General features: G+C 34.3%; 1 protein-coding gene and 1 non-coding gene across 6 annotated transcripts; both read right to left on the reverse strand.

Annotated features, from left to right (window-relative positions):
• Positions 1–54,107: 54,107 nt before the first annotated feature.
• On the reverse strand, positions 54,108–217,796 carry EPHA7 (EPH receptor A7). 5 transcript variants are annotated; one of them, XM_037520121.2, is made up of 17 exons: positions 217,463–217,795; positions 213,084–213,148; positions 208,766–209,435; positions 157,774–157,929; positions 156,588–156,923; positions 86,786–86,910; positions 83,800–83,968; positions 77,242–77,350; positions 76,550–76,605; positions 72,135–72,248; positions 71,109–71,294; positions 70,446–70,507; positions 68,019–68,228; positions 67,260–67,409; positions 60,886–61,079; positions 59,760–59,915; positions 54,108–57,673 (listed from the first exon to the last, which is right to left on the reverse strand). In XM_037520121.2, the coding sequence occupies exons 1-17, from the start codon at positions 217,557–217,559 to the stop codon at positions 57,559–57,561; spliced, it is 2,970 nt and encodes a 989-aa protein (XP_037376018.1). In that variant the 5' UTR covers positions 217,560–217,795; the 3' UTR covers positions 54,108–57,558. The 5 variants fall into 5 exon arrangements, with proteins under 5 accessions (XP_037376018.1, XP_037376015.1, XP_037376016.1 ...); XM_037520118.2 differs by having other exon boundaries at positions 83,785–83,968; XM_037520119.2 differs by having other exon boundaries at positions 72,135–72,260; positions 217,463–217,794.
• Positions 217,797–248,653: 30,857 nt separating this feature from the next.
• Positions 248,654–248,760, reverse strand: LOC119253681 (U6 spliceosomal RNA). Its single transcript, XR_005127194.1, has one exon. It is a non-coding gene; the product is annotated as a U6 spliceosomal RNA (small nuclear RNA).
• Between the last annotated feature and the right edge of the window lie 39,598 nt (positions 248,761–288,358).

A 288,358-nucleotide genomic window follows, 5' to 3' on the forward strand; every position in this document is an offset into this window, starting at 1 on the left:
ATAAAAAGGGTGGGTCTTGAAAACCATAAGCAGCCAAAAATCAAAAAGTCACACTCGGTTACAGATACTTATCTTATGGTCCTCTTCTCCCCTTCGTCATTATCTATGAAACAATAATTAGGAATTCCTTTTTAGAGAGGAAAAGGGATTTTCCTCAAATGGAAAAAATAATTGATATCCCCATTATTTTACATACCTCTTTTTTGGGCAAGGAACAAAAAACATAGGCACTCATTTCATATTTCTCTTAATACTGATTTTAGACTCCCGTCAGACTTCACTGCAGAACAAATGCTAATATGTGGATCATCAGACAGATAGCAAACAGATGAATAAACAAATGAGTGGGTGAGTATGCTGTCCAGTGGGCCCATGCAGCCTCAATGTATAATTTCTTTCATTCTAAAAATTTTGTTCGGCAGAAGCTAAAACGGACCTTCCTTTTTCATGACGTTCTTTCATTTGAAATCTGTTTAGATTTCTTCCATATTGACAGTTAGCCAAAATCTCTTTCCAACTTAAAACCAAAGTAACACAGCATATTAAGGGCACTGTTGTTTCTTTCTCCTGTCTGTAGGTTTATTGGGTTACATTCCAGTCGGTACTTGCAGGCGCACAGCTACAATGCAGCACAGCAGGAACCATGTACTTGCTGCCTGAATTCTCACAGAGGCAAGGAGAGACAGCTCTGTTTTGCACATTCCTCTCCATTTGCTTTAAAGATCAAAAGGAAGCATGCAGCAACATCATACATTAATGGCACAAAGATGAGTAATTATGAGCTTGTGGCTTTCTATTGCCTTTGAGACCAGACACCTACGATTTTGAATGTTTAAAATATCAGTGACTCGGTCAGCTCTCCTTCACTCAGTTCAGAAGGGGCTGAATACTCATTATAATATCCCATCACTTCCAAAACTGACTAGCCATGCTGTGCAAAGATTTTACTATATGCTTTTTTCCCAGCTATCATACAGCCTTGTCAGTGCAATTTTTACACATTTTCATTTCTCTCTTACCTCAAAAAAAGTCATATTTTCAGTCCATTGCCACAAGCTTTTAGAATACAAAAGCATGCAGAACAAGCTCATTTGACTCCCTATGCTCAGGCAGGTCTTCACTGTCAATGCCCCCTTCCTCCTGACAATATTCTCCCTAGGTTACCTCAGAAACAGATCTAAACACCTGCCTACCAGTCTTGACTAACGTCCAGGCCACTACAGAGTTATTTATATGTCCCGACAGAGCCTCCCCTTTCATTCAGGATGAGCAAGCATATGTTTATTTCCCTAGCTGATCTGTATATAATGACTCAAATCAGTTATCAATATTCCATATTTAGCTTGCAATAGCATGTGAGACAAACTTTCTTTATGTTATAGTGAATTATGGGGCTTGACCATTAGCCTGGAGATTTGCCCCCAACAATGACAGGAATAGACAAAACTTCGATGTCTGAGAGAAAACAGTTTAAAAGTCTGGAAGATACTCTAAACCCTGTGACCTCTCCTTTCCTTTCACATCACTTATAACAAGAAAGACAATTTGATTTAGGAGAAAAGGCTTAGAAGTGGGAACTGAGAAAAGAAAATCCGGTTCCATATTGGCCTCTAATTGATTACTTGTGTGAGTATGTTTAAGTTACCTACAGACTCTGGGCCTCGATTTCTTTAATGATATAATGAGGATATCAGATTTCCTTTTTTTTTAATTGAAGTAACATTGCATGAGAACATTATATAAGTTTCAGGTGTGTTTCACTGAAAATCAACATGTGTATATACTACATTAAGTTCACTGCAATTCTAGAGGATATCAAATTTTCAAAGTCCCTTTCAGAGCCAACCTTCAAGGAAGGTGGTTGATCTTCCTATCCCGATTTCTTCCAGGTTGCCTTGCCTTTTTAAAAATTTATTTATTTATTTATTTATTTATTTATTTTGTCCTTCCCTCCATTCAAGGTTGCTCTTTCTCTTGACACCTCCTGCAAATAAATTTAGGAAAGATTGGAAAAAGGGAACCAGTATCTCCAGAGAAACTGTACTGTTTCCATACCAATGTACCTAACATGAACGTGAGATAAAAGAAATGTCTTTGCCTTTGAGATTTCCCTGTTGAAAATAGAAGAAAAAATAAACACAAGTACTTTCACCTTTGCTCTAGAGTATTCTAATATTTTTCACAGATTTAGAGAGGCTGGCAGGATTTATAAAAGGTTTGGACTTCTTTCCTCTGAAAAAAATCTAATAAAATCCTAAAGCCAATATTTTTTTCTCAGCAAGCTTTCATAAAACAGAGTCAACACCTCACATGAATACACGTGCATAAACCAGGGAACAAACTGCAAGTTTACATAGATATCTAGTGATTTCCATGTTTTCCTTAGTTGTTTGCTTAACTCAAAACACAACATGTGGTCATTTGGTTTTGTTTGAATTTATGATTATTGCAACTCTATACAACTAGGTACAGATACTCCTGACAAAAAATTCACACACTATGGCCAATGCCAACATTTTTGCTTCCATTTCTTTTGGACTAAATATACTTTTAAAGGTGTCTACTCTAATAATCACAGATTTTTGCATAAAATAAAACAGATCTGTTTTGAATAGCCAAAAATATCTGCAGAGAAATACTAAAGAAATATCCATAATACTTTGTCTCAGGTTATTTGTGCTGGTTGGTTTAAATTGTGCAGGCTATGAAGGGAGTTATGTATCCTAAGCAACTCTACAGATGCCTTCGCAATGGCCTGATTGTGTAGCTGCTTGGCCTTTTCAGAAAAATCAAAGTTCATGCTTTCTATTGCCATCCCTGTTAGATCCTCTTACAAACATGCATAATTCTTGAGCCCAAATTCTCAGTATTTTGTGGACATCTTTGAACAAAACTGTACACTGATATTCAGCTTTGAAATCTCCATCTCAATCCACCCCTAAACACATATTGATAACTTATGTTCATGAGCCAAGGATTATTCTCAGCCCTGTGAAGAAATGAGAAGAAGAAGATGCAATTCTACTCCCAAGGAGTTCAGATCAAAATTCATAAAAATGGAACAACTAAGAACTGGTGCAAAATGATTTATAGCTAAATATTAAGTCATGTCATTCAGACAATTAATATTCTAAATGTTTGGATAAGTTAGACATCAAATGACAAGGCACTGGTGGTTATTTCACTGATTCTAAGGGGCCCAAACTTCATGTAGAGAAAAATTGCAATGTAAGTACTTGTGTGCATTATTGAATGGTAAATACCCAACTGATTGGTTCATTTAGGTCGTATAAAACAGACTGTTCAAATCTTGCGATATCTTTTACAAACCAATCTATCCTTTCTTTTTCTCTCTTCCTCTTTCTTCCCCATTTTTTCTTTCTTTCTCTTTTATGCTGTTGGCTGACACAAGATTTGCCTAGGGACAATTCAGTGACCTTTTTTAGATTGAGTGGTAAGGATAGCACATTCTTACCGAAAAATAATTTTAAGACCTTAAAGGCTTAACTCTTCTCATATTAAGGTCAGAATTTTTCTTTCATTTACTTAAGTCTTTACTAACACAGAGAGGATAAGTTTTGTAATAAAATCATTTTTGAGGCATCACCATTGTGAGGGTTCACATGTGAATGCTAACCAAGCTAAGTGATTTGAAAATCTGGGTGTCAGGGAAAAGGAAGGCAAAGGAAATGTTATCAGAGAGGAAAAAAATGATTTAGATAAGAAGAAACGAGTGCCTTAAAAGGACAACTCCTTCAGTAGCAGGGTAGAAAGTTTATGCCAAAAGAGGATTGATCGCTCTTAAAGAAAAGAGAGGAGACACAGAAGAAAAGAGGAAATACAGAGCAGAGGTGGTATAGGAAAGCTAGTTCTTACAGCAGAAAAATAATAATAATAAGCAGTCTCCACAGTCATACAAAAGGGAACTCTCAAGCTCTTTGATATTTAGCTTATTTTATCATATTTGTTCTCCATTCTGGTAAAAAAAAAATATCCATTTCTACCAACAAGAAGGCAAATTATTTTTTGTTTGTTTTGTATTTTATTGTGTTTTATTTTACTTTTTATTCAATCAAGGAAATTTTATGCACCAGGATTTGGGACACATGAGCTTACTCAGTTTGTTCTGTAATGTTAGAGAACAATTGAATAGATTGAGATGAATACTCTGTGTCTCCTTAATGCTACTTATTTTCAAATATTTGTGCATCAAAGTCAGAAAAGGCAGCAGATAAAGTTACTTCTAAAATCAAAATAATCTCAGCTCCCCTTTTACAAAATTTACTTGTGCCAAAAACTGAGAAGTGATTTTGTTTTTCTCTGTGAAAAGTTTATTCCAGGTATAGAGAAACAATTTGCCAGCTCTGCTTAATTATTGTGTTTTCAATGAGAGTGATGAGTTACATTACCACAGCCTTGGATATCAGTATAACAAATGTACAAATTCACTGTAGTGACCATCGGTACCCAAGGAATTTTAAATCTATATCCAAAAACATAGTTAGATGGGAAACATACAAACTCAAACAGCTATTTCAAAAAGAATGTGCCTATTAATAAGTATAGAACAAATTATGAAGTGTACTACTTGGCCAGGGACTTAATATTTATCTTTAAGGTATTTGCTATTTCAGCAATACAAAAATTTTGATCTCATCTAAAATTTGATTTTAAGTAGTTTCTGGAGTTGCAGAAACATGTCCTGTAGAAGAAGCAGTGTTCACATGAGGGAAAATGAACATTTCATTTTTTTCAACTTAAAATACAGACACCTACCTTTCTTTTCTATAGAAGAAACAAGGAGCCCTTTGAGAAGCCACCTACATAAGTGATACACATTAAAATATACCTGGAGGGAAAAAACAGAAGTGATAAAGTCAGATATTTTTCTTTTCCATCATTTCTGCCATCAGCAATAGCCTAGAGAGAAAGACTTTAACTAGGATTAAAAATATCAAATGTTCTATTAGGTGACATTAAGTGTAATGGAATCTCAAGGTTGAATTAATTTTGTAGCTTCCCTTATCACTCCGAAGATTACTATCTCAATAACTGGCATCAATAGTCAACAAAAGAAGACTTGAATAATTGGTGATCAATCATGACAACTGGGTGACCTCATCCTTCCCAAACCTTAAAACGTTAGAAATCGTGTTTAGAAAAGTAAATAGAAAAACATAGCAATAGCTAGATATGACTCTAATTCTTCTGTTTCAAAGTAAGTCTAACCTTGCATTTCAAATTTTCATTATACTATGCTAATAAGCACATGAGAATTTTATGGTCTTAGTAGTTACTCAATTAGGAATGTTTCATATCACTGAAAGTAATACATTTAACTACTAGTCAAACAACCTCATAAAATTCTCAGAGATAAGATTTCATAAAACTTGGACAGCAGTAAAGGATAAAAAAAATTTCATCTTAATGAAATTTCAAGACAGGCATCATATTTCTGTGTAAAATAGCTTCACAGAGAAGACACTTCACATGGAAGAATCTAAATGAGGATGAGTGCATCTTGGAGCAGAAGCCCACCATCGAGAGGGGTTTCAACAAATTCTCTTCTCAAGACCAGTCCTCTATGAAAATAAAAATATTTACACATCTATTTAGTCAGTGACAAACAGAGAGAGAACCATCTGGCCATTTGAATCAGTGTAAATTGCCCAACCACTCTTGTGAAAAGAGGAAGCTAGACAAATTTAATGCTTATTTTGTTTTGGAGCTAAACAATTGTCCTAAACTGTAATCATAAAATCCACATTTGCAGTATCAAATAAACAAAAGCAAATCAGTGAAGAAAACTTGTTTTTGTGTAGTAATTGGCAGGAGGATTAGCATTTCAGTGGATCCGATTTCCTAAACCTCTTCATCCCCGATAACGGCTTCAGCCAGTGAGGTGACACACCAAAAAGCATAAATTATCTAAAGCTGGAGATAAGCAGAGGCCATTTGGGGGTTCTGAGTGCAATATAAATAGATGCAAAACAGTAGGAGAACCAGCCCATCCAAAACCTCTGAAGGATTAGCTGTGTGAGCTCTGACTCCTTTGCTGTTGTTAGCTGTGATTTATCATCAGACAGTAAAGGAGACCCGGCCTTATCTGTGATAATTCAATGGCTTAATGGCAGTACCTTTATCTGGAGGTCATAATTAAGCTTGTTTGATCAGACTGAGAACAAGCACCTATGCTGTGCGTTAGCCCTAACTATTGCTTTTGGTGTCAGGGGTATAACATAATAAGAACATCATTGAAAATGGCATTAGTAATTTTGTTCAAGTGCTTTAAAAGATATGATTTATCTATAAAACAGAATCCCCAAACTAGGAGGAAGAAAACATGTTCCACATTTAGAAAGTTCTGTATAAATTAGAGTTTAAGAATACTAGGTAGTTTTGGTCTCAGGTACTTGAACTGAAAATCAATTTGAATATAAAACTGAAAATGAAGAAATACTGTAACATTACCTTCACCTAATAAAAGTAAAAGCCTGTTGAAAGGAAAATGAGCGTTTATTGTGTCCTACTATTGAAACATCTTAACAAACTCCAGAATCTTTCCTTCAAAAGTAATAAAAATTATAGATGTTAGTTCAAATAGGCATAATAAAATCTCATTAATCTAAAATAATTGGATGAAAGTATCATTTGATTTTGAGAAATATCTGAACTATTAAATATTTTATCTAAATTATATTTTATTATTCTAAAATACTTGGCATAATTTGAAATGTTATATATTTCTAAAAAGACATCATGTCATGTCTGGTTTTAATAAGATTCCTTGAATTTATCAGTTCCATTTCGGAGCAAATAATTTGTATATTGAAAAACACAGAAACAGTTTAGTATTTAACTTTGTAAAAGATAACACTTTGTTGTGATAACATGGTTATTTAGCATACAACGCTCCTTCCTTCACAAAGTGCTATGGGTAAATTTTATCTAGCTTAGGTATAACTGATTACCAATTCTGAATTAAGCCATTGTGAATCTATTATGTTTTTCATCATTTGCTTTTTTTTAATACTTCTTTTTTTTAAGCTGTAGGCACTTTATTTATTTATTTATTTATTTATTTATTTTTAGATTTATTTATTTATTTATACAAGCACTGGGTATAGTGAGAAGCACGGGAGGGTGAGAGAATTCACCAGAGCCAGAGCGGGGAGCAGAGCAGGCAGAAGGACCGAAGTACACTGCTGAGGGGAGCAGCGGGCGGCAGGAGAGGTCTGAGAGTCATGTGGGACTCTCCTCCTGTGGCCGGGGAGCAGCCGGGAATCAAACCTGCCCCGCAGAGGCTGCGGGCAGCTTTTGCAACCCAGCGCTCAACCGCTGCGCCACAGGTGAGGCCCTCATCAATTTGATTTTTTAAGTTTATGTCACCTCTGAGTATTTTATGAAAACTATATAAAGTATTTTCACATAAAACTCAATTAATTTGATGGATAACTGGCCCTATCTCTTTCTATATGCAACAGTTGATTTTTAAAGGTCTCTCCCATCTATATTTCACAAGTTACTCCAGACTAATACACCCATGGCAAAGTTAGATGTTTTGGGTTCAATTCACAGTTCTATCACATAGAATGTGACCTGGACAAATTATTTAATCTAAGTTTCATTTTCCTCCTCTGTAAAAGGAATATAATAGCAACACTGGATGGAGGGGTGGTGAGGCTCCAATGAGAATATTCATGGTAAGTATTGTGCATAATATCCGTTACACCATAACTCACAATTAGCGTTCACTCTGAGATCAGTCCTCCTGTTCTGCTTCCTGTTCTTCATTAGACTTATATTCAGCAATCTAATCTGACATTCCCTTTGAATATTTAAAATTATACAGCTCATCCTTTCTGATAGATCTCAACACAAGATTAAATCACAGGCATGAAAACCACTAAAATAAATGAAATTGTTGGGTCGGGAACCCAGCATTAGGAGTTTTTAAAGATGCCCTGGTGATCTAAAGTGCAGCAACGCTGGAAAATAGCGCCCTATTACCTTGCCACCACCCAAGACTCTAATTTTTGTTGCTCCAACAGGTGAAAATGGTATTCCACTGGCCTTTTAAAAATTATTGTTTCTAAATATTGGTGAGGTTTCACCAGTTTTATTTACTTATTGTCATTCTCATGTGACATCCTCTTCCAGTTGTTTCACCATATTTCGTTGGATTGTTTTTCTTTCATTTGTCTTTGAATTGTCACTTATCTTTAAATATTTATTTGAAAGGGTAATTTACTTAGTATTGCAAAATAAATGTAGGTTTTTCACTTGTGTTCTTGTCACTTGTTTTTAAAAACCTTTCCACTTGCAAAGAAAATTCACTTGATGTTAAATTGTTGAATTTATGAGCATAGTGTAATTCTCCATTTACTCACGTCTTCTATTGTGTATTTTAATGAATTTTGTTAGGCTATTTATCAGAGATTTCCTGCAAACTAAAAGCCTTTATCATAAATAAGTACTGAAATTATTCAAATGTCTTTTATATATAGATATGTAAAATGTGTGGTCTTTTCTATTAATGTGTTATAAAATATTGAGATACTTTGTTATTAACTACCTTTGTATTTCCAAGATAAAATCTACTAAATTATAATGCATTATTTTGTTAATATCCTGCTCTTTTTGATCAACTGTTAATTTAGATTTTTCACCAATATTCATTTAAAATTTGTCTATAATTTTGTTTTCTTACATAGTTTATTATCAAGGCTATACTTACAGAATTAGATAAGTTGAATACTTTACCCAAGTTAATATATGGATTTAATTTGCTGAAGCATGACATTTAGATAGTATGTATCTGTAAGTTTCTAGGCCTAATAGTAATGGAATGATGCCATTTTATAATATTTGAATTTCTTTGTTATCAATTTTTTAAAATTTGTTACTTCTTGCACCAATTTGGACATTGTATTTTTTCCCCAAATTTACCCATAACTTCAAATTTGTTGACGTGTAATTGTACATAATATTCTTTATTATCTTAAATATCTACTTTACCTAAGATTTTTCCTTATTTTTCCTCAATATTTAGTCTATTAAGTCTATTTTATCAGTTACTTCATATATTAGCTCTGCCTCATAGGACATTCCATGGAATGTTAAATGTCTTTTCATGGTATTAACATTTTTCTTTCCAGTCTATTGACCATCAAGAGACTGATGATTGTTGAATAGGGTCTAATATGCTGCTACAGTGGTATCCCAACCTGGCCTTTGACCAACACATGAATGGCACATTTAGGAGCATACCCATTTTCTAGGATCCTGGAATTCTTTATCTTTCACAACTAGTTCTCAGGAAACTTGCAGAAAGACTCATATCTGATTCTACAAATTCACTGGTGTATCATCAGGGACTTGACTTGCTATGCGTGATGTTCATCTGCCCTATTTGGCATGGTCTGGGTGCTGCTTATCTCACAACCTTAGCCTGGAACCACTGGAATGTGGACATGAGCTATTTCATCTCTCCTTTAATGACTCTAATGATTAGAAGTTGAGAGTTAGACTCCTTATATTCATATACAGAAGTTGAGTGTTAAGAGTCCTTAGGAAAAACAAAAATGGAGTGGGATTTTCCTAGACCCTAACAAAAATGTTGGAAATCAACCAATCAGCCAGAGCCAGATTCCTTGGTCATATATATATCTCCTCTTGACTAAAATTTCCAACCCTAGTAAGAATGTAGATACTTTGTTATTTTTTTTCTTTAATCAGATTACTGTTAGGTTTTTAGAACATTTTTCCTCAAAATTCTTTAGTTTTTATATATTTGATAATCTCTTAAATTGATAAATTATTCATCCACAATCACGAAATGATAATGTTTTATGAGTCTTAATTGAGACTATGCTGCTCCAGTCATATTTCAATAACTGGGAAACCTTTGTGTAATTGTCTTTGCTGCAACACCCCTACAATGCTTACTAATGTTCATCACCTCTTTTTTATGGCAGGAGTTTTAACTTGAGAATATAGTTTACATTTCCAAATTTTATATATAAATATTTTATTTAAATATATATTATACATTTATAAATGAACATGTAGTCCTTGACAGCATATTTTTGTTTAAGTCCAATTATCATCTCTGGACACTAACATAAAGTTATAATTTTCCTAAAGCTCATGGTTCAAAAATAACTGCAAACTTTCAGAATATCTATCTCTCCTTCTGTCTATCTATCTATCATATCTACATATATATGTATTTCCAAAAGATCACAAAGTCCATAATAGTATTGGCTTATCCGATTATTTAGCTCAGAAATAAGAGTATGTGTCCAGGAAATAAGGATTTTTAACAGTCCACAGAACGCCAGCAACATTATAACATTTCAATGTAGTTTTTAAAAGATTTATTTTATTCATGCATACAACAACTGGGGTACAGGCCAGATGTGTGGCAGGGTGAGAGGATTCACCAGAGACAGAACAGGCAGACTGACTTAAGAACACTGCTGAGGGGAGCAGCTGGTGAGACAGGAAAGTCTGCCATGCCATGTGGGTATCTCCCCAGCTGGCCTGTAGGGATTGAATCTGCGCTGCAGAGGTTACGTATTCACAACACTGCACTCAACTGCCTGCACCACCAGGGAGGCCACATTTCAATATTTTTGAAAGAGATTTTTTGTCTAAACCATAGACCTTTACCATTGCTTTAAATGCCACCCCTTTTCTCAGTATACTTCAGGAATAATGGAAAATTTAATGTTTCAGGAAAATTCTGACAAGTTCTATTTTCAGCCATATACTTACCATACTATATTGTCCAAGTATTTTAAGGCATTTTGTTCACTGCAATATTCATATATATACTCATTATAATTGCTATATTCCCAAAATCCATAATTAGTTCTGACAGTCTATAGTTATTTTTGCATCACAAGTCTTAGGGAAATTATAACAAGTGTCCAGGGATGATAATTGGACTTTAACAAAAATATGCTGTCAAGGACTACAAACTCCAAGCAGTGCTGACATGTAACAGGTAGACTCTCAGTCCATAGTCATAGGTGTGCACCACAATGTATATTCTGTGAGGCCAAGGATTTTTGCCTATTTCTCTTACTATTCTGTTTCTATTCCCTAGAACAGTGCTTAAAACAAAGGAGACACTCAAATATTTTTTTAAGTGGATAAAATATAACTTTACCTTCTTGAATTCCACCCAAATTTTGATGTCAAATAAGTCAGCCTAAAATTTAACTTCAGTAATATGTAGTAATGTCTGTCACTGAATTTGTGTCAAGGGATTCAAATCTAGCAGATTTAAGGAATATATACATACGTACACACACACACACACACACACACACATAGAGAGAGCATCAAGACATAGGATTTTTTGTCTTTTACTGAACTAATATAATAAACATTTTTTAGACACATGTTCATAATGGAGCTCAAGATAAATACTTGTCACATTCAAATCTAGGAAGTCTCTCTCTCTCCTTTACTTTTGGGTCCATGATAACAGCATTGCAAGCACATTAAGTACTTGGGTATTGTCTGTATTCCATGGAATGTTGAGAACGGAGAACTCTTGTTCCTGTCCCCAGTGACTGCGACAGAGTAGCCCTCTCCACATTACACAGTTACTGTAAAAAGAATATGTTTATCCCATAGATAGCAATATCATCTAAAAAATATTTATCTATTTCTTTATAATTGTCGGGACAAAGAAATCTATCTGGTAGTTAATTGTTTCTTGAAGTTGAAGGATACAGTTCTGTCCCGGTGAAAGTCAAAGAAGGTGATTTATGACAGCTCTTTTTCCTCCATGGCAAAATTTAGAAAGGAATAAGAACAAAGTGCTTTGACACCTCTGAGAGAATAAAACACCCACAATTTACAAAATAAGTGCTTCAAGTGACCTATGACTAAACTGACAGACTCTTTAAAAACAGATATAACTTTCCAAGATAGACAGAAAAGTTGTAACCTGATCACAGGGATACAAGTCTCTTTAGTAGGAGGGGATGGCATTTTTGACACCAGTAACATCAAAGGCATTACCCTAAGAAGAGACCAATTAGTTCTCTGAAATATATCTAAATTCAAGTGGAATGACTCATTGGCATCAGAACTTTTTTTTACTCCCTTCAGTCTCTGAAATGCTATGGATCAAAAAGGAAAGGATAAAAGTTAGAATAAGCAGTTGAGGTATTGCTGGGGACACTGAGTTTGAGCACATCCTCACCAAAGAGTACCTTGAAAAGAATGTTTAAAAAAATATATTGACGCTGATTTTTTAATGTGGGTAAGTGGGCAAATCCAGTCTGTGTATTTTGATCTGGCTATTAAATTAATGAATGAAGAACAATTTAAAGGGGAAGGAGAAAGAGGAGAGAAAGTGGAAGTGGGGATGAGTAGAGGGAAGAAATAAAGGAAGAGGAGCAGGCGTGAGGACACCTTGTTTGCAACAATGTTAGAATCTGTGTCCTTGTGAACATCAAATGGAGAAAATGGGCTCTTTTTCTGTTTCGAGGAGGGGGGGGGGTCACTCCAGACAAATTAATTAGATGACAATAGAAAAGAAAATTTACTTAATGAAGCTTCTTTTTAAGCTTCTGTTTTATGTGAAATGGTTACAAATAAGAAACTATGGTAATTATATTTGCTGTTATTGTTTAAGTAAGACTAATGGGAAAATGGCAAAATTGCTTCTTTATATAGGCAAGTTAGATTTTTAAGGAAAATTTAATCATGAAAATAGTATTTCATTATTCTCTTTAAATAAATCACAGTTCAGTTTTGAAAACTTAATTTTTCTCTTAGTTATCATTGTTCTAAGACCCAACTTAAAGAATTCTTCTCTTGATCAATAGTTGTCCAGGATATCACTTTTTAGTTTGAGTCCCAATAATTTAAATAAGTACCATTTTTTAATATTCACTGTTTTCATCCTTGAAATACACATGTATTTTGGTTTAAAAGAACTAACCAATATCAGGGTTGCAAAGCAAATCACCAATGCCCCACTTCTGTCCTAATTCCTTTTGTTCTCATCACAGGTAACCATTATCAAAAGATAAGGCACGAACTTCTAGTCCCTATTCATTTGCATTCACACATACCCCTTCTTTTTGCTTGTTACCTTATACACTGTATTGATCTAAGACTTTTTTCCTCAGTTTTCTTCAGATGTTTCCATGCAATATTTATATGCCACTTCCCTTTTTGATTATAATTGCATGTAATTGTATAGATTGCTATAGATGTGCATTGTATAGATGTGCTATAATTTACATAGCTACTCCCTTGATATCACAATTTTATTTTTTCCAATTTTATTTTATTTTTTAAAGATTTATTTATTTATACAAGCACTGGGCACAGTCAGAAGCACGAGAGTTTGAGAGAATTCACCAGAGCGGGGAACAGAACAGGCAGACCAACAAAATACACTGCTGAGGGGAGCAGCGGGCGAGACAGGAAAGTTCTGTCACATCATGTGGGACACTCGCTGGTGGCCGGGGATTGAACCAGCGCTGCAGAGGCTACGGGCAGCTTCTCAGCCCAGCACTCAACTGCTGTGCCACCAGGGGAGGCTCTATTTTTTCCAAATTTAAACAATGCTGCAAAATGCATCCTTGCACAGTTACCTTTATGGGAACATCATGTAGCTATTAACATTCATAACAAAAACAAACAATATAGATAATAGTAAGAACATGGTTAAGTATATTTTCCATTTTTACTTTATGAGAAAATGTAGATATTTAAAGAGTGAATTGTCTGGGTTTTTTTAAAGATTTATTTATTTATATAAAAACCAGGGTACAGGCCAGATGCGCAGGAGGGTGAGAGGATTCACCAGAGACAGAATGGGGAACAGAACAGGCAGACTGATGAAAGACACTGCTGAGGGGAGCAGCGGGCAGACAGGAGAGGTCTGCTTGCCATGTGGGACCCTCGCTGGCGGGCTGGGATCAAACCAGTGCTGCAGAGGCTGTGGACAGCTTCACAGCATGGAGCTCAAGCGCTTATGCCACCAGGGGAGGCCCAGTTATCTGTGCCTTAAGGTTAATTTATATCCAATATTTAAATGCAAATAACTCCATATGATGTGACATGTAGAGAGTAGTTCTAGATCATTTTTAAGCTAATAGAATATCAGATATTACCAAACTCTGAATATTATGAATATATTTTGCTTTAGTGAAATCCAAGCATATCTCCAGGAACAGGTTGTTTGAACCATGGAGTAAGAAACCAAAGTGATATTTATGAAGTTCCTAATATATGACAGACACCTGAATTCTTAATTGTCATAGAAACACAATAAGGTAGATATTTTATTTAAATATATATTGAGTTTATGTTTGAGAAATAAATATCCTTTTTTTAAGTGCCAACAATCCCCTAGGAAGGCATATTCACATTATCTGAAATTTTAAATCTCCTTCCATCTCATATCAAGCCACTAAATCTCTATTTTTAGGGAGTATTTCTTTATCTAGCCCATTCCATATCCTTTTTACCAATGCTCAAAGCAATATGGGAACACTGAAATGACTTGCTGAAGAGAAAGATGTATTTTGTACTTAGAATTCCTCTGATTTACCTGTCACATAAATCAATGACAAAGCAAAACAAGGCTTGTCTTATGACTTAGTATAAGTGGGCATACAGTAAAACCTTTTCCTAGTTTTAATGACTCCAATCTAGTCTCTAACTTTACTCATGGATGTCACTGGCATAGGGTTTCTGACTTCTGCTTCTGCTATTTCCTTTGAATATTAAAAAGGAATTTGGCATCTCCTCTCTGCCAGTTTCCCATTCTCTATGATACTTCAAAGAGTAAAGATAAGCTTTAGCAATCACAATTACAAATAAAAGCACCTTGAGGACAGGATCTTTATTCTTCTCCCTGCTGCTTAAACATACAATTAGAACCATGCAGGCACTTGGTAGGCACTCAATAATTATTTACCAAGTCAATGAATGGTTACACTAAACTGGGATTTAATTTGTTTCTGCCTAGACATGAATTTTAAATATTTAAGTGCTGTCTTACCATCATGCATAATATTTTCTCTTTCCTGTTACGAATTTAAATTCACTCAACACTGTCTGTTTTACTATTTCTAGTTTGAAGATTCTCTTCTGCAGAAAAAAAAACTTGACATAGATATTAAGATAAAATGAAATCATGTGAGAGAGCTTTGAGGTTGACAACCCTGTTTGCCTTCTCAGGTGCTCCTCTCAGGAAAGATTTCTCAACTCCATATCTGCATGTGACTGCTTATCCAAAGAAAGGCTTTTATCCCTGCTGAGCTCAGTGTCAGAGACCAGGTCAGGGCAATTTATTTCACAGATTGTCAGGAAAGTGCAAAGTTAAACTTCCCCTGCTGACTCTTGTCTTACCTTTAAACTAGAGGGCTGAGGTGACCATGAACACAGATGCACCTCTCCCAGGTGGTGCGCCAAGGGGAAGTATGTGCTGGTCCTTCAGGGACCCTGTCTCCCTGTCATGCCCCACAGAGATGCTTCCTGTCACTCCAGGTTGCCAGTCCCCTAAAAATGTCTTCAGAACCCCACAGAAAGATTGGAAGACTTCTAACCCAAAAGGCTTCAAAAATTTTTAAAACTAGGAAAAATGTTAACATTCAGGAAACTAGAATTAGATAAGTAAGTCTTTTTGTCTAATTATAAGAGTGATTAATGAAATCTGTTATTCTTCTAGGCTTAAAGTTTGTGATACATATAAAATAATAATTAGACTATATTTTAAACTTTCTCTCACAAACACATGATCATACAGAGAGAGAGAGATAGAGAGAGCGAGCGAGAGAGAGCATTTTATCAGGAGGTCTCCAGTTTTACCTCTTTTGAAAGCAGGCATTTTAAATCTATATCTATGAGGCAGGTAGAAGGGATTTTAAAAGAAGACTGGAAAGGCTATATTGATTTACATTAGAAAGCCAGATACATCAAACATTATAGGCGGAGAGAGAAGAAGCTCCTACTAAGGTAGCTCTCGGGGAAAGCTTCAGCACAGAATTTGTGCCCAGTGGCTAAGGTCTAGCTGAGCCATAAGAAGGAGGACTTCATGGTGATATTTTGTTATGAGTGGAATTCTTATCTGCTACCTTTCATCTCTTTATATGAAATGTTCAAAATTGTTGTAAACTCACTTTTAACATTGCATAATAATGAGGATTGTTTTTTTTTTTAATCTAAAACAGATAAAGGACACTGATTTTACTGGATAGAGGTGGGTGTCATATTCTAACATATTAAAGAAAATGCCAAGACTCCCCCTTCTAACCAAAATAGAAAAATAGAGAACAAATTTATGTTTCCACTGAGCAAACAAAAAAAAAAATGGAAAACATATTACACAATGGATTTCAGGACACTAGAAATCAGGTTATAAAGAACAGTGATTTCTGAAAGATGGGAAGCAGATGAGGTGAGCCCTACAATTGTTGCAACTTTTGCTTTGGAGAGTTTTCTAGGCTGTAGTTCAGGAAGGAAGACCCAAGCAGAGCTGGCAAACTCCTTAAATTGAAGAACCTTACTGAGTCTGGGGAGACAGAGATGATGGAGATTGAGGATAAGGGAGTGTTGCACAGCGAGTGAACTGAAAATCCAGGGGGTCTTTATTGATTATTTAACATAGTATTGATTAGCATACCTTAGGATGAAAACTACACAATACCAGAGAAATTAACACCATACAATTTTAGAGAACTATGTACTTGGTGCTGATCCTGATACAAACTGGGAATGGTGCCTGCCCTATCATTCAGACTGAAAATCTTCATAATTCATGGGGCATTGGGTACAGTGCTCCAGAATAAATTAAGGAAGACACAAACGAATAGAAAGATTGTCTTTGCTCATGACTTGCAAGAAGTAATATTGTCAAAATATGCATGCTACTCAGTGTGATCTACAAAACAACATGATTCCTATCAAACTTCCATAGACATTTTTCCTAGAAGGTGAAAAAAAAATACTAACATTTTTATGGAACTAAAAAAAAAAAAAAAACAAAAACAAATGACCAAAGAAATCTTGAGAAAGAAGAACAAAGTTGAAAATATCTTATTTCTTCCTTTCAAACAAAATTATAGTAATGAAAATAATATGGTCTTGGCATGAAAACAGACCTTAGATCAATAAAAATAATAGTGAGCTCAGATAAAAACCAGTCAACTAATCTTTTATAAGTCTACCAACAACTCACAGTGGGGAAAGAGCTGTCTCTTCTGTAGTATGGAAAAATGGATAACCACATGCAAAAAAAAAAAAAAATGAACTGGACCCTTCTTTCACAGTGCTCACAAAATTGACTGTAAATGGGTTAAAGATTTGAACAAAAAAAAAAAAAACTGAAATGTTAAGATTCCTAGAAGAAAAAATAGGGAAAATGCTCTGACATTAGTCTTGACAATTTTTTTATATGACATCTAAAAGACAGGCAACAAAAAGGAAAAAGCAAAAACTAGGAGTACAACAAACTGAAAAGCTTCTTCACAGTAAATTTAACAACCACCAAAATGAAAAGTCAATATGTGAAAGAGAAAATATTTGCAAAGAGAGAAAATATAGCTGATAAGTGATTAATATCAAATGTATGAGTCACATGATTCAATATCCCCCAAGCATCTAAAACAAACACCAACAAAAGAATGATTGAAAATGGGTGAGTGTCGGAATAGACATTTTTCCAAAGAAGAAATATAAATGGCCAAGGGTATATGAAAATATGTTCAGGATCACAACCACCAGGGAAATGCACGTCAAAATCAAATGAGTTACCACCTCATAAGTGTTAGAATGGCTATCATCAAGTATACAACAGATAATAAGTGCTGGCAAGGATATGGAGAAAAGGAAACCCATGTACACTATTGGTGGGAACGTAAGTTGTTATAGTGGAAACATTATGATGGAAACATAATGATGGAAACATTATGAGGGTTTCTCAAAAATTAAAATACCATATAATCCAGCAATCTACTTGTGCATAATATGCAAAGGAAATGAAAACAGTGTCTTTATGTTTATTGCAGCATTATTCACAACAACCAAGATATGAAAAAAAATAAGTTTTTTTGATATAGGAAAGGATAAAATAGGCACATGTATAAGATCTTTCTCTTTTTCTTTCTTTCACACACATACACACACACACTTCAGTCAGGAAAAGCCAGGGAATCTTATCATTGAAACAACACAAATGAACCTGGACACTATATCAAGTGAAATTAGTAAGACAAAGAAAGATAAATATTGCATGAGCTCACTTGTATGTGACATTTTTAAAGATTTATTTATTTATTTATACAAGCACTGGGTACAGTCAGAAGCATGGGAGGGTGAGAGAATTCACCAGAGCAGGGAGCAGAACAGGCAGAAGGACCAAAGCACACTACTGAGGGGAGCAGCGGGTGTGGCAGGAAAGGTCTGCGCGCCATGTGGGACCCTCGCCCAGCGGCCAGGGATTGAACCGGCGCTGCAGAGGCTACGGGCAGCTTCACAACCCAGCACTCAACCGCTGTGCCACCGGGGAGGCCCCCATATGTGACATTTTTTAAAAAAATGTTGAACTCAGAAATAAAATTACAATTACTAGAGGCTTGGGTTGGGTAGATAGAGAGTGATCAACGGGTTTAAGCCTCTGATGGTAAGATAAATACTCTCTGGGCATCTCATTTTATAATTCTAGTTAATACTGTGCTGTGCTCCTGAAATTTCTTAGAGAAGACCTTAAGTGATCTCATCACACACACACACACACACACACACACACACACACACACACATACATACATACACGGTAACTATGTCAGATAATGTATGTGCTGTTTAACTAGAGTTGATAATCTTTTCACCAAGCATATGCATGCTAAATATTCTCATTCTACAATTTAAATGCATACAATTTTATTTGCCAAGAATACTTCAATAAAGCAGAAAGAAAAAATATATACAGAAATAGTCACCATGTTTGGCATTTAATCAGGTACTACCTGGAATTTCAAAAAAGCAGGAAAAGAAGACACATAATGAAAAGGAAAATATTAATGAATCCAGAAATAAACAGATGTCAGGTAGATAAAACAGACAAGGACATTAAGACAGCTACTATAAATACAGTCTGCATGGTCAAAAATTTAAGAACAGTCTGGGATAATATGGAAATACTCACCAGACTTCTAAATGTGAAAACTATGTTTGGAATGAAAAATATATAGGATCAGATAAACAGTTGCTTAGACATCACAGAAGGAAGATTAGTAATCAGAACACATTCTAATAAAATCTATCCAAATTGAAATACAGAATTTTGTAAACAATGGAGCAGTGCCTCAGAATTCTGTGGGACAATATCAAGCAGCCTGTTGTAAGTACACTTGGAGAGTCTCAAAGAGGGGAGGATGGGGACAGTAAATTATTTGAAGAAATAATGACCAAAGTTTTGCTAAATTCAATAGAAACTTTTAACCCACAAATGAACTCAAGCACAAGGAAAATAGAGAAAATGACACCAAGTCAAACAAAATCAAATTGCCCAGAAGCTGTGATAAAGAGAAAATCTTAAAAGTAATCAGAGGAGGAAAAACACTTTATATACATAGTAACAAAAAATGAAGATAATTGAAACAATTCAAGTGAGAAGAAAATGAAGCAACATTTTTAAAATAATGAAAGAAAAAAATTGTCAACCCACAAGTCAATATTCAGAGAAAATAAACTTCAAAATGAAGGCAAAATACAGACATTTTCCATTATACAAAAAATGAAGGAATTCATCATCTTCTCACTAAGAAATGTTACAGGAAATTCTTCAGGCAGAAAAAAAAAATGACAATGATGGAAATGTGGTCCTATAAAAGTAATGAAGAGTATAATGGATATATAAAAAATAACTTATAGCTTTAAAAGATAATTAAACAAAACTTTACGTCATGTGGGAATAATTCATTTAAAATAAGTGTATGACAAAAAAATAGCATCAAAAAGAGGAAGGGAAAAATAAAGTTGACCAAACATAATTTTTCTTACACTATGCAAAGTAGAAATTGACAGACTGATTTCAAAATTCATATGGAAATGCAAAGGACCTTCAATGTCACATATTGAATACATCTCCATCAAACTTTCAATGATATTCTTCAAAGAAATAAAGCAAAAGGGGCCTCCCTGGTGGCCCAGGGGGTTAAGCACCGCACTATGACACAATCGCAGCCTCTGCAGCACGAGTTGAATCCCTGGCCAGCCAGGGAGCAACATGGTGAAGCAAACGTCTCCTGTCCCACCCGCTACTCCCCTCAGCAGTGTGTTTCAGTCAGTCTGCCTGTTCTGTTCCCCGCTCTGTCTCTGGTGAGTCCTCTCACCCCCCACATCTCTGGCCTGTACCCCAGCTCTTGTATGCATAAATATATCTTTAAAAACAAAAGCAAATGTTACTAAAATTTACATAAAAGTATGAAAGACCAAAAACAGCCAAAATAATCCTGACCAAAAAAGAGGAAGAATGGTTGTACTATACTCCAAGACTTCAAACTATACTACAAAATCATGGTACTGGAACAAAAACTAACATGTAGACCAAAGGAACAGAATCAAGTCCCAGAAATAAACCCCCAATCTATGGATAGTTAATCTATGACAAAGGAGCCAAGAGAATATGTTAGAGAAAGGAGATTCTCTTCCACAAAATGCACTGGGGAAACTGAATAGTCACATGTAAAATAATGAAACTAGATCACCATCTTACACTTTACACACACTCGCACAAATAACTCAAAATGGATTAAAGGCCCAGATGCAAGATCCAAAACCAAGCAAAATTAAAAGGAGAGTGAAAGGTATGAGAAGAGGAGCCGACGAAGATGGGAAAGAAACCTAGAAAAAGTACTCCTAACTCGGCAAGATAAATGGTATAATGTCTGACATTGTACTCTCCAAATCTCAGGTGCCCTCCACTCATGCTAGACATCAAACTATATGATCCCTTACTCCTATATTGGTAACAGGTCCTGCAAGCTCCTGAATCCTGTAGGAAGATTTACTCCTTAGAATTATAGTGGCCTGGACTTTACTGGACCAAGGTAAAATTAGGATTGCTTTTAAATGGTAATCACTGTGATTTGGCATTTTTACATATAAAATATTCATTGTTCTTTCTAATGTAGGTAATAGTAGAGAAGCAAATACATTCCATATACCTTACATATTTTGATTTTCTGTAGATAAAAACAAAGATAAAGTTTTCAGAAGAACCTGACCTGGAAAAACATTGTTTTATGGAGAAAAAGTCTATAAACTAAGGAAAACAGTATATACTTTTTAGACAAGGAAAGACATGAATAAATCTTGATGAAAGGACAAAAGACTAAAGCTTAAACAAATTCTCATTCCTGCTTTAGTTACTGTGAAATGTTATCAAAATATTATAGCTTAAACAGAGGGAAGTGTTAGCTTATTTGTGTCCACTTCAAGTAACATCCTCTTTAAACGCAAAATTGTGTTTTGTTTCTATGGCAAGTTTATATCATTGTTTAAAGAAATTATTCTTAAAATCACAAGTTGAGAAAAATTAAAAATCACGATGTGTAGTTACAATAATATATGTAGATATATGCGGGATAATGTGCATTTCACAGATTACTTGGCAATCTTAAGATTGTTAAAGTTTCCTCAGAAATAAATGCAGATGGCCAAATTTTATCAAACAACTTGTGAATTTCTCTTTTCACAGAAGTCTATAAATATTGTTTTACGTCTCACAATAACACTGTATATATTTAAGGTCAGCAATGATCTAAAGACATCTCATTTAGCCTGATAATTTTGTGCTTTGCTAATGTTTCATCACATTCAGGAGGAAATGCAGAACATCATATATATATGGTGCAGCAGGGTGCCTGCTTTTAACATTCATCTTTTATTCTGGTGAAAACAATATATATCTCTATATATACACACACAGATGTTGATTTATAATTACGTACACCTGAAACTTAAATAATTTTATAATGCAATGTTATTTCAACAGCAACAAAAAATCCTCAATATTAAAAAACAAACTACTAAGCATAATAAAGTGTCAGTTTGACATAGAAAGTTATTTTTTATCTTAATTGGGATTGATAAGATTGATTTTTCAGTGTAGCTTTGAGTGGGCTGACAGGAAGGAGTATATGACTACAATGGCTATAGACTGAAAGTTTTGAGTGGAAGAATGTCTTTTCTTTCATTTCCTCCCTCCTTCCCTCTCCTTTCCTTCCTACCTTCCTTCTATTTTTCACAAAACATCATTTATACCCTTTTTGACTTTTCTCCCTTCTCCCTTTGCTTTGTCCAGACAATAATCTTTGTCGATCTGACTTGCTTTAATACACACAATTCCCTTGAACTCTTTCCATTTTGCTGTAGAAGACAACATTGCATCTGTTCCTTATAACTGAATAGTATTCCATTGTATGGATATAATACTTCTTGATCCAGTCTTCTACCAGTGGGCACTTAGATTGTTTCATTTTCCTTGCTATAGCAAGTCATGCTGTAATAAACACTATAGAACATTTAATTTTTTGAGTTGCTGGTTTTGTATTCATTGGATAGATGTGAAAGCATGGGGTTTCTGAGTCACATAGTGTTTCCATTTTTAGCTTTTTAAATAACGTAAATCTAGATCAATTTCCAAAATGTCTGAACCCATTTCTATTCCAACCAACAGTGTAATAGTGTTCCTCTTTCTCCACGTCTTTTCCAGCATTTGTTGTTGAGTGGTGTTTCAATTCAGTAATCATCACTCTGCACCCTTACCCCTCTAATTGTCCAGTAGTGTACCCTCTGTCCTGCATGCCCATGCTGAGCACCCTCTTCTCTAGAGCAATGCCAGGGCTCCAAAGTCTCTGATGTGGGTATGTGGCCTTCAGTTAATAACAGCAGAGGTGCTCTGTACATTAGCTGACCCTTCCTCTAGAGGGTTATTGACCTGGATGCCACAGAAAGTGAAATTTATTTAGCTTTTCCTACATTTTTCTGTCACACCATTGCTCCTAATGTATGTGGTGGCCATCAGTTTATCTTTCAGAAATTGTTGATTTTCTTCTGTTGTAATCTCATTGTGAATATGTGGAAATGATAAGGCAGGCATGCCAAACTGTTGCCATCTTGCCCAACTTCCAAATCGTACTTTCAACAATGCTCATGACTCTCCCAATTCACATGCTATTCTGCAAGGACACCTTAGTTTTCTCTACCAAAAAAAAAAAAAAAAAGTCTTTTTCTCCACTTCACATAACATGGCAGACAGACCCTGTGACTTGTTTCACAAACGGAAATAATTGCTGAAATAATTCTATGCTGGGCCTCCCTGGTGGCACAAGGGGTTAAGACACAACCTATGAAGCTTTCTGCAGCCGCTGCAGCATGAGTTTGATCCCCAGCCAGGGAGCAACCCACATGGTGCAGCAGACCTCTCCTTTCTTGCCCTCTACTCCCCTCAGCAGTGTGCTTCAATCAATCTGCCTGTTCTGTTCCCACTCTGTCTCTGGTGAATCCTCTCACCCCCCACACCTCTGACCTGTACCCCAGTTCTTGTATGCATAAATAAATCTTTTTTTTAAAAAAAGAAAGAATTTTGTGCTAGTTCCAGGTAATTATCTTTATCTAACCTCGGAGTTTCTATTTTTTTCCCTTTTGGAATCCATATGCCATAAAATAGCAGGCACTACCTCAGAGAACTATGCTGTTCTCTGATCATATTTTGAGACCCTGAAGAATAAGAAACCATGCAGAGAGGAAGAGAATCTAAGGAACACTGAGATTCCAAACATGAGAAAGAAGAAGTGCATCTTCTAGCCCAGCTGCCCAAGATGATATCAAATGGGATCACAGACAAACCTCTCAACCAAGTTCTTCCCCAGTTGCTGACATACGAAGTGTGAGCAAAGGAAAATGTTTATTATAAGTCACTAAGCTTTTGAGTAGTGTTTTTCCCAGCAATAAATAACTGAAACAGAATTTTTATCTTGAAATGAGATCTTGCTGAAACAAAAACCTGAAATAAATGGCATTTACTTTGGGACTGGAAGACAGGCAGAAACTAAAAAGAGTTTTGAGAAGACAATTACTGAAGAATGAAGACATTGTTTGAGTGGGAGAAGCGAGGCTCTGTTATAGTATGCAGGGAAGCTTGACAATACTGTCACCTATGATAACTTGAAAACAGAATTTACCTACCTGGTGTGTTTATTTAGGAGATTTTTAGGCAAACTGATGAAAGTGACAACTATTTTTAGCAGTGTGATTAAAAAAGAGAGAGAAATGAATTTACAATGGAATTACAGAGAATCCATAGCAGTCTTTCCAGCCAGTGAAAATTTCTAAATAAAAAATGGCCTTGACTATAGATAAAACCAAGGGTACAATTCTAAGATACTTTGCTGAGAACCCAGAAAGATTTAAAGGTATGCTCAAAGACCCTTTAAAAAATAAACAATGAGCTTTTGAAGAATCTTGGGCATATGCTTTTTAGATATTAGGATAGACAGAAGGATTTTTATGGATCCTGAGGGTGTTGTCCCATAGCACCTTGATTCTCAAGGTAGAAGAACCTGTATCTAAGAGAGAGATGTATCTAGCTTTTATCTAATAAAGTGAACCCCAATGCGATTTATAAAAACTCATGAAGTTAGAAAGAGAAATTTACTTGCTAGCTTAAATCAAAAAAGACAAAGACAGTTCAAAATGAAAAGGACTCTGGACCCCCAATACTCTAGGACTGGAGTCAGCTGGGAGAACTTCACAACTGCAAACAGATGAACAAGCCAGACAGCAGAGCCTAGAGCCACAGAGAATCAAATCCAGTGAGGAGAATTAGGACTTGTTTCAAGGTAAAAGCAATATGTGCCTGGCTAGATTTCAAAATCCTTTACACCAGTGATTATACATACATTCCTTTTTCATACCCCCCTACTTTTTGCACTGGAGTATTTATTACATTTATCCTAGCCTTCCATCAACATAGTATGTTGCACTTGAGGGAGGCAGGTAACTTGTCTCCTTAGTTTACAATCCTGGATTGAAAGAAACTACACTTGAGAATTTTCTGTCACATCTTGGCCTGATTCAAATGATGACCTCCTGGACTTTGAGTTAGTGCCATATGGAATGAGAAGGTGCAGGTCTTGAGAAGGGGATGAGTGCATTTTGCATGTGGGAGAGTCGCTAATTGTAATGGTCAGATAGCCACTGGTAGATAGTCTCACAGCTCCTCATATCAGCAGGTGGAGTCTGATGTCCTCTTTGAACAGTCTAATGTCTTCTTTTTGTATTTGACAGACATGACTTTGTGGAATTTCTGAGTCTTCCTAGATCATAAAAATTCTTTCGATTCTACTTGAGCCTCTTGGAATCCTTGCCATTCAGGTAATTCTTCCTAAAACCCAGGAGTCATGCTGTGAAAACTCCAAAAGCTACATCCAAAGTCTACATTTCTTCATTACAGTCAACAAACCTGGAGGATCTCTCAAAACCGACACCCATTCCTGTCAGTCACTCATGTGAATGAGCCATTTTGGATATTCTGCCCTATTGAGACTTTAGACAACTCTAACTCCATCCACCATCTGCCTGCAACATGAGAGATTGCGAGTGAGAACTTCCCATTCTACCCTTGAACCATGAAAGATAAGGAAAAAATATTTTTTTTAGCTACTAAGGTTTGAGGCAGTTTGTTATACAACCATAGATAACCTATGCATATTTTTTTGTTTTGTTTTGTCAGAAGGAAGAGATTGTTACATCAGAGATGTGGCAATTGAAATCTGTCCATATCTCAAATTATAACACACCCAGGAGATCACCCTACATTCCTCCACTCCCTGTACTAAATATCATTGACTGAAGAGCCAGATCCTTTGCAATGTAGAAAATAACACCATTTCTAGTTGCAAAAAAATGAACATTGTAAAGTATTCAGTTGACTTGTGGTCTGGGTTGTGCAAATATTTGCATACGCAATATACTTATAAATCGTAATAATATATTTTAAGGTCACCTTTCTTGATTTTTTTAAAGTGAGATATGTATAGAAAACACATGGGGAAAATAATTTCCTTATAAGTTATTGGAAGGGCAAATATTTCAATGCATACATTTTAAAAGAAACACTTCCCATTATCTCTTTTTGAAATATGATATCTAAAAGGTTTTAGAAACAGTCCCACTGGATGTTTCCAACATGTGAAAACTCTCCCAAGATGATTGCAGTTCTTTAGCAGCAAAACTAAACCAGCCCGAGGTAATGCATTTATGTGTGGTCTTTGGGATTCCTAGCTATCCTCTTGCTCCTAAAACTCTTGCTAGTTTAGCAGTGCTAGCATCCACCTCACATCCCATTATCTTCCCCTGTGTTAGTCATTTCTGCCCAGCTACACTGCTCTTCCTACAGGCCACTGAGCAATGAGGAACCTGCTTCTTTGTATTCCTCCCCCAACCTTGCCCAGTGATATGCTCAGAATAGCACCTCAGAGGGCAGCTGAGAGAGAGCATATCTTCAAAGTGCAGAGAATGGAAAGCCACACCGCATTGCATTTCTACCTTGGGCAAAGTCTCTTTCGTTGTGTTGTACCTGTTAGTATCTCTTCCCAGGGAAGCATTTTGCATTAGCAAACACCACTACTTTCAAGGGAAATCCCCAGCATTCATGATAGAATTCCACCTAAAGAACTCAAATTAAGGTTAAGGGAAAGAGCAGTGACAGGAAAGTGGTTATTCGAAGGAAAGACAGGTTTCATCACGATGCTTTAAACTCACAATTTGTCATGAAAAGTCCAGAGAGACCCTGGAAAGTGAAGATCATGGAATCAGAGTTCAGATTGTTAAAAAAACAGACAGAAATGAGAGCTCCCAAAAGACAGGAAGTCAGAGATTCTTGGGGCAACCATTGTCAGAGGAGGCATAAATTGTGAGCGAGAACCAGTAACAGGTACACCAAGAAGAGGTAGTAAGGAAATAGCCAGATGACTGGTGAAGGCCAAGGCAGCAGTAAAGAACCACAGACAGATGTGCAGAAGTTTTTTGGCAGGTATAGAGGTAGTGCTAATGCCAACCAACTAGTCAACACAAAGGGAAAGTTTTTCCTTCAGTCCATCAATCCATAACAATAATTATTTATTGACTGTCTATGATACAGTCAATGTGAGAGTGCTGAGGCTGTAGACATATCTAGACAAACCAGTTATTCCTTTCACAGAACCTACTTTCTTGGACAGAGTACTGAGTTAAGTGCATCTCACCAGCAACCCACAGGTCACATCGTTCCTTCAGAATAGGCAAGAAAATTTTCTGGGGCGATGCTGTATTTCCCCTAATTCAGGGCATCATTCTACCAACGTTTTCCCTATCTAGAGATGAGCGCTCAGTAGATTTGCAAATGGATGGAACTGGAATCCTCACCCATCATGGCACGAGCTAATGGAATCAGTGTAAGCCAATCTAGGACACCCCCCCACCCCCCGAGCAGTCTCCCTCCACAGAGACTCACACATCTCACCACCTGGGTGGGAACTTCCACCACCCTGGGTTCTGCCATCAGTGAGGCAGGTATTGATGGCCACTCTTTATTGTATGTCAAAGCAAAACATTCACCAGAAATTTTTGAACATGAAACAGGAGCATGAACATGGCAATGCTGAGTAATTTTGATAAGAATAAAGAGAACAGAGCTTTTTGACCTCTGTGAAAGGTCAACTATGCCCCTACCTGATTCAGAGGCTCATTCGCTGAACCTGGTGCACTCCTTAAATCTCTTTTAAGCTCTCTACTCTGGTTTCAACCAACCCAGACACTACCATTGCTCTCGGCATGTTACCAGGCAGGCAGAAGCTGCTTCTAAATGATTCCCTTGTTTAAAAAAAAAAAAAAAACACGAAAGAAAAACCTATGAGCAACCAGCATTGACTGGCATTTCTCATAAGCTCAGCTTATAATGACAGCCCTGCCTCCTTCATGTGCATTGTTTGGTAGCTTCCTTTCATTGTTACCTGAATACTAATGAGAAACCTGTTCTCAGTATCACAGCAATAGAGGTTCTTGAAATATAAATAGGGCACAGAAAGAGTAGCTGCCCATAGCAAGCAAGATCTGAAGCAATGATGTAGAAAAAAAATTGCCAAAAAAAATAAATGCTTATACCTCATAAATGGATAAAAAACAGATACTCTGCTTTCTATTTTTTAGAACAATCTTTTAGTTGACTGTAAGTTTTCATTCCAAGAAACAGTCACTAGGATTTTGAAATTTAGAATCAGACCTTAATTTGAATTTTAGCTCTGCTGCATGTAGCTGTGATTTTGAGTGAGATACTTAATTCCTTTCTATGTCTCATCTAAAAAATGGAGGAAATAAACTAATAAATTGAGAGCAAAAAAGATAATAGATATGCAGTCTCTGACTTATAGTTTGTGCTGAAAACGGTAGGTTAGTTGCCATATCTCGAGCACTTGAGTTAGTGTTTCAGGGAACTATCAGAACTGCCTTGGTCCCCCGACACCAGTATTTGACAAGTGCAGTGAGAAAAGTCCTTCACAGGATTCTGTTTCCAAAAGACCTGCAGACTTGTCCATGCTTGGGGGCATCTCCTTATTACATGTTATGGACCCCTTTCACCAAATGGGCACCAGGGAGCTAAGGAAGCTCCAGTTCTATGTGAGGGCACCTTAATGAATAAGACTAAGATAAATAAATGAGGCTCTGCTAAAGTTCACGAAGACTTGAAGGGGCACCCTCACTCCGCAAGCATGGGGCTTTCCTGTGTGACAGAGATTCTATGAGAAATTGAGAAAAGAATAGCTCCATATGTGTTTAGCAGTTTGTCATGTTTGTAGTTTACTTGTGAACAATTGCCTGAATTTTTCAACTGAGCAAAATCAACACTCACAAAATAAAAGGCCTAAAAATATTACTGTAAAAAAAGTTTAACTATTGATAAAACTAATAATGCCAGCCCAAGAAAAGGTAAAAATGTGGGGGATGAGCCCACCAATGTGATTGCCCTGGAAGGCCACAAAATTTGACATTATGACTGTGGCCTTTACTGTGAGAGTGGCAAGCATGAGGTTGTAGGGGCAGGAAGACACTGAGCAGGATCGCTATAATCCAGGCAGATGGGTAAAGTAGAGTCCTGGAGACCTCAGTGGCTTTTCCAGGCTTATATTGAGCTTCTTACATGTAGTATATCAACCAGGTACCTGGCAGGCAGGAGGCCAGGGGGCCAAGAGGCTGGCAGTCCTCTCAGCCCCCGAAGAATCTTCTTCCTGGGCTCTCTGGCATTCTCTCATGATCTCTGCTTCTCTGCTTCTCCTTCGCTGCTTTGCTGGTTCTGCTCTCGTTCTTCTGCTCTCGTTTTTCCACTCATTCTGCTGGCATCTCCGTGACGCTGCCCTTATAAGTCCAGTCTCAGCCCAGGTGTGCCCACCTAAGCATGCCCACACCCTACTCCAGTTGTCTGCCATCAGGCATGCATGTAGGACCACAGGGATCCATTGTTAATGCTAATGATGGGAGGGTGGAAAAGCCTGATAATTTCCATATACCCTACAGGGGTGCACCTCTCTGACCTCTTTTAGAGGAAGAGTTTGCTATGGGGGGTCCATGCCCATTCTATTCATGCTGCATTGTCTGCTCTGTTAAACCCTGGCAGCCCCAGTACTGTCTGAGCATGGTGGGAGAAGAGGGCCTGGCCATTTCTGCCAAATATAGGACTTCTCCAAGGTTAATCTTTGCTTGGGAGTTCCCTGTTCAGAAGGGGAGTTATTTTCAGATCTGTAACCCAATCATAAACACTCACTGACTGTCCATCTTGTTCCCACCTTCATCCCCTCCTCTGCCTTCCTCTTCACAGGTGTTGACTCTTCCTTGCATTGAGGCTGAAGACTCCTTTCACTGTCTTCCTTCATTCATTTTTACCTTTCACAGTTGTTACCCATATGAAAATTCTTGACTCCTGACTCTACTTAGCATCTGCTTCCCAGAGAACCCAAATATTATATAGTCTCTGAAAAATGTGTAAAACTTGAGCTTGGGACCTGAATATTTGGCTTCTACAGAAACTGAATTAATATGGTACTAGCTCCCTTTTTTTTTGGCTTACTCATTTGCCTGATTTTTGTTTCTTTGTACCTTTAAAAATGAATATTCCACATATAATTTTCTGCATATTTCTCATGGCTTATCTGGGGTTTGTTTTTAATATCATTTTTCATGTTGAATCTTGGCACATTTTTTTATTAAAATATGTTTGTTCACTGTATTTTTACAGTTCTTCCCTATCTTAAATTCAATGAAAATTTCAAAAGATAAATATTTTAAAAATATTTAATCAAATATTAATTAAAATTTTACTCTGCATCAGGCATTGTTAAACTACTGAGGTATCTGCAATTAGTGAGACAGCCAAGATTTCCTATATGTATGGCATTTAGGTTTGCCCAAGGGAGGACTTGACAAGCAAACCAACTAATTGCCATGAGGAACACTGTTCAAACTTTCCCAAGGTTTCACCCCACTGTTGCCTTGCAGAAGCCTTCTGTGAATATTTCAACTCAAACATCTTCCCTTTATCTAGCTGAATGTTTCTTCCTTGTCCTTATTAAATTAAAACTCTATTTGCTTATTTCTTTATCTGTGTTCTCCACTAGAATATTAGCTTCCTGAAGCCAGGGTCTTTGTCCCAATCTCCAATTACTACAGCAGTGACTTAGTGACTTTAATATAGAGGGGGGCTTTCATCCAGGCACATTGAGGTAAGGCAATGACAATTTGAGTTCATCTGGCTCCCCTTAAAATTAAATAAGCAAGGAGATGATTGAAATTGCAAAATGATATTATTATTGATATGATAGCGTTGGTCATAAATGCATATTTCTCCTTGACAAATTAGACAATGTTAGCATGAAGCTATGGCAAAGAGGAAGAGGGAACATACATGTTTCATCTTCATGTAATTTTTAAAACTGTTGTAGGGGCAGGAATGGCCGCAGTGCAGGTTTGCTATGATCCAGCAGACCAGGTAAAGGAGGAGTCCTGGAGCCCTCAGTGGCTTTCACAAGCTTTTATTGTGATTTACCAGGTACACAGCAGGCAGGGGTGCTGGGGGGCCGGGAGACTGGCAGGCCTCCAGTCCCCAGCAATTCTTCACTCTTTCTGGGCTCTCTGGCATTCTCTCTGCTTCTCTGCTCTCTCTTGGCTTTCTCTGCCTCTGTTGGCGTCCCCGTGATGCCACCCTTAAAAGCCCAGTCTTAGCCCAGGTGAATCCCATCTACCTATGCCCACACCCTATTTCCAGGTGTCCGCCATCAGGCATGCATTCAGGACCGCAAGGATCCATCATCTATCCTGATGGTGGGAGGGCAGAAAAGCCTGATACTTTTTACCTTACCCTTCAACTGTCTACAGTTGTGCTAATATGTTATCTATTAAAAAAGATTTTTCTTCTCCCCCACACCCAAGTTCATATGCTGAATTCTAAAATCCCATTTCTCAAATTGACTGCATTTGGGAGATTTGCTCTTAAGGAGGCAATTAGGTTAAAATGAGGTCAATAATGTGGGTCCTAATCTAATATTATTAGTATCCTTTGGGCAAAAAGAGACAAAGTGGAGAATCACATGAAGACACAGGAAGATTACCCAGTCTATGGTATCTGCTATGGCAGCCCTAACATACAAATACAGAAGATTGTATGGATTTCTGTAAAATTCTGCATAAAATTGTCTTTACTCTTCCCATCGTATTTGGCGATTTCCTTCTTTATGTATAAGTAAATTTAAGTTATAGATATATAAAATATGATTTTTAAAAATTGATATTCTATATGAATGATACCTAATTTAAATTATTTATGCCTGTATCTAGAAATCCCAGCAATGAATAACAGTATCATATAGATTGAGATCACCCTATAAATAAATATATGTAATATTGTAAATATCTGTGTTCAAATTCTATGTAATAATTCTTGTTATTATTTACTAATCTAAGTGGAAAAAAATCAGTGCTCAAATAGAATAGTTAGGTAAAAATGTTCATTCCCAAATTGCAGGCTTTGTTTTGTGTATGTTCTTGAAATCAGTCTGCTTTTCCAGAAGTTGAAACCAAGGAGATTGCTAAGGACACACTGTTCAAAAGAGCTGGCCTTTTTGGTGTGTCTGGTGATACACTGTGTTAAGGATTAGGAATGCCTGTTATCAAAAATGCTCTACAATGGCTCAGCTTTAGCTCTGACCCAATATCAGGCATCTTGTAGATGCTGTTGAAACATTAGCATTGCCAAAAGAAACTGATACCCAGAATAAAAAAAAGGTTGGATTTTGTTCTACTTTCTGTGACAAACCAGTCACAAAATATGTAAAACAATACAGCTCCAGAACTGATGGATTCTAGCCAGGGTTTAATCAGGACTACACATACATATGGTTAGAAATGCTCCAACTAAATTATTTGCAAATTCCTCAGTAAAAAGCAATTTAATACAGACATTGAGATGAGCCAAGCTAGCACTAATACTAAAGGAAAATAAACCAGCTAAGGAATGTGCTTTTATACCCACCAATATCCTTAGGACTCAGGCCAAGATTTTGGCTTGCAGATTACAAGGTTATTTAATGGTGTGAATCAAAGAGTAGATTCTCATTCAAAAGGATAACATTATTAATAATTTTATTACATGCCATACATCTCAATCATCACAATGGACAAAAAGGCACAGATGTTTCATTAGATGTTAAGAAGGAATTTATTAAATTAATTGCCATGTTTTACATTTAGTAAAATGCCTACCAGCAAGTAAATCTTTCCAAAACATAAAGATATAAATTTCAAAGGAGAAGCTTAATGTCAATATGCATTATCTTCAATTTTTCTTCTCTCATTCTTCTTGGAACCTATAGCAGTAAATATTTCACCCCATCACTCCAAAAACACTGCTGTTAACAAGGTCACCCTTGGTCAACTCCCAGCCCTCATAAAATTTGACTCATCAGTGCCATTTAACAGAGTTGATTGCTTCTTACTTTTTGAAGTCCCTGTTTTCACTTTCTTATGACAACACTCTCTTTGGTTTTCTTCCCACCTCTTAGTTCTCCTTTGGTGTCTCCTCTTCCATTCTCTGGCCTCAGGAGTACCTAAGATTTTTTTTTGGCCCACTTCTCAAAGTGATGAAAATCTAATGGACACATATTTGGTCACATGAGTAAAACTGTCATTGTTCTTGTTTCCTTGATATTGGTACCACCATTGAGGTCAGAAATTTGTTAATTAAGGGCCACTTTAGGACCTATTTGTGCCTGCCTCTCAATCTCTGCCCCAGTGTTTGAAATTGTTGGCAATCACATAATTTTTTCTTTATTTTTCCATTATTTATTATGCCATTATTTATAACAAAAAATTCCACTAACTTGTCTAAAAGAAGTTTTATGACAAAGGCCACATGAGGAGCCAGCTGTATAAAACTGTAAGAATAAAGGTTCAAGTCTGTCCTCACCAATGAGAGTGGAGTAAAAAATGTCAAATCAAAAATATAAGGACAACACATAGATTGGTGGAGTAAACATGGATGTCTTATTCTGACTTTTTAGGAGCTTAGCACTCTCCACCACCCAGCCCTGCTGGTCAGGTCAGCCTAGAAAGCAAGATCAGATCTGTGAGAGTCTCATAGTGCCTCAGGAAATTAAGAGATAAAAAAAGACTCTCCCTGCTGAGAAGGTGTCTTAAATTATACCTGTTTCATCTCATGAAGAGGGGACAGAATCTAGATTCAGACAATGATAGTTTGTATGAATTGACTATAAAAGGGGAGAAAGGTGTAGAATTTTTATATTGACCTATGCATGTAGGAAAACTAATTTGGATCTGCTGTGAGAAAACTGAGCCCCATGGCTGTTGTGAGAGAATAACCCTCTCAGTATACACGTCTGCCCTTGGATTCCTCCTTTGACTCTCTGCTGACAATTATTTGCTAAATATTGCAATAAGAGCTGGGTGACAGGAGTGCATCTGAGATATCAGGCAACTATATAACCTTGTCCAAGCCTCATGACTGCTAAAGAGCTCTTGTTGAACTTGTCTCTTTGAAAGAAAAAAAAAAAAAAGCATTATAGAACTGATATGTATACCCAGAACTCATATCAAAGCTGACACATCAGATACACATTCAAACTACTATGCGGGGCTGTGATTCTGGCTGTTGGTATCATTGTGTTCACACTATTACCCAGAAAAACTGCACCTTGAGATTGTTGTGTTGATTCAGATTTGAATCTATTCACGTCTAGAGCATAGTGAGATACCAAAATAATTTCAAAATCCTTCCTCAATACAAGATACGATATCAAGCACATTTCTAAAACAAGATTGAAATAAAGCATACTTTAGTGACCTAGGAAGTTAATTTCTTTTTCACTAGCTAGAATTTGAGGACATTATTTAATTTTTCTGTCTTCGTAGTGTTATATGTTAATAATAAAGCAAAACACAATAGATTAGAGATAGTATATCATTTGCCTAAAAAATATTACAAAATACTGAAATCTATCTATGAGAATCCAGTATATGTTCGATCTATTATTATTGTAATAAAAATGTGAAAAGGTCAGTATTGTTGGAGGAAAAATTGGAGAAATAATTTGAAATCTTCACAAAAAAATCAGAATACCAGACATAATGTGGATCTTAGATGTCATCTAATTCAGTGGTTCTCAAAGTATGACCCTGGACCAGCAATATCAGCATCATTTGGGAAATTGTTAGATAAGAAAATTCCACCCCTAACCTCAAACCAAGAATCAGAAACTCCCAGTAGCGTTCAGTAGGCTGGTTCAAAAGTCCTCCTGGTAATAGAGCTGCCTGGTGGAGTTTGAAAGGGGCTGATTCAATTCAAGGTCTTCATTTGACAAATGAAGAAATAAAGGCCAGAGAAGTTACCTGACTCATTATTTGGCAAGGTGAAATTAGAAACCAAGTTTCTTTTGCTAATGCTATTTATTCCCTTCCTACTTAAGCATTTACTGAACTTCTAAACTTAAGTCATGAATTAAACAATACTTTTTTTTTAAAGTGTAGCAGTGAGAACTTAGAGGTAGTCTGCAGGTTGGAAACAGAATTGTAGATTTAAGTCATGTATTTCATTTTTAAAATATATTTTATATTTTTTACATTTTTCATTTTTGTACAATGTATACATTTTCATCTTGGTTATAGTCCCCACACAATTCCCACCCCTCTTGTTTTGATCCTACTCCCTTCTCTTCCCCTCTCACCCCATAGTGTGTCTCTGGTTTATAGTTGCTTGTTGATGTTGCTTTTAACTTTATTATAATTAGTCTTTTCCTTGGTCCCTTATCTAGGTTTTCTAAATTCCTGCTATGAGTGAGACCATCCGGTATTTTTCTTTTTCTTTCTCGCTTATTTCACTGAGCAAGGATCATGAATTTCTTGAGGATCACAGTCATGGATCATTATTAGGATATTAATAAAATTAATTGTAGGTATTTGTAGTTCATGACTATAAAGTTAATAGTTATTTCTCATCTGTAAGTTTGCAACTATTTTTCTTATAATTTATGCAGTTTTGCTCTTTTATTTTTCAGAACAATATAAAAAACCTAATGCCTCATAGCACTGAGTCTAAAGATTTTTAAAAAGTATACTAAACAGATTGTCATTTTTATTGATTATTCACTTTTCAAAATGATTTCAAATTATTTATTGAATTTTATTGTGGTTTCATTCAGTATTTTAAAGCCACACTTCTAATTTGGGAAGTTCAAGATAATGACATTCGAAAAAAATTCTAATAACAGGTTATTTAAAAAATAAATCCATCACTGAACAAATCTGAAATAAAAATCATTTTGGGGCCTCCCCTGGTGGCGCAGGCGGTTGAGCTCAGCCTTATGAAGCTGTCCGCAGCCTCTGCAGAGCCGGTTGGATCCCGGCTGGCCAGCGAGGGTCCCACATGGATGAGCAGACCTCTCCTGTCTCTCCCATGGCTCCTCTCAGCTGTGCATTTTGTCAGTCTGCCTGTTCTGTTCCCCTCTCTGTTTCTGGTGAATCCTCTCACCCTCCCGAGCCTCTGGCCTGTACCCCAGTTCTTGTATAAATAAATAAATAAATCTTCAAAAAAATCATTTTGAATAAGATAGTTTCTTAATTTAAATTTTATGTCAAACATTTAACAAAGAACATAAAATATACAGTCTCTCTCTATATATATACACACACACACACATATACCTGTATTTTTCAGCTGCTTAAGCAGGGGACCATTTAGAAACAGGAGGACAGGAAAAAGAGAAATATGTTATGTTTAGTTAATATGGTATGCACAGAACATTGTGTTTCAGAGTTAAATATGGCCATCAAGTCTCTATGACCTCGGATACTTTACTCAACCTCTCTAGAACTTGGTTTTCCGTTTGTGAACTGAGAATGATAATAGTATCTGTCTCATGGAATTATCATGGAAAATAAAGAGACCACATATTGAGTCTAGCTATTATACTCCCCTACAGATGGCTATGATGTAATAGCGAAAACCATAAATATCCATCGAATTTTAGCTCTGAGGTTTATGTTCTTTTTTCTCTCAAAGAAGATTACATAATCCTGTGTGTGTTCTTAACATGTATGAATGCATATGTGTGTATGTGTGTGTGCGTGTGTGGGTGGGTGGGTGTGTTTTCAGCAGCCGGGCTTTCTCAGCATCATTTCTGAATTGGGGACAGTTTTTATCCTTGTCCTTTTCCTTACCTTTATCAATGTTTCTGATATGGTTTTTCAATCTGTATCTTAAATGTAGCAATTCAATTTTAAATTATATTTTTACTTCTTACAATTTATAAACAATTAGCTTATTAGATACTTTCATAATGTATGCCAATTTTGGGCCTCCCCGGTGGCATAGTGGGTTGAGTGCAGTGTTGTGAAGCTGTCTGCAGTCTCTGCAGCACGGGTTTGATTCCCAGCCCACCAGGGAGATACCCACATGGCACAGCAGACCTCTCCTGTCTTGCCTGCTGTTTTACTCAGCAGTGTTTTCAGTCATCTGCGTGTTCTGCTCCCCACTCTGGTGAATTCTTTCAACCTCCCGCGCCTCTGACCTATACCCTGGTTCTTGTATAAATAAATAAATCTTTAAAAAAACTGTCAATTTCTGTCTGTAATTACGGAATGATGACATTTTACAAGAGGAAATATTGACTTTTAAGTATTACCTTAGCTCATCAGAACATATATATCACCTATGAATATAGCTACTAGAAAAAAACTTAACAGATGTTTTTGGTATCAAAAGTCCTTGAAAGGAAAACTGTCTTAAAAGGTTAAACTGCTTGAGTTCAACATACTAAAAAGACTGACCCCTAACATTTGTGTGATTGTTAGAGAATATGAAGGTAAAAGAAAGATGCAAGGTTTATATACAAAAATACTGATTTTTGTATTTTTCTTCTACTTAATTTATAAGATCATATTTTTAAGAAAAGAAAGCCTTAGTAATTTATATTGAGGTGCTGATAATTTTAATTCAAATATGGTTTTTAAGATTGAAAATATGTGTTTATTCTGAAAAAAAATTTGGATTTCTTTATTGTTAATTTATTTATATAAAAACAAAGACTAAATGTAAGTAAAATCAAGTATTTGATTAAAAATATGTAATCAGGGGCCTCCCTGGTGGCGCAAGCACTGTGAAGCTATCCACAGCTTCTGCAGCACGAGTTTGATCCCAGGCCAGCCAGGGAGCTACTCAAATGGTGCAGCAGACCTCTCCTGACTCACCCGCTGCTCCCCTCAGCAGTGTATTTCAGTAGATCTGCCTGTTCTGCTCCCCACTTGTATCTGGTGAATCCTCATTCCCCAGCACCTGTGGCCTGTACCCAGTTCTTGTATGCATAAATAAATAAATCTTTAAAAAAATAAAATAAAATAAAATAAAAATATACAATCATCTTTATAAACAATTAGCTTATTAAAATCGTTTTTCCAAATATCTGGATAACACATAACACTGACCAATAAACAATAAGGAAATTTTAAACTTTCTTCAGGATGTTTAGATGTTACACATATTACTTAGGTCTGGTGTTAACTACATTATTCTGAATTTGAATTCTGGAGATAATCTACTTGGCTCTCATAATTTATTCATTTTTAAAAAAGATTTACTTATGTATACAAGAGCTGGGGTACAGGCCAGAGGTGTGGGGGGTGAGTGGATTCACCAGAGACAGAGTAGGGAACAGAACAGGCAGATTGAAGTACACTGCTGAGGGTAGCAGCGGGAGAGTCAGGAGAAGTCTGCTGCACCATGTGGGTTGCTCCCTGGCAGGCTGGAGATTGAACTCATGCTTCAGTGGTTGGAGATAGCTTCATAGGTTGTGTCTTAATCCCTTGCACCACCAGGGAGGCCCTCATAATTTATTCTTGATGTAACTTGGGTAACTCATTGAAACTCTTTAATACTATTTCTACATATAGGAAATAGGAGTACCAAAAATCCTTACCTTATTGAATTTAGAAGATATAATAAAAATAACTTATGAACCAAGTTGGCATATTACTGGTATTGCTTTTATTATTAACAGAACAATAACAATTATAATTATGCTGATTGAATATTTAAACATATTTTGAAATGATTTTTCATTAACACTAGTTAAGGAAAGAAGGACAACAGATAAACTCTAGAGCTCCAGATATAGCCAATAAAATTAATTTGCATTATTGATTACATATATAGCCAATAAACTTACACAAAATATCAGTAATCACAAACCAACTTCAAAGTTATAAATTCTTTGGAAAAATATTTTGCTTTTTTTTTAGCCCATGTAAATGGTAAGTTGTTTCTAAACATATTTACCTTGCAATTGTTCAATTAAAAATAAATCAAACTTTATAGTATTTTCTGTATTTTGTCTTATAAATATGTAACAAGTAATATTATTTCATGTCTGAAAATTTCTATTTATTTGAAAGTTCCACTGAAGAGATGCAGCTGAAAGTAGTTTCCATGAGCAGGCAAAATCAAGATGGCTATTATAGTGTTAAATTGGTGCGCTCATACACTATCACTTGGAATTCTGAAATAATAACATGGGTGGGGGAGGAGTCATAGCCTTTGGTATTCTATACGGTATAGAGTGACCTACAGGGAAATATAGTGCTATTTTATGAATTTTACAAACCCAGAGGATGTATTCAAATTACCCAAAAACAATTTTATGGCAATGATAAACATACCTCTCTTGATCCAGAGGGATGATCTCAGCTTCCCATTTCTTGGTTAGGAGGATTAGCATAATTAAGATGAATATCCTTCCCGGTACATTTACCCATTGTAGACATGTCTAAAGCTTTATGAAAAATCATGACAAACAGGCGATTGTTTCATTTTTCCTTAGGTTATGAGGGGTGGGGGTGGAAAGGAGACTTGCAAGCAGTCATCATTTATAAAATTTCTTTCAAGTGAGGAAATAGCTGTAAGAGAGTTATTTAGGTCCGTCTTAAAGCCTGTAAAACCATTGTCCAAATCAGTGGTTTCTAAACTTTTTTGCATAATAAAATCACCTAGATTTTTAGAAAATAAAAGTCCCAACACTCTAGGTTACACTCTAGGTGAATTATATCAATATGTTATAGGTGGGAAGCAATACATCAGCATTTTCAGATACCCAGAGGACTCTTCTGTGTGTTCAAGTTTAGAAATCACTGGTTTAAGTAAGCTTGGAGACCTCAACCCTCGACTCAGCTCTTTTTTTCTTATATACAACTTCAATTTGCAAACTAAAATATTTTACACTCAAGCAAACTTTTATGCAATATCAGCAGGGATTGGTTAATTTCTATGAATTTGGTTTTTCTGTGAAGTAATATTCAAGTAAAGAGGGAAATTAAAAAAAATAGACTAGTATATGACAAGATTTCAAGCTTTTTGAACACGTTGATTGAAGTTTCTACAGAGTGTGCAGCACTAAGTTACGTGACTGTCAAGAGAATTAGAAAGACAATGTTCAGATAATGCCTGAAAAAAGCAGGCCTTACATTAATAGTTATATACAATATTTCACTTGTAAATTATTAAACAATGAACTCTATTTCTACTTATAAACAAGAAAGCTATTTTCCTGTTTAGATTTCTTTGATGTAATTTTTTTTATTTTAAATCTCAGGGTAGCTCAAGGCTTTTGAAGAACAATTCTCAATGTGATGGTGCTGTGAGAAAATGATAGGTATCAAAGATACTTTGAACAAAGGTCCTTCTACTTAATTCTAAAGAATGATAAGCAATTTGAAAATACTTCTTAATCATGCCCTGAAAATTTTGAGAGAAAAATAGAAATTGTGCTTATTTCAAGCTATTTTTAGGTTATCTAATACTATCTGACTTATTTACATATGTGATATTTTTTATTTAAGTTACAATACCAACTTTTCTTTCTTACTCATCTTTAAGATTTCTAGTGCAAATTAGCATGAATTTTACCTGAAACATAATTAAGATAATGAAGTTTTAAAAAAATAAATTATTTCAAGCTGACATCTATGTCTCACTTCCAAATGAAAGAAAAATATTAGAAAACCTTTAGCACTAAAATATTGATATATGAGTGGAATGTTTCCAAATAAGGAATAACTCACCATTGGAATTTACACTATAAAAGTCATGACAACACTTTGTTTCACATTCATTAGTAAAAGCAGAGAAGTGCCTTGAACTAACCAGTACTAGTAAAGATATTAGATCAGTAATCAAAGACTTCCCAACAAACAAAACTCCAGAATGGGATAGCTTTCTGGTAAATTCTACCAAATATGCAACATATTCATATTCTCCAAAGCAATTTACTGATTCACTGCAATCTTTATCAAATTCTAACAGCATTTTTCACAGCAGTAGAACAAATAATTCTAAAATTTGTAAGGAAACACAAAAGAAACTGAATGGCCAAAACAACCCTGAGATAGAATTGTCAAAATTTCTTATTTCAAACCATATTATAAAAATTCAGTAAATAATCAAAATAGCACGCTATTGGCATAAAAACAGACTAGCAGATCAATGAAACAAAAAAGAGGCCCAGAAAAAAAAAACATATTTATATGGTCTATTAATTTATGACAAATACAGAATACACAATGTATCCAGGACAGTTTCTTAAATAAAGGGTTGGAAAAACAGGACTACCATATGCAAAAGAATAAAACTGTACTAGTGTGTTATATATAAACAAAAATTAACTCAAAATCTGTTAAAGACTCCAATAAAAGTCCAAAACCATACAACTCCTAGACAAAAACATGGGTAGTAAATTCTTTGACATCAATCTTGGGAATGGTGTTCTGAATCTAACATCAAATACAGAGGCAACAGAAACAAAAATAAACCAGTAAGACTACCTCAAACTCAAGTTTCTGAACAGCAAAGGAAATCACCAACAAAATGAAAAGGCAACATACTAAATAGGAGAAAATATTTATAAACCATATATCTGATAAGTTAATATCCAACATATGTAAAAACCAAGCAAAATTAAATAATAAAAATACAAAATGTGCTAATTAAAATGGGCAAAGGATAGAAAAAATCATTTTTCCAAAGACATAAGGATAACAAACAGGTACAGGATAAGGAATTGAACATCACTAGTCATCAGGGAAATCAAATCAAAACCACAATGACATAGCACCTTACTCCTCTTAAAATAGCTATTATCAAATTAGATAAGACATAGCAGTGTTGGTGAGAATATGGAGAGAGGGAACCTTTAAGTATTGTTGGTGGGAATGTCAATTGGTGTAACTACAATGGCAAATAGAATGGGGCTTTCTCAGAATATTGAAAATAGAACTACCACATAGTCCCTAATTCACTTTTGGGTATTTATCTGAGGAGAATGAAAACCTAGTTTGCAAAGATACATGCACCTGTGTTTACATTGCAGAGTAATTGACAATAGCATGATATGGAAGCTCCATAAATGTCTATTAATGGATAAATGAAAAATTAAAAGGGTGTATATATATGCATATACACACATTTATATATATGTATATATATATATATAAATGTGGAATATTATTCAGCCATAAAAAAGAAGGAAAGGTTGCCATTTGTGACAATGTGATTGACCTCTATCATTATGATAGAAATGAATCAGACACAGAATGTCAAATATCATATGACCTCTCATATATATAATCTAAAACAAACACACAAAAATCCAAGCTTATAGTGATGGAGAATAAATTAGTGTTTGGGCCTCCCCAGTGGCGCAGCAGTTGAGCTCTAGGTTGCGAAGCTGCCCACAGCCTTTGCAGCACTGGTTTGATCCCCGTACACTAGGCAATGGTCCCACATGGCACGCAGACCTCTCCTGCCGCCCACTGCTCCCCTCAGCAGTGTACTTCGTCAGTCTGCCTGTTCTGCTCTCCACTCTGGCTCTGGTGAATTCTCTCACCCTCCCGCGCTTCTGACTGTACCCAGTGCTTGTATAAATAAATAAATAATTTTTTTTAAATAAATAAATTAGTGGTTGCCAGAGACAGTGGGTGAGAAGTGAGCAAAATGGGTGAAAAGGATAAAAATTATGTTTCCAGTCATAAAATAATATGTCATGGGGATGTAATATAAAGCATGGTGACTACAGTAAACAGTGTATTATATATTTAAAAGTTGCTAAGACAATAGATCTTAAAATGTCTTAACATAAGTAAACAATTGTCACTATGTGTGGTGACATAAAACTAGTCTCATTATTTTTGAGAAAGAAGAAATAAACTGGAGACATTATGCTCATTGATTTCCAACTATATTACAATGCTATAGCAATCAAAACATCATGGTATTGGTGTAAAAACAGACAAATATAACAATGGAACAAAATAAAATACCCAGAAATATACCTACACATATATGGTCAAACAATATTTATGACAATGTAACCAAGATATACAAAGGGGAATGCAAATATTGCAATATATAGAAATATTAAATCACGTGCTCTACAACTATACAGGTAATATAAATGTTTATGTTAATTATATTTCATATCAATAGAGACAAATTAAAAAAAAAAGCAAAGAAGTCCAACTGTTGGATGTTGAAAGACAACTTTTAGATTTTTCCAATATTTCAAATTTGGATTTTGCCCCACACATTAGCTTGGCTAAGATTGTAAATTCATTGACTATATGAGACTAGAAGTTTATGTGCTCCCATTTTAAAACATTCATAAAAGAATGGGATTTAGATACTTTTTAGACTTGCGTTTTATTGCTTAGCTGAAGCTCTTTGCATAGTTATTCAAATAGATTACCTTTTATATGCTGAACTGTGCATGAAGGCAAGATATTATTTTTCTGCTGGTGACACAATACAGAATGCATATCAAGATAAAGTAGAGGAAGATTGTGTTTTTCTATAATTTTCATGATTCTGCCTATAGCTATTTAGAAAATAGGAAAGAAATGCGTTTTGTAAACCTAAGCACTTTTAGGAAGGCAAAACTGTTGGTATACTTTCTTGAAAATTAACTTACAGTAGGTTGTAGTAGTGAAAGGAAAGGGCATTTGGGCAAAAGAAGAAACAAAGTTATAAAAATGGTAATTAGATATTTCTCTTTCTTTGGCTTATATTTCTTCACTATTAAATTACATCAAGTTTTGAGAGACAGTTAAACTGTTAACTGCACTACCTTTGTGTTATTGTGTTATGATTACATAGACCAAGCTATCAGATTACAAACACCTCATTTGGTGAGTTTATGTTTTGTGTGTCTGTGTGGATTGCATCCTATACTTCTGTTAGGTGTCTGTTTACTTGTGTTGTTAATTCTGAGTATTTAAAATCTTTTTATAACAAATTAAAATTTTCATTTCCTAGCTATATGTAGTGTCTGAATGTTGTTGATAGAGGCTGGATGCTTTCTTTTTGAGCGCTTCCAGAAAGACTTCTAATCATATTTTGAAAAGGAAATGTTAGTAAAAATAAGGGACATTGTCTGTGCCGCACCCTGGCCCCTTCTGATTGTGAAGGTAATTTGGTTGGGGACAGATTGAAAAAATTTGCACTTTCAGCTTCTCTGAGAAAAATGGGCTAGCCAAGTTTTTTCACATATGGTGCACTGTGGAGACTTGCTCACCACTACACCTCCTGCATTTCTATGCCTGGGGAACATGTCCTATTGAGACCTTGGTGTAGTCAAGTTGGGGGAAGCAAAAGTTGTACTATAATAATAGACAGTGTTCTTTGTTCTCTCTCTCGGTCTCGCTCTCTCTCCCCCAAAGCATGCTGGTGAAGGTTTAAAATGTTTGAAGAGTATCTTCAATCCCCACAATTAGTGAGTGGTCAAGTCTGCACTATCAACAAATTTTGTGTTCTTCCAATATCTGTGCAATTGTTACATCAATATCTGATTAGGAGGATATATTTTTTTAAAGATTTATTTAATTAATTTATTTATTTATGCATACAAGAGCTGGGGTGCAGGCCAGAGGTGTGGGAGGGTGGTGAAAGGATTCACCAGAGACAGCGTGGGGAGCAGAACAGGCAGATGTACTGAAATACACTGCTGAAGGGAGCAGTGGGTGAGACAGCAGAGGTCTGCTGCGCCATGTGGGTTAGCAACCTGGCCTGGGATTAAACTCATGTTGCAGAGGCTGCGGATATCTTCACAGTGCTGAGACTTAACCCTTTGTACCACCACAGAGGCCCTAGGAGGAAATTCACAGATAACATTGTTGCCCGAAGGCAGTGCCTAAGCTGGTTTTCTTCCATTCTTTCCTGACTCCCTGCTTTTCTATGGAAATCTGCATTTTATTATTAACTCCTTTTTAAAGGGTTGTCTAAAGCTACTTTCTGTGCTCTTTACATGTTTTCATCATTTACTTTTTCATCTCCTGCCATCATAGGACTCTCAGGTTGCTCTCAGTGAATATTTTGGAATGTTTAAAATGAGACACACCATCTTCTGTTGGGGTCCTGCCCTGTTAACTTACAACTTCTGAGGGGTCTTGAATCACAGAGCTTAGTGATTAAAATCAGAATGTCCAGGTACTCTTCTAAGATTTTTGCATATATTAATTTATTTAATTCTAACAGCAACCATATAAAACAGGTACTATTTATCATTACAATGAAGGAGAAAATGAGGTTAAATGTGGTTATGTATGTATCTAGCCCAGAATCACAGTATTAGTAATTGGTAGAACTGGGATTTGAAAGAAGAAACAAAGGAATTTCCTACCTCCTTGACACACAAACATTACTAACCTTTAACTTCAGCCACATTCAAGTATTTGTGGATGCTTATCTTGCTCAAACTTGTTAGAATTTGACTGAGAACAGAAAAGACTTATTTCTCATATTTTGGAATCCTGTGAAAGTAACAATTTCACACATGTACTTCTGAAATGAAAACAGGGACTAATCATCACCTTTTGCTATCATATTTTTAAATTAAAATTGAGAAAGATGCTGCAAACTTGATAACCAAATATGTCAATTTGGGGAACCAAATTGCAAAACCAAAATTGCAGGCTATTTAGCAAACAGCAAATTGCAAATGAAGACACAATATGCCATATATTATCAAAAATTATATGGATCCACACATGATAATAGTTATAATTTTATAGTCAAAGGTGGAAAAATTACCAAGTATGTCAAAGTTTATTTCAGAGTCTCTTTGAAATGTATTTTTTAGTGTCAATAGCATTTATGCATTAATTTATTCAGTCACAATAGTTTTAATGTATCACTATTTATACATATGCATACATATTTCCACCTGTCTGAAATGTATTAAAAGAAAAAGAATAGTAATGTAGTTTTTTTTTTAATTTTAAATGGAAGTGAACCATTTGAAAATCCAATGAAAAGAAAGCTCTCAAAAATGTCAGTCATCTTACCTGATTATCAAATCATATCAAACTTGGTGAGAATGGTCAGAAATGGCCTGCCTTCCTTGAGTCCGATGTGAATATTTACATCCAAATTATAAATCTTTAAAATTATCCAGAATGTAAAAGCAATATTAACCCAACCTAAGCCATGTTTCAACTGTAGATGTTTTGCTCTAGTCCTATGGCTGACATTTCAAGATGAGCAAATCGTGGATAATTATATTACCTAGAATTCTCTACACAGTGCTAAACCAACAAGCATAATTACACATGCGTACAAACAAGATTAAAACAGAGAAATCAAAATTTACTATACCCTGGAGCACTACCGAACAAGCAAACATCATTTATTCATGCAGAAGTTACAGTTGTTAAATTCAGGCAGCTTACACACCTCCCATAACCTAGGGGCCAACACACAGAATTCATGACGGCCCAGAAACTCCAGGTGGGCTGTAAGAGCAAATAAATGGTATGTAGTTAGGAGAGTAAGGGACATGATTTAGAGTTTATGGGATTAAGAGACCTTGCAGGTTACATGCTGCAAGATCGCAGGAAGCTTTAGAAGCTAAAAAGAAAAATCTTGAATTTGAGCCTGTGCTTGACTAGAAGCCACTGAAGAGAAAGCTAAGCAGGGAATTCTTGGGCAATGTAAAGTATTGGTCATGAAGCTTGAAAAGCTACCATGAATTTTAGAAATACCAAAACATATAGGATGAACACACGAAAATCATCAATAATTCATTAATAAAGAAGAAAATGTCAGTATCTTCTACACACACTTATTTGAATGCCTCACTACATAGAATATAGGGATAAAGCAATTGGCAAGAAGATAGCATCTTTAAATTCAATGCAAATCAATAAAATCATCATAAGATTGTTTTAAATTTGCTCTATACTATTTAAAGCTTATTATCTGTTCAATTTCATGTATTCTTTATGAAATTACTATAAGAAAGAAAAGCAAGGCAGAGATCCTCCATCTGACAGAGAAAACTGAGTTTCACAGAGTTAAATTGTTCAGCTAATGTCAAAGAATCAATACATGGTGGAGCCAGAAATAATTCTTTGAAACTGAGAGCTTCTAATACAGAGAACTTACAACTTTTCCTTTACCTGGGTTAGTTTTATCCTTTCATTGTGTGAAGATTCTTCTTTGATATTAAATTTATACAGATTTACACATGACAGTAGTTATAACTTGGTAGTCAAAATGAGGTACTACAAAGTGAAAGACTGTATTTCAGTTACACTTGAAATGCATTTATTTAATTATAATGCAGCCATATAGCTTCTCATGCTTTCAAAATTATTGATTATGTACTTACCATGTATAAGACACTATTTACCCAGCCTATATGTACTGCTGGGTGACTACATGGAGAGGAATATCCCTTGTAACAACTCTGGGGTCATTGCTGATACATAGAGAATTTTACACTAGCATAATGAACACTAGCTCTTCATTTGTAAAGAGCAAGGAAATAACAGATTTGATGAAATATTTTCTCATGGCATTTCCAAAAGAATAATATTAAATGAAAATATCTCCAGGCTTTATGAGTAACACATCTAATGTATGAAAGGAGTAGATTCAAAATATCTTTGACCCTCTTCCCCCAAATACTGTCCAGGCAAGTGGCAAAGCTTGCTGCTGCTTCAGGCACCAGAGAATAGAGGTAGAGTAAGAATTATAAAAGCACTTATTTAACCTCGTTAACTCAGCATACACACAAAAAGGAATAATATAGATGAGGGTATGCATTTTAAGAATATTAAAATCAAGAAAGCAGGTTAAATAGTGAGTGTGGCATTGCCTTCTGCCACAGGAGAGAAATAGCACAGGGCATGGAAGTACATAAAGTGGTTAGCTTAATATTTGGAAGAAGATGGAAAAAGAAATACATAGACATTATGGCAGTGACATAATTTAACAAATAAGAATGGTAGTTTGAATTAATGAAGTTATAGTTTCCTATCTTTCCCAATCAAAAATTTTGTGAAGTTAATTAAATAGAGATATAATCAAAAATTACAACGTGACTCTCAATTGCTAATGTTGATTGGATTATGTGTTCATACAACTGTGATATTGTAGTCTTGAAACTTCAGATGGGGTTATACATGTCTTTCAGGTCAGAAAAGATATTGACTATCTGAGGGATGGCACGGTACGTCATCTGGAAAACTTCTGTGACATTGAAAGCAGACACACTTCAGTAGGAGAATGATTAGAGGTGCAGTTCTGGGGAACAGTTTTCCTGTATTAGGTTAGAACCTGCGGCTATAGTACTAGAGTCCCAGGCTGAGGATCACATGACTTTCAATCAGTAGTATACACCTATTAGGAATCTGCAAGGTGCCCACTTTGACATAGAAATGTAAAATAGACAAAAATTCTACCTCCTATCTATAAGGTAACAGAGCCGATAAAGATACAATGTCATGTACAATATAATTGGATAATAGAAAATTAGTTTTTTAACTTCTTAACAATATGATAGAATAAAGTCAGAAATCTTTCCACTTCTACTCCAACAAATAGCAATGAAAGATAAAGTTCACAATCTGTATTTATATGAGAGAAAATGTAAATTAACATATAAATACACAGATAAATGTTTCTACTATGATTCAGAATGCAATATTTATGAACAAAATCATCTACTTTTTCTAGAAGTGTTTTCAACTCATTTGAAGGAGATGCATAGAAAGTGAAAGATGGCATTGTGATAATGATTATAAATTGAGGGGGATGGTGCGTTTTTCCTCAAATTTAACTTTTTCTCCAAAATCTCTTTTAAAGAGAACTACATAGCATTACCTTGAGGAATCAGAATAGAAGTCATGCTTAACTTTTATATCTGCATTGGGTTCAACAGACACTGAGAGGACTAAAATACATGCAGAAAACTCATAATATAAAAAAAAAAAAAACCCTCATAATATCAACAAAATGTGAAGGGATTTTGTATGCCAAAGAGATACAAGTGATTCAGTTCAGCAGGACAGGATAATGGTTGAAATCTTGCAAACAGAGGTCCGGTTGCTGATGCAGTGTTCACAAGTCAGAGCAATTCTGGGGTCAGTGAGTGGCCATTAAAGTCTTTTAAACTGCTGAAATATATGATCAGATATCAGTTGGAGAAATCACTCTGAAAAACATAATTAAAAAGGATTAGAGGGAGAGAAATATATTGGAGGATGTGACATTAGTCTAGGTGAGAGAAGATGAAAGGGTAATTTAGGGTAGTGGCTGTGAGAAAGGTGGTAGATTCCAATGATATCAAAGAGCTAAAATCAGGATATTGTGAACAAATTGTTTATAACCAGATGAGTGAAGTTTGATTCTCTGGGTACTGATTTGAAAGATATGACTAATGGTGATTACAAAAAAAAAATAAAGGATAAAGGATTTAAACAAAAATATCTAGTTTATATTCTGAAAATTCATATGTTAGTTCAGAATTTACAGTAGTGTGTTTATTATTGTTTGTTGAAAAGTTAGAAAAAATGTAGACAAAAATATCTCCCAAAGAAATGAGAGCTAACATAGATTGAGCACTTACTATTGTTATAATTAGCTTCCCAATATCAATTACCAAATCTCCAACTCTTTTTTTTTTTAAAGATTTATTTATGCATACAAGAACTTGGATATAAGTCAGAAGTGTGAGGGGTGAATGGATTTACCATAGAGAGTAGGGAGTAAAACAGGCAAATCTACTGTTGTGGGGAGCATTGGACAAGGCAGGAGAGGTCTGCTGTGCCATATGTGAGTTAGCACCCTAGCTGGGTATCGAACTGGTGCTATAGTGGCTGGTGATGGCTTGAGAGCCCTGTCTTTAACTACTGTGCCACCAGGGGGGCCCAAATCTACAACTATTGAAGTGGATATGATTTATGCTCATCTTACAGAGAAGATTGGAGAAAGGATACAGACAAGTGAAATCATTTTTTCCTGTGTTGGAAATATAGTAGTAAGAATTAGTTCCTTGTGATCTGACTTCCACTCCTCAACAATACCCACAGCACTAATATCTCTTCATGAAGTCTGTGGTGAGTAGACTTCCAGGTTGTCCCACAAAAATCTACTTTTTTGTATTTTTACTTCACTATAATTTCTGACAGTATCTTGAGTTTGAGAGTTGGAATGAGGGGATGTGTCATTACAGAAGAAGAAACATATTCGTTCCTATTTCTAGGCCTAATTTGAAAATATTTCACAATCACATCTTAGGTATTTCTACAGGTTACTGCTTCTTAAAAAATATGCTCACCATCTCTTGCCCTTACTTTCTTCTTTCCTCCCTTATCAAATAAGACATTGGTAAATAGCCTTCATTGTTTCCCTCATCAAGTATAATTTCTCCTACTTCATTTTGAGTTCTCTAATCTTGCTGTTGTTTGCAACCAGCTATACCTCCTTTTCAACATCTGGAGGAAGCAGCTATTTGGTGTATCCTGATTTTGTTTACTAATCAGCTCCTCCCGCCTTCCTTTCTCTCAGGTCCTCATCCCTGTGTTCCTTTGCTTAGTCCCTTGGCGCATCCCTGCTGCCCCAGCCTATCACAGAAGCATCCATCCATGCTCTGAAATTAGTTTTCTCCCTCAACACCCGTTTTACTACCAACTTCACTGCACCCCGCTCATCCGTCAGAGCACCTGATCCTCGCTACCTTTTAAGAAAAAAACAATTTGAATTAATTTGCACTTCAAGGATTCTAAAATATTTATAGAGTGTCTACTGAGTGCTAGAAACAGCTAAGTCCCAAAGGACGTAAAACAAAGATTTCCATTTGGCTTCTGCCCTCCAAGAGCACTTGATCTAGTGGGAGAGACATATACACAAATAATCTGACAGAACACAGTAGGATAATCACGGCACCAGTAGCCTATGCAAAGCACAGAATAAAGAATTCTGGTTCCTGGATGTTAGTGAAGATTTGGAGAAAATAACTTTTGTGTTGTGTTGGAAGAGAGGGATTTTCCCTATTTAGAAAAGGAAGAAGGAATGTGGTGGAGGGAAGCAAAGGTCTGGAAACATAGGTATATATTAGATTGCCCTGATTAAGAAATAAAGAACAATTAATTCAGACTTCAAGACCATCTTTGTTTCTTAACCTTTACTTTCACTGCAGAATTATCAGCTCATTAACACCTTCATTACCACTCTCATAACTCAGTTTCTGCTATCTAAATGTTCAGATTTCCTGTAATTCATCCCTGTCTTTTATCAACAATATTGCTTGTTCTTTTCAAAATCTGAAGGATAGTATTATTTGATGTTGGCCGGTTTTTTGGTAAGTGGGTCAGAAAACATTTGATTGTTCTTTGTTCTATTAGCTCCACACCAAACAGATTTTTGTTGTTGTTTTGTTTGTTTGTTTGTTTGTTTGTTTGTTTATGATGGATGGAGCCATAGAAACAGCAGTAGTAATCCATGCATTAACTCATGTCCATTTATTGGATAAAGCTAAGCAGCTGCATGTCACACCAGGTTCCTGAGCTTCTGTTGCCATTAGGTTCTAGTGTACATCCTTGAGGTTGGACATGCAACCGGTGAACGGCTCATGAATTATGACCACACATGTGCAGCAGATCTCCTGCCTGGTAGATCCCTGGAAAACGCTCTTGCTAATGTCAGAGCTCAAGAAAAATGTGGATGTCATTCTTCTGGGAAGAGTACATTTTAGCCTCATATTCAGTCTGATTTTCAATGTCAGCAGTGCTCATTCTCACAAATTGACGAAAGGATATCAGGTTAAAATTTTTCTCTTGTAATTTGTTATAGAGTCTATATCAACTGTGTGATAAATGTGTGAAAATTCATGTTACTTTTAAAAAACATTCTTAAGTGGTTTGCCTCATTTCTATGAATTGTGAAATATTTTTAAAATATGTGACTTGTACAAACACTACATTTGTATATGAAGTTTAAATTTCTCTATTTGTTTTTTACAATTTGTTGTCCAGCAGTCATTTACTTTGTTTTGTCTTGATTACATAATGGAATGGTGAGTCTTGAACAGTGTACATTTGTTCATTAATAAACTAGGATGAATATTACTTAAAACAAATGTGCCCATTTTTTCCTCTCTTAGATCTTAAGTTAGATGATTAACCACCCACTCAATGAAAATATATATCTTGCATTCTTTAGTCATATATGAAATCTACAAATATATTTAATGAAAGGTGATAGATTTCAAAAGGTAAACAAAAACTATCCTCAGCATTAGCAGCTTGGAATATTTGAAATCATGACTGCATACTGCAGGTTTACCTTATGGAGCTTTATTTGCTATTCATTGAGTTTAAGTAGACAACATTTCACTGTTACTGCCCCCAAATCATCAAATGCCTGTGATTAGGAATTCTTACTGCTGTCACATACCTAACGAAGGTTTAATGCTGCTACATACCAACAAAGCTCTAGACTAGAGCTCCTGATGGCTACTCACCAAACTTTGTGGAGTAGGTCCAATTAAATTAGATCAATTAATTACATTTATTTTAACCTCAAGGTCAATCAGAAGAGGTTTTTTTATTGTTTAATTATAAATTTAATTACATTCAATCACTGAACTTGAAAAAATACACCCTTACAGTACTTCACCCTAATGAGATTCACGGAAGCATTCCTTTTGAAATATTTTATTCTCCTGTCTATATTCTTCAAGCTCTACTAAGATGTACTCCACAGAACAGGAAGAGCAGCCTGGTAGGGGAAACTGAGGGAAAATGACACAGTCAGGACAATGCCCTTCTCTTTAGAATAGCTTGACAATTTGCTAGCCACCATGTCCTGTCTTTTATCATTTGCTAATCTTTTGCATTTAGGAATTCAATCATCTTTTTACTGTGTGTGTGTGTTCAAGCAACTTCCCTCAAAATTAATGTTGAGGTCTCTTTGCAGTTAACAATATAAAACAAAGGGTTTCAACAAAAAATTGTTAATGATCATCATGATTATTAAAATTATATTTTTTATTTGTTGATACAATAATAGCTGTATAATTTTGAAGGAAAAAGAATGTTGGCAGGATATTGTGTATTTTTTATTTATTTATTTTTGCATAGAAGAACTGGGGTGTTGGCCAGAGGTGGGGCGGCAGGGAAGTAAGCGGATTCACTAGAGCCAGAGTTAGGAGCAGAACAGGCAGATCTACTGAAATACACGCTAAGGGGAGCAGCTACAAAACAGGAGAGTTCTGCTGTGCCATGTGGATTAGCTCCCTGGCCAGGGATCGAACTCAGGCCAGGAGCAGAGGGCCTTAGCAGTGGTAGCACTGAGACTTAACTCCTATGCCACCAGGGAGGCCCAGGATAGTGTGTTCTTGTACCACTTACGAATCTAATACTTAAGCAATCATTTGGTTGTCCCTTGGTGTTTCAGGTTATATAATTATTACTGTTTGAACTTAACAAGAGTGTTTATTTCCTCTCATTCATATTTTGTGTATTTGACCACCATATTATTTGTAAATATGTATATCAGGGACAGTCAGTGATACCAATCCTTTAAGATAATCCTTCGATTTCCCATTAGCCATCTGTGTCTGAGCATCACATGTGATAACCAGTGATAGCACCCCCTTAAGTATCTACCTGCTCGCATTTGGGGAACTTTTGAACATTTGTTAAGAGTTTGTGGAACTTGAGATGGTGAGGCTGTAGAATAGGGAGGGCTTAGTTTTCTTCTTTTTAGATCCAGGTTGATGACTGAGTTGGTGTCAGTGGAAAACATTTAGACAGCCGGATGGATTCCTTTTTCCATTTGCCGTGGATGCTGTGTTTGCATCTTGCAGCATCTGAAATGCTCTCTTTTCCACATTGCTGCATTATATCATGTGATTAAAATATTTGTCAGGGCCTAATATCTAAATATTTCCTTTTCCATGCAAATATTTTCTTGTTAATATCATGTAGTTTTAGTTTTAAAAAGGAACCAAAGTGCTTGACAGTACGGCTCTCTGAAGACAAAATCATAGTTTGTCATTCTACAATAAATGGAGTGGAATTAAATAATCGTGCAAAACAATGAAGAGGGGACCCATTCCCTCAGTAATAGTAATTTTCTACATATTTTTATTGGTCTACTGAAGTACTTCAGTATTAACTTAAAACATCTCCCTTCATGAAATAGTGTAAGAAAATAAAGAATGAATAAGGGACATAAACAATCCGCCAATGATTGGAGACAGGATTTTCTTTTACATTGTCTAATAGACTCGTTTATTATTTTAAGCTGGTAAAAAGAGACTTATGATTCGTGTTGAAGAAAGAGTTATTTGTGCTTGATACATTGAAGACACTGTTCAAAAGCAGTTTGTCCTTATAAAAGGATGACCCCTGTAGTAATTCTTAGGCAAGGAGGGACAAATTCAACCAACAAAAAGCACATCTCGCCCCGAGTTCCCCATGATTTCTCCACATATAGCAAAAAAATACACATCAGTAATTTATTTGAACATGCACATCAGCGAGTAGCACAGTTCCAGGCTACTCAGGAAACAAAAGGGAGAATATCAGCATTACCTAAATAAAAAAGAGAGGTGAGTCACACCATTTTAATCATCTTAAAAACACAGATAAGAGGAGCAATTAAAATATAGTCCTAAATAGTACTAGCTAATGTAGATTACATAAGTATACAATATGATTTAACTAAGAGTGCTCTGACAAGCATAAACCACCAGTTCTAGTAAACAAGGCCCAGGTCAATTGCTGAGAAAATGTTAGATTCGGATGTAATAAAGTTACTTTTATTTCAGTACTGAATGCAAAACACAAGTCAAGTGTGAAGACAGCGTTCTAAAAAAGGTGGCTCTATTAAAGCAAGGAGGCCATTTTCTTTTGCATTTTATAATTTTTGAATTCTATTTTTGACGTTTGCTTGCTCTACCTTTCCTCCCCTGAGCACTAATTTATCAAAAAAAGATTTCAAGGTGCAAGTTGTACATTCTTATCATTATACCATGTCATCTCTTTCTGGAAGAGAGTATTACAATCAGCATTACAATGTTCATTCTTTTTTCTCTGAATATCTGTTCACATACATGTACTTCAAAACCATAATGTTAATCGGGAAAAGAAACCTACAAACGAGAGAGTGATGTAATCATACCCTTCTTATTGTGCTGTGTGTCTTTCCCATCCCTTCTCCCCTTTCCCTGTAAAGAGCTGTAAAAAATTTAAGGCAGATGAGGTATATTGCTGAAGAAAAAAGTTATTTTTGAAAAAAAAATCAAAAAAACTTTTATTCTGCCCTTCTACTCAAGAAAGACTACTCAACTATAAATCTAGTGCTAGAAAAAAGCAGGAAAGACACCGTTTGCATGTACCATACTATGTCTTCTATTTCTAGAATGGCTTTTTGTTAATTTAATTTTAATAGAAAAAATAAGCACCTTAAGCTATGAACAAGAAAAGAACTTCATTATTAGTGAGTCTAGAATCCAAACGGAATTAGGAACACTCACTCAAACTCTTTCACTCATTCGCACAAAGGCCAATGCTACTGATTAGAATTGTAAAGTGCTGTACTTAGTATAAACACTTGTATACACTGCAGACACTGAAAAATAACCCTCAAGCACATTGTGTTATAGTTCCAAAAATATATTTACAGTCTATTACAAAGATTACAAATGGAAGTGTCTAGGTGACTGTATTATGCTAATTAAAATTACTTTACAGATTATTTTTCCTTAGGGACAAAAAGCATTTTAGTGAAATTAAAATGATTTTTCTAGTCAATCAAAAAATAAATTAAAATATCAAGTAACACTGTACAGTGATTTAAAAGAAAAAAAAAAGGGTGGGGAGGGGTTTGGGAAGCAATCCATTTGAGTTTTCTATAGCCATCTTTGGTCCTAAATGTGGGAAAACACATTATGTAGCACTGAAAATACCTGTTCTTTTGTGATGCTCTGTAAGTAAAATAGAAAAATATAGTGCATTTTCAATGTATTCAGAGCTCACTACAGAGAAATGTGTGTACAAAACAAGACAGTATAAATAAAATTTACAAGTTTTACAAAGGAACATTTACAGATTTTGTTATTTGTTTGCTTGTTTGTGGATGCCCACATTATCAAACAAGACCAATTAGGACTGATCCCTGGGATCTTTCTCTATTAAAATCATTATAAACAGCCCAATTCTCTTTGGAAGTACAACAGTTCAATTCTGGGGTAGTTCATGATTTTCATAACTTTTGAAAGCATGACTCACAATATGTATACATTCCTGAAATATCTATAAAGACACATTTAATTATTGCTTATGAAATTCTAACACAGTAATCAAATAATATGATTTAATAAATAAAGCTTAAAAAAAAAAGCCAGTTCTTTCACCTCTTCTTTATATGGCAGAAAGAGTTTTTCATTTAACAAATTTCATACATCAGCATTCACATGGAAAAAAATTTTTTTTTAAATTTCAATGGTGATATTCTGTGCAGCAAATTTGTTTTTGAAAGGTGAAAATTGTGAACTGCCCCTTTTATCATGCTTCAGAGTTCTAATATAAAACTTAATTCTTTCCTTTTGTGTTTGGACTGCATTAAACATAATAGGATATAAAATATGTCAACTATTTCCCCTAAATTTCCTAATGTCACGATATTGAAAAAATCTTGATGTGCTCAGATTAAATTTTAGATAACACTGGATAGTTTTTGCTTTCAGAGACTTCTGAAGTGCCTCATTTTTTTTATAGCATATACCTACAATTTGCGTTTTTTTTTTTTTATTAAATTCTGTCTAGTAAAATCACTCTATAAACAATCTGTTAAAAGTGCCTTATAGTATTTATGGATCATTATTGCTTTTTTTTTCATTGAAAAGATAGTGTGTTGTCTGATCTTTACAAAAAAATTTCTTTTTAAAAAATATCAGAGCTCTTGGCAACTTGCATTTTCTTGACTACCTGCCAATTAGCAAACAATATCAAAACAGCACTGATTAAACAAAATAAAATGGCACAAAAAGGATACCAATGATCTGACAGAGAAATATCTTCAATCATGCTATGTTTCTTTTTTAATTTGATATTCTTTCAAAGGTACCCAGTGTAGTAATGTGTCATAGATTAACACTAAAAAGTTCCAAAGCTATAAACAACTTTCTAAAACAAAGTCCTTATGAAGAATAAACACAAATGATTTTAAAAAGGAATAGTCTGAAATCACATATTTAAGGAAAATATTTCATTGATTTTAACAATAAGATCATGATTTTATTTGACAAATATATTCTTTCTTAAATTCTTTATGTACATTTTAAAAAGTCTATAAGATAAAAAGGAGGTTAGAGAGCTCAAGGTGTTTGGATGTTTTTCAGGTAGTACTTTGTTTATTGTCACTGCTGTTTTCCTAGCCACCAGTGGTGGATCCTAAATTCCCTTTTTATATATTCTGGTGGCACTTAGGAGTTCAAGTCTATAGGTGCTTCTTAAATCTTCTCTTCACTGTAGGAAGGACCCAGGACATCAACTGTCTTCTAGCAGCATTCTATGCATATACTGAAGGCCAGTACTGTTCTCTTGCAGTCCATAATATCCCTCATAAGGGAGAAATGCTTATCACACTTGGATGCCAGTTCCATGCAAATGTAGCATTTGTGCTCTCATAGTCTGAATGCTGCTCATGATTTTCTTTTGGTGGCCAACTAGTGTGATACCTAAACTCATCACATCCCTGAAAAAGACAAATGCAGGTTTTATTAGTTATCCTACAGAGAATTTATTGATACAACATTGTCATCAACTCTTTAATTAAATAATCCACTTAATTTAGGAAATTAAGATATAATCTTAGTGTTCTTGAGTATTATGATCATATTTCTGTAGTGGGTCACACTGAAAACCTGCACCAACATTCTTCGTGAAAAAACAAACTATCTAGGTACCCAAAGTGCCATGATAAATTCTTTTTCAACTGATTTGAAATTTTATATGATATGACCCAAATCTTAAAGTTATTATTAACTTAAGGTAATGTTAGGATATTTTATTCGAAGTGTGTTCTTGACCTAAGCAAGGTTTAAAATTATTATTAAAATAAAATAGGAAACATTTGCTGGGCTCCAATTGATCAAGAATCATCAATGATCATACAATATTTTATATTTAGTTTAATTATCACATGGCAATCCTAGCTGTGTTAATGGTCATGTACTTACTTCAGCTAAGTTCCATAATTTGACTATATTTTAGAAAAAATATTTCTTAAGGTGTGTAATACTTTCTGTTTAATAGCATGCATGTGATATAAGCTCTTCATGTGTGTGTGTTATATCACCTTTTCTAGTAGCCAAAAGATTGAGCTCAGGTATTTGAAAGCAAGTGAAATAGAGCATCAGTACAGTATTTCCATATATCGGTATAGTATTTCATAGAATTGGTCTAATACATGACTTTCAGGGGTATAGCTTGCTTTGGGGTACAGATGCAATTATGCCCATTCTACACATGTAGTGAGTAGGAGAAACCCAAACAAGCATAAATTCATGTACATTCCATTTCCTGATATGCCAAGAGTATCTGACTGCTGGCATCTTTTCATCTGAAAAATGTGAACCTTTGTCACAACAGTACCTAAAGAGGGCCCAACTAATAGAACTTTATTAACAGTTTCTCATTTTAAAAAACATTGACAGAGAAAAACTTCATTGCCCGAAAGAGTTATGGTATAGTCAAGAAACAGAGGTTCAGAGATATAAAATAGATTTCCTAAGACCACATAATCGCTGTTAGAGCCAGAAAGGAAAATTTAGTTCTTTTTACTTCGAGTTCCAAGAGCGTTCAAAAGTTGTTTTACCAAACCATTCTCCAGAATAAAAGAAAAAAGTAGTGAATCAATCCTACACCATCCAAAATACAAGCTAAACTCTGAGTTAATTGAATTAAGCTTGTTTTGGCCTCTTCAGAAAGTAATCATATTACACTTCATAATGCATTTGGTATTGGGTATGAAACTGAGATTTTTTAATGTAGGATAGAAATGTGATCAAATTAATCCTCCTTTGCAAAAGAGAAGGTGATCCGGGTGAATAGGAATCTAAGTAGTACAATTTTTAATGAAAGAGGAAAATTCACTTTAGTGTTCAGAACGTGGGTTATTGAGACAAATCTGCTGCCACTTCAGTAGCTGAGTCAGTTTAGAGAAATTGAAACTTTAGCTTATTGTATGTGATACTACTGACTTAATAAAATCATTGCCATAAGGGTTAACAAAGATGCTTTATGTTCAGGGGTCTATTTAGCATAAGCCTGGCATATAGTAGGCACTTTTTATTTTATTTTTTTTTTTTATTTTTTTTTTTTAAACATTTTTTTTTTATTTTTTTTATAGAGGCATGTTTATTTATTTATTTATTTATTTATTTGTTTGCTTGTTTATACATGCACTGGGTACAGTCAGAAGCGCAGGAGGGTGAGAGAATTCACCAGAGCCAGAGCGAGGAGCAGAGCAGGCAGAAGCGAAGTACACTGCTGAGGGGAGCAGCGGGCGGCAGGAGAGGTCTGCGCGCCATGTGGGACCCTCCTCTGGTGGCCGGGGAGCAGCCGGGGATTGAACCGGCGCTGCAGAGGCCGCGGGCAGCTTCGCAACCCAGCGCTCAACCGCTGCGCCACGGGGGAGGCCCTAGTAGGCACTTTTTAAAGAGATACTTTTCTCCCTGATTTTGTCTTTCACACAAATTTAATATATGCAAGTTACCTAACATATAAAGCCTGGATTGTACCTCAGAGATTTTTAAATATAATTTTAAGTTTAAGCTTACTCAATAGTCATCCTGGCCACTGATTCAAGAGAGTTGTAGCCGGCTGCTGTGAAGTTATCTTTATATCTTTCCATCTTAATAGCTTGTAGCCATTCTCCAACAGAACAAAAGGTAGTGAAGTCAGGAGTATTTTGATCCAAAAGAGGGCTTATTGGCCTAGACAAGAATGAAACAGAAAAGCAGTTTGAACTACCAAAGAAAGAAGGACTTGGTCCATACAAAAAAAAAAAAAAAAAGGTATAAATAATAAAATTATATATTTTAATTGATCTGTATAATAACAAATAAATATAATAAACATCTAATACATAAAGGTTGCTTGATAATTGACAAACTCCAAAATTTTGATTTTATTTAGATTTGACCATCAGATTGTGTTTTCCCTGTATTTTAAAGAGTACACCCAGCAGCATATATCTCTTTATTTGCTTCTCCAAAAGTAACTGGAAGTAAAGGAAGCACACTTGGCCGTGGACTAGCTTGATCAGAAAGGAGAGTGCTTTAGGGAAGGTGCTAATGGCACCTTTCTGCAAGTATTGAAAGTTGATGTCTCTCCACAAGGGCCTAACTGACAATCAGTTCAGACCAGAGCATTACATTTAGGCAGTGGCTGAAGCTGATAACAACTATAGCATTGCAATAAAATAATCCAAGTGCAAAAAAATTGGAGGCTTGGATTCTTTTCTATGGGTATACCTCAAATTGTGTGCTAAATCAATTCTGTATACTTTACGTTCACAGAATCATTTTACTAAGTTAAGTGAAAGCAAAGCCACAAAATAGATACTATGCGAAGAACTGGGGCACTAGTAACAAAAACAATAACATAATAATAATGGTTTGAAAATGTGAAATGACTGTCACCTAAACACAAATTCAATTATAAAGTTTTCTAAGAAAGACAGGCAGTGATGGGGGGAGAAGCACGCTAATGCATAGTAGGTCTCTTCAAATACTAATTTAGCTAGTGCAAATCATCTGAATAGAAAAAAAGACTTATAAGCAAAATATGGAATTATAATTTAACATAAATGGCAATTTACTCTTGAGGTGGGAATGAAGAGATTAGTGGTTCATATGAATATTTGACCTGCTCCCAGCTTCCATTCTCTTAGATATGTCTTACCTACTACAGGTTCCGAGGGGGGTTTTCAGACTATTTGGGTTACGAATCATTTTATCTAGAATTCCAACTATTTGTTCAAACTTTGGCCGTTCAGCACGCTCCTTCTGCCAACAATCCAGCATCAGCTGGTGAAGACCAGCTGGGCAGTCCATGGGTGCTGGTAAACGATAACCTTCTTCTATTGCTTTAATAACCTAGTGGCCAAAACAACATTTAAAATATTACTGACTGAGTTTCAATTATAGCAAAGTGAATTGCCCAGTAGGCAAAGTAATTTATTGAGATAATGTGAATCACACTGCTTTGCAAAAGACTTATTTTTTCCCAAACATCCATGTACAATAAGCATATGATAAAGGGGTGCATAAAAAGAAGGATATGATGACATTTCCTAGTTAGTTCTTCAATAGGGAGCAACAATGAAGTTCACCCAGGGTGCAAGAGATGGAAAAATTTAATGTCACCCCAGAGGTTCTCAAAAGGAAATACATTATGGAACTATTTTATTTATATATAATTTGTGTTTGTACATATTTGTCTATGAATTTAAAAATTCTCCAAGATGTAAAGAAACTCTGAATTACCCAGAAATGACTTTAAAAAGTTTCAATTTTTGTAGAGTTCAAATGACACTTTAAAACAAGATATCAAATATGTGGATGTACTATGGCATAAAATATTATTGGGCACAATGTTATTTTAAATAATATGAAGCTTACACACTGATGAGGTGTACAATGCTGAACGGTACAATGGTGTGCTCGAGTCAACTTATACTGATTCATGAAGGTGGTTCGATCACTTCCCAGCTATAAGTTCAGTGATCACATACTGACAGATTGAAAGGCACCAGGAAATGATGAAAGTTTATAAATGCTGGTTGTTAAACTCTATCAGTACATCAGTATCTACTTATATCTAAGGTAAGTCTAGGAAACTACATGAAACTTTGAATGTTTGTGAAAAATAGGCATCTATAAACATTTGTACATGACAAGCGGAAAGCATAAAAGTTACTGATTCAGAGTTGGATTATATGGAAAATAAAATTGGATTATGTTATAAATCTGAGCAGCACAAGGAAATTAAAAGAAGGCAACAAACAACACAAACAAGATCTTATGAAACATTAAGATATTATGCAAGGGGGAATTAACAAATCCTTTGTGACTAACACAATAGTAGTAGGAATATAAGAAAAAAATGACTGGAAAAAAAAAAGAGGTAACCTTGAGTTTTTGAAGAAAATAAGGCCAACTATAGGGAGATACAAAGCTGGCTTTAAAAAATGCTGATTAACAATATTTGCCGGGAAACAGGATGTTATGCCCATGCTCATAACATTAGGGCACTCCTTAGTACTGCCCACCAAAAATCTATTTCTGTCTTTGTAGCTTGTTTTCAGTTATTCTTGAAAGGAACAATACAGAGAGCGATCTCATCTTTCTTCTTTCTCTCTAAATAATCTTTTAGAATGCAAATTTAAATCTTAACATGAGCTTCTTGATAAACTCTTCGATAGTTCTCCAAGCCATCATGACACATTTAGGTTTCTTTAGCTTTGAATACAAGTTTTCCTTAAGTCTTTGTGCCAATGATCAAAGTATAGAACCATTAAATGACCTTTACAGGAATGACAGAGTTAATAAACCTCTGAGGTTCTATTATAAGAATTTGAAGATTCCTATTATTATAGCAGAGAAATTACATTTTATCTCAACATAAAATGCAACGTCTAGCTCTCACAAATATAGTGGTGTACACATTTTTAAAGGAGTAGCAGCAACTATAACATCTGAAATAAGGATTGGCGATGGACTTGAAAGCCTACAGTGCCCAGTAATAATTAATCCCCTACCTCCAGGGGCACTGTGAATACTAACTCTTCATTGCTCTCTAGCACAAGTTGGCATAATCCAAAGTATACCCTTTGAGGATAAAACAGGCTGATAGGGATGATTCAGGCACAATAGGAACATAAGGATTCTGCAGTTTTCATTTAGTTTGCTTCACTTTATTTCCATTTGGGAAAATAAAAGGTAATTTCAGCAAATACTTGCATACTTAGCAATAAAAAGGTACACAGGTGAGATGGCTGAACATACACTTCTTAAAGCATAATGTAATTATTCATGAAATTAATTAAAATATCTTTTCTTTGTGAAATTATCAAAAATCCCTTGGATTTGCCACTAAGTTCTAGCCTTGGTATTCCAATTAAAAACAAAAAGAAAAATATTCATAAGCAATTTTAATTGTAACTTGTTCCCAGAGGAATAGGAAGTGACCAGGGTAAACGGCATTTTTATGACTGCTGGGATATAACAGACATCACATCTTGGGTAGAAACTGTAAAGAAATACTTAGAAATAAAAGCACAAGTTGCTTGCTGAGAAGTGTTTCAATATTATTACAGAGCGATCATAGTAATTAAGGAAAAAGGAACACTGAATGACCCCATGATAATGGGCCTGTAATAATTCAAAATGAAATATAACATGAATGGCTTCTGTTCTCTGCTCCTATCCATTTTCATTTCATTGACCTCATAATATCATAACCCACATTTTATGCAATTAGATATTTTGGATTCCATTTCCCGGATTATGGCCAAGTTAAAAAACCTCACAACTTTGTTTCTATTTTAACATAAAAAAATACAAAGTCATAAATCAGGGGTGACTTTTAAAAGGAAAAATTGAAGGCTCACAATTTAACTGAGAATAAATTTACTTACAAGAAAATTACATTTTCAAAGATTCTAAGTGTCTTTTAATGGACCACTTTAAGGAATTATATTTATGCCTCATGTATTTATGGAAACTTAATCTTTTTTATCATCCTTATACCTACTAGTAGTATTAACAATTTACTGGCATAGCTTAAGGTAAGAAAAATTTTGTTGAGTATTATAAATTGAAAAAAAAATAATTTATATAATGAAATATTTTAAAATTTCATAATTTTAGAATAAACATTTTATTTTTACTAATTTAGACACAGATTCAAAGATAGCTAATGTGAATGCCAATTGTATTTTCAATTTATGTAATATCTATTATGTTTGACTGAATTTATATAGTTTTTCTGAAAGATCATTAATGGAAAGAGCTAAATATCTATAGACTTTTAAGAAAAATGAAAGTTGGAAATATATTTAGAAAATTCATGCTCAATTTTACTAGCAAATAAGAAGATCCTAACTAGTTATCTAGTCAGCTACCTGCTTCCAGGGTAATGAAAACTCAAGACAGTCACACACTAGACACATGAAGACATGAAGTCTCTTTGTTATCAGCGTCAGGTGATAACTTCTTTGGGTCACGTACATGCATACTACTTTTTTCTCAAATTGTTCTTGCTCACTGTCCTGTCTAAAGGTACAACTGAAGCCTGCTGGCAACTATCTCCCTCACTGACTTCACATGCCCTTTTCTATTTCTTCTGAGTGATCACAGATGAGCATTCAGCCTGGAACTTTGGGGACTAAGGACTTTGGGTGCTTGATGGTGGGTGTGGTATGGTGACACAGCTGTGGAGGTGCGAACCTACTCCCTAAATCATATACAGTACTGGAAAACAATGTTACTCTATTAAAAACAAAACAAAACAAAAAAAAAAAACGAACAAAAAAAACCACCATAACTACCAATTTACCTCTTGTTTTCATGGTGTTTTAAGAAAAGGACTTTTTATAAAATTCAAGGTATTTGACTTGTTTCCTAAAATCCTGAAAAATTCCCTGGCAACTAAATTTGAACAATATAAAGTGAATTGATTTACTTAATACAATAGAAAGACGAACTTAAAAAAAAAAATAAACTCTGAAGAACCAATGAAAGGAACCTTTTTAACAAAACCCACATATACATAGGATTTACATACGTGCTCATTAATAGCTCTCTTAAGTCTCTCCTTGAACTTCCACTAACCACAAGTTAAAATAAAGGAATTCTTTAACAGAATGGAATAATTTGAAATTATCCAGTATAAATATTTTACCATTTGCATATTGAAAATTAAAAAAACTTGCTCAATTAGTACTTTAACAATGTAAATATAAAATAATGAATATTACCCTTTAAGAAGAATAAAAATATCAACTTTACCATAAAAACTGAATGGAACTGTTTAGGTAATTTCGTATTATTATACAAACCTGTGTATAAATTTAATAATTACTTTAGATCATCAAATTTAAAAACATGTTCTACATTAGATTTAAAACTTCACTATAAATGTAATGTTTTCATTTGATATTTTAAAATTATTGACATACTAATTATGTATTTATGATGGGCAATTTTTAAGAAAAATAATGCAACAATGCTTAGGGAATTCTAAAATTAAAAATATTTATATTTTTTTCTTCTTAACCATTTATTGTTTTTAGAAGTTAAGTAAACTTTGAATTTAAGTCATTTTATATTCCTGTCATTCCCTTTATGTTTGAATCTAGTGCAGAAGGAAGGTGTCAAAAGAAATGAAACTCTACCAAGTGTCTAGGGAATGTAAATATTTCTCTTTCTCTGCCCCAAGGATTTGTTTGCCTATATTTTGACAGTACATGAAATCTTTGACACTGAGACCTGTCAAATATTAACAACTTTGGCTTTGCCAAATGGACTCATCATTTAGATTTTTATCTTTAAAAACCAAAACCAACAACAAAACAAAGTTTCATGTCATCACTCAATTGAAAATATCAAAAGATTTAACTGATTTCAGAAGTTTGTCTCTTTGGGCCATGAACATTTCAGTTAATGTTGAAATTCATAGGGAAATGTACTGAAAATAACCTTACCAACAGACAATCTGAATTTAGTTGTCTAGAACCAATTATTGACAAGTATTAAGAACCACAGGAACTTGATATGGAAAACTTTAAAATTAAAGCAAAGATACTGATTTAATAGAGATTTTCATGATCTCTTTTTGAAAAATAACCCCATTTTAGGTTTAGCTTCTATTTCTGTCCATGTTTATAATACCTCAAATATTGACTACTCCAAACCAATTTGTTAGCCACATCCTTCTGCTAAATAGCAATGCAGACTCCCTTGAGCACCACTTTTATTGTTTTACATCAAGAACTCACATTTGCATTATTCCCAAACTCCTTCAAAAAGTCTTTGATCTATTTGCTGCAATCTAGTCCTCATGTAAAATCATTATCAAGAGGGCCTCCCTGGTGGTGCAAGGGGATAAGTGTCAGCACCATGAAGCAATCCTCAACTACTTCAGCATGAGTTCAATCCTTGCCCTGGGATGTGACCCACATGGTACAGCAGACCTCTGCTGTCTCACCTGCTACACCCCTCAGCAGTGTATTTCAGCAGAGCCTGTTCTGCTCTCCAGTCTGTCTCTGGTGAATCCTCTCACCCCCCTGCACCTCTGGCCTATAACCCAGTTCTTGCATGCATAAATAAAAATAAGTATTTAAAAAAATAACATAAATTAAAATCATTATCAAGGTGTGCATCTCTGTTAGAGGAAAGTGAGTCTGGTTGGTCCCATATCACATCAAGATTTTGCTTTGAGATTTCTCAGTACCCTGTTTTGGAAAATTCCTCTCATCAGTTATGAATCAAGATCTTCTTCAGATTTCTAGTACAAATCCAGGGTACCTTCCTAGGTCTCACACCAGTCTACTATTATTGGAAATTCACTTACATTTTTAATTAACTCAAACTATATGAAACTTTTAGTGTTTGAATGTTTCTGATATGTCAGTTTCACAAACTTCAACCTAACAGAAGCAAACATTCATTTGCATTTATTCCACACCATTCTATAAATGGTCTCTTGGTGTGAGATGTGTACCCCCAAGAACTGTCACCAGTTTCTTTTCTCAAAGGACAATGGCATGTTTTATATCTTAGAATGTCCTCATGGCAACAGGTGCTTTTTTGATTTATAGGAATTCTCAATCACTTGTGATTACATTCTAAAATAGCAATATGAAACACCAATATTGAGCGTAAAATCCAGATGGTTGATGAAATTAAGTTTAATTAAACAAATTAGTAATAGATAATATTAAGCATTTTCTCAGAACATTAAAAGAAAAAGAAAGATAAGCTGCAAAAATAAAACACCACCTTCCTCTTCCTTTGGCAAATGATTATTTTACTCATGTGACTTTCAAGGGAGCTCTATAAGTGCAGCATTGGTAGGCTTACTAAGGAGGAAATATCTTCTGTAGGCTTCTATTAAATCCACTAATTTCTGTGATAATTTGTGGAAATTGTGAAAAACTAAGCAACCATGTTTTTATAATTCTATAAAGATTCTTCATAAGTCATTACCCATGTTCCACTAATAATGGATAATAATGCATTAAATCCTTCTTGTTTATACAGTGTAACACCTACATCTTGATTTGACATGTCCCAATAAGGTCTTTCTCCATAAGACATAACTTCCCACATGACTATCCCATAGCTCCACACATCACTGGCTGATGTGAATTTCCGGTACTGGATGGCTTCCGGTGCTGTCCACCTTACTGGAATTTTTCCGCCCTGTTATAAAAAAAAATTGACCTTTTAAACATGTATTATAACTTATAACTCATTTATATCAATGTCACAAAATGCCTGTTCTGCTCCCCACTCAGTCTCCGGTGAATCCTCTCATCCCCTGTATTTCTGGCCTGCACCCCAGGTCTTGTGCGCATGAATAAATAAGTCTTTAAAAAAACACAAAAAAACAAAAGTCTAGTCAACAGACACTGGCAAATCAAGCAAAGTAATTATTAAAATGGAATAAATATGGAATATATCAGTAAATCTTCAAATATTTTCCAATCTCACAAAAGCTATAAGAATTAGTATAGCTAATATTCTTTAAAAATCTTTATTTAAAACATGATTATATTTTTCTGCTATCATTATGAGTGTTATTAACTAGATATTGTTATATATGACTACATATTATTTACATGACTATGCCCATGTAAGATAAGCAAGTTAATCACTCTTATCATTACTTTTCCTTTTAGACTATATGCAGATCATAAAAACAATCAATTTGCTTCTTTCCTTCTATTTAGTTTTGCATTATTAAATCCTACTTTCCCAGCAGGAAAATCTCAGGACTATTAAAAGGTATAGCAACAGGCTTTTTCTTACGGTAGTTGTATAGACAGCTTCTGGATCGTCCTCTATAACCCGGGATAGGCCGAAATCTGACACTTTACAAACAAGATTGCTGTTGACAAGAATATTGCGAGCTGCAAGGTCCCTGTGAACATATCCCATATCAGCCAAATATCTCATTCCAGCAGCAATTCCTCTCAGCATTCCTACTAGCTGAATGACTGTAAATTGTCCATCGTGTTTCTGCAGGAAGACAAAAATAAAAGTTTCATTTTAAAAAATAAAAAATAAAAATAACTGTACTTTGAAAAGGGAAAGACCAGGAGGAAAATTATCTGCACACACGTTACTGCACATTGTATAACAGGAATAGATTCATTTTGGTAATTGGTATATTGTGACTTATAGAACACACACACACACACGCACACACTTGGTTATCCAGATGACCAAAGAATTTTTTCATAAATAGGTGGTTTTCATCCATGGCTCCTGGCACAAACATCCCCCTAAACCTTTCTATTTTTTTATGTGTAGTATTAAAGATGTCTCTTATTATGCTAGTGAAGGAAGTTTTTTAGGAAAACCTGAGGAAAAGGGGCTGGAGATTGAGTTCAAGTGCTAATTTCTAATGAGTTAGTCAACATAGAGATGTAATGGAAAACATTTTATAGGTTACATAAAAGCCAAAAAAGAGGGGCTTCCCAAAGCAACTGAAATGGTGAACACATGGAGATAAAGCCATGAATGGCATACTTAGAGAGGACATAGATACCTCGCCTTTCCTGTATCTTACACTGCCTCCTTCTAGCTATTGATTTGTATATTTTGTAATACACCAGTGACCTAGAGAGTAAATAAATGGGTTTACTAAATTCTGTGAAGCACTGTCCCATCAATTGAGTCTGTGGAGGGTGTGCTGCAAACATCTGATACGTAGTCAGTTGGTCAGAAGTGCAGATGGGTACCTGAAATCTGAGGAGGGAATTGTGGTGACCTCTGATCTACAGCCAGATGACCAGAAGCAGCAAGGCTTGTCAGAGGTGTGCGGCAGGCATTTGAAGTAGAGGGTGATCTTGGGAGGCTGAGCCCTTAACCTGTGAAATTTGATGCTTTTTCCAGGTAAATAGTGTCAGCATTGAGTTGAATTCTTGGACACGTGACTGGTGTTCAAGAATTGCTTTTTGGTGTGAGGGAGCCGCCACATAACCTTTGGAAATTGAGCTGCCAGGACACACCAAAAACACAGTAATAATTTAATTATTTATACTTGTAGTTAATAATAGGTTTAGATTATGCAAATCCAAAAGTTCATGTGAATTTTTAAGTCAAAAACTCCAAAATCATTATCCCTGATAGCTAACGTATTCCCTACATGTCAAAAAGTTACATGTTATCTAAAATATACAAAAGGATAGAGAGACATATATTAAGATTTCTGTCTCCAGAACGTAAAAAATTGAAGGGAGAAACGTTTTGAGTACAAATTATGTAGAACTAAAAAGCAGAAAATTATTACAGTGGCTATTTATGTTTTCATTTTATTCTTTCCCTTGGTTTGCTATTGGTAGGAATCTTAATGGCAACAAAGATCCTCTAAAATAAATATAACAGTCAATGATACTAAAACTCTGTTCATCTAAACAATTTTTACCTCACAGATTTCTCCAACTGAATACAAATATGGAGCCTTAACCAGATTGGTTAAGTTGTTGGACTTGCTAGGTGAAGTGCTTCATATTTATAGTTATCATATCATAAAAAAGCAGTGATACAATTTTCTCCAAATCCTCTGATTGCTCATAAGTCTGGACTGAATATATTATTCTGATCATGTATGATAACTTTGTATGGTCCCTTATTCTTTAGATTATTTTCTATTCATTATTTCAAAAATATGTTAAGGTGTTTATATGCTTAGGTGAAAAGCCTCTTAAAATAAAAATATGTATGCTTTATACATTTAGAATTTAGAATTTATAAAAGTAAACACATACTATTGATTTGAAAAATGTCAATTAATGCTACATTTTATGTTCTGTGTTCACATAATAACTTAATAGAAATAGTTCCACAGAGCAGAGTTGGAATTAACGTGACAACATTAAGTGGTGATCTCACACTTTAGCCTCCTTTGCATTTCCTCTGTATTTCATTTATAATTGCACTAGAACTGTCAAATGATACTCTATACCATGTATTCATATTAATGAACTTCAGATATTCTCCATACTTAATTTACTCAGAAAAACTATTTCTAAACTGAATAGTATCATTCAAATGCTGAAAGATTCTAGTTCCATCTAGAACTCTGATTTATTTTTGCTTTTGAAAGACAATTTTCTGAACTGTCAATGTTTATAATGTCTATATTTTACACTGAAAAAAATGTTCAGATATTTATATTGGTAGCATGCATAATATATTTAAAATGAATAGTACAATAATTTTATTACTTACCCTGAGAAATGCATCTAGAGCGCCATTTTCCATGAATTCTATTACAATCATGACTGGTTTTCCTAAAATTAAAAAAATATATATGTGTGTGTGTGTATATATATATATATATGTGAGAAAAGGTGTTGTTTCAGACACCATAAGCTAAACTTCAGAGATTCCTTTTCTCACCCTAGATAAAACACATGGTATTCTTTTGAAAGACAGAGTGAGAGACTTGAGAGGGTTTTTAATATTTCTGTTGCTGCTGCTATGCTCAAAGAGCCATCAAATATCTGTTTGGAATATGGACCTGATTCATAAAATTAAACAGTATCGATGTGTTCTTCTGAACCTGCTTTGCGAGCAAACGTGAGAAAACGATGCTTTATATAAAATGTAAGACTAGTGTTTCACTTATATAACTTTTGAAGCTAAATGAAAATACCTATCAGTCATTCTATGTATCAGTGAGATTTATTCTTTAACTTAATCCAGCATTCTCTATATTGAATTTTTTTCTGAAGTGGGGACATAAAAGAATTGTTTTTATTAGTTCTATTCAAATAAAAACATTTTATTTAGCATATACAAATGTTCATAACTTGAACTTACTATTATGTAAGAAACAATATAAACTTCTGACACTCCACTCGATAAATGAATGATATAATCAATATCTACCTCTTGTAACAACCCCTTCCAAATGGACAACATTTGGGTGGTCAAACTGTCCCATGATGCTTGCTTCACATAAAAAGTCTCTTCTTTGTTTTTCTGTATAACCAACTTTCAGCGTTTTTATGGCTACAGCAACATCTCTTTTCCCTGGAAGTTTCAAACGACCACTACAGACTTCTCCAAATTCTCCTGAAGTAACAGAACAGGCAGGTTTATTTTAATTTCAAAATATTTCTCCCTCAAAGAAAAATACATTAAATTCTTTAAAATGCATGTTTAAGCTTTCATAAACTATCTGTTACCCAAGCTATTATTTTAAATTGGATTAACAAAAACTTTCAGAAATAGCACTTAGATTTGAAATACACTGTATAGTATACTCTGCCTACTAAAATATAAGAGCATATTAGCAAATGCTATTGCTTTTACAGTTTGAGAAGTAAATATTTCTTAAAGAATTAAGTCTGAAATTCATATGCACTATGTCTGCTAGATTTAAGGGACTTGGATTCAAAATGTATAATTATTATGAAAATACATTATACACACAGCAAAAAACATTCCTTGTAAATAATTCACACACAATTAATTTTCTACATGAAATTAAATAACATAATGGCTACCTAATACCTACAAATACAAGAAAGTACAGTAAAGAGGAAAGCTTTGTAAGTAGATGGTAAATCAAGTAAGAGGAAAAATTTATTTCAACAAAATTCAGGAACATTCTAATGTTTTTAAATTCCAAGTCATTATTTGAACAACAGGCCAGAACTATTATGAGATAGCTTATAATAACAACATCTTAAAACGACAGAAGACAATAGATATACAGGTTCTCTGGCCATACTCTTTTTCACTTTTTTTCCTTAAGATTTCATAAACAAGTACAGCCTCATTGCTTCCAACAGTTCAGGTAAATGCAAAAGTTCTATACTTGAGGTATAATTATTTGCCTGTCATTATGATGTATGACTTTCGATCTTGGCTAAATGGAACAGCTGAACAAGGAAGCTACAACAGCCTTACCTGCACCAATCACACGCTCAATTTTAATACAGGAGGCATCTAGCTCCTTGGCGAATTGATGGACAGCTCTATTTGGGTCCTCATAGGTTTCAGGGTCAATGTAGGTTTTGGTGCCTGGAAATTTAACTGTAATGATGTAAGAAAGCATGACTGTGATGAAGCAAAGCACTTATTGTGCAGTCAGCCCAGGAATTTCATTATGCAGAGTGCTCCTTGGAACAGTGAACTTGCTTCCACATCACCTGATTCACAGCAGTTTTAACAGACTACTTCAGTCTGCGGGCGTATAGGTATTATCTGCAAGCTTCTATAGGTAACATAGGATCCAGCTCATAGGTTACTAACTGAATTGCTTTTCCAGTAAATCAACAAAAGACATCACCAAAATTCTCTGACATGACTCTTATCAGACTGGAGGTTTAATTAAATTCACTGCTATCATGGCATAGTTCACGCCATATTGAGGTTTGTAATGGACTTGGAAACACATTTGTAAATCTATCAGTCAGTCAATCAATCAAATTAATACACTGGGAAAAGAAGACATTTCATTTACAGGTAGCCTACTACACTGACAGCAATATTAAAAACATTTAGACATCTTACTTATTCTTTTGATTTATTTTTTTAAAGACCAACCACCGTTGACATATACATAAAATTAATACAAGATGTGAGGGACTGTTATCACAGAGTCAGAGAGGAATCTACTGAAGACACAGTTTCATCTTCACCTTGAAGGGCAATAGAGGCCAAGTATACAAAGTGCAGAGTAAAGTTAGAAAATTTACAATATTCCTGGGATCTGCTAACCATGTATGACAGCAATTTGAAAGAGGAATGGTTTATATGAACTTTCCATAATAAGGCTCTGGAAGGAGGTAGCCAATATTCCTCAGAAAAGGTAGTCAAAATTCAAACAACATAGAATTATCTTAAAAGTTAAAATCGTCTTAAAATGCACCCAGAAGCATGCAGGTAACAGATAATGCTATGTCAACTTTAAATCAAATTCAATTACAATAATGTATTCCAAATCTAATCATTTGGTTAAAGACAAAGATAAGCATATATTTGGTTATATTAATGCAATGAAAAGAATTACACTATATCCTCAAAAAAACTTTATTGTTTTTAACAAAGCCACCGAACAATCTTTTCATTAAATCTTACTATTCGGAAAACAGTATATTTCTTTATGTATTACACTGGAGCCTAACTGTGCTTATGTCATCACATTAAAGTTAAATTATATTTTAAAAATAAACACATAACAAACAAAAAGAAGCAGAATGTATAAAGGAAAATGGGATTTAAAAATCTTGATTTATTCTGCTGTAGTTGATTGTTTATCCAAAATTGATTGTCTTAAACAATTATTGTTGCAGTTTATAAAACTGACAGATGCTCATTTGTTACTAAAGCTGAACATGAAAAAAAACACAAGAAGAAAAGAGAGAGGGGATAGAAAGAGAAAAGAGAGAAGAAGGCGTACAGGGAAGAGGGGGAAGAGAAAAGAGAGAAGGGAAGAAAACAATAGGTTAACCTCCTAGATTGGCAGGCAGATGGAGAATGAGCCATCTTCCCCCTTTTGATTCTCTTTCTTTCTTTCTTTCCTTTTTTTTTTTCTTTTTTTGCTTTGTGATAAGGGAGCTAGATTGGAGGTAACCTTCTGCATCTCAAACGGTTCTCTGATGGTTCTTTATTCAAGCTGTCATAAAACATTTTGACAGGACAGAGCAATTTTGGCATAAAAAACATGAAATACTGCCCAGCTTGGATTGGAAGACATTGTTCAAAGAAATGGTAGGAGGAAACAAAATGTAAATTGGAATTGCTTCACTAAACTCCTCCATTGTGTTTATATCTTTAAATGTAGCACTTGGGGCCATGGAGAGTTGAGGGCACCTGATACAAATGACTGGACATTCTATTAAATTCAGTGCTCTAAAAGCTAGTTAAATGGTTGCTTTCATGTTTCTGTAAAAATTCAATCTGGTGTCTTAGCACCTAAGAAAATTGTCTGTATATAAAGGATAAAAGGACACAATTTGTAAATAGCTGGTGACCACAGTGATATACTTTATGTACTTTTTATACATTCATAAAATCAAATAACATGCCTGGTTCTCATCAAATAACAAGAAAAGGTATCCTTATAAAAATGGTGACTCAAAAATATCAAGGATTTACTAGATAGGATATGTTAAGTGTACTTCAGAGTTTCATTATTCATTAAAATTGGGGTTTCAAAACAAGGACAATATTGACATAATTTCTGAATATTCTGGTCTTCTGTTTACCTCAACAGTGTGAACTTTTCTGTTTTAATATCTCAGTTACATTTCTCATGAATGTTAAATATATTAAAATCACTATCAATAATTTGTACTAAAGAGGAAAATGTATGTAAACAAAGCTTATCTTGTCTATGTTAGCAAGAAAAACATGCAGCTCTACTTTTTTTATAATTATAAATTGGATGTCAGGTGTAAAAAAATCAAATGGCATCAACATATTAAAATTGATTGATGACAATTAAGCATAAGGCTATAGAATAAGTTTTAGATAAGCCATACTTCAATTCACCATCTACGTTTACCAACAAGCTAAAAGTAAACAAACTAAAACATATTTGATAACTTCGGTATGTCACAAATATTTTCAACAAAGGAAAGAAAAATGACATACCAATTAAGGTAATATTAACTGATTCTGCCAATAAACTATTCACATATGCATAGAATGAGGGATTCCAGGAACTATTATGTTATTTTTCTAAATACATTTTTAAAACTAGAACTAAAAATTTAAGGCATTCAAGTTTTGATCTGCTCCTTCCTGTCTGCGGAAGTGTAAAAATATTCTTTCACGTCATGGAAGAGAAAACAAGTAAACTCTACTTTTCTGTAACTCCTCTAGTTATAAACTGCTAAGGCACTCTCATCACTGAGGCTTGGCACAGGACAATCCCTGCTGGTTTAGCAAAAAGAGGCGACAACATAGGGAACATATTAGATAATCCCAGAGGAGAGGTGGCAGAATCACATGTATTCAGTCATAATCAGGGCTAGATTCAAGTTTCATGAGATGTGATCCTTAGACATAGGGGATAACCTTCCATGAACAAAAACTTTATCATTATACACACAAAATTTCTAGGGCTCTCTCTATGAAAGTGAGAATCCCTGAAGCTTATACTTTACTATAAAGTCACTTCTAGTCATATGCTTTAATTTATAGTATCCTATAGGTCCTTCCTTCTTTCAGTGGTTGCAGTTGTACAGAGTTTTATAATCAGTGTGAACATGTATCACAAAAGTCACTTCTCTTGAAAACTAAGGTCAAGGTAACTATTTGTTCAATAAATAAAAACACATTGAAAAAACTGAGGAATTAACACATGCACAATAATACTGTGCATGATTTGTGTCTTTAAACAACACATTTTCTTAATTATTGCTTATATATTTGTGACTTTGGGAAGTTTACATGACAATATCATCTTAGATACTGACATAAGAACTTGATAAAAACATAGTGAAAGTTATAAATCTAATGCCATTTATAGGAAATTTATATCCATTCATGAGAAATTATTTTAGCAGCATTTATAGCCACTATGAAAAATAAGCAAAATTGTTTTATAATATTTTCAAGAATGAAAAAGGAAATAATGGAATTGGGTAAGTGCATCACTAATTAATCAACTAAAATAATGTGTTAGGTTTTTACTTTGGTTGCATAAATTAGTAATATTTGCTCACATGGCTCTCATTTTTTCACGTGCCATCCACATTGCAATAAAAATAAAATTAATATAGATTGGCATATAATTTCTTTGGTTCCCTTAGCTATCTTATGAATGATTATTAAAATATATTTTTAAAAATCAGGTAACTCAAATTCATAGGAAAATATCAGAGGATTGAATTAAATTAATTAACTTAATCAAAAATAGACAATTTATAGCAGTTGAAGAAAAGAGGTTCCTTAGCTTAGTTTTTCATGTAGCATCCCTTATTTGGTGGATAAAAAGGGCCTATCCCTTTAACTTGAAATGAATTGCTTAGCTAAAGCATGGGTGCATGCAACATTTAATGGATATTATTAGAATGGCATAACACTTGGGCAAAGTTGGCAAAAGGAAAAATCGTGACAAAAAAGCAGCTGAATATCCTGCAGTTATATTAACGTTTCTTAAAAGAGATTACATTTCTAAGTATATTTTATTTTTAAAAATGCATATAACATGACTTTCATTCTAACTATCTTGTTTATGCTTTAAAGCACTGTTTTGAGCTTGCTATATAATTTCAAGCATGATATATTAGAAATTTGCTCATGCTAATACTAACAACCAAATTTCTGTATTAATTGGGGTATATAATAGTAAGGAAAAGCCAAACACTTACAATGAAAGTAAAGTTCTTCATCTCCTTCTTGATCAGCTTTGCTATAACCACAGTGCCTGGAAAAAAAAATTTGTGACACTATCAATCAATGATCTTACTTTACATGTTTAAAATTCTATACCAATAATTTATTTACTTGATAACATTATTTAGAATTATAAGCAAAATACAAAAACTTATTTTCCATTTTTATATATTCATTTGATAATAACATAGCAATTCACATAATTAAAAATCCACATACAAATAAAAAAATGCACAAAGTAGATAGAACATATTTTATGGATTTAGATTTATCAATGTTTGACTATTTGTTTATTTACTTTTCTGAAAACAAAAATAATAACAGCAACAACAAAACCAACAGATTTTAAATAGTTTTCATAGATCACTAACAAAAAGAATAAATCTTTCCCCAGGTATCTTCTATATTTGCTTAAATACTGAAAATAAGCAAAAAAATTCAACCAATGAAATTTACAATACTCATTCCTCAGAATCTAAAAATGATCAAGCTCATACTGTATTTTGACAGTGGAAGCATGACAATTGAGCTTTAATGTTGTGTATCTGACAGAGTATTTGTAGTTACTATGTAACATTCTAACAGATTAATAATAAACAATAAGCTAACATAATTTTAAATAATCATTATATTTTATGTTACAGATGAGATCAAAGTTGTGTTCTACCTTCTTCCAATGATGAAACCAAAAACCATGAACACCAAAATGATGGTTCCTGCCACTGCAACCACAGCGATTATAATAACAGGATTCTGTTCACTGGAGACAGCTGTAGCTGTGAAGAGAGGAAACAGGCTCAGAAATACTCAATAGTGTGCAAAAACTTGGGAGGTGAAACAAAATCTTATGAACAAGAGCTATCTATTTGATTTAATTTACTTATATTTTCAAATAAATGTGTTACATTGTAGCAATATAAATTTAAATAAATGTTTATTTTTTGCATTTTAAAGTAGCAGTGTGGACAGCACCTTCATCTATTTTATATTCCTCAGCTGTAAAACAAACAAAAAAAAAACCTATACAATATTTTATTGAATAGCTATCCCCTGCTTAGTTACTGAAAACTTAGTTATGAATCAGGAAATAAAAATCTTTGATCTAGAATGGTGATTGAAACCCTTTTTTTTTTCCTCAGCAAGGAATTTGATTCCAGTGTCTTTTTGGTGTGTAAAAACAAAAGGAAAATACATAGTGTATTTTTCAAAGCACCTTAAACACTTTATCTTTCATATAATTAATATTAAAAATTATCACGTAGTCATAATAAATTATCATGAATTTATAGTCCATCACAACTCAGGAAAAAGATGAACAGTCACTAGTATTCATTTTTTATAGTAAACACCTTGACAGTTTAAGATTTCAGGAGCTATCCTATATACGAAAGAGCAAACTTTATGCAAGCACTTTAAAAATATTTTAACATTATCAAATTATAGGTACTTTCTGCACAATATTAAGTGACTCTTCTATGCTCAATAAGCAAGCCAGCTAGACCTGTGTGAGAGTCTCTTTGGGAACAGTGTATGTTTACATGTCCTTTTAAAGAAGCTTCTGATTCCAATTCTTCATCAAGTCACACAGTCTTGTCACTTCCATTTTCCAAATTAGTGAAGCTTTACTTATACTTTAATTCACAATTGTCATATTTTCCCCAGAGTATTATGCTTTAATACCAGCATAGACTTCATAAAATAATCAAAGGAATATGAAACAGTGAAAATGTATATTCCAATAAATGATCCAGCTGCAAATATACAACATATAATGTCACTAATAGAGTTTGTTTATTTCTGAAACAAGCAACAAATGATTTTGGCAAGATGGAAAATATTGCTCCTTCTCAGTGGCAAGGGGCAAAGTCCCTAGAGTAGAAAATTATATGCAGGCAGAGTGAATCTTGCGGCAACAGGAAGTATAAAGTTCTTTTCTGACTGTTTTGTTCTCTAGTTTATCTATACTTCTACATTTTGATAACTCACTTCTTAATTTTGTAAACCCATGCTAACTATAGTTAGCTCTTATATTGAGAAACACTAAAAATAGCCCCAGTCTAACAGTTTCTTAACAGAGACATTACACAACTCCCTAATTCCACACCTGCTGATTTGTTCCCTGAGGTAGCTAAACAAGGGGGAAAAAAGAAGAAAAAGAAAGCAACTTTTGAGTTTTAATTTCTGTATAATAGCCTATTAACATTAAATAGAGAAAAAAAAAGATTTTTGCTTGTTTGTTTTTTTGTTTTGTTTTGCTTTTACCTTCCTCCATATAGATATATGGAGAGAGAGAGAGAAAGGAGAGAAGAAAAAGAATGCAGTAATCCTGTTCATGAGGAAGGAAAAAATACATGTGTAGAAATTATTTCCATTCAGTCAATGTTTCCCATGGGTCTAATTCTTTGCTTGTCTTAAACTCAGTTCTTCCCTTAGGTTCTGAAACAGAACTCCAGTGGGAAAACTAAACTCCAGTGAATGGTGAATTAGAATTTGTGAATATTTATTTATATAATTTTATAGTCAGGTTTACACTTTAATCTTTCCATAATCCACAAGCATGGTTAATATTTCCATCTACTTCATGCATAATGAATATTATAAGCTAATTTATAATTGCCATATCACCACATTACAGTTTAAAATTGTGAAAGAGTAAAGTTGATTTTGCAAAGAAGGGGATTTTAAGATGTCATGCGCAGTGGGCAACTTTGTGGCTGGCAAAAGAGAAAGAATATTTGATTGGTATCCAGTTGCTGTGTATGGGTGACACACCAGAGAGCAAGCAGATGCTGGTTTGTTGCTTCTTCCTCCTTTAAAATGATAACAGCTTTACTATTTTAACTCTGCTGTGGATTTTTTTTTGCATCAATTATTATCTTTGAGTTTTTTTGGCCCTCCCCTCTTTATTTTTTTTAAGATTTATTTATTTAGGCCTTCCCCTCTTGCACCTCATTTACCACCCCAAAAAACCAAACAAACAAATGAGAGAAAACAACTCATGGTTTCCAGGTGTCACAATCTCATTAGGATTTTCTATTTTGAATACCTTTTGTTGAGGAAAATGTGAAAGTATATTTAGATTTTATATGCTCTCTGAAATGTAATTTGTTAAGATTCTTAAATTGCGGCATATTATTTTGAATGAAATCTTCCAACTCATGAAAATATTTTTCAGCCTTCATTAGAAAGCTATATTCCCCGTTTACATTTGGTTACCTCATTTTGATGTTTGTTTCAGATTATAAAAGCTTATAGGGTGTTTTTGGGATAATTTGGCAAGTTATTTCCTCAAATCATATTCCACTGTATCAGTTAATATATAGCTTTAAATGTACATATTATGAATATCTATAACCAAGTCATTGGAGGATTTGATAATTTTTAACTAAGTTTATACTTTTCTTGTGAAAGTTACCGGTATTGCTTTAATAAGTAGTGAAATGAAATTTTATTTTTAGCCCCTGTGTCCAGTTTTGGATTTAGAACGTTGTTGGGATAAATGTGTGATATACATTTAAAAAGAAAAATCTATTTCACCTCTCTTTACAAATAGCACTCAAGTGACTTCTATTCAGTGTCATCTCCCCTCTGGCCCTGCTTCCTCTAATGTGTCGGCTACTCCCTGACAGTAGAAAAGGATTGACCTATGCACTCTATCAGTACCTGAATGCAGGGCCAGATTTGTGTATCAATCTCTTTTTTCAATAAATTTTAAACTGCGAGCATCAAGTATGTCATGTGTCTCCATGAATCCATGACTTGTAGGATAGAACCTTGTGCTAAATTTGAAGTTTTCCTTTCTTTTTTTTTTAGAGATTTATTTATTTATGCATACAAGAGCTGGGGTATAGGCCAGAGGTGTGTGTGTGTGTAGGGGCGGGGTGGGGGAGGATTCACCAGAGACAGAGCAGGGAACAGAACAGGCAGAAAGACTGACGCACACTGCTGAGGGGTGCAGCAGGAGAGTCAGGCGAGGTCTGCTGCACTATGTGGGCTGCTCCCTGGCCTGGGATCAAACTCGTGCTGCAGATGCTGCGGATAGCTTCACAGGCTGCATCTTAACCCCTTGTGGCACCAGGGAGGCCCTAAATTTGAAGTTTACAAAGGGTGATTTGGGAACTCCAGAGAGTCCTTCCAGAGGGGGATTTATATCTTAAAACTCTGTTCATGTAATATGTCATATAATGAAAAATATTATCATATGCTCACAAATGCACAGTTGAGTTTTCCATAAGTTACCTGATAAGTGATAACATCATCATTCTAAAAACTAATGAAATTTGTTTTGTATGTACTTGTTCTTTAGTCTATGGTAAAGGATTATATGTGCTTTGGAGATGGGCGTGGTGTGGTAACACATCTGAAGAGGTGTAACCAATTCCCCCAAATCATATGTCAGTACATTGTAAATCAGTATTACTGCAATAAAAAAAAGTGACAGAAAAAAAATAATCACTTAAGATAAAAATTTAGAAGAAAAAGTTTTATTAAAGAACCATTTTTCAGTTTTAATTTCAAATGTGGTAAATACTGACATATATTATTCAAATAAACAATATCCCCTTGGGAACTCTAAAGATGTTTTAAAAGTCTGTAAGGGTTCCTGAAACCAAAAACCTGAGAATATCTATGGTAATTAAGAAGTAAAAGCTGGGGCCTCCCTGCTGGTGCAAAGGGTTAAGACTCAGCACTACGAAGCTATTAGCATTCACTACAGGATCAGTTCGATCCCTGGCTGGGGAGGTGACCCACATGGCACAGTGGGCCGCTCTCCTCTGCAGTATCCACAGTGGATACTGCTCTCCTCTGCAGTATATTTCAGTCAGTCTGCTGTTCTGCTCTCCACTCTGTCTCTGATGAATCCTCTCCTCCCTCTCCCTTGCATCTTTGGCTTACACCCAAGCTTTGTATGTATAAAATAAATAAAATACATCTTTAAAAAAAAAATAAGAAGTCAAAGCTGACACTTGAGACTTTCCATGCGTTAGGCACTTTGTGTACATAAAGTTATTTAATCCTCAGAATACCTTGTGAGTTGGTATTGCTACCCTAACAAGTAAGGTACAGAGAAAGTAGCTCATCTGAAGTCTCACAACTGCACATGGTAGATCAGTGATGCGAACCCAAGAATATGTCTACTAACACTGCTGATACTGATAGTCTGTCCTATATTGATGACTGAGAGGTATTCCTTCCTTGTTTTTTTAGTCACTGCCATATATATTTATATATATGGCATATATATATATATATATATATATATATATATACACCCCTATAGTTGGTACTGGCAACACAATAGTAGGAAAAAGAGATACGGATCATTCTTTAGTCAACTTTATATTTAGATGGTAAAAATCAAAGTATTTCTAATGCAAAACAGATTTTTAGCATTCATGTCATGTGATGATTCAGGTCCCACTATTTCATCTTATCTCTTTGAGTCCTTGTTACTTTATTTTTTAATAATGAAAATAATATCAACAAACCTCAGTACTTAATAATTAGTTCAAAAGTCTCAATTTACAAAGTCAGAAAAATACACAAATTCAGTTTGAAATTTTTTTAAATTAGCAGTTTAAATGATAAAGGATGTCTTAGATAAATGTGAGATAACTAATTAATGATCTAATTTGTTTAAACCATTCATTAGAATACATAAAAATGTCATTTGAAGTATTATACTATATTAGAAATCAGAAATTAATATCATGAGACCAGTCTAAGTTGACTACTTCTAGAATACATCACCAATCAAACGTTTAAATGTTGAAATCTTAAAATGCTTTAATGTATTGGGGGTCATTGAACTTAAATATTCTCATTTTTAATCTTACATACTCAATTTAAAAGAGTTAATAAAGAATAAAGGCATTAACTTATCATGCCAAGTTATGTGACATTTTTTAAACATGCTTTTAATCTACAACTATACTTGAATTATGTTTCAAACTTATTTCAAAGTTTGTGGTTCTGATTGTCACTGCTTTACTTAAAAATGAAACAAAGAGATTTTGTAAGAGTATTATTATCAAACTTAACAAGCATTGGCTTATATAAGGAATATTTATCAATTTAACTACCTTTAATAACATCTACAAATATTTTTCTGATATCAAAATAATTTGATCAATGTTATTGAAATAATTAAAAGTTTTTTATTAAAAATTAAGGAAAGAAAATCATGTAACCTTTTAGTTCACTTTTATAAAAAAGTTTTCAGGAAACCTAGATTAGTCGGAAGAGGAGGTAACAAAAGAGCTGGTGTATTTTGTGCCTGCACTATCATACGAAGAAATAAAAAACTTCACAATACAGAGACATATCCTGAGACCTCGGCTTAGCTGAAGAGCACCCAGCAGTGGTACTCAAGCTGTTCTCAACTTGACTTATGACATTAAACTGGGACATGCATTCCAAGATCGATCTGCTTATTTGTGATATACTATATACACGTGTTCTTGTTAGCTTCCAAAGTTGCATTATAAAACATAAAATAATAAATGTGATTCAAGATATTGGTGACATTCCATTTTTTGTAACTGAAGTAACACTGGTTTACAACACTGCATATAATTGAGAGTGGTAGTGAATAAAGAATGATTAATTATTCTCAATATTTTACATATACTTTAAATATGTCCTTCATTATGGACTAAATATTTCAAAAAATGCAAAAGATTTTGAACATAAAAATAAATACAAATTCTATATTCTTTTACTTACTGCCAATTTGTGAAATCATTGCTAAAGAGCAAGTAGTTTAAATTTACAAATTTTCACATATCGTCTTTCTCTGGCCTACCATGGGGTACATCCTCTCTTTGCTGGTGGAGGGAATGGGTTGTGAGGCAGCAGTTTTCACTGACACAAATTGTATAAGATCATTTGGGGAGCTGAAGAGGGAGGAATCTACAAAAACAGCCTGTGCCAATACACAACTGAATGAGTGCTGTTTCTGTTTCTAATTTCATCTTCTTAAAATAAATGCAGTATGCATTAAAGAACTGAATTTAAATCACAAGTTTCTAACATTATAAAGTAAAGTAGCAAATTTCAAGTTATTGTTCTGAATAGACTTTACGAAGTACACATATATTTCAACTTTTATATATAAAAAACAATCTTTAACCAAATCATCACCCACAATACTGAAAAGAATATGTAACTGTTATGAAGAGTAAAAATCCAATCCAAAGGTGGTAATTACCTTCAAACATTTTACCTGTAGCTTCCTCTAGAGTAGCAACATCAAGCCTGGGACTGTAATTTCCATAACCTGCAGCAGTAAAAGCCCGAATCTGGAAAACATATACTGTTCCTGGCTTCAGATTATTAATGGAGGCTGATGTGGACTTGGTCTTTACTGTGGAGTAGGTCCGTTCCCTTTGATCCTAGAAACAATATATACAGGGAATATTTAATTGTGATTGCAACCAGACAATTTGACAGCCAATTCTTGCAATTTATTTCAATTTGCTGCATTGTTTTTATAAGAGCTACACTGTACCCTGTGGAATATTATAACATTGAGTTGTTTCAAGATAATATAAAATGTAAATGTGAACACACGCCTTTGTTCTATAAATTTCAAATAGAAATAATTTTGTTAAAACATTTATGATGTTTCCAGCTTTGATTTGTTGGAGAGTTCAGTGGCAAGAACTATTTAGCCATAAATGTAATCAGGTCCTTCTGAACAAAGCAAGGGTACACCTGTAAAATCTATGGCTTGGGAGGTCTTCATTTCATAATGTAATTCTCTTAATAAATGCCCTCAATGTTATTCAGCAAGTGAAAAATCATATACTACAAATGAGGTTATTAAATCAAGAAATTTAGGTAATAACACTACACAGTAAAATGAAAAGGCAACTGATTTTTTTAAAATGCATTCTCAGGTGAAAACCAGTTTTATAAAAAAATTAATGGAATATTTCAAATGGGAATTATCAGAATAAAAGTAAAGTATTATATAACTCATAGTTTAACATCTTAAAAACTTCACTTATCAAAAATGAGGATTCATCATTTTCCTCATTTTTGCCAATGTGAAAACTGAAGCTTGCAGTTTAAAAATAGATTTATCACACTATATATGAAAATTAATGAAATAGATATAAATTTTCAGAATTTAAAAACTTCATCAAAACAATATTCAAATGAATAAAATGTTAAAACTTAATTTAAATGCTTTAATGGACTATGAAAAATATTAAAAAGCCCACTCCTCAAACTGTATTATTTTAGTCAGTTTCTTATTTGTTCTATAACAAACACCTGTGTTTAGATAAAACTAATGAAATTTGAAAATGTCAGTCTGGTTGTTTGATTTGCTTTCAGACTGATATTTGCAAATGTATAAATAAATGTTAAATTAAACTGGATTTGGTAAAGCTGTTTTGTGATTGTCTTCATTATACTCATTTATTAAAATGATAGAATTATAAATATATATTTTCCCAAATAAATGAACTAGGCATAACTGATAACAGATGACATGAGATATACATATATATGTAATATGTAACTATGTATCACATTCTTACATATATTACAATATGACTCTATTGTTATCTTCTATTAATTGCCTAATTTGTAAGATCAGTACATAATTCTTTCTGTCACACTAAATAGAAAAGTAACTATTTGAACAAATAAAGTGTTTTTTAAAAACTAAAGATATTCAGATATATGTCACCAGATGTATGTCACCAAACCAACACAGCATCTATAGTTCTCTTCATCAGATTTTTAAAAAATATATTTTATTGACTTTCTTAAAACATTAAATTGCAGAAGAGGCTATAAGTATTATAGTTCATTAAAAAATAGACATAACAAAACAACATTTAAAATGAGGATTCTCTCAGAAACACATTTGATGGAACAAGTAATGTATCCCCTAGTACAAAATTGTTTCCCCTGGTACAAAATGTATTTATTTAAAATGTAAATTTAGTCATGGAAGTCATGAAATTCATACTGAAAATATTTTAAACTTAATCTGAACATTAAATCTAAATGTAATCTTTTTCTTTTCAAAGGGAAAAAAAAATCTATTGCCAATGCACAGCATGAATTTAATTTACCCAATCAAGTCAACTGATCCCCAAAGTTTTCCCAAAGCTTTAGGCTCCTATTTTGAAAAATGGCCTGAATGGTTAAAATGGTTATTACAACACAATTAACTCTATTAAGTCAATAATAGTAACACTTATTATTACAACTACTATTAGTAACATTAATGCTAATGGTTTCCATGTTTCAAACCTGGAAACAGTGTTTGCTGTGAGGAGGAACCTAGATAATAATTTGTGATCAGGGTCCAGTCTCCACTCCCCCCTTCCCCCCACCTTTCCTTGTTCTCTCTCTTGCTCTCTCTCTCTCTCTCTCTCTCTCTCTCTCTCTTCCTCCCTTTTCTCTAGATCGAACATACATTAACTAGGCATAACTGGTATTATATTATGCCTAGTTCCTATTATCATATTACATCTAAATACAATCAGGTATTTAGATAAACCACTGTTTACTGAAATGTAGTCACTATAAAATTTCAGGGTCAGCACTTGGTTTGAGCCACACTTTTACTCACAGAAGGGAGTGTAAAGAAATGGTAAACGTGACTAATCTAAAACACTCCTAATACATCTAAGAGGAAATTTTAAAGGTGTGTAATATCATCATCTGATTCTGAAGTTTGGGCAATACTACATATTTATTACAGAAATATTCTTATTTCTCCAAATCATTATATATTTGAGATCGCCATCATGCGCACGTAAACCATATAATTAAGATAAATCATTAAGAGCCCAAGAGACATCCTAAAGAAAACATTTTTAAAACATGTATAGGTCTATATGTGGTTTTTGTGGTGGTAAAACACCCTTCATCTAATTATTATGATATCGGTCCTTAGCCATACCATCCTAAATGTTCCCGATTTTACCTAATTATTATGACATTAAATATTGAATAAATATAGTGGAGTATTTTCATTTGTGTACCACAGAACCTCAATATACAGGAATCATAATTGTAATGAACTAGAGATTCAGGGAGAAGGTTATTAAAATGGCTAAAATTAACTCAGAATTCTGAAGTAGCTCCAAATAGAGGCATAATGACCAGCTTTAGTCTACAGTGCAGAAGGATAACACGAGACATACCGCACATGGTTGTACATTTCAGCTGTTCTTAGCACTTACTTTCTCGTAATACTTGATTTCATATTCGGTGATGACTCCATTGGGATGCTCTGGTTCCTGCCAGGAAAGCTCGACACTCCGCTGCAGAACTCTCTCCTTCATTACTCCGCTCACTTGCGAGGGAGCTGTTTGGACAAGATGTGTCAATAAACAATGAGAAAATTCACTGGATGCCTCAAATCAAATGTCACAACTGATCAGTCCCATGCTGTGCCAGTTTCATTAAGGTAAAAGAAAGCACCTTTTCATAGCTCACAATTCAGAAGCTAATGAATATTCAAACAGGACCTTATTACTGTTCATAAACCTTAATAGAAATTTAAATTAAAGTGCAAACAGCAGAAGATAGCATTGTTCAAGTTAGTGAAAAATGGAAATGATGGGGCTGAGAATGACAATTAAGCAAATGAATGCTAATTAAGGCTACAAAATATGATTTCAGATTAATCTCCAGTGATAAACTAAGTCTAAATATTTATTTCACATGCAACAGCAATAAACTTTTTGAAAGAAAAAAATACCACGCAAGGAATATTGATATGGCTATTTTATTTTATTTTTTTATATGGCTATTTTAATCATCAATTAAAGGGACCACTTTTAAATGTTTTTATGTTTCATGTGTTTGAATGTGTGTGTATGCAGTCCCAAAGAAACCTAAATAACCTTGGAAAAAACGTTTATATTATTTAGGCCAAAATGCAAGAAAATGCTAAAGCTGTTCTTAAATATGCGTAATTTATACCTATGTAACCTAGGCTTCAGCTTTGATAGAAGCAATTCAAACTACAATTTTGCTTTCTCTTTCTATATAGATAATCATATGCTCAGAGTTCTTTCATTCTAATTAGTGGCATATATTCTTTTTGGTAGCTAAGACGGTGGAATGTGGCAAACTAATTTGCTCTGTCTAATTTGCTCAGTGATGATTAACTAGTTGTCTTCTCTGTCTAAATGAGTAGCTGCACTGGCTTGGCTGAATTTCAGTGGGGTCATTATGTTTCATGTATCATGCTCTATCTCATTCTGTAAAATATTTTCAGGATGTTAATTTAATTTTCAAATGTCCAAAATTGTTAATAATCCTGCTGACAGAAAAGCAATTATATGAGGCCAAAGCTGTTTAAGCAAGCTTCTAATGTTTATCCCTTTGGCTTTATTTTGTTTCTTCTACTTCTTAATATTTTCTTGTATCAATGTCTAGAAAAAAACATTTTCACTTCTTTCTGGTTTGGGGATTTTGAAGGAAGGACATGGAAGATGCATGACTCCCATTTCCTCTCAGATTACTACAAAAGCATAACTAGGGCAGATTAAGTGGAACAACTTTTCCTTTAGGGGGATGCAGCTGAAGTACTCAACAGACTGTGTTTACAGACTAAATGCATTTCTGATATGTTTCCAATGAAGCAAATTTCTAATAAGAAATGTTATTTTTGCCATGACTTTTAAAACCCGAAAATATGCAGTGAAGAAGAACTTGTTTCTAAAGTGATTTGTCTCTCCACCCAGAACAGGCTTAGCAAATCTCAGTCAACTGTGCTATTCAAGAAGTTGCATCCTTAAGCCATAGATTCAGGAAACATAAACCCCAAATAACAGGCAGGTGAGAGTATATTTAGCAAACAATCTCTAAACGTGTAATTGACTTCAAATCATTCAGAAAAACCTAAACTAGTCAGTAAAAAATAGAATATAGCATAGATGAGAATAAAACAATAGTTGGATTACTCAATAAAACTGTGGGTCTCCCATCAGACTTTATGACATAAAGTGTGCATTTTGGATAGAGATTAGCTACAAGAAGGTGCAGGTCTCTAGGTATCTTTCAAATAACACACACAGCTTAATGCGATTTTCACTATTAGACAGACTATTAGACACTTGCTAAGCTTCTATTCCTAAACAGTAAGGTGAAGGAAACGAGATAATGAATTCTCTTAGATATAGAGGAGACTTGGGGCATAAATGAACCTCATTTAGTTTCTGATAGGCTGAAGCAAGACCTCACGATAAAATGATACTTTACTTATTCAAATTACATACTAAAATTATATTAATTAATTTATCCTGGAAAATAAGTTTTACCAATAAAAAGGTAATTATAGGCTTGGGGAAAAAATGATGCCTAAAAACACAGTCGAAAGGATATAATAAACAGTAAATTATTTCCCTTATTTTATGTAAGGAGTCAAATCTTAAATAACAATATTCCTGGTTTCCTCTATATTTCCTTTTTTTTTTAATCCCTTGCTGATACTGTATCAATTCACACACATAGGAGGGCCTGATACAGAGTATTGGCACATGGCTCTTGAGAACAAATAAACTACATGATAGGAAAAAAACGTTTATTGTATTTTGTCCTTCAGATACAATATTTGGTATAGAAAAACAGGTAATTTTTCCCTTGGGTTTAGCTATCATAGACATAAATGATATACAACCACAGAACATAGTTGATAAATGAAAGTATCTCTAAACCAGTCAGATTCTAACATGGTCATTATATTTAAAATTATACTAAAAAAGAAAAACTGAAGTGGCAGAAAACACTCTAATCTTACAACACAGTGATTTCTATGGTTAATACATAACAATTGATATATTTAATTACTCACATGTAACTATTTCACTAATGTGCTCACTTTCACATTGAAGCTCATTTTGAAAAGCATATGTATCCAACATACAAATTATAGATACACCTGAGAATCTATTATGTTCATAACACTTCAATTATAATTTTCACAATTATCAAAGTGAAATAACATACACTGTAATTTGAATTGATGTGAAGTTAATAAATAGCAACCAATAATAATAAATTCCCTGAATTGGAAAATATAGGAAAACAAAAAAGATGTATATAGGTGCTTTTTAACATGACTCTTTAACAAATGATTAAATACTGTAATTTTTCACTACATTTCTAGAAATAATCCAATAAAAAAGGTTATCTTAAGAAATAAAATAAACATTTTTGTCCTTAAACATCTTCAGTTCTTACAGGGAGCATATTGAGATCTGAACAAATTGCAGTTGAAAGATTTTAGGAAAATAAGAAAATGGTTTCTGTAGCACAAAGTGGTAAATCTCAACAGTATAAAAACAAAGTGATAGAGCTGATGCAACAGGAAAGGAAAAAACAAATGATAAGCTGAAAAATAAATCTGAGGGTTATAACTATTAGTATGAGACTTTGAATAAAAAAATACCATTAACAATGGGGGGTTTATGTACAACCTGAACCAATCAGCATTTTACAGATTTTGAGCTTCAAACACTCATGCATTATCTTTGATCTTAATCAATTTCTAATTAAAATCTAATTAGAAAAGATATTTAAATTATAAGGTGGAATATCTTCAGAAGAACTCCCTCTAAAACATTAAGCTTACCTATAAACATGGAAAAATTTCCTAGCACAAAGTGGAGCAAAAGATAGTTTTAAAATATAAAATAGTAGGCAAATGGCCTCCATAAATATCTGTTCTCTGATCCCTGGCACATGTGAATATATAATATTACATGGCAAAAGGAACACTGCAGATGTAATTCAGGTCATAAACCTTACAATATAGATATTATCCTTGGATTTTCCCCAGTGGATTCAATCTAAGAGCATCAGTCCTTAAAAGCAAAGAAATTTCCCCGGTCAGGGTCAGAGATTTGTTGCAGAAGGAAAATCCAAAAAAGATTGGAAGCATAAAAGGGAGATGAATTTGCCTCTGCTGGAGGGGCCTCCATGGGAAGCACTGGAAGACAGGAGGGCAGCCATGAGGCTCAAAGATAAACCCTGGTTGACAGACGCAGGAAAATAGGGACTTCAATTCTACCAATGCAAAAGTCCTGAAATCTGACAACATGAATGAGGTTGAAAGTGGATCTTTCCCCAGATACTAAAATAAGAGCCTGGCCCAAAAGAACCTGATTCCAGCTTGTGAGGCTAGCAGTGGTGTATCCAGCTGAGCCTCACCCACTGTGCCCAAACTTCTCTCCTATAGAAGTGTGTGACAATAGATGGGTGTTGTATTTATATTCCTTTTTTTAAAGATTGATTTATTTATGCATACAAGAACTTGGGTACAGGCCAGAGGTGCAGGGGGGTGAGAGGATTCACCAGAGTGGGAAACAGAACAGAAGGACGGACTGAAATACACTGCTGAGGAGAGCAGCGGGTGAGCCAGCAGAGGTCTGCCTCATCCGTTCCCTGGCTGGCCAGGGATCGAACTCATGCTGCAGAAGCTGTGGATTGCTTCATAGTGCTGTGTCTTAATCCCTTGCGCCACCAGGGAGGCCCTGTTTTTATATTATTATAATACTTTTATGATAGTAATACAAAACTAACATCTAGTACAGAAAAGATAGATTCATTGGAATTTTTATGAAGTCTATGAATAAAAGTTAGTGATAGGATTATTTAATAATGTATTATGTCAAACTTTATGTTGAAATAGCATGGAGTCAGGAATTTTGATCTTGATTAATACTCAAAACACAATGTCTTATAAGGAAGACATCTCCATTAGACATTTGGAAGAAATATTCTTTATGGTTGAATGTTGATAAAGCTCATGAATTTGATTTTGAATTTAAAAAGCAGTTGTATTAGTCATCATTTTTCCTATGCCTAAATGTTTTCACTGTAACAAAGACTGGTGAATGGAACATTACAATGATTTGAGAAGGGTCAACAAAAGATGAATGACCTTTTACCATGCATCTCAAGTTGTTAAATTTAATGACGTGTTAAATTTCCATTAGGTAAATTCCAAAAGAGAAAATTAAGAAATCTATAGAACATAGTCGAGAGTAAATGTGATAACAATAGAATAATGCTAACACTTTTATTGCTGTGCAGTACAGAATTCACTTTTAGCAATACTTTGAAATAACAAATGTGTGTATTATTAGAAGCTTAATACTTAATACTTTATGCAACTTTTCACTTTTTTACTCTTCCTCACAGGTGTTTCATTTCTGTGCTATAGGACAAACATATAAAAATACATATAAATTCACTTCAATAACAATACACTAGGCCATAAATATACTGATCCAGTGAAGTATCATAAAACATATCAATTCCACTTTGGGGGTATGTAGGCATATTTAAAAAATAACATGATTTCACTAAACTTCAATTTTTTAGCTGTGACCAAAAGGGCCATAATTATCTTAAGACCAATAAATATAAAATTTTACTTTAAAAATTTCAGAGACTAAGGGCAATTGAGCCCAGGACAATTATGAGTAATCTATTTATAACAGAGTTCCCTCAAATTATTTTTGGCTGGAAAGAAGCATAATTTGTGGCTAAAACAAATATAAAATCTCATTCTATAGTAAGTAGTTGAAAAACTAAATGGGAAAATACATTGATTTTTTTCAAAATTAAATTATTTTCATTGCTATTGTTTAATATATCAGTGAGGACAATGGTATTTTATTCCAAAAAGTAAAATACAAAATATAACAGGAATATAACAAGTAAGATATATCAGAGTACAGATTTTTTAATATATTTAAGAACATTTACTGAGACGATAACTCAATAAAATTTAAATAAAAGAAACAGCTCTGAAAGTTCTGTGAAAAAAATAAATATGAAGTTGAACTGACAAAGCAGGAAAAAGGAAGCATCCAGGATTGAGGTTGTGTCAAGTACATATGTGAATTAACTCACATTTTTGAGCAATAAAACATATTCAAGAACAGCAAATTTTACCACTCTGGTTTTGATAGAATGAAAAAAAAAGGCTTATTATTTAAAGAAATATATACAACATCATTGTGAAAATGATCTGACAATACATCTGCCTCAGAATAAAATTTTATTTTTTGTTATCACCAGATGATTAATTACCAAATGTTTGAAATTTTAATTAATTACTGAAAGAATTAACAATTCCTGGCAAAATCTCTAGGTGAAATGCTTCAAGGGCAAAGAGATGAGGTTTGTGGAGGATGTCCTTGTAGCCAAATGTTCATAAGCATATATTGGGATTCCTACTAATATTTGCTTAAGTAGTGACTGAAATGTTAACTGATGAGGGGTTAATTTGTAATTCCTGCTTTACTTTTATTTCCACAAAATTGCAAAGAAATTGTAACTCTTTATGCAAATAAAATGAAATGAAAAAGTCAAATTTGTAAGCCATAAGTATAAATTAGGCATTTTCTCAGAACTCACTATACTATTCATTCCAGTTCTATCTGTAAAGGAGTAAGTAAATGAGGACCTAATATGACAATGTAGAAAGCTTACAGAGCCATTGATCTTGAATTATGTATGTTCATTATCTTTTAAGTCAATTGTTGATACTACTTTTTACTAGTTCAGTTCTATTCAATAAATATTAGACGTTCACTATATGCAGGGTATTGTAATGTTTCTATAAATCCTTACAATTCACATACATACATTCATTCTTGTAAGTATATGCATCATCATTCTTCCCTACTGCTACCCTGTGAGGCAGGTGCTAGTTTTCCTTTATTTATTTATTTTTTGGGATGAAAAAAGCTGAAGGTTATAGAAATTAAATAGCATTTATATGTTACTCTAAATTACATAGTTTTAATTAGAAGAAAATATAAGGGGTGGATTTTGGATTTAACCCATGCTTTTAAGATCTAATTCCCATCTTTTTGCAACTACAGTTCAGTAAGTCTAGGCACTGGCACTAGGCATTTGTTGAGAACACATAATATACAATAATGATGGAAGGACACATAGGGATCTACTCGATGGGCAGTAGTACTAGAGCCTGCAGATCTAAAGGAGATCAAGGTTAGAAGAGCTTAAAAAGTGGCAAGCACAAAGTCAAAAGGTCTTACTTAAACAATATATAATAAAAACTGAGATTACCTTCTCAATGCAGTCCACACATCACAAAAATACCCTTCCTAAAACAACAACTCTTAGCATATTCCTTGGTTTTCTAGAATTATTCCAGGTATATCTTCTACATGAGTAGTATGGCCTATCAGGAAAGGAGGAAGCTGGGTCAGATGTACTCTAATAGCACAGTTCAAAAACTTGATGATTTTCTTTTGTACTGCCTTTTATAATTGTATTACTCAAAAGAGATCTGCATTGCGGCTATCAGCTGTGTTACATTATATTTATGTGTTATGATATATATTTGACCTGATTCCTATCAATGAAATTGCTCCTTTTCCTTATCTTTTTCTTAAAATTATGCTGTAATGAAATTGCTGGCAAACTGGTATTTAATAGGAACATTTTCAGGGGAATAAAATATTTCAGAGCAATGCAGTGCAAGAAGTAGATAGGGTGATACGGATTGAAGAAGCAAAATATGGCCACTGGTGAAGGACAGAATTGGACTTATAGTGGTGAACTTAATGTTGGTTGATTTTTGATAATGATGCCTAAAATTTATATGAAGTTATAATACAATATTACTTTAGTAAAAATAATGACAATAAATACATAGTCACTGTTTTATAAAAGGAAGTGAGTAAATAAGTTATAACTTGAACTATTTTAGACACTGACACTCTGAAGTGCAGACTGGCAACTTCAAGAGCAGTGGCAAGTTATTGGCCTATCAGGAAAGGAAGAAGCTGGGTCAAATGTACATCTACATCTGCAAGCATTTTGTAGTTGTTCCACTGACTTTTTTTTTTCTTATTTAAACTTTCTTGATGAAAGATGTACTTCTTTTTCTTTGCTGACTCTTTGATGATTTTCTTTCGGGTGCAAGCTGCTTATCTTGTCATGTAATGGCATTTTGAATAGCATTTCCTTTTAAAATTATCCTACTATTTGTCTGAAGTATTCTCTACTGGTACACTAGAATACCCAGAAGATAAAAATCACTGTAACAACATTTTTATTGATTTCTAATGAAAATTTCATTCATTTACAAATTCAAAATATAATTTTCCACAGCTGGTTATTCTATAAACAAACAACTGTATGGACTGGAAAATATGATGATGCCACAAGTTTCACTTTCCTGGAGGTTTTAATGTAGAATAGTTAGATTGTGGATGTGCACAATAATGTAAAATAAATATAGCATAGATGAGATATAAACTAAGTGTTAACAAATTCTTGGGATACAGTGAAGAGAAAAACACAGAAGTTTTTCCTTGTTCCAAAAAAAAAAAAATCATTTGCATCTCAAAGTTTCACTGGTATAACTGTATATATAAATTAATTATCAGGAATGGTGGCATCATGTCTATAAACTTCAGTGTTTATTGCAGCACTATTGCAATAGCCAAGTTATAGAAGCAACCTAATTGCCTAAGAATAAGTGAGTAGATTAAGCAGATGTGGTATATATACACAATGGAATACTACTCAGCTACAAAAAAGTTGAAACCTTGCCATTTGCAACAACATGAATAGAACTGGAAGGGATTATGCAAAGTGAAATAACACCAGAAGGAAAACACAATTATTGGATCATTTTGTTCATATGTGGAATATAGAGAAACAATACAAAATTCAGACACTGCCAAAAAAGAAACAAACCTGAGACATCTGACTCTAAAACTGAGGTCACCAGTATGGAAGAGGGAGAATAAGAGCGAAGGAAGGAGGGGACACAGAAAGGCCCAGAGGTATCTTGGTGTTGGATGTTGTGTGGTAACATACATTGGAAGAGTACAATCCGCCATTTCTGAATTATATGCCTTACCATAAACCGGTGTTATTTTAATAAAAATATTTAAAAAATGTAAAGAATGAAAAATGCAAAATAAAAAGGCTAAGCTAAATTAGACAGAAGGAGGAAGACAAATACCACTGTGGAATATAAAGAAACAAAAAGTTGGAGAATACCAATGCAAAAACAAATGAAATCTGACTTAAAACTGAGGTTCCAGAGGGGGAGGTGGAGCTTAGAAAAAAAAGGGGAAGAGTACACAATGGATTGTGGTAAAAGATTATGGGTGCCTTGTTGGTGGGTGTGGTGTGGTAACATATACCTTAAGAAGTACAGTGCTTTACTTCTGAATCATATACAGTGTTGTAAACCAATGTCACCTTAATTATATATAAATATATATAAAATTCAAAGCATCAAAAACAGAGATATGTTTATATCAATTAAATAATAACAAAGCCAGATTCAGGATTGGGCTCATCATTTTCTTTCTAGTGACTTCACCAATGTCACAACTCAATCATTTTCCCCCCAAATCCTATTTCCCTGTTTTGACAGTACTACACAATGCAACATTAATTAGTTGATAGTTCTTTATCTTCTTAACTATTCTAATGCTCCTTGAAGGTAGGAATTCACAGAAGTGAAGAGCCTAGTCCCACAAGCTAGTCTGCAGGTTTTTACTGCTTAGCTGAAAATTGTGTGACCATGAGCAAGACCTAAACTTCTCTGTGCATATAATCAGAGTGCATATTTCATAAGTAGAATTATTTTTTGTTTTTAATTCAATACATAAATACATTTAAATTATATAAAGCCATTTCTGGCACATGTTATGAACTGAAAATATATAATAAATATTATTATTCTATACTTATTTTGTCAGTTTTAGACTTACTGATGCCTGGAACCTATTCCAGTACAGTTTGAGATCGGATTCAGGCATCAGTGGTTTTGAAATGCTCCTCAGATGAAGCTGATGCACAGCTGAGTTTGAAAGCAATTCCTTTGAAGCTCTGGCAGGAACATAAACTGTCATTTGAGTTTGAATTCCAATGCCTGCATTAATAAATGGTGGCAAATGTAAGATTTTAAAGTATTGTATAACATCTTATTTTAATTTCTATAATTTAAAAATGACCAATTTTATATGTACCAGCTAGATAAAGACATTAATTATAAATTAATTAACTTAGAATATTATGTATGAAAGTGAAATATCTACCAAAATGGGAAGAATACCAACAATGAGCATTCTTTTCAAAATATAATTTATATTGAATTGGGAGAAAGATACAGATGAAGCGACTCTTTCATTTTTGGTGGAGAAGAAACTAATATTTGGAATGATTAAAAAAATATGTTATACATGATCTATCAGGCAATCTGGTTTCATCTCTAAACTATACCTAAGGATACCTTATTTAGAAAATCAACTTAATAACTATGGTCTTAATGCTAGACTATTTATAAAAATGATTTAATCTTAAACACTCATATACATACATACACACATACTCACACACAAAAGCCCTTACAAGTCACCAGAATAATAAAGTTGTGTACATTCTCTTTGATCTTCGAACTTGATTTATTATAGAGAATCATGTTGTATTTAATACATGAAAATATTGTAATGCCAGGTGAATATTTTTGAAATGTAAATTTAGTCCAAGTGCTTATATCATAGATAAGTGTATTTATAATTTTCATAACTACCTATTTAATAATTTACAACATGAATATTATTTCTATTAATTTATACTAAGCACAGGTTGTCTAAACTATTTTGAATCTGATAAACTTTATTTCCTTATATTCTGTAATCAATGTGATCCCTCATTTAGATAAATAAGCTTAATTTATATACTCTTGGATACATCATGAAAGCATCAAATATATTTCTTTTTTTTTTTTAATAGAGGCATGTTTTTCTTTATTTATTTGTTTGCTTGTTTGTTTGTTTTGTTTATACATGCGCTGGGTACAGTCAGAAGCGCGGGAGGGTGAGAGAATTCACCAGAGCCAGAGCGGGGAGCAGAGCAGGCAGAAGGACCGAAGTACACTGATGAGGGGAGCAGCGGGCTGCAGGAGAGGTCTGCGCGCCATGTGGGACCCTCCTCCGGTGGCCGGGGAGCAGCCGGGGATTGAACCGGCGCCGCAGAGGCCGCGGGCAGCTTCGCAACCCAGCGCTCTACTGCTGCGCCACCGGGGAGGCCCTCAAATATATTTCTTAACTTATGTAATAACATCCACTAATAATCAGATAAATTTACAAATATACTGATGCAGCTAAGTAAGCTCATTAGTTCTTCCTCCTTATTTGTTATGCAATGTTTGCAATGTTGTTCTGTGTATGTAATAACTTCGGAAAATCTACAGATTTGGTTTACTTTTCAGGATCAGTAAAGCATGATATAAACAACAAGTAGGCCATTTATTAAGAGGAACATTGGAATAGGAAAAATATTAAAGAAAGAGGAGACACGAGATTTGCCTTAAAAGCAAAATGTTAATCATATACATTAGAATAAATCACATTCTTCCATTAGAATAAAACTTGCATTACTAAAAGCCAATGGTGTACTTACTGTATGTAATTGTATAGACGTACTTCTGTGTGACTATAGTATATTCATAGCTCTTAAATCATTTCCCATTACACCGACATTTTTCATTTTTGTAAAATCAATATAATGTATTACAACAAAAAAGTTTAACATGAATTAAATAGAATAAAAACTGACTGTATGTATACAGTGATACAGTTTTATAAAACATTTGTTTCACATGTGTGACTATGCATGTTTATACAACAAAATAAAATTATACAATATACATCATTATATTAGATATATAATATATTGAATAATTTTGAAAGTCACTTCAATACAAAATATACATGGTATAGCCATAGCCATTTACAGAGTGATATGCATGTGCATAGAGTGATATAATGCAAAGTATAATACCACCAAAGTAAGTTTGATAGTTCCACATTACACCAGTTAGTTCTTTTACTCTATCCTAAAGAATTTGATGGTTGTTGAAACAAGTGACTGATTCCAATACATTTTGGCCACTATCAGTCTCATTCTTTTCCATTTTATGATTTTTTCCCCTCTATTTCTCCTCCTTGTGTCTACTACTTTGCTATAAATTATTTTTTACAATATTCTTTCTAGACCTAAAACTCATATGAATCCAAACCATATGGACCTAAAACTCATATGGATCCATCTGATGGTGGGAAAACCATGGTGACTACACCTGAGAGGAGAAATGCTATATTGTGGCAACAAAAACAAGGATGTAAAATAATGGTATGTCATTAATAAATATAAATAATAAAATAAAATACTATCTAATAACATTTTCTCATTTGTGGTTTTATATTTTAATTTTTAAGATTGATTTATTTATGCCTACAAGAACTGGGGTACAGGCCAGAGGCATGGGGGGTGAGAATATTCACCAAAGACAGAGCAGGGAACAAAACAGGTAGACTGATCAAAATACACTGCTGAGGGGAGCAGCAGGTGCGATAGGAGAGGTCTGCTGCTCCATGTGGGTAGTTCCCTGGCTAGGGATTGAACTCATGCTGCAGTGTCTGCAGATAGCTTCATAGTGCTGTGCTTAACCCCTTGTGCCATCAGGGAGGCCCTGTATTTTAATTTTAAACATTATTTTCTTCCAAAATGATCATTATGATTCTCTTCACAATTAGCATAATTTTTAATTTCCCATGCGATTGTAAGTTGCATTATTCAAGAATAAAGAAAAACAAGTAAAGAAGGAAGAACTGAGCAAGAGGAAAAGAGGAAAGAGAAACAAAAGGAAACCTAAAGTGACTCAAAACTTACTAACGTCACCTTATTTAAAAGTACAGTTTAAAATGTTATCATTTCCATTGCTCTAGGTACTATAAATATTTCAACTCCAATGTGCATAAACTTAAGAAAGTAATATTGCTTAAAAGTAAGTTCTCAATATCAGTCAAAATTTATTACTTTATTTCAAGATTAGATTGCCAGGTTAGTCCACTAACACATATTTGACCCAAAAGGTTTAAAAAGTTCTTATTTGCACAGAAAAAGAGCAGGAAACGATTGTTTTAATATTAGTAAACAGGCAAAACAGAAAAACTAATACAATGAATAAAATGCACTTGTTACTACTACTGATACAGCTACCAATATAGGAATCAAGATCTCTCTCCTACTGTTCCAAAATTCTAATGTCTCTTAGCCAGAGACAGAAACTGATTAACTTGTGGTTGCCTTCTACCACTCCCGTTCATTTGTCATTATATAGATTTTACTTTATTCCTTTTTTCCAATCACCAGAAAATAAGCACCCCAATAACTAACTAGAACACAAATACAAGAAAATGATGTTCCCAGTTTCACATTTTTATCAGCTAAGGCATGTTTCTCTGGTCATGGGATATATTTGGCTCATGACCCATTTATGTGAAGTTTCATCAGAATACACATTTGTCTACATATTGTCTACAACAGAAGTGAAGAGGAATTGCCACAGAGAAATTATGACCACCAAAGTATGAGATATTCATTACATGGTTATTTTCAGAAAAAGTCTGCCTACTTTTTACATGAGTGTGTTTGTTTCTCGTGCAAAAAAAAAACACAAAGAAACAAACAAACAAAAATACTCCATAGATAGGCAGTTCCTATATAGTTCAGTGGCTCAAGAAAGCAAATATGATTCTTGTGGCTTTCCCGTCAAGGTTGCAATATGCTATTGCTACTACAACTACAGTCATCACACACGTGACGTGTTTATGCAATGAAAAACAATATGAAATGCTCAGAAAAGGAGAGTCAACTTTTCTATCAGGTTCTAAGAATCTTGTTTATGTCTCATTCATCTCATTACTGAAACTGTAAACAGATTTAAAGAATTAAACTGTGCATACTGCTGCTTTACAAAAATGATAGTAAAAAAAGAAGAAAGGACTTAATATTAGGGAGGAAACTGACAGTATCTGCCACCCTCATTTTCCAACAGCAGTGGGGAGAAAGATCATTCACTTAACTTGATTCTCCTCAAACTCCTCAATTTCTCTTCCAAATACAGAACATAAAGGACCAAGGGGAGTGATTCAGATTCCCAAGTGAAAGCACCTGATCATGGATGAAAAATAAGGCTATGTAAACTAGGATTTGGAGAGATATTTAAGACACAACCTCATCTTTATCTGTCAAGTTTAAGAGTGAGATGAGAGAATTTTTTTTCCCCTTGTTTAACTACCTCTGGGAGTTATTTCAAGTAAGGTTTTTCCCTGTAAGACCAGAGAGTTGTAGAAAATTGATCAGGGCAATTGTCAAGTCTATAAAGGTCATACCAGGTGATTTAAACAAATTTTCAGTAAGAAAAACCATTTCCTAGAGGATAGCATGAATATGTTAACTACATAAATATAGAACTTTTTTAGAAGAACACCTTTCAATGACATTATTTCATTTTGCTATCTTATATGTGAGAAATTCCTATGTGAAAAGGGTCTCAAATTGATTGACAGTACTAGAAAGGAACACTCCACCGTGTGTGGTAGGCACTCAGTATATGCTAAAAAATGGATACTTTTTTATTACACTACAAATTACTCTTTTTCTCTTTTATATAATCAGTTCCTTTCTCTCCCTCAGTCTTCCTAACAGGTTTTACACATTTTTCCATTAAAATAAAATTATTTCTCAGGTCTGTATTCCTGTCTCTCTGCTGAAGAATCTCCTTCCCTTTACAGACAAATCTTCCAATAAAGTTGTTTAGATTTTTTTTTTCTTCATTTCTTCAACTCCCACTGATGCTCCACCCTTCTCCAATCTGGCTTCAGTTCATTGCATTTCCCCTAGTGACTTCTTGATAAGGAAACCCATACCTTCATCTCATCACACTGAAGTTGCTCAGTCATCACCTTGCGTTCTCAGTAGCATCAATATTGTTAATACCTCCGTTTATTTTTAGTGGATTCTACAACACTACTCTTATCATTTTTTCCTTGCTGGTTTGATTAACTGGTGATGCATATATAACTTTCTAAATTTGCTAAAAATTATTTAATATGCATGTGAAATGAGTAAATTTATGGTATGCTATTTAATCTAATGGAAGCTATTAAAGATTGGCTTTTAAAAAAATTGGCTTCTCATGATTTTTTAGAATGGGGACAGAATCCTTATGATTTACTGTCTGAGCTTCATCTATCTTTCTGGCTTCATCATGTATAAATCTCCCCTCATTCCACGCATCCTGTTCTCCATTTTGTTCCTCAGGTATGTGAGCAACTTTTCACGATGAGATGAAGCACTGTTCTGACTGTCTATCCTATAGTATTTCCCCAACTTCTCTGATTTGAAATAATCCAACTTATTATCCAACTTATTATCTGTTCTTCTGGAATTAAGAAATCTCCCATTAGAGAACTTTAGATCTGGAAATTGTCAAATGTTTGTATGATTATTTGACTAGTTAATTAAATTTTAATTGCGGTAATATAAGAATACCCCCACCAGGTATTGTCACCATAGTGCACCCACCACCAAGTTACCCATAGTCCACCAACACAGTCCATTTTGCCTGCTTCCCTCTCTGTTCTAACCCCTCTCCATCCTTCCTGGTTGCTTCACTTCTATGGTCAGCTTTCAAAGGTTAATTATTTTTTTAAGATTTATTTTATTTATTTACAAGAGCTGGGGTGTAGGCCAGAGGTACATGGGGTGAAAGGATTCACCAGAGACAGATTGGGAAGCATAACAGGCAGATTTACTGAAATACACTGCTAAGGGGAGGAACAGGCAAGATAGGAGAGGCCTGCTGCACCATGTGGGTTAGCTCCCTGGCCAGGGGACTGAACTCCTGCTGCAGTGGCTGCCAATAGCTTGACAGTGCTGAGATTTTAACCCCTGCACCATCAGGGAGGTACCCAAGGGTTAATTTTTAAGCTTGTCTTCACCTGACTCTTAGTTTATACCACATCCTCATATTCCACTCATTGGTCTTTGAGCAGTTGGATTGTTTCTATAACTGGCCTGTTGAAATCAGTGTTGCAATGAACATTGTATTGATTATGTCCCTTTGAATTAGTGCTTTTGCATTCTTCAGGTAGCTATCTAATGGTGGAACTCCTGGCTCATATGGTAGATTTAATTTTAATATTTCAGAAATTTCTATACTGTTTTCCATAGGGATTGAACCAGTTTACAGAAACCTTGAGTATTTTAATTTAGTTCCGCAGAGATGTACTATATTTAGGCATGTGTTGAGAAGCAGAGATGTGCTGTCTTATTCAATTATTACATCCTACATAATTTCTTTTTAGTGTATTAATAGAAACATGACTTGATAAACGAGCTACAAAATTTGAAATTCTCTATACAAATAAATTCTAATTTTCATTTGACATTTACTATAAAAACTATGAAATATTAAACTAGCTAGTAATTCAAAGTGAATTTTTTTTTTCATTTTAAGGAATTTTATTTGCTAATACACTGGCTTGTTATTTTAAATAATTTGAAAACATGATCTTAATTTTCAAAACATTTATTATCACCTCATTGAATACATTTTGATTATGTGCTGCTAAGTGCTATTAGTATCTCCCAATTCAGGTTTAGACTTTTGGTTAATTTAAAGCTGTGTGTCTTTGGACAAATTGCTTCATTTCATTGTGTCTCAGTTTTCTTGCCTCTCAAATGAAGTTAACAGTACTAAGTTTTAATGGGTTGCTGACAGCATTAAAGGAGAAAACTTAGGCGAGCAGAACTCTCCTGCCGCCCGCTGCCCCCCTCAGCAGTGTACTTCATCAATGTGCCTGCTCTGCTCTGCTCTCACTCTGCCTCTGGTGAATTCTCTCACCCTCCCACGCTTCTGACTATACCTAGTGCTTGTATAAATAAATAAAATCTTTTTTAAAAAATGAGAAAACTTAAGTAGAAGTTAACATACTAAGTATAAAATAAAAGGTAGTAAATGCAGTATTAGTACAACACAAAAGATCTGACATGGAGGCCTATTTCTTCTCCAGCATCATCTACCTTTTATATCCCATTCTCAAGTCCATACACCAGTTTTTCATAAATGTCTTCCAGTTTATTTAACATGGACGTTTCGCTCTTTTCCTAACTGTTCATGCTATTTCATGATTCCAGGGCTAGGGCTGCCTTTTTGTTCTGCATTAAAATCCTTCTATTTGCCAGCTGGCAAACTCCTGCTTACAACTTCAAGACAAATGAAAGCTTCAGCTCCCCTGTACTTGGTATATACTTCAACTAGGATAGTTTACCATTGAAATGCCTTCCTCCCTTACAGAATAAGATGTACATGTGATAGAGACTGTATTTTCTCATGGTTATATCTCCAGACACTGCAAAGTATCATACACAAGTAGGCATTTTACCTGTTTGTGGAACAAATGAAATGATTTTTTTGACATTTGGATAAGCAATGCATCTACTTAAATAAGCTTTAAAACAGGATACTATTGTATTCACCTTAATATTTTAAATGTCTTTTTCCAGATTGATGATACTCATTAGATGAACAACAGTAGACACATTCCTTATTGGAAAACTGCTGATTTAAGGAAAGTCAGGTAAAAATGCAACACTCTTATTGTACTTAAAGGTTTTTCTTTGTTCATCACATAAGTGACCAAATGACAAAGCTGACCCTGATAAAGGGTTACGGAGTACCACTGTATTACACTATAAATACCTATTACTTTAGATCAATATCCAAGAAATTCCCTGCGGTGTTTACAAGTGCAGCATACAAAAGTAGGCATAAATAAATCATCTACTTTACACTAACAATAACCTACAGAGAAGCAACTTAACATCCTCAGAGAAACTTTCATTTTTTAGTAAAAAAAAATAATGAAAGCATACAACTTCTATAAACAAAAGAAGGCAAACAAACACTGAACTACAAGTGATAGGAGAAGTAGCTAGTGGAGAGGTATTCAGGTTATATCCATGCCCCTGTCAACACTCCACCTCTAATCTTTTGCTCCATTTTAGAAGAGATTAAAATTCTTTGTATTTGAGCTGATATGTGGGAGCTAGAGAGTGAAGAAAATATTACCCTTTTAAGTTGGAATATATCTGCAAATCATAAAGGTGAAAGAAATAATTCTGGACCTTGGAAAATTCAAAAGAAATGATGACTTATTTTTCTTACCATTAGGATTAGTATATTTATAAAAATTTATAACATTATGTACACTTATATTAAACAGAAAATGTGTAGAAAAGATCATGCAAAGGCATATCTGATGCATGTAGAATGATTTTTGTTGTTCATAATTTAATTTACAAAATGTTCAATTACTTTTAAATATGCTTGAATTTGCTTTAATTTAAAACAATCAAACTTTAGGTGATAACTTTAGAATGACTTTTTAGAACCCTCAAGTATTTCAGTGTTAGAAAATTATCAACAAATTCTGAAAATATTCTTTTGTGTGTTTCACAATACAAGATGAGCTTCAGAAACTAATGTAAAATTAAATAAGCCACTTAGGAGAATTAGTTAGGAAGGTTTATTTGTCATGTGTGTTTATGGTTAGTGTTTGTTCCCAAGATCATCTTTATGAAATCCCTTGTTCCTTTCTTTGACATCTGAAAGAAAACATCGTCATTCTTATGTCTTTTTAAAACCAATCTGTCTACACTGGTATCAGACAACTTTGAACTGATGTTGAATTGTGTAACAAGTGACAATATCAACTCCCAAGACAGCCAAAATGCTTGCTTCATGAATGCATTTTGACAGGTCAGACACCAACCTGATACTTACAAATGTGCAGCAGCAATATGTGAGCATCACAAATAGTATTAGAAAAAGCTTTTACTTCTTTGGAACACGTATTTATAGTCTCTGGAAAAATGATATATATTAATTATCAGCCCTTTGTCTTATCTTCATTTTAATTCAGTGCAAGTGCAGAATTTTTCAATAGGAAAATGTTTGCCACCTGCTTGTGGATAAAAACTCTGGTCCATCGGTACTGCTGTTTGTAAATGACTCCCAAAGGCAACAAGACATCGTTTTCCTAGGTGGGCTACTCATTTACTTTCTGTTTTCTTTCTCCCACTATTCATCTATGGTGACAAGTGTCAATTATGGACAGAAGATTTATAGGACAGGAAAGATAAAGCCCAATTTACAAATCATTTCCCGTGCAAGCAGACAGGTGCAATGACAGAGCCAGCTTGCTGTAATTGAATTTCTTGCTGCTATCTACTCAGTCACAAGAAGATGTCAACCTCAAGGATGTTAGCTGTGGAAAAAGTCTTAATATACTATGATTTTGAATGTGAGGATGACAATGTGGCCAGGATTTTAACTCTGGACAAGTAGAATAGTAAATTTTTTTTCTGTAATAATGAAAATTTTCGTTACTACTGAAATGGGCAGTATCCTGATGGGACAATGTGTTTAATGTATTCATCAAATCCAGTGAAAATTGTGGTTAGGAAAATCCCATTCTGATGCATCAAAAACTTGATTTACATATAACTATGATAAACAAAAACTGAAGAATATCATGTGTTGGAGCAATGTACACTTTTTTGATGGGTAACTAGTTTGATTCACCAAACTAAGAATCAGTATTAAGCAGAATATTTCCCACCACATATGGGTTTTGAAAAATAAGATGATGTTGTTATAAGTTTGCAGTTAAATGTTCCTTTCAAAGAATATGTAAATATGACGTGTCATCACAGGAAACAATCTACTGTTATATTAATCGCATTTCACCATCTTTCAAAAACTTAAAATCTTTTAATCATATTTACATGCTTAGTTTAAATCTACATTTTTCAATGTAAATGTTAATAGGTAAAAATTCACATATGGCATTGTTAGAGGCCTACAGAAAGCAGAATACAATCAGTATCTTTGCTTTGTTTGCACATGTTTCATTGATTCATCTGAAGTATGTGACAGTTATATTTAAAATTAGATTGACCTGCTTTATAGTCACCTCAAAGTTTAAAATTTAAAAATTTTGAATAAATTCTCTCCTGAAAAAGATCTTCCAAATCCTACAAAGTATGACTGCTCTTTGAAGCTGGAAGAGAGAGGAGAAAGGGAGAAGGAGAGAGGAGATGGAGGAAAGGGGATAGAGAGAGAGAACTTTGGACAAAATTGGTTAAGAAAAGCTTTTTGTGAATTCAACATATTTGAAAAAAACAGAAAAATGCAATACCTATTTTTTATAATATATAAATAAATTTCCATTTTTATTTGTAATTAATTACATATATTGAAACAGTGAACCATTTTCCCCTCCCACTCTGCGAGGGGCTATATCATCACTTTTACAGTCATTTCTATCTATCTTTCCACTATGGACTGGGTTTTTCTGGAAGTTCCTCTTGTAATCAAAGGTCATAATTGTAGACTTTGATATTTTCTTCAAAACTGTGTGGCTATAATTTTCTTTTCATTATTGTTTTTACTTTATGGAATGTTCACTATATACAGCACAATAAATTGTGACACATCAGCACATATTTAATTACATTATCTCTGCCATATATCACATTTCCATTTCTGTTTGAGATATTTGTTCTATTTTACTAGGTTATATACCTATCTTTTTGCTGATAACCTATTTTATTAATTTCATAGCTTTGCAATACATCTCTACACCTTTTTCTTGAAAACTGTTTTCTCTATTTCTAGCCTTTTTCCTTTTTACATTCAATGCAGGAATTTGATCACTTCATTAAGTTCTATACAAACGCACACTATTGGAAATGTGGTCTTAACCAGACAGACTAAATAAATTCAGTTTATGATTCTTGATATAATTATGGTATAAAGACTTTCAAGCAATAAATACCCTACTTTTCCATACTTTGAGATCTTCATATTTCATTTGAAAATATTTTGCAGTTTTCTAATAAAATTTTGCATGACACACAGTCCTTTATAGACTTTGTCTATTTGTTTTTACAGCTGTCAACTGAATTTTTTAAATTATATTTTCTCATTGGCCACCATTCACTTTCCAACTAATGTGTGATGCACACGGAGGAAGATGTCCTGTATAATTACTTATATAATTCTGAAAACAGTGCTTAAGGACAGCATTTTCATTATTTTACAGGTAGTTTACAGGTAGAAAATGTGTTTAATTGAAGCAATTTTTCCAAAATATGAACTGACTACAATGTAGATTCTAGATGGACTAAGTCTAACTAATATTTCTTCCTGAAGAAAGTGAGGTTAATTACTTGCAGGTTGTTGCATATGGATATTAAGAAAAGTGTCTTTGTAAGCCAAAGCTGTCTTTGTTCAGTATGGCTATAAAGACTCCAAACCCCATTTTATAGGATTAAGTTTTAGTGCTGTCTGTACTCAAAAATCTGCTTTTCTTTGATGTGTAAATAATTGGTTTAAATCCACTATTCCAGAGGTGACTGCTATTCTCTACAGCTATTCTGAACCAAAGAAGAATTTTGAGAAATGGAAGGTTCTTTATAAGTGCAAGTTGCCACTGGTTATTAAAATAAAAGCTTTCTTATATACAACCTTGTCAGCAATAGCACTTAGTGACCTACAGGGCAGCTATTTACTAAAAACAGGAACTCAGTAATTGGGACCCCTATATACCGTATCTCCAAGTTTGTACCAAAACATACCACAAAAGCATGAGCTAAATGCTTTATAAGCCGCTAAAGTTTCTACTTCAGCATGTCCCTTCCAAAATCACCCTAGTTTGCCCTCACTTCCTTAATGCCATTTTATATGTAATTCTCCATTGATTAGAGTTAGAATTATCCCTAATTTGGGTGGGAACAAAATTATTCCTCAACTTAAATAAGCTTTAGCTTTAGATATGGGGTCATTTCAGAGACTCTCTTTCCGGGATATATTTGTTACACAGAGAAGGTGCTTCTATGACTTATGTCGCCTCTGTTTTTTAAACTACTGTGATATTTATATTGACCTCAACCTAATGTAATTCCAGATGGAAAAACATTCCAATTTACTAATATATCACAGGGTATGTTGTATAGGAATATAAATTAACATTTAGTCGGCATAGGTTTTTATTAAGGCTCCATGTTAGAGTCATCACACATCTCATCCACTACTGAAAATAAACCAGTGTGTTAATTATTACTGTAGTCTTTGTAGACATGTGTATTTTCAAGTCTAGAAAGGCAAGGAAGCTTGTCCATAAATATAAGCATAAGCTGGTTAAGCTGAATTTAAAGAAAGATATGAAGGTAACAATATCTAGCATATAACATGATACTATTCCCTGAGTTTCCTGGTTTAGATTACTGTCACCAGAGAATTTACTAGACTTGAATTCCAGTGACTGTATTTCTCGAATATAACTCAGGCTTAAATCTATCCCATCCTCAACTTCATCAGAATGTACAATATAGACATAAAATATAAGAATCAAAATGTTGCATGGTGAACTTAAATATAATTTCCATAGGACAGGGACTTTGTCTCATTTACTGCCACATATTCAACAAAGAAAATATTAGCAAGAACAGAGTCAACAAATGAAGTATCTTTTCCAATTCTTTATCTTGAATTTTATAACTAAGGACACTGACACTCCAAGAAAAGTAACTTGTCAAAGGTAAACAGGAACTTAGTAAGATAAATAATTATCCTCAGTTTTTCTTGTATTATGGCCAGAGGTTTACCAGTACTTTCAACTATTGCTGACTGAGAAGCCAGAAGACAAAGCTTTTCTGATCCAAGTATTAGAACTACAAAGAACAGAACAACAACAACAAAAAATCTCACCTATAGCTGTCTTTTTGTTACAGAGCTTAAAAAGTTTAATTACTGGACCCACAGTTTGAAGCACTTTTGAAAATTTCTTAGTTGAGTAAATTGACCAAGACAGAGTACCTAATCAATTATTCATCGTGTACTATTTTATGACCTTTAAAATATAGCACGTAGTTATAAATTTTATGAATTGAAAAGTTGGCTTAATGTAGATTTAGTCTTACAGCTCTGAAAGTCAACAGCTATTTTCTTTTCCTTGAGACTTAAAAATTCTTTAAGAATAATTGTCTAGAGAGAATGAAAATTGGGACATTTATTGTGGAAACCAGTATGAACCTATCTCATAAAATTAAAGGTAGAAATTTCATGTGATCTAGTCATCTCACTTCTGGGTATTTACCCAAAAAATTACAAAAACACTAAATCAAAGTGATAAATTGCACCCCACATTTATTGCAGCATGACTTTAATAGCCAAAAGCTAGGAAAAATGTAAGTATCCATGGGAGGAAAAATGAATAAAGATGAGATGACATATATACACAATGGAATACTATTCAGTTGTAAATAAGATGAAATTTTGTCATTTGCAAGAATAAGAATGAACATAGAGGGTATGATGCATAGTGAAATAAGCCAGACAACAAGAGAAACACCATATGCTTTCATGTATATCTGATATATAGAGAAAACAAACATATGGGTGAACTAAATAAAACAAAACTTAGACTACAGGACTAATTAGTGGTTACCAGAAGAAAACAGGGTAAGAGGGTGAGTAAATCTGGTAAAAGGAGATGCTTGGACTTTTTTTAAGAATTGGACTTTTAGTAGTGAACTTGATGTAGTTCATACACATAATAATTTTCAATGGTGCAAACCTGAAACATATATGACGTTATAATGCAAGGCTACTTTTAAAATTAAACTAAAACAAAAGAATAATAATCTGGGGATAAACTAATGACCAAACTTAAAGAAAATAATAATCCTTTACTTAGCTACAGAGATACATATGTAACTCAATTAAGAAGTAGAATATGTTCTCAGATGGAAGACTTGATGTTGGACAGATATCTATATTATTCCATAAATTCAATAAAATTAAAACTCCAAGATGACCTTTTAAAGGCTCAAATAGAGTGACTAGAATTTAGCTGGAAAAAATAAGTGTTTCAGAAACAATAAAATTAAGGAAGATAATTATATTTAGGTGACAAAAATTACAAAACATAAAATTTTAGTTCTATAATAAGTAAAACATTGTCATGTTAGCCAGCAAAATAACAATGAAGAGTGAAATAAGATTAAAAAGTTAAGAAAGAAGGTTTCTGTTCCTACATGGTGTTGTTACAAAATTTTAGCATTTTAAAATACTGTCAGGGGAAAAATTTTACAATGGAGAATATCAAAACAATTGTAAAAGTTTAGTGGGAATAGAGAGAAACACCTTTAAAATGTGTACAAATACATGCTTGATAATTAAAAACTCAATATGAAATCTAAGTCTCTTAAAAAAAGAACATAAGAATCAGTGTTTTTATTATTGTGAATAAAATTTTTTAAAACATGATGATATAGTTATAGTCACTAAGTTAAAGACATTCCAAAATTTAAACCTCTGTAAGCAGTGTAAAGATGGGAAGTTATTGATGCCTGCAAGTTTAGGTCTAGTGTACAGATCACCTCGAGTTAATAAAACTAACATACTTCTTTTTAAGAAACTGAATGAAAATAAATGGATATATGAACATATGGATAACATAGTAGATACCTGGTATTTTAAAATTAGATAAAATAGGCTTTTTCTGGGCATTTTTAATTTTGCAATTTTTATCAGTATATAGATGACTTAAGATTTTGTAAAAATTGGAGGTGAGGTAATTTTTTGAAGTATGAAAAGCAAGGTAAAGGATCATTTTTTAAGATTCTGTAAATGTCCACAAAAACTCCACTTATCTTCTATAAGTCACCTTTTTTTCATGAATTGTTCCTCCTGATTTTCTTTGATTGAATTGTCGAGTATTATCTGTGGGAACCTTTCCACTATTACCTAACTGCCACTTAATATGCTTCTCACATGCTGCAAGATATAAATGTCTGAGAAATGAATAGGAGAAAGATGATTTTGCATCTGTTGTTAAAGACAGCCTTCACTGCACTCAAAGGAAGAGAACATTGGAATACTTTCTGATAAAATCATGGGATAAACTAAAGGATTAATGAGCATTCTAGGATGGAGGTGTCCTTAGGCATATATCCTAAATTTTGGATACTTGCTCAAATTAGGTATTGTGAAAGATAATATAGGAGCACATGAGGTTTGTGATTTATTCCTGGTTCTAGATTGAGGACAGGGAAGCAGTTTCTGTTGTATTGCTTATTATTACAAGGTGAACTAATGAATCTGTATAGAAAAAAATTTCTGGAGCTGCCAATGCTTGCTTACTTTATTCTATCCTGTACCAGCTCCCCAAACGAAATAAGTATGTACTGAATGCCACTATATCAACTCCTTAATTCTATGTCCTCTAAAGAATATAAAATGATGGATTGTGCCTTACATGTTTGACTTAAAAGAGGAAATAAAGACGTTAAAATAGTAAGTAATAAGTGTGAAAAAACAAGGCATAGCCCTTAGAGAATTAAATGGATTTGGTGGAGATTCTTTAAAACCCTAAGTCAGATTATGTCATGCCTCTGCTGAAATTATCCAAGGTCTTTTACCTCAGTAAAAAAACTCAAGTCCTTAGGGAAGTTGTCTACTCTCTACCTTCATTTTTTAGCAAAACACACTAGGTAAGCTACTGCTTCGTGGTTTCATACATGGATTCCTTCTGTCTGGAGCAGTCTTCCATTAGACATACATATGATTAGCTCCCTCTCCTCTTCCATGCTATTCAAGTCACTTTCTTACTATTATTTGAAATTGTAGATCAGACCCTTACTCACACCACATTTCTGCTCCCTATTCTGGTTTATAACCTTCTAAAACACCACAGTTTATTTTATTGGTTATCTCTCCCTTCTCTCTAGCATTTATTTAAAATAAATTCTCAAGAGTCTTCCTGGTGGTGTAGGGGTTAAATCTCAGCACTACCACTCTATACCTGGCCAGGGAGCTACCCCAGCAGACCTCTCCTGTCTTGCTTTAGCTGTGTTTTTCGAAAATCCACCTGTTCTGCTCCCCACTCTGTCTCTGGTGAATCCTCTCACCCCCTGCACCTCTGGCCTACACTCCAGTTCTATGCAAAAAATAAATAATATTTAAAAAAAAGTTCTCAAAATTTATGCTTTATTTATATAAAAATATATTGTAGTTACAATGAAGACTGTGATTTTTGTATGATATTTTCATAATTATTTCTATAGCTCTACTATTACTTCCTAATATAAAATAAATACATGAATCAACAAACAACTAAAAGAGCTCAAGGACATATGAACAGGATATTACATGATGGGAGGAGGATCGGATTAAGCAGGGAAAATAGTATATGTACAAGGAGACGGTAGTGAAAAGAAAAAATTATGCAAACAAAATTTCAAGCAATATAATATGAGGTTGATGCAGTTCTGCTATATAGAAATTTAGTGGATTTTAACTCCCTAACAATCTCATGATACTCTGTGTTGGTTACAAATCACTTTTGTAAATAATCTTTCCTTCTGTGATTTCTCTAAAACAGCTAAAAGCCATATGGGCAGTTACAATGTAAAATGTTCACAAAAGAGAGAAATAATTCACTGGTAACTAAAAATAGCCTTAGATATAAACCATACATACAGTTAAGCAATTAATGACCAATAACTAGTAATTCTGAAAGTGGCTTTACTTCCAATTCCTCACAAATTTTAATGCTAATTTAGATTTATTAGACATATTTAGGTTACTATGAAAAATAACAGACTGCAAACTGCCAAACAAATGAAAACCAGAATCATTAATTTATTCTATTACATATGGGAAGAGATACTAGGAACTAAACACTTTTTTTTCCTGTAGTAAATACCTATTTTTGTAAGCTTACAGAAAATTAAAAACAAATTTTTGAACTCATGTATCCTAAACATTCACGCAGATGTAATGATATTTTATACTGTCACTGTTACTCTCTCATTAAAGATATTCATTAAATACCCAGACCTTTTTAAGATAAATCAATCTGGAATAAAGAAAACCACAATAAAATATCAGAATAAAGTCTATTTTGGTTAAAAATTTGGAAATATTTGTTAATATTTTACATTTAAAAAAGTTGTAAGTTCACAATTGACAAGAAAAAACAAAATGGAGTGATTTGACGCTGGGTGACTAAAACTTGAGTCAGGAGGCTACTGTAAACGGGGACACCCCAGCCAGGCCCCTGCAAGCTCACCTATGGCCAGGCAGCTCACCTCCTGGATGGTACTAAACAAAACTAGCACAACACACCACAGAGTGTTAATGTAGCCACCCCCCTATATGTGAGCATGAACAGGACTTACGGACTTCAAATCATAAAACCAAAAGAATTAAAAGAAACTAAGACTTAAAAGCTGGCTACTATTTCATGTAATCTATGTTACACTAAACTGAATATCATCTTTTTTTTTTATGTGAAACTAATTCCAGGGTTTAACAAAACTCAGTGCTAATAAGTTTCTTTTTCTTTCCCCAATGTCTAGGTTCAATTCTATCTGCAAATCAAATAATTTATTTATAAATAAATACATATAAATAATAGGAACGCTATAAATAATCTTTTCTAAAATATGAGACAATTAGCCTTCATTTTATTTCTATAAAACTAAGAAATGAACTAAATTCTATGACTTAGATTGAGAATGCTAGGTTTTGATTCATCAGGCGACAGAAATCAACTCCCTCTTGAAGGAGATTAATAATCTCCCAGTGTAAATAAACCAAAGACTGTAATTTAGCTATCTTAGTATAAATTCCTAATAATTTTAATAGAAAATATAGTGAATATTCAGAATTTTTTATTCTTTAGTTTAATCTTAATAAAATGCTACTGTTAAATAGAATACTACTGCTAAAGGAAGTATAATTATAAATACTTATTACATTTGAACACAGGATTTATAACTAAATGCTAAAAAATGAAATACAACTATAAATTATTAAACTCATCTTAACTGCATTTTTTTCACAAATAAAGATTATTATTACCGTATCAAGAAAATGTTAGGTTCTCTGTATTTTGTGTGTTAGAAAGCCTACCAGTGTGAAAATACGTGGCACTAAAAAAATGTAATTCATGATAACAAATGTAAAGACAAAATTCTAGCTGAGATGACAGTCAATGACAATACAAGAGAGATATATACACCTTTAAAAATCACCTATAAAGGTGTATAAGGTAATACACCTTTAAATCTATCAGCTAATGAACTGAGTTTTTCTGATTCTATTAATAGATTTTGTGTAACTTCTTTTTGCTATAATTTTCAGCTATCTCTGGGTTAAAATATTCCCATAATATCACAGCAATAGGTATTATGGAAAGAAGATTATTTAACCTCATTCTATTTTTCTTTCTTAAAACAAAGTTTCTTAGGAGCAGCCTCTTCAATAAAAGCTAAAAACTGATTTTTAAATTTTACACTGCAAAGTATATACTTTAGGAAACAACTTTATTTTTGCTCCCCTTAGGCTGATTAATACAAATTGAATTTTATGGCATTCAGCTCAAGTAATCAGCAGACAGTGAAAAAATAAGAACTATTATGTTAAAATATGTACATGCTTATGCTACATATTAATTTAGACCAAATAGATATGACTGTGTTTCTGATCCCCTGTGTGATCATGCTAGATTTACTAATAACAAAAGTATTTCTATGGTTATCTGAAAATAGTTAAAATAGTAAACAATTTCCATTTAGTTCTCAGGCACCGATATTTCTTTACACTGAATATGAATGTGCACATCTTTGTTCAGATGTCATCACTACTAGAATAAAGAGAGAAATTAGCCTGGATTCTCCCATTTGCAGTATTGTTGGTGAAGGGTGGGAGAGCAGAACAGCGTCAGACTAACAGTCCTGGAGTCAGAGAAACCTGACACTGAGCAAACAGAAAGCATATTCTTTGTATCTCATAAAATGCCGAATGTTTTTAATCTTTTAAGTTTTAATCACTATTGAGTGATTTGCTACATGATAACTCAGACTGACTCCGGGTCTAACCACCACCCTTCCCTTTTGCTCCTGACACTAGAACCTTTTCTCTGTGCCTCAGTGAGCAGAGAATACAGGCTCTTGAATACTTACTCTGTCTACCATGCAATAGATTCCAATACACAAAAGGAAAAATATTTTATTACTTTCACTGATATTACTAGTAGAATCAGCACACTATTGATTCTGATAATTAACACTTCATAGTTGAATATTTAATATGTAAATTAAAAAACCCACATAGCTTGACAATTTGTGTCAATAATTCAAGTGTCATGATAACTAAATTCCAGAGTTATTTGTTCCTTGGAAGAGGACATATAGAAAAACCTTAATTTCTGAAATTCTTCATGAATCAATGACTAATTAAAAATGTTCTATTTAGGATAGAAAAGTCAAATAAGGAGGTCAAACGTCTAAACTTGCAGTTATAAAATAAGTAGGACATGGGTATGGAATCTATAGCATGGTGACTGTAGTTAATGATACTGTATTGCATTTTTAAAACTGCTTTGAGGATAGGTTTTAAAAGATCTCATCACAAGAAAAAATATGTAACTATGTATGCGTACAGATATTAACTAGACATTTTTGTGGTGATCATTTTACAATATATATAAATATCAAAACATTATGTTATAAACCTGAAACTAATATAATGTTTTATGTCAATTATATATATATAAATTCTATATTATAGCCTTTCATCACATGAAATGCTAATATTAAGAAATAATTGCATTCATTAAAGTTCTAAATTTCTCCTAGACATATCTGTTTCAGCATTCACCACAATAATACTTTAATTAAAAAGTTAATGATTCAAAAAACAGCTTGTATAGAAATTATCACTACTATTTAAATAATGCAAAAAATTCCTGATGCTCAAAAAGGATAGTCAATGATACCTTCACTAAATATGCCATAAAACAAAGCAAAATGTATTTTCAAATTTCATATATTATGATCTTATATGAGTTATATAATTAAACTAAGTATCTGAGAAAATTAATGATTAGCTACTAAAATATATTATAAAATATTTTATCATAGTACAGATGTATTATTTTTTTAAATCAATGTTAAGTAAGAGTTAAATAAATGTTCATCTAGAAACAAGCCATTGAAGTGTAAACTAAACCTTGGAAATTAATGAACATAGGGAGTTGCACAACTAAATGAACAAAGAAGAAAAATATTCTGTTAACTTCACTATCACAGAAAATATAATTTTTAGTTTTTATTTTTGTAAAGGCAAACAAAGGAAGTGAGATCAGGGTTATGGGAAATAAATTTTTAAGAGGTGAATTTTAACCATATTAATCACTTTATATTTGGTTCACAATTTTTAATTCCTTGACAACTTTATTGCTCTATCAGACATTAAACATGTGCATTTAAAGAAGGAAAAAAGGGATTTTTTTTTGAACAGTGTTCCATAAAGATGAATTACAATTAAGTTACATTGTCATGGTACTGAGTTTTGGAATAAATCACTTAGCTTATGACATGAGTCCAGTTCATATAAATTTTAGTTATGTCCTCAATGGATAAAGTTGTACCCACCCGTGCTTCAAGTAATTATTCAGTTTTATTGTGAAAGACATTGAAAACTGAATGAAAATCAGTAATAGAATATTCTCAAAATAAATGGCATGAAATTTTTGAAACAATATTTTACTTAATAGTCTTATAAAAGGTAAAAATCAAAACAAAGCAAACCTGTTGTGTCTTGAACTCACAACAGGTTTCCTTCCTACTGTTAAATAAAATGTACATTGAAATAATCCCCTCTTTGTGAAACAATTTAATGGTAAACACTAAGCCTTTGGATCCATGAGTCCTGAGTACATGCTAACCATTTTGAAAGGTATATATACTAGAGAAATAGGAAGTTGTTTATCCATAGTTGTGGAGAATTAAAATTTGAATAAAACAAAATTAAATACAATTAAATAGTATTAAAAACCACTGAAAGTAATGCTTTCAAGATATATTTCATTTCAGGAGAAAATGACATTATGTGGAACTGAAGAAAAAGCAACAAAGTCAAATATATTCTATTAGTAAAAATTTGGTAAAATTTTAACAGCTGGTGATTATTTTCTTTCTTGTATGTACTGTATATATCATCATTTATTATCTTCTATAACAAACACATACTGTTTTTATTCACAGGACAACAGATGTTATTAAGAGAACACTACACAGTATATCATTCTAATTTGGCATAGTCAAGGATACTAAGTTTAATATAGACACCTAAGCAGAATAAATACATTCATATAATTTTAAATGATTACCAAATGTAAAGCATTTAAGATTATTAAATTAAATCCAATAGATTTTCATATGATTTCTAATATTAAGGAAATAAAATTTAAAAAGTAAGCTGTAATCATCAGAGTTAAGTATCCTGAGTGATGGCACAAGCAGTAGAGATTCAACCACAGCTTTCCTTCCCAGGTAAGGAGGTACATTGTAATGGTCAAGGAAGAGGAGCAGATTACCAAAGGTGGCCTTTAGTCCTGAAAGGAGGGGAATTTCAGGCAAGTGTACCATGTCAAAACTAATTGTCAGCCAAACAGAGATGCCAGTAAATATATTAGAGAAAATGAAGAGATTAGCAATGACATTTTTCTTCATCTTTTCTATTTCTTTTAATCTTTTCATCTATGTTTTCCATTTTATATTCTTATTCCTTTCCTCTCTTCTCTTTCAATTCTTCTACTTATGTTTACAGTACTTTTTTCTCCATTATTTTTCTCTTTCATCATCTTCTTTTCATCTCTTTCATCTAATTATTCCATTATTGTCTTGTTGCTACAAGATGTTAGCTTCATTTAACAATGGCTGTCCCAACATGCATGTCACAAACTATTTACAATGTTTTGAAAAATAGTCACGCTGAAGCAATCTTATTTTGCTCACATTGTTCCCCTGAGGCTAAACAAATATGAGCATATCTAAAGCTATTTTTCTTTTTAAAAATACACTCTATAAATATTACATAAAATAGAATATATCAAAGTAAACTACATCAAATAGTAAATGTTGAGATGTTTCAGTTTGGTTAAATTGTTTCTTTTTTAAATTAAGTGATATTGGAAAATACTTCTCATATACTACTTTTTATACTGTCTAGTATAAATTACTATGGCACAATAATCATGCAAATAACTACTATTGTGATAACAATTTCAAAGATGAAGCATTTTAGCCTTGGATGAGCATTTAACAAGGTAGGATAAGGAATTCTGATGGCAAATGTGTAGAGATATCTTCCTAGACTGGCCCCAATCTCCTGCTTCATACTTATTTTTGAAAGAATTCATCTACTGAACATTTACAGAGATCTTAGTTCAGCCAACAGAGTAGCAGTTCTCCCTTTTGTAAATGACCAAAGTTAAGAATGACAGTCCAAAAACCATGTTAGCGGACATTATTCTGAAGCACACATCGATCTCTTGGAAAAAAAAAAAAATTCACTCAGGAAACCAGAATTTATGAAAAAAAAAGTTCTATTAACAAAATTGTAATGATGTTGATAGTTTTGGTTATCAAATATATGCTATGTGTATAAACTTAAAAGTTAACATTAAGGGTGAGAAGATTTTCTTAAATAAAAAGCATTAAGTGATTTGTCAACAAGTAGATATATACATTTTCACAATGGGAAAAACTAAATACTAATTTATTTCTTTGCATTAGACACTGTTACTTCATAAAAACTAGGATAATTTCTTCAAAGTTCTGTGCCAAATATTTCATAGATATACTCCAAATTACAGAATTATAAACATAATCAGGAATGTTCAGTAGCTGTGTCGTTTATTTCTGTCATATAAAATATTGATTGAGTAAAGTACTTCTATAGCAGTTGGTAGAAATGACTAAGTAAACTTAAAGCATAAATATTTACTATGTCACAAAGTCTGATTAGACTTTAGAAGAATTAAACATTTTCAGGAACTTCCTGTTGGTTATTGTGTTTATATATTATATAAATTAATGGTGTTCATTTCAAGATTCATTTTCTATATGGCATCACTTCTAATGTATAAATGATGGAGCTATAAAAAATATTAAAAACATTTAGAAGTAGGATGGAAAATAATTACTAGCTTTGAAGAGAGGAAACTAAACCACAGCCCTGAGATGGAATGCAGTAATTTCATATTGCACGTTTAGTAACACTACCTGCTGTGCTCACTAAGCTCATTTCTCCCTAGTTACTCTTTACCAAACAAATAAAAACAAGCTGGACACTTCGGATTTCCTATCTTTTTTTCCTCTTTCTTCCTATCCTATGACACAATTAAGTTTAAGGCAGATGCCCTTGGGGGCTTTATTCTTTATAGCTTAAGTTGTATGTTTTCCTGGGTATATACAAAACAATCTTGTAGAAACCCCAAAACCTTCTGGCTTTGAAATTCATTCCGGGAATTTTAAAGAAGATTTACTATTTTAATTAGGTTTTAAATAAGCCAATATGAAAGTGAATTTACATTTCTCCATAAATAATAAGTGGAAGCAAGAGCTAGGAATACACAATATAAACTACAATAAGCTGACCTAAAAGCAAAGTTATTCAAAAAGAAAAAGTATTAATTTAGGAAAAATGCTTATATAGGACCCAGTTCTGTGCTAGAGTTTGTATTTTCATATATATGAATTACAAGCCATGTCTCTCAGACACATTTTTTTAGGTTATTCTATTTTAACACTAGTAAAGTGATTAATCCAACTATGAACTTTTTAAAATAAGGTATTATGATGATTTAGCCTTTTTAAAAAAACATTACTTTATTAGCAAGGGATTTATGAAGATATTTATAAAAGCTTTTTTACCCCAACTCCTATGGTATATTTCTAAAATTACATCATGATCTGGGGTTTAGACCAAAAAGCAAAGAAAGTTCAACATCAGAAAAATCTATGTAACTCCCAATAATGAAGTAAAGGTGGGGTGACCACTATAGGCACTAATACATCATTTGTTAAAAACTAATTATTCATTCATGATTCTTTAAATGCTACTGATGAACTATCAGAGTCTGGGGGTTTGGGGGGATTGGAGGAAAGGAGCCAAAGGGTGCCCAGTGGACTAAGGTAGATTACATGACAATAGGTGTTTTGGTGAAGAGGTGTGAATATATATATCTGAAGAGGTGTGACTCTATATTTCTGACTCATATGCAGTGTTGTAAACCAATGCCAACTCAATAAAATTCATGCAATTAAAAATATGTAGTCTTAAGCAGTGTTTATACATGGTCACAGAATTATATGCAGTAAGTTTAAATGTTTAAATATTAATTACTTGGGGAAATAAATTTCACTAGAATTAAAACATAGCTAACTTGTGCCTTCCGTCCAAATTAACCCTACCCACCCTTCAGCTGTTATAAAAGCAGAAATCCTTGACCCTGTCTAGCACCTATAATATGTGATACCGGCTCCTGCTGCCATTGCAGCTGGCTTAAGAATCCCTTGGAGAGTCATTAACTATAGAAAGAGATGAAATAACTTATCTAATGAGTTCGCAATATGAGATGGAACTCTTCATGCTCTTCAAATCAGCCACCCAATAATCATAGCTTCCATTCTCATCTCGATCCCTTGTTCAAAATCATTTTCTGTATCTGGAATGCTCTACCATTTCTTTTTAATCATAATATTACACTGCATGAAGCTTGAAGAGCTAATCCAATTATGGTATTATCCTTCTCAGAAGAAAAATGTTGTACTTATAACACATACTGTACTCCTATCTGTTAACATTCTTTCATGCACGCTAATTCATGGATTTCTTAAATGAAATAATCTATATATCAAAACACTAACATAGTGCTTGGTATATAATATGGCTCTCAAAAGTGTTAGTTTCTTTCTCTTGCTTTTATTTTGCCCACAAATTCTAGCACAGTTTTCAGTGCATGGCAGAATAAATTGGCCTGCGTGTCTCCATAGCTTGCCACGATGCTGCCATCTGCTTGGTGAGAAAGTGAAAGATATGCGCAGAAAGAAGCTACTCAGGATCAGGCATTTTGAAGCCAATGAGTTCAGTGGATCATGGAAACTAAGTGCAGGTTTGTGGACTAGTGATATGCCTTAATGTGGTTTATGCTAAAATGAGAAAAAAGAGAGTGTTATGTATTGATAAAGTAGTGTACTTTTAATAAAGGTAAATGTATGGTCAGATTTCATATATACACATATATAAAATATATAAATATGTTCAGTGCAGAGTCAACAGGATTTCTGATTGTATATATTAACAATAAAGTATTATCAAATCTTTATGTAGTAACCAACAATTGATAATTATACAATCAAGAGGAACATAGTACCTACAAAGCAATGAATTAGTTCATTTTGTTTTTTTCTTTTGCAAACTGAAAGTAAATATTCAATGCTGACCATCCCTCTTACTAGTACAGATTTATTTGATATTTAGATAATGAACTGTGTACAAAATAGGGTAAATGTGCAATAAGAAAGTATGGTAGATAATTGAGGATGTGATACAGTGGGGAAATCTGTACCCGGTATTATGCGCTACTATAATAGGTTACTCATTTAAGAAAAAGAAATCACTGATCCTTTTCATTGATTAATTAACCTCCTTGTGTAGAAATTTTATCCAAAATTGTATTTTCATGCTTGGTTTTATTTTATTCAGAAATGCTTTAATAAATGTCAGATTTTAATACTTCGAAGCTTCAACATGTTGAAACACTGCAGATTTAACAAAAGCTTAGCAAAGCTAAGCTTGACATAAGTAAAATTCGAATAAAGACTCAGTATATTAGTTCTTTCATTCCAAAAGAGAATTCTTTAAAATTAACATTATATTACAGTGATAGGCAAAGTGATTAGCGACTGAATGTGCTTGGCTATTTTGAAGGAATACAATCATTAGCACAAAATGATTTGTAGTGCAATTTTCCTTCACTTGGGGGAAAAACAATTCCCTTTCATATTTAGCAAATATATTTAAAAATGTGACTACAAAAAATAAGTTCTGTATAAGTGTAATGCTTACTTTTTTTCTTTCATGGTTTAAAAAATATGCGATGAGACATAGGTCAAAATTGCAATTAAAACTGAGGAAAATAGATACAATAAAATGTATTTTTGATAATCTAAAATTTCATAAGAATTAGTCAGAAAATATAATGTTGGAAAATTATATTTAAAGCTTACACAGCTTTACTAGTATCTAATGCTTTAGAGACAAGATGGCCCAACCCAATTAGCCAAGTCCTGAGGCAGCATTAAAATGCTGAAATATGGGATTGTAGGAGCTTACTAAGTCAGAAGTTTTCCAAAATAATTTTTATTATTTGAAATGTAATCTCACTTATAAATTCCCAGTGTTTTACAAAAGACTTTGTGTGTTTTTCCATATTTTCTTTACATGTAATAATTGTTCAATAAAATAGCAGTAACTTTTACTTTATCATTAATGCTACGAGGAAGGCTTAAAATAAACTACAATAACGCATTCCCTAAAGCAAGTACAGAAACTTTTACTATCATGTATCTCTTCTAAATATATTTCAAACTCCTATATAAATATCTGGCATATGTGTTAATATGATAAGACTCACCTGTCTAAATACACACATGTGCAAAACTGGGTTCCACCCCAGTTATCTACACAATCGCCATTCCCAAGTTGGGTCCCAAAGGTTGCATTTGTCACAAGCACCTAACACGAAGTTTGGTGACATAAAATTTTGGCAAATAAAGAATGGGCAACAAAATCTATTATTTGTTGATGGTTCATACATCAATCACAGTGGCAAAGTAATGAGTGGTTTATAATGAGTCATAGAAAAAGGGAGATGAGCAGATTTTTAAGATAGGTAGAATTTGCATAGAGTCAGAAAAAAGAATATTTCATGGAGGAAACCAGATGTTTAGTGAATAGTTAGAAAACAATTTCTGGATGATTTAGCTGGTAAATATCAGGGGCGAGCTTGCAGACAGCATGCTGTAACACTGACCATTGTGTAATACCCAGATTGCCTAGTGGCTCCTTTTGGTTCTGTTGTTGATTTCCAGTGGAGTGACCCTCTGAACACTGTTCTAAGCTGATTTGAGCCACCTGATTCACATTCATATCCTCTTGAGTAGGGACATATCCAATGACTACTTAATTAAGGGAGAGCAGAGGGCATGTAGACTGTTTCCTTGACCAAATTCAGAAAATTCTCCAGTATCATCCCAATTTCAAATTGCTCCTGGGATTTACTGAGGTCACTGTTGTGACTGTATCTCAGACAGCAATTTCCTCTAACCAGTCTTGCTAGCTTTGTATTCTATAAGTGTTCCTTTCAAGAGCAGACCTGGATGAACTTTCTCAAACACTTTTGTCTCAGACTTTGTTTACCATTGGAACTCAACCCAAATGCCTGGTTAAAGCTGAGCTCTCCATAATGCAATCCCTTTCTTTTGTATGTACTTGTTTTGATTGATACAATGAGGGAAGTATTATTTTTAAATAGAATTATTAGACAAAGATTATAAAATCTGAAGATTTCATTAAAAAATCTAGATTTCTGGCTTGTCCTCTGATTTAGATATGTTTGGCCTCACTGGAGAAGTCTGTATCTTCAATGAGAGCTGGGAATATACCGTTCCCTTGAGAACTGTTATTTCCTCTCCAGATGCCCATGGTCTACATAACTCCACAGTGTTCTAGACTTTAATAGATCAATTGTTTAGAAATTTATTTAAACAAATTAGTCAGTTACTCAGGTAAATATCTAAACACTTTTTTTTCAAAGATATATTTATTTATTTATTTATACAAGCACTGGGTACAGTCGGAAGCGCTGGAGGGTGAGAGAATTCACCAGAACCAGAGCGGGAACAGAACAGGCAGAATGATGAAGAAATACACTGCTGAGGGGAGCAGCAGGCGCGGCGGGAGAGGTCTGCGCTCCAAGTGGGACCCTTGCCGGTGGCCAGGGAGGCCGGGGATCAAACCGGCGCTGCAGAGGCTGCGGGCAGCTTCCGCAGCCCAGAGCTCAACCGCTGCGCCACCAGGGGAGGCCCTAAACTCCACTCTTAAGGACTTAAATTTGACTCAGGAAAGATCATAAGGTATAGTGATAAGAGAGCATGAATTGAAGTTTGATTCCTGACTTTCCAGTCAGGTTACTTAAACTTTCTGCTTGTTAATATATATGCATACATACATTTATACATATATAAAATACATTTACACACATGCATGTTTGTATATATATAATTTATGCTATAAGTAATTTATGAATTATATGTCAATGCAATTATCTGTCTTTTTAATACAGTTGGAAAGACATGTACAAGTAAAATATGAAATGGATGTCTGGGAAGAGAAAATGTAGTATTAATTGCTGATATTTTTAAAATTTAGGAAGAACTATTCTAACAAAGAATTAAATAGAAATCAAAAGCAAGCGTGCTTCATAGTCCATTCATAGCTATTATTTTTTATCTTATTTAATAAATTATAAGGATTCCTGGGGAGTCCAAAATTTATTTTATTTTCATACAGAAATGCTTTTCTGATTAATATGCAAGGGATTTACAGATATATACTCTTCCTTCCACCCAGTTTCTAAATGTGAACTCACTATATCATGCTCACTAAGGAACAGGCTTTACCAGCCAATGTTTTTGATACAAGAATATTTTAAAGCAGTGCAGTTAGCTTTGATGATATCAATGGCTGTATCAGAGAAGCATATCAGTGACTATCTTATTCTGATTTTTCTACCTTTAAAACTTAGCTCCCAAATTCATGAGGTCACTGGGTCATATCAAGACAAAAAAATCTTTCCTATTCAATGATTCATATAAATCTCTAAGGTAAACCTTTGAAAGTCACCTGCAGATATTTTTACTCACTATGATAAGCAGTTTCAAGCATTTAAAGGGACATTCCTTTCTCCATTTGGGGTGTGTGTGTGTGTGCAGGTCAGCATGTGAATTTTAACAGTTTCTTGAACAAATAACTAATGCTATTTAGAGCTTATAGAGAGCAACAGTCAAATTGATCATTTTCAGTGAACTTAATTCAAAATTTCAATCCAGATTTTACAGATACAGAATCCAAAGGGGAAACCAAACAAAAACATTATTTGAAATTTTTATTAACTGTTATTAATGTCTTTGTCCATTGCTCTCAATTAAAACTAACAAGTTCAAATACACATTTTGACAAAATAGTTTATTTCTAAATGTTTATCTCTCCACGAAAGAAATGAACAAGTTGATTACATTAATCAATCAAATATTCATGCTTAGAAGTATATCATTATTAACATTGTATTATTATTCTTTATAAACTGAGGAGCAAACACATTATCCTTTACTAAATTGACCTTTTATCCACATCAATGTGGGATTAATTACTGACATTCAATAGGGTAAAGTGTGTTCAAAAACACTTGGGGCTCCTGTCATTCTTTCCCAAATGCTTTCCTTCTTTCTCTCACTGTTCTATCATTAACTTCTACCACTTCTTACAGTTTAGCTCATGAAACCAAAATAATGATTTAAGTATAGAGAATATAAAGTTCCGTGAAAAGTGCATGATTTTACTTGCTAACAGATATATACTATTTATTAGGTACTAAATTTTAACACACAAAGTAGCATGTGTTTCCTGGCCTAGTGTAATCAAGATTTTGGAAAGGCAGCTGTTTGACAATTTTATTTACATTTTCTCAGATTTCATTTTTAAAATTGATAATTTCATCTGAATTAAAATATACTTCTACAAGGTTATAAAATCAAAATTGAAAGAACGCTACCTCTAGCTGATCCTGCTGGCTTTCATACAGTGCTGCTCTTTACCATCCTTCAGTTTGATATCATTTTTGGATGTAGCTAAATGCCAGATACCCTGACAAACATATACTCTACCAGCTGGATCTCCATCTGCTCAACTAAACATTTTCACACCAAATCTGTATAAAAAGCTATGTTTTCAAAGAGAGTTATCTACAACTGAAATATTAAAATCTTAACTCCAGGAGTCCTTCAACTTACATATTTCACATGCATTTAATCACAAATAAAAAACTACCTCCAAGGATTATCAGTGGTCTGCTTACTTTATGTTGCCAAAAGTTATCTTAAACCATCCATGAAAGGGAACATACACTCTGAGCATGGGAATACTTCTGAGATTTTTCAAAGAAACATTGCTCTTGATGTGTTTGTTTAGGAAAAAACTGCAAAATTAATATTAATGAATAGATTGACTTTTTAAAATCTGCATGAAGTTTGTCCTCAGATAACTTTGCCTACATATGAATTTAACAAAAATATGCTCATATTTAAATCCTTATAATATTTATCCTAATCTTTTATTTTCTCTCAGTTATGCAGAGTGGCTGATGAAATTTTAAAAGTTTCTATCTGAAAATCAAATTAATCTAAGATGGTGCTAAAGAATATTTCATCAACTTCAGTGGCTATTCGATATTTCAAGTTTTGGGAAACCCAAGCAGAGATGAAAGTCATGAAGTACAAAAATATAGCAGAATTGTCACTGAGGCTACATGAGATCAGAAAACATGCAATGTATTAGTTAATCATAGGAAATGTTTGGAAGCCGAAAATTGCATACTTTCAGATCTGTGCATATTACCTCTAGATAATATGGAAGACCAGATTATAAAAACATGTGCTTATGTATGTTGCAATAAGTGGGATGGATCCATTTTCTCAGATTTGAGAAATGTGGTCAAGGAAAGAATCAAGGATGACTTCAAAATTTATAAAGAAAAATGGAGATTTTCATTTCTTAGCACCAAAGCAAGCAAACATAAAATATTCAAAACCTTTCCACTTCTTACAAATCAAATTCTTGGTCAGGAAAATGTTGGTGTGCTTATAGAAAGAGGAGACATAAGAGACAATCATTTTGTAAGAGGGAGAAGAAATAAGTGCAGCCCTCAATGGAAAGATTTTACACTTACTCTTCTGTTCTCTACTTACTAATAACAATTCTAAAAAAAAAAATCTTTCTAGTAAATATATCTTTTTTAAGAGTAGGAATGTGAGGATAAAAATATGGGTGTGAATGGGAAGAGTGTAAGTATAGAGGGAGGGAGTACACATAGAGAAATTTCCTTTAGATATATATGAAAAAGTCCTTTGGGTCTCCACCTCTATACTTACCCCAGGGACGAAACAAAAAAAAAAAAATTCAAACCACAGTGGAAACAAACACTTAGTATAGACAAAATTTCTTTTAAGAATCTACTAGCAGGAAAAAAAATATAGAATTACCAAGAATAATATATGTACACAGAAAAATACTTGTATAAAATATAGTTCAATTCTAATCTTAAATCCAAACCAGGAGACCAGTGGAATTTACGAAACATTAGTCCTAAATGGTTTTCATTTCCTAGAAATCCCAACATTATCTCACTTCTATCTACTTTTAATAGTCAGATCTGAAATAAAAAAAATTCTTCACCTTATCTTTCCAAAAGAGACAGTTGTCCCTTTATCAAAACAAAATGTCAGTTCCATTCAGCTGCATAATAATATAGATAAAACAAGAGATGGGTAATGACTAAAATAAATATTGACCAGGGTCAATTATGTAAAATTTTCCATAATTTCAAGCTTTTTAAAAAAATGGTGAAAGTTAGAATATATCCTGCTATGACCCACTGCTTTCCTAGCTCCACATCTATTCCTGATCATGCTTTATCTACCTAAAGCACCCAGGTAAAACATAAAAGATAAAATAAATGCAGGAAATTATAAAACTGTTCAAAGAAAATGAACTACTAATTTTTTTAATACTGGAAACAGATGCACATTTAACCTTAGTTACAGTAAAAAAAAAATTGCTTTGGACCCAGTGGTATACTTATTTTTTTTTTTATATTTACTCAGACATGCTTTGAGTCTGAATATATTTAATTGGCTAGGAAAAGGACTTTGAATCATAGAAATATCAATGAAGAAAACTTGCTTAATTCAAGCATTTGCCAAGAAAAATGGTTATCATCAAACACATGAGATTAAATAATTATCTGTTTTCTTTGTTGGCTCAAGATAGATGTAGTACTGATTGCCTACTCTTACTGGAAAAAAAAATGACATAACATCCTGTCTCTGCCATCAATAAGACCCATCAAAGATTCAAAAATAATAATTCTATATTTATAAACATCCTGACATCTTCATCAGATATTAGTCATATAGATGATAACTCTATTCATAGGATAAGATTCAAGTAATGATACTCTCATGAGAACACTCAATAATGTCATGATGATAGTGGAAGTAAAAAATGAAAGAGTGATATCTCTCTCCCAATTTTTGAGGTTTCGTGAGACACTATAAATATTTCACCACTGTATCCTTAGACCTCAGCAAATTAGCTGACGTACAATATGCAGTCAATAAACATTTTTTTAAATTTTTTAACAAATGAGTAAAAACAAAACTCATTTTAAGATAACAAAGTTACAACATTCAGTATCATCTTAAACATGCAAAAGTTATTTCAAACGAATGTTCTATTCTTATAAAACACATAATTAATGTCTCATAAGTTTTAAATAATTAATGAATAGTATAACTAAAACTTATTCAGAAGACAACTAGAATGTGCTCTAAAAATTCCCCTTATGTGATGATTTCCAGCAATCCACTGCAGATAATAAGCAGTAGTACAGAAATCAATTTTTAAAACTGAGAAATTATTTATTTCTTGCATTTTTAAGGTTAGATTTCCCTCCTAATAACTTGTAACATTTGAAGCATTAGTTTCTTGCTCATGCAGGATTTCCCAGAGACCCGAGATCTCATTGTGGCTTTATTATGGTTTTAGACTAAAATTCTTAGAACATACACACACAAATCTTATCTCCCTTGTTTACTACTCAATATCCAGGGGCTAGCACTGGATAAATCGCAGGCATTTGATATTTATTAAATAAATGACTAATTAGGAGAATCAATAGAGATAGAAATTATAACTGAATACAAGAAACATATAAAAGACAAAGCTGCATAATGTTTTTGAAGGTTACTGTCTCCCAATTTTCTCCAAGTTCACCACATCCATTCTTTCAACCGGTGTTCATATTGCCAGATTGTGAGTCACCTCATAACAGGGTACAATACTCTCAGTTGGAGGTGAAATTTTACAGCTGAGCTGAATATCATTCACCTTTATGCTACAGATGAACGCACTCTAAGACATGGGATGCAGGATGGCCACTAGACTCATGCTGAGTTGATTATGTCCAAAGTTCATAGGACGTTAACTCCTTTATAGGGCTGTTAACGACACAGTGACACAGATCACTGCCTCCTTCTTGAAACACTTTCTTTGCTTTCAGGGCTTGAAACTCTGAATTTTCCTCCTGTCTCACTGGCCATTAGTTCCGTTACTTTTTTTTTTTTTTCTGATTGTTCTTCATTACCCAGTACCCTGGTACTCAATAACCCTCTTTTTTTATTTTATCCATATAAAATCCCTTTGTTATCTTTTTTTTTTGTACAATGAGTTTAAATTCTACATCTATGCGATAACTCCAGATTTCTACCACCAACTCAGACCTCACAGATTTGAATTTTACACATACAACTGGAGATTTACAAATACAATTGGAAGTGATTACAAGTATTTTAAACTTAGTGTGTCCAAAATTGAATCCCTAAACTCCCTTCAAAGCAGTCCCTCTAATAATCTTCTGCCTCTGAGTAACTAGCAATTTCTTTTTTTCAGTTGCTAAAGTGAAACTATTCAGTCACCCTTGGTCTCATTCTTTCTCTCATCTCCCCCACTCAGACTAAAACTTCTCAAGGACATACTTTTTTTCCTCTATTTTTTCATCAGCACCTAAAGTAATGTATAAATTTACGATATGCTGAATAAAGACTTCTAAATGACAGAAGAATGAATGAAAATTTAAGGGAAAACATTTCACTAGTGAATTTTTAAGTACTAGTCAGGTCAGAAGTGTTCTGGTGTGGTAGAATCCACACCTTTCTGGAAACACACGATATGTCACACCCTCTTGATTTGTTTCCATTCAAAATAGTGGTAAGCTGGTTTCACCCAACTTTTACTATCTTTTGATGCCAAGATTTCTCCCAGGACATTGGATATTAAAATACAGTAATTTTAAAGCATGATAAGCTCAATATGCATATTCTAGGTAGTAATATACTCTTATTAGAGAATCCTCATGGAAACCCTACAAAGTCAATGTGTCCTGTGTAGCACATAACTAAATATCAGAGAAAGATTGGCTGGAGAAATAGGAATGAAAGAACACATGGTCTCCTTGGCAAAGTAGAGATACATCATAGTCAAATAACATTTGACTAAACAATAAAATAAACAAAATAGTCAAAGTTCTAAGTCCCTAATTTAAAGAGACAAAAATTAAGAAAGGACACATTTTATGGAACAACTTAACCAAAATTACATAATAAAAACCCATTTTCATTTTTCATTATCAAAACCAGCTTGCAATAATGACACCATAATTGCAAAAAGTCTTAACATTTTTTATATATAACTAACTCCTCCTGGAACTGAGGTCAATAAAAGAATGTGAAGTTTATTTTTTTATTACCATTAATTATTACTTTGTCTCCTTTAGAAATTTCATAGCTTAGTATCAGTTCAATTGAATGAATATGATCTTTCTTCAGATAGCTATTGAAATGATGTAATTACATACCTAAGATAAATAATTGCAGTCTGTCCCTTAAGTTTTGAATGAGACACTGACCAACTGACATCTAAACCACACGATAAGCAGTATTAGTGAAAATATGGAAATGAAATCATCATTTTCAGATATGCCAACACAGAAACATCATAGGATCCAAGGACTTTTCAAGGAATTTTACTCCATACCCAATAAAGAATATGAGTTCTATACCATGAACGATGAATTCTGATCTATTTTAATTGTCAAGTACTTTTTCAACAGTTGTTCTTTGTAGACTATTGAGCATACGGGCACAATTCTCAAAGCATAAATCCCACCCATTAGAAACTACAGCTAAGGTTAAAGATATAGGCAAACCAAATAAATTTAGTGACTTGTTGGATTTCTCAAATATCCTTGTTATTTTCTCAAATAATGTTATATATAAGATAATCTTGCTCTAAAAATAATCTACTTCATACAATGATAATGTGGCAGAACTGGAGAGTTAAACTAGGTCTGTTTTGCTCAAAGGACTATCTTCTTCCACTATACTCAACAGTTGAAGTGAAATAAAAAACAAAGACATGCTTGGAGCAGAGATAATTAAGCAATGATACTAATGAATTACTAACAAAGGAACTCTCACCTAATGCATAAACAGATCTACCATTTTATATTAATCAGAAAAGAATCCCTACAATTTGGTGGGAAAGGAGAAAAATGTCACAGCCAATGAAAGATGGGAGACAATGATTATGGAAAACTGGAATAATCATTGTTATACAATGTTAAACATGGCAATTACATTATTTTTCAAAGAATAAATAAAGTGGTAATCATAGGATGAAGGTAACTGTCCAAGGCAATGAACAACATTTTCTCCAAGGGCAAAATTTTTATTATTACTTCTCTTTCTTATTAGCTGTGCTTACACTCTAGAAAGTATCTCAAAAGGTGGCAGGCATTTATTGACTCCTGACTCTGGTCCTGATCTTAGGTCTTTGCTTTATGACAAACACACACATCTAAAAATAAGTTGATCATTTCTTAAGTGGTTTTACATTAGAACATCTGTTTGATCATGTTCACATTTAAGAGTGGGGATATAAATCAAACATTTCAATAAAACATAAGTATTTGAAGAAACATATTAAAAATGTTGGAGTATAAATTAAGAACATGGGAATACAATACCTGTAAGAATCTTGTTCACAACATTTGACAAAGATTGTACAAATCAGAATGTTAAAAATAAGTGATATCACTATACTACAGGAAAATAAATAACAGATGACCTAATAGCTTTTGTCTAGTTTCATTTTCCACATACATATTTATATCACTATAATCAAACCATGTTTTCTAATTCCAAACCATGTCTCTACTGGAATCCCTCTAGTAAATCCAAATTCTTTCTTTAGTTTTCTTTTCTCATCAACACTTTCTGAATTGTACAATTCTTGAATACAGGTTTTCCAAAATTATGCAGATTGCATTTTATCAGAAAACAAATATAAAAAGCATGTTCTGAGCTCCCTCAAATCAAATGTAGACCTAGCCATTTTCTTTTAGAACTTACTTAGAAAAAAAATATTTCTTCTGGAAAGCATATGAGAAGTACAAATACAAAATTCACTGAAGTGGCAATGGGGTGTCAAAGAAATAATCTGAATAACTGAAAACAAAGATTTACCTCATTTGAGATATAAAAGCAAATGAGACAAAAGTGTTTTTTAATCCATTAACTTCCTTAATGTAATATGTGGCAAATAACAATTAAAAATATATTATACATTGCTTAACTTGCTTATTTTTCATTCTTTAGAATAACAGTGTGAAAGAGTATGTTATTTTATCCGCTCTATAGTACCCACAACCTTATATAAAATCTGCCTTAAGGAGATATAGGCAAACCAAATTTCACTGACTTGCATAGCTCAAGTCAACAAAAATAATGTGTTAATTTGTTTCTCAAAAACTATGCACCTATAGTGTGAGATGCTTCATTTCAGAAAACATGTTCAATAAAAACACTTGTCGAAGAATATTCCCACAGAATTTAATTCAGAGTATGTTTACAGTTAAATTCAGTGTAACTGGTGGGATCTGAAATAGCAAGCAAAGATTAATAAATAAAAGATTTACTGAAAAAATTAATAGTGTCCATAATTAAAATAAATATAATAATGAAGGGCCTCCCTGGTGGCACAAGGGGGTTAAGTCTCAGCACTCTGAAGCTATCAGCAGCCACTGCAGCATGAATTCAATCCCCGGCCAGGGAGCTAGCCCACATGGCACAGCAGACCTCTCTGGTCTTGCCTGCTGCTCCCCTCAACAGTGTATTTCAGTAGATCTACCTATTCTGCTTCCCATTCTGTCTCTGGTGAATCCTCTCAACCTCCTGCACCTCCTGCACACTCCAGCTCTTAATGCATAATAAATAAATTAAAAAAAAATAAGTAAATATAATAATGAAAATTGTAACTTCTTATCCTCACTCTTACAAGTTACACTTCCACTAATTCTGGCTATGACTAAAAAGAGATAAGCCATATTTTTATTATATGACATTTCTACTTTGGAACTTAGTTATAACTTTAATAAGGTTTCATTTCTGTGCCACATTATATTTGTGCAAACAAAAGTAAGCATGTTTGTATAAACATTAGTGTTGGTTTTTGTACACATCTTATTAAAGTAATTCTTTAAAGACAAATACAAAAGGTATTTAAGAAAAATGCCTTATATTGAATATATCAATATTTCAAATAAAATACCATTTAGAGTATTTTTGAGATTCAAATTTTTAAGTAAACTGATAGACCAACAATGTGATCTGGCAAAGATTTAAAGCAATTTAATTGTGCAAAGCATTAAATATGACAAATGCTAATTTTAATTTATCAATATAAATTTTACATTCCTCTTTATGTTTACTTCTTATTCTAGAAATAATTTTTTAATCTGCAAGTTCAACACCTACCATTTCAAATACTTTCCAATTCCTGGAAAGAAAATTTAATACATAATGATAGAAATAATACCCAGAGAGCGTGTTAGATACTACCATTGCTGATACTCTAGGTAAAAGTCTGTATCCATATGGGTTTTCCATATGGGTTTATTTATAACTGGGATATTCTGAACCAAGTCCACAAATATCAAGGTTAAAAATGTGATGAAAGTGCACTTTATTCCATGTTTGTCATGAATATATTTGCATTTTTCACCTTTATACTTAATACAAAAGTAGTATAGATTGTGATGTGTAGACTATATGCAGAAATTTTCCAGTATGAGCACGCATAACATTATTTTTTCCCCCAGGAACTGGACAACACATTTATAAAAATTAAGAAACAGGAAGGGGTAATATAACCTAGGAGAAAAGAGAATAGGCTATAGGCTCTGACCTCATTGGCTCTCACCCAGCCACTTTAAAGTCTGTCACTTTGGGCAATTTTTGTAACTTCTCCTTGCATTCTGAATAACAGTATATTCCTCCCCAAACTGTTGCATGTTTTATACATAGGGAGTGCACAAAGTGTTAAAAAATGTGATGTGTTAAAAATATATTCATTCCTGAATATATTTCCTGTAACTCATTGTTAACTTTTTCTACTTCTAAAATGCATGGGAGTACCAAGAATTAAAAAAATTCTCTCTACTTCTGTTTTTAGTATTAGAGGAAAATAAGACTTTTCACCCAATGTAAAGTATAATCATCTACATATGTGATAAATTATCTGTCTAGGGTTGTAATACAAGCTTTTTGCCCTACTAAACCTGGGACATGAATTCCACTTAAAATTTTACAATTTCATTGGTATTTATATTATAATTCCAAAGGATTAGTTAAAAGTTCTGGGTGTCATTTGGGACATAAGGAATTACTTTTTTAAAAAACAGTGAAATAATTATATTTTTAAAAAGCACCTGTGTTTTATGAGGGAGACCACCAGAAAAGATACAGAGGTAAGAAAAGAAAAGGGACAAAGGGGGAAAGCTACTGGACCTATAAATTAACCTGCAATTTGGTGCCACTGCAATAATCACCCATAGTTTTTACTTTTAGTTTTAATTTTAAATCCCATGTTACGTACAATTAAAATAGTGACCTAAAAATAAGATATACTCTCTAAATTCTTTTTTTTTTAAGATTTATTTATACAAGAACCGGAGTACAGGCCAGATGCGAGGAAGGGTGAGAGAATTCACCAGAGATAGAGCGGGGAACAGAAGAGGCAGACTGGATATTCTACAGCGATACTGGAATAGAGATTTGAACATGTACCCAGGATATGAGTGACGTATGATGCATTTTTCTCTTAATAACTTAGAAAAGAGGCACAGATCTTATTCTTGCTACCCAATACAAAATACTAATTGAGTAACATTTAATTATTATCTGCATATTTTAGAAAGTATACATAATGCCATACAAAAGGGGGAAAAGTTAAATAGTTCATACAGTATATTGAATAATAAAAACTTTCAAGCTTCTCCATTATTAAAAGGTTTTTTAATATGAGATAAAAATAGTGTAAAATCATTGCACAGCTTTATATAGCAATGTAACTGATTTTTCAGGTTGCCCAAGTAATATGTCTTACACTGTACTCAGCAAGATTAACATCAGTAAACCAGGAAAGTGCAAAGCATATATGAGAGTTTCTGATTCTATGCCTATGCCATATGCTATAAGCTGCTTTGATATAATGTGCCCATTATTTAGAAAGCCTAGTGGGCAGCCTAATGTACAGCTGTTCAGTCTTCACATAGAAGAAATGAACAGTTCTTCCTCAACAACAGCTCCAAAATCAGTTGCTACTCAAGCAGCCTGAGTAACAGATTTTGAATCGCATCCTTCTTTCAATTTAACAATCTCACAATAAATCTGAAGGATGTATAGGGTGATATTAAGTGAAAGCCCTTTAGAAAACACTTTGGATAAGAAAAAGAAAAAACAAAGATTCTTTAACAGTCAACCTGTTCATTTGCCATCTATAGAGATGGGGGTTGGGAATGTTTGGAAAAAGGCAGGCTTGCCCTATAAACGAGTAATTAAAATTGACTGATGGTGTTGTTTTACTGTATTTGACTAAGGGCACATTCACCATAGTGAGAATCTTCACAGAAAGTATCTGAAACAATAGAACAGTGTAATGCTGCTGCTTTGTTTTCAAATCCACAATTCAAAACCTCACTTTTCTCCCATGGGAGACTGACCCAGAACACAAGAGAAAGATCCTCAAGGATAAGGTTGCTCAATAATGTCAAAGATTACTAGTGATCAAAAGCAAGGTTCCAGTGACCGCACACCATTTCCAAAAGGTCAGAATCACAAGATCTTGTAGTAAAGTGAATGTATTTACACACCGGTTGAATAGGGTTGTGACAAAAGACTCTATATTTATTCTTTGGAATAGAGATTAGAAAAGTGGGCAGTTCTCTGACAAATCCTACCCTTAGGAAAAGCTACTTTTAAAAACATAAAATCAGTCTGGGCATAGAGTTGCTTTTTATTTAAAAGAATGTTAAAGTATTTAAATAAAGAAAATCTATTTTTAATGACCTTACTTAAAAAAAAAAACTCATCAAGACTATGGGTGTCTTGGTGGTGGGTGTGGTGTGGTGACATGCATCTGTCGAGGTATAATGCTATGCCATTGAATCACTCGGAGTATGGTAAGCCAATGTTACCTCTATCATAAGAATTTTAAAAAGCTCATGCAGCAGTTTCAGGAAAACAATTTTAAATAAAATAACAAAAAAGCTAAGCCAAAAAAATTCTCATCAAATTTATATAAATGTATTTATTTAGTAGATAACTGGGAGGTTTCTTTTATGCAAAGCTAGCAGGAGAAGATAGTAGTCCATTTTTTCTATATCAAACAGTATACTATCACAGACAAGTCTGTTGTTATTCTTACCACTGATCGCAAATCTGCAGCTCTGGAGTTAGATGTACCTCAGAGAGTAAAGTAAATATCACAGGAAGGAAAAAGCAGCAAAATCCTGGAGGCAAAGAAATTAATTCTCTGGGAACAACCTCCTCTTTGTTCATTTATATGACTCTTGTGACACTGGAATAGTGGTTTCATATTGTTGCAAGCTTTTTCATACTGTAGCAAGCTTTTTCCTATACCTAACTGCTCATCACTTAGAACAAATGGGAAGGCAGGAGGGAGAGAGGGAGAAAGCCAAAGTGGTGGGTGAGGAAATAAAGAAAGGGGAGGGAAGGGAAAGGAAGAAAAGAAAAGTTTATGATACTAAAATGTTATAAAAGTATAAAATTTTAGGACAGGAGGCCAAGAATAAATCTAATCGTGTTGCCCAAAAGTCCCCATCTATATCCTCTGGGGGCAGAAATGTAAAAGGCAGAGAACATTTTCCAAAGGAAAAAAAGTCAGACTGGAACTGCTGCCATATATTATTTCACCCAAAAGTAGAATGTATGTGCAAAACCATATTGTTCTCCCTTCTTTGTTGTTGTTTTTTTTTTCCTGTTATCTACATCTTTTGGCTTCCTAAATCCATTTTTTTTCAATAGTTTGAGAAATCTAAGAAATAGTTTGTGTGTGCAAATAAATATTCAAGGATTCATTTTTTAGCCTCAGAGAATCAATGGAAAAGTTGAAACCAATCAAATATACTAAAGAATAATTTTCAGGTATTTAGTTAAATTGTATAGATCTACAAAGGGGAATACTCTACGGTAGGCTTACACTTTAAGTATAGTAGTTTCCAAATATTTTATATTTCCTTAGAGTTATCAATATCTGAATACCAAATGGTAATCATAACCAAAAAAGTCACTTTTATTCTTATTTAATGCAGATGGATACTAGAATATCTCTTTAAAACAAATTATGTATTGTTGATCTTTAGAATATTTTCAATTTATTTCTTAAAATCATTCTCTTCAAACTGTATACCACTTAACTCACAAAATACAATAGAAATTGAGTTCAATTATGGAAGAAGTCTCATGTTCTGAGACAGAAGCCAAGACAAGTGTATATAGTTATCTATTGATGATATACCTAAATAATTAAATTGTATGCTAAATTAAATTAAATAAATGTTACAGTTTACATAATATATACATATAAATATATAGTACCATAAGATGTAATATACTTTTATATGATTTAATTTAGAAAAGACAGAGATCTAACATAACACTAATGTTTAGTTTTTAACTGATTGTGAGATAGTCTCTTATTGCCAAGTTCATTTTAAGATATTAATTATATCTAGTACATCTCTTATTAATTCCTGGAATTCTATGAGTTATGATGGTTTTTCTCAGACACCATTTCCCTTTTAATAAACTATTGGTTTACCATACTGTATATTATTTAGGGGTATGGTTCATACCTCTTCAGCTATATGTAACTACAACATACCCACCACCAAACAGGTTTTTAGCAATGTCTATACTTTTGTATTTTTGGTTATTGAGTAGACCACTAATTATAAGAATGAAGTTAATTTGGCTATTTTTTCCAAGACTGTGTGTTGTACAGCTAAGTTTATAGCACATCTGTCAAAAATTTTATGCTACTATATCAATACCACCAACTACAAAATATATTTACTTTATAAAACACATTTTGCTGTATTGTTTCTTGTAATGCTGAGATGCAATAGTAAGATACAGAGATTTTATTACTTGTCCAAGGTCAAAAAGCAACTTGTTCAACCTGGGTTCAAACATTCTCACTCTACATCCAGCATTCTATATCCAACTTGTTTGACAATGTCTCTTAAAGCCTATCTTTCTTGGGCCTCCCTGGTGGCACAAGGGGTTGAGACGCAACCTATGAAGCTATCTATCCCCAGCCACTGCAGCAAAAAGTTCAATCCCCGACCAGGTAACTAGCCACATAGTGCAGCAGACCTCTCCTGACTTGCCCACTGCTCCCCTCAGCAGTGTGTTTCAGCTGCTCTACCTGTTCTGTTCCCCACTGTCTTTGGTGAATCTTATCACCCCCTGCACCTCTGGCCTGTACCCCAGTCCTTGTATGCATAAATAAATAAAAAAGGGCCTATCTTTCTCTACATGTGCTAATACATAGAAGCTGATTTTATTTTTATATAAGTAAATAATCTGTTCAGCTCGATATGTCTACTGGTTACATAAACAGACTAAGTGATGCATATATTTTGGCAAGTCAATATCTTGAAAAATATTTACATCTAAGACTATACAGAAGAAAATCAAACAACTCAAATGGAATGTTTCTGCTTAATAAACAATTATTAAAATTTAAATTAGATCCCACATTATATTACACAAATAATACCTATTTTAAGCCTCAAATGCTTTATTTGCAAACATTTAATTAATTCTGTTTATTGTATTAACAATTCAAAGTCATGCTACAAGAAGAAACAATACTGAAAAATACAACCTCTGATGATTCAGAAGTGCCAAGAGACAGATGTTAAAAAGCCACAGATCCTTTGTTTCTCTATTACTATTAAACAGCAAATATATCTAACATTTTTAACGGAATACTAAATTAGTAGGGACAGCATATAGCAACAGTATATTCAAAAGTGATCCTTAACAGATGTTAAAAAGCCATAGACCCTTTGTTTCTCTATTACTATTAAACAGCAAATATATCTAACATTTTTAAAGAATACTGAATCAGTAGGGACAGCATATATCAACAGTATATTCCAAAAGGAAGTGATTCTTAACAAGGCAAAATATGAATTCATGTTCATACAACATGATACATGTTTCAGTTTGCCTGTGTGTGTGCACACATGTTACTGAAGAATTCTACATTTTCACTTTAGAAATATTATGGATGATAAAATATTTCTGTATATTCTTGCAATTGAACCACTGAGGGAAAAAGATTCATTTCTAAATTAAAAGAGAAACTGATACATGGCTAAAGAAACACTATGTGATTTTTACAAAGTGATATAAAAAATTTTAGATATCCATAATTAATATAGATTACATTAAAATGTGTTCACCTATCTTCACAGAAAAAAGGTCCAAATTAAAGGGTCATATTAAGATTAAAAAACAAAGTTATTTATAAGCTGTATAGAGTTTGGGTTGACAGGGAAATACTTAAAAATTCGGTAGCAACTTATGGCAACTAAGGACATCAGTTTGTGATTTGTGATAGAGGACAAGACTAGATGCAGAGATTTATCAAGTTATCTCTATAGGGGTGATAGTAGAAGCTGGAAATGTACTTAACCTTTTTCCCAGTAACATCACGGCAAATATTTCAAAATATCACATTCTGTAAACATTATAAACTTATTAATTTGCTAAAGTTTAGACTGTCTTTTCTTCTGCTAATCAGGCAAACTATGACTTAAAATACTGCCAGATATTTAGATTACTCTCAAACAGAACGTCAACCTATTTACATTATATTTTAATTTGCTTTTTAAGGTGTCATTAGTGTTTTTCAACATGGCCTGCATAGAGAAGGAAAACACTATATATCCTCTAAACATAATTTCAAATTAGAAAATCATAAGGCACTAATGTGGTCTTTTCATTAGGTTATAAAACAAGACTGTAACAAGAAGGGCAAATTATATATTTCAGAATTATTTTATGTTTAGTGTGTCACTAAGTAACATTGAACTTTGGCATTATACAATGCAGGTAATTAAGAAGGACAGTCATCAAAATCAAAAGATAGGGAAACCTAATAGGTTATCTGTTAATTCAGAAAAAGAAAATTGTAGAAAACAGAGTACACGATACACATAAAGCAGAATAAGTGTGACTTTAATTTTGATCTAACCATCTTTTAATCAAATATTCACCTAAATTCACAAACTTAAATCCTGAACTAAAGGAACATACTTAAGTTTAGTTGATGAATGTGGCAAATTTGTATCAGCAGATTGATAAAGATGTTAGCCACATTTAAGAATTTAGCAGATATCCTCCACACACAAAATGACATGCAGATTAACTACATCTAGAAATGAAAGGTTCATGATTATAATAATCTATAAACTTCATTGAATATGGAAGTGTACTTGTGATGTCAAATATAATTTAATCAAAATTCCAAGAAAAAAACTTCTAAGACACACTACCAGGGCTTGGAAGGCACTAGATCCCTTCCAGGGTCTGCCTGGTTAAAAAGACCCAAGACCTATTCAAGCACACATAATTCAGGAGGCCTGCCTGCCAGCAATAAAGGCCGAAATTGGATACTTGGTGAGATTAATTACCTAGATAGGACTTGATAATGCAAGTCAAATGGGAATGTAATTAAAGTGCACCTTCCATGAAAATTATTCATTGCTGATGGATCAGGTGACAGATAAATCAAAAGGCATTTTAAAAAGCCTACGGGTTAACTCCAAGCAGGTCTTTCCTCTTTAAAAAACTCTGTAATTGCAGGTGTGGAATTCACTCTTGCTGTCCTAGCCTCATCATGATACCATAAGACAAAAAGGTAGATTGTAATGGAACCTATTAGAAACAGAAGCCAATAGAAAAACCATTAGGATCATAGTTACAAACAAAAGGTCAGCTAGACTGGAACCAGTTGGCTGGCAGCTTTCAGAAGAGAATATCACTCTATGTTCATACTATAATGGGGATTGCAACCATAAAAGAACAAGTGATGAATTAATAAGTTGACTAGTCCCCAGGGCGCAATTCTTACAGATGAAAGGCATGCCGGGGTAATCAGAGTTATAAATTAGATAAATCGAATGGCATAAAAAGTATTTTATATCATCATTATTAAATAAAGTCTTCCTGAATGTGCTGTTAATTCTTTACTGTCAATACATTTATTTACAGTCTAAGAACAATAAAAAAAGTGTTTTATAACAATGCAAAGTAATTTCAGTTACCCAAAGGGATATTAAATCTAATTTCTCTGTTAGTCCTCTTAGGTATGTTTATTATACACCTAAGAACAGAAAGATGAAACAAAATGTCCAATTAAATGGCCATTACTGGAAAATATGGCTTTACATGTTACTCATTTGCTTGCTCTAACTAATGAAGACATCTTGCTTTAACTAATTTGTATAAAGAAAATGCCTAACAGTTTTCCTGTCTGCCAGAACAGAGTTAAACAGGAAAACCAAATCATCTTGCATAGTATATGGAATTCTCAAAGAAGACCATTATGGTCAGAAAATAATCTGAGCATAAACACTGAATTTTTTTTGTTCTATGGAACTCTTCAAAGAATAATGTAAATACTGATTTACTATTACAAACTTCCAAATAACTATACATTTAAAAATATTTTCCACATTATTTTAGATGTGTAAATCTGATACACAGAACTGTTTGTGTTTGAAGCGCTATAGCTAGATGTATAAAAAACACATCTGTCAGATAATTATCTGTTTATAGTTCTCCATTCTTAACGGTTACTGATTAAAATTGAAAACAGGAATGGCAAACACCCAACACATTTTATCAGGGATACTGCTCTTTATATTTCCTATAGGTTTCAGTTAGTAACTTAATCCCAGGCAAACTATAAAGTAAACTGTTCATGATTTGTCAGATTAGCTGATGCTTGTCCAGAAAATCTGTCTGAAAAAAGAGTCACTGGGACACTGTAATTAAGATCCATTCATCCATTTCATCCCTGGATTGAAGAAAATAATGAAACATCAAAGTGTCAGACAGTTGTGTAAAGGAGAGCAGTTAGTATCTTTTCAAACACAGCACCAGTATTTAATGCAGCAGGTGTACCTGAAATGACTTACACATCATATAAATATCCAAGGTTGGTGGAAATAGCATCACTTTTTTCTGCTCTTTGTTTATGTAGTTTTTAAAAATAAAGGAAATTTGATGAAAAATAAAAGGTAAAGACTTGTTATTAACAGTGAAAATAATAAGACTAAAGATTTCAAACTACATAGATATATATTTATGTATATATAACTGTAGAGTCAGGAATGGCCACAGTGCAGGTTTTCTATGATCCAGCAGAAGGGGTAAAGGAGGAGTTCTGGAGCCCTCAGTGGTTTTCGCAGGTCTTTTATTGGGATTACCAAGTACATGGCAGGCAGGGGTGCTGGGGGGCCGGTAGGCTGGCAGGCCTCCCAGCCCCCAGCAAGTCTTCACTCTGGGCTCTCCGGCCTTCTCTTGGCCTCTGCTTCTCTTGACTCTCTCGGCTTCTGCTGCTTCTTTCTCGGCTTCTCTTTTGGGTTCTGTTCCTTCTTGGCTTCTACTGGCGTCTCTGTGACACCGCCCTTAAAAGCCCAGTCTCAGCCCAGGTGAATCCCATCTACCTATGCCCACACCCTTGTCCAGGTGCCTGCCATCAGACATGCATTCAGGACCGCAAGGATCCATCATCTATCCTGATGGCGGGAGGGCAGAAAAGCCTAACATTTTTTCTTTACCCTACAATAACTATATAGTTGAAGTCTTATTTTTATGCGGGTGTAAAACCTGTCATTTGATTTTATAGTAATATTTTACATTAAGAGTGATACTAAATATATTAGAGGAGATATTGTTAACATCTTTTATTTTATGACCTCTATTTCTGAGATTACCAAGTTCTCAACAATGAAATTTATGTGAGGCTAAATTTGGATTCTTAGTGATGTCAGGGATATGTGAAAATAGGATGAGATGTCAAAACAAGGAGAAAACAAGGTTATGATAATATATTAGACAAGAACAAAGGCAGTAGTTTTTTTTTTTTCCAAACAAATTTCAGACTCACTCTCTGTCTTAGAGTCTTTACCAGTCTGATAAATGTTGTATGAAATCAGCATAAAAAGTAATCTATTACAATTCAGTTCAGCCAACACTGAGCATGCACACCACATATGCCATAGCGTTAGCAGTTTTCAACCATGAAGAAAATGATTATGACATTTTCTACCCCAAGTTGTCTATCAAAATTGTTTCTCATGGCTCGAAATTGTGAAATCCAATGGACTTTCTTCTATCTTCATTCTATTGACCTTCTGTGACATTTAATTCTATGATCAACTGACTTGGGAAATTTCCCTTCCTTTGGTTAATGTGACAGTTCTCTTATCCAACTGACTGGGTGCTCCTTTTTGGTCTTTGTAGTGTAATTTTGATAGTCTGCCAGCTTCAATCTGTTGGTGCTTATAAAACTTCTGACTCAAACTTTTAAATTTGAGCTCTACCTCCTCTTTCCAAGTAAAACCATTCATTAATTCGCCATGTCAAGATTTATGATTCCTATTTAATATTTAAGCTCCACCACCATTCTAATTTTCTTTTTTTTTTTTTCAACTTTTACAAACTGTTTATTTTCCATTAACCTTATTTCCACTTTCTGTTCAAGTCTCTGGAAGAACAGCTTAAGACCACTCAGTGGTTGTTCCCACCCACTCAGTGGCTTGAGCAGTGGGAGCTGCAGACCAGTCTTCAGTGGCAGGCTGGGCGCTCCAGTCTTCAGTAGGGAACTGCTGGATATGTGTTCAGAAAATGTCTGCCATTAAAAGATACCTGTAGTTCTAACTTTCTAGATGCGTGTCTATACTCCTAAGTTACATAAAAAATCAGATCACATGTGATACAGACTCACATAATAGGAGTAAGGGAGTTGTGTTTAAGAATGTAAGTAACATTTGAATATACTATATAGTAGAGAAATGCTCAACCAGCATATTTGCATCTATTATCATATGTGACTTACATTATGAAAGCTATGCACCATGTTCTGCATCTTTCCATATGCTGAAGTTAATGATCAAATATTATTAAAAACTGGGACACTAATTATCTGATATCAACATGCTATGGATAATTAAGAACTGTATGCACTAAAGCTATGCTAATTGCTTTTTGCAGATATCCTTCTTTAGTTCTTGTGTCTTAAACAAGGCAAGCATCTACAGATCTGTATGTACATCTCTGCCATGTACTTCATCACAGAACATACATCATCCACTCTGCCTACTCCCTGATTAATTTTGTTGGGTTGCAGCAATTATCTCTCTTTTTATGATCAATTTCTTTGTACGTGGAGTGAAGGAAATTTGGATAAATTTTTCCTGAGTTTTTACTTTTAATTGATCCTTGTTTCTTGTTTACAACTGTATAAAGGGAATCAAAGTCATAAAACAGTTGGAATTGAAACAAGTTGCAATTGGGCTTTTGCAGTAGTAATCGACTGATCTGAAAAGCAAGATCTTGATAGTGTTCTCTCCTTTACCCTATTACTTATATCAGTTGGTTAAAACTGTTAATGATCCTCTTGGATCAATGTCTTTTCCTTGTAGTTCTAATTTACTGCATTGGTTGATTAGTACAGATGTTTTTGTGGATGGCTCTGCATCATTCCACCAGATTGCTTGTCTGAATCAAATTTGCTTCAATTCATCACCAATGAAGCAAGGAATAAAATAATCAACATTTACTCTCTCTTAACACTAGTACTGAAAACAGAACAACTAAATGCTTGTCAATTTAAAGACTATCTCCTATCATTCTCAAAACCATATTGCTTAGTTCATCCAGGGATTGAAATGAAGTATATGGCTGAGTGTTGCAGTGTTGAAGAAATAAGACTGAAGGGAACATAAATATGTATTTCAAATTTGTGGGCTCGAGTTTTTAGCATTATCATCACATCACCATCAGCATCATCAGCATCATTATCATCACCACCACCACTAATAATATTATGTGAACTTGTTTATATGAACAATATATGAAATTACCATTCTGTGAGTTTTCATTCTCTAAAATAAAGCTTATAGATTTCTCACTCTTACATGATTTTTTTCCCTGAAATTGTGCATGTCTTCAAAATGCTATTCCTTTAATACCTAACACTTAGGGGAAACAGTTATGGCTGTTTGCTCTATAAAAACTAAACAGACAATTCACAGATCAAAATCTTTAAATCAGGTAACAAGTTTCAGTTGAATAGTGATTAACCAAAAATGTCTTCTGCATACAATTGATACTGAAAATCTTTTATGATCATGTTAGTTTATATTCATAGCAGAGTAAATTGAATGTTATTACATTACATATATTTTGCTCTTTAATTATTTATAATTATGTAATAGTTCCAGAGAAAGTGACTGAATTTAATCCACATTGACCCAGGCTTTTAACCAGAAAAAATAGTTACATATTTTTCTTAAGTCCTTATTGTTTACTTGAGTTTTATAATTTTTTCTCCAAACATAAATAGTAGGTAGACTGATTAGCCACATTTCAGTTAAAACAGATTTTACATACCTCAACTGAATGTCTTGATTTTAAAAGTAAACTGGCTATTTCCTTAAAAATAATTTGATATAGGATAGATCTTCAATTTGTTATACTATCCACTTGATACACTGAGACTAGTAAAATAAAGGATCTCCTACTATGGGCAGCACATTTAATAAGAATTACTTTACATAATTCCATCAATATAGACTATTCCATGATGATGATCTTAATGTGGAGTCATATTTTTGAAGAGTCAAATTAAAGGAAGTTTAAATTTAATGTACTAATGTAAATTTCCAAAATATAGCCATAAAATGTTTTTCACAAGAAAATCTTGAACATTCACTTCTTAATCATGTAAAAACTACTAATTTAACATTGCTAAGAATAAGACAAAGTTATTCAAGTTTGAAAATTTCTATATTATTTCACTAAATGTTCTCCTACCTCAATGGAGCATATTCAATAAATTATAAGATAATGAATTAGTTATGTTTAAAAACTGTTCAGATATCAAAAGCAAAATATTATTATAGATCATTTTGGCATTTACTATTGCATTATGCTAAGTAAGCTTAGTACATTTTTATGGAGAACAAAGCACAGAAATGCAGAAAGTCTCTACACTCCCACTGCCTATCCATCCACAAGTGTGTATGCCTTACCTTTCCTCATACATGAAAGTAAAACTTTCCTTCAAAAAATATAGATAGAATGGGGGCCTCCCCGGTGGCGCAGCGGGTTGAGCACAGCGCTGTGAAGCTGTCTGCAGCCTCTGCAGCACTGGTTCGATTCCCAGCCAGCCAGGGAGATTCCCACATGGCACAGCAGACCTCTCCTGTCTCTCCCACTGCTCCCCTCAGCAGTGCTTTGTCTGTCTGCCTTTTCTGCCTCTGCTCTGTCTCTGGTGAATCCTCTCATCCTTCTACCCCTCTGGCCTGTACCCCAGCTATTGAATAAATAAAAAATAAGTCAATAAAATTTAAAAAATTAAAGAAATAAAATTTATAAAAAATATATAGAATGTAAATAAATTATCTAAAAGAAGGCTAGTATATTAGTATGCTCTAGATATTATACAAAAATACCATAGACTCACTATCTTCAAAACAGAAATTTCACATGCAGTATTATAATCCAATGCTATGTCAATTAAAATATCTATCAATCAGTGCTTGCCTGAAAAAAAATTATTTTCTCATTTATCAAGGCTGGAAGTACTAGATCAAGACCTGGTAGTGATCACATTCTGATAGGACTCTCTTCATGGCTTACAGATGACTGCTGATTTTTTTCTGTTGTGTAATTACATGGCCTTCCCACAGTTCAGCACACAGAAAGAGAGCCAGTTCTCTGCTGTCTCTTATGTGGACTCTAATTTTATAAACCTATGACCTCATTTAACTTAATTACCTCCTTATAGCCTCTATCATCAAAAACTGTCAGATTTGAGGGTTACAGCTTCAGTATATGAATCTGGGTGTGAAGGGAGACAATTCAGTTCACAGCAATATTATAGCTCCGTTATTGTACAAGTTAACACATTCTTCCTGGATATTTAAATATATTATCCGCAAAAAAGCAATTCTGAGATAAAACAATTTAGGAAAAGACTAAGATGCATTAAATTGAACATAGGAAAGCTACTTAACACACGTTATACTAGAGCTTTCTTTCCAATGTCTACAAAGTCCTTACATTGAAAAATTTGTTGCCCTAAAGACAACATAAGCTCAATTTATTACAAATAATCAGAAAAGAATGGGATGGAGGTCACGGAAGAGGCATGAACAAGAAAGTGTAGGCTACTTAGCAGTACTTCCTCATATTTTCTTTGAGAAAAATCATAGAATGTGTTTTATTTAAGCAGTCACAAAACTACAAAAGCACACATATTAAAATAATATATGAGGGCCTCCCTGGTGGCACAAGGGGTTAAGACACAGCACTATGAAGCTATCCACAGCCTCTCCAACATGAGTTCAATCCTGGGCTAGCCAGGGAGCTACCCACATGGCGCAGCAGACCTCCTCTGTCTTGCCGCTGCTCTCCTCAGCAGTGTATTGCAGTCAATCTGCCCATTGTGTTCCCCACTCTGTCTCTGGTGAATCCTCTCAACCCCCACACCTCAGGCCTGTATCCCAGTTCTTATATGCATAAATAAATAAATAAATCTTTAAAAAAAATGATACATGAAAAACAGGTGTCATGCTTATTCTCTTAAGCACTAATGAAAAAGATCTCAAATTTTAGTCTCTGTTCATGCTGCTAGAATATTCAATGCCATATAAAAAGATAGAAATTGATTCTATCTTCAACAGGTTTTCAAAATATGAAGAATTATAAATGTTTCCAAAAGTAAAGGGAATCTGCATTTTAATAATGAGATTACTTTAATATTTTGCTCTAAATATCTTTTTAAATACCAAGTTATAAGTAAAAACTCACTAAGATTTTTAATAAATCTATATAGACTCAAGCTAAAAAATATTTGTACTTGAAAATTTATGTATTCATTTCAAAATTTTAATAAAATTACATTGAATTTAAAATAAATTTGTTCAATATACATTAATCTTGATAATCTTAGAACCATAGAGATTCTCTTTTCACATTACAACATACAAATAATTTGTATACTCAATCAACAGATTTAATAAGCGTGAATAGTCTAAAACATTACAGGGGCTAGAGAATAAAACCAAAATTACCACTGCCTTTCTTACAATGGTAAATTAAGCAGGAAATACAAATATTTCACAGATAATATGTGGAGAATGTTATAAAAAATTCATGAGATACTGGTTCAAATTCATATCACAAAAGATGTAATTTTCTCCTAAATTTCCTCTATGAGATAAGGTAGGTCTTTCCAGGCAAAATGATCAGCACATAGTAAGCCCTCAATAAGTCCTACTTGTCAATATTAACGTCAACACAGTGTTTCTTCCGATAATAAACATTTTATTAAAGTAGTATACAAGGAAATCTTTCTTTATAGGTATGTCTTTACTACAAAGAACCTGTAAATAAAAATGCAAATGTATTTAGAAGTATCCAAAAAAAATTTCATTTTTATAAATATGTTTTAATTACTAAGAACCACTAAAGAAAAATTGTAAGTATACTGTCTTTAAACATTTAAAAATTAAATTTTACTAACACAATCTAAAACTCCTACTTGAGAAGAAGCATACAAATTTCTAAAATGTCATGCTGTATGGTATGAATTAGCATGACTGAATCTTGCTCTCCCTTTCAGATACATCAGATTTATAAAATAGAAACATAATAGAATGTATATTTTTAACTATTTACTATTAAAGGAATCTCATTCAGTGGATTTTTCTGCTGTAGATCTCGTAAGTGTATGCACGTATGTATGTATGTATGTTTTAACACATTAACACCATTTCTGCAAAATATTTTTGCTGCTGGTTTTATCTTCTTTTATGCATTTATATCATGTATCATCTTATGGAGATTGCTGCTTTAAATATTACTCAATATGATCAGTATATGCTCAAATAAGAGAATCAGGCTCAAGTTCCTAAGAAATTATCAAAATATGAAAACGTAAAAGGAATTAATTTATTTTACTTAAAGGACATATAATTAGATCATCTACCATTTTAAATCACTTAAAAGAGATTATCTGAGCTAATTTATGAGTAAAATAGTCACAGTTAAGTCACATTAGTAAATGTGAGGGGTGATATTGTTAACAAATATAGGAAATGATTTTTGGTACTGTCTTTTCTGTATAATTTTTTGCTTATATATGATGTTATATAACTGTGATTATATTTCATTAGGAACATTATGTAAACATTACAAATCTAAGCAAAGGAAATACTGGAGCAAATTTTAATTTTGACTGAGAAATTAGATCTGAACATTTGAAAACATAAGGGAAATTAGTCAAATTAAGATATGCCAGGGGTATTTTTAAAGTTTCTTGAAGAAGGGCAACAAAATCATATCCAGAAGGTAAATACTAAAAAAAACAATGCTCTCTCCCAGATATTATATTTGTTATTAATAGCCTCAGGAAGTAACACTTCTTCTTATGTCCCCTTTTCATTGAACAGTAAGTTATCACTATTTATCTGCAAACTCCCCTGTAAAGAATTGTAGAGATAATTTTTTAAGATAGCAGACCATGATAAAATTACATAACACTTAATAATTGTGAGGTAAGCAATGTGCTTGCTTGCACATGGGTGACTGCTATATAATTTACTGTGTGACCTTTATAAAATCATAAACTCTCAAGGCTCAACTTTTACCCATAAATGGTATGAATATTTGTCTTACCAACTTCACAAATTACTTCAAATTCAGTGATATAATGTGTATATCAGTGCATTTAAACCATTCATCCATCTATATAGTACAATTGATGTTAAGGAAAAGAAAATAATACTTTTTGAGAGAAACTATTAGGTTTCTTTAAAGGGAATTGATGGCAGATTTGTTGAGACTTTCTTATATTTTCAGAAAATGTCTTCTTCACCCTTTTTAACCTTAGCAATCAAGGCTAAGCAGGAGAAACATATTTTTTAAATACTTAAAACATCAAATGATCTGTGAAGGATACATAAACTTAAAAATTCAAAACTTAAACTAGGGTCAGTTATGTTATTTGTTGAAAAAGATCCAGCCCCTACCCCCAAACTACCAGAAAGGTTGTTTTTCCTAAAATTAAAATTTCACCTTTGTCCCTCCAACAAATCTTTATTCTTTAGTCTATATCATTCTCTAAAGACTCTCTGAACTTTGCCCCTCTTATTGTTTTGCAACAATTAACTCTATAAAGGATGCTGTGATTGACTTCCCACACTTAATGGGTCAAGCACTGAAGAACTTATCCACCCAGCTGCTGAGATAGCTGCTGGGGAGATGAACTCAGTTCCAGCCCACTTTAAAATTTGCTTGTCTGCAAAATGATGCCTTGTTCCTCCCTAGGGATGCCTGCAGTTAATGTCTGGACAACAGAGAGGTGTAAGCCCAACACTCTCTCTTCCACTCTGGATTATCTGATGGTCCCTGAAGACAGAAAGATCCCCATGGCTGTGGATTTCAATCAGACCACCTCATAGCTCAGCTTTCTCTCTGCTCAGTCCTGCTCCCCTTCCTTCTTTTCCCCAGGTGCTGATCCCAAGCACACACTTAATACAACTGTTCATTAATCTCCATTTAAGTATCTGTCTCCCAGGGAGTCTGATTTTCGAAACTATACCCTTTCAAGAGGTTACTGTTTTCTCTGTAATTCTTTTCCAGTGCTTTCTAGAACACTGTAAAAATGACCAATCCCATTAAAACATATAGTGTCTGTACACACATTACTCAGCTAATAATTCAGTTATTGTAACAATTTTTCTATCAACAGTGTACTCCACAATGGTATAGTTTGTACCATATGACTTTGTCCAGATAAGTTCTAAGAGGTTTTCTATCCCAAACTTCTATGCTAATTAGGAGGCCTAGACCAAGTCCAAGGAAGTAAACTAAATTTGGTCTCTCTTTTAACATATATTTTACATATATTTTAAAATATACTTTAACATTATTTAACATATTTTAACATATATCTTAAAAAAGCATCAAGAACATAGTAAGTGTTCAAGTGTTCAATAACTACCAATATTTATTATGACCTCTTACTATTATAATTGTTGTAGTACTATAGCACACCTTTAAAAATTCTAATAAATGTTACTTTCATTAAACTAAAAGCACAATTTTGTATCATGAGGTAAGATGATACCATTTCTGGAAAAAATTCAAGTTCAAAGAGGAGAAATAACTTGTCTAAATTTAACTAATTATGGCATCCTAGTTTCAAGTCTTATGCTTTTTCCATTAATATCTCAATGTTTTCAATCTTGTATAATCATTCAACTTTTCTCATGTATGACGAGTTTCCTCGTTGGAATTAATTGTACAACATTCATTGTACATTTAGTATACAGAAAGAACTGCATTCAATGGTGGGGACATATAAACCTAGCATAATCACTCATAAACTAATTGTTAAGTCCCTTAAGTCTCTTTGGGAGGAAAAACCACATATAATTTTGTATTGTCTTATCTTACAAAGTTAAAAATCATTTAATTAATTGTTTAAATGATCCCACAGTGAATCAAGGTCATTAATTTTAGGATGACCTGTTTTTACTAATTCCCATACTTCTGCATCATTTTTGTGTCATATACTTTGTCTGCAGAAAGTATATGAGGGCAGTTACAGTGTTTTAATGGAGGAGGTCGTCGTGAGGAGCAAGAGTTTGATTTACCTGCCCTAATTCTGGCAAAACCATATTCCATTCTGAGGTTCCAGATTGACTGTCATCTTTTTTGTGAGGATCCCCTTTTTTCCCATGGATCGGGTGAATCATTCCTTACTTAGGGTTCCCATGTTTTATCTCTAATACAGCATTCATGGCATTATATTCAAGTGTCCTCTTATTAGTTGTGAAGCTAAATGTACATAAACTACATTACAGGCTGCTCAAAAACAAATGACTATGCTTTACTTTCCCATCTTCAGCATCCTCCATTTCACATAATACTTGGGCAGATGGCTAAATATTAAAAAATGTGTCTTTTAAATAGTGAGCTCTTAAGAATACTTCTGTAATTATGAAGATGATATTTTTCAAGAGTCTTCAAGTGTAAGAAAGTATGAACATAATGCCATAAATTAAATGCATATGCTTTCCCTCTATAATATCAGTATCTCCAATGCACATAGTTTGATCTATGTGACTTCACACTTAATTAGTTAATAGCACTCTTAACAAAACAAGCAAAAGAATATATTTTAATTTGCTTGTGCAGTTCATATGTTCCTAATAAAGAAATACCATAATTATCTAAATATGAGTATTCCATACTATGTCTCTATATATTTTTTCATTTTAAATTAAAAAAAAAAATAAAACAGTATCGGGCCTCCTCAGTGGCGCAGCAGGTTGAGCACAGCACTGTAAATCTGTCCGCAGCCTCTGCAGCGCATGTTAGATTCCCAGCTGGCCAGGGAGATTCCCACATGGTGCGGCAGACCTCTCCTGTCTTGCCCGCTGCTCCCCTCAGCAGTGTGGTCAGTCCTTCTGCCTGTTCTGCTCCCGCTCTGTCTCTGGTGAATTATCTCACCCTCCCACACCTCTGGTCTGTACCCCAGTTCCTGCATAAATAAATAAATCTTAAAAAAAAAATCTCATAGCAGTCACTGTTCTTTTAAAAAATAAAACAAAAAACCAACAGTATTAACACAATTTGTGACTAGGTAATAGTCAGATTTTATACAGGCCAAACAAAATGAATTTCTCCTTCCTCCCGTGTTAAAATACATAATTGTCCCCATTATTCCTTCCCCCACCCATAGCAATAGATAAGGATTTTAGTGTGATTTCCCTTGACAGGTTCTCAGGGAGTTCCATAAAAAGAGAACTAATGAACATTCATTTTGCTACTCACTGCAGTAACATTTTTTATGACAACAAAGAATTTTTCAAGTTTTCTTCAATATTGTTTCATTTAATAGGATAATGTAAAATGGTAGATATTATTTTATCCCCGTTTTACTCATGCATAGCTGCAGTGATCTACCCAAAAGCATGGACCTCATAAGTGGCAAAGCAGGAGCTGCAGCACAGGTCCTTTAAGACCAATAACCCTATTGCTACCCCAGCAACGGACCAGGGCGCTTGGATGGTTTTCACTTACACAAGCACTGGCGTAGGTCCTGAGCTCCAGACTGCAAATATAATAGAAAAGAAACTACAAAGTGCACACACTGCCTTTCAAATACTGGCTGATTATTTTCTATCACAACTCTCCATTCTTGCCCAGATACACAGAGATTCCCTTAATAAACATTTTAATATTAGGCATCAGCTGAATTGCTGATGACAGGAGTAACTGATCAGAGATCCAGATTTAATTCATTGTTGAAGTCACTGCAGCATAAACTAGGTGAGAGGCAATGCTGTTCAGCTAATGGAGAAAGAATTTCAAAGATCATTGTAGATTTCCATGCATAGTCATGACCAGGCTTCACATCACTCCCATTTAGAAAGAACAAAAATTTTGGTGATGGTGGAGGGGAGAGTGAGTATTCAAATCCAAAAGAACAATAGCTACTAACAGTCTAAATTTCCACTGTTAAATGTCAATTAAAACTTTAAAAATTACCATAGTTTGCTGCCTTATTTAAATGCATTTCACTTTGAAAGTAGAAAAAGCTAACAATGTAAATTCATGAGTTTTTAGCGTTTGAGATATAGGAGTAGGCAATTGTCAATATTTCAATATAAAGTGCCAACCTAGTTTGCTTTTTAATTTTACTATATTTTTTCTTTTAAAATGTTAATAGTTTTATTGACATAATTTACAAACCATAAATTATATCACTGCTTTTAAGTACATAATTCATTAGTTGAGCAGCCATCAAAACCTAATTTTGCACATTTAAATTACCTTCACTAAAAAAGCAAACACACGTACAAAAAAAAGCAAACTTAGCTTTCTCTTAACCAGAAGAGAATTCATTGCCCAAGGCCATTTTACCTAACTGTTATGAGATATTTGATTGAGGATATATGGAAAATCTATGAACTATTTAGCCCAAGTAGTATTAACTTGAAAAAGTAAACAACATATATTTGAAAAGTTAGAAAATATATCCACAAAGCATCTCATTTGGCAAACTCTGTTTATATAAGTTATCATTTCAGTATCTTTAGGTAGTATTCAAAAATAAATAAAAGTATACTTTATTATACTTGATAGAAACATTTTCAAACATAGCTCCAGTGTTAGAATCATGAATTGAAAATGTTTTAAAACCACTCACTGAAAAGTTATGATAATTCTTATGATGATAATTCTTTGTTTTTTAATAAAAAGCAATTCAGCTACAAATATCTAATGACAAAAGTACTTTAAAAGAATACTTAATAGAGTAAGGGTAAATAAAATGAGTCGAACCAAGTAGCAGTTAAACCAGCTATTTCTTTTTTTTTGAATTTCTGTAGGTTTAAGCTTTTCTATGCTTTTTTAATTCCAGACTTCTATTTTTAGAGGAGACCTGATTTGCAATTGTCTTTTAAATAAACATTAAAATGAAACTGTATAATAAAACCCACTAATGTGTTCAAAATGAAAGTATGAGGCCATGTGCATAGTTTTCATTCTGTAGGTGTAATTTAAATATGGAACATTTCGCTAAAATTGGCATAAAAGTAAAGAATAGATTAGTCCATGTCCAGGAATTTAGGGTACTGGTTAGTTTTTGACAGCTAGCCAAAGATCAAAAAGACCTTGTTATAAGTCCATTATGATCCTCAAACAACTCCTGTGCAGGTCCAATTTTATTAATGATGATGACAAAGCACTTGGCCCCATCTACTGCACAGCATCGTCCTCCAGCAGCAAGAATTTTTCTAAAGCTTGAGAAAGCCTCCAATTTCTGAAACATCCCTCAGTAATAAGGTTTTTTCTGAAGGTTTAGAAAGTCTCCATTGTCTGAAACTTCCTTTCCAATTTGTATTTTCCAAAACATACTTACCATAGCAAAGAATGACCTAGGAAGGCATCTCAAATGCCAGTTAAGAAAATAAGCTTTAACTGTTTTTAGGTTAAGCTTTAAGTCCACAGTCTTTTAATTCTTTTCTTTTGAAACACTCATGAGATCTTCCAAGTACTTATTCCAAGATTATGCACATTAATGTTATCACAAATCTACTTATGAACTTAAGATTCTATCATGTAAATTTCAATGCAAACCTGTTAATATTACAAAGATCACATTCTATGTGGTAAAAAAGTGGTTGACAATGTGTGAGATGGTGCAGTCGACTCTTTCATTATTCCTAATTGTGATGTGGATTATGATCATGAGTACACACCACACAAACATGTAAGTGTGCAAGAAATATCCTATATCTCATTTTGTCCAGTAATTTCACACTCCCTCTAGATCTTTCCGCATGGTAGTTTATCTAAGAATATTCTGAATTGGTTTACAATCTATCCCCCATTTATTTCTCCTGCCAACTCTCTGGAGAAGATGTTAATGAGCCCAGTAATGGTTTAACAGGCAACAGGAGGAATAACAAAGAAAAGTTAAAGGTGTGAATAATCTACAAGCTGAAATAATCAAGTTCTGTGTATAAAGCTAAAATTCAAGCAAGAAAGCCTCACTTGGGCAGTCATACATTATTCACTTAGTTAAGACAAACATAAAAAACATACCTGCTTGGCCAGTGGTGATACTGACAGCTGCAAAAAGCCTCTGGGACCGGCTTAAATCGGAAACTCCATTTACAGCTTCAACTTCAAAAGTATAATTTGCGTGAGCTAGTAGGTCCATGACAGTGACATAGTTATCCTCTAATCCAGTCTGCTGGGGCATGTATCCAATGTTACTCCCACAAGGAACGCATTCTCCCTGCTCCCAGCTGCACCGCTTACACAATATTCTGTAGGTCACATCATTTCTTCCTCCATTGTCCGCAGGAGGACTCCATTCCAAACTTACTGTGGTCTGGTTGATGTTGAAAATGAGGTTTTGTGGTGCAGATGGAGGTCCTTTGGAAGCCAAAAATGAATAAACAAATAAACAAAAATAGAAAAATTAACCAAAAAATTGAAGGAAGGAAAGGGGTATTAAGCTAGTGATTAAATTACCATATAGAAAACTAATTAAAATACTTTCTTTCACATAAACATTACATAAACCTTTACTAGAGAAGCTGCATAAAAGTCTCCTTGAATTCACTGGGCAAGAAGTTTTATTTATTTTCCATTGAATATGTCTAAATGAAAACAGGATAACAACTGTCTGTACTTTTTGCCATGGTTTTTAGCTATTTTTCTTCCAAGCAGTTAAAAAAGAACAGTTAATGCACCTAAAAAAACAGTTTTGCAGTTGTTTAAAAAAAAAATGTTTTCCTTTAACCATGTAACAGATAATACATCTATTCATTCTTAATGTGCTCAAGAATGATTTATACTAATGTCTGGGATTGGCTTTGGAATTGGGTCTTTCAAACATTCATTAATAGAAGCACCAAATTATGAGATTTATTCTATTTAGTGATGGAATTTTAATTTGGAAACCATTACTTTTAAATCACATTTTCTACCCATGTAAGACTCTAATTAAACATCTATATTTCATTTTATGATTCTTATTACACATATGTGAAAAATAATTAAGAGCATCATGATTCTGCAGACACAAAAGTTACAGTGAAGATGATGTAAGACACACCTACTTTACATCATCATTTAGCCTTATCAGTTTGTGTAAACATTTAAAGTATTTAATAATAATCAATTATATAATCACAAATTCAATAACTATCTCAATAATGTCACAATGGGACAAATCAGTGGAGAGACCTAAAAGTCCTTCACTTTACTATTCTGAACTTACTTGTGCATGCAACATACGGTGGGTCAGATGGAGCCCGATAATACCCATCTTCACATTCACATCTTGAGGAGCCTTCTTTGTCAGAAAAACTGTGAGTTGGACAACGAGAGCACTGAAGATCTTGAGATGAAGATTTGTAGAATCCACGGCCACAGGCTGGGTATACAAAAGAAAAGGAAAATAGAAGCATTAGTACAAGTAGAACTTTTTAAATTTTAGCAGTATTTAGCAAAAAAAAAAAAAAAAATGAAATGTGATTTGACCATTTCTACATAATCTTTTGGGCCTAGGTAGTTAAATTTTCTGACAACAGTGTAAAATATGGGACTCAAAACAGAGACAAGGAAATCCAGGTGTATATTCACTACATAAATAAATGCTTTAATAGTCAAAACAAAAGTTCTTTAGGATAAAATTTTGTTTCAATGTATAGCAACCCATTTTTAATAGTATATTTTAAAATAAAAACAATAAAAACTACATGATATGGCTAACTTGCTCCTATAGTCTGTTGCTAGACCAAAGTCTAGAGTCTGAAACTGAACATAAGCATAATTTATTTAAAGAAAAACATAGGATATTTAATTCAGGATAAATCTGACTTCAATACAACTAATTTTCTTGTTAATCTGCATTAGCATACTTCAAAGTTATTCTCTCTCAATTTAAGATAGCTATAAGCTAACTTTTTATGTGCTAATTTGATTCATGTTGAAAAATACTAAAATAATTTAAATTATGAGATTAGTAATAATAATGATGTAAAAATATCTGTCGAAAATGATAGAAATGCATCCCCCTCCAGTGTTCTGGCAAGTTTGTGACAATTTCAGACAATTTAAGTTAAAGGGAGCTATTTTCCACTAAATGAACCGCTTTGTTACTAAAAATAAGGAATTCTGTGAACAGGAGAAACTTATTTCAACAGAATTAAGGAGAAAGTCATTAGTTGTAAAGATGATGACTGCTTCTCCTCTGCTGAGAGAGGTTAAGGGAGAGAGGGAGAAAGGTTAAGGGTCCAGGGATGCTAACACAGCAACTGTTCTCAGCAGTAATCAGCCGCAGAGACTGTGCATCATCTCCTAGTGAAGTTGCATTTACTTGCATAGATCTTATTTGTTATTAAATCAAGTTAGCTCAGACATTCAGCATCACTGGATATTTTGTAAACTTTACAGTTATAATTTAGCAAATTAAATTTTCATTATTTCAATATTTTTAAATTAATTGTGGCATTATACATTGAATGTTAAATAAATTTAATTTACCCTTCATATTTATTATCTATCTTATTTTTAGTGGCTTTCAAATTTAATAGAAATTAAGAAACATATGTAAAGAATTAGTGAATATTTAACATAAATTCAATTATAACTTTATTATATTCAAGTTTATTTAATATTCTCAGTGTGAGCATTTTTCAGGGATTTAATCATATTTTCATTCTTGAGAGGACAATCCTTGTTATAGAGAAAGTATATTTCCTAGAAAAAAAAATTGGACCTATTTCCAAGAAAGAAAATATTCACATACTGAATATTTAGTTCACAATACTGATATAATTAAGAACCCAAAATTATCTTTGAACTTCAAAAAATAAGAATGCTTTAAATGAATAAGATAGGAATTTAGATAACTTAGAAATTTAAAGACATAATATTGTTATAGAAAGATAAGTGATACAAATATTTAAACAGAATTACAACCATCGCTTTCTAAATGCATGATCATTACCGCCCTCATAAGCCAGTCTGCCTATAGTTTACTTCTTCAATTCATATAAGAGGAAAACACACACAAACATTTTAGACAAAGACGCTTAATGCATCTTTATGTAGTCTCAGTAACAACTACTACAAATCTAAGGCATAGCAAAACAATGAGATTGATTACAAAATAACAAAACAATAATACACACTTTAAAATCTTACTAAAGATACTATCTTGCCACATAAAAGAATGGTTAACTGGCAGAATAAAGAATTTAGCATGGATTTCTTAGGATGAAAATTCCTTTAAGTATTCACTGTATCTTGTTCTTTGTATTATCTGTAATTCACTGATTAGATAAATATCCATAAAACAGAGACAACAATGTTTTACTCACAACCAGCAGCCAGATTTTACTACTGAGCAGGGGAGAGAGAGAGAGAGAGAGAGAGAGAGAGAGAGAGAGAGAGAGAGAGAGAGAGAGAGAGAGAGAGAGAGAGAAATATACTGACATAATGTGATGATATTATGTGGTATTTATTACCTTGTACAAAGAGAGGACGTTAGGGAGGTAGGAAATGGGGAATACAATGGCAACAGAATTTAGCATCTAATAGGCAAGACTTCAGAATTAGGCAATAACTGCCAAGCAGAATCCCTCAGAATTCTCATTCTCCCATTGCAAATAAAAAAGTACATGAAACTTCTGTTCACAAGAGAGCAACAATACTATCCACTACAATTATCCACTAAACTATATTACAATATAACTAAAGGCTTATACCCATTTTTCTCACAAATTAAGAGGTACATTTCTTGCTCAACTTGCATGATTTGTAGAATATATAGAGAAACTTAAAACCCTTATCACTCAACTTTCAAATTACATTAAATTCTGTTACCACTTTAACAGATGGGAAAACAGATTTGAAGCAAAAGTAACCTGAGTTCTTCAAATAATTCTGTTTCTTTAGGTTAAAACTGGATTTAGAACACAGGACTACTGATACTCTACCATATGCTACCCACCAGACTTGTCTGCTGAATGAGCCAAAGTTTGGCACTTATTCAATGGGTCTCAAGGGTGTTAGCAACCCTAAAAGTCCTCTGTGGGTCCTTATTGTCTACCATTATGCACTTTTACTAATTTAAAGCCATTACTTTATTTTTTAAAACTATGAAATAACATCCTAGCACATCTTATAGGAAATATTAAATTGGTATTCTCAACTTCACTATGAATTTTGGCACTGAAGAGATGCCTGCAAAATTATGGAGTGCATGTATGGCTATCATTAAATAGGTGATAATAGAGGTAATGCCAGAAAAATATGGTCATAAAAGTCTTCACATTTTTTCTTTGAAGTAATATTCTGTCTCAGTTCAGTTAATACTGAAAATAATAAGTTGTAATAAGACCGTTTTCACTTAACCTCTAAGGAGACTATTAATTTAAGAGTTATTAAAAATAAGTATAAAATATTCAGAGCTGTGGAGTACAGCTAAGAATATGCAAAGACATAAGCTGTAACTTTTAGGATAATAGTGAGCAATTGGGTGGCAAAAAGTTTGGGAAGGAAGTAACAGATGCTCTTAAAATTAAAATTTTAGATGAGATAACTCCATGAAGTAGCTGGAGTAAAATACTCAGTGAGATAAACTGGGCTGCAGTGGTATACCAAGTCGACTACATAAGGAAGAATTTGCGTTTTCCTGCCACTCCCAAAAGCCCACGTGGACATCAAGGCAAAAAATGCAGCTGGTTTCCCGAAAGTACCAGTAAAAAAGTCTTTAGAGGTAAATGTCTTCAGAAAATTCAAAGATAAATTCTCGTTAACCATAATTGTGAAGTATACAAAAAAACTTTCTAGGAATTTGACAGCAGTTTTAAGATTTTTCTCCTGTGCTTTACTTCTCAATTTCTTCAATAGTATTTCAACTCAAAGCAAATTTTAATTGATAAAGTATGCGTACTACAGTTAAGAAAGATAGCATTTTAATTTCCTGCCTTTTGATTTTTTTTTTAACTAAACATTGTGTTTAAGGGATATTTCACTGTAACAAGGAAGATTAGGAAGATGTATAAAATTAAATAATCTTTACCTATTGTTTCAGTAATAGTATTGTAGGGTAAGGAAAAATGTCAGGCTTTTCTGCCCTCCCACCATCAGGATGGATGATAGATCCTTGCAGTCCTATTGCATGCCTGATGACGGGCATCTGGAATAGGGTGTGGGCATAGGTAGATGGGATTCACCTGAGACTGGGCTTTTAAGGGAGGCGTCACAGGGACGCCAGCAGAAGCCACGAGAGAAGCAAGAGAAGCAGAGGCCTAGAGAAGGCCAGAGAGCCCAGAGTGAGGAGCTGCTGGGGGCTGGGAGCCCTGCCAGCCTCCCCGCCCCCCTGCTGCCATGTACCTGGTAATCCCAATAAAACCTGCAAAACGCCTGAGGGCTCCAGAACTCCTCCTTTACCCGGTCTGCATGGGATCCTAGAAAACCTGCTCAGTGGCCATTCCTGACCCCACAAGTATTTTCTATTGTTATAACAGAGGCCTGGGGGGTTGATTCTTTTGACATTTTCTTAACCCTTAGGGCCCTTATGAATTAAAATAACAGAAGTTCATTATCCTAAATCAAAGACTCATAATTTTGTCAGACTCTATACACTAAGTAAGTTTTCTCTTAGTCTTTTATTTAAATGAAAAAGGGAAGCACATGAAACTTCTATTTACTAGGCAGTGGTAACAGCCATTGTAATATGTCTAACTAAATTATATTGCAATATATGCTAATATTTGTTATATTGCCACCTGCAGTGAAATAAATATAATTTATTATATCTAATCCCAACTGTTGTTAAATAAGAATACTGTCCCTATGTAACTAAATTGATTCAAATAATACTTGGGATTTAAGTTCTTTTAAAATGAGCACAAAAAGCCATAGAGTTTCCCACTAATATATGAGTTAAATGAGTATTAGTACTACAAAAAAATTCTGAACACTAAGATATTCAAATATATGAGCTGATATTAGAGCTTTGTATTGTTTCTCAATTAAAGTCTCCAAACAATTGAATATTCTACAGCTCTCTTCAGTTGGTGTTAAGTGCATAAGCAACAGGAAAGCCAGGAATGCCTGAGGGAGTCTGTGGAGCAATCAGGGCACTGGTGTAATAATCCTTTTCTCAACAAATAATCCCAAAGATCATGTGAAAAACCACAAACAAATTCCAATTCCTCTTCGGACCAAACAGGTGAAATGTTCTATCTCTTCCTTCTGAATGAGGATGCAGATGTCAGACTTTTGTTAGTTCTTTAAGTTTATGATTCTTTTTACCCATATAAGGGTAAACTTAGAGGAAATTCAATCTGACTATATTTCTAGGGACTCTTCCCACAAACTGGTTATCCCCCCAAATAAACATACTTCTATATTTCCTCTATAGCCAGGAAAGATTTCCATGTCATTAAATGGCTCAGTTTTTGAAAATTCAAAGCGCTAACTTTAATCTCAAACATACTTGACACCACCTTGGATACTGAGTACTGCTAATCCATGTCTTAGTCAGCTGTCCTCCATGATATACATTAAGAATGCTTTGAAAGACATTAATGTTTTGGCTCTATCACAATAATTGATTTATTATTAGCGCTTGACATTTCTATACTTTTAAAAGCTTTCCAGATTTTTAGAATCACCGTCCGGGGATGTTCCAGGGCCTTTCTCAGACTCTCAAAGTCTCTAAAGAATATATGATTATAAATATCTCCACCATAAAACTGATGAGAAGTAAAAGTAGATATTATTGGGAAATCAATTAAAATTTTAAGCAAAATAAAAATTTGAAAATTGTAACTCATTAATAAACCAAAGAATAGGCCTACAATCTGAATAAATATTTCTCTATGGAAAATATACAAAGGATCAAAAAACACGATTAGCCATCAGAGAAATAGAAATCAAAACCACAGTGCGATACCTCCTTATATTCAGAGGATGGCTACAAGCAAAACACAGATGAAACATGTGTTGGTAAAAATCTAGAGGAATTAGAACTTTTATGATCTGAGGTTGGGAATACAAAATGGTGTAGCCACTTGGAAAGAAACTGGTGGTTACTCAGAATACCTAAAATAGGTAAATCTATAGAAAGTAGATTAGTCATTGCTAAGGAGTGGGGCAGTGAGGAAAAAGAAGTGAGTGTCTGTGTTAATGGGTATAGTGTTTTCTATTTGAGGTGATGAAAATGTTGTAAAATTTATTTAGAATAATGCTTATACAACCCTATTACTACACTAATACTGAAATGTTGACTTTAATAGGTGAATCGTATTGCATGTAATTATATTCCAGTATAGCTGCTATATATAACAAAATTCATTAATAATGCAACTTTACACTGAACATTTAAGAAAATATTAAGAGAAAACCAGCAAACTGTATCTGTTTATAATATATTAGTTTGTCTTTTCAAATATCTACTCCATATTCATCAAATTTTGCAAAGCTCTATTTAGGTGTGTGATAAATTTAGTATGACTATTAAAAATATGAAAAATCTACAATCAATATATTATGTTGACCCATCTGTAATTATAGTTTTATAAGTAATTATTTTTTATCGGAGTTACAGTTTTATCATAGTAATTTTATAACTTAAATAGATTATATCTATAGCAGGTTAATTTTAGAAGATATTTTTGATATATTACACATGTGAGTTTTGAGTGAATTCTTAATAGACTTTAAATATTCTTATTTTTTACCTACATCATTTCGCCAGACAAGGGCTGGTTTCCTTCCCCTCCCCCTTCTCTTCCCACAAACTAACTGAATACAGCTAGACTCAGCTTCCTCAGGTCTTACTCTGTTTCCAGACCTGTGATTTTAAGCACAATTGAACTTTTTCTGAAGGAATTATGTGTATGTGTCTGTGTGTAAAATATGAGGCTTTGCAGATGTTTCCGGCCACAGTTATGCAGCTGCAAAGAGTTTATTAATTATGAACTATAAGTGGATTGTTCTGTAATTGAAATTTTCTGGACTTTAGTATTATTATAGAATCTACATATATACATAGTTAGGGATTCTAATGAATGTTGTTATTTTATTTATTGCAGATGGACATTTTACTCAATTCAGGCAAAGCTAGTCTGTTTCCATAGGAGCCTTCAAATATTTGTGTCATATTAATGTCTGTGCTTCCATAATACAAAGGGGAAAGCACAGCTTGTAGAAATAGTACTCCCACTGCTCAAAGTGCTGACCTCATCTGGGAAGGATGGATCCAGAATCTGTATTTTAATCCTATTGACAGTGTCTCAGTGGGAATAATTACAAAAGTCTGCCTAAAAGCCAGACCTCCTGTCACTGATATGCTATGATTTTTCACATTGAGAATGAACAGTGGGCAGGGAGAATAAAAACATGATGTAATAAGTATATTACAGTTTGTGCGGCACCATTCCTATTACCCTACAACTAATGTACAAGAGTTTAGGGAAAAAAAGAAAAAACAATGCAGAATATAAAATCTGTGATAGCAGGGGCCTCCCTGGTGGCGCAAGGAGTTAAGCACCGCACTATGAAGCAAACCACAGCCTCTGCAGCACCAGTTCGATCCCCGGCTGGCCAGGGAGCAACCCATATGGCTAAGCAGACCTCTCCTGTCTCGCCCACTGCTCCCCTCAGCAGTGTGTTTCTGTCAGTCTGCCTGTTGTTCCCCACTCCGCCTTTGGTGAATCCTCTCACCCCCATGTCTCTGGCCTGTACCCCAGCTCTTGTATGAATAAATAAATAAATCTTTAAAATAAAAAAAGTCTGTGATAACAGGTGTTCAAATGCTGAAAATAATTTGGGGATTTTTAAAACTAAAAAGAAAAATTAATTTCAGGGCATTATAATTACATATGTGTTACGTATCTGTGTTATTTTAGCACTTAATGTTTTGTTGACATGGCATAGTGGAAAAGAAACAGATGTAAGAGAAGAAGCTTTCAAGAGTTTTATTTTTAAGATTTAGGCCATAAAAGGAAATAAAATGAAGCATTATATAAAAGGGGTTTTTTCCTCCTTCCTTTTATTAAATTATCAACCTGAAATATGCTAGGAATTTTGTTGACGTTTGATGCTAAAATAGTCTTTATTTAACAGTATATGATTTTAAAATAATATTCATTTTAAAATTATTTAAAAAGTTAAATATGTCAAATTAAGTAACTCAAAATCTGTTTTGTCTTCCTACTTTTTTTACTTTATAAATGTTAGGCTATGTTAAAAACTTTTGACTTAAAAGTTCTATGTTCAAATCCCCACTCCTACTAACTGGCATGTTATTTAGACAAAGCCACTTCACAATGTGGGTTTCTACATCTTTGTCTTCTTGTTATTAATTTTTACATGCAATAGACATATTATTTATTTTTTATAATTTTATCTGCTAACGGTTGTTTCAGTCATAACACAATAATCAGAGATTTAGCTGTTAAACTTCCCTACAACTGTTTGCATCGAAATGAAATTTTTAAAAACACATATATTTTCACTACCATCAATATATCCCCAAAAAATCCTACACACAAACACACCCACTTAGTCTTTCAGTGGTGTCTCAGCAAAAGTGTGAAAGACAGATTCTAAAAAGGTGTCTGCATCTGCACGCCATTCCTGACAGGCAGCGGCAGGCACTGTGTCAAAGATCTGCCTAGCGACCCACCTCTTGTTCTCACTGTGCCATTGTTGTCAAACCCTGTCTGTGCTCTCAGATATGTGCACATTCATTTTGGTTTATGCCGGAAAGAATCCAGAAATGGAGATTTAAAATGATATAAAATACTTAAAAATCAACTCCTATAAAAGGAAAAATTCAAAATGAAATCAGATGCTGCTGGATCTCCCTCAGTATTATCCCCATAGGTCTATTCTGAGAACTTACAAATTAAAAAAAAGAGAATAAACTATGAAACCTCAGGATTTAGTAACCCCAATGGAAAAGAACTAAAATACAGTAATCTTAAGTCAGGTCTATAACAAAATAGTAAAGTCATGGGGTTCCCATGGACTAAAAACACATAAATTAGGGGAAGCTGGCTAAACAAACTCAAACATTATATTATTTATTTGTAATAACTTTTAAAAATGTAGCTTATTTATGACAGCATTAATTTATTTTATTGCAAGATTTCCTAGAGGACACATCATTATGAACAAGCGGCTGTAACAATGAAAGTTAACAGTAATTAACGCTACGGAAAGTTAATCTATTTTTTTCCTTCCCTCCCATGCTCAGTTAGAAAGATTGTAGACAGAAAGCACAGTTTGCTACAGCATTTAAACCACCATTAAGTTGATTTTCAAATATTTCTCTTATATTCCTTCTAACAGAATAAGTTTTATGATTTCAGTTTTATTATTCATTCTAATCATGCTCAATTAGTCCTCATGGTTTTGAAAACAAACCCAGAAATGTCAGACAATTTAGGTTCTATATATGAAAAAAAAAAGTAAGATATACGAGTCAGAATTACTCCTTTGAAAGATCAATACTTTTGCCTTAACATATTTTAAAAACAGTTCTTAAAAAATAAAATTCATATCCTGAATGATAGACATTGTTAATTTCATCACATAAAGTCTCACGTCAACAATCCTGAGGAGTCAAAATGACTTGGCCTTTATATACATTCTGAGTGTGGCTTTGCCTCCAGCATGCACTAGCCATGAGACCTTTGCAAATTGCTTATGTTCTCTCAGCACAGTTTATCCACATGTAAAAATAGAGAGATTTAACAATAAGATTATCTTGTAAAGTTGCTCTGATATAAGTACAGAATTCATGTGAAGAACTTAGGATAGTGCCAGGTAGAGCATAAACACTCAACAGTTAACTTTAATGACTATTTCACAATGTCAATGTTCATGCAAAATTTTAACCCCATTCTCATTTCTAATCCTAATAAACACTAAACCACTTCCATTTACCATAAAAACTTGCAAACAAGTAACAATAGTTTATCATTAGGCAAATACAGGCAAATTACTCATTCATGCCCTAACTAAATAACTATTGTTTGCCTATTCTTTGCATTGTGCCAGGCAATGGCCCTAAGTTATATCTGTTAAAAGATAAATATGACAATCTCTAAATACTATAAATGACACTTTGACCTAGGATCAAATGATATGGACAATCAGTTGATTGTTTATGATAGCTGAATTTATAATATCACATAATACATTACTCCTAAAATTGTATAATACCTCAATTTCTATCCTTTACAATGTGCTTAATTATCTCCTATTTCAGATTCTAAAGTCACCTTTCCTGCCAAAGCTGTAGCATTTCATCAATGTAAATTGAGAAAACTCCTTGGCACAAGTAGACATGCAGGCAAGTATGTGTAGGGACACATTATTGACCAGTTATATTTAAACTGGAGAGCTACTGGTGGCAGTTATTGGCTCGTTTTTCAATGAGGCTAATAGTGGATCCGGGAATAGCAGAATATCACAGAAGAGGAAGTTAATTCAAAGTTTGAAAAACTTCAGCTGAATAACAACTATGTGCATAAATACAGATAGTGAAATTTTATTACATTTAATAAGCATTTTTGTTTAATTCAAATTATTTAAATTAAACTATACGTGAATGATTCATCAAAAATTGTTCTTTCTCCTACAAAATACTTGTCTGTAGATTTCTAAATATCTGTAGAAAAGTTTAGAATATCCAGAGCCAAAAAGAGAAGTAAATCCATCTTAAGTTCTTAAAAAACAGTTACATTTCAAGCAGTGTAGGACACGAGTTTTTCACCATTAGTTTACTTCAATAATTACAAAAATGATTAAGACAAAAATTTCAGTTAAAGCAATCTTTCTAGCTATTTTGTAAAGACTCTTTTTTCCTTATTTAGTCAGTTATAAAATGTGGATCAATACTAAGTCTTGTGAAGCAAATAACCCTAAAGCAGTTTAAGGCAGTTTGAACATGTGGAGAGATAAATAATAATTTCTGTTATGTCAGTGGAAAATTTTCTGGAGATCATAAAGAAATCAGTTTACCCTGAAGCATAACATTTTAAAAAGATACATCAGGAGACTGAGGAGATTTACTTGATCCTTAATTCTTAGAAATAAAATAATAGGCAGAATCAATCCTTACAACAAATGATGCTTTGAACGCAATCATTTTTACAAAAAAGAGCAAGCTACATACACACACACGTGTGAGTGTCCTAATAGTTCAGAAATAGATTTGTTAGTGAGAAATAAAATAGTAAGAATTTTCTAACTGAATTCCCAGAGACTTTCTACTCCTTATTACAGAAAACAAGTTAATTGATTTTATCTTCAAACCAAGCAAACAATCTGACCCAGTTCTATCTATATCCTGTCCACTTTACATTCATAGAATTTTACAAAAAGATAATGCAGGTACTACTAGAATATCATTAATGTTTTTAATAAAGTCTTTAGAAAAAATAACAATGTTAGATATGTAAAGAGACATCTTATCTCATTTAGTTTCTTTGCTTGAGAATGACTAATTCATCCTTCATGAATCAGCTAAAAGCTTTACTTCCTTCATATTCCCTGACCTCCCTAAGCCACTGAGAACAATACAAATTGGTCTGCACAATATGCCAAAATTAGTGTATTGACATAGCCATAAGTATTTCTTAGTGTGTATCTCCTTCAACTCACTATGAGACCCTTAATGGCAATGACACGTGTGTGTGATCCATATATATATATATATACACACACACCCCTACATATACATATACATATAGATAGATAGACAGATAGATAGATTGATAGATAGATTGATAGATAGATAGAAAGATAAATAGATAGATCCCCAAACCTACCACAATCTAGCACATGGCAGGAGGTTAACCTATATATATTGAATGAAAGAATCTTTACTCATCCTGTAGCATCATGCATGTGGTGATAACCATCTCATTTACTAAAGGTTAATTCACTGACACCACTTAGTAAATTTTTCATGGTAATCTGATTAATGGAAATGGTGTGGCGCCTTCTTAGTGGAGGCCAGTACAGTCCCAACTACATCAGTTAAGGAAAGATATTTCAGGGGCTTTCACTCTTAAAGAGATCACTGTTATGCTGTACAAGGAGACAACTGCACAGATTAATACTTCAGATGATTTCTAACATAATTCTATGAAGCATACTTAACAAAGTAATATGAGTAAGTGTATGAATGAGACTTAAAATATTTTTTGAGTATAATTAGAACATTTTCTTTTAACAAAGGTGAGGTAAGGTGCAAGAGAGGGAAATGTACTAAACTGTGAATGATAAGCCATAACAAAACTTTCAGTGTAAGGCTTTTTCCCAAGAGAAGGCTAAAAGTAATTGCCAGACTGGGGCCTCCCCGGTGGCGCAGCAGTTAAGCACTGGGTTGTGAAGCTGAGCACTGGGTTGCGAAGCTGCCCGCAGCCTCTGCAGCGCCGGTTCCATCCCCGGCTGCTCCCAGGCCACAGGAGGAGGGTCCCACATGGCATGCAGACCTCTCCTGCCGCCCGCTGCTCCCCTCAGCAGTGTACTTCGGTCCTTCTGCCTGCTCTGGCTCTGGTGAATTCTCTCACCCTCCTGCGCTTCTGACTGTACCCAGTATATGTATAAACAAAAACAAACAAACAAACAAATAAATAAACTAAATAAATAAATAAAAGTAATTGCCAGATTGTATTCTTTTTAAAAAGGTCACTTTCTTTAAATATATGACCTATCTAAACTCAAAAACAAGAATAGTCTAGTTTTAGATAATCTAGAATTGCCATATTCCAATAAGTGTGCAGATACTATTGTTTGCTAGTAATTTGGAAATAGGCCACTATTAAAATAAATTCCAATAATTAAAATTTATACTGGAAAATAAATATTACTGATACTTTACATTATGAAAAATGATTTCAACTCACTCCTATTCCTTCTCTTTTAAATTTTAAAAACAATTATGGTGGAGCAAAAAACCTAAATACAATGGGTTATTACATGTTGTTATTATAAGGATGTGACTTCTGTACATTTGTGCTTTTCTATTCAATTTTATATGTGCTTAAGACAAATTCACTTAAAATATGACATATAGGGAGGAAAATGGCAATACTAAAGGTTAAAGCTTATTTAGATGTGCATATAATATTTCACTTTTTTCACATTAAAACTTGAATCTAACAGGAAAACTGTATGAAAACATAAATAAAGCACCTTAACATTAACAGTGAGCATAGAAAAAGTAAAGTCAATCACTTTAAAGTATTGAATTCAATAATATATGCCCACATCTCTCAATATGAAGTAAAAAGAAATTTGGAAGTGAAATACTGTTTTGTCATGGTAAAGAAAGTAATATAAATGTGTACAAATCCAAATGAAAAATTTGTTGAAAGTTGTTATAAAGAAAAGGATAAACTAGAATATATGATTGACTATATTTCCATAACATGGTGTTATACTATGTACAGAGAACTGACAGTGCATTAAATCTTCCTAATTAGAGACAAATTATCTCAAAACCCACCTAAAGGTTTGTAAATAGAATTTATACTCACCAAAATACAGATAACACAGAATGCAGGGGAGGGGGTTAGTTCATGCAACTAAAAGAAGGGTAAAGAAAATACAGAGGAAAAGAGGCTGACAGATTGTGGAGATACACGGTCACAGATGGATACCAGGTGGAATGTCTCTGACAATACTTTGAGAATAAACTCATTTCCCCCACATTTAGATGAATCGACTCCTTGGGTAAATGTTCAACAAAAGACTGATAAGAATACTAGCTGTGTGTGTGTGTGAGTGTGTGTGTGTGTATCTGAATTAACTGAATGCCAAAACCCAAGATGTGATTAAATCCGATATAACTGAGGGATAACCAAGAGTTGCCTAAGAATTTGTGAAATAAAACACCTTTATTTGTGGTGGTAAGCCAATGGAAAAATAAGGTATCTGATGCTTGAAAATTTTCTTTTTTTTTTTTTTTTTTCTTTTATAGAGGCATGTTTTTTTTTTATTTATTTATTTATTTGTTTGTTCGTTTGTTTTTTTTGTTTGTTTGTACATGCACTGGGTACAGTCAGAAGCGCGGGAGGGTGAGAGAATCACCAGAGCCAGAGCGGGGAGCAGAGCAGGCAGAAGGACTGAAGTACACTGCTGAGGGGAGCAGCGGGCGGCAGGAGAGGTCTGCGCGCCATGTGGGACCCTCCTCCGGTGGCCGGGGAGCAGCCGGGGATCGAACCGGCGCCGCAGAGCAGCGGGCAGCCTCGCAACCCAGCGCTCAACCGCTGCGCCACCGGGGAGGCCCGAAAATTTCATTTCTTCTCATTTCTTTCACCCATAATGAATATCATTGAATATCTATGGCATAACAAGAACAAGAGTGATTGTCCCCAAATGTCAACAAATTGTAAAATCAGAGTTCTAACCTTTCAACAAGATGATTATCCCTATGTCACATTTCAACATGATAATCTTAGTAGTGTAAATTAGTAGTCCTTTAAGGAAGAGGCTAAAAGTCTTTTCAAGCTAAAGATGCTAAAAGAATATGTTAGCCACAGGGTCAATAAAGGTTGTAAATTTTTTTTTATATTCCAAAATGAAATCTTTCTTTTATCATACCAATAGACAGTGTTGAGACTATCAATATTTTGTAAAATTAGAGGAAACAATTTTTATCAAGATAAGGTGCATTGCTCTCTATCTGCACTGTTTTAAATCTTTGCTTTATACATTTTACATCTATGTTATAGCCCCAAATGGCATGTAGTTTGTCCAAATTTTTAAGTTTCTGCTCATTTATGAAACATGTTGAACATCTAACTGCAAAGAATTGTGCTTACAGCTCTAACAGTCTGAATGCTATTTAATGTGGCTATTTTTTTATGTGCAAAATACAATAGTTAAGTAAGTTCATATCATGGCATTGATTTAATATCTAACAACAAATTTGTTAATTTTTATTAAATTAATTCCATTGCTCTAAATCAAAAGGAATATATAATTCTCAAAATACGCTAATCTCTGCTGTAATATACAAATATGATTTCGAGCATATGTTGCTTAAAACAATTGTCAAAAATCCTTGCTTAAACTGCAGTTAATATATTTTCCATTCAAATATTTTATTGTGATACATAATAACAATAGAAGATATCTAAACATTTTGACATAGCTGATTCTTAATTCATATTTGCAATGAAACAACAGATACCACATTTTCTCTATAGTTTATATTACATCAAATTTTATTATTTATTACTTTAAAGTCAAGTCAAAAGTATAAATGTAATAGATTTAAGACCAATAAGTCCCCTTTTCATAAAATATAAATAGTACATATAACTAGCTATTTAGGGATATGATCAAATGGAAAAGAGGTTTGCATCAAGTATAAAACAGAAGTCTTAACTTTCAGTTATAATGAATCTCAGATCAGATTTCTTCACCCAATACCTTGGGAAGGCAGGAAACCTTGCCTATAGTAAAATTCTTTAAAATCATATTTCATTTTTTCAATATAATTTAAGAAATACAACGGAACTTTTTCTCAATCATGTCACTAATGTATATTCTTGATTTTTTTTTTTGAAATTTGATATAGCTCTGGTTTGTCAGTTATATACCACATAGGATTATCACATAGTGTTATGAAGATAATTTAATTAGTGTGCTTAGAGGATAGTGTTGAAATTAGAGGTATTTTCAGCTCTTGGGATTCATCAACATCTCTAAAGTTATTTCTCTGGAATGAAAAAGGTTTATGTGATATTTGCTACTCTCCTTTTCCTTCTGGTGCATTCCCTTGTGAAGAATCACAGGCTTAACATAAGCATACCATTTACAAATGGATTAGTACAATTGTTGCATGCTTTTTTGTAAAAAAGTAAAGAAAAAAAGTAAATCTCATTTTGCATATTAGATTAATATATGAAGAAATCCTTTCACAATATACCTCAGTGTTTCATAAGCACTGCTATTATTAACTTCCCAAATGAAACACATCACAATAGGTAAAGGAGAATTTATCAAATGTCAGAAGAAATAATAAGGTAGCAGAATATTGAATTCCTATCCAACAGAGAGCACTAAAATAACATGGAGCCTCAGAAAAGGTATTAACTAGAGCTTTTTTTTTTTTTTTTTAGATCAAGTTCAAATCCAGAGATATTAAACAGTAAGAGCTGACTCCCTGAAGGAGCGTCATTACAGGTATATCTGCTAAAATTCCTAACCACATCTCCCTAATGAAACTATCTAACCTCTGGTTTAGGCAACTAACTTCTCACTTCCCATTCCTCCAATTAAATTCCATAGGTAAAAAAAAAAGTATATCTGGAAATCTAGATCTTTATCTCTCTCTATGAATATGTGCTGGGTACATTATAAACTCACTTCAATCTTGCAAGATAGTTATATTCTTCCAGTCATACATAAAAATCATTAATTATATTCCCTTATAGTTTACAGTGTTTAAGAAGTCTCCTTCTCAGTGTCATACCTCAATAAGCAAATTTTTAATACTGGTGTTTTATTTTGTTGTTTTACACATTTGTGTAGATTACAATTTTAAATGTGAAAATAGAAGAAAACTGTATCCATTAAAATGTATTGAGGATTAAAAAATAGTTTGTAGAATGGTAGAAAATATCATTTAAGAATATAGAATATGTAGTCAAACACCTTGCATTCAAACCCTAATTTCAAATGCTAACACTACCGCTGTGACCTTACATAGGAAATTACCTTGGTTTCTTCATTCATAATATAGGAATAGTAATAATAGAACTCTTCTAAAAGGATTAAATCAAAGAACATGTAAGCATCTGGCACATACTAAATACTTTACAGTAAATACTTTACACATGACAGTTAATATTATAATTATCATTATTATAATCTTAGCATAGTAAAGAACACTACTATTTAAATTAAGGCAATTTTGCTTCCACTAAAATTTACAAATATTTCTGGAATAATCTCCAATATGTTTGCAAAACAATGTTTTAATGCTTAAAATCAATATAATTAAATGTCTGAAATGTTCAACTTAGGAATTGTTTTTTAATAATTCAAACAACTAAAGAAATACTGTATATTGAGTTCTTTAAAATAATGCCACCAAAAAAAAACCTCATTATGAAAATTAATTTATTTTCCTTTCTGTTGTTTCAGTATGGAAAAATCTTACCTTAGCATGTTGTTAGTTAGAGGCACAACTCTCTAAAGAAAGGAAATATGCCAAACACACATTTCACTATTTGTAACTTGCCATGTAATACCAAAATAAAACAACATAAAACAGACTGGTACAAATTCAGAGATTTGAAAGGGTCAAGAAAAGCTACAGTATCTTGTAGGCAGCTATTACAAGTAAAACATTCACTGGGGGAAAAAAGAAAGGAAAGTAATGAAAAAGAAAATAGATTTCTATGATAATACAACTTATTTTTCAAGTGATTCTTGCTTTTTACTTACTACATTTAATAGTGATGTTGACATCCATATACTATTGTGTATCGACCTGATTTCCATCTACATCTACAAAATGTGACCTTTTTTTTGCTAAAGACAACTAAAAATGAATTAAAATTACCTTTTATTTCCTTTATTATCATAAAAGGAAAAAAAATCACAGTATTTTACAATTTTTCTGTCATTTTTTTTTTAATCTTAGCCAGTATGCCCACAGAACCTTCACATCAGAGACTTATGATGGATGGATATGGGAGAAAATGGGCAGAAGGAGGTGGGCTCTTCATAATTAATAACAATTCTGAAGATAAGCAAGAGAGAAGAGTGGACACACTCCAGAAAGCAGCCATACTTGTGCCAGCACTAACGAGGTGACAAATTGTGGTTTCATTTCACATGCTAGTACAATACCAGTGGTACTGTATCTACAACCAACCAACTGAAATGAATCCTCAGAGAAAAGCGCTGACCCTAATGTATGAAAACAGAAGGCCAAAGATGCCTCTTTCAACTATAGGAAATCATGTAGCTGATTTTATGGAAAAGCATGTTCTTCTACTTTAAGGTGAATGTTCAATGTCTTCATTGCAAACGCACTTGAACAAAAATACAAAAGACCTTATACATAAGTGTACACCTTGGAACTGATGGCCTCACCTTGAGGAAATGTCTCACAATGCTGGGCCCCAAGTTAAAAATCCAGGCAAACTCATGTGCTCTCTTTCTCTCTTTGACACAGACCCTCAAAACATAAACCAACTGTCCCTTTTCTTACATCTCCTCACCCATTCTATTCCCTAGGTATAGAATCTGTTCTATTCTTTCTGAGACAAGTAGCAGAGACTTCACCACTTCTACATTCCTAGCAATATCTGAGAGTAGTAACATTGGTCCTTTACGTTTTAATAAGGATCTTGAAATAATTTATGTGGGAATTAAGACTCTAATATGTTACGAAGTTTTCCTGTCTATGGCATAGGGATATAATTTTTAATTCTCCAATGTAGCACTTCAAAAATAGGAGTGATTTTGCCACTAGGGAAGATTTTGCAATATCTACAGATACATTTGGTTATCACAACTGTAAATGGGGTAGTGTTGATGCTGCTAAAGATCTTACAAGGGTCTCCAGAACAAGAATTTTGGAGCACAAAATGTCAAGATTGCTACTTTGAGAAAACTTGCTTTATTATAAACAAGTATCTATTAGTTTTATCAATAAAACTAAAGTATCCCCTTGTTCATAAAACCCTGTCCTAAGCCAAGAACAGTTATAGCTATATTGTGTTTACTACTTAAACAAAAATAAAACATAATTTTGTAATAAAAATTAGTCTTAGCCTTCATAAATTTGGTTTCTCTTCAAAGATCTCCAGCTAGAGCTCTAGGTGATCTGCTTAGAAACCAACCTCATTTGAAATCCTGTAAAAATTTGAAAAAAAAAAAAAAAAAGAACTTTTAAAGCTTACAAAGTACTATATAGATTTGAGTGAAAAGAAGTATTGTTATTAGCATCATTCTTTCTCTCACAGAAGAATTCTTAATTGGAAATTTCAAGCTGCATAAAAAGTGCCTCCACTTAAAAAACCCATCCTAACCTAAATTTCAAAAGGACAAAAAAGAAACAAAAATCCTTGAACTAGTCATTCCTTTAAAAGCAGGAAACCTGAAATTTCTAGTTTTCTCTAACTCTCATATCAAGTTAATCAATAACAATATGAACTTAAAATATTTTAATTAATAAATTGATTTTAATGTGTTAAAATTATTATTGAAGCCTCATTACAGCAAAATCTATGTCAAATATTTGTCACAGTTCATCTTACTTACTCTAAGAAACTGTTCTATTCCTAGAACAGTTATTCACCAATTCAGCAATTTAAAAATATTTTGAGTACCTGTTATGTATACATTATGCTAAGAACTATAGGCATCGTGGAAAGAGACACAGTCCCCAACTTCATGAGCTCTCTGTCTAGTGGAAGTAAAGAAATTAAACAAGCAATTCTAATAAAGTACGATATGCCAGAAAGAGGATCACTGTAGGAACATAGATAAGTGGCAGTTCTTTTAGTTTCACTGAAACCTGCACAACAAGTAAACAAAAGTCAAAGGAGAGAGGAAAGAGACTGTTCACGGGCAAATAAAGGACAGAAAGGGAAAAGAGCATCGTGTATTTGAGGCAATAACAAAATGTTAGTGTGCGGGATAAATACAAGGGGAAGAGATGCAAATGATAAAGCTGGTAAGAAAGGTAAAAACAATTCATAAATTTTTATTTTATATCAAAGAATAGAAAGCATAGAAGGATATTAAGAAGAAAGTGTTACTGTAAGGCTTGCATTTAGAAAGGTCATTCTAGTTAGAATGACTTAGCAGAAGTCAGAAAAAACAATTGGAGGGGCAATTGTTGCAGTAATACAGGTAGAAGATGATGGTAGACTATAATAGGATGCATGAATTTGTTTAGAGAAAGCTGGACATTCCATAGACCTTTGGGAGGGAGTATCAAGAAATTGTTATCAGACATCATCCATGCAATTTCTACTCTTCACTTTCCAATTATCTGGCACATACTGATAGTTAAAATTTTAAAATATTGGAAATTAAAATGTAGTTTGATTTACAATAGCTAAGAGTGTTTTCACAACATCATCTGAGCAAGACAAAACAAGCAAATTTCCGTCATTTGACAGATGATGAAAATAAAGATTTTAGGTAATTTATTCCAATAATGTTATATAGCAATAATGGGATTAGAACTCAGTCATCAGTTTATGACTCCCATTCTGTTCTACCAATGTGTTTCTTCTGGAGTTAGACCTCTGCCAAATTTCTGTGCTATCTGGCTATCTGGTATATCTAACACCTGACTATTGTCAATATAATTTTCTAATCATTTTATAAATGTATGTGTATATTGATTACCCATTCCATATAGAAAGGTAAGTAAAAAGAGAAATTCATATTGATATAACTAAAGTGGATAAAATCATAAAGACATTTATATTAACATAAGCAATAAAGGAAGAACAGGTCTATCAGTATTGTCTAGGCTAAAATTGTATTTGACATGGGTTAGTTGGCAGTATGATCAGAAAATAAATATTGAGCAAAATATGAAATCAAATCTGCCACCATAGAAGTTCACTCAAAATGTACACTAAGTCCAGAAAAGCCTCTTCCCCCAAAACATTTTGTTCCCATTTAGTTGCATTTTTTAATTAATCCTATAAGGTGTATTATATTCATTACATTGTCAGCTCTAAATATGATCCTAAAAAACTATAATTAATAAGTTTGATATTATGAAATATGAAGATCTGAGTCTTAGTCTTAATAATGTTAGGGTATTACAAATTTTCATTTGTTACTCTACCAGTTATGCATACGTAAATTTTATTTTGGAAATGGCAGGTACAATGACTAAAAAAGCTAAATGTACAAGAAGATAGCTCTAAAAGTGCTAATTTTGGAAACATAAAATGTATGGAAGAGAAAGCCAAAAATTTTATATGGAAGGTGACTATATAATTTATCGTCCAAGTCAGGACCCTTTCAAGAATGAAAGGGATGCCATTAATAACATAATGAGTGTCACCTTCATCACTAGAATGCCATAACAACAAAAGGAAATGGTTTTTCTAAAAGATTTTGAGATTACAATAAGTACTGTGGAAAAATTCACTTTAGTGTGTGTGTGCATGCATATGTATATACATAATATATATAATATGTATACACATACATATAACTAAAAAATCTAAATACATTAAAGTTCACAAATTTGGGGGTTTTAAAAATTTTACCATCAAGCAGCTCTATCAATGTTTATAGAAACAGAGTTAGAATCAATATATTTCAGAATAACAACTTGCTTAAAAATGAGTTTAAATCCATAAAAATAAATGTTTTGTGGTTTGCATGCTTTAAACTTTCCTCCACACTAACACACCTTTATTTAGTGCTAAGAATCTGGGTTCCTTGTCACAAATACAAGACAAACTTCAAACTCCAACAGCATTTTAAAATCTATTATTAATTCAATTTCACTCTTGTCAATCTATAAGGACAATGCCCAATTCAACACTGAAAAGCAAAGGATAAACACCAAACAAATCAACATATTATCTCTCATAATTCTTGCACTTCAGTTCTAACTGTCACAGACAAAGTAAATATTTTGGTAGGGGAAAGAAAAACCCTTTAACTCTAACTATTAAGGTGTGAGTTGTGAACAATAACCACTTACAATATATCATACAAAAGCAATATGCTGCCACAAAACCATTCCTACACGGATACCAGGCATTTTAATGTGTTTTTGTAAAGAACAGACGGTATTAAAGAGTTGAAACAGAAACAGAATTTTTTAAGATGCTCGGAGAAAGAAATACCCATTAGTAAGCAGCATTCTCACTGGGATTGCATTTCTTGAATATTCTCCATCAAGATGAGAATATCAGTTTTTACACTTTAGTCCAGGAAAGTGATAGTCTGAAATTAGAGCTGCTAAAAACAGGCAGGTACTGTGAAATTCAAGGAAATGCTGCATCAAGAAGCTAAAGGAATGAAAAAAGGATAAAATTCTCTTTATCCTTACAAAATTGGCACATTATTCCTAAGTGAGGTAACAGGCAGAACCTCAGAGCAGATTAAAAGGAATTTGAGGACAAATGTTTCATTCAGTAGACCTTTCTATATAGCAGATAACTTTCTACCCAGTAAAAAAAAAAATGCCTTGTCTTATTAGCTCCATTTGAAGGTTAATGTTACTATATAAAACCCCTTTTTTCACTTCTTCATGAATGTATTGACAAGTAACTCTATGTCATTTATACTTATAAAATTAATTTAACATGGCAGGTGGTCCTTAATTTTTCACTCAAAATATTAAAATCTTTCAAAAGGTGACTGTTTTGTTTCCATTTGTTTTTTTTATTTATTTCAGCTACAATTTAGCAATAGCCATGCCCATTAAACAATAAAGCATCCTCTTTAAATATAATGAAGTCTTCTTTAGAAATAGTATATAGCAGAATTTTCCAAAAAAAATTTAATGGTCTAATCACAGGTGTATATTCATGTCAAAGGATATCATATACTATTTACTAGCTTATACACTTCGAATGCTCCATGCACATCTGTCCTTGACAGCACAATTAGAAACTGAGAAAATTCTAATGTAATAAATTTTAAATTAAAAGGAAAGCAAGCAATAAAAGCAAGTTATCATAAGTAATAACATCTCATTCATAAATTGAGAACTGAAGAAAAATGGTGGAGAACACAAGTAAAATCAAATGCTTTTTAAAGACCATATAGTATTTTACTTCCTTCTCTAAACAAAATTAAATAAATTTCCAATTTTAGAAAATCCTTTTCATTTTAAAATATGTCCTTAAAAACTTGAACCTTTTCAGTTAGATTTATCCCATAGTTCAATAAAAGCTGCTTCTTTTGGTATTCTGATTATAAACAAATGAATTTAGTAATTCTAAATTAATAAACCTGAATAATTAATAAACATTAGCAAATTAATCATAAATTAAATTAAATCACAAATTAAAAATCTTAGAAAGTTTATATCAAAGGTTAAATTAAAACACAAATTAAAAATCTTAGAAAGTTTATATCAAAGGTTGTTAGAACCAACGAACTAATGATTTAGGGAAAAAAGATAATTATATTGTGGAATTCTGTAACAGAGTACTCTTTTTCTTTTCTTATTCCCTGTGATCCTCTTATCCACCTTCCTCTGCTCCATCTTTTGGAGAGATAAATCGACAACATCTCTATCTGTGAACAAGCACAGTCATATTTTAAGCAACCGCCATCAGGATTTTTTCATTTCCCAATCACAATCTCTGAAATGTCAAACTTTGATCTCATGTTGTATCTTGTTCTTTCCCCACTGTAATTCTGGTTTCTATGTCCCTCTCCTTAGTGGGATCAAGAAGAACACTTCCCCAACTGTATTTATAAGCATTGTTCCAAATATAACTAAGAATTACATTAAAAGTATAAGCCTTAAAGTCAACTATCCACATTCTAACAATCAATGTACCAACAGCAAATTCTCCAAGCTTTTTGACTGGCATTATAATAACCCCCCCCCAAAAAAAAGGGCCCTTTTATATGGATCATCCAAAAAATTAAACAAACTTATCCACTCTGCTAACAAATTTATTTGATCACTGCTTTCTCTTCTTCATAAGAATTATCTATTCTCGGGCCTCCCCTGGTGGCACAGCACTTGAGTGCTGGGTTGCGAAGCTGCCGCAGCCTCTGCAGTGCCAGTTCGCTCCCCAGCCACCGGCGAGGGTCCCACCTGGCGCACAGACTTCTCCTGCCGCCCGCTGCTCCCCTCAGCAGTGTACTTTGGTCCTTCTGCCTGTTCTGCTCCCCACTCTGGCTCTGGTGAATTCTCTCACCCTCCCGCGCCTCTGCCTGTGCCCAATGCTTGTATAAATAAATAAATAAATAAATCTTAAAAAAAAAAAAAAGAATTATTCTCATTGAAGTCATTTTCTCACTTTAACTCCTTCCTTGGCTCACTTAATTCTGGTTTTTGTCTTTACCACTGACTAGATGGCAGAATGAGGTCCTATTTACCCCCTAAGGTTCTCACTAAAATACTCGCCCTCTGGAATTTATTCTAACTTGATTTCCCAAATTTTCTACTACTACTATTTTTACAAATATCTCTGAAAAGGTCCTAGCATACCTAAGTACTTTCCAATAGCTATCACTTACATTGTACATAGCCATTGTCTAGTCACATTCATTTTAAGGGAGAAACCCAAATTGCCACATTTTCTGACCCGACCAAAAAAGAAACTTTAACATAAGTTGTTATTTTAAACTGCTATTTTCTTCTTTGCTCACTGCATCCAAACAATATTTTTATCCTACTGTAAGAGCCCAGCTCTGAATGCTCAGTTTAATGGGTCTATCAGCTGATGTCTTATATCTTCCAGTTAATTCACATCACCTCACACACCACCTAATAGTTAAACTAATGTTTACTAAGCACTTAGTTGGCCGTGGGATGTCTCTCAGTAATATAAATGCATGCTATAACTTTATGCTGATAATTATATCAGATACACTTAGAATCCATAGATTCACAAATTTAAGATTAGAAAACTAATGAGAAATTAGTTAACATGCACAAAGTCACAGCTCATAGTAGTAAAATAAGAGTCTGACACCAAAGCTCTTGCTCTTACCACAAATGTAGTATCTTAGCAATCATTTATTTTCCATAAGAAATATACAAGTAATATATTCTGAGACTTCTATCAAAGGACAGATTCATGGTGACCTTGAAAACCAGAGAGGGAAAAGTTAACACTTGGACTTCTGAAGGATCAAACATATCAATATTTTATGAGAATATTGAGGAAAAGGAGTATCAGGAAAGTGAACCAAATACAATAAAAATATTAAAACCAAAAGGTAAGAGCTATCCCTGGTGGTGCAAGGTGTTAAGCATCAGCACTAAGAAGCAATCACAGCTACTACAGCACAAGTTCAATCCCCAACCAGGGAGGTGACCTACATGGTGCAGAAGACCTCTCTTCTCCTGTCTCACCCGCTGCTCCCCTCAGCAGTGTATTTCAGTCAGTCCTTCTGTTCTGCTCCCCACTCTGTCTCTGGTGAATCCTCTCACTCCCCCCACCTCTGGCCTGTACCGCAGTTTTTGTATGCATAAATAAATAAATCTTAAAAAAAAAAAAAAGGTAAGGGCTACATTTAGATAACGATATTAGTCTGGCTAAAGAGAAATGAGATTAAAAGCAATAGTAGTAAAAGACAAGCTCAAATTTCTAATGTCATGTGTGACCCTTACCTTGCTTTTTTTTTAGGGACTAGTTCTGTCTCCACAATGTAGGCAGAACACATCCCTTCCCTATGTTCTCAGTACTAGTCCAGTGCTTGCCTAGAGCTGCTCCAAAAGCTGTTGATGTTTTCAATGTCTCCCATCTATATTCTAGGCTTCAGCTTCCCTTTAAGTTATCATATAGCACACTTTTGATTACAGGATCTCCTTAAAATTCTTGATCATTTCTCTATGAATACAAAAGGTAAGACAATTCTTTAGTACAATAAAGAAAGTGCTTCACCATTTACTCCAATTTTTTTTTTTTTTGGTAGCTTTAGCACTATGATCTTTTTCACACAACCCCTAGCAATCTAATCACCAAATAATGACCTACAATTACACACATCTCCTCCCTTTACGTTAACGTGCCTGGAAGTGCCTCTGTATGAACTCACGTCTATCCATTAAAACTCAAAGTACAAACCATCTCCTGGAAGATTGTATTTTTTCTCCAGTTTAAGTTTATTTCCTACTTAATTAGAATTCACATACAATTTACTATTTTCTGAGTTATTTTGTAACTGGCTATTTAAACTTTTTTTATTTTGATGAACATATAGGTGCACACAGAATAGATAGTTAATATAGTTTTGTTTGGGGAGATCTGTTTTGTTTTTTCAACTAATGGATGGGGAGATAATTATGGGAAGAAATTTCAGCAGTTTTCTTTTTTAAAAAAAAATATTTTATTTATTTATACAAGCACTGGGTACAGTCAGGCGCATAGGAGGGTGACAGAATTCACCAGAGCCAGAGCGGAGAGCAGAACAGGCAGACTGACGAAGTACACTGCTGAGGGAAGCAGCGGGCAACAGGAGAGGTCTGAGCGCCATGTGGGATCCTCGCCTGGCGGCCGGGGATTGAACGAGCATTGCAGAGGCTGTGGGCAGCTTCGCAACCCAGCGCTCAACCGCTGCGCCACTGGGGAAGCCCCTCAGCAGTTTTCTTGATACAAGTCTTGTGCTGAGCAACTGTTATTTTTATGATGGGGAAAGGCTGTATTCCCATACCTCTAACTCATGTAAAATGTTAAATACTAATGTTAAAACTCAGTTAACACACACAAATACAAGTTGTGGGCAGCCTTTCCATTTACTCTACTAATCATAAATTTTCAGTTCTGCGGAAGCTTTTATCTGAGATTCTGAAATCACATTTGTCTCCTGAGCAACTAAGTTGGAAGGATGATTTACCAAAAGTTACATACAACTGAGAAGGGCTAGAGGCCACACATTTACGCATTTTTTTTTAAAAAGTACCTTAATTAGATTCTATTTTATGATTCACAGACTTAGGTCCCTAAAATATTTGTTGTGGGCTCATATGAAAATTGGTGTTAATTTCTTAAAACATATCTACATGGCATAAAATTTAAAAACTATATTTTGATGGAAATAAGAAACCCAAATATTTTACTTATACCATACAAATCAAAAATTAGTTGTACTACAAATACATGGGTAATATGCAGAATATGGCAAGATTCAATATGCCATTGAAGAAGATTGTTGTGATATATTCATTTCTTTGTAATAGTTTATATTAATTTGGTCTCCTTTGGGTTTTAACATACAATTATATGCCAATGTATTTGTAACACAAAAAGACACATTTACCTTTAGGGAATTAATATATAACATATATTAGAACACATGCTACCCATTTTCAGCTTATCTTATAAAACAATGCAACTGACTACAAATATATAATGGATTATCAGTAGTGATGACATCCAAGCAGTAGTAATGTGCCAGAGTAAAATGTATGGGTGTGTTTATATACACGGTTAAATAAATATATCATATATGTATATATCCTAGAGAATTTTAATATATTTTATATATAAAAATGTGCTTAACTAATCTATTTCTCTGTGTTATCCAGCAACCAGAAAACAATGTAAAAATTAAATAATTCATAACTTTTTAAATCCTGTTTGCCTTCTATATTTAGAGTATTGCATTTATTAAATTGATCTAGATTTATGTTTAATCAATACTAAAACATTCCTGAAAATAATGAACCCTGAATTAGAATGGTATCCTGTGTTTTTAAACAACCATCATAAAAGAACTTGAACCTCACATTAATGAGAATGAGGAAGAAGGCAAGGATTGGTTAATGTTGTCATGCTCCATACTCCTTTTTTTCTTCGTAAAATTATAGATAGATAGATATGTATATATGTGTACATATATATATAAACATATATACACATATATATACACATGCACACACATATACTATCTATAAAGGATATGAGTAAACCAAAGAAAAGTAAATAAAACCTACAGCCCACTGCCCACACAGCTCCAATCCACATTAACAATTACATGTATAGTTTCCTATCTTCTAAAAGTGATATCACACTACTTTGTGCATGGCTTTTTATTTCATTTAATATCACAAAAATTAACCCATGTAAGCAAATATAATTTAAATGTCATGATTTAAGAGTCTAGATGACATCTCATCCTATAGATATTCATAATAGTCTTAATTGCCTGTTCTTGGACATTTAGGCTGGCATTTCCTTTTCAAGAGTCAAAAGTCTTTTTCTTACCTTAGAAAAGAATCCCTATTATCATCATAATCATCACCAAATTACTTGCTGGCACTAAACCAAACATTGGCTAAAATATGTAATCCTTGTATCATTGCTCACAGAAGCCGACTAAATAATTATGCCTTTAATAATTTCTCTTCTACATATTGAGTAGGGGATGTGCCAAGTAGGATGCTAGTTGTAAAGGACATAAAGAAATGCCATTATTCTATAGTTACCAATAATCTAATAGGACACATTACAGTGAAGCTGACGCACACTGGAAATCTACCTGACCAGTATGACTTTGAACTATAGGGAGAGGGACAGGAAGGAAAGTGGAGCATGAGATTAGGGATGTCTTCAAAAAAGAAATAACAATTGAGGCTTGACATCAACATATATGGAAATCACAAGATGAAATTAAGCATTTAGGATACTTTAATTATTCAGTGGGCAAAAAAGATGAGTCCAAGAAAGTATTTTGAATAAAATGTTAATATCTTGGAAGCCAAGTAATGAAATGATATATACTAAAGAAAGTCATAGCGTAACTGAATTTCAATTTTATTTTTTTTATAGATTTAGTTATTTATACAAGAACTGGTGTACAGGCCAGATATACAGGAGGGTGAGAGGATTCACCAGAGACAGAGTGGGGAACAGAACAGGCAGACTGACTGAAAAACACTGCTGAGGGGAACAGCAGACGAGACAGGAGAGGTCTGCCATGCCATGTGGGTATCTCTGCGGCCAGCAGGGATCGATCGAACCAGCACTGCAGAGGCTGCAGACAGCTTCACAGTGCTACGTTCAACTGCCTGTGCCACCAGGGAGGCCCAAATTGAATTTTAAAACATGACTTTGGAGGGTGAGTAGAAGAAATACTGAAGGGGGCCTCCCCAGTGGCGCAGCGGTTGAGCGCTGGGTTGCGAAGCTGCCCGTGGCCTCTGCAGTGCCGGTTCGATCCCCGGCTGCTCCCCGACCACCGGAGGAGGGTCCCACATGGCGCGCAGACCTCTCCTGCCGCCCGCTGCTCCCCTCAGCAGTGTACTTCGGTCCTTCTGCCTGCTCTGCTCCCCGCTCTGGCTCTGGTGGATTCTCTCACCCTCCCGCGCTTCTGACTGTACCCAGTACATGTACAAACAAACAAACAAATAAATAAATATACATGCCTCTTAAAAAAAAAAAAAAAAAAAAAATAGAATCAAACAAGTAAGTTGGGAGGTTACCAATGTTCTCTAAGATAGGTATGATAAGGACTTAAGCTAAGACAACAGTAGTAAGATAAGGGAAAAATTGATTGGATGGGTTCAAGAGATTTAATGGAGGTAAAATCAATATGATTTTTGGAACATTTCCAGTCACATTTACCAAGAGAAACAGAAAGAGCAATTCTTAGAATAATTAAATTGTAGCTAACATTTATTGATTGCTTACCATGTGTTAGTATGCTTTAAAATTATCTCATTTTTATGCATACTTATTGTCCACTTTCTATGCTTCTTTGCTGTATATGAGATAATAGGGTGTACACTAAACATCTTGAAATAGATATTGGTAATATTTCCCATTTTGAATGAGGGAAACTAAGGTTTTGAAAGATTTGGGTTATTTTAATAAGGTTAGGCTCCAATCAGAAAGACTTCTCAAAAAGTCTGCTGAATGTGAAATAGACATTCATTCATTACAAACGATAAATAAAAATAATTAAGTATTAAATTTCCTTTCAGCTGGAAAAAAGAAAATAAAAGTATAATAGAATATAATAGAACAATCATTGTAAATTGCAGGCTAGAATTTCAACCCTAGAATTTATGAACTAACTTCAAAGTTAAAATGAATAATATTTAATTTCATTTTTCTTCAAATAGAAATTAAACTAGATGTGAGTTTTTTAAGTTATTCTATTAGGATCTATGAGTCCACCACACTATTAAAATATTGGATCATGAGAAAAAAAACTTTATACAAAATAAAACTAACTACTACAGATAGAATGAATAAAGTAATTAGAATATAACATTTGCAGGGCCTCCCCGGTGGCACAGCGGTTGAGCGCTGGGTTTTGAAGCTGCCCGCAGCCTCTGCAGCGAGGTTCGATCCCCGGCTGCTCCCTGGCCACCGGAAGAGGGTCCCACATGGCGCGCAGATCTCTCCTGTGCCCGCTGCTCCCCTCAGCAGTGTACTTCGGTCCTTCTGCCTGCTCTGCTCCCTGCTCTGGCTCTGGTGGATTCTCTCACCCTCCTGCGCTTCTGACTGTACCCAGTGCTTGTATAAATAAAAACAAATAAAACTTAAAAAAAAAAAGAAAATAACATTTGCAAACCTTCCGATATAACAAATGATTCCACTTGGACATCATCAAAGACTGATAAAACACTGGGTGAAGATTGTCAGAGAACAGGAAAACTACAATGTCTCCAAGTATCACAGCAGAGATTACTGAATAGTTACAAAAAGGAAACAATACATTTACAATAAATGGATCTGGTACTCATAACTTTAACCGACTCATCAGACATAGCATCACAAATAGGAAGACAAAGTGACATGATGTGATGTAATAGGAAGTAAACCATGTCAACTATGTAACTTCCCTGACAAATTTAGCTTGAATCAAATAGTGAGGAAACACTCAAGCAAAACTATAATTTGTCATTATTCTTAGAGGTAACCAGAGTGGATTCTTTAAAAAAAAAAAAAAAAAAAAAAAGACAGTAAAGTGAAAAAACGTTTAGGGAATATTCTAAATTAAAAGGGAAGAAAGAAATATGACAATTAAACAAATGTGAGATCCTTAATGAGATCATGGATTGAATCATCTATAAGGACAGTTTAAGGCAATTGGGGAATGAGCATATGGCTTATTTTTTATATAACCTTTTAAATGAATGTTAAATTTCTTGTGTTTGAAATATTATAGTGTTTTTGTATCAGAATGTCTTTGTTTGGGAGAAATATGCTATAGTATTTAGGAGTTAAGTGTAATGATGTCAGGAACTTATTTTCAAGTGGTTTAGCCAAGAAATATATTTAAATATACGGGATGAGATGAGGGAAACAAACACAAATGTGGTAATATTTAAAAAAGTGGAGAGTTAGAAGATGATTACTTGCTCGTTATGTTATTCTTTCTATTTTTCTATTCGTTAGACATTTTGAAAGGAAAAAAAATTAAAAAGTAGAAATCAACATCTCAAATGGAGGTAAAAATTCACTGCTGGATTGTTAACATTATTAATTTTTTAAGTGTTTTTGACATCTATAAACACGTGCAAGTTTTATTCTCCCTAGTCAATTTATCATAGTTATCTATAAACAAAAAGCACTCAAGAAATGTTTGTTGAACTAAATTGAATTGGTTTTTTATTCCAAACATCTTTCCCCAACAGTCTTTTTAGTTCTTGTTAATGCCAATATTTTTGTTTTGTTTGATCTTCTACTCTCCATGCAGCATTGAAGAATCCTTAATCTTCCTTATATTATATTTCTGGCAGTTTATCCTTTTCCCTCAGCATTAAATTTTGGCAATAATTTAAATTGTCAACAAATATTTAAATCCAATCTAACAGCACTTGCAGCCTTACCATGAGTACACTCTCTTGAGAGCAATCCCTGTAGAATTTTATATGAGAATTAACCCTCCAGAGGTTAATAGAGATCCAGAAACAGGCATCTCTACTTTGAGGGCAAGAAAGGTCATTACAGGTATAACAGCATGAATGGAAATTCAATGTCATCTTCCTTTAGAAAACTACTAATAAGAAACCAATACCCAAGAAAGAAACAACAGTCAATTGGCAATCGAGGAAGAGAAAACTAGAAAATGCTTCCCGACATTCAGAAAGTAACTATACAGTGTTACCAAGAATAAAATATATTATCATGACCTCCTCATGCCAATGTTTATGTCTTGGTAGAATAGGATGGGGAGGGTCTAAGGGACGTAGCATGAATAGGAGAAAACTAAAGGAATAATTCCTCACTCACAAGTTAAAATATACAGACAAAAAAAGGATGTATTACCAAGCCTGCTGACCTAGGAAAGCTATCTATATATTTATGAATATACCTACATAGACATGAAACAGCTAAAGGAGCAAGAACAGTAAGGAGAAGCAGAGGAAGGGAAGCTGGTGAGTTATTCAGTTAACTAGCTAAATGATAAAGGCAGCAGTATAAAATGATCTACTTTTCTATCCCACTACTTCCTCCTTTAACTTTCAGCTACTTAAAAATAGAATACAAGCTAAACTCATTATGGTTTAGGAGACGGAAAATTTAAAACTGAAAAATGAAACTAGGAAATGTAGTTGGATTTTAACGCAGTATAATATCTATACCTTGAAGCATATCAGTCAGCAATTGGAGACATTTTCTTAAATCTAAAATAGCAAAAACCAAAAATCAAAAACACATAGATACAACTAAAATTTAAAACAGATATAGTATTTTCCTGCTTTATAGAAGAAGGCAATTTTTAAAGTGAATTCCTTCCATCACAGGATTCTTTTACGACTGACCCAAAAAAAAAAAAAAAAAAAAAAAAGTCATAGCTATGCTGACAAAGCAGTGCAGAGTAAACTCCAATCTACATATAACTTCAGAGACGTGCAGGTATAGAGAGTGAAAATCACCCACTTTTCCTGACAGCAAACATAGGTCAGGCTACTCCAGAAATCCTTGACCTCTATAGCACAGTAAGACTCAGAAGAAAATCAGCCATGCCCTCAAAGGGATGCTTACCTTTGCAGTGGCTGTGTGTGCTTTTGCCTGGCTGCCTCAATAGGAAAGATGGGAAATGTCAGACCAGGTATTGGAACTGCAAGTTTATTTTTCCCTCTAGATTGACACAAAGGAAAAAACAACTTCCATGGCTCTGAGCAGAGATGTCACTATTCAGCAGCTAAGTCTCCAATTGATTATACTACAAAAAACCTGCCCAGTTTTTTTTCTTACCTTTTAAATAAGAAAAACAAACAAAAGCACATTGAAAACTAAATACTATCTATTTACCTGATTTTTCCTTTAAATTGTCCCTTGAACATGCAAAAGCAACCTTTATATATTTTAACACAGCATATAAAATTACTACCAAAGAGAGGACTGACATTTTGGGGAGTGCTTTTAAGTGCAAATCAATTTCTTTTACATGTAAAAATATAAGCATGTCAAGTCTATCCTTTACACAAAAAAGCACCATCCACATTTTAAAAAAAAGTCTATTTTGACATATATTTTCCAGGTGAAACATTAAAAAAATAAAGTATGAAATGTAAAATCAAGAATTGTAATACTTAAAATAGGTCACAATTTCTTTTTGAAAACAGAAACTTTTTCATTGGGAATAAGTGTTCAATATTTACGTAAGCTTATTTATTAAATAAGCTATAGCATTCTCTTACTTGAAAGAACACCATGAAACTGATAATAGTTATGACAAAATGTTTGGTTTCATTTGATAATAATAAATGGCAATAATTGCAATCAAGTCTGGAAAATGAAATATTTATTCTATATTCTGATTGAATGTAAAGATATTGAAACTAATTCTAAGACCTAGCAAGTTACAATTCATACTGAGGTGGTATGATATATTTAGGTATCTTTAATCAAACTCTACTGGCATCTTTTCTCAAAACATAGCCCTGAACAACTGTTATTCTGACTGGAATCTAGGAATTCCAATTTTTCAAGCATTGTTTTATTCCTATATATCTGAAAAATAAACTGTTTTGAAATTTAATATAGTAAGAAGTATTATGCTGAGTGATGCAGGTCAATCAATGATTGTCAAATTGGTACACAAATGATCTATCTTCCTACTCTCGAAGTTTTTAATCCAAACAAAAACTCTAAGAATAAATCCAGAAGTACTGTGAGATGACACCACCAGCTCAAATGATTCAACTAGGAATAATTTTAGAAAGTTACCAGAAACTTTTAAGACATCATAATACACTGAGTCACATTAAAAAAAAAAAACAAAAAAAACCCACAAAAAAAACAACCCACAAAGCTGAGCCAGCAAGACTCAACTGAACTCTAAACTTTCAGGGCAAAGGGGTTGAGATTTACTTAACAGCAGCATGAAAAGACACTGGTTTCTAAATTTCAGTGTTACTAATCTAATCTGACTTCTCTAGATCACAAAGTACAATTGGCCTTTTCAATTTAGATTCAAACACCTGGCTAACTCTATTAACCAGTGATTCCATGAAACAAAATCTACAGCCTTTTAACCAATTGTTCCATTATTTCTTTTATTAAGGAAAACTGGTATTTCTGCAGAACTCTAAAAGAAAAAATGACAAAGTAACGTTAAAATGTATAGCAAAATTGTATTTGTATCCCTGACAGCTTATTACAAAATTTGTATAGAAAGATCAGGCTGCAGATCACTTAAGAACAAACATCAGAATAGGAAACCAATTTCATTTCTGGAGAATGTGTCCATATAGTTTATCTTGAAAATTGTGTACAAACTAATGTAATTAACAGACATGAATATCATTTCATTTAGTCCACTCTTCACCCATATCCCCCACCAACACCACTTAGCAATAACAAAACTTATGAAGTTACTCTTTGTCAGAATACTGCTTTGAAAGTAATTGATTCATGCTTCAATTTAAAATCTGTATGTGCAGATAATAGCTGTAATTCATAAACAAAGCTACAGCTCTTAATACTTATATTTTTTACATATATTATCATTCAATACTGCAGAAGATAAACTGATGAAGAGAGAAAGCCCTTGGAACTCTTAAATTACTATCAACACAAATAATTTAGACTTTGAGCATCATTTCACTTTGAATGGTACTAAGATTCAGATAAATGTTGGGGGGATAATAAGAAAAACCGAGTAATCACAGGTTTAGTGTCTTTGTATGTTGAGGTTCAGAAACACTGCCAAGAGAAAAGTTTTTTTTTTGATCTCACCTGATCTTAGTTGCTTGTTAAAAAGTAGTAAGAAGAAAATACCTTACTGATCAGATGTCATGTGCTGTCTTTTCAAGTTTAGAAGAACAGAAACATATTCACTTTTTTAATAAGTACAAATAAGCAAGACTAATGAGACAAACAAAAATCAATACACAGATTCCAAAAACTTTACAACTGTTTATTTTCAATTCAAACATAATTGGTGTCAAGTAGATGCAGATCTGTCCTGGTGATTCTCATGAAATCACCATGTCAGATAATAACCTCCTATGGAATTCTTTGAAAATTCACACTATCTTTTCCCTAAATCCTTAAATTCCACACATTATTTAAAATTACTGCCTTATATTTAACAAAACTATCTTTCTGATTTGTCAGTGGTTCACTTAAATAATACAGCGGCTACTTATTGTTGCTTTACTGGAAATTTATGACTACTCATCATTTTAACACACTTTTTTGTGAGAATTTTTTTAAGTACTATGAAAAATTTTTCAGAATGAAAAATGCATAATATGCAATTAAAAACGTAATCCTCAGTAAGCAAAATGCGTGAAAATCTTGACTTACATACTAAGAAAGACTACTAGATTACTAACTAGAAAGGAAAGCTTTTAGACATTGCTTTAAGAATCTAAACAAAATATAGCTTTTAGACTGCTTTGAGAACAATCAAATTTTACAATTATAAAGAAATATCATCTGCTTTGAAATGCTGTGAATGTGAACTGGTTACTTAGAATTTTCTTTGAAGTGTATGTATATCTTTTGCTAGTGAAACGTGGATCTTTGCTTTCTGAAATTAGGTACTGTATTAGACACTAAAAAAGGAAGCTAAGTAAGATCTCTCTGCAGCACAGTCAAGCACTGCATGTAAAATGTCATGACATGTAAATTAAAATAATAAAAAGTTACATCAATATCAAAATGGTAAATCTGTGGGTACTGTGAAAATCAACTAAAAATGCAGACTGGCTAAAGGATACATATTTGCTTCCTCGGACAAGAAAACAAAAACAAACACACAGATACACAATGTCCATCATTCACTTTTTGAAGTGTCAGATAACATAAAATAATAAAAAGTTACATCAATATCAAAATGGTAAATCTGTGGGTACTGTGAAAATCAACTAAAAATGCAGACTGGCTAAAGGATACATATTTGCTTCCTCGGACAAGAAAACAAAAACAAACACACAGATACACAATGTCCATCATTCACTTTTTGAAGTGTCAGATAACATTATTTCTCAAATGACACACAGGGCTCCATTTGCTATGCATAAGGTCAGTGAATATTAGCTTCATTTACACTTGGCTGAGAATTGGTTGGTGTCAACAGTAGAGGCTTAGTTCCTCCACTGAACAGGTTAGAATCTGACAGAAAGCTGCCACTGAAGAAGATGGATGATCTTCTTTGCTGACCCTGCTCCCCTAAAGTGTCATAGTTTAGGTCTCTTTCTATCTCTACAACAAAAGCCCCTCTCTGAGTTTCCCAGTAGCCTTCAGCTTTATTGGTGCTAACAGGTCCAGACATTTTCATCGATTGGATTCTCTACTTTTTAAACACAAGAGCTTGCCCTTTTTGGCTAGCTAAACCTTGGCACAGATGTCTTTTTTTGTAATTGCATCTCTGCTGTCAATTGGAAAGGATGCAATCAGACAGGCAAACATCATGTCAGTACAGAAAATGCTAAACTATCTCAGTTTCCAATGTCATTTTAATGCAAGTGATATGTCATTTGTCTGTAGAAATTAACCCTTAAGAATCTCACAGTATACTTCTAAATAAAAAAAGAAAAATTCGAGTGATTTTGATAACTCACTAGCATGTAAAATGATACACAGAACTATTCGGTAAGTAGGAAAAAGTGCTACTCAGTCATTTTATATGAGCAATTGTTGGCAACCATATTTTAAAATGAATGTACCTGAACATATTCTATATAGGTTTCAGAATTTCATTTTGCTTTCTACTGCTGACTGACACTATGAAATATGGCCTTCTCTGACTAAAAAGTAGATTAAAATACTTAATACCTAACAAAGATGGTATAACAAAGTAATAAATTACATGTTGTTTTGAGATTCAGGCTGTAAGCTATTTTTTGCATGTTGGAGATTTGTTATTGTTATTTGAATAACTTGAAAGAAATTACCCAGGCTCAAATTCAAATGTTCAAAAATACATATGCTAAAATGATGAAAGTTCTTACAAATAGATTTACATCTAACACATTTTATAAAAAGATGACTATTTTGAGTATGTATGGATTTGCAACTCAAAAGCTCTAAAATATCATATAGAAATGTCAACATTAGTTATTCCACGCAGAAGATAATTTAACATATTTGCATATCTGGAATTACAGAATTTAATAAATATATGATACATAAAATATACCAGTTCTCAGTACTAAAAGAGAGAATTAAAAATAAAAGTAAATTTCACTAAAAATAATGATATACCCATTCTAACTCAAGGTAAAAATGTTTTTATTTAAATCCAGATAAAATATATATGATCATTTTCCAGTACTTAGAAATTAAAAACTATTCAGCCTACATTAAAAACTTCTGAAATTCTGCATACTATTTTTTGATGTTAAGGCTCTCATTCATGTTAAGAAAATAAACAAATTATCATTGAAAATTACTATCAATTAACATCTCTTCAGCCAAACATTTTGTTCTAGATATGTTACTAACAACTAATATCAAAATAAGTATACTTACTAAGGTTGAGGATTTCACTGAAAAATATACAATGCTGATATTACTCAAAGAGAAATACAAGAATGTAATTCCCATTTATTTTTAGTACTATATAGACCATACATCATTAACTTTTAATCTTTATTCTCTCAAGTACGTAGTATTTTCCTAAGAAAAGTTTCAATAATTTCAGATACGTATATGCAAAGCAATTACCAATTTTTATTATTTCTTTTCTTATAAAAACAAAGTGAACAAAATCAAAATTATTCCTCTGAGAAGTGATCCAGAAGCACAAGGAAACTGATTTTTTAAATAAAATAATTCACGATTATTTGATAAATTATGCAATTAAAAACCTGAAATAATCATAAAAATTAAATAATATCTTAACACTAAGCCAAGGCTCAAACAAAAAAATACCAACAAGATACTTTTCACACCCAATCCCAGCTCAGAGTAGTTTCATGTGTTCCGATTGACCTAAGCAGTCTGCCTATGCATATTCTCAGGAGCATGTCCATCAATCAAAGTCAGCATTCTATCAGACTCCACTCTAATGGCAAGTGACAGTCAGTTATCTATTGGGATTAATGAATAATAAATATGCACTTTAGGTTTATAAAAATAAAATGCATATTATTTTCGATGTAGATTATCCTATATGCAAAACAGAGTTGGTTATTTTGGATTTTGTTGGTTTTCAGCTCATACGTTAGGAAATGGTTTTACAAAAGCAGCTTCAGTAAAATATGTGCTTAATGTGAACTCTGGTATACATTAGAGCTTTGTTTTTTAAACAAATCAACCTTGTCTCAGCTTGTTTCATACAAGCTTAAATGAGCTGCATTCACAGGCTTCTGAATACTTATGCTGTCTTTCACAGGTACTTTGTTGCCTCTGCAACAGACTATATGTCAGAAAATTCTTTAAAAACTAAAGATCAGAAGTGGTGTCTGTTCCCAAACTTTGTTCCTTTTCTTTGTTCATACTTACTCTGAATTCCTGATGGGAAAACTATTTAAATTATTACTAAGGTTTTCCTTATTGTTTAAGTCTCCATCTCTTTTGCTCAGATATCAACAGGAACTATTACAGCTTTTGAAAAAATAAGAACTGAAAACTTTAACTGATTCAACGGGTACTATACATCTTGACTGAGATCTTTAGGTATAGCAGGCAGTGGTAATTCTCGAATTATACAGTTGTAGTGAAAAGTTATAAAAGCAACTAAGCTTTCAACATTGCTCAAAGTTTGGTTTATTTTCTTAACTCAATAAAAATAAGTTAGGATTCAAATTACAAAAGTTTTGTCATATATTGTAAATTGTGATTTTTATTTTAAACTATTTTAACTTTTCATTAGAAAAATCAGTTTAATTTTATAATTTGTTTGTAAATAATGAGCATTATCAACAATTTTAAGAGGTAAAACTGATTTCTTAATATACCTAATTAAGAAATCTACTGGAAAACATAAAAGGATGAATTATAATTCAAAACAGAAAGATATGGCATCATTAGATCAAAACTTGCAATGATAATGAGTAACGGTTATTAATGAAGTTTAATCATTTTATTAATTGACTATTAATATGCATAACACTGAATTATTATATGTGAAAGCACTGCCATGTAAGGAAGGCAGAAAATGGGAAAATTCTTGCCAGCTATACACTGACATTTCAATAAAGAAAGAGACAGAATGTGAGACTTTTACTATTTTAACCCACTTAATAGCTAGAAAGGTATGTTCTATAAAGTTTTAAACAAGGAAGTAGTGTGGAATTTTCTGAAAGGTAAATGAAAAGCTATTCTTCTGCCAATGTCTACAACACTCCAGGAAAGATGCAGGGGAAAAAAAAAAAGAAGAACCGAAGGCAGCAGGGATAGAAAATAGCATCCACTTTACCACAAATACAGAAGTATGTTAATAAGAACAATGAGGGCCTACCTAGGGGCACATGAGGTTAAGCACAGCACTGTGAAGCTATCCACAGCCTCTGCAATATGAGTTCGATCCCCGGCCAGGAAGCTGCCCACATGGCACAGCAGACCTCTCCTGTCTCGCCTGCTGCTCCTCTCAGTCATGTATTGCAGTCAATTGCCTGTTCTGTTCCCCACTCTGTCTCTAGTGAATGCTCTCACCCACCATCCCCCCCATATCTCTGGCCTGTGTCCCAATTCTTGTATGCATAAATAAATATTTAAAAATAAAAAAGAACGATGACTACATGTAAAGTGATAGCATAGTGAATGATCCTGAAAAATCTTGAAAGAGCTATTTGAAATTGAAGTGAGTAGCATGTTGTCTTACTGGAAAAATTTACAAAGCGGTAAAGTGATCAAACCATTATGTTCAGCCTTGAAAAACACAGTGTTCTCCTACATAATGTTTGTGCATAATAAGCATTAGGCGCAGCAAGAAGCATGGTCAAAATATCAAACTGGAAAAGTTCTTGCCAGGTTTCCTTTGCAAACTAATACACTGTCTCAAAATAATAAGCCTGGATTTGCATGTGCTTATAGTTCCAGCTCTCAACCTGAATGGCTAAGCTAAGCATGTGTTAATTTAAAAGGTCAGTTTTGAGAAATAGATTTTGCAGAAACCTGACTGTCCTCTGCTTTACAAAGACTCAGAGGCTACAGTCTGTAGGTTTCTCAGAGATCTAATCAGAAACCACAAAGTTGAATAGCAAAGTTTCTGCTCCTTCCAAACTTAATTTCCGATAATGTTAGAGGTACACAAATGTCTTCATATTTAGATACAATGGCCAAGATATCCAAAATGTGTTCATTGTTAAAACGGGACCAGGTAAAATACTGTAGGAATTAACATTAAGTAGAAAAAGGAAAAGAAAAAGAGAGAAATGTACTTTCTTATAGTAATAACCTAAATACCCACTTGAAAATAAATAAGTTTATAAATAATGTTTTTAAATGTTTTTGCTTTGTGAAGCAAAATTAAAGATGTTACTTAAGCAGCTTAATTTTTTCATTGTTTTTTCTTTTAAAAGTATTTATTAATTTGAGAATATCCTATCCACAGGTTCAGCCTCTTTGTAATCGTCAAATTGAGATTTCTACTATGATTAAAAAAAACTTAACTATTCAGCACTTATAAACTAAGAGATTAGTATGCAAAAATAAGATATCTGAAAATGGGTCAAGGAGAAAAGTAAGCTTAGTTTTTTTTTTTTCTTTCATCATGTCCCATTATGTTGAAATATGTTTTTTTCTTTTTTGTGTGGGTGGGGTAGGATTTTTGTATGTGTGCATGTGTGTGCATATGCATTCAGATGCATATGTATATGATTATTATGTGCATAATTGTGTGCATGCATGTTTTGTTAAGTCTGCAATGTTAAAGTGAAAAAAAACTGGAAAAAGTAAGTTCTGATTTCACTTTGGGATCTGTCATAAATGAACTGCTAGAACTGTAAATGAGGTCTTTAGTTGTTCCACTTATTAAAAAAACTCTTCTAATTTATCTGATTATGTATAAGGTATATTCACACTTCAAAAATTTATATTCTAATTGTCTCGGAAGAGATCATACCCTCAAGGAGTACAAGAATGTCAATATAACAACTGTACTGTAATGAATTTATACAATTGAGTGGGTAAGATATATACGCCTGCTCACATCACAATTCAAGTACAAAAGTAACTTATAGAAAAATGTCAGTTAAAGTAGGAACACTATATAGTGTGAGTTACTTTACCTGTTAAAAGTAGATGATATTAAAAAAAAACTTTTAAAATCAATTAAGTTTATTTAGTTAGCCCAACTACTAGTTTAAATTAATGTTATTAATTAATGTCATTACCTAAATTAATACCAATGAGTGTCATTATCCAAATGGGAATTAGTTTAGCTAGCAATAACAAACTAATATTAAAATAAACCTAGAACACATAACCACTGGAAAATATAAAGTATGTATAGTTAACTTGCTAGTGCTCAATTTATTTTTCTTGGAATAAACTTTTATTAGGTAGTCACTTTTATTAGATATAGTCTCTCTCCTCACACTTATCCACTCTTAATGCCACTCTTTTAGAAAGAATTATCTTCTTAAAAAGTAAAGTGGGTCATATGAAAAGATTGTTGAGCAATTTTAATAAATGATAAATGCAAGGTACATCATTAATAACTATATCTGATTGACATTATCCTTTACTAATAAAAGAAACTCAATGCTCCCTTCTTCAGATTTAGGTTTTCTATAAAATTCAGAGGTAATGGCTCCAGTGCACATCTGAGCTCACCACCACCATAGATGAGGGATTAAACTAGGTGTTAATTGGGTGACACATGAAACAAAATATAAAAACATTATATGTGTTCTTTCAAAGCCTCTGATCTTCTAAAACAATGGATATAAAATAATCAACAGTTCACAACTTATATGAATGAACCAAATGAAAATATTCAAAATCCATAGTACATAAAATGTAATCATTAAAAAAAAAGTTTTGAACTGGGGGCTTCCCTGGTGACGTAGGGGTTAAAGACACCACTATCAAGCTATCACCAGCCACTGCAGCATGTGTTCACGAGTTCTATCCCTGCCAGCCTAGAGCAACCCACATGGCACAGCAGACCTCTCCTGCCTCGACCGCTGCTCCCCTCAGCAGTGTATTTCAGCAAATCTGACTGTTCTGTTCCCTACTCTCCCACTCTCTCTGGTGAATCCTCTCACCTCCCACATCTCTGGCTTACACCCCAGTTCTCGTATGCATAAATAATCTTTCAAAATTCTGTCATTCATCAATCCCACACTAAACAACGTAATCTAAATCATATACGCTTCTCGTTCTTCCACAGAATTTTAGAGAATGAACATTTATTTCAACTGATAAATACTATTCTGGGTTCCTATTAAATACTGTTACTTGGGATGAATACTTGATATTCATAAACACACAAATTTAGTAACTTTTAACAAAACTGATATCACAGAAAACAAAAAAGTACATAACTCAATATTTAGACTAAATTCAAGGTTGAGTTTTTGTTACCAGATTTTTACATGTGCATGTTTCCTTCTACTTCATTGTCCCAATGAAGTCATGTCTACATAAAACTAAATTTATGAAATATTTTGCAGAGGATGAGATAACTTAAACTCACTTAAATGTGAGGAAAATTAGAGTAAAGGGACTTTCTGAAATTCTTCTCTGACTTGTGTGTCAGATTGTTATGCACATAAAGAAAAATATCAAATATATAGCTGGGTCAAGTTTGTCCATGAATTTAAATATTATTTGCACAAAATAACTACATAATAGCATCACAAATAAAATCTTTCAGAGCCTCTCTGGTGGCCTACAGGTAAGTCTTAGCACTATCACCTCTACTGCCTAAGTTCCATCCCCAGCCAGAGAGCTAACCCACATGGCACAGCAGACCTCTCCTGTCTCACTCGCTGCTCCCCTCAGCAGCATATTTCAGTAGATCTGCCTGTTCTGCTCCCCACTCTGTCTCTGGTGAACCCTCTTACCCCCTGCACCTCGGGCCTACATCCCAGTTCTTGCATAAATAAATGAAAAAAAATAAATCTTAAAAGAAAAATCTTTCATAGATTAGTGATAATGATCTTAGAGGAATGACTAGAATTGGATAGTCAAATTAAATGTAACATTTTAAGGTATTACTGATTTTGATATGACGTCTGCCAAAAATTGATACTAAGAAATGTAAAAGAATGAGCAGATATTTACCAATGTTAGAAAAACTAGAAATGTTCTGAATTTATATACTGAGCTTATAAATCATGAAAAGTTAACCAGACATGTTAATTTCACATTTCTTTCCTTCTTTTCTTTTCTTTTTTGCTCACTGTCATCATTTCCTCCTTATTCCTGACATTCTTTATTTATTGAATATTTACCTTGTTCAATGCACATTGTGTCCATAGATACAAAAGATGACTGAAAGTGAGTAAAAGCTTACATCATTTTTAATGAACTCTATAATGATTTAGTAGAAACAGTGATATGATTTCAATTTAAGTGTCACAATGATCTTTCTCTATGTTTTTAACGAATTATAAACAAATTTCTCTGTATAGGACAGAAGAAACCGACAACAGCAGCTACTCCCAGGAAAAGGAAACGTGGCTCTTGTGCTCAGAGATGTCACTCGTTCCAGATCGATGCACATTACTCTCTCAGAACTGTCTTAAATATGTATTAATAGTCTCTGAGAGTGAATCACTTAAAGAAGTGTATAAAAACCTACAATGTAATGTAATTGTAACTCAAAAAGCAGAAATAAATTTCGATGTAATACTGAATTTATGTAATTTCCAATTTATAGAATAAAGTGTAATATTAGCTTTGGGACTGATTTTTTATCTTTGTCTTTTCTGTTTGTTTATACAATTCAAGCTAATGTGTGCAATATATAATTTGGAAGCAAAATAATAAAATCTTATAAAAAAGTCACTTTCCCATATAAGATAAACATAAATATACTTCAAGACCTCCTTACTTCAGAAAATATTAACAGAGGCTCTTGGAACTCTCTTCTTAAGACAAAGATATTGGAAATGAGGTGGAATTGCTTTCATTTTATTAGAGGAGCTAAACAGAGATGCCAAAGAGATATACAAAAGTGGTGAGAGAATTAGAGTACAATCATAAATAAATATAAATAATTATATTAATTTCATTAAAATAAATTCTTATTATTAGCAGTAGAATCCTGTCCATGGTCCCTAATTTATTATTGCATCAACTTGCTATACACTGTGAGGAAAATTAAATACAATACAGTGTTCTCAAACTTACAGAGTTTAAAACTAACCATAGAAATTAAGACTAGTCACATATCCAACAACAAATTAAATAGTAATATGAACTCAAAGAAAGAAAAATATCTGCCGCGGCAGTCAGTAGTGTATGATTAGGTTTTTAATCACATTTGTTGGAAGATCTAGGTGATGTCAGGACTGTGCTACCATAGGTAGGTAAAAAGCTAAAAGTAAGGTTTGTTATTACATGTAAGAAATTTGTAAAAGGAAATAGAGATAATGATTAAAATCAGAAAACATTTTCCCGCAGGAAAAACGCTAAGCATTTATAAGAAGTCACAAGAAGAGATCACCTATCATGGTATAGCTGATATTTAAATTGAAATTGCAAGGAAAGACCGAATTTCAACAGTCTGAGGAAGTAAGTGTAGGTAGAAAAGAGCAAGGCACGGTAAAAAGGCAAGAAAATGGTGCTGCCATAAACACTATTAGAATTTGGAAGAAAAGGGTCAGTGAAGAAGTCATAAATTTGTAAGTTTAAGGTACAATAGATAAGTGTGAGAGGTCAAGATGACAAATTTGGTTCTCGGCAGATGTGGCAAAATGTTAAGCAATAAGACATCATACTGCAGTGGGGGCAGAGATTTCAAGTATGATAAATATGTGCCCAAAAGTTAGAAAAGAATATTCGAGCCAAGTTTCAGGGATTTAAATGCCAGCCTAAGAAATTAGGCAATTTTATTGGTAATAAGGAACCTAAAGTTTTCTGAATAAAAAAATGATACAAGGTTGTGTTTTACAAAGTACATCTTCACTAGATTTCAAAGAAAGAACTAGATAGGACAGAGAATTATAAACAGCATGTTTAGTATATTTGTATTTTGAAGTAATCATAATGAAAAGTTTTTATTTGTATCATCTTTCACCAAAAAAAAAGGATGATACAAAAAAAGAAAGTTTAAAAAAAGAGCTTGCAAAAGATAAAATGCCCATCTATAAAGATGTGGTGTACTATATTGGTTAGGGAGAAGGATTCTGGAGCCAGACCACCTTAATTAAACAGCGGTCTATCATTCTTTATGTCATTTTCCATACTCAACAAACATCTCACTGTACTTTGATTTTCCTACATATAAATGGGCAAATATATACTTATAAATATAACTTAATATACAAGTAGCGTAATACTTTAGTAAAAAGCTTAATAGTGCCTATCTAGTATATGAATTGAGTAGTCAAATTTCCCTAAAATGACTGAATAAGAAGTGAATTAATGCATACAAAGCACTTAAAACAGCTCTTACCATCAGTAATTACCAAAAAAAGCTACAAGAGTTTTCTTTGTATTGCCTGAATCACCTTTTTTTTATTTTTTTATTTTTTTTAGAGGAGCAGCGGGCGTGACAGGAGGGGTCTGCCACGCCATGTGGGACCCTCCCCGGCCCGCCCACTGGGATAGAACCAGCGCTGCAGAGGTTGTGGACAGCTTCACAGCACTGCGCTCAACCGCCTGTACCACCAGGGGAGGCCCAGAATCGCCTACTTTTTAAATCATTTTACTTATACCTGCTATATCACCTGAGTCCAGTAATTTTTACATATGCTAACTTAATTTGAAAACTCTTTACTTTGGAGACGCAATACAAGTTGTCTTTGTTTGAGCTATCATGTTACATATAACATAATTACATTATTTAAAAAACACTAATGCTGAACACATTAAAACAGGATAAAGAATACCTATAATCCCACCACTCTGAAATGCTCACTGTGATATTCATACTCTCATATATTCTTTTATCTTTTCGTATTCTAAGTATCAGTGTATACAAAATTGTTTCCTTTTTTTTCACTCAAAATTATTAATATATCAATTCATAACTCCTAGAACACATCATTGATATTTTAAGGACCAAATTCAATTATTGATGTACCTTTACTTGGTTAGTTGATTTCCAATATTTAAAGTTACATACGTTGATAAGGGGAGGAAAAGATAGTATGAAAAGTGGCTTTCTTTTTTTGAATCATCTTCTTAGGTAAACTAGTAGGTTGAGATTACTGACTCAAAAGTCATTTAACTATTTGTGGCCTCTGAGATATATTTATTCACTCGTTGCTGTAAGATTTCTTTACTTAGCAAACTCCTTTCTGCATTATTAATAATAAGATGAAAGAAAGCATTCATTGATTATTTGCTATGTCCCAGATACTATTCTTAGGATTTTTATATGCATTATTTCATTCATTTCTGACTAGAACCCTGTGAGGGAGGTACTATTTTTATTAGTCCCAATTTATACTTAAGGAAATTAAAGCTTAGAGAGATTGTCCTAGTTTATGCACCTGGTATTCTGTGGAGCCAGAATTTAAAAACTCTGACTCTAACCTCTGAGCTATTAAAAGTACAGTTTATATCCTCCTTTTCTATATGTATTTGATCATAAGTATTTTGTATTATAAAGAATCATTTACTTATGAAAACTGATGGTGTCATTTACATGCTAGTTTTCTGCAGGAGAAAAATGACATGGTTTTCAAAAATTCAGTGAACAAAAACAATTTTAATATTACGAATGTGATAAAGTTCAATGGATGTTTAAATGTATTGAATGTTATATATGCCCATAAATTATATATTAAAATAATGAATGACTTGTTATCTTATTAACTGAAAACTCAAGGAGCATTTGGATAATTCCTTATAATAAAAATTAGAAATCTATGATTATTTGAATTCTCTTTTACACAAAATCATTAAAAAGTGCATTTCTAAATCTTTGTTTTAATTGAAAGTATTTAAATTAAGCAATATACCAATGGAAGAAATTACACCTCTATATTTTGAAATATGTGCATGCAAACTGCACTATATCCTTGGAATTTTTACATTTAGGGTCTGCATATATTTTATCATCCAAATCAGGACATTTTTGAAAGCAAAAAGAGGTGGTACTAATAAATAAAACAATTACCCAGGCAAACTAGGCATATGGTGACCCTCCTTAGAGTAAGTTTTAATAATTCTTAAGTAACTAAAGTCTTTCGGTTAAAAGTCCAGGACAAATTTTATGAAGCAATATGGTGTAATAGAGTAAAAAGACTTGAGTTGATATACAAGATCCTGTATTCTTGTCCAGTTTTGTTAATTATTACTATCTTTGAGCTTCAGTTTCTTCTGATGGAAGAGAAAAAGTAATACTTTCCACCTCTTAGAGATATAGCAAAGATTAAATGATAAAATGAAAATCAACATGATTTTTAAGTGCAAACAGCAAATTACCTATACAAATTCAAATTACAATGCTGAGTTCTACACATTAACAAATAATATTCTATTTTTTAAAATCGGAAAGTTCCAAAATTTTCAAAATATTTTTCAGCATATAATCTTACTAGTCTTCTGAAAATATTTATATATGTAAAATATAATCTGCTGTTAGTTATTCAAATGATATTTTTATCTAAGAAAATATATAGGCTAGTTTGCAAAGAGGTGATAAAACTTAAAAGGCAAAATATTTTAAAAATAACTTTTTAACAATAAATTCATGCCCCTTACTGGAATTATATGTTTTAAATGATTGTTAACAACTATCTTTATAAAAGCATCATTTTAAAGAATTAGACAAAAGTTCAACATATATTAGTAGACTTGAGAAACATTGGGTTTTCAAAGGTTTTTTTCTGCAAAATTACAATGGAAAAAATATGTTCCTATATCAACGGATCAAAACTAATCAATTTTCATAGTTGTTCAGATTTAAAATTATAATGAAACAGATCGCAATGGGCCAAACAGATAAACTCGTCTTTGAGCGGCTAAGCACTCTCTTTTGGCTAGGAACTCACTAGCATCCTCTCCCAAACACTTTAGTTTTCCTCAATATGGGACTGGAATTTGTTTTCAAACTCTTAACAGGATCATTGAAAGGAAACAGGAGAAATACTATAAAGGCAGGCCTGGATTGATTCCAGAGGCAAGAACTCTCAATGCAATGTGCTGGAATTAAGCCAAGGAGGGAAGTGTTTTCGCAAAGGAACATAGTGCCACAGTTAAGCATAAGGCATTTCATTCCTTTGTCAATATCACCAAGGCTAAAAATTATGAAATTTAGGTGATAAACAGTTTACTTGACTTACAACAATGCACACACACTGTTTCAGCCAAACTCTTAAGGAGGCATCTTGACTCAGTCATGAGTTTCCCCCTAATGAACTCAATACTTACTTCCACCTATTTTAACCCAGAATTAATGTAGATGATAGTGAAGTAATTTTACTTTATTTTTAAGTACCTCAGTGTAAATTGCAGGTGTGAATTTGGGTACTCAAATGTAGTTCCACTTCTTGAAAACAAAATAAATGAATGTGAGTAATTTTAGTAGTATCCCATTAAATGAGATTATTTTGCTCACTAGAAGCAATTGGAGACTTCGTCACAGTAAATAGATCTCTTTATTATAATTAAAGATTGCTTTTTTATTAAATTTGATACTTAGAAATGTAAGACTCCTAGTATTCCTACATTTTTTCTTAATAGGCAAATTTAGAAATCATTTGTGTTATATGACATAAAAAGAAATAAAAAAGATACTATAACTTCTTTTCAATCTTTACATTTTAAGAGTGGGATAATGAATTCTATTCCTAGTTTTTGCTCAAACAAATTTCAATTGTGCACTTTTATGTGAGTTCCTGCTTTATTTCTTATGTTTCCCATTTTTAATTGTGCAAATTTTAATTTTACTTTCAACTTTCTTATCAATCAAAATGGGCATTCCTGAAATTGGTTATTTTTACAGCTAAAGGAGCATAGTTTGTTCTTAATCTTTTTAAAGAAATAATTATTGTTAGAGTCCACGACGATCCATTTCGATTAACTGTTGTTAACTTCCAATCAGTAAAAACATTCCTTTTTGGTAAATCAAATATCTAACAGAGAATATTTCTATACTTACCTGGTGGAATAGCATTTTGCCTACTAGTAGTGATAATTCTTCATCAGTTTTTGATGTCCACATATATGGAACCTGCAGGATTTTTCACTCAATAAGAAATACTGCTGATGAGGGATATGGGAAGAAGGCATATGAGGTTTGGCTCCTCCAGGAATATCAAAGGAAGTTGCTAAACTGGCCTTTGGGACCAAAACCTATAACATCTCCAATTGTTCTGCTCCAAGTTCACTCACAGTGTAAGCATGGCATGGATGATAACTGAGAGCTAGGTTACAGGGTACTTTACATACCAGTGATCACACGCATGAAGTGCTTAACTCTTCAATCACAACAGAAAAATATATTTGCTCCAAAATGTAGTTACTCCATCTAAGAGTGTGTCCAATAGAAATAGAAGGTGAGCTACAAATATAATTTTTAAACTTCCACAAGCCTCATTTAAAAAGAGTAAAAATAAATCAAAATTAATTTTATTATATTTTATGTAACCCAATATATCTAGCTTGATTATTTTAATATGTAAGCATAGTTTAAAAAATTTATAATGATGTATGTTATAGTCTCTTTTTTTTGTACTAAATCTTCAAAATCCAGGGCATAATTTATACTTCCGGCACATCTCAATTTATAACAGCCCCTTCTCAGAACCAGAAGTACCACATGTGGTTACTGGCCACTGTATAGGATAACACAACTCTATTTAGTTATTATTTCTTCTTTAAATATTCTATTAGAATGAGAATTTTATAGGAAAGTAATGTGATTTGTGCACTCTACCACCATAAACGAGACATTTAAGCTCAACGATGAAATGATAATATTTGCTAGGTTTCTCCTCGCTTTGTGATAGAAACAAGGGCAATACTGTCACTAAAAGCCCAGGCTCTGGCATCAGAATGCCTTGAGATTAAATCTAAGCTAATACAAATATTACTAAATTAAGTGCAAGCAAGCAATTTACCCTTGAGAGTCCCAATTTTCTATTCTGAAAAAGAGATGACAATGATATTTCCACCTCATTAAATAAGCTGGTATATGTAAGCATTTGGAAGAGTGTCTGTATTTAAGTTATCAAAAGCACTGGTTATAATAATTATTATTAACTACAACCTCCTCTAGCTTAACTAGGATTTACAAATATAAAATTATGCATCTGAAATAGGAGCACAAAGAATATACAAAAGCTTTTTTGGAATGCAGTATGCTCTATATGTTAAGTTAAAAGAGACATAAGTAATATATACTTTATTATAAGATATTGCTCAGAATATCTACAAACAGAAAAATATCTATTAACCTTGACGGTTCATGTGACACAGCTTTAAACAGAAAAATGTGGTCCTTTATATTATGAGGCAGCAGAAAAACGATAATTTAATTATTTAGAACAAAATACAACCTTTGCAGAAATAACCTCAGAGATTTATTAAGTGACATTTGATGATTTTTTGTACCAAAGTTTTAGTATTTATTAAAAAAAAATCTAAAAGTCTGTCAAATGTATTTTATATGTTCTGACTATCACAGGAAATCTCTTGTTAGCAGCCCCCATAACCTCCTCTCTTCTAATACTGACAGGCCAAGATAATACCGGTTTAAAAGCAGGAGGAATCACCTATCATTAAATCCTGATTAACATCACCTCACTCTGCCCCTTCCCCTCTCTTACATCTCATAGCCTAACATGCAACCATTGACTTCTATGTGGAGCACAGGGCAAATTAAATTTTGGCAACAAGTATCATTATTAGAGATATTTACTGTCCACGTTTAGTGCAGATATCACTATGGGTAATCACTGACAAATTCAACAGTGACTTTAAGACCTACTGAATGGGGCTGGAGGTATAAACTCACTTGTTCAAATAATTACTATTTCTTAAAGTTTCTGACAGCAAAATAAAAAAAATAAAACACAAAGTGGAATATTAACAGAACATATTACTTACGTTCACAAGTGTCGCCTTTTTGCTGGTAGCCTGCTTTGCAGATACATTTTCCAATGGGCACTAACCATTCTCCTTCTGCACTGCAGTGCATCCTGGGGGAGTTTTCCGCCTCTTCCTCTGCACTGCTGACACATGTCCCTCGAACCTCGACTAAAGAGGAAAATTCTGAACCAGTCACTGTATCTGGAAAGATAGCTAAGTTCTCAATAATGGACCAGCACTTCTTGTAGTACACTTTGACAGAAACCAATGCTATGCAAGCCCCTACATCCTGAAAGGCAAGATAGAATCCCTTTTTGGACAAAGGTCCAATCTCTCTCACCTCAGTGTTAAGCTTCATCTTTCTTTCACCAAGGTCACCTTGAGTAAAACTTTCATCTGCAGCAATGGTGTCTATTTTTACATAGAGGTTTTCTCTTATATTCCTGCCAGTGTCATAGTCTGTTTCATAATAGTACAAATTAAAGGTTTCCTTGCAAGTTCCCAATACTCCAGGAAGACTGTTACAATCCCTCAGGGTGAATTTCAATTCTACAAAAATCCTTTGTGCATTGCCTTTTGAAATCCAGTTAGTCCGCAGCCAGTTGTTTTGGTTGGGCTCCATGACCTGGCACACCTGGTATGTTCGTATGGGGGTATAGTTCTCATCCAAACCACTAATTTCTTCCCACTGTAAAATTTAAAAAAGGTCATCAGTCATTCAGCAAAAATAAACACTTTGTTTCTGAATGTGCATCAACAATCTTTAGTATAGCATAAATGGCAATCTTTGAATTACGTGAATTTCAACACTGGCAAACACGGTAACCTGAGAACAGAGGATTTTCAGTTCAACTTCAAGCTGGTGGGTGGCTGAACATCATTTAGGTTGCTTGCCTTGTCTGTACATACAATAAATATTTCATTTTGTTTAGTATCTGTTTGCTGTGTATTAGTGTTTCTTTTTACATGTTTGCTTATGTCTATAGCCGCCACTGAAATCACACTTTGTATAGACCAGAATGTACAATTACTTAAATTACCATTTAATAAGTATACATATGGATATATGGTAGAATTTTTAATAACCTGACATTTTAAGTATTGATAATAAACTGAGACAAAATCTTAAAACGCCAAAGAAAATGCCGCTGGTACTCTGAAATATGAAAAGCATCCCGCAACATGTTGATATTTTTAATATGGACTCTTTTGCATCTGTTCAAAATAAGATATAATGGGATATCATTGTACATGGGTATTTGTACACTGCAAAGTTATGTGTAATATTGTACATAAAGTCCCATAAATATGTAGGTGGCAAGTCAGCATGCTGGATCCTTTTTCAATAATAAGTTTTCTGGCAGGAAAAATATCAGATGTTTAGAAATGTCCACCCATATGCTGATAAAATATATACTATAATAAATTCATAATTGGTATTTTCACTAAAAAGAAGTTTAATAAAATTTACAAGTTTAAAGGTCAAACCATATATAACCTAGATTGCGCATTAGTAAATGAATTATTTCACCTATAATAGCCATAAACAGCTAAAATAACAGTTGCTTATATCCTTTTTTTTTAAAGATTTATTGTATTTATTTATTTATGCATACAAGAGCTTGGATATATGCTGGGGGTGTGGTGTGTGTGAAAGGATTCACCAGAGACAGAGTGGGGAACAGAACAGGCAAACTGACTGACATACTCTGCTGAGGGGAGCATCAGGCATGACAGGAGAGGTCTGCTGTGCCATGTGGGTTAGCTCCCTGGCCAGGGATAGAACTCATGCTGCTAGAGCTGGTGATAGCTGCATAGTGCTGAGACTTAACCCCTTGCGCCACCAGGGAGGCCCTTATCACCTTTCTGACCATTATTACAAAATTTTTCTCTTTGTATTTATAACTTGTCATCTGCTTATATTCACTTCCCCTATAAGAAATGCCAAATATAAAAAGGTATATTAGTACTCAAGTCCAAAGTCACACCACATGCAATATTTAAGCTATTGTTTTAAGACAGACAGATAAAAAATAAACTAATAAGCATGTGATAACAAGTTTTATTTGCAAGACTTGATTATAGAATCAATTTACGTAATGGTATACAAAATATTAATACCTACTCTTAAAACTGGTTCTTAGAAAACTGACAAATTATATAATAGACTATAATTCAGGAACTCCTTATGATATTATATATATGCTGCAACTTTACTATACGCAGCCAACTGTCACAAAGCAAAGACTAGTTAAAGGTGAGCACAGTTTCCCTTTGTTTCAGTTAACTGCTTATATAATCTGTTTGAATGGCCTTTAGTCAAATATAATCAAATTAATCCCCTTTGACAGGTAAGGTTAGTCTCTTAATTAGACTAAAATTATTTTTAAAAGTAAACCTAATAATGTTATCTACCAAAAAGTCAAAAACTCCAAAGATAAATGTGCTCATTTTAACAATTCCCCAGTTTGAGAAATCAAGGCTAATTAATACAGAGGGATATATCTCAAGAATTCTTTTTCCTAACTTCAAGAACAATTATAGTATTTTGTTTTATGTATGAAAACTCAATTTTACAATGTATGAAACTCAGTTAATTTTATTTTTTATTTAAAAGTTTATTCCTGAGGAGGAAATTTCAACACAAGATTGGATAGAAAACAAATAGTGCGACTATGTAAGTGCATTTAACACAACTCCTATTTTATTATCTCACTTTCTAAAAGACTGCAATCATTTTCACAAACGACACTGGGATAGAAGCCTTAATTGAGATACTGTAATTTCACAGTATGTTTATAAAAATATATTCTAGAAACTTACATATTTATAATATTTTAGGTCCGGTTAGACATTCAATCACATTCGTGTAAAATATTGTCAATCATCATTTTCTATTATTATCTGTTGATTCCTATAGATAAGTAAGGTTAACTGTTAACTCAAGATACTTTGGATTGATAAAATGCCCATTTGAGTCAAGATAACACAGACAGTGATAATTTATCATTTTATGGACTACATGGATGAAATACTACAATCATATATCAGTTTACTTCTCCTTAGAGATAAAAACCAACTTCTGTCTCTCTCTGTTTTAATTGATGGATGGTAGAAAATGGGCTACATCTGTCACTGGCAAGAAAGGTGTTTCATTTTTTATTGTGAATGTCTTCCTAAAATGTATATTATTTTACTTGTGGAAACTACTCCACTTTCAAAAAGCATGCTAGCATACTTCAAATTCAATACACTTTAATTTTAACCAGTAAAATATTTGTCATTTTTTTATGCAGAGAACTACAACACAATCTTAAGCAATCTCTCGAATGTTAAGTTAGTGAAAATCTGAGTATCTTAAACAGATTTGTATTGCTCCCATTTAGTTCATGATATTGATTTTATGATGTTCTTATACTCAAAACAACCCTTCAGACATTCATTCTTCTCTTTGCATAATTTGTTATACCTTTATATCCTCATTTATACTTTGCCTCCCTATTTTTTATTTCTAGGATTAACTTAAGTAACAACGGGGTAATTTCTCCTTTCTCAGAGTCAGCTTTCTTAACAAGGGATAAAGATTGTTCTCTCTCACACAATTAAAATATGACATGAGGACATACAGATAGAAGTAAATTTAAGTAAATACATGTTTCCTGATACATCAAACATAATGGTCAGAACTTTTCTAGGGTTTACTTATCTTATCATAGATTTTTATTGGATGTTTTACATTCATATTTATGGTAGCAGATTTTTATTCTAATATGCATGCTCTGCTATCACATTTGATTAATAACAGCAGATAGCACATAATATAAATCTGCAGATTTCAAATATTTTATAGCAATCTTTATGCTAAAATACTGAGCATATTAGCATCAACTTTTTAAAGCACATTTTGAATGATGCTAAAACTGTTTTTGAAAGAGGAAAACAGATTACCTACTGTTTTGAAGAGCTATATATACAACCTACCTGGTGATTATCCAAAAGAAATATAAAGCAACTAAAGAGTTTGTGAGTTTGTGAAAGGAATGTTCCCTGCAATTAGTTAGCATTTATAGCTTGAAACTTGAGGTATGATTCCACTCACAATAAGAGCTCCCAAAATTATGGCTATAGAGATTTTTTTTTTATTCATTTCCCCATATTCTAAGTATACCTTTGCTATTCAAAGAGCTCAACTTCCCCTATTAACAGAACAAAGTATTTAATAAGATAATTGAAATTAAAAGTTTAAATATGAAGTATTTCTCACTGGGGGAGCGGAAAAAGGCATTGTTTCTTACTTTAAAAATAAAGGGTCATTTTTAGGAGGAGAAGCACTTACCCCATTGGGTGGAGAGGAAATCCATTCCAACTCTGTTTGTTGTGCTTTAGAATCCAGCAGTAGTACTGAAAAAGAAAGTTTTATTTCCCAAAGTTACATGAAAAATTTAAACACAAAAGCAAAAGTTATTAACATGAATCTAATTATCGTTTTATGATTTAAAATATATACACATTTACTTGTAAAGATTAATGGTGAAAAGAATACCTGTCCGTTATATATTCCACTTTGTTAGAGAAGAAAAATGGTAAAATACCCATATTATATTTGGTATTTTTTAAAGGAAAATATTACAATAAATCTTAAAAATTCGAAGTAGCATGAGAGTGAGTGTAAAAACGGATACGTGATACACTCTTAGTAATTATGTATTATAAAGCGTTTAAGCCCTCCAAATTTTGTCAAATATAATAACATGGAAAAAACAAAATGTAATTCCATGTACTTTGCAGCCAGTCATTAATTTGTAATATTCTGCCAAAAGTATTTTCTAGAGCCTTTTGAGAATTGGAGTTTATTTTTTTAAGAACTCTCTATATACAGTACCTTCTCTTCAGCCAACATGAATACAATTAAAAACTATATTAAGCAATACTATCAAGGGAAAACAAACTATTATGTACAAGAGATACATTGATGGGCTAGCAAAACATCTTTTTTCAATATTTCTATTTCTTTAATTTCCAAATGTCTGAAAGCATTAGTTAATTCTCAAGATGGTATATTTAAACTCTGACTCGACTTTTACAAATAGTTCATTCTACTTTTTTGGTATTAAAAAGCGTAATACTTACATGAATGCAAATGTTCCAATAGGACAAATAAAATGCATTCAAATGCCATATATTTATATCATGATTTCATTTTTATACATTTCATTACATTTTAGGGCAATTACCTTCCTAAGTCATTCATTCTTTACTCAAACTGGCTCATGCTTTCAGAATCACAAGAGTTCTTACTCTTTTAAAAATATTTATCTGACTCTATAGTACTTTAACAAAATATCAGTTGTCTAGAAACAATAGTGAATACATTTTCAAGCATGTATATATGCTGAGCATCAACCTCAGCAAAATATTCAAACGTGGGCTTAAAATACATGTTTACATGGACTTTCAAATAATCACTAAAGGAAAAAAAGGTGTATTTGAAAGGTAATGAAAATTTGCTGTGCTAAGAAAACAAAGGAATAGTTGATGTGTTCAAATTCTCGCTAGTCAAGGTTATTCCCTGTACTTTAAAGTAGATATAGACACTTTCACGATTGTTTTACACTTAGACTCTCGGGGAGGCTATGACAGCACAAACCTTGGTCACAAACGCTTGATACCCCTTCATACAAGGAGGAAAACACTTTTAAAATACCAAGTTGTATTCTGCACTTGGAACATCACTATATCGTTGGACTCGTGAATTTACATGAAGTAATGTTTAAAGTTTATTTGTTGTCCTCAACAGAGAAGCAGCACAGAAAACTACGTGGGTTCCAAGTACTCTCCTTTTGAGATGTTTTATTATTATTATTTTATTTTTCTTCTATACTGACAAGAAACAAGTGGTTTTTAAACCCAAGTGACCTTCTAGGGTCGTTTTTGAGAGTGAAATAAGTCTTGTGATTATTGTTTATTGCAGTTCCCTTAACCCTCAGCACAGCCTGGGGTGGGAGCCAGGGACCACCGCGGGGCTGTGATGGCAAACAAGTTAAGAGAGAAACAAACTAACATTTAAAATCAAAACAGAAACAGGCCCCGGAGCGTTTAATCAGAAGCAGCTCTAAAGTGATCAGCGTGTCTCCCTGCCTGCTGTCAGCTCTCAGGATACACCCGCAAGTGAGCACTTTCGCCTGCCCGCCCTGAGCACCGAGCGCCATCCTCTCTTTACGCCCGCGGAGGCGCAGCGCCCCGCGACCTAGCAGGACCCAGGACACACCGGCCGGGGCTCGGGGACTCCACGCCCCATGGAGCGGGCCGGGTGAGGGTAAGGGCGAGGCGCAGACCAGCCTGCCAGGGGCCGCGCGGGCAGCGGTGGGGGCCGGGGCCGGGGCCGGGGCCGGAGCCGGGGCCGGGGCGGGGCGGGAGGGGCGGGGGCTGCCAGACAGGCGTGCCCGCCGCGCGGAGCATCCATTACGCCTCCGCCAGACCTGGACACTCCAGGGAACCCGTGGCGCCCCAGCTCCTGAACGAGCGGAGAGGAGAGAGGCTTTCGGGAAGCGTCTCCTCTGAGGGATCTGGCAGCGGCATTTGCGGAGAGGAGAAGCAGCAGCTGCACTTCGCCTCCAAGCGTCAGACTCTGACCTGTACTTGTGCTCACAGTAGCGGTAACTGACCTCCCCCAAGAGATCATGAATGGGGAAAGTGAGGGGAGGCGATCTCACACCTTCCTCCAGCCACCGGGGAAGGTCGGACACCTGCTCGAGGCGGTTCCCAGCGGACGCCGCGGGGTACCCCGGCACTGCCTGGAGGATTGCTGGCTCCCAGAATAGCAGTTCTTGGTCGCCACCGGGCGCAGAAGTGTTGCCACCGAAAGAAGCCAGGAGCACGCGCCACCCCCGCCCGCCTTTTAAACATCTCACTTCTGCATTTAAAAAATCCAGTCTCCTGGAATCAGAATCCTCTCCACGTATCTTGCACCCAGAAGAGAAAAACGACCGAGACATTCTGGCTGCTGAAACCTCTCCCCCTAGTGATGCAGTTATTTATAGCTCAAACTCCTGCCCGGGTCTGCGTGAGCTCGCGCGCGGGGCTTCGCAGCGGAGGTGCAAACTTTTGCTCAGGTTCCGCTATTTCGGAGGAATCAGTACAAGATTCCAGGACTAAATGTTCCTGATCCTCGTGTCATGCGAGTAGAAGTGGAGTTTTTTGTTTTGTTTTTTTTTTTTAATTGTGTATAAGTGTGTGTTTCTAGCAGATGTTGTTTCATCTGCAAATGCATAACCGACAGCGCAGTCACTGTTTTCTCTGAATGGGTTCAGCGCCAATACAGGTTGCAGATGTGGAAACTGGGGTCAGAAGGTCATGCTGGATCAAAGAATAGGGCTTAGCGTTGGGTTGGGGAGTGGTTTGAGTGAATGAAGAGGGTGCACTGAAAGAATAAAGAAAAGCAGCACTAAGTCACTAAGTTTTCAGAGACAGAAAAAGCCAGTAGCAGCGGTATGTAACCACCGCTCCCCCCCCCCATCACCACCATGACCTAAATCTGATAACAAGAGTCTTCCATCCTCCACACTTTAGGAACAAGCAATTATTATATTCCGTTTTTAAATATCGGAAATAAAACCTCAGACTTACATCCTAGAGGATAAGGAGGTGGCGGTTGAGTGTGACACTGCTCAGAAGCATGACATTACCATTGACAAGATTTATTTTTCCCCAGCTCCGACTACAGGCACCAAAAGGTATTTTACCTTCTGTCAATGGTTCAAAGAAGAAAAAAAAAAAAAATAATCATACACATGTGCATCTGGCTGCTGAAATAAAACCTGCTTTCGTCAACCTAAACTAGCCTTCAGGCTCTGGGTTTTTCGCAAGGTTTGACCACTCGGACTCAGCTGGCGGACGGTGGGTCAGATGTTGGAGGGCTCGGAGTCGCCCAGGCGGCATCTCCTCGCCAACTGCACAGCCCCAGACCGCCCCCTGCCTCTCCCGCCCCGCCGAGCCCCGCTGGGCTGCCGCTGTCTCCGCAGCCGCCGAGCCCCGCGCGCCGCGCGCGCTGAATGGATGCCCCAGCGGCCCGCCGGCTGCGCGCAGCTCTCCCGCTTCACCTCCGCGGCTTTATTGTTCCGCGCTGGCGGCCGAGCACCAACCGCAGGCCCGCGCCGCCTCCTTCGACGCAGTGAGCACTTCATTAGTAACCCGAGCGTTCGGAGCTCACACAAGTCACGGCTCCACTGGGAAGGCTCCAGACTCCAGCGCTCGCCGGCGGGCTAGCCGGGACATCACGGGCTGCACTCCCCAGCCTCCGACCAACTCTGGCCCCGCGTACCCCGCCGGAGGAAAACACCGATCGGAGGAGAGAAGAGAGGCTGGAAGAAGAGCTCTGACCCGCTTGGGTTCCCAGAGAAGGCGCGTGCCGACCGTCCCTTCCACCCCACCCCACCGCGCTCCGCTGCTGCTCACGCCCTCCAGACCGCCCGCGCCAGCAATGTCGCTCCCGTCGGGCGCACGACCCTGGGGCGCGAGGCTGCCGGCGGCTCCGAGCAGCCCCACTCGCCGCCCGCCGGCCTGGAGCAGCCCGAGCAGTGAGGGGGCGGGGAGCCGGCGGGGGAGGGTCGCCGGGCGCCGGAGGCGCGGCCGGCAGCCCGCGGACGAGCGGGCTGGTGCAGGTAGACAGCTAAATAAATAAGTCAGAACAAACTTTGCTTTCCAACATCGCCTTACCTTCCTTCGCAGCCTGCGCTTCCCCGGTATGTGCAAAGCGGAGCAGCCAGATGTAGCATAAAATAATCCATGAAGGGTGCCGAGTTTGAAAAACCATGGTGCATGAGCAGGTTTTATTTTAGGTTGCAGTTGAGTCGCAGCTTTTTAAATGCTGTTTGCTCCGAAGTGGGGTTTTTTTATTGCGCTCCTCGCATAGATCCCCCTCTTGATCTCCGGCCGGCTGCTCCACGTTTAGCTTTTTTATTATTTCCCCCCCCCCCTCCTCCTGTTCGTTCGCACCGTGTTTGCTGCCTGCAAGTCTCCGACTGCTGACCGGCCGCTTGCTCCACACTCCAATAATATCAATTAGGGGGGAGGGGGCGGGGCTCGGAGCCGAGAGCCTCCGCCAGTCGGGCTGAGTGGCAGGCGCAGCCGGCCTGCCAGGCGGCGATTCCCAGGGCTGGGGGGCGGGTCCAGGCCAAACCTCCGCCCCGACCGCGGGGGCGGAGTTCGGGGCGCGGGCCAATCGGTGGCGAGGGGAGTCAGGTTGCGGGTCCAGGATTCCCTCCAGGTTCTGAGCTCCCGGCTGGCTCCGGATGTTCAGAGGGGGAGCGAGACGAGGCAGCCGAGGTGCATGCTGCTGTGGATGCACCGACTTCAGCAACCGCAGCTTTCGTGGAGCAGAATCAATCCGAGAATAATGCTCCCACTTGCACTCCTGTCTAGAGCGGTACTCCTCGCAGTCCTTTAGAAATGGGAGGCGATGCCAGCTGCCTCTCAGCTGCCCTACGCGGAGCCGGGACAGGGACATGAGCTGTGTGTCTTTTAAGTAAAGTGCCTTTTACTTTTTTGTTACGCACAAGCTTCGCTGTGCTGTTCTTTTCTTGCAGGATTTCTACTTTTCCTGTGACTCTAAAGGCAGTCTGCTCCAGGCACCACCCAACACAGACCCTGAAAGAATAAAAGTAACCAAATGCATTATGTTTCAAACAATGTTTCCAAGAGTTTGCAGTAAGCTCTGGCAAAAGAAAGAGGAAAAGGGAGTGGAGAAAGGAAGTCTTTTGTTTTCCCTGCCCCCTCACCCTCGCCCTATCATTTCACTGGAGTTTGGTGGGTGAAGTAGAACCTTAAGAGAGGAACTTCAGAAGGTTCTACATCATTTTTCTTACATGTTTATTATTTTCTGAGGTTTTCCTGAGATTGCCCCACTTTGGTTGTTTCCCATTTCGCTGCATAATTTATACCCTTAATTTTAAGGAATACTATCACGCATCAAATTCATAAGGCGAGACCATCTCTTTCGCAAATCTGAATACTTTTTAATGAGTATTCATTAATTATTTTTTCAAAGGAAACTAAGAATAAAAAGTGTAACCAGTTGAAGTCATCCAAATGATGCATCAAGGACGACTACTTCAGAAAACTGTTTATCGTTAGGCAGTTTCGGACACTGCAGTTCCAGAGGTGGGTAATATAATAAGGGGGAAACCTTTAAAACCTTAATTGCCAAATCATCCATTTCAGAGGTCACTCGGAGTAAATTGATAACATGTTTAAGATGAACTTCGTTTTCTTCTTGTCCTATATGTCTTCCATTTAAAAACAATTTTCAGGCATTCGTAATTTACCTTTGTTTATGAGAGCCACAAAGTTTGATCTCACCTAAGACTTTGAACTTTTCCTATCCTTTCTATCTATGGAAATATAAAGTAAATTGAGTTATTTCCGGTACTCATAGCAAAGACTTCCCAGAGGTGACAGATCCCCAAATTTAACATTTTTCATTTTATGGTAAATTGTCTCCTGTGGCTTTTACTTGCCTAATGCAGCTACGCAGAAAATAGAAATGAAATTTTCTTCTCCTCTCTATGATCTGTAGATTTTTTACATGTTACGTGTTCTGAGTCATTATGCTACTAGATATTTTAGAAATTATATCTCAAATCATCTTAAGGATGATTTGGAAAGGATGCATGGAAAATGTAAAGCGCCAATAGCTTACCCTTGAAAACAAGCAAAAAAGTATAGAGTACACATGTTACAGAAACAAGAAGAATTTACACAACTATGCTATAAGAGTAAAAATTGTAAAGTAAAACGTTAGATTTAATAACATAAACCTCACACATAGACTTTAAAATTATTAGTCTCAGAACCACAATCTCACAAGTATTAACAACACTCTAATAGTTAATTCTCCAGGATTTCAACACTTTCCCCAGGGTCTCATCCCCACTTCTTAGAATGACACCAAGGTAGCCTTTAAAGTTTCAAATATTCCTTTCATCTATTGAATGACTAATACTCGGTGATGTGAATACAAATACCTTTCCAGTAAACCAGGAAACCAAAGAAGTAACAGTCTTTACTCTGATGAGAGTAAATGGTGTAGGGAGCCCCCTTATTGTGTCCCTTCCCTATCAACTCAGGAGCATGTGCATCTTAGCTTTTATTTTTAGAGACAAGAGGCTTCACATTAAATGCACATGTGCCAGGCTGCTGACAGTTTTCTCCGGCAGAGTTGCACAATGATACTCATTTTTAGGTTTACCAACCTTCTATACTTGTCTTATTTATCTAGTTATATTGATAAACTAAATAAATGGCATTTAAATAAAAATGAATTACATAGTCAAGAAAAAAAGTGTTCATTATACTGTATTAAATAGCATTTATTTTAATGTATAAACTGGCATTGGACTATGACTAACGGTAAAGCATGTAAACCTAGTTGTACAGGAAGCCATTGAAGTAAAAACTAATCAGTTCGCAAAACTTTCATGTTTTAAAATAACATTTAAGAGTTAATGCATGTTACTAAAATGGTTTATTTTAGCTTTACATCTATAAGGTTTGCACATTATCTCTAAAGCAAATTTTAGAAAAGTAAATGTATATTTACATAAAAATGAATTAGAAGTCATTTTTCCTAGCCTAGTAGAGGGTGTCTGCAAACTCTGCATGTGAGCTGAAGCAGTAATTGTGAAATCTATTCTTTTAATTTTAATATTTTCATTGTACAGTGCAGTTGATAGAGTAAACTACTTATATTAGGCTAATTTTAAAAATATAGAAAAAAGGGACTGAAACCTTAATATTTTCATATATTTTCTCTGTTGAAACATGTCACAAATATTCAGTAGAAAAATGAAAAATGCCTATCCTCAGATGCAAAGGTGATATACCCAATTTTTATGCATGGTAATATTTTTATCTTATTATTAATAATCACACACAACTCAACATATATGAAAGTAAATGTACAAATTCAAGACACATTCCAAATGACAATAAACCTGTTATCTTCTTTTAACTTGCTTCAGTACTAATATTTACCTCACTGTTTATCTCTGGGAAATATCCTTTGTTCTTAAGGGCAAAATAGTTACTCAGAAGTAAATCATAATGACCTCAGGGAATAAGTTTCATGAATTTTCAAATAAAAAACCTTCATGTGTATGAGTATGTGTAGTAAATGGACCTTTAGACAGTAAAGGAACAACCGGAGATTTCTGTATGATACAAATCCAAGGATGCCAAACTAAATAATTAACAGCAAAAACAATGAAATGAAAGGGTTATTTCTGAACCTACTACTTTTATACTAACTGTCTAAATACATTCACAGCTGGTAAATGGGAAAATGCGAGTGCATCACAGAAAAGGGAGTAATTTAAATTGAATTAGAAAAGGTACTATGAGAAGAAACTGATTATAAACAGAAAAGAAACATTATGTCTCAGTTAATAGATATTACAGAAAATTGGGTTCTCTATTTGTGATTTCAGTCAAAATGTAAACAATCTTTCCACTGTGCATGAAATAATTTACATATTTACATTAGCATGATTTATGTAGTGTATATAAAATATTTACAGTCCAATATAAAAAAGTACATAAGCTAAGCTCATAAAAATCATAGTAATAATTTCACATATTCATCTAAGCTTCAGGTTTAGCCAAGCGTATTCAAATACAGGTAAGGAATCAAATCATAAGATATATTTTGTGGCTTTGTAAACGTTCATTCACTTTTGTGAGGTCAGATAAATTGGTGATGTTCAGAAGAGTACAATTGTAATTCTTTAATTGTAATTACTAAGCTAACTTAAGACAATTTAACAAAAAAATACAGTTTATATCAAAATTTTGAGTCCAGTTGAGTAATAGTAAGGTGTCACTCTGGAACTTTTCATCACTCAAAATATTCAAGAATGTTAAGTCAGTTAACTTATATTTTTGACCAATGTTAAAATAACTACTACATGTAGCCAGAAAATGTGTCATACTGTACCAAAATCACTTAATGTATGTTTGATACTCTTTTGAAGAATATTTTTTAATCTGGTAATATTCTTTCTTGTCAGTATTTCTACTGCATATTGTCATAAATTACCAACACTGATAGAAAGATCTAGCCTAAATTGTGCAAATTACATATATATGCTTTCATGGTGTCTCCTCTTGCAATTTTTTAGCTCTTTAAACCCAGGTGATTTTCAGTTGTTAGGGCCATCTGTTAGGGCCATGAAATGACCACCAGGGGGCACCAGGATCTCTGGGTGTACTGGCCAATCAAGTCTACAATGAATAAGGATGAGGTAATTATGAAATTGTATTTTTGTATTTACATAACTTCATATATGTAATTAATATATATTTGTCACAGTGACTCTTTTAAGTTCTTATCATCTCTATACATATGCCAGTCAACTGAAGGCCTTCATAAAAATTTGTGAGATGTTTTATGATCTATTTCAGTCTAGAGAGGCCAAGTTAACTGAAGGGCAACAGAAGCACCTTTGAAGCTGAATTACATTGCAGAAAAACTCTCTCCAGCACTTTTTAAAGCTAAATATCTGAGGAACTCAGAGTCTCCATATACTCCTCAGATAGTCTCTTCCTTACTTTTTGTTCACTTAACTCCCAAAATATTTTACCTGGAAATCAGGCCAGTCTGGGATTGGGTTTTCTCTGGAACTTGATTCTTCTAAATTTTTAAGGATCCTATGAAATTCCTAGAATTCTCTAGCTTGAGGGACAATGTAAAGTCCACTTCTCACTCTACTCTTCATCATGGGTTAATACTACAAATGCACTTTTTCCAAAGTGTGCTTAACTGTTTTCAAGGACATGTAAGAGAATGTCTGAATGATAGGCATTTCCACATATCAAAGTAATGCAGAAACAGTTTCTATGTTATTGAGTATGGGGGCGTTACATGTATAATGCCCTTAGCTGCATAATTACAACCTGTGGGTACTCTCCAGTGACCAAGGTGGAATTCTGTACACTGCAAGGTGGTGGTCTTGACTTGACACATAATTGTTCTCTGTGAAGAAAGTGGGCAAATTTTTGCGAGACAAAGACTGCCCTAAAAGGAAAGGTATATTAAGTCCCCAACCCTGTTCCATTTGAGTTTCAACAATATTCAGAACCTGAAATTTTATAGTGGTTCTGACTGGGAAGGAAAGCACCTCGAGAAGTACTCATTTTGAGGCAAAGAATTCTGGATTTAACGATTGCTGGGTAAAGACATACAACTGGGCCTCCCCAGTGGCGCAGCGGTTGAGCGCTGGGTTGCAAAGCTGCCTGCAGCCTCTGCAGCACCGGATCCATCCCCGGCCACCGGTTGAGGGTCCCACATGGCGCACAGACCTCTCCTGCCGCCCGCTGCTCTCCTCAGCAGTGTACTTCAGTCCTTCTGCCTGCTCTGCTCCCCATTCTGGCTCTGGTGAATTCTCTCACCCTCCCACACTTCTAACTGTACCCATGCTTGTATAAATAAATAAATAAATCTTTAAATATATATATATATATATAAAGACATACAACTGAGGGTCTAAGGTCTTCTGAATTAACAACCTTCAGATGGCGTTTGTACTAATTATGAAAGTACAAACTAAAGGACCCAGTAACTGGGTCTATAGAATAAGGCAGTACTATCGCAATTCTGTTTCCAACCGGTTTTCAAAAGTTAATCACTATGGCAGTGATGAAAATAATGTCACTAGTGAATGTTCTGAGCCTAATAATCAGCTGGAGGAAACTGTGTATAATAGAAGTATGTAGACAATTACAGAGAAGAGCAAGTCTCCATAGGGAGATGCTAGATTTCCCCTTAAGTGCAACAAGTGAACTAAAAGACTTAAGTTAATATATTTCTTCTTGATGATATAAACCAAGTCAATTACAGATCCACAATAGCTCACTATTCCGAAATGACAATATGGACAGAAATTTCAATTAAAAATAGGAGAATTTATTAAAAATTTTAAAAGGCGGGCCTCCCCTGGTGGCACAGCAGTTGAGCGCTGGGCTGCGCAGCCTCTGCAGCACGGGTTCATTACCCGGCCCGGCGAGGGTCCAAAAAAAAAAAAAAAAAAAAATATTTAAAAAGGCACTACAGACATAAAGTATAGCGCAATGCTCAAGAGACCTAACACCTGTCAGGATACTTTTGTGATTCCTGTTTCCTTTTATAAATGGGAAAGATCATATTTGTAGAGAAATAGGTAATTAGCCAGTTTTTCTCAGATTTGGTTTCAGCCTTATCAGCAGTGAGGATGACTCCATAATCACCCTATTGACCATAAACTGCAAGATGATTCAATGCACAATAATGATTTTATCATCTTGCTTGTTCAAGATTGTTTTCTTTTCTCTTCGCTGTGCTCACCTCGGATAGAAAAATTTCATAAAACTTTGCACTCTATCTTAGATTCTATAATTCTATTATATCATATCATTATCATTGTTTGGTTTTTATACACTCTTTGCTTTAGCTACAGAGTTGATCTGGCACATTCCCTTGTTGATTTTAGATTGATGAAATGACTGAAGTCAATCTCAGTTTAATTAACTATTTTGATACCTGATATTCATTCTCCAGCAGTCTTTCAACAGGGAAACTTCTGTAGCTAAGTATATAAAATTAAAGACATGAAAAGCATAGCAGAAAGTTGCATCATTTAAGGATAAATGATAGCCATAAAAGACAGACTCTACTCTGTCTACCTCAAGTACAGGGAAAGAAGAAATGATCCCTCAGTCAAATAAAGAAAAACAGGGTCTCTTAAGAGAGTTCTTTAGATCTCAGCTTGGATTTCATATTTCTATACTATCATATCTATGTCTCTATTTTAACGATTTATAGTATATTTATATATACCCTTGAGTTAAACTTTTAAGGGAACAATTACTTTCTAAGTTTGAATAAAGATATACTATAATAACATGCCTGTCCTCAGGTGCTTTTGGCAAACCGTCCAGCAAAGCATCACACACTAGATAAATGATAGTTGTGTCCATTTTATAGAATAACAGTGATGATTCAATCTGTTATCTTGTTCCCAAGGCTATACAACAGGATAGTGAAGGATACTGAATGAAAGGGGGCTGGAGGGGAAGCAGATGCAAGCTTAGAATTGATGTTAGAGTTCTACCTCTTGAGATACCTTAAAATACAACAAAAATTTTTAAAGTTGTTCTATATTCAACCATATAAATATCCTTAGTAAATTTTAGGGCTTTAAGGAAAATCCATTTTTGACCACAATTTTAAATATATATGCATGTCCATATATATGTGTGTGTGTGTGTGTGTATATATATATATATATATATATATACATAGTGTGTGTGTATATATATACACACACAGGCATACATAGACAATCTTTAAAGATATATGAAATTTTAATTTGATGTATATTTTTCTAGTCATGCAGCATTTATGATTTTCATTTTCTCATATTTTTAGACAAAGATTAGCATGAAATATAGTCTCTAGTAATATCTGTTATTAAAACTTAAATTTTTTTTCAAGACTTATTTTTATAAGGCATTTATCCCAATATTAAAAGTTAATGCCTACCAAGGCCTCCCCAATGGCACAGCAGGTTGAGCGCCATGCTGTGAAGCTGTCCACAGCCTCTGCAGCACAGGTTCGATTCCCGGCCTGCCAGGGAGAAACCCACATGGTGTGGCAGACCTCTTCTGCCTCGCCTGCTGCTCCCCTCAGCAGTGCCTTCAGTCCGTCTGCCTGCTGTGCTCCCCGCTGTCTCTGGTGAATTCTTTCACCCTCCCACACCTCTGGTCTGTACCCCAGTTCTTGTATAAATAATCTTTTAATTTTTTTAAAATAAAAATAGATTAATGCCTACCATGTCACATTTATTTAAAGATAACTGATTTGAATAATGAACACAGATTTAGAAACATTCACCTGTTAAAATGCACTTATAGTGCATTATTTCCAAGATCTACATGGCTCCCAGATTTTGCATATTTCTCTGTACCCTGTAGAAGCTCTTTATATTGTACCTTAGTCTCTATCAGAACTAAGTCTAGCCTTGGAAAAGTAGAATTCCATGAACAAGTGTTTCATTCTTGAATCAAGGTCTATATCTAGTTTTCTGTATCAGGTATTCAAATCCCTATCTTGACCAATAGGGATAACCCCTTAAGTATACTTCCACTAGCTCTAGCTCTACCCTTTTAAGGTATCCTGATCCAGGAAATTGCTCTAAGCCTTCGGTCTCTAAGAACTTGCTGCTTGCTGATAAATCATCTTAATGTGGACTACTTGCCATCTGCCTGTATGCTAACTATTTTTTAATGCCTTTCTTTGCCTACTACTTATTGGACATTTACTATACATTTTTATGAGTCTGTCTGATGCCAACTATTTATATTAGGACCTTTTTTTTTTTTCTTTCAAATGTTTATTGGACAATATGCCACCTACATTTCTAGACTGCTTTATCATCTTCAGATCTGGGTGTTTCCCTTAGCAACCCAGCTATATTTTATTCTAATCCTGACCCCTTCTCCTCCAAATCTACATCTAGGCAGCGACCTCTACCTTTCCATGAGAGTGTTAAATACATTAACCCTTGGATTATAAAACCATGTGTTATAGTAACTATATGACAATAGAATAGGGCATGGGTTTAGAGCTAGTCATTTCTTCTTTCTCCCTCCTTTGTTTCTTTTTGTTATTTTTTTTGCTTACCTACATCATCACACTTTACAAAGCATGTCCTACTGTTTTATCTTTGACTAAGTACTGGTATGCAAAAATTAGTAACAAATGACTCCCCTCATCATCTTTGAGAAATTATTTATTTTAGTATGTAGTAGAAACACACAAAATTAATGGGCAATGTCTTATAAATGTGGTAGGTGCTCTAATAGAAGTATTCAGAGCAGTGAATCAGACTGGGAGAGAGATTCCGGAAGGGATCAGCACTTTATATCAGTGGTCTTGGGTTGCAAATAATAGACAAACAAAGGTGATGGATAAAAAGAAAATTTCAGAGAGCAGAGATAATATAAAAAGGTACAACAGGGAGTATATAAATTACGTTTTATAGCAGAAACAGAAGATATCCTATGCATTTTAAGTAGAGGAAATTTAATTTGAAAATCTGATGCTCACAAAAATTTGTGAAAGTTCTTATATTAGTTATAGATAACTACCTAACACATTAGTCCAAAAATCAGTTGATGGCACAACTGACATTTAGTATCTTTGTTTCTGTGGGTCAGGAATCCAGTGCAATTTAGCAGGGTGCTCTGCCTCAGAATATTCCACAAGACTGCAGTCAAGGCAACAGTCCAGTCTGTAGTCATCTCAAGGCTCTCCTCAGGGAGGATCTGCTTCCTAACTTACATACATGGCTGTTTTTAGACTTCAGCAAATCTGCTTTCAAGATCATTCAACATGACAGAGGCAAGCCTCAATTTCTCACTGACTGCTTCGTGGAAACTTCAGTTCCTTGTCACTCAGATATCTTTATAGAGCTACTTACAACATGGCACTTTCTTTTCACACAGAGCCTGGGCTACAAAAGTGAAAGCTTGAGAAAGGGGCAAGTAAGATGAAAGTCACAGTCTTTTTCTAACTTAATCTTAGAAGTGATATTCCATCATTTTCTGCCCCAGTCAATTACTAGGTCCTCCTCACACGCAAGGAAAGGACTTGAAGGTGGAAAAATAACTTTTCTTCTAATCTTCTGAGTTCTTGGCTGAGATCCCTATGATAAAAGATGGGATAAAAAGAAAAAAGCCAGTTTATTAACATGTATGCCTCATATACACATGGGAGTTACTCAGGGGAAAATGAGTAACTCCTCAAGGTGGCTTAGAATTGAGAATTTACCGTCTTAATAGGGATATGGGTAAATGATTTTCAGGAAAGATGAATGGGCCCTTAGATGGGAAGTATGATAGTTTGTGACAAAGTTTGTCAATTTTAGTCTCTTTTTCTGTGACAAGTGTCAATCCTCCATGATGATGAAACTCCCTAGGAGGGAATCTGACATTTGAGTTCTTTTTTAAGGATCTATCTTTAGTTCAAAGAAAATACCTCTCTGAATTTGCTGTTTTTCAGGTGCCTATGGCTCAAAATAATCAATATGCCAAAGCAGCATGCTATAGGGTAGCATATTCTACTACCATCAAATAGTAGGAGGAATATATTTGGGGCCATCTTAGGAACTGCCTGCCATAAAGCTGTAGACTCATCCTCCAGGAATGACCCCCAGATAGGTGGGGAACTCTCCATTGTGGTGGCTACAGCACTTGATGCTACCTGTGGAGTGATGAGAAAGCTGAAGGCTATTTGTTAGTGGGCAGACTGAGCAGAGCCCCAAGACCCCCAAACTTACACATTCTAAAATGGGTCCTGCTATCTGCTGCATAAAGACAAAGCATACTCTTCAATAGAAAAGAACTTTAATGGAACTAGCATGCATAGAGAAAAGAGAAGAAAGGAAAATAATCTCCAATAAAGCACACGAAGTTACCCATCCCCTCATGGATAAATGCCCAGGTATATAGAGTTGATCCAAAGCAGGACAATAGAGGCCCAAAGCTTGCCCCAAGCTTTGGGTTCCTCTTGGCAGGGAACCATGGAAAAGGGGCATAAGGGACCAGGAAAGTCTGGAAGAAAAGCAGTAAATCGAAATACAAATCAAGAGAAAGACTGTCGTTGTCAGCCTTCTCATCTGTGTCTTTTCCAAGTATCTCCTTTGTGTCCCCCACAGCCCTCATGGAAGTCCAAGGCTGAGAAACAAGTACATGTTCACATGTCTCTGCTTCATGTGTCTCCTCTAAGTCTTCTCTCTTCTCTCCCAAGTCCTTTTACATTGCCCCTTTCTGCTCAGCTCTACCTTTCATTTGTGGGGGGGTGGACTACATGGAATCTCCCATTTTTACATTACAATGTTACATAGTAGAAAACAGATGTGAAAAACAAGTGAGATTTCCTTGACTTTTTAAAAAAAGATTTATTTATTTTTGCATACAAGAGCTGGGGTATAGGCCAGAGGTGCAGGGTGGTGAGAGGATTCACCAGAGATGTAACAGGGTGGTCCCCAGGAAAGGGGGAGGTTCCCTGCCCCACCCAAGGGAGGGTGGAGCTGAGCAGGAAGAGGAGAAGCTGGAGAAAAGACTGAGGAAGGAAGCAGGATGGAGCCAGGAGACCTGGAGGAGGCACATGGAGCCTAGAGACACGTGAAGAAACTGCGCTTGTCTTTTGGTCGTGGACTGGGTGACACAGATGTGGGTGAGACCCATGGGGAGGTGACAATGGCAGCTTTTATCTTGATGTTGATTTTGCTCTTTTCCTTCCGGGCTTGTCCGGTTGTTTGTGACCCTTTTCTGTGGGTCCCCACTGAAAGATGCTTTAGACTTGTGGCAGGCCTTGGGGCCTTGCTCTGGGCCAATCCCATTTGGATGGACTTTTACCCACGAGGGGACGGGTAACTTTGGGTGCTTCATTTAGAAACTAGATTCTTTGCCTTACCTGTATTGTTTCCTAGTTTTATTAAAGTTCCTTTTCATTAAAGTCTCCTATGTTTTGTGTTGATGCGGCGGATGGCAGAACCCATTTAGAATAGGCAGGTTTGCGGGGTTTTGGGCTGCCCCTCTTCCTGTCCTATAACAGAGAGAGTGGGGAACAGAACAAGCAGATCTACTGAAATACATTGCTGAGGGGAGTAACAGGGGAGACAGGAGAGGTCTGCTGTGCCATGTGGGTTAACTCCTTGGCCAGGGATTGAATTTGCGCTGTAGTGGCTGTCAATAGCTTTATGGTGCTGAGACTTAACCCCTTAGGACACCTCACATTTCCTTGACTTTTCTTGCCAGAACATAAATCCAAAGAAAGGAAAAAGATAAATGTGGGCTCTTATACAACTTCCAGTCTCATATGATTTTATTTTTTTTTAAAGATTTATTTATTTATACAAGAACTGGGGTACAGGCTAGATGTGTGGGGAGGGTGAGAGGGTTCACGAGACAGAGTGGGGAACAGAACAAGCAGATTGACTGAAATACACTGCTGAGGGGAGCAGCAGATGAGTCAGGAGAGGTCTGCTGTGCCATGTGGGCATCTTCTGGCAGGCCAGGATCGAACCCGAGCTGCAGAGGCTGTGGACAGCTTCACAGAACTGCTCTCAACCACCAGTGCCACTAGGGAGCCCTCACATGAGTTTAACAAAGCCCATAAAGATTTCTCAGTTTCCAGAGGCATTCAGCCTTTAGGCAAATTTGGGTTCAGGTTATCTCCTCCCTGCAAAGCCTATTGTTATTTAAATTACCTCCTTTTAGGATTCTTTGGAGAAAAGGATGATAAAGATACAAATCAGAAAAAATTCTGGGGTGGAATTACCATCACAGGAATTTTACCAAATGGAAATAATTAAGAAATTTATAAAAGTATTTTTACTGAAGTATAAAATATGTATTTATACTAAAGTATAAAATATATAGAGAGAAAATGTACTTATTATAAGTGTATTTCTTCATGAATTTTTACAAAATGAACATATTTGTATAACCAGTGCTCAAATTGTGAATCAGAGCTTAACAGCTTTCAGAAATGCTCCTGATGGAGGACAAGAATAGAAAAAAAATGGAAAGGAGGCCTCAGAAGACTAAAACCTGACTCTCACAAGGAGGTGGGGGTCAAGGGTAATAACAGGACCATTAACCCAGCTGTAAAGGTCATGACCCTAAGGCACCAGTGCCTTATCACAAGGCTTGAGGCCCAAGCAGGATCAGATGCTACAGGGAGTGGAGCACAAATGTGAGGGTAAAGATATGGAGATTGGGCTCACCCTGGAATCTCTGGTCCTTTCCTGGTTTTGCCTAGTTATCCCAAATCAGCAACAAACAGGCCACTCCATGGAGGAGTGACCCCTCCCAAACAGAAGGGGACTATATCAATACAGTCTCTGCACAGACTCTGGCGCTGGGACTTCTCTTCACTGACCTCCCTCAGCGGCTCTCCTCAAGGCCTCCCGCCTGCAACCTTGCAGTTCTCTCTCAGAAAATCTGTCCCTTTCCCTTTCCCTTTCCCTAATAAACCTGTTCTTTAAATATAACTAACGTCTCTGTCTCATGGAGAAACCCGCCTGGGAAACTCGCCTCATGCCACTGAAATGGGAGCTCTGGTGAAACCTTTCCCAGAGTGAACCCAAGGACCTGCAACTCTACAAAACTCCATCACTCCCATTTGCCCAGTTTTAGTTCTTAGCTTTCAGTAGAAAAAGATTTTCCTTCTTGTGTATTTTATGTAAACTGAATCATTTACTATCTACTTTTTTGCACCCAAATTGTGGAATTGATCTGTGTTGCTGAGTGAAGTGTGTATAGTTGTGGTTCCTTCCTTTATTTTCATAATTGTTTAATATTCTGTTGTTAGAATAAATCAAAAATATTTGTCCTTTTTATTGTTAATGAGCATTTAAATTACTTATTACTTTTGAAAAGTTAAGAATAGTGCTTTCTAAAATGCTGCTTTTGGTGACTACACATTAAGAGTATAATTAATAGTTCCAAAGTATGTATTGTCAAATAACAAAAATCCAACGCAGTTAAAGATCTAGTTGACTTCATAAAACAATTCATAAGTTCATCATCCTTCCATCTAGCAAGTAGAAAGGCACTATAAGAAGTTGTACAAAAGAGAAGATTCTTCTAGTTACAAAGAGGGTGGACAAGGTCATTAAAAGAAAAGAATTGGGCCTCCCTGGTGGCACAGGGGTTTGAGCACAGTGCTGTGAAGCTGTCCACAGCCACTGCAGTGCAGATTCGATCCCTGGCCGGGGAGCTACCCACATGGTGCAGCAGACTTCTGACTAGCCCACTGCTCCCCTCAGCAGTATACTTCTGTGCATCTGCCTGTTCTGTTTCCCACTCTGTCTCTGGTAAATCCTCACACCTCCAGCCTTTATCCCAGTTCTTGTAATCATAAATAAATAAATCTTTAAAAAAAAAGAAAAGAATTACTTCAGTAAAACCACTTTCTCCTAGGGAAAGTTTGGGGGATCTTACTTTGCAGATTATCTCACTGTGCTGACCAGAAACTCCTGATTGGTTAATTTAAATCTTCACTTTGAGGCTTCTCTGGTGGCACAAGGGGTTAAGCACCACACTATGAAGCAATCACTGCCTCTGCAGCATGAGTTCAATCCTCGGCCTGCCAGGGAACAACCCACATGGCGAAGCAGACCTCTCCTGTCTTGCCCCACTGCTTCCCTCAGCAGTGTGTTTTAGTCAGTCGGCCTGCCTGTTCCCCACTCTGTCTCTGGTGAATCCTTTCACACACACCCCACATCTCTGGCCTGTACCCCAGCTCTTGTATACATAAATAAATCTTTAAAAATAAATAAATAAATAAATAAAATATTCACTTTGGGTGGAGACTAAAACTACAGTTAGGTTTGTATTAAGTCTTGGTGAAAATTGACATGAAGGCCCAACATTTTGTGCATTTTGTTTCTTTTTTTTTTAATAATTTCATTTTAGTGAGGTAATGTTGGTCTACAATATTGTATGTGACTCCAAATTATAAGATCACACCTCTTCAAAAGTGTGTCACCAAACCATCTACCCAAGCACCCGTGACCCCCCACCATTTTCACTGGAGCACTGTACACTTTGCGCTCCACCCGCTCCCTCTCCTTAATAATACACAGTTTTCTGTGATTTGTTACTGGTTTAGTTTTGACTGACCCTCTGTTTTGTTTCTTTATATTCCACATATCAATGAAACCATGTGAGATTTGTCATTCTCTTGACTTGCTTTATTTAACATAATTACCTTCAGCTGCATCCATGTTGTAGCAGATGGCAGTTCATTTTTTTAAAGTATCTATCTGTAACAGGGAGGTGCCCAGGAAGAGGGGAAGTTCCAGGTTCCCTACCCAACCCAAAGGATGGTGGAGCTGAACAGGGAGAAAAGGATGCTAGAGATGGAAGGAAGCAGAATGCAGAGCAAGAAGGAGACCTGGAGGAGGCATATGAGCAGAGAGACATGTGAAGAAACTGCCCTACCTTTTGGTACTGGACTGGTTGAATCAGATGTGGGTGAGAGACCCAGGGGGAGGTAACAATAGCAGCTTCTATCTTGATTTTGATTTTGCTCTGAATTGTCCTCCCAGAATTGTCTGGCTATTTCTGACCCTTTTCTATGGGTCCCCACTAAAAGGTGCTTTAGTCTTGTGGCAGGCTTTTGGGCCTTGCTCTGGGCCAATCCCATTTGGGTGGACTTTTACCCATGAGGGGATGGGTAACTTTGGGTGCTTGATTTAGAAACTATATTCTTTGTCTTTTCTGTATTCTCCACTAATTGCATTAAAGTTCCTTTCCACTAAATGTCTATATATTTTGTCTTGATGCGGCAGATGGCAGAACCTATTTACAGCAGGCAAGTTTGGGGGTTTTGGGGTATCCCTCTCCCTGCCCTGTAACATATCTAGATTTAGCACATACACAGTATAGGATATTGTCTAGAGTTGTAGTAGCAATTTACACTGCTATTGGTAGGAGTGAGGATTGATTGTTCCATAAACTGAACAAGACTTAATATTTTCCATATTTTTTAATCCATTTTGGTAGATATGGGAGAGTGATTTCAGTCTCTCTCTGACTAATAAAGTTGAATATGCCTTTGTATTTATTAGCCCTTTGAGTGTCATCATTTACAAAGGGTCTATTTAAATATTTTGTCCTTTTTTTTACTTTTCTATCTTCCTGTTATACAGTTTTATTATACAGCATTTTTTTCATAATACAGGTATGCTTCCTTTGTCTTTCCACACTTGGTGGTTTCACTTTACACTAGTAAAGATATATTTTGATAAAATAAAGATCTTAATTTTTAATATGGTTTAATTTATCATTGTTTTCTTCTGTGATTATTTTAGTATCCTGTTCAAGAAATTTTTGCCTAATATAATACACAGATAAAAAGATATTTCCTTATGTTTTCTCTTAAATCTGTGTTGTTTTAATATTCAGGTTTGTGGGCCTCCCCTGGTGGTGCAGTGGTTGAGCACTGGGCTGTGAAGCTGCCCACAGCCTCTGCAGCCCCGGTTCAATCCCTGGCCACCAGCGAGGGTTCCACATGGCACGACAGATCTTGCCTGCCATGCCCGCTGCTCTCCTCAGTAGTGTATTTCATCAGTCTGCCTGTTCTGTTCTCCATTCTGGCTCTGGTGAATTCTCTCACCCTCCCGTGCTTCTGACTGTACCCAGTGCTTGTATAAATAAATAAATAAATAAATTTAATATTCAGGTTTGGATCTGTAATTGATCTGAAATTGTTTTTGTTTATGGTGGAAGTTGGAGAGAAAGATCTTCTACGAAGAGTATCCATTCAATAGATCCAGCATCTTTTTTGGAAAGATCAATTTTTCTGTATCATACTATGATAGAGCTTTGGTGATAAATTCAGTGAATGACTGTGTGGAAGATCCTAGTAAATTTTTGAAATTTTAAAGAAACCATGTTAGTAAGAGATCTTTCATATTTATATATTGTTGTAGAATAGGGGAATAGACTAGAATAGGAAAATGTGCTATTAGAAATCTGTGTCAGTACATAACTACCTTTGTAAAGGTCAGAATTTGCAGGACTTCAAAAATAATTACTCCCTGCACATTTTTGAAAGTATACCTTTTCTTGGAAAATATATTACTTACTTTAGATGTGTCTACAGATGTTTCATTTGCCCAAACTCTTCATTTAGTTTCACTGGACAGAAAACAGTAAAGGAAAGGACTACCTAAATGTCCAGCAGCTCCTCTCCACCCCCCAAGGCATCCAGAACAAGCTGTCCAAGACCTGTTACGTGGAATGTAGGGCTAAGTTCAAGTAAAACTCCCTTAACTACTTTGAAGAATGAAAATTGAGGGTATAGCCCATTTAGGATTATCTCCAGAAATAACCTTTCTATGGGAGAAATCTATCTATATGTCAAGGAAAACATTTAGTTATAGAATGTATGACTTTTTGTCCTGAGTCACCCTCCTCTCTCCTTGAAACACTGGACATCTATCCCATTCCTTAATTTGAGATAAAAAAAAAAAAAAAAAGAAAACCCTGGTTTGAATTGTCCTCTTTACTCTAGAATTTACAGCCATGTATTTTCCCTGTGGGTATGTAATTAATTTTGTTCTTTTCTTTCTACTAATCTCTCTAATATTAATTTGATTGCTTGACCAGTCTGAGAAGAACCCAGATGGGTTACGGAAAAATTTCCTTTCCAACCACACAGTAGCAAAGAATGCCATAAATGATGGTACGAAACATGGCAAAAATGAAAAAGCTTTTAAAAGCATGTCCATCAGTTTTTTCCTAAGAGAAAAAGAAAAGGAGCTGGGAGATAGAGATACACATTCCTGCTGATTCCTGTTGTTCCCCTTCCTGTTCTATCCAAGCTGAGACAGAGCACTGACTGAGAGTGATTATAAATGAAATGATTAAAGTAAGTGAGAAATTTAGGTATAATATATAACATTTAAATTGAAAGTACAGGGGCCTCCCAGGTGGCACAAGGGGTTAAGATGCATCACTATGAAGTTATCTGCAGCCACTGCAGCATGAGTTCAATCCCTGGCCAGGGAGATGACCCACATGGCACAGCAGACCTCTCCTGACTCACCTGCTGCTCCCCTCAGCAGTGTATTTCAGTCAGTCTGGCTGTTCTGCTCCCCACTCTGTCTCTGGTGAATCCTCTCACCCCACACACCTCTGGCCTGTACCTAGTTCTTGTATGCATAAATAAATAAATCTTTTAAAAAAATTTAAATAAATTGAAAGTACATGCCCTAGAATTTTGGTATTTTTGACTGAACTGTTTTTAACATTATCCATAGCTTTAAACCATTCTCAACCATTGAGCTAGAGTGATCTCACTAAAAGAAAAGGGTACAAAAGTAAAACATACTCTTATTTTAAATTGCATTAAACCCAACTCTTAAGTCTTAAGTCCATCCTGAGATATAAAATGGTGAAATGCCACAAACTCCCTTTGCATCTGCCAGGATGAAGCTCCTTGTAAGGAAAACACCTTTTTCTAATTTTTTTTTAATTTATGCATATAAGAACTGGGGTATAAGCCAGAGGTGTGGGGGGTGAGAGGATTCACCAGAGACAGAATGGGGGAACAGAGAAGGTGAATTTACTGAAATACACTGCTAAGGATGAGTGGATGAGATAGGAGAGGTCTGCTGCGCCATGTGGGTCAGCTCCCTGGCCAGGGATTGAACTCAGGCTGCAAGGGGAAATAGCATAATGGCACAGAGACTTAACCCCTATGCCACCAGGGAGGACCCATAAGGATGGCATCTTAAAAGGAAAATGGAAAACTGAAATTATCAGTACAGTTTCCTGTCAGAGCTTGATGTAGAAAGATCCTTTATTAGAAAGACTTATGCCTTAGATATATCTAGATAGAAGGCTGGCTGGCTGGCTGATTAGATAGATAGATAGATAGATAGATAGATAGATAGATAGATAGATAGATAGATAGATAGATAGATAGACAGATAGATGGATAGATAGACAGATACACAGATAGATACATAGTAGATAGATAATATACAATCTACAGTTAACCAGGAAACACACTTTACATGCTTGTCACAGATTAACCTGCTTATTACAACCAAAGAACTACCCATAAACAAATTATCACTATACTTTACAGATCCCATAGTTTATAAGACAGTTTTTAATGACCTTATCTGAACTCAGGTGGATGGGTGGCTACAGTTGCAAAATGTTGTACACATATCATTACCTTTCAAAGGCAAAAAGACTTTAACTTGAGAAAAAATGAATTATTGAGTCAATTCCTGATCTGCCGTGTGTACTACCTGAACCAACTAGGAAAACAAACGTGTTTTAATGTCAAATCCCCAAGCAGGCACCTTTCCCGGTTTATGGTTTTGGTATATATTTTTTTGGTACTTTGTCGGTCTGATGGTTTTCTCAAGTCAAAGGATGTTTCCACATAACAGTTCTCTTTTTTTGTTTTTTTCATGTATAAATTATATCACAAAACCTCAAAAATGTTTCATTAAATTTTCTGAGCATGTGCTCTTTTCCTTTTATTTCTATTATACAAATATTGATAATTAATTTTCCATTCCATCTCACTGTTTTCCTTCATCCATTTTTCTCAAAGTTTTTCTATAACTTTAGCTTCAATAACTCAGATCTAAGCTCTAAGTTCTTACTGTTAGAAAATTGTAAGAAAGGAAATGATTTAATGGTGCCCATTTACTAATTGAATGTGATTTTTATAACAAGTTCAGTTCTTAGTTCTAGACATAGATCTTGGAAATAAATACTAATCAAGGAACACAATCAAAAAGATAATTACAGTCTTACTCTAAGGTGCATAATGATATATAGATGCATATCTAGGGTCAAATCCCAGTTCTCGTTCTTATTTCTTTGTGATTTGCACCAAGTGTCTTAGACTTTGAGTATCAATTTCTTCATCTGTCTAATAGGAATGAAAATATTTATTTCTTAGAGTAATTTTAACAACAAACAATAATAAAGGTAACAAAAAACATTGCTTCACAATCAAATTTTACAGATGTTATCTTGTCAAAAAAAGACTAACAAGTTAATAGTCTTAACAAATTACATATGGGTCTCCCCTGGTGGCGCAGCGGTTGAGTTCTGGGCTTGGAAGCTGACCGCAACCTCTGTAGCACCGGTTCAATCCCCGGCCACCTGCGAGCATCCCACATGGCACGACCCCTCAGCAGTATATTTCATCAGTCTGCCTGTTCTGTTCCCCACTCTGGCTCTGGTGAATTCTCTCACCCTCCCGTGCTTCTGACTGTACCCAGTGCTTGTATAAATAAATAAATCTTTAAAAAAATTACATATATATGTGTCTCTGTGTGTGTATATATATGTAAAATATGTATGCAAATATATGTGTAGGTACATATGTAAATATACTGTATATAGGTAACATGTACATATATGTTTTATGTATGTCCATTTCTGTCCTCTTTTCATTGTTTATATATATGTTACCTATAAATATAAATTTATATATTTACATATAAATGAATATTTACATTTAAGTATATACATATAAACATGTGTGTATACATATCTTTTCAGCACTTCTCTTTCCCCTATAGTTCTATTATACAGATATTGATAACTAATTATTAATTAGTTACTTACAGGTCTAATTACTGTGGAAAACAATTTGCTAAATGAACTATGATTCCTTTGCCAAGCTGTGATTCCTTCCCAACCATACCTACTGAGTGCCTTCATTTCTCAGTTCCTCCTTTCTTTCATTTGGGATCAGTGATATATCTTTCCCCTGCTTGAACCCTTATATGTTTACAGTAGGATTGAAGAGCTCTGATTCCAGGATGCTTCTCTGAAATGGACACTGAGTTGATCTGTGCCATTCTGTCCAAATCTCCTGGTGTCCTGGTAGAGCAAATTTATCTAACTGGTGTTACTGCCTAAGAGTGGCGAGAATGTCCTATATACCAGGTTCTACCTGGAACCTGATGAATGCCCTTCTTCTTCCTGCCAGTTCATATTTCTAATAGCTTTGCTTCAACCTCCATCTTCTACTGTATCACAATAAAAGTAATCCTTCTGTATCAAAAGATTTCCTTGCATTATTTTATTGTAAATTCCTTTTCAAATAAAATAAAATACCACCAGCTCTCTACAGCCAGTGAATTAATGGCAAGGTGTGTAAAGAAAAGTGATACTATCATTCTACCCTCTCCAATTGCCTTACAATCAAATGGTCAATCCCATATGTTTACAAAATTGTTTTAACAAAAATTAACACCTGAATCTGCAACTTATCATTTGTGCTTAATAATGCATTAAGGACACTTCTTTATGTACATAAATAAGAATTGGTCTCTAAAAATGCCTTCTTATATTTTAGCATATGATTAGAGATCAGTCTCCATCTTTATTTTTGTCTTGGGTCGCTAACTGCCTTAATAGCTACCCAGTGTTGTAAATCGTACATACTTAATCTACTTTTGAATTCTTCTGCTTCATTGATTTATTTTGTACTTCTATATCAAAACCACATTTTTAGAAGCATTTTCAGTTAAGCTAGTATTTTTGAATTGATTTTCCTACTCATTATTCTTTTTCTTAATGTTGTTACCTCTTTGTGGACTATGTACTATTCCACATATTTAATTTTTTTCACCTTAAATTGTGTTGGAATTATGATTGGATTTGCATTAAATCATTAAAACTTTTGTAAAATATTCTCATCCAAAGAAGTCATCTACTTCTCCAACTGCTAGGTCTTTTTTCAGTAATATTTTATAATTATTTCACATAGATCCTATACTTAAAATATCAACAATTTATTTTAGGAAATTACTCTTTATGTTTGTAACATTTTTCTGTCCTCTTTTCATTGTGAATTTTATATGGAACTTTGCAAGTTTTAAAGATATTCACACAAATTAATGAATGATATTTTTAATTCTAGCAATTTGGTATCTCTTAGATTTTCTGGGCATGTGTCATATATTATGTAGACAGATGTGTTTTATTCTTCAAATATTCAAAAAGTTTTCCTACTTTTAGTTCAATTGCAGTAATTAAACTATCCAAAATAATTTTCAGTCATAATATTTGGCACAGTCATTCTTGTCTTGTTCTTCACTTTTGTTATGAGGTTAGTATTTAGTATCATTCACTGTAGTAGTAAATTTTTAGTAAATATGTGTTATCAATGATTGTCAAAATTAATTGTTTCCTTCTATTTCTTTTTTTTAAGATTTATTTATTTATGCATACAAGAGCTGGGGTACAGGCCAGAGATGTGGGGGGATGGGGGTGTGTGTGAGAGGATTCACCAGAGACAGAGTGGGGAACAGAACAGGCAGACAGATTGAAATACACTGCTGAGGGGAGCAGCAGGCGAGACAGGAGAGGTCTACTACGCCATGTAGGTTGCTCCCTGGCCAGCCGGGGATCGAACTCATGCTGCAAAGGCTGGAGACTGCTTCACAGTGTGGTGCTCAACCCCTTGTACCACAGGGAAGCCCTGTTTCCTTCTATTTCAATTAGAGTTTTTATTAATATTGATTGTTAAACTTGACAGCTAAACTGTGTTGGACCTCCTGTGATCATATGGGTTTTTTACTTAGGTAAATATTTTAATTTTGATCACTCTTTTTAGAATGAATCCTATTTAGTCATCACTTATTATATGTTTGTTTTTAATATTGTGGAAGTAAAATTCATATAACATAAAATTAACCTTTTTAAGATGAACAGTTCAGTGTATTTAGTACATAACAAAATTTTGCAATTGTCACATTTATCTAGGTCTACAATATTTTTATCATCTATAAAGAAACCCACTGAGCAGTCAATTTCTATTGTCTTTCTCCCTTCCACAAGCTGCAACCACCAATGTGTTCTCTCTCTCTATGGATTTTATCTATTCTTTATATTTGCATAAATTGAATCATTCAATGAGTGGTGTTTTATGACTGATTTCTTTCAGTTTGCATAATGTTGTCACAGTTTATCCAAATTGTTGACTGCATCAGTATATCATTCCTTTTTATGGCTAAATAATACTCCACTGTATATCACAATTTGTCTCTGCATTCACCTCATAGTCATTATGAACAAAACTGTTATAAACATGAATGAATATATATTTATTTGTATACCTGCTTTCATTTCTCTTGAGTATCTACTAATTTGCTTTGTTGCATGATTTTTTTTTTAATTAACTTTTTATGGAATGGTCAAACCATTTTCTATAGGAGCTGAATTATTTTACATTCCCACTAATAATATATGATGGTTCCATTTTCTCTCATCATTATAAGTTGCCACTCTAGGCTTAAAGTTTTAACACCTTCCTCATAAGTTATTATATAGAAAAACCATGTAGTTAACCTCCTCATGTATGCATAGTTTCTATTCTGTTTACTTGCCTCTTACATGAAGGAAACAGCTTTCTACTCCTACAGGCTAAAGCTTGAGTTAAAGAGAGAATATCTCCAGAAACATGTGCATATAGATAGTATCCTTCCTCGGGGTCTGAAAAATTCTATGATTTACCCTTTCTCCTTAGGAAAGACTAATTTTCTTAACTCATTTCTACCATGAACAGGAAGTAAGTGCAAAAGTTTATTTTGTTTCAAATCATCCTTTGATTCTTCTCACTTTTAGTTCCCTCTGCATCCTGTGTTTAAGGGATTTATAATTTTCCTTCAAAATTCACATCTTGAAATACTTGAACAGAATATACAGAGATTTCATTTGTAATAATTTGTTAATTTTCTTAACAATTAAAAATGTGCAGTATTCCCAGATTCTAATTTTATGCAGTATTGCTTTTTAATTTAATAATTCAGATTTATATCACACTGTACCCACTCTCTCACTCTCCAAATTAGTGGTAATTGAAGGAGCACTTATAATATATGCCACCGGGTGAAGTGCACATTTGAACAACTGTGGGCTAGAGAAGTTCAAAGAAAAATGGATGAAATCAAAGCAATAAAAGTTTGTAAAATGAGTCTTACTTGCAGTGTTACTTTTGGGTGTACATATGGCTGAAAACTTTCTTTCACTATCAGATTTTGACTTTTGTGTCTTTCTCCTCTGAGTTAACGGAAACTGTCAAATAGAAATCTACATGGTTAAAATCAGTTTTGGAAAAACAGGGTTGATCCAATAATGTTTTGTTCAGCTGGAACAAAGAACTCTTCTAAACATTAATTAATTGGAATCAAAGTTATTCTACTACTTTCAGAGTTAGGTAAAACTAATATATGTATAATAATACAAGTTAGATCAAGTAAGCTTGCAAGTAAGCTTGCAAATACTATAAAAGATGAGCTTTAGATGAACTATTTAATGCAGTCCAGAAAGACAAATCCCAACCCATTATCAGACATGAAGAGAAATAAATGAAGGAAAACTGAATGATTAAATGCTTTCATCTGGAAATTTGATTTCAATATTCAGAAACTCTACAATTCTCCTAATTCATCATGGTCTTTGTTTATTACTAATAAATTAGTGTGCTGATGGAAAGAATTCATTACCCTTTCTGCACACTTCACTAGTTGCAGGTCATTTATTAATCTGTGTTATCTGGTGAGACTAAAACAGCTGTAATTACATTGTTAAACATTGATTAATAAGCAACTCTCATCACTAATAAAAGAAACATGTAAAATGTGTATTCTTTCAAGTATTTAGCTTAAAGTTTTACTCTCCTCTTGGGAATAAGGAATTTCAGAAAGCCATTAATATTCTTTCTGAACAAATTTGATTTGCTTTTGCAGCTGCTTCCAGTCACACCTATGAAACTTGATTACCAAAAAGAATTCAATTACCCTAGAGAAACTCATCTTGGCCACAAAATAATATTAATTCCCTAAAATTGACATTCAAAAATGAAGTATACTTTTATGATTTTCTGTTATTTTTCTTTAATTTAATGTTAAAAGACTACTCAATCAAAGCTGTATTTTTATATCCTCTAGTTTGATTATACAATTGAATACACATCCATTTGCAGTTTGGAATTCAAATTTTTACAGTTTGTCAGTAATTCAATAGTCAGAAGCATATTAAAAAACTCTGTAGTTACTGTTTATTAACAGTAATCTAAGTTCCTAGAATAATCAGTTTGATTTAAGTGTTACCAGAACATTATTACATGTCAGATATTTTGATTATCATTAACAGTAAACAATCAGACTGCCTCTGACACATGAGCAAATTACACAATTTCCTTTCTATCAATTCCATAGAAAATAAATGATAATAGAAATGGTTTTCTAGTAGATGTGTTAAGTATAGCCCAATCAAATTCATGACTTCTTAATAAAGTACCGCTTATGCTGTCAAAAAATTCATCTTGAAATTTGAGATGCCATCTACTCTTGTATCTTTGTCACTGAACTGACTGCTGCCACTAATTTTGTTCATACTCATACTGTATTTGAGTGTCAAGATCTGTCATTTTAAGGCAACATTGTGGTGTGGCAGGAGCTGAGGATGATAGTTACAGGTTCAAATCTAAACTCTGTCACTAAACAGCAGTGAATTGGGGAATTTACTGAAACTTTTTTTATTGTGAAAATAAATTGAGTAATGTTTTCAGGGCGCAGCTAGCATGATGCAGGTGACTTTAGGTAGAACAAAGAAAATGGTATCTTCCCTCCTTTCCTTAATTGGAGGTTTCTAGGCAGAGTACTCAGTCATTTAATTGCTGAGATTTTAAGACTGTCAGAATGGTTCTCCTATCTCCAAATACCTCAACCAGTAGCTGGTCTCTGACACTTGAAAATCTATTGATTATTGCATCACACTTCCATCTAGACTTTTGGAATTAAAGTATTTCCAGAGATGGGAATTGAGGTCATGAAATACTACTAATTGAGAAAGAGAAGAGTAGCAAAGAGAGGGTCTCCCTGGTGGTGCAAAGGGTTCAGCACAGCACTGTGAAGCTGTCCAAAGTTTCTGTGACAGGAGTTCAATCCCTGGCCTGCCAAGGAGCTACCCACATGGCACAGCAGACCTCTCCTGACTCTCCCATTCTCCCCTCAGCAGTGTATTTCAATCAATCTGCCTGTTCTGTTCCCCACTCTGTCTCTGGTGAATCCTCTCACCCCCTGTACCTCTGGCCTGTTCCCCAGTTCTTGTGTGCATAAATAAATATTAAAAAAAAAGTTGTGAAAAGAAAAAAAAATGGCTCCAGATGAGGAGAGAGTTAGGGCACAGGGAGGACTAAATAAGGCACAGAGAATAGGGACTGTGTTGCTGAGTAAGGAGGACAGGACAAATAAGGATAGAAGCGGATTATGAGTGCAAAGCAAAGATTCTACCTGTTCCTTAGGGAAACCTGGTGTCATCCAACTGACTAGTCAGAACTGCAAACAAGGACCATACACATTAGAATGCTTTATGTATACATAACTGAAATCATCAAGACCATTTATTGGGAGAATTTTTGGAACTTCTTTAATTGCAGAGAATCTAGAAGACTTGTTAGGGTATGTTACTTTCATAGCATAGAAGCCATTTGTAATTTGGTTCCAATTCATCTTTTCTGTCTCATCTGTTCATTTTACCCTTACTCACACTGAACCACATCACTTGGAATTTTTTGTATTTTCCCCAGCATACTAAACCCACTCATTTTATGCTTTTCCCAAAGCTCTCCTTCTTGACTGCAGTAATTCACTCTTCAATTCTCAGGTCAAATGTTAGCTTTTATGAAACCCCTTCTGAGGTCTTTATCCAATTTTTACTTACATTGTCTTCTAATTATTTGCCAAATTTGTCTCTTTCAGTAAACTCGAAATTTCTGGGGAGCAAAGATCTCCTTTTTAATCCCAAGTGCCTAGCAGAGTGCATGTTAATGGCTGAAAGCATGAATGATGAATGCAACAATTGAATATACTGATTTTTAAAAATGTGTGTGGAAGTAAAACACCAGAAAATAACTTCCTCTGTGATTTAGAGATGAGATTAATGTTAGGTCAGCTCAAGAACTTTGTTAATAATGGCAACAGAAGTTTGAAGCAATTCCATCAAATACTTAGGTGTGGATTACTAACATTGTTCAATTATTATAACTATAACTCCTCACATATTGGTTTAGGTGAAAAACTTTTAGCTATGTATTTTTGACTTTGACATGGTTGGATTAGTCCTCTGGATCCTCTGTTTTCCCTTTTCCACTCTATTCTCTTTTTTACCTTGTTCTATGTTTGGAAAAAACTGAACAACTTGATGTGAGTCATAGGGCTCATACACCCAAAAGCTTGCAGCTGGGTCTGGCTATGGGGAGCCTCGTAGAAGACCTGAGGTAGGAAAGAGAATGAATTCAGGTGCTTTCTCCCGGCTCTCCCTGAAATTGTCCAGTAACCACACTCTCTCTCTTCTACCTTGGGTAAGGTACAGCAGCTCCACTATTACTACTAAACTTGCTTTGCTGCATTCCATTTTGTGGTTTGCTTAAACCCCCAGTTCTGTAAATAGCCCCATATTTGGGTAGTTTGTTGAATTACTCTCATTTGAGATTCACATCTATTTTTTTGTTTTTGGGAACCTGATTGATATAATGTTTTTCTATTGCCAGGAATGCTTATTCTGCAGACAAAATGAATAAGGATGACTTCTGTTTCTTTACTACTTCATATAGTCATGTTTTATTCAACCTTAGGCAAGTATGTGCACAAAACTAACTTAAAAATGAACGATGGTGTGATTTTGCAAAATGTAACTTTCATACGGGCCAATAGTAGATTGAAGTGCAATAGTATTCACATTTAAAAAAATTCCTATTAAGTGAAATTATTTATTCAGAAGCATAAATCAAGTTAAGACACATGAAAACATTTCACAAGGTAAATAGGAAAAGAAAAGGTTTTATGAAATTTGGTCATTAAAACAAATACAACCTAATTTTAAATTTTCTGTGCATAACAATTAAATCAATAGTGAGGGCCTCCCTGGTGGTGCAAGGGGTTAAGCACCACACTATAAAGCAATCAGCAGCCTCTGCAGCATGAGTTTGATCCCCTGCCAGCCAGGAAGCAACCCACATGGTGAGACACAGCTCTCCTATCTCACCCACTGCTCCCTTCAGCAGTGTATTTCAGTCAGTCTTCCTGTTCTGTTCCCCACTCTGTCTCCGGTGAATTCTCTCACCCCCCTGCATCTCTGGCCTGTACCCCAGCTCTTGTATGAATAAATAATCTTTAAAAAAAATAAAATAAAATCAATAGTGAGTAAGATATTAACAGTTTAGGTAATTTTCAAATATTTTTACATATATTTTAAAAAGGTGAAACTTTTTAAAATAATGTTAAAATATTAATTAATATTTAAGGCAGTGACATACAAATTTTTACATACTTGCCATTGATTCTTAGTGTACTATGTTTTAATTTCTAAGCAAAATTTTCTAGTTTTTATTCCATGGTATTAAAATACAAAAATATACTAGAACTTTGCTAAAGTATTCTATCCATGGTTCTTGCTGTGTGGCTTCCTTTGGGTGAAATCATTTTAAGATCCTCTGGCATTTTCCTGAATGCTGCTCCTCCAGATGAGGCCTAGGTAGACTTGCTCATTCTATAATGTGTTCTATTGTGAAAAGCTTTACTGGGAAGTTCCAATACATAGCTCAGGTTATTACAATTCAATTATTCATATTTATAGTAACCTTAAGGTACATTTCATTTATTTATTTATTTGTTTGTTTGTTTGTTTGTTTTAAGATTTATTTATTTATTTATACAAGCACTGGGTACAGTCAGAAGCTCAGGAGGGTGAGAGAATTCACCATAGTCAGAGCGGGGAGCAGAGCAGGCAGAAGGACTGATGTACACTGCTGAGGGGAGCAGTGGGCGGTGGCCGGGGAGCAGCCAGGAATTGAACAAGCGCTGCAGAGGCTGCGGGCAGCTTCGCAACCCAGTGCTCAACCGCTGCACCCCTGGGGAGGCCCTTAAAGTACATTTTAATATAACAAAATTTCAAAAGCAAAAATACACCTTTCAACTCTTTTTTTCCTGTTCCTATATTGATTTAGCCTCATATCTTTAATGCTTTACATGCTAAACCGTTCCACAAATTGTTCTCTCTGTCTTCTAAAATGATTGACCACACTCCAGATTCTCAAAGTTGGTGATTCTGACTTGTCATTTTTCTTCTAAGTATGGCCTGAAGTCAGGTTGTTTCTGAATGTGTATGTGCTACTCCCACCTACTGTGGAAGTTTTGACAGCACTGGTGCTCATGTGTTTTGGGTGATACACACTCCTAAGACTACATATCCCTAAGAAAAACACAAATCTTTGAAAACACTAATCCATGATATGACATTGTGATGAATGTCATCTTGAAGTCCATCTATAAGAAGCAGCACAGGTAACTATAAATCATTTGGTACAGTCTAGGTAGAGATAAATTAATATAAAATCTGAAGACATATTGAATCAGTCACAACTACAAAATCCCATTGACTACTGGTACCCAAATTTGCCTGTTTCCTAGAATGGATGTTAATCCTTTTCTACCTAAACTATATTTACCATGCTCACTTGCACAATACCCTCCTCAATTCTCTTGATGCCACTGTTCCCAACTCCTTTAAGGAACTGAGTTCACTTCTACACATACAATATATCTTCATATTTCACCAGTCCTGAGATCATCCTGGTTTATGAAAGAACTAATAAATAAACATATATATAAGTATATATATATATATATGTATAGTGTGTATATATATATATATACACACACACTATAACCTTAGTGAATCTCTTAGAGGCTCTGGGATATAGGCCTCTGAATAACTTTTACTCCAATCCTTAGGGAATCTAGTTCCCATAACAGGGCTAATTAATAATTAGGTTCTTTTAGACTGTCTCCTTTTCTACTCCCTTTAGAAGTGCAAAAGTGTTGCTCATAAACACCCACCTACTAATTGGGGCCTTATTTTTCACCTACAGACTTGCTTCTGAATAGTGACCCTGTTTTTTTCCTCTCTAAATTTCCTGGTCTATCAACCAGATTATAGCTGTGCTCCACCTTCCTGCTGGGATCTAACACCTGCCTTTGCAAACCTCCTTTTGACTTTTGTCTGAATCCAAATAGAGTTTATCACATTCTTTGTACATTGTCCATGGTTCCTACTACCTCCTACACCCCTTTCCCTTTCAACTGCTCTTTGTAGTTAGTCTCTCAGTAAATCTGAGCATTGAATCCTAAGCACACTCTTCACACCTGTTCTGCCCCGGTGGGTTTAGATTCATGTCAAAGTGGCTTCATCCTTCTCACCCTTTTGTTTGCTTGATTGGGAACTTCACATCTCATACCCCAGTTCAATGCATGACATGAGTCAACTCTCATGTCTCCTTGCTCCCTCAATTGTGTGGCACAGGCTGTGTAATTCTAAGATTCCTAAGCTCTCTACTTTGGCATCCGCTGAGCATTACTTAAATCAGGAGACTTCCAGTGTAATCAACTGCAGATTCAGTTACTGCTCACATAAACTTTAATAGTAATTTCTGAGATTGTTTTTCACTTATTCATTTTCTTCCAACTTCTTTTTTTAATATTTTATTTTATATAATTCTTACATCATTTTTCATTTTTGCACAATGTATGCATTATAACTTTGGTTATATTCCCTATACAATTGCACCCCTCCCCTTATTGTGACCCTAGACTTTCCTCTTCCCTTCCCTTCCCAACCCCCATAGGGTGTCTCTGGTTTATAGTTGCTTATTGATTTTGATTTTTACTTTGTATTAATTAGTCTTTTTCCTGGTCCCTTATTTAGGTTTTCTAAATTCCTGGTATGAGTGAGACCATCCGATATTTTTCTTTTTATTTCTGACTTATTTTGCTGAGCATGATCCCTTCTAGCTTCATCCATGTTGCTGCAAATTGCATGTGTTTATCTTTTTTGATTGCTGAGTAATATTCCATTGTGTATATGTGCCACATCTTCTTGATCTAGTCATCTATTTTTGGGCATTTGGGTTGTTTCCATAGCTTAGCTATTGTAAATAGTGCTGATATAAACATAGGCGTGCAGGTGCCCTTTGGAATTAATGTTTCAGTGTCATTTGGGTAAATACCTAGGAGTGGAATTGCTGGGTCATATGGAAGCTCTATCTTTAGTAGGCTGAGGAATCTCCACACAGCTTTCCATAGTGGTTGGACCAGTTTGCACTCCCACTAGCAATGCAGAAGAGTTCCTTTTTCTCCACAACCTTGCCAACATTTGTTGTTGCTAGTTGTTTTTTTTTTTTAATGTGTTATTCTCACTGGTGTAAGATGGTATCTCATTGTAGTTTTGATTTGCATTTCCCTGATTACAAGTAAAAATATGGAACGCTTCACGAATTTGCGTGTCATCCTTGCGCAGGGGCCATGCTAATCTTCTCTGTATCATTCCAATTTTAGTATATGTGCTGCCGAAGCGAGCACTTTCCTTCCAACTTCTAAGATCACTCATGCCAATCACCCTTTCCCCTCCCCTATCTGCCTTACCACCACTTGTTCTTACTTTTCAACAGATAAGGAACATAATTCTTACTTTTGCTGAAAACCACCGGAGCAATCTAAAATTCCTTTATTTGTTCCCAATATTTCTCACTATAAGCTGTTTTCCATATTTCTTTTGTTTAACAGAAAGAAGTGCCTGCCACCATTCTTAATGACGACTTCTTTAACATTTATAATTTCCATAATTATATTGTGTAGTCCTCTCCTTTAAATTTTCAATATACTTCATCTTGATCACCACACAAGCTGAAATGTTTACTTTCTTTGCCCCTATTACCTCTTGAACTCCTGTACAAGATCCTTCCCTCCTTTCCCCAGTATAAGGGACTATAGTTTTCACTCACTGTATTTGCCTCTTGTTTTTCTTTATGTAATATACCATGGACACAAAAAAATGTATAGAGTTATGAAAAAATAATGCAATGAACATAATGCTTAAAAATGGGTGACAATGGGGCCTCCCTGGTGGCTCAAGGGGTTAAGTCTCAGCACCACGAAACTATCTGCAGCCACTGAGCATGAGTTCATTCCCCAGCCAGGGAGCAGTGATGCAGTAGACCTCTCCTGTCTCACTGGCTGCACCCCTCAGCAGTGTATTTCAGTAGATTTGCTGTTCTGTTCTCCATTCTTTCTCTGGTGAATACTCTCAACTTCCCCATGCACCTCTGGCCTGCACCCCAATTCTTTTGTGTAAAAATAATGTCTTTTTTAAAAAAGCAGGTGATGAATTGGACTTTTGGTCATGTTGGTCACTTGGGTCAATGGGTGGTCTTCTGTCAATCACCTCATATTATTCTATCCTAGAAGTATTTGCTATACTAAATTTTTTTTTAAAGATTTATTTATTTATTTGTACAAGCACTGGGTACAGTCAGAAGCATGGGAGGGTGAGAGAATTCACCAGAGCCAGAGCGGAGGGCAGAACAGGCAGACTGATGAAGTACACTGCTGAGGGGAGCAGCGGGCGCCAGGAGAGGTCTGGGCGCCATGTGGGACCCTCACCTGGCAGCGGGGGATTGAACCAGTGCTGCAGAGGCTGCGGGCAGCTTCGCAACCCAGTGCTTAACCGCTGCGCCACCAGGGAGACCCACTATCCTAAATTTTGTGATGATCATTTCCTTGATTTTCTTTTTAGTTTTGTGTGTGTCTATGTGTGTGTGTGCATGTGCGCCTGTGTTTCTAATTAATATATACTTTATATTAGTGTAAAATATATTTGTCACACCTTTTTTCCATTCCAACAGACACCACTTTGGTGTAATTTCAGAGCCCTTGTGCTTACATCTGTCATAGCGTTTATCACATTTAGATTCTGTCAGTCTTAAACTGTGAGCTTTCTATTTCTTCATTCTTAGAAATTAATCAGTCCCCAAAACATAGTAGGCATTTAACAAATGTGAGTTAAATAAATAAATAAAAAAAGAAATTGGGGGCACAACCTCTTTGTAGATTCAGATTTTCTGTATTTTTATATTAAAACATTTAAATAGATGAACACATTTTTTGAGTGGAAAATTTTCAGTCACAAAGATTGAAACAAAAAGCATGTTCTAGTTAAGTTTCTCTTATAATCCCACTTCTGTCACTAATTGACTGCCACCTTGGGCCATTTACTTAACCTCTTGGTCCTCTGTTACCTAATCTATAAAATGAGGTTGGACTAAATGATCTCCAAGGTCTTTTCCAGCTGTGAAATTCTGTGATTGTCATCAATGATTATATAAATAAAAAATTCAATTAACATGAACATCTTAATCCCTAAGCATTATCATTAAATTGAGATTTTACTTTTTCAAAGAGCAATTATTTTATATACACAGTAGGAAAAGAAAATGTTCATATATCTTCCTGTGTAGCTACAATTCAACTTCATCAAGAGTCATTTTTACATTATGGGAAAAGTTGTTTTTCTTAGTCAAATATTAGGACTTCTCTTCCTTTGAAAGGGCATCATTGAGAGATTTCTTCTTTATTTAAAATAATCAGTGAATTTGTTACCTAGCTTAGAATACATGTGCCACTTGTCTTACTCTAGTCTAATGAAAGATGCTAGACTCTTCTCCAGATCTGATTTGACACTCTAAGCTGTTTCTCTTAGGTGACCAGCATGGAAAAATTTCTTAGATCTTTAACTCCTAACCTCGTCTTTCATGTGCTCTTGGAATTTTCCAAACCTTTTCCTCAAGATTTCTTCATCATCTGGTCTTTCACCCTATTGCTTCTCTGTCTTCCATTTATGCCTAGATTCCATGGTGAGACTTCTGGGTAACATCCCTTGCCTAACTGGCCCCCATCAGACTTCACAAGACAGATGTTTTCATTGAGGAAAACTCTTTATCCATTTATATACTACTGAAAGGTCAGAAACTGATAACATCATGATGTATTACAAAATATGAAAATAAACCAAATATAAAAGTAATATATGCTCATTATGAAATTTATCAGTTTTATTGTTGCATAAATGACACAATAAATTTTTAAGTATGTAAAGTATACATTTTGTGTACATATTGTAAGTTTTGACCCACTATCCCATCAAGAGAATCTAGAAAATGACATATATTTTACTCCCTAAAGTCATATTGTAAGCCTTTGTAATTCCTGTTTTCCATGCTCCAACTCTCCTCTAATTTTCTCTATTTCCCCCAACCCCCAGATGCTACCCATATGCTTTTTGATATTATAGATTATCTTGCATTTTCTAGAATCTTCTCGTAGAATCCTAGGATACACATGCTTTCTGTCTGGCTTCTTTCACTTAGCATATTATTTTTAGATTTATCCATATTGTTGCATGTATTAGTAAGTAATGTATTCCTTTCTGCTACTGGGTAATAAATAGTCTATTGTATGGCGTTAACCACAATTTGTTTTTCTGTTGCCCTGTTGGCAAACATTTAGGTTGTTTCCAGTTTGGGCTATTACAAATAGTCAGTATGATCATTTGTATTCAGGTCTTTATACAGAAATTTGCTGTTGTTTCCCTTGGGTAAATAACAGAGTGGTATGACTGAATAAAGTGAGTATTTTAAGAAACTGCCAATCTTTTTTCCAAACTCGTTGTACCATTTTAGCAGCAGCACTGTATGAGACTTCTAGGTCCTTTATATCCTCTCCATACTTGGTATATGTAAGCATTTTAACAATAGCTATCCTAACAGATGTGGTACTCACTGTATGCCTATTATTCAGAGTATATATAAAACATTCAGACTTACATAATAATAAAAGGAGATATAGCCCATAAAATCTGGAAAATATTTGAATAGATTATCACTAAATATATATTGATGACAAGCACATGGGATGATGTTTGGTATCATTAGTCCTTAGAGAAATGCAAATCATTGTAGATATTTTGATTAATACAATAATTGATTAAATGTGACCTACAATTTTACAAATCTTCCTATTTTCCTATGTATGTAGTTGAACATAGTTAATATCATCTTACATATGCACTTTAATCCTGTTTTTATTGTAACATAGTGTGGAATAATTTACTGTGCAAATATTTATGTTTCAGATTACATCCTTCTTATGAACTACCAAGAATAAAACTACTATGCATAGCAATATATATTTTCAAATAACTTCCCATAAATATTGCGCAATGTACCTAACTTCTATCAATGAAGGAGACTTCTTATCTCCACAAACTTGTAAAATTATTAAATTTTTAAAAATCTTTGTGAATATATTTGTTGAAATTTTTTATTTTAATTAAAATGCCTCTCATTACTGTTGGTATTCAACCTATTTTTTATATTGTTATACGAATTCTTTTTTTCATGAATTCTCTCACACATCCCTTGTCATTTATCTACTTTCAATTTTTTTCCTTACTTGCATGACTGAACTCTGTGTATTAAAGTCATTAAACCATTGTCCATCACAAACATTTATTTACCTTTTAATGTTATTTATGATACTTTTGATATTTGGTTTTATATTTTCATGTTCTAATACCAAAAATTTGTCTTTCATTGTTTCTTCCAGTGTATTTAAAGGTAGAAATTTCAATCATTTGTTTTTAGGGTTTTTTTTTAAGTGCTTAATCCTCTTAATGTTAATTTAAAATTAATCCATAATATATTTTGGCATGTAGTATAAACAAAGGATCTTAACTATTATCTTTGTTTAGTTAACCTTTTTTTCAAGATAATTGGCTGATTTATCTATTCTCATTATTGCTGTGAAAATATTGTCCATTTTTAAATTCATTGCATATTCCTTTACATAAATAAGCTTTATATAAATTTTCAAAAGATTTTTTTGATTTCTGCTTGTCTGTAACATTATACCTTATTAAAACTTAAATGAGATCTCTTTGGAGTTTTCATTAAAATTGTACTATAAGTTTTGAACTATTTTGGAAAGAAATATTACATGACTTTTAACTTATCCAAATATTTTATGATTTATAGTTTATCTCAAATAGAACTCATATATTCTTTGTTCATTTTCTTACCAAGTACCTTATATTTAATACCAGTACATGTAGTAGTTATGCTTATAATGATTTATTCCTGGTATACAGAAATCTATGTCATTTTGTTTGTCTATTTGTTTCCAGCCACCTTATTGATTTTTGGATTAGTTTTATTAGTATTTTTCTGTATTCCTTTGAATCATCTAGCTATACAATCGAATCCATTAAAACGATAATTTTGTTTCTTTACCTATATTTTTGCCTTTATTCTTTAACTTTTACTTTTTATTAACTAACTACAATTTCCAGAGACATTGAAAACTATTAGTTTACTGGAAATTCTTGTTTCCCATCCCCTTGATTTATTGGTATTTTATATGAATATGAAACAGGGTATTGTTTGCTAACTTTGTTATTTTACACTTTAAAGTCAGCAGTACAGTTTACTTAAATTTCTCTTAAATACCACAATTATTCCACACTTGATCAAATAGTTTCTAAGCATCATATGAGGATAATAATAGTAATATTTCAAAATGTCATATATGTCCCCCAAATTACTATTACCTTCAAAAATTGGTTTGTTTTTCTAATAAATCATTAAGAATGTCAGAGAAATCACTTCATGGATATTTCCCATTAATAAAAAGTGTATTGATTCCCTCTCTATCAGCATCCACTCTGCCCTACACTTTTTTTGAGAATAAGAAGCATACTTCAACCTTGAGTATCTCACCTTAGCAAGTTTCTTTGTTTCATCAGTAGCTCACATCTATCACATATCTATTTAAATTGCATGTTGGATGTGTGCCTGGAAGTAAATATCTTTGTAAATTTAATCAAATTACTTCATTTTCCCCAGTTTTTTTTTAAATCTAATTTATTCATAAAGGACTAAAAGGGGTTATCTCTACTATCATTTTTATTTAAGCATTCTGTCACTTTGCAACCCTCTTTGCTACAAATAAGGAATACATATGTAGAAATATTTACATCTAATAAAATACTCAAGATTTAATGCAGTATGGTAGAAAATCAGAAGTTTTGATCCAGGTGCTTCTCAAATTCTAATGCTAACTTACTATCTGTGTTACATCAGGTAAATCATTTAAATTGTACATATTTCATTGATATCAATAGGAAATATTAATTCATACCTGTCATGGTTGAGATGAGAACAAAGCAACAGAGTCTTGTACCATGTGGCTCTGCAATGTATCTACAAAGTACCAAAAGGAAACAGGTGGTGACTTGAATAGTTAATTCTAGAACAATTTATTTATAGAGATACTAATTATAAAGGTGTGGGTGTATGATAACCACAAAATACATTGCAATAATCTAGGGCAAATTATCAGTCAAATGACTAACACACTAAGACTCAGGAGGAACAGGGGAGGAAGCAGTTGTGGAGACTGTGAACAAAGTTACATATCATCTTGGCTTTGAAGGAAGCAGTAACCACTGGCAGAGGGGCTCAATCAGCTTAAGACTGAAATAAACTTTATTTAGAAAGGTATAAGTTTGGGTTACTCCCAAATTTGGGCTTCATAATTTTAAATGCTTAATAGTACCTTTTTTGTACTATATGAGCATCTTCATATAAACTTCCAAAATAATATCCTCGTACTGGAACTTAATGAAGCCAGAAATTTATTTGTATGTGGAAACTGAGTCCATAAACCAAAGAAAGGTTTTATACAATATACAATATTGTCAGTCAAGGTCTGTAATAGGTGAAATGTATGTTTTGATATTTCTGAATTCCCCTCACACAAGAGTTGCAGTATTTGTTTAATAATGTGATAGAGTCCAATCTGGGTTCTGATCTTTCACAAAGTTTCTCTTGCCCAAATCTGTCTGACCTAGCTCCTAATACAAGATGCTCAGTCTTTTCCTGCTTTTCTTCCTCAATGTATAATCTTTAAGTGCTGGATCTTTATCAATTGATTTCTACAGAAAGCTTTGCTTCACTTCAATATGTTCTGGAAACTGCTGTCTGGAAACAGTTTCCAGCTGCTTTCTGCCCTGCTATTCTGAGATCTGTGTTTACTGGCAGCTGCTTTCTCTTCATAGAATTAATATTCTCTTCTTTACTTTGGTGATGCAAGAGGGTTTTTTAGCCCCTTGTTTATAAGAATCACTTCCTACTTGAAATCAAAACCGGATCTGCTCTTAGAGGGTAACATGGAAGTCATAGCACATCCTTGGGTGACTGTAGCTCAGGGCACTGTTCTTTAGTAACTTGTGTCCTATTTGCTAGGAAATTAACAGAAGTGGATGGTGTGATGAAAGAGTGTTGGGATAGAAATTTAAGCCTTGGCTATAGTAGGTTTTGTCCATTTTCTAGTCATGCAATTTGGAAAAATTACTAAAATTTTTGATCCTCAGCTTGCTTTTTTCTCATTTGTAAAAAATGAAATAATGTACTGATATACTTACCTCCCATAATTGCTGTGAAACACAAATGAAATAATTTATACACAAACTATGAAGTGGAAGGGATTATTACTATTTGGAAAAATGCATGTATTTGAGCCTTTGGAAACCAAACAGTATGTTACATAAAATAGTATTTGTGTATTTATATTTCCCCCCTGACTAGTCAAATGAAAAAGACATTTCTTTCTCATGGAAATCTCAGGGGATATTAACCAATATTCCTTCAGTATATTTAATATAATTCTAAACATTAATAGACATCATTTAGAGTAATCACAGATATCAGACTGCACAAATCAAGTCATAATCACATTCATTTTATACTGATCAAGTTTCCAAGATCAGTACTGGTACCTCTGCTATTCATGGCCTACTTGAATACTTCTCAAACCTCCATAAAATCTTTCCTTGAGTTATAAAACTTGAAATTATTATATTGATTTTAAGAAGGAAACAGCATAATCTTCATTAAAGTCAATGACTATAATTAATTTATTAATACTAGGATTACTTTATGCTGTTCAAATGAATCGGCTTACTGCATGTCTGGGTCTTCAAATGTTTATGTGAGTTAAAATTTTATTAGGGGATGTTATTTTGCATATGTATTTTCCTTTATAAACCAAATCATAATAATTGCATTATTATTGCTTAATATTATATCTTTATTAGTAATTAGATTCTGTACTATTTTTCAGTGTTCAGCAATGAGGATTTTAAAAAGGAAAATAAAGATATTAAATCAATACTTCAAACACTAACATTTCTTCCACTGTTGGAATTTGCAAGTAATTATCTCACTTTATTTTCTCTATTTCAGTAGGAACACTTAAATATATTTGTGAACATCTGAGCATTTTCCCACAACCTTCACATGTTTTTATGGTTTTATTGGCGCCATCTGCTCTTTTGAAGCATTTAATGGCTTTCATTGAGTGCTTGCTATGTGTTTGGCAGTTGACACCAGGTGCTATGGGAAGTCAAAAGAGGTTATTTCTCTTATGTGGACAGAACCAATCTAAATACATATTCAAATAACTTAACAAGCCATTTTCATATGGAAATAATTGTTACAGTAAGGAAGCAGACATGGAATGAGGAATGATTGAGGTAAGAAAGGGAAGAACTGCTTTAAATGGGATGGTCAAGAAAGTTCTCTTTCAGGAGGTAATGTTTGAACTAAGGCCTAAAGTAAAAGGAGGGAACAGGTCGTTGAAGAACGGGGGGCAACAGCATTTTAAGATTTTGAGGTGGCTCCTGATGAGAGAATGAGCTCGGCATAGAAGGTCTGTTTGGTTGAAGTGTGGTAAATGGTTATATAAAAAGGCAGTGGCCAAATCAAGCATTATATTATAGTCTAAGGCACTATGTTTCAATTTCATTTTAATTGCAATAAGAAGTCATTGGGGAGATTTAATCAAAGGAATGACATGATTTGGTTTGTATTTTTGAAAGTTTGTCCTGATTAACAGGTGGAAAATGCACCATATGAAAATCAATGATGGAAACTGAGAGGCAAGATGAGGAAGCTGTTATAGTATCCAGGTAAAAGAGATGATAATAAACATGGTGATTGGTTTTTAACTGAAATGTTCAGGTGTGGGTTATATGTGAGAAGTGTAGCCAATACATCTTTCCAGTGGGTTGGATATGGCAGTTGAGAGAAGTTACAAATCAGTTTTGCTGTTTTATTTGTGGTGTAATCATTGGCTAACATTGATCATGACTGAGGCGATCTAAAAGGAGAAGTATTTTGGGGATAAGTAGGTTTGGACTGAAGTTGAGTCAAGATTCCTATTTTAAATTTGTTAATTTTGAGATGCCAATTAGGAACCAAAATAGCCATCCTGTGTAGCCATATAGGTATTTTATTCTAGATTATGGATTATTCATCTCAATGGAAGTAGCCATTAAATTTGGTCAATTAATCACTGGAGAGAAAAATTAACATTTTTGAGTAACTGTTAAACAATAAAAATCTTTAGGTATGATCATTTAGGCAGTCCTCACAACAATGCTGTAAAGTACCCATTATTTTTCAAAAAATTCTGAGAGAAGAGTGTTACAGAATTTACATAGCAATAAAGTATCCAGATTTAAATTCAGGTATATCACACTCCAATCTTTATGTTCTTTCCTGAACAAGCCACTGACTTCCCAGTATTATTGCTATTACTTGCATTTCTACCACCCATTTAAGGAACAACTTGAAAATAGGAAATGAGGCCATTTGATGTTTTTAGCATAATAGACCTATTACACCATGATAAAACTACTCTTCTTAACATTTCCATAAACCAATTGATAGAACATTTTCAAGTTTCCCTTCATATTCTCTAGCTTTGCATTTCAATGTCAGATGTATAGCAAGATAACTATGTATGGGGGCATACGACAGTGGTAATAGGATTCATCAAAAATAAAGCTAGCTTTGTTTAAAAACAAAATAAAACTAAATTTGAAAGATCTTACTGGCTTTATTCAATGGTTCATGAATGAGGAAACATTCAATCTAGAGATAGAGGGGAACTCTGAGGCACTGTACAAAATGACCTATAAGCAGAAGAGAGGGGGACAAAGGTGTTAAACTAACAAAAATTAAATTAGTTGTAGCAAGGTCACTTTCCTTTAGGGGATAGCAAGAATCTATTGTGCAGATTATTTCAGTAGACTCATAAGGTAATTCCTGATTGACTTGTTTAAGATTCTAATTTTGGGAGAGACTGAAACTGTAATTAACTCCCTCTTTGGTAACATGGGATTTAGCATAAATTGCTCCATTTGGGGGCCTGTTTTCTTGTTATCAACACTAATGAGCATTTAAGTTCAAGTTTCAATTATAGAATGCATTGAAGTGACCTTAGAAGGCATTTATCTTTTCTTTCACCTATTTAAGAATTTGTTCTATCATATTTGTCAGCCACGATAAAGAAAAATAGCCTACCATTGAAAAACATAGATGGTCCTTAAGTATATTATGTTAAGTGAGAGAAGTCAGACAGAAAACAACAGCTAGTACATAGTATCATTTATACGTGGAATCTAAAAAAAAGCCAAATAAGGTAAAATGTTTACCAGAGGATGGAGAGACTGGGTAGATGTTTAAGGGAATGAACTTGCAATGAATAATAAATAAGCCCTAGAGATTTAGTGTGCAATAAAATGAATATAGACAACAATATTGAATTGCAATCATCAAAATTGTCGAGACTAGAATTTAATGATCCCAGCCACTACAAAGAATCATTGTGTACCATGATAAAGATGGTAATTATTGCTACAATAGCAAGCATATTATCATATATAAATGTAGCAAATTAACATGTTGTTCACCTTAAATTTGCACAATGTTTTATGTCAAATACATTTCATAAAAACGATTTTTTTTCTGTGATATTTTAAACACATACAAGGGAATGGAGAAGTGGGTAAAAATGAGGATGTTGGACTACACATTTAAAAATGCTTTCATCCTTGTGTTTACTTCACCATTATTTAGCAAAAATTATTAGATGTCTTTGCAGACCAACTCACAATTTGAACTCATTCATGATATATTTAATATCATCTTATTAATAATCTAGACGATTTATATAGCTATTCCAAGATATTTTGTTTTGTATTTCCCCACCCCAAAACTTTTTCTCCCTTAACAGAACTTTCATCATAATAAGGTACTCAATAAGTTCTTGCTGAACTAAGAAAATAATAAAACTGCACATTAATTCTGTCTACCTTCTTCTTAGTCTCCCATAGTCAGCATATTATCCTCTACATCCTCAGAATGCATGCTGTAAGTTACTATAGTATGGCCCCCAAAAGATCTGTCCATTTCTAAAACCCAGATCCTTTGAATATGACTTGATTTGGAAAACTGGTCTTTGCAGGTGTAATACAGTTAAGGATCAAGATTAGATCGTCCTGGATTATCTAAGTGGGCCCTATGTCCCTTAAAAAATTTTCGGTATAAAAGACACAAGGAAAGAAGAGAAAGACATATGAAGACAGAGTCAAAGATGAGAATTACGGAGTCACAAGTCAAAGAACCTGTGGAGCTCACAGAAACCAGAAGAGAAAACGAAGGATTTTCTCTGGTAGCTTTCAAAGGAAAGGCATCACCTTGATTTCAGAATCCAGTTTCCAGAACTGTGAGCAAATAAATTTCTGTTGTTTTAAGCCATCCAGGTTGTGTTGTTTGTTGTGGTGTCCCAGAATATGATGCCAATCAGTGACAAAATAGCAAATTCATGGTTAGAAATATTTGGGTTCTAATACTGGCTTCAATTTTTTTTTTTATTGGTTCTGTGACAATAAGCAAGTGAAACAAATCAATAAACATCAGCTTCCTCATGTCTGGAAGAAGAGTAAAAAGACTTAGTTCAGGACACTTAATTCCCAAGTGTCAATGAGCTAAAGCATAGAAGGAGTAAAACACAATATGCAAATAGGAATGTTTTTATGATTCCATATAATCTTTCAAAGCTAAATTTCTTTGAAACTTTACTTTTTCCTATGACAAATTTTCCACCAAAAAGATTATTTTTTTATGGAAGGATCAACTTGACTAATCTGAATATAGAAGGTCTTATCCATTATCAGAAAATGAGAAGTCAATTGAGAGAGAGAAGTGGAGGAGGATAAAAGAGAAGGAGGAGGAATAAAAGGAAGACGAGAAGGAAGAACTTAAGAGTAGAATTAGAATATATACTCTTTAGGGCTATTTTTTTTTTTTTTACTCAAGTACTATATATTACTACAGAGGGGGTCAAATCTGTATTAGAAATATACTTAAAATGCCTTTAATTCCATAAATGTTTTATATATCTTTTTATTTTTTAGATATGCCATGCATTCAATCTTAGTAAATGGGATTACTTTTATGTTTTACCTGCAGCCAAACAGGGAATGTCTTTGCAGTTAAACATTTTGTTAGTGTGTTGTAAAAAAGGATTGTTGTAGAAGGGAGAGGCACATCTGCTGGTTCATACTTGTTTATTCATCTAGTAAAGGATACTCTTCGTTCACTTAATGGAATGGTCTCAGTGTGCTTGAATAAGAAGCAAATGAAAATAATGTGACGGTGCAACCAACAGTATTACTGAAATAAAGTAAATTTTGAGATCGAATGCTCATATTCAAATACAAGTATTAAAATTTTTTTCCTAAAGTCGATGTAGCTGATATTTGTGATTAATTTTCTACTTATGATGATAAAATACATTCTTGTTACTGTAACATTCTTTACTGCAGGTTGTAAACAGTTTAACCTGGGCTTAAAACAGGAGTTTTGATGCTGCTGCTTACAATTCCTGCTTCATTTCTTTTTATTCATTAGTCTAATTTGGTTTCTTTAAGTAATTATATGTTTTGGCCAGTAGAGATCCACATTTTGATACTACTTTGTTTAGGAATGATGTAATGTGATCAAAATTGTTTGGAGGCAACATAATACACATTTAAATTTTATAAACTGTTTACTAAAAACAGTTACATAAAAGTAATTCAACTTTGTTGCAATTGTCCCTGTTAATGGAACAGAACACTCTTCCTTTTCAGAGGGTAATCAGATTCTTATTTAGGTTAACTTGAATGTTTCCTGCTAGAGCATGCTGTTCCTGTGGGAGGCACTGAGGAAGGGAAGCTTCAGGGTGACCAAAGAAGGAAGCTCCCTCTATTGGAGATGTATTTCTTTTAAAACTGACAATATTGCCAAGGGCCAATCTGACCATTTTATTTTGAATCGGAAGTTTAAATGTATTCTGTTGCTCTAAACCATAAACAGATCAAAACCTGTTTATACTATTTTTTTTTTTAGAGTTTGCACATTTTATGTGGGTAATCTGCGACCTTAATAGCAAATGCTGCAATTAAAAAATAATACTTTTTCCTTGTTAATTTCATGTAATGAATTTATGTCTATATTTTATTGTTGAAAGTCCAAGTGTTACTTGTAAAATTAGCATTAAAATAATTTAACATGAACATTAATGCATTACTAGGGTATTTTCATTTCATCTATGTTACTTACTTTACGTTTGTGAGAAAACCAAAAAGAAACTTGTTGGCAATGAAGAACAAAATGTCTAATTGGCATGCACAATGAAGGCTTTCCAAGCTTTTCCCCTTAGTTTTTTTTTTCCTTTTTTTCTTTTTGAGTCTTTCATTGTTCATGAAATGTCATCAAACCTTTCGTTTAGGATCGCTCACTTTAATGCAGACTTATAGGAAGTTTTTCATTCATATGCATGTTTACATTTTTTTGCAGTAAATTCACTAGCCCAGTAAATATGGTTGCTGAAAGGACTCCTGGCAATCCTTAAAAGAACAGGCCATGGGGATCCTCATTAATCTCCTAATAGTTTCTGCTGTCATCCCTCTCTAAATTTCCTTGCCTTGTAAAGTGTTTGTGCTAAAGCAACAACACTTTTGCTTTCCACTAAGCAATGTCATCCAGCCAGATCCCAACAAAAGCCTCATCTCCCTTTCAAATAGTTTTGGTCTCAGCAGTATTATTGGCTGGGGTTCTGAGCTGTGAAAGGGAGACACTATTTGTTTAACTGTGCTTCACAATACAAACTAGTTGAGAAATACAGTTCCTCTAGTCTTTTTTGTGTGTGTGTCTCTGGATAGTAATATAGCTTTACTCTTAGTGATTGCAAAATTAGTTTGCAAACAGATGTTGGGGGTTTGATTTTTTTTTGAAGTTTTTTTTTTTTTTTTTAAAGAAATGCTTATTTATGTATATACCATACCTTAATAACTCTTCTAGAATTATGGGTGTTTTGGTGGTGGCAGCAGTGTGGTAAAATACATCTAAGGAAGTGTGAACCCATACTTCTGAATCACATACACTGTTGTAAACCAGTGCTATCTCAAAAGAACAAACTATAAGATCAGAGAGTATCTTACTGGTTACATTAAAAATAGCATACCATCAATCTGTAAAGTGAATTCCATATTAACCCACTAATGTGAGGGACCATAAATTTAAATTTAATAAGTATTCAAGGAAAAATAATACTTACCCAGCTGTAGTGCCAGCAAGGCACAGAGCAGGTTTCCTATGATCTGGGCAGATGGCTTTTTGAGGCTTTTAATGATCTTTCTACACCTTCTGTAGTGCAGCAACCAGGTGCAGGGCAGGCAGAGGGTGGGGGGACCAGGAGCTAGCAGGCCTTCTAGCCCTCCATGAATCTTTGCTTTTTCTGGGCTCTCTGGCTTTCTCTCCTGGTCTCTCTTCTGGTCTCTACTGCTCTCTGCCTCTTGATCCTCTGCCACCCCCATCCTCTGCTGCCCCCCTTATGTGCCCAGTCTCTCAGCTCAGGTGCACCCTCTTACACATGCCCACACCCTGCTCTCGGTGCCGCCATCAGGCGTACATATAAGCCCACAGGTGTGGATCATTTTTGCTAAAGGCAGGAGGGCAGAAAAATCCTGGTAACTTCCATTTACCCTACACCAGTGTAGGGGCAGGAATGGACACAGCGCAGGTTTTCTGATCCAGCAGACTGGGTAAAGGAGGAGTCAGAGTCCTCAGTGGCTTTTGCAGGTCTTTTATTTAGATTTACCAGGCACATGGCAGGCAGGGGTGCTGGGGGGCCGGGAGGCTGGCTGGCCTCTCGGCCCCCAGCAAGTCTTCACTATCTGGGCCCTCCGGCCTTCTCTCGTGTTCTCTCTGCTTCTCTGCTCTCCTGCTTCCGTTCATTCTTGGCTTCTGCTGGCATCCCCGCGAAGCCGCCCTTATAAACTCAGCCCAGGTGTACACACTTCAGGTGTCCGCCATCAGGCATGCATTCAGGACCACAGGGTTCCCTCATCTATCCTAATGGTGGGAGGGCAGAAAAGCCTGATACTTTTTACCTTACCCTACAGCCAGCTTACAAAGTGTCTTCTTTTTATACTATTAATCAATGAGGATACCTCTAATTCTAAGGTTAAGTTTATCAGGTAATTTTCCTTGAGAAGGGAAGTCAAATGAAATAGTATACAGTATTTGCTCTCAAAACTTGCTAAGATCTGTGCTATGCAAAACTATATTTATAGTGGCTAAGTCTATTAAAAAAGTGTCTATTTTATAAAAGAGAAAATAATGGGGCTGATCTAACACAAGGCTCAGTTATTTTATATTATCTGTATAAATACTGGAAAACTTCAGATAATTCTTTGTAATATTAGCTACATAGAAAGATCAACTTGAAGCATATTACCATTTTCTTGATTAGAAATAATCCTTTCATTTGAGCAACACTACTACCTAAAATTAGTGGTAATGTAGGATAGAAGACTTACATACATGAATGTATGCTTTCATTAAATTTTACAGTTCTACCTTTTTTTAAATTTCGGTTCTTAGCATCAAGCAGAGAAATTTTATAAGGCAACCATCCTTGACAAAAGGGAGGTATAGAATGTAAATCCACCCCCACTCCATACACACATACACACACACTCTCTATAGATAGATAGATAGATAGATAGATAGATAGATAGATAGATAGATAGATAGATAGATAACATTTATAATAATATACAAATCAAAGTGATCAGTGTTGTTTTAAAGACTCGTGAAGCACATACTGACTTGTGGTTCTCAAAGTAAAATCTCCCAACTAGTAGTGTAAGCTATCACCTGGGAATTTGTGAGAGATTCAGATTCTTCAGTCCCAACCTAGGACTATTGAATCTGAAATCTGGAAGCTAGGTTTCCAATAAGCCAGATTTCAGTAAAACCCTAGGAGATTTTGATGAATCACTGCTTCATGCAACCTACAAGACATTCAGTAGGAGCTAATTCAGAGCCCAAATTAGTGCACTAATCCTAAACTATAAATACAGAGGAAGTGCAAGCCAACACATGGTCATTTGATAAAATGTAGATAGGGATTTCTTGATTTGATATTGGTCTTGTATTTCTCCATCAAGCATGATCTTGTGGAAATCACATGAAGAAAATATTTAGTGCTTAAAGACAGGCTGTTACTTTGAAAATCTGAGTAATTGTAATTCAACAACTATAAAGTAGGCCCTTGCAGATCACTTTAAGGAGGGGGGCGGGGAGTTTCACTATAGAATCAGACCTAGATTACTGGTTTTGCTTTCCCTAGCCCCAAGCAGAGAGCTCCTAAAAAAAATTCCATCAACCTCTCACAATCTCTGTGGTCTGTTTATTGTTCTAGTAACGTAGTTATGATATAAGAAGTAGAATACCGGGCCTCTCTGGTGGCATAGAAGTTAAAATCTCAGCACTGTCAAGCTATCATCAGCCACTGTTACACGAGTTGAATCCCCAGCCAGGAAGCAACCCACATGGCACAGCAGATCTCTCCTGTCTCCCACTGCTCCCCTCAGCAGTGTATCAGTAGATCTGCCTATTCTGCTCCCTACTCTGTCCCTGGTGAATCCTCTCCGCCCCCAGTCCTTGGCCTACACTCCAGTTCTTGTATGCATAAATAAATAAAAATGAATTTTTTTAAAAAAAAGAAGTAGAATATCAAATTTTAAACACAATTCTAGTAACTTTGTTGTGATATAGTGGGAACCCATTGAGCAAATGGTCTATTTTGAGTAAACTTATTGATGGCTATCTGTATTTCTGGCAAACACAAGCTATATTACAAACTAATAGCAACTACATTATTTTACTCTGTAGTTATATATTTCAATGTTTTATTTTACTAGTGATCAAAAATAATTACCAATTGGCACCCAACGGACCATTATATTTAGAAACCTGAGGAAGGGAAAATAGTTACGTTCTATTTCAGTTTTCTTATCTAGAAATTGGGAATAAAGTTTTTGCTAAAAATTTATTGCCTAAAATTTGGGTAATCTTGACCAATAAGTGAGACTTTAAAATGTACAGCCCTGAAAATAGTGCCCAACACCTAACAGCTACTTAATATTAGCTATTACTGTTGTTTTTATTTTACCATTCATAGTCAATTTTCAAATTTTTAATGTTAAAAAGAGATACAAATATTAAAATCATTTATAGGTTAAACAATAGTTACTGTGTTAGGAATTTGCTTAAACTGTGTTAGGAATTTGCTGTGATGTTAATTTGCTTTGCTTTTATCTAATATTGTCCCATTACTTGCTGAACCAGATCTAGGAATAGTAATGGTTAAAGGAATACTGCACAAAATGTCATTTTCTCTAGAGATGCAATCATACACCTACTGTACACTTCTGGAATGTGCTTTAAGTCACTCTTTGAAAATAGTATAATAAAGTGTACATCAGGAATGGGAATGAATCCATTCTCACCATCTGTTCCTAATTTTTTTTGAGCTGAAGACTCTGTATTATTAAACCACTGTGTAAAATGTTAAAATGGCATAAGAATGCTGAGTTAAATCTAGAAGAGTCCGAGACTTCAAGGCTAGTTGAGAAACATTGATAGCTGCATTACAGTGGTGAGTAAAACAAAGTCAGTCCCATTGTTTTAGGCAACACTGCACTTCATTACTTAACATCCCAGAAGTTGAAAGTTCATTCAAATACAATAGATTCTTAGGTAATTTGCATATACATTTAATTTCTGTAAAAAAATATATAGGTTGTACCCTAATTTCTTTACTCTCACTTGAGCCAATAAGAATTTTAATATAACCTATATCCCTTCAAATTACATAATTTTATTTTTTTAAAGATTTCTTTATTTATTCATTTATTTATACAAGCACTGAGTACAGTCAGAAGCGCGGGAGGGTGAGAAAATTCACCAGAGCCAGAGCAGGGAGCAGAACAAGCAGAAGGACAGAAGTACACTCCTGAGGGGAGCAGCGGGCAGCAGGAGAGGTCTGCGCGCCATGTTGGACCCTCACCCAGTGGCCAGGGATTGAACCGATGCTGCAGAGGCTGCGGGCAGCTTCGCAACCCAGCACTCAACCGCTGCACCACCGGGGAGGCCCCAAATTACATAATTTTAAGACTTAAATGATACTATGATAGAATTTTGTTTACTTCTGAAGACTGCACAATTTCAGAAGGCTTTCTCCACAAATGTTGACTTACTTTCCCCAGGGATTGTGTACAACAATGCTTGTATTACTTTGTGTCATCCATGGCAACTTCTAGAACATTGTATAAAACTGCTTGTATTAAGATTTTGTCCTAGGTATATACAGGTTCCAATGAAATTTGAAAATATGTAAAAGTCTGCTTAACTCCAAAATATCCTCAACCTTATCCCTGCCAATATACTGGAAACTCAACCATCAATCACTGCTTTATTTTGGGATTAAAAAGTATGGTTAAAATGCAAATGTACTCTTGTTTTAGATACAGTCGACATTCATTCAGCATTTATATGTAGACAAGCATTGTAGTAAGTGAGTTTACATGAATGTTAATGCTTTAGAATGTGAGAGGGCCTATACTATCTTTGCTCCAATTAAGTGGATCAACTGGACATTCAACTACGCGGAACATGACCTCCTCATTTTTGTAGGAGATAAAGGTCAAGTTAATTAATTTACTTATAGGGTATTGTTGGAAACATTTCACTACCTGACTGGGTGTCAACAGTCTGTCTCACAAACTCTTTGTGGGAGACTAGGCTAATTGATCAATCATATCTTTTTGCCATCTCCGATCACATTGCACTCTAAATAGTAATGTTTTAGCTTCTTTAGCCTGATGTTATACTTCGATTTTATTTCACCTTGGATTCACTTCCCATGCAGTGAACTCTTACAACATTTCTGCTTATGATTCCCTTCTGTTTTCTACATGTCTCCTGTAGTGACCTGAAACCCTTGTGATAAGTTCACTGTCTGACTGAAGCTGCTGCTTTACTACCACATTCTTGTATGAGAAGTATCTCTTTTACTCCCTTACCTTCTCTATCTTTGGAGCTTGATGTGTGCCCAGTTCCAGCTTCATCCTTCATGGAGTTTCCACTGTGACTGTAGTCTGTGCCATGTTATTCTCCTATATTCTGACTTTTCCTCCACCCTGGCTCAATCCCTCTTTGTCTTTACACCACATTAAGGCTCCTATATTTTTGCATCCCAGACTAGAGTCAAATTCTGGACATATATGTTCTTATATTTCTTTCTTCTCTTAGTAATGTGTGCTTACATTTTTGTTTTCTCCATTTATCTACAAACTTCTATCTCAGTATAGGAAACATTTTCTTCTCTCCATCCCATTTCACACAATCCAACAAGTATTTCATTCTAACTTGGTATCAACCTAGATTAGAGCCATAATAAAAACAATGCAGTGTTTTCAATGCTTTGTATTATTGTCATATTTAATTTCCATAGTAGCCCTATGAAGTTGATAATATTATTCTTATTATGAGGAAACTTAAGAATACTGTATGATGTAAAATTAATGCCATTCTGGGTGAGAGTAGTGGAATAGAGGGAGAAGAAATTACTCTTTCAAGTTCATCTTCCATTAACCTTCCATTACTGCTTCTTCTAAGCATAGTTGTTATTCTCCCATCTTTACTTCCCTCATCTCTTCTGTACTTTATCCAGAAATATTCCTAGGAACTGACTGCAGGCCTTCTAGAGAAGAAATGAAAAGTCTGAGAATAATTTTCTTCTCAAAAGTAGATGGGATTTATTTAAGTGGCTTGTGTATGCAAATCTACAATTAGCCCTTATGGAGGGAAATTATTCTTGATTTTAATTTTTCACAGTAAGGAGAGGAGTACATTAAACTGAGACTCTAATCTTTTTGCCTTCATCAACAGCAATAACATTGTAACAAAACTCTTAATATATTATGTAGTTGGCTTAGGAATAAAGTGAGAGGAGAAGACATGAAATTATTTTCTATCCTGTTTCAAGTGAGAAGGTACAGAAACATTTGAAAAGCTTTGGGAAAGTAGTTGCAAAAAAGAATCTTTCCAGGAAAACAGTGGATTTGTTTAAAAAAAAAAGATTCAAAGAGAGAAAACCAGAGAGACTGAGGGAGGGAGGAAGAGGGGGAAGAAGGGAGGGAGAAAGAGAAAGAAAGAGAGAGAGGGAGTAGGACAGTGATAGGGAGAGAGAGAATGTAAAAGCATTAAAGTTTGAAACTACCTTACTATCTTTAAGGAAGCCCTCACCTCACTATCCATCCCTTAGTGCCCAACATGCTTCAGCTGAATTAGGAAAATTGACTAGTGTCTCAGTGCCACCTTTGGCTGTGAAACAGATTAGAGGACACTTATGTTCCAAATAGCATAGTTTTCTTCAGCACACTTTTCTCCACGAAGTTTCAGCAGTTCATTGGTTCCCACAGTGTTATTGTATAACTTACTAGAATACATAAATTATTTTCCAGGCAGGAATGGCTACCACTTACATAGTACTTGCTCTATAGGCCCTTTAAAAGCATGATTTTATAGCATCGACACTGTGCACCTTATAGGATAGAATTTTTGGCCCTTCTTTAATGATGAAGAAAGTTAGTTTAGGGAATTTAAATAATTTGCCTAAGATACATAGGATGTGGCCGAATATGTCCCAAGTCTCCTTTTATTAAAAAATGAGAGAAATAGGAGCAACATGGCGGCGAGGAGACGCTGCGAGTAAGATCTCCCATTAAAAAAAGTTAATAGGGAGGAAAAGCGGCAGGTCCCAGTGAGAACTGAGACAGGGAAGATAAACGGACGACTCCAGCAAACTGCCCGAAGAAGAAAGTTGCCATAAAAGAGGACGAGAAGGGAGGGAAGCGCAGAACCCTGCTCCCCTCCCCCGCCCACAGAGGCGGCACTCTCCGACCGGCAGAGACGAGGGAAACAACAAACCAAAACGCCCAACAAGAAAAACGGATGCAGCAAGTGGGACTGTGAGTGGAAAGGAACTATTTCAGCCACCACACCCCGTGAACGGGAGCTGAGGCGAACCCTGCAGGATCCGCCGCGGAGGTGAGCTCCAGGCGCCAGTAAAGAGAGCCCCGCCCCCCAGGAGGAGACCAGCCCCAGCACACAGCCCCAGCCGCCCGGTAAGCTTGCGCGAAAGCGGCGCTCAGATTGCAGCTGCCCAGGGCCCTGCGCCTGCGACCTAGGCTTGCGGGGAGACGGCGGAGGCCCTCCCTGAGCGAGCAGGAACAAGGCGCCCAGGCAGGGGAGCGGGATTCAAAAGGCGCCATTCCCGCGCCACTGATCTGGGCTACAGCCCGCGTCCTGGAACTGAGGGCTTTGGAACTGAGACCCGGGACACGAAATTAGGGGCGTGGGTTCCCCACGACGGTGGGGCACAAGGCAGACACAGTACCCCAAAGCCGTTGAGGTGTACCCTACCATCCCCGCTCTGCTCCCTGTCCCACGGGGTGGAAAATCAGCTCCCCAAGGGCTCTAGGAGAGATCTCTGGTGCCACCTAGCGACTTGACCCCAGCACAGGCTACTGAAGGAGCTAGTGGCCAGCTGGGGAGTTAGCCCACACCGGGCCCCTTCTGAACAAGTAGTCTGAGCCCACAGGGAGAGCGAGCACCCACAGCCGGGGCAGACCAGGCGCGCAGAATAGTGTGCCTGAGACCAGAAGCGCAGGGAATGTGTCCCACATCACCATTTTAGAACAGGGACATTTCTTCAGTAAAGACTACCTGCAGAAGGCTTCCTCAGGAGCCAGAGGTGAGCGGGGGAAGTTCGCCCACGCCAGACCCCCTCTGGCCTGCAGTCCAAGCCCAGAGGGGAGCAGGAACCCACCGCCGGGGCAGACCAGGCGCACAGGGGAGTGTGTCCCCACATCGGCATTTTAGAACAGGGACCTTTCTCCAGTAAAGGCTGCTTGAAACTGACAGATGACTCCTGGAAGAACCAGAGGGGAACAGAGAAGCCCACCCAAGATGCCGGCAAGTCCCAACAACACAGTGTCCAACGCATACGGCAAATTAGAAAACAGACAGTAGGGAGGAGAAGAACCACACGCAACCTAGCAACTCTCCAGAGAAAAAGCACACCACAAAAAGAAAGCCAGCCCCAGATTGCAACGACAATAACTTGGAAGAATTTCTGAGCCTTCCAGAAAGAGAATTTAAAATTGCCGTGATTAAAAAACTGACAGAAGTCATAAAGGAAAACAATGATAAGGGAAAAATAATCAACGATCAGAAGAATGCAATTGAGTCCCTAGAGAGGGAAAACAATGGTCAGAAGAAAGAAATTGAGTCCCTAAAGAGGGAAGTAAAAGAAATGCAGGAGATCAAAGAATTAATGGAAGAACTAAAGAATTCTGGGAAAAGCAATGAAAGCAGAATAGATGAAATGGAAGAACGAATAAGTAATCTTGAAGACACAGAAATAAAAAGAACCAAAACAGAGAAGGAAAGAGAAGTACGAAGGAAAAAGAACGAAGAAAGACTTCGGGAACTATCGGACTCCATGAGGAAAGGAAATATAAGAGTTATAGGAATACCAGAAGGAGAGGAGAGAGATGTAGGAACAGAGAAAATATTCAAAGAGATAATTGAAGAGAACTTCCCAAATGTGAAGAAGGAGCTGAAAATTGATATACAAGAAGCAAGAAGAACACCAAACTTCCACGACGAAAGGAAAAATACAGCAAGACACATAATAGTAAAGCTCCCAAGAATCCAGGACAAGGAAAAAATAATGAAGCTGGCAAGAGGGAAGAAACAGATAACATTCAAAGGAAAACCAATCAGGCTGACATCAGACTTCTCCGAAGAAACACTACGGGCAAGGAGAGAGTGGAGGGACATAGTCAACAGACTCCAAGAAAACAGATGCCAACCAAGAATACTCTATCCCGCAAAGCTCTCCTTCCTCTTTGAAGAAAGAATATGGACCTTCCCAGACAAACAGAAACTCCGGAATTTCATTGCAACTAAACCCCCACTCCAAAAATACTACAAGGAGTTCTAAAGCCAGAACCTCAGAGCGACGAATAACAATGAAAGAAGGCCAAAAAAAAAAAAAAAGTTATTAAAAGAATAAATAAATAAAATCAAAGGAAAGACAAACACAATGGCAAATACAGATGTTAACATATCAATATTAACTCTAAATGTAAATGGACTAAACTCTTCAATAAAAAGACACAGAGTTGCAGCCTGGATTAAGAAACAAACCCAACCTTTTGCTGTCTCCAGGAAACACATTTAGCTACAAAAGATAAAAATAGGCTCAAAGTTAAAGGATGGAAAACAATCCTACAAGCAAATGGACCAAAAAAGAAAGCAGGAACAGCTATACTTATATCAGATAAAACAGATTTCAAACTCAAAAAGATAAAAAGAGACCCCAATGGTCACTACATTATGATCAAGGGGACAATACTTCAAGAAGAAATAACACTCATTAACATATACTCACCAAACGAAGGAGCACCAAAATATATCAGACAACTGTTGTCCTCTCTGAAAACAGACATCGGAGAAAACACATACGTAGTGGGAGACTTCAACACACCACTATCAACAATGGATAGATCAACAAGACAAAAAATAAGTAAAGAAACCAAAGCTCTAAATAAAGACCTAGAGCAATTGGGCTTAACAGACATCTATAGAACACTAAACCCCAAAAAAACGGAGTACACATTTTTCTCAAGCGCACACGGATCATTCTCCAGGATCGATCACATACTGGGGCACAAGACAAACATCAACAGATACACCAAGATTGAAATCATATCAACCATCTTTTCTGACCATGAAGGCATCAAACTAGAAATAAACCATAAAAAGAAGGCAAGGAACTTTCCTACCTCATGGAGATTAAAAACCACACTACTGGAAGACCATTGGACTAATGAGGAGATCAAAGAAGAAATTAAAAAATTTTTTGAATTGAACGACAAGGAGGACACCAATATCCTAAATGTATGGGATGCAGCAAAAGCAGTAATAAGAGGAAAATATATAGCAATAGATGCTCACATCAAGAAACAAGAAAGAACGCAAAGAAACAACCTAATCTCGAAGCTCAAAGATCTAGAAAAAGAACAACAAGAAAACCCCAAAACCAGTAGAAGAAAAGAAATAATAAAAACCAAAGCAGAAATAAATGAAATTGAAACTAAAAAAACAATCCAAAAGATCAATGAAACCAAGAGCTGGTTCTTTGAAAAAATCAATAAAATAGACAAACCCCTAGCCAGGCTCACAAAGGAAAAAAGGGAGAAAGCACAAATAAACAGGATCATCAATGAAAGAGGAGAAATCACAACGGACACAGCAGAAATCAAAAGAATAATCAGTAACTACTATGAACAGTTATATGGAAACAAGTTTAACAATCTAGAGGAGATGGACAAATTCCTACAACTCTACAATCACCCAAAGCTAGATAAAGAAGAAATAGAACACCTAAACAGACCAATTACAATTAGCGAAATTGAAATGGTAATCAAAAACCTCCCCAAAAACAAAAGCCCAGGACCTGATGGATTTACAAATGAATTCTACCAAACATTCAGAGACGAATTAGTGCCTATCCTTCACAAACTCTTCCAAAAAATTGAGAAGGAAGGGACAATACCAAACACGTTCTATGAAGCCAACATTTCACTAATACCAAAACCGAACAAGGACAACACAAAAAAGGAAAACTACAGGCCAATCTCCCTAATGAACACTGATGCAAAAATCCTCAATAAAATTTTAGCTATCAGAATCCAACAATGTATCCATAAGATAATTCACCACGACCAAGTTGGATTCATTCCAGGGGCACAAGGATGGTTTAACATCCGAAAATCAATCAACGTTATCCAACACATCAACAAAAAGAAATATAAAAACCATATGATAATATCAATAGATGCTGAGAAAGCTTTCGACAAAGTGCAACACCCATTCATGATAAAAGCCCTTGAAGTTCTTGGGATACAAGGAACATACCTCAACATCATAAAGGCCATCTATGACAAGCCAACAGCCAGTATCATTCTCAATGGTGAAAAGCTGAAAGCAATTCCATTAAGATCTGGAACAAGACAAGGATGTCCACTCTCACCATTGCTTTTCAATATAATACTGGAAGTCCTAGCCAGGGCAATAAGACAAGAGAAAGACATCCAAGGAATCCAAATAGGAAAAGAAGAAGTCAAACTATCACTATTTGCAGACGATATGATATTATACATAGAGAACCCCAAAAACTCCACAGAAAAGCTAATTCAACTCATCAATCAGTTCAGTAAAGTGGCAGGATACAAAATCAACACGCAAAAGTCAGTAGCCTTCCTATACACAAACAATAAATCTGAAGAAGAAGAAATCGAAAAGACCATCCCTTTTGTTATTGAAACAAAAAAAATCAAATATTTGGGAATAAATCTAACAAAAGAGGTAAAGGACCTATACAAAGAAAACTATAAAACACTGTTAAAAGAAATAGAAGAAGACACAAAGAAATGGAGAGACATCCCCTGCTCATGGATTGGAAGAATAAACATTATTAAAATGGCCATCCTTCCAAAAGCAATATACAGATTCAATGCTATTCCAATCAAAATTTCAATGTCATTCTTCAAAGAAATAGAAAAATTATTGATGAAATTCATATGGAATCACAAAAAACCCCGAATAGCCAAAGCTCTCCTGAAAAAAAAGAAGGGAATGGAGGCATCAGACTCCCAGACTTCAAACTATACTACAAAGCCATAATCATCAAAACTGCATGGTATTGGAACAAGAACAGACATACAGACCAATGGAATCGAATAGAAAATCCAGAAATAAACCCACAGATTTATGGTCAACTAATCTTTGACAAAGGAGCAAAGACTATGCATTGGAGCAAAGAAAGTTTGTTCAATAAATGGTGCTGGGAAAACTGGGTCGCTACATGCAAAAGAATGAAGCTTGACCACCACCTCACACCATACACAAAAATCAACTCAAAATGGATTAAAGAACTAGACATAAGACCTGAAACCATAAAATATATAGAAGGAAATATAGGCGAAACACTACGTGATTTGCACATCAAAGACATCTTTACAGACACATCACCCAAAGCAGTGATAGTGAAGGCAAAGATAAACAGCTGGGACTATATCAAATTAAAGAGCTTTTGCACAGCAAAAGAGACAATAACAAAAACAAAGAGAAACCCCACCAACTGGGAGAACATTTTTGCACCCAACACTAATGATAAAGGACTGATCACAAAAATCTGCAAAGAGCTGATGAGACTCAACAACAACAAAGAAAATAATCCAGTCAAAAAATGGGCAGAAGAGCTTAAAAGAAACTTCTCTGAAGAGGAAATGCAAATGGCCAACAGGCATATGAAGAAATGTTCAACATCACTTGTCATCAGGGAAATGCAAATCAAAACTACCATGAGATACCATCTTACACCAGTGAGAATGGCACATATTAAAAAAACTAGCAACAACAAATGTTGGCGAGGGTGTGGAGAAAAAGGAACTCTTCTGCACTGTTGGTGGGAGTGCAAACTGGTCCAACCACTGTGGAAAGCTGTGTGGAGATTTCTGGACCTACTAAACATAGAGCTTCCATATGACCCAGCAATTCCACTCCTAGGTATTTACCCAAAGGACACAGAAACATCAATTCCAAAGAACACCTGCACCCCTATGTTTATAGCAGCACTGTTTACAATAGCTAAGCTTTGGAAACAACCCAAATGCCCAAAAATAGATGACTGGATCAAGAAGATGTGGTACATATATACCATGGAATATTACTCAGCATTCAAAAAAGATAAACACATGCAATTTGCTGCAACATGGATGGCGCTGGAAGGGATCATGCTCAGCGAAATAAGCCAAAAAGAAAAAGAAAAATACCGGATGGTCTCACTCATAGCAGGAATCTAGAAAACTTAAATAAGGGACCAGGAAAATGAAAAACTATAAGAAAGTGAAATCAAAATCAACAAAAAACTATGAACCAGAGACACTTTTAGGGGGGCTGGGGCGGGAGGGGAGGGATTGGGGTCAGAATGGGGGGCGGCAATTGTATGGGGAATATAACAATAAAATTTATAAAAAAAATAAAAAAAATAAAAAAAAAAAAATAAAAAATGAGAGAAATAAACATCTGTGATCTTAGACACTATACAGTGGTTCTCCATTTTTTTGTTATCTCAGCACAGTGTTAAATATTAGATTTTTTGACAGTATACTTTGAAGTAAGACTCAAAAGAACACTGCACAGGTTAGCAGTAATTACACTACAATCACTATGACAGCATAGCAATGTTTTACACTGTCTATAAAAAGATCACCATTCTCTAGCTGAGGCCACTTTTAGAGATGGAATGTTTACTACCCATCTAAACAAGTGCTGTTATACACTCACCAGGAAAGTATTCTAACCCTTCATGCTTAACCTACGTTTGTTCTCTGTCATCAACTTCACAGTAAACTCTGTCTTGTACCCAGCTCTGAACCATGATCAAGGGCTCTCTCAATTCAGTGTTCTCTCTTTAGACACTGTTTAACATACACACACACACACACACACACACACACACATGCATTGATCAAGATATGCTGATACCTTACAGCCTCATAGTATATTTCATTTCAGTGGCACACATAGAGAAAGTGCTAGTTCAGTTGAACTGAGAGGGGTCATGAAGATTTGAGAGAAGTGGTGTGAATCTGAGTAGGATTGTACCACAAAAAGAAGAGAGGAAAAGCATTCCATAAAAAGGAGAAGATTTGATAAAGGGCTAGATGAAATAATACATATGCACTGTAAAGTAAATTATATTCAGTAGAGATCAAAGGATAGTTACAGAGTATCAGAAGGATAGAATGAAATGTCAGAAAACAGATCTAACATGGTGGCAATAAGTTTTTGAAACTGGAACACTTTTGAGAGAAAAAAAATGGGTGCTACAAATAACGACACTGAAATGATGTATGAGAAGTAGAACTTTTCTAAACAAAACAGAATTAATGCTCATCCTAGTCACAACTCTTGAATATGATTACCTGTACAAGAATGTGTATATACATTTTTACCATGGTGAAAAGGGGAAGTATACACTAAAAAATACCAGCAATGATTATCAATGCATTTTCAATAATATCATATAATGTATTTTAATAGGATTATGTTAAGGAAATAATTGAGCTGTGAAGTCACGGAAGCATTTTTAATAAAGATTATTCTGGCCATATAGTGGAAAGAGGTGTCAAGCAAGAACTATGAATGACCTATTTAACATCAATCTCAATGAGACATATGAATACTGGTGACTTTTTATTTCTTTCAGTTTCCACCTAAAGTTCCACATTCTTCAGGGCACCTTCTTTGATCTCCTTTCTGAATCTATTGGAAAGGAAATTAGAAACTTCTTATGCACTCAAGTTTCTAAGCCAAAATAAAAAATACCAATAATAAAAAACAACTGGGTGCAAAATTATCAACCATATTACTGATAAACCTGGGCTGAAAATGATGCTTTATATCTGTAAACAAATGTGCTTCTTAATATCAAATCCAAATCATGGACATTGCTGGTCTAGATCATTCTCCTCCCTGCAGTAGAACCTAATCTTAGGAGGGCAGAACAACTTCACACACCCACTGCCACTTTCCTTTCTTAATGGAAAGAAGGGAAGTATTGAGTTCGAATTTTCTGAAGAGAAAATTTATTCCCCTGAATGGGGGAATTAAAGAAGTAGAAAGAGGACAAGCATGGTCCTTAATTTAATTTGCTGTCACATGGCAGGGAATATTAGGAGTAGGGAAGAACAATTACCTCCTAACACTCTTTTCCTTGAAAAGTTCTCTGTGAGCTCCTTATTTACCACACATAATTTTTTCTGTTATTATTTAAGAAAAATCTTAAATTCTCACTCCAGAGACATGAGAACTAGAAATTATGAATAATATATTATGTTCCAATCACTAGACCTATGTATTTTAAGTCTTACACTAAAAGTTTATATAGAATTGAGGCTACCAGAAGCGGGTGGGTGGAGAGCAGGTGTAGATGGTACCTGTGGACTATGGGGATGTGGCATGGTAACATATATTTGAAGAAGTATGATCTTATATCTCCGAATCATACAGGGTATTGTAAATCAATATTGCCTCAATAAAAATAATACACTTTTAAAAAGACGTTGGAAAAGGGGCCTCCCCGGTGGCGCAGTGGGTTGAGCTCAGCACTGTGAAGCTGTCCACAGCCATGGCAGCGCCGGTTCGATTCCCGGCCAGCCAGGGAGATTCCCACAAGGCACGGGGCAGACCTCCCCTATCTAGCCCACTGCTCCCCTCAGGAGTGTATTTCGGTCCTTCTGCCTGTTCTGCTCCCTACTCTGTCTCTGGTGAATTCTTTTACCCTCCTGTACCACTGGCTTGTACCCCAGTGCTTGTATAAATAAATAAATATTTTTTTTAAAAAGGTACACACATCTTTAAAAAAAAAGATATTGGAAAATGCTTGAAAATTTATATATTTTAACATAAAACATTTAATCTGTATTATCATTGTTTATAACCCCTATTTTACCTGTTTCAGACTTAACATTGAGACCCTGTAGTGGCAGAGATGGTGTTTAATAATCATTGTATACTCATTGAGCTAATCTTGTAGTTTTAAAGTATTAATTGTGTTGGAGGTAGTGGTGATGGTGACAGTGATAGTAGCATTATTAGAATAACAGATTTCAAAAACAGAAAGGAGTGCACTGATTAGTGAACTGAGACTTAGAAAATTGATTTCATCATTGTCACATTAACAGTTGATGTGTAATAAAGGATGAATAATTGGATAGTTTGTCCCAGTTAGTTTTAGACTTCAAATATGTTTAGAAATATTACTAAAAGTAACAATATTGTCTCATGCCTTTTTTGCTAACATTAATTGGAATGCTCAGTCATTCTGAGCTCCTATAGCCCTTATATAATCTGTGTGCCATTTCACCCTGTTGACAATTCCCCAATATTTCTCCATCAATTATCAGAGTTTAACTTTAAACAGATAATATTCTGGGATAAAGTAGACTTAATTCTGAAAGAAAAATATATCTATTCTCAAGCAGGAAAACATAAGCATCTTATATAAGCCTTAAATACACAAGCATGTTGTTGTGGGATATTTTGTATTTAATCGCAGTATATTTATTCTGGGGGAAAAATGAAGTACTCCATATGTATCATTTTAGAGAGGAGAAGCATTACCAATAAAGAGAACTTGTTACATTTCACCAAGAGGTTAGTGGGAGTATAGTCACAATTCTGCTCTGCCTCCTATTATTCATACATGAGACTAGCTTTGGAGAAAAGACACAACTTTTCATTCCAAGATATTAGAGAATTTTCATAGGTTAAAAATCTGAAGACCTGACATGCTATTGTAATCTACTACTTCCTTTAAAAAACACATCACTAAGATATTATATTCTTAAAAATTTCTTTAATAGTTTCTTTAAAGGAACAGTAGAGAACTATTTAAGTGTGTGATAATTTCTAAAATAACAGTAAAAATAAATGTGCACAAATTTATATATGGGAAATCATATATGAACTTACACATTAGTAATAAATATTGGAGTTAGATAAGCCAAAGAACCCAAATAGTTATATTTTAGTGGAGACTATCATTTCTTCCCTCTGTTTCTACTTTTTTTTGAGGGGGGTGGATTATGTTCTTTTTATATTTATGTAAGCATTTTTCATTATCCTTGAGAGAAAAATACCAGCTTTAGGCTATTTCACCATATAAGAACAGAATTCTCTGGCACTCAAATTTTATAGCTTTAGCCTGTCAGAATAAATTTTGACATTAAGGACTAAGATTGAGCAGTATTTCTGCTTATGACCTATTATGTTCCTCTGTTCATTGTATATTTTGTTCTCTGTTCCAAGTTTGTAAAGCATTCCTAAATGGTGTTTCTTTCTGTTCCATGAAGAACCAAAGCTGTGACCATATGACCTCATATGGTCTCAGTTGTTCCTTTATACAGTGATGTAAGTAGACTAGATTACATAAAACCATTCTAATGTCAACATTATGTAATTATATTCTTAGACAATGATTACAGTGGATTTTAAAGTAGTATCTACATATTTCTCCAGCATATTCCTTATAAATAATTACTAATTTTCAATTTGAACAGCTCTAGTGAGAGGAGAATTTGAATTGCCCATAATATTTATTGGGTGCTCAAATTCTCATAATATTGTCAATGAAAAAATTTATAATTTTAAAATGTTCCTTTTTAGTTTGAGTGTGGAAAATGATCACATTTTACACTGTGATATTCATTTCTGTTCCCTGGAGCTATGACAATTAGCTGACTTTGTCTAATGCCTACATTTAAAATCTTTGAAAACTGCTATTTTGTATTTTCTTCCTCCAAACTTTTCACTTGTCTGAGAGATAATGTTTTAGATTCTGTCATTATTCAACCACTGTTCTCTGCATAGTTACTGGCTAGGATAGTTACTGGCTAGGATTTCATTGTCTGCTATAAACTCTGCTACACAGGATGGAATAAAAACATAGAATTTTTTTTTCAGCACCAAAGTATAATGGATACTGAATATTTTCAGGAGACACCAACAGGGCCATGACTATTCCTACTTCTGTGTAGGGTCAAAGATGAGGCTCCAAGTCATGAGATGTCTTAAACTGATCCTATCTCTTAGTAATGTGCAAGCTTCCAAAAAGTAAAATTACTGCACTAAAAAATTCAGTGGCAAAACTCTGGAGAGATGTTTCCAGATTTCTGTTTTCAATCCTGAAGTGTGCTTATTTTTTACTCTTTTCCAGAACTCCTTTTGATTCTCAGTTCTGCATCTTTCCTTTCAATTCTTCTCCCTTCTGCTTTTTCAACTGAAGAAATGTAATCTAAGGTATGTATTTAGTACTATATTTAGATCCACAAAAATAGATTGAAGGGACAAATCATCAGAAAAGAAAGAGGGAGAAAAGAATATGACTAAAATACAAGATACAAATTAAAATGAAAATTTAATAGAGGAACAGAAGGCAGGAAAACAATCAAGAATATGAAAATGAGGGCCTCCCCTGTTGGTGCAAGGGGTTAAGCACAGCACTATGAAGCTATCCACAGCCTCTGCAGCACGAGTTCTATCCCCAGCCGGCCAGGGAGCTATCCACATGGCGCAGGAGACCTCTCCTGTCTCACCCACTGTTCCCTTCCTCAGCGGTGTGTTTCAGTCAATCTGCCTGTTCTGCTCCCTGCTCTGTCTCTGGTGAATCCTCTCACCCCCCTGCACCTCTGACCTGTACCCCAGTTCTTGTATGCATAAACAAATAAATCTTTTTAAAAAATAATATGAAAATGAGATGAGGATAGATGGAAGGGGTCAGAAAGAATACTATATGTATAAATGGAATACTCCAAAGATGTATAAAGCAATGAAATACAGCACATTAAAAAATACAATCTATGACACTTTTCAGATATAAAGTAATGATATAAAGATAGTAAAGAGGTTCGCTAGATACCTAGACAAATTAACCCATAATGATCAACTTCAAGGCACATCTGAGTAAAGTAATAGACTTCAAAGATTTTTAAAAAAATCATCAAGTTATTCCAGGCAAAATACCATACAAATTACAAGAGTTAAAATAATTTGATTCATATTAGTATTTTCAAAAACCACAGAAAATACAATTAAAAAAAAGAAAACAATTGAACAGCATTAAAGAAATTTTCACTGTTAACCAAGGGTTGCACCCAGACAAACTGCATTTCACATATAAAGTTTATATAGAAATAGTTTTAAACAGAAAAAAAAAGGAATTTTGTGCTCATGAGCCCTTTTTGAGGCATCTACTGAAGGATGATGATCTTCCCTCAACTCATGTTATCACTGAGAATACTTTAGCAAAAAAGACTGTGAACATTTTAATATATGTGCTAAAACTAAAGAATGGAGGATTACTGCAGGAGGATTAGTATTGCACATTGTTGTTATTTTGAAAAGCTAAAAATAATCCCCTTAAAGTGAGAAGAAAAATGAGATAAGAAAGTAGAACAAACATATTTAATGTATAGTAATTGGGCACTAAAACCTAAATAATCAAATAGTAATATATCAAATAGAAAAGGAAAGTACCATGTTGTTGGAAATGATACAACTAACATGGTAGTCATTAGGATAAAAATACAAATCTTTTCATATAGCAATATAGTTTTAAATAAAAGAACACAGGATATACACTTCATGGAAACATTGCAAGTTATAAAATATATGTAATTATGAAATATTATGTAGCATTGAATAAGACATATATATTTCTGTTAATAACTATCAATGACAACTTACCTATTAAAATATTTTCAATTTGGCTCACAAAGCAAGACCTGATTATATGTTGTATAGAAGTGATTGATCTAAAATGTGATTCAGAGAGGATGGAGATAAAAAATAATGTACAAAATAAAATAATGGACAAAATTGGAAACAATAAGAATAATTCCAAATGTAAGTGACCTAACTATAAAAATAAAGTCATACAGGCATACTAGAAAAAAACTTGGATGAATTTCTTCATAGCCTGATAGAGAAAGGACTTCCCATGAAAGTAGTTCCGTGAAACTACTGCAAGGAAAGTCAAAAGACAACTGAAAAGTGTGAAAAGGTATTTACATATTTTATCACAAACAAAAGCAAAATTGGTCTAATATCCAAAGAACGCTTAAAAAGGGAGAATTAAAATGCCAAAAAAAAAAAAAACGTAATGGAAATATTGAGAAAAGAAAGAAAATATATTTAACAAAAAAAGACAAAAAAAAACAAACAACCAAGGATATGGAAAGATGTTACATCTCACTCATAGAAAAATGTAAATTAAGAACTTGAGGATAACGATCACCTATCAGATTAGCAAAAATCAAAAAGTACAATGTGTTCTATAGGTGAGGCAATGGAGGAACATGTAATCTATTTGTCAGTGCAAACACCATTTTATATAACTCTTTTGGCTTAAAAAAAATCACAAAAATTCTGGATGCAGAATTTAAACATCAAGCATGGCTTGCTCCTGAAGGCTTTAGGAAAAAATCAGTTCTTTGTCTTTCCAGCATCTAGTGGCTGACAGCATCCTTTTAATCCGTGGCCATCTGACTTTAATCTGTGTCTGTGATTACATTAACTCCTCCTGTTCCCTATGTCCTCTCCTCTTCTGTCAGTCTTTCAACATATTAAGGAATTCCTTTACAGTTCTAAAAAAGCCCTATTATCTTTTTGTAAGAATGGATACATATGAAATAATTAAAATATTAATATATAGGCCTCCCTGGTGGCACAAGGGATTAAGTCTCAGCACTATGAAGCTATCACCAGCTACTACAGCCCAGCACAAGTTCAATCCCCAGCCAGGGAGATACCCACATGGCGCAGTAGACCTCTCCTAACTCCCCTTCTGCTCCCCCTCAGCAGTGTATTTCAGTCAACCTGCCTGTTCTGTTCCCTGCTTTGTCTCTGGTGAATCCTCTCACTCCCTGCACCTTTACCCTGTACCTTGGTTCTTATATGCATAAATAAATCAATCTTTAAAAAAATAAAATATTTATATATATATTAATATATGCCTTGCTGAAAGAAGACTTAAATAGGTTTCCATTAACATTATTTGAAGATTCCATGATTTTTATATTGTGGTTGCCTTAAGCTTCAATTATAGTTCATAAAGTGTAGTTATTCTTAAAAGCCTAGAATCTGAAGCTAACTTCCTGAATTTCAATTCCTAACTCCCAAACCAATGTTTATGCATTCTTGGACAAGTTAGTTAACCATTCTCTGCCTCAGTTCCCTCATAGTTAAAGTGAAGTAATAAAATGATCTCTCTTTTAGGGTTATTTTAGAAAGGTATGGGAAATTAAAGGTAAGTCACTTGTAATAGTCTGTGATATACAGTAAGTACATGGTGTGAGCTAATTTTATTTCTATTATTATGCAAACTGAGTTCTGTTCAAATGTGACCTCCAAATGATAGAGCAGTACCATCCTTATATGAATCAAAAAAAATTGCTGTAATGTTTATCCGTCCTTCTATATTACAATGAAAATTAACCACATTTACAGAATGTCTTCATTCTAAATCTGTTTTAATACATGCAACCGATCTTACCCTTAAATGAAATGTTCTATGTTATTTAGAACTAATAGTTGAGAGTTGTTCCATAAATTATCTGATTTCAGTTTAAACTTCACACTTTGTTACACCCTAAATAATAGAGTCCCTAGCCTATAGGAGTGCTAATTACCTAAAAGAGTTCTGTACATTCAAACTCCAAGTTGCACTTAATTAACTTAATTAATTTTTCATCATAATTTGATCCCTTAAGCCCCATTTCAGCTGCAATTTCATATACTTTTCTGAGCTAACTAGTGAAGCACACACAAAAAATAGCATAATATTCCAGCGGTGACTTATATCCTTGTACAACATGAGACAACCAAACAAAATTTACAACTACCAGAAAAATTATGTGAAACATGGGAAAAATGATGAAGAGAGTAGCTGGCTGATGCTGGAGGTTAAGTAAAGAGAAAGAAGTACCCCTGGAAAAGGGATGAAGACAGGAAAAAATGAAGAAATAAGAGGTAATGGAGTAATAAGCACTGGATGGGAATTAGAAAAATATCTGGTGAGAGAAAAGAGAAATAATTCTCTGTTAACAGAGGTAAAATATGACAAGAGAGCATGGCATGTCAATGCTCATCTCAAATGAAGGGCAAAAGAAGAGGAACTGTTTCTTTTATACACAGAAATGTTAGATTTAAAATGTTAAATAGCTGAAATAGAAAGAATAAAGAGTGAATCCACATTTGCTAGAAATCAGTGATAAAACCAGTGCAGAATGATAGGTTGTGGCTAATACTGAGGGACTGGGATTCTAGATGGTTCTGCAGGGGTGAAGAAGGGACTGAAGGTTAAGAAGACATGAAAGTATGGGCAGCATGGTATCTGGGCTACATAAGGCAAGGGCCTACAGAAAACTCAGCACTTTCCACTCCACTAAAAAGCAGTAACTCTTCCTGTAAAGGAACAGTAACTCTGAACAGAAATTGAAATCTCAAGCCATACCTGAAGGTTTGGAGTGACAATACCTCGCATGGCTTAAAGCTACATGGCAAAAATTTAGCATAAAAATTAGTCTAGGATATTGAAGACTGTGAAATCGCCTGAAAAAAAAACAAGGCACAAACACCACTGCAGTGACATTTCCACCAATCTAGCATCTTCAAAAGAAAATAATAGAATGTCAACTATACTGAAGTTCCTTCTGCAGAGGAAGTAAGTCAACATGAGTATTGGCAGACAATAAAGAAAGGAATGACAAAACTAGAAATAATATTTGATAAGAATATTAAAATTTATTGAAGAGATAAAAAGTAATAAATCCACAAGAAGATGACAACAAAATGAAGAGACCTGACTTTAAAACCAAAAGTCCTGGGATTGGCTATATTTTGTTTACCATCAGTAGTTGAACAATAGGTATTTAGTGAACTTTAATTTATTATGGAATAATTGATAGATCTAGCTCATGGTGTTTGCATAATGAAGAAATTCATTCAAAGTTTCTAGAAAACTGGAAGTGTTCAATAAATATCAGTGTTTGTTTTACTTCCCATTTATGAAAGAGTATGTTAGAAGTTGAAGCTTGGTCAAATCTTCATTTGCATTTCTGAGTACCGAGGTCTATTTAGTGAACATTAAACTTTAAAACACAGATTTCCTACTTAGTAACATTGTAAAATTAGTATGTAATAAGGCATGTATCAAGATATGCCCTTAACGGTCACACAATTTTACTGTCCACTTACATAATCTTTTCCACAGAGATGTACATCTCTCTCCTTTTATTTATCTTTTAAAATTTTTGTTCCTTTGTGAAACTTTGTGATTTTTTCATAAATATTTCTCATTACAATTAATTTTTATAATTTTAGACCATGGTTGCTATAGTGACTGACATCTTAGATATGATTAGTTATTCAAGGAAACTAGATTTTTGTATATTTATATTTCACATCGATAGCATTTTCTTTGATTTTTTTTCATTTTAGGGTAGGTTATGGCATATTCTGTAAGTCTTTCTGAAATGGAGCAAACCCAGGGCAACCAGGTTGACCTGGTTAGTGGGTCCTCACCTGTGCCCTGAACACAGGACAAAATTCAAAAGCAGACACAAAGGGAGAAACAACAATAATAAGATTTATTTACATAGGGAATAAGAAAAGGGATGAAAGAGGAGAGAGAAAGAGAGAGAGAATTTGCAGACCTGCCGGTGGCCAGACTCTAACTATTCTACCTTAAATAGCATCCACATCTTGACCTTGGACCAAGGTCCCCAGCAGCTAAATTGCCAAAAAGCCTTAGCTCGGCCCCTTTTCCTATCAGTCCTCTCCCCACAGACCCTTGCCCCATGGTGTGGAGTTTGAGAAGCTCCACCTTCCACCATAGAATTGAAGTCAGGGGGTAGAATCTGAAAAGCTCCTTCTATTATTGAGTTGCCTAAGGGTACCACCCACTGGCTTGGAGGTGGCTCTTCACAATTCCTCTTACATTTCTTTACAAATTATTTCTATTAGCCAACACTTAGACAAGAACTTTTAGATAATGTGGTATAATAAATGGAAATTTTAAGGCTTCTTGTCCTTTACATGTTGAAGTAGTATCATTGTGCATTTAATTTTCTACAATTGACACTTTCTTTGGTATATCTTTGTTATTTTTCCAGAAAACAGTTTGTTTTTCTTTCTTTTAAATAATTAAAGTATTTTATTAATAAAATACCTATTTTGGAATTCATTGCATGTGTCTAAATTTATTATGCTGTATATATGGTCTTGGAAAAAAACATATGAAAAAACATCTCTTTGTATTTTGGACAACCTCAAAAATGTTAAAGTACCATAATTTGTCATGTGTTATTCTGTTAAGTCTTAATATTAAAGCCAAAATCAACTATCCTGGGAATATGTTTCTTGATAATTTGAAGTAATGCACATGTGTAACTGTCCTGCAAGCTCTGTGAAGTCAAGGGCATTTTCTGTGAGGAAAACAACATAGATGTTTGCACAGATATGTGTGTTTTAGGTAAAGCAACAATAAAAACACAGAACATTATCAATGTTACTAAAATATTACTTTCTGCTTAGGACTCAGTATCTCTGTTTTAAAAATATGGTTATTAAAGCAAAATGCTAAATTTTCTTCTGCCACTAATGGTCCTTTTTGGAAAACTTCAAGATGCTCTGGTACACTTGATCTGTCAAGCAATATTTAGTGCTCCTGTTTTTCTTTTGACTTCTCTCCAATTTTTTTTTTTTTTTTAGTTTTAGCTTATATATTTTGACACTCTGATATTTGGCAGGATCTTAGGATCTTTGAATTCTTTTCATTTTTTGCACCCAACCACCATATAGATCTAAGATGGATGTTGATTTTTCGTTTACATTAATAAGATGAAAGCAAAACAAGAAGATGAATGTTGGAACTTACTCGTCCATCAATGATGTGAAAAACTCTTTGCCAAATTGTTTAATTGTTCTTAAGTACTAGAGAATTTCTCCACAATTTTTGGTACTGTGTAAAATGAAATGGTTATAATATAAGCACATTAAAGTTTAACCTGCATTATTAATATATTCTCAGTCTCCTTCTTAGGTCTAGATAATCAATCACACAAAGCTCTGATTTGTAGCAACTGCCAATTTCTGTGGTATAAATACTCCCACTGTGGCCAAATTTATGCTACCAGTACAAAGTGGCACACCATGTGCAGTAGTTGCACCATACATATACAATAGACTAGCCTCAAGAGCACAGATAATAAATAGCAAAATGTATAAAACAATGAATGATGAGCATTAAGTATTTATTAGCTAATTTTAATTTAATCTATTCAAGTGTGACATTATATACTGTAATTTAAGCTAATTGCTGTATTTATCAACCAGCATGCAGAATTCCAGAAAATTTTACATTCATTTTCATGAGCCAGTGTGAATACTTCTAGCATCTCACTGATTTTGACACCTTAATCCCTAGAGGAAGTCTCAATGAAGATAAAATGGGGAAATACATTAAATAATTATTGGACATGAGGATTTTTATTTGGCGCAAAGAAAAAAGTTTTTATAAATGAGGTATGTGTTATTTTAGACTGTATTTTTCAAAGAAGGCTACAAAGACATGTCCTGTTCCCAGATGTTCTTTGTGAAAACTTGCCACTCTGCTATTGAGGGGTGGAGTCAGTATCTGTTCCCCTTCAACTTCGGTGAGCTTGAGATTGCCTGGATTAATGGAGGATGGTACAAGTGGCTCCATTCATCCACATGTCAGTTTCAAAACTAAGACATAAAATATGGAGGAACTGCTTTCTCCTTGGAAACCAGAACACTTACTTTTGAAGACTTTCATCTTGTGCAAGCAGACTGGCTGCCCTAAAACTACCATACTGTGAAGAAGCTCCACATAGTATATGAAAAAACCTGGCATAGAGATTCCATGATAAGGGAGATGCCCCTGCCAGTCCAGCTCCGGTTCCATTTGTACAACTGCACAAGAGACCTTGAATCCAGAACACATACCTGAAACCATCGAAGGGTCTTAGAGATACAAAAAACTTTTGAGTATTGAGGAGGATCTCTGTGAGGACTTAAGGAAAACAGTTGGGAAATAAAGGAAAGGGAAAGTTGTGGTCATAGAAAGTTTGTCAGCTGTAATAATGTGGAAAAGAGGAAAT

This window comes from Talpa occidentalis, unplaced genomic scaffold (genome assembly GCF_014898055.3).
Source record: "Talpa occidentalis isolate TD23 unplaced genomic scaffold, MPIMG_talOcc4v2.1 talOcc4.2, whole genome shotgun sequence".
Classification (NCBI taxonomy): Eukaryota; Metazoa; Chordata; class Mammalia; order Eulipotyphla; family Talpidae; genus Talpa; species Talpa occidentalis.

Coding starts and splice junctions, on each gene's coding strand:
- EPHA7 (XM_037520117.2), bottom strand. CDS start 217,559: ATGGTTTTTCAAACTCGGCACCCTTCATGGATTATTTTATGCTACATC. Junction 68,229..70,445: donor CTCTAGATGCATTTCTCAGG/GTAAGTAATAAA, acceptor GTCTTCCTGCAG/AAACACGATGGACAATTTAC. Junction 61,080..67,259: donor GGGACATGTCAAATCAAGAT/GTAGGTGTTACA, acceptor TTTGGCCACTAG/GTTATTAAAGCAATAGAAGA.